This window comes from Plecotus auritus (genome assembly GCF_963455305.1).
Source record: "Plecotus auritus genome assembly, chromosome: 8".
Classification (NCBI taxonomy): Eukaryota; Metazoa; Chordata; class Mammalia; order Chiroptera; family Vespertilionidae; genus Plecotus; species Plecotus auritus.
The window spans coordinates 107,618,414-107,906,771 of NC_137782.1; the positions used below are offsets into that span (position 1 = coordinate 107,618,414).

Sequence of the window (288,358 nt, forward strand, 5' to 3'; positions counted from 1 at the left end):
ATTTGAAGGGAGAAGGCCCACTGACACAAGAACCTTTTCTCGTCTTGAATAATTAAACATAACATATTCTCATGAAGTCCTGGTCGCATGTGCTATCTGAAACGCACAGCATGCAACAATACTGCCCATGTTAGGTGGACACTGTGTTAGTAAACTCAAGCTGTACCTCATGTAATCGCGTGCAGTTTCAAGCTCTTCTCCCCACCAGGATTCCTGTTTTATTAAAGATTTTTCATATAACCAAAATCTTAATGGTGGTTGGAATATTAGTTCTAACTCTGAATCATTGTACATGATTAAGGGCTTGCGAAGAGTATACTAAATCCAGGTCTCACACACATGGTAAGGTCCAGTTTAATGGGAACAAATGAGGGGAGTTATTTAAAAATGACCATTGTTTAATATATTTTGCAAAGGTCTATTTACTCCTTCATCCACCCCCCCCCCCCCCCCCCTCCGCAATCTGTGCAAAGATGCCAGAGCTTAGCTCAGCTACGGGCAGAGTGAAAGCCCCCAAAACCGCCCTCTTTCATCCACACAGAATTCTGTGCATCTGTGTCCTTGTTCATGCCGTGTGCTGGTGATGGCGGCATGACTCTGCTGCAGGCTGATGGCACCTCATCTGGAATCTAGCCCTGATCCCTATTCCACAGGGACACTGAGCAAGACTGCAGGGACCTGCTGCTGCCTGGTCTCCTTTTTGGTTCTCTTGTCCCAGCCACGGATCTCTGATGTCCTAGAAGTGCTTCCGAGTGGGAGGGTTCAGCCAGCGCCGGTAAACGATCAATATTTCTTAATATTTTGGGGGAATAGACCTCTTTAAACATTTGTAAGAAATTAAGTCTGGATTCCCTCCTTAAGTGCAGGCACACATGTTCCCAACTACGTTTTTCCATGTAATTGGAGTGTTGGCATAAAGAAACCCCAGAACCCTGATTCCCAGGGACACTTGGAACCCAGTAAGAGCCCCCCACTAAGAGGAATAGTTGCTCCTTCTAAGAGTTTGCAAACAAACAAGCCTTTTGTGGCCCAGGAAGTGTGTCTTTGAAGAATTTTAGGTAATTAGTAAGAAGTGACGTTGGAAGTGTTCTTTAGGGGTAATCGAGAGGCCAGTCACCGTGCCAGTGTGTGAGGCTGTCTGGGAGCCACTTTTTCCCCAGAAAGGCCCAAGCCCTGGAGAACTGTCCTTGCTCGGGGGCCATTGCACCAGCGAATGCGTTGTGTTTGCAGCCCACAGACGCTTCATCCCACCTCCAGCCTGTGCATGTGGCCTTTCCCTCCTGTGGAGTCAGTTACATGCATGGGTGGTCTCATGCATGCATGTGTGTGGACACAAGCTTCCTTCCGGAAGGTGCTCTTTCTCCACTCTGTCATCTCAGCCTCTGTGGCCAACTGAAATAGTCATTCTTCCCGCCTCTCAAAATAACAAATCCACTTACTTCCCAACCAAAAGACATTCCCAGCCTCCCTTGCAGCCATATGAGGCCATATGTGGATGTTCTAGCCAATACGATGCCATCAGAAGTGCCATCAGGGTAGCCAGCATGGCATTTTCCCTTCCTAGAGCTTGGCTGAAGTGACTCCAGCTTAAATTTCATTCTGGATCAGGAGGATGGGGATAGGCCTGCGCATGACAGAGCAGATCCCTGACGAATTCACAGAGCCACCCAGCAGCCCTGTCAGGCTGCTCTCTCAGCCCTGACTTCTTTTAAGTGTGAGGGAGATCTAGTGTACGTAGGCCACACTTACTCAGGGTTCTTCTCTCCACACAGCTCAAGGAATCCTATAGCTATAGCTTCTCTACCTCTCATATCCTATTTAGCTTAAATTTGTCTTCTAGAGCAATTCATTAGGTTTTACATTTCTCAACTATATTTTTAAACATTTTTTATTTCCTTTGTTCTCTTAATTTTTCCTCTATGTTGAAGTTCCTCACAGTAAAAACTAATTGAATGAATGAAGAAACAATTGTCCTTTGGAAATTTTGATTGTATTTTCCCTTATTTAGAAACATGGAGTCTACAAACATGGATATTAGAGTTGGAAGGCATCTTAGAGATAATTGACCTTACATCTTAGAGGTCATTGACTCCACACCTTAGAGGCCATTGACTCCACACTTAGAGGTCATTGACTCCACATCTTAGAGGTCATTGACTTCACTCTCCACCTCTGTGGACATACATTTCCTGACAGTACAACCCTGCCCTTTCTTCTCTGTTTTCCTCCCAGTCCCAAGAAGTGCTTCTGTTATACCACCTGGAAAAACGTGCTCCAAACCACTTAAACTGCATCCTCCCTTCTTTCAGATCCACCCAAAGAGTTGATGGCCTCCAGAAAAGTTTCCTTTGGCTCTAAAACAGAGAAGGGCTAGTATTCAGGACACACCCCACATCCTGTACTTACAGTTTTGTGTCAATCAATTCAATGGCTCTACTACCATCACTTCCCAGCAAGGGAGCACTTTCTTTTTTATTTCTTTTATTTATTTATTTATTTATTAAACTGATTGGGGTGACATTGGTCAACATGATTTCAGGTGTGGGTTTCTATGTTACAAGATCTGTATATTGCACTGTGTGCCCACCACCCAAAGTCAAACCTTCTCCTGTCACCTCATATTAGGATCTCCTTCTCCTCCTGCCCCACTCCCTTCCCTCTGGCAACCACCACACTGCTGTTTGTGTTCATAAGTTTCTGTTTTATATCCCACATATAAAAATTGAGTGAAATCACATGGTTCTTAGCTTTTTCTGTCTGACTTATTCCACTTAGCATAACGTTCTCAAGGTACATTCATGTTGTTGAAAATGGTGCATTTCAACCTTTCTTATGGCTGAGAAGTATTCCATTGTGTATTGTACCATGTCTTCTTTACCCAGTCCTCTACTGCAGGACATTTTGGTTGTTTCCATGTCTTAGCCACTGTGAATAAGGCTGCCATGAACATAGGGTGCATATATCTTTGCATACAAATGATTTTGAGTTTTACAGGTATATATACCCAGGAGAGGGATTGCTGGGTCATATGGTAGCTCTATTCTTAATTTTTTGAGGAAACACCAGACTGCTTTCCATAGTGGTTGTACCATCTACATTCCCACCAACAGTGAATAAGGGTTCCCTTTTTCCCACAACACCTCCAACACTTGTTATTGCTTGTCTTGTTGATAATGGCCACTCTAACAGGTGTGAGGTGGTATCTCATGGTAGTTTTGATTTGCATTTCTCTAATTACCAGTGAGGTTGAACATCTTTTCATATTGTGGTGCGGTGTTTCTTCCTTTTCCACGTCCCGCACCGCACGGAAAGGGAGAAAGACAGGTTCCTGAGGGGAGGAGCTGGGGGTTAAGAAATTAGAGAAAGAAAGAGACAAGAGACAGAAATAGATTCAAGCTGGGTGCTGGGTGGCTTCCTGTCCTCTGATAGAGAGACAGTCACCCTCACCTCAGACAACACAGCATATTTATTGGTTTCCAAAAGGGATTTTATGATCAAAAGGAGTTTCGGGTATGCCCAAATCCTATTCATCAGGATCTGAGTAAGCTCCTTATTTTGGGTGGGTCAAGGTCCTTTTTGTTCCTCATTCCAAGTACATGGAATCAGTACTGATAACAGGATTCTGCCAGTGCCCTTGGGCTCAGCTGAATAAGAATTAAAAAAGTATCCATGTGATCTGTCTCTCGCCCAATTGTGTGAGCTGGGCCCTCCCTGGAGAAGAAACCTGAGTTCCCTGAGATATGTGATCAGTTCTGGGGTCCCGCCAGCAGGCCAGGGGATCCCAAGGCAGGTGCTGGGCGTGGAGGCCATGGGGGCATAGGCTACCAAGGAGACAGAACCTCACCTCACATCACCCTGCTTGGCCCCGGAGGATGGCTGGTTAGCCAGAGACGGGTAAGATTCCTCAGGGAAGGAACAACCTAAGACAGGCACAGTCGCAGAGGGGCCATCAGGAGAGAACTTGGGGATCATCAGAGGTGGGGCACAGACCCCCACCCTCCCAACCTTGCAGGGGCCTGAACCCTCGCCCCGTCTGAGGGAGGTCTCCTGCTCCCATGGCTGCTTTGCTTCCCACGCCCAGCTCAGATCGGGACACAGGTGACAGACAGTGTGACCTGGCCCAGCTCAGATTGGGACCCAGGTAACAGACAGAGACTTGGCTGACAGCAGCTGCCCTATATCTAAATCCAGCCTAGCACCAGGAATGCTCAGGGCCTACTCAAGAATGCAAATAATCCTTTCCACTAATATTTACAGGGTAAACTAAGATTGTTGGTAGAGTATTAAATTTGACAGTAAAATAATAATCAAGTTTTCAGATTAATTTAAATAGGCGAATTCAAATAAGTGAATATTCAAGAAAATTTAATTGTACTGGACAAAAAGCTGTTCCTAAAGTGTTAACTAAAATTTCTATTAGTAGTTCATCTCATGGTAAAATTCCTGAACATGCAATGAACCTAAAGCAGTCATATTTTTGTGCAAAAAATTAAAATTTAAAGTTATCAAGACTGCATTATAAAATTTACAAAAGCCTCCATTAATAAAAAAAAAAGGGGGGGGGATAGTAGGGTAATATCATGTAAGGAAAAATATCCTATAAGTAAATTACATCTAGAAAATTTTTACTTTACAAAATTAATTTTTATTTGTAATGCTAACAGCAAGACACCTATGAAAAACACACATGGTGTCTAAATAAGACAAAGGAAAATCATTTGGGCAAAAATAAAAAGGATCCCAAATCAATTATATAGAAAAGATTCCTTTATTAACTTTTGGTCGAGAATATGTTTGTATATTTTCAGAAAACAACTCCAAGACCATGTGGATTCCTGCAACAGAGAGGAATTGACAGGTCTGCTCCAACCACGAAGACAAGAGGAGAAACAGTCCAGAGATGGGAGACACTGACGACGCCTTGCCACGCTAGCAGTCAGCAGCTGTGCGACGCAGCAGCGTGCCTAGGACCAAACCAGAGAGGGTTGGACCTGCATTGCCACCATGTGCCCACCATCCAGATATCATTGCTGACATGTACACATAAGGAACTGTTTGACATTGAAATTGGGACTCAAACATTTTTTGTTATTATATGTTTATTTCTAGTCTGCAGAGGCAAGATTTTTTAAAGGAAAGAAAAGGGGGAAAAATAGATACAGAAGCAAAGAAGCATTGAACAGACTGTCAAACTACAGTGGGAAGGCAGAGGAGGTTTTTTTTTGGGGGGGGGGGCTGTAAGAGATCAACCGAAGGACTTGTACGCAGGCATATAAGCATAACCAATGGATAAAAGACACTGGGGGGGGGTGGGGGCAGGTAAAGGCATGTACTGGGGGGAAGGGGAGGGTGGGGGGAGGTCAATGGGGGAAAAAAAAGAGACATATGTACTACTATTTTTAATACTTCAAACAATTAAAAAAATGTAGAAAAAAAACAAAAACCATCCCAACTGTAAAAAAAAATAATAAATAAATAAATAAATAAATAAATAAATAAATAAATAAAAAAGTATCCATGTGCCTTCCCAGATGGCGCTCTACATCATATATTGGCTGTTCATATGTCTTCTTGGGAGAGGTGTATTTTCAAGTCCTCTGCCCACTTTTTTTTTTTTTTAAATATATTTTATTGATATTTTACAGAGAGGAAGGGAGAGGGATAGAGAGCTAGAAACATCGATGAGAGAGAAACATCCATCAGCTGCCTCCTGCACACCTCCCACTGGGGATGTGCCCGCAACCAAGGTACATGCCCTTGACCGGAATCGAACCCGGGACCCTTCAGTCCACAAGCTGACGCTCTATCCACTGAGCCAAACCGGTTTCGGCATCTGCCCACTTTTTGATTGGATTGTGTGTTTTTTTGGTGTTGAGTTTTATGAGTTCTTTATATATTTTGGAAATTAAGCCTTTGTCTGAACTACTGTTTGCAAATATCACCTCCCATCTGGTTGGCTGCCTCTGTGTTTTGCTGTCAGTTTCTTTTGCTGTGCAGAAGCCTTTGAGTTTGATATAGTCCCATTCATTTGTTTTTGCCTTTACTTCCCTTGCCTTTTGGGTCAAGTTCATAAAATGTTCTCTGTGACCCATGGCCATAAGTTTGGTAACTATGTTTTCTTCTATGTAACTATAGTTTCCGGTCTTGTGTTTAAGTCTTTGATCCATTTTGAGTTAATTTTTGTAACTGGGGATGAAATGTAATCCAGTTTCATTCATTTGCATGTGGCTTTCCAGTTTTCCCAGCACCTTTTATTAAAGAGATTATCTTTACTGCAATGTGCGTTTCTGGCTCCTTTGTCAAAAATTATCTGCCCATATATATGTGGTTTTGTAGCTGGGCTCTCTATTCTGTTCCATTGATCTGTGTGTCTGTTTCTCTGCCAATACCATGCTGTTTTGATGATTGCAGCTCTGTAGCATAATTTGAAGTCAGGTAGTGTGATACCTCCAGCTTTGTTCTTTCTTCTCAGTATTGCTTTGGCCATTCGGGGTCTTTTGTGGTTCCATACAAATCTGATGATTTTTTTTGTTCTATTTCTTTAAAAAATGACATTGGGATTTTGATGGGGATTGCATTAAATCTGTATATTGCTTTGGGTAATGTGGCCGTTTTAACTATGTTGATTCTTCCAACCCATGAACACAGGATATTTTCTCATTTTGCTGTGTCTTTTCAATCTTTTAATAATGCTTTGTGATTTTTAGTATATATGTCTTTCACATTCTTTGTTAAGTTTATTCCTGGTATTTTACCTCCTTATTTAAGTTTATTCCTACGTATCTTAATTTTTTTTGGTGCGATGGTACATGGGATTGCTTTTTTAGTCTCTCTTTCTGTAAGTTCACTATTGGTGTATAGAAATGCCATAGATTTCTTGTCGTTACTTTTGTATCCTGCTGCATTGCCGAATTCATTTATTAAGTCTAATAATTTTTTGATGGAGTCTTTAGGGTTTTCTATGTACAGTATTATGTCATCTGCAAATAAGGACAATTTTACTTCTTCTTTTCCAATTTGGATGCCTTTTATTTCTTCTTCTTGTCTAATCGCAATGGCTAGTACTTCCAGTGCTATGTCGAACAGGAGTGGTGAAAGTGGGCATTCCTGTCTTGTTCCTGTTCTTAGGGGAAATGGTTTTAGTTTTTGCCCATGAGTATGATGTTGGCTGTAGGTTAGTCATATAAGGTTTTTATTATGTTGAGGTATAATCCCTCTATTCCCATTTTGCTGAGGGTTTTTATCATGAAAGGGTGTTGAATTTTGTCAAATGCCTTTTCTGCATCAAATGATATGACTATGTGATTTTTTTTTATAAAAAACATTTTATTTATTTTATATTTTTGTGTGGAAAAATGCATATTCTTGTGACAATGTTAAAAGATATTTTTATATTAAACCTATGATATATTTTTTATTTTTATTGACTATGTGATTTTTATCTCTCAATTTGTTTATGTGATGTATCGCGTTTATTGATTTGCGGATATTGTACCATCTTTGCACCCCTGGGGATAAATCCTACTTGGTCATGGTGTATGATCTTTCTGATATACTGCTGGATCTGATTTGCTAGAATTTTGTTGAGGATTTTGGCATCTATGTTCATGAGGGATATGGGCCTGTAATTCTCTTTCATTGTGTCATCTTTATGAGTGCATATATATTGAGAAGTGTTAAGTTTTATTGATGTAGTGTTCCCTTTATCATTATAAATTGCCCATCTTTGTCTCTTGTTATCTTTGTATCTTGAAATCTTTTTTGTCAGATATAAGTGTGGTTACACCTGCTTTTCTGTGGATGTTATTTGCTTGGAGAATCATTTTCCACCTTTTTACTTTGAATCTACCATTGTCTTTGCTGCTTAGATGTGTCTGTTATAGGCAGCATACGGTTGGGTTTTGGTTTTTGATCCACTCTGCCACTCTGTGCCTCTTTATTGATGTATTCAGACGATTTACATTTAGGGTAATTATTGGTATCTGAGGATCTCCTATGGCCATTTTATCTTTTGTTTTCTGGTAGCTCTTTTCCTTTATGCTTCTGTCTGTTGCTTTTGTTTGGTGGAATTCCAAACATCTTTCCTCTTGTTTTAAGCTGTATGTCCTGTTTGGAGATTTGTGTGTGTGGTGCCATTAGGTTTATGAAGAATGAGGTTGCACATATACCGTAGTTTTTTCCTTTTGAGATCTTCATCTTCCTTTGCCAGTTCAGACCTTGCAACTGTTTCTGAATATAAACAGTTAGCTGAAAGGCCTCAGTAGTTGAGAGCATGGCCTGCCAGAGCCCCAGGTGTGTAACTGTGCCCTTGAGCTGCAGTATGACTGGGGATGGAGAGGGCTGGGGAGGTGAAGGGAACCGCAGGGAGGGCTCCAGGCTTCTGGAGGTTAGGCACCCACTCCGTGCCCAGGGCAACAGCATCTTCACTCAGACAAACCGAAAGAGCCAAGACCTTTTAGCAACTGCAAACTCGATTCAAACAGGCCATTCTATAGCTTTACTCTCTTTACTTGAGGATTCAAATAACTTCAATTGTGTAGAATAACTTGAGCCTCCTGCCTCATCCCCAGTTCACTGTTGACCTCAGTTGGCATTATGCCCACCACCCACTGAAAAACTCAGATCAAGTCCACCACCAGCCCATGCCCCTGGCTCCTCGCTGCATCCAGTGCACTGACCACTCCCTCTACTGCACACTCCCCCACCCTTGGACTCCCAAGACAGCACACATCCTAGTTTTCCTCCCGCATCCGTCACCCCTTCCTAGTCTCCTTGGCTGGCTTCTTGGCTTACCTCTAATCGTTGGCGAGCCTCCAGGCTGAAGCCCAGCCCATCATTCTGCTCTATCAGCTTTCCCTGGAAGAGATCAGCCCATTATCTGGGTGTTATATGCCATGCGTGTTCATCATTGTCAAGTCCGTGTCTCCATCCGGACCTCTCTCCTGAACTCCAGGCTTGGATTCCACCTTCCAGCTTGACATGGGCACTTGTCCCCTCCCCCATCTTCCCAGAGCCGTCAGTCTGTCCTGTTTCAGACCATGGCTCCCATCTTCCTGGCTCTTCCATAATGTAGGTGCCATCTTCCCTTCTGCTGTTCTCACCTCCTGATAGTTCAACCTTCAAAACCAGTCTTCTCTCTGCTCACATCTCTTCCTCTCCTTTACCACCATCTTGGGTAGGACCTCATTTCTACCTGGGCTTTTACAATGACCTCATTCATTTCCTCTCATTGGCCTTTCAATCTGTTCTCCATGCAGTCAGCATCATGTGTTCTTTCTAAAGTGCAAGTCAAAGCACTATGCCCAGCTGGAGCCACAGGAGCCCCTTCTGCTCTTAGCAGGAACTCCTTGCCTTGGCCTTAGAAGATCCTGCCCCTCCCGCCTCTTTACTTGGCTCCTGCCTAACCTATGACTCCGCTCCTCTGTCAGCTGCCTCTTCCGACTCTCCTTCCTGCCCGCCCCATGCCAAGCCCTTTTTTAGTTCTGGGTGCTACCCTCGTACCCCCTTTACTCCCCTCTCCCAACTCCCATTATTCCAGTGACTAGGTGTCTCTATCCTTAGGGTCTCGGTAATATCAGCTTCCCAGCACCCCTATTTTCTCTATCTCGTCACCTCATTTAGCTGCTTCACGGTCACTCACCACATTCTAGAAGTGTGTTGTGTGTGTATTTGCCTGCGCTCCACCCCTCACCCCTCTAGGATAGGAACACTAGGAGGCAGGAGAGGATGCATCTCATTCTTGGCTGCAGCCCCCGCCCAGCAGGGTGCCTGGTCCCATGGGACTGAAAGCTCAGGGGAACATTACTCCTAAGGATACTTCACAATTGCTCACTCCGTGCCAACCTCTATGCTGGCCCCTTTTGTATACATTAGCCCTTCGAATGACCCCCAAAGTAGGGGTTTCTACCCCCATTTTAGAGTTGTGGAAACTGAGGCTGGGAAGTCAGGGACTTGCCTCCAGTCACCCAGCTGTTCAGGGGCAGAGCCAGTGTTCAGCCCAGGTCTGCTGGTTCTTCTACACCCTCTGCTACCGGTGAGAATTCTGATAGAAACACTGCAACTGCTTCAGTCCCCCGCACTGTGTAAAGGCAGCTAAAGGGCTAGGACAAGGCCCTCACTTAGAAGAACTCTTTAACTGCCTCCCCCAGAGACTTAGTTTCAGATTATTCCAACTGGTTCCAGAACCCTGGGGCAGCTCACAAAGTGCACAAGAGCAAATCCTGATCCTGGCAGCACGCTGCCCCTCTGAGGAGCCAACACCGGGGGCAGCAGAGGGCAGGTCTGGATGACCCCTGACAGCCAGCACCAGTTGTCTTTCCACGGAGAGAGACGCTACTCCCACTCCCCGGGCCCACTCCTCAGATGGGAGCAGTTGGATGCCAGCGGACAAGAGCGGTCCCTGTGTGGCCAGACCTGCCTCCGGGCCCTTCTGCCCAGCTAGGCCTACATGCTTGAGGCCTGAAAGAATAAAAAGGGAGCAAGAATGAGTCCCTGCCCCCATAAGCTGAACTGGGGGGACAGATTCTCTGTCCCTGGTACAGAGAGGCTTGGGGGGAGCGGGGGGCAGGAGGTGCCCTTGCTGGAGGACCTGGCTCTGCTCCTCTGAGGTTGGCGGGCCCAACAGCATCCTCCTCGCCCAGAGCCAGGTGAGCCGAGGCACAGCTCTCAGTGCTCATGGTGCCGGGGGCCAAGCAGCCTGTCTCACGGATGAAAGAGCAGGTCTGTCATCTGGAGATCCAAACAGGAGTCCCTGTGGAGTGCCCCAACCTGCCACCCTTTGCATTAACAATAGGCTTTTACAAACCGGCTGCCATAGACCATACAGAACTGTGCGCTTGTGGCCAGGGCACAGCTCTGAGGTTTCCAGCACAGTGTGTTTACCTGGATGAAGACCGAGGTTACCGGTCTTCCAGACCCTGCTCCCAGTCCTTCCAATCCTCCTCCCTGTCTCCCTGGCAGCTCCTCCCTGACCTCTGACACCACAGGCTCAGTGTGCCTGTGTTGCACTGTATGTGAACATAACCATGCCGTGTGCACCCTAGCTTCTTTCCTCCCGCAGCTTATGAGAGCGTCACTTGCGTTGTTGGGACAGCGCAGAGCACCTGCATTAGCTCGAGAGGCGGAGCAGCCCTGTGGTGCAGGCCACATCTGTGCATTCGTGTTTCCGTTTTAATGTGCTTCTGATTTGTGTCATTTTCTGTCTGCAGCTTGGTCCTTCATTTCACCTCATCAAAAGCATCTTTCCATGATCTCACGTCCTTTGTCATAAACTGTTCATGGTCGCACAGTAGGGAATGTATCTAGTGAATTCAATTACTTCTGGTTGGACACTTGAGTGGTTTAAAAAAATGGTTTTTATCCTCAAGATTTTGTCATATAACAAAACAAAATATGAAACTTAGAACTGGATCGCAGGCCCTTTCTCTCATCTCCTCCAGTTCAGAATGCTTGCATCGCTCAATTGTCAGCCTCCCTCCCTCAGATCCTCAGCACAGTCCTGAGTGGCTTTAGCCTTTCTGTGGAAAGTGGCTGATCCCATCCTCTAACCCCTTAGCTGCTGTCCCTGCACACAGAGGCCCCGCCCTCTGCTCTGTGCTCCTCTGTAGGACTTCTTACCGGCTTTAGGAACATTCACCATGTCTGTGAGCGTTATCAGCACAGAAAAGCAATTAAATTTTTTTATAACTAACTTAACAATAAATATTTTCATGTGAAGGTCCCACGTCCCGCGTGGTTCAGGGTTCGGGCTCTGGAAGAGGGGCTGCACACAAATGAAAGAGACGAGACAAGAAATAATAATTTGAAAATATTGGGGGACCAGGAGGGAGCCCAACTCAAGAGGAAGGACTCTGCTTGGGCTCCGGCCTTGCCATTCTTTTATTCAATTTGGGATCCACCTATAGCCCTTAGGCAGGCAATTTCCAGTAACAGGCAGACTATCTTATCAGTAAGAATTTACATGACTGTCTGGTAGGGAAGTCGCTTCAGCCACCATTGTCTGGACTAAACAGTGGGTGTACAGCCCTGACCTTTGCCAGAGCTCAAGGGTCACCAGCATTCCAGGATTCTTGTCCACACCTCTCTGCTAGTGAAGACAATAGGTGGTTTCCCACATTTTCGTGCCTAGCAGTTAACATATTTAGGGTCCCTCACCCCCTGTGAGAGATTCCCAGAAAAGATTCCAAAAGTAAATCTTTCTTTTTCATAGTAAGACAATTATATTTTTATTTTAAAAGTTTAAAAAATTATGTGATTGCCCCGGTTTTGCTCAGTGGATAGAGCGTCGGCCCTCAGATGGAAGGGTCCTGGGTTCGATTCTGGTCAGGGGCACATTCCTTGGTCGCAGGCTCCATCCCCGGCCCTGGTCGGGTGTGTGTGGAGGCAACCAATCAATGTGTCTCTCTCACACTGATGTTTCTCTCTCTCCCTCCCAGTCTCTCTAAAAATCAATGGAAAAATATCCTTGAGTGAGGATTAACCACAACAACAAAATGTGATAAATTTGCATAAAACACACACACAAGTACATGGAAAAACTGGTGAGATCTGAGCGAAGGAGTAATCAAGTTAGTAGCATTGTACTAAGGTCAGCTTTCTGGGCTTTGATCACTGAGCCCTGGGTGTAGAAGATGCAGCTGCTGGGGGGAGGGGGCACAGGATCTCTTCACACTAGTTTTTCAACTTTCTGTGAGTATGTAATTAATTCAAAGTAAAAAATAAGAAAAAATATGAGAGAAGAAAAAGAAGCCATGTAGATCCCATCACTCAAGCACAAGCTCTGTTGACACTGGGCACATTTCTTTCCCATCTTCTGTGCACGGTTAACAATAGCCATGCTGAATGAAGCCTGTTTCAGAGGCCCTGGAGCTGCGCTGCACCTGGGGAGGCACAGCTTTGAGAGACACCACGATAACTGGCAGGAAACAAAGGCCTGAGCCCGTGGAGGCTTTTCCGGGTGCAGTGGGTAGAAGGACCGCCCTAAAGAACCTACATTGTTCATCGCCTTTTACGCTTTCCTTCCCCTACAACCCTTTCCTTGCTTTCAGGCAATAGTTTCATCTCTGTCTTAGCCAAGTGCCAATCCCAGTTCTTAATGAGATTGCTAAGAGGAACCTGTGGGAAAGCAGGCTTTTTGGACAATGATTGCAATTTCCTTTCAGGGGGTGTACACAGAAGGGAAAAAGAATTCCTCTGGTTAAGCCCTTGGCTGTGTTTGCAGAAAGGACACCAAGAGAATGACTAAGGTGGCTACAGTTCATGAATGACCCGCTTCCTAATGGGAAACACCTAACTAAGTAGTACCGAGAACACCTGAACTCCCCTCCAGCTCCACGCCTCGTGCACTCACACCTACCAACCCTCATCTCCATGACAACCAAAGAAACTTCTTCAAAGCCAACCCAAATGGCACCTCGTATGAGACACCCAGTCAGTAGCCTCTGGACGTGCCCTTGCTCCATACTCCCATGTATCTGACCATGTAGCCCATTATGTTCTGTCGTTAACCCATGTTCGACCTTTCCCCCACTGGGCTGTGAATCCGAGATGCTGGGTGTGGGCAGCATCTTTGTTAGACATGCTTTGCAGTGTCTCACTCATTTAGTAGGTTTTCAACAAGTGTTTGTTGATGGAAGGGAGGGCGGGAGGAAGAAGGAAGGAGGGCGGGAGAGGGAGGGAGGGAGGCAATGAAAGTGGCTCGGGGATGTCATTTGTGTGAAAGCGGCTTAAGCCACGTGCTTTTTCAGAATGCCCACAGCTCTCTTGTGGATGTTACTAATCATTGCTTCCTTTTCCCTCTAAGCCTGAGTCAACATGGCGGACCTGTCCCCCAAACAAGGAGACTTCTGTTGTAGCATCTGGTGGCTCACCCTTAGGTCAGTTGGAGGGACTGCCATCCTCAGTTGGGCCTGCTCGTGGGCAGGGGAAGGACCTACCAAATCACACCCTCACAGTAGGAGGCTCTGCTCCTGGGGCCTTCGAGAGACTGCCGCATATAATGAGGTGTGGGACAGGGCTCAGGGCCCGTCTGGCTTGGCCATCTCTGTGACCTTGGACCAAGCCCTCAGGGACAGGCCGTTCCTGCATGTGGAAGTGAGACAGGTGCAGGTCTTTCTGTCCTTCAACTCTGAGTCAGGGTGTCTCATTAGGCAGTTAGGGGTCAGGGTCCCAGACGTGTGATAATGAAGGCGTTAGAGGTGCTTGTCCTGCTGGGATGTCAGGGCTGAAGGCAGGTTGAGCCGCATTTCTGCAGGCCAGCCTTGGCTGGCCATGGCGCATTAGGACTAGGGGAAGGTGATCGTTCTGGCCTATTTTTCACCAGGTCAGCCCACAGGCACTCCTTCCTGAATGGCTGGAAGTGAGTGCTGGCCGTGGCTTGATACTGAGTTGGCCTGGAGAACGTAAGGAGATGCTGAGGTCTGGCTTCCACCTGAGAAAGTCCCACTGAGCCCTTCTCAACAGGGCCGACCCGTTTACCAGGCCCAGTTGGCACAGTGTGTAGGGCCCACATACTCCTAGGGGCCACAGAGTGTTTTAATTTCATTTAAAATCAGAAAAAGAAAAAGAACTTTGAGGGCAAAGAAAAGTTTTTTATATGTAATATTAACATATCTGATTTTATACCAACATACTCATAAAACATAATTTTCAGTATATTTGTATAGAGGAGAGGGCCCAGGAAAGTCATAATCTGCCCTGGGCAGGGTGCCTATGTGGCATCAGTTTTCCAAGCTTCCCGGGTCATTCTACTGCACAGCCAGAATTAAACACCAGTAGTTGAAAGGGGACCCCCTGCGCCCTAACCGGTTTGGCTCAGTGGATAGAGCGTCGGTCTGCGGACTGAAGGGTCCCAGGTTCGATTCCGGTCAAGGGCATGTACCTTGGTTGCGGGCACATCCCCAGTAGGGGGTGTGCAGGAGGCAGCTGATCGATGTCTCTCTCTCATCGATGTTTCTGACTCTCTATCCCTCTCCCTTCCTCTCTGTAAAAAAGTCAATAAAATATATTTAAAAAAAAAAAAAAAGAAAGGGGACCCCCTGGCCTCCCCTAAACCTCCCAGAAATACTTTTCAAATGTTGCCAGTACCAGAGGTAAACAGGCCATGCAAAGGCACATTTTTGTGCATGAATAGAGGCAGGAGAGATGCTAATGGTGGGATCACAGGGAGGGAGTGTCTCCAGGCACTGGGTTGTCTGGACGGGTTGGGAAGGGGGCTGCTGATGGAGTTGGACTAAAGAGGCCTCCTGGATAGCCAATGGGCCTCCCACCTGTACAGGCTCATCTGTACGTGAGCTCATTTGACTTCACAGCAGCCCAGGTAGGCCATCCATCACAACAGGGGCTGTTCCAGGAAACTGCCACCAGGGCCGGACCACCCACCATGGCAGGCTGTCTGGTACCCTTGGTAATTTCGCTGACTTCAGGCTCTGAATTCTAGCTAAAGCAAAAGCTAGTTCCCAGTGGTATCTGGGAGGAGCATGGGAGTGTTTTCTCAGTCTGTGCCAGCTTTCAAGTCCTCCAGTGAACACTGCCTCTATTTTTAGAATTAGACGATGAGAGCAGAGCATCTACCTCTAACCATCAGGTAGACCACAGCGCCACCTGTTGGCTTCCTGAGGACAACTTTGTGGTTCTCTCCAGGCCCTGAGAGTACAGGGCCACTGCCCCTTCTCTCCCACTGCCCCCAATACAAGAGAAAGATAAGAAAAGGGAAGGCAGCTCTCCAGAGTGAAGATCAGCAATCGTGGTCCTCAATCCGGGACAACTAACTAGTTTGCATTGTTGGTATGGAAACTTTCACAGTGGAATGGAGAGAAAATCAAATACTTGGCTTTTGTTTTGTTTTGTTTTGCTGAAGGAATGAGCAATAAACACTAAGAAATCAGTGTGCAGTGTAATGATATTCCAAAGATCTGAGAACCTCAATAAAACAAACAAAACCAAAAAAACAAAAAACAAAACTCCACAAACATGTATTTGGGTAAATCTCTGTCAAGAGAGGGGACTACATCACAGTATTTTAGAAGGAAACAAATGTAGTGTTTTAGCCAGTAATGATGTTACTTCCTCAATCTCTAGAATAGTGGTCTCCATTTTAATTTGAGCACAATTTTATCATTAAGGATGTCTGAGCACTTGCCCCATCTACACTAATAAAAGAGAAAGATGCAAATTGACCGTACATTCACAACACCCACCAGCCGATCAGGAGTGCATATGCAAATTAACCCAACAAAGATGGCGGGTTAATTTGCATACACAGGTGCTGAGAGGCTGGGGGCGGGATGCTTGCATCATTGACATGGTGATGACGCAGGCGTTTTGCACCATCCCAGCCACTCTGGGCTTCTGGGCAGCATGGGAAGGGGAAAAGGCGGCTCAGGGCAGAGCGAAGGTAGAAAGGTGGCTCCGGGCCAGAGCAAAGGCTGTGACGGCAGCCAGGGTAAGGAAGGCCCATTCTGCACAAATCTTCATGCATCGGGCATCTAGTTATATGTATATTTATGTAGAAAGTATATACATTACTTCTGCATCTATGTCTTATACACACTGTATAACCTACCAACACAGAAATGAAAAACTGTGATAAAAATACATGAACCTTGATGTTCTGATGTTCTTCCCCAGGCCCCAGGGGAGAGTCTGCCACTTTACCCAGGTGTACCCCAGGATCAGAAACCACAGCCCCAACGTGCAAACACTGAGTGAGTTGGAAGGATCTGCTGAGGAGGGGGCTCAGCAGGCTCTCTCACATCTATGCTAGTAATGTGGAAATCACAGGTGCACATTTAACAAGATGTTGCTCAAAAAAGTCCCCTCTGGTTCCTAGACCAGCATGTCAGGAGCTTAGAAATCATCACTCTATCCTAACAACAAGTAAAAAGCTGAGTAAACTGAAAAATCCACAACTTTTCTTAGATTTATCTAAGTGAAATCACGGGGCAAATGGCTGGCCCCAAAGGGAAGAGACCAACAGGCAGGTACAGAGTCACAATGCACCTGAGCAGAAACCCACAAGCAGAAATCTCACTGGGAACCAGGGCTGGGCTGCAAAACCTGAACTGTAATTGATAACTTGCTGGAGGCCCAGTGTGGACAAGTCTGAGAGATAAAAAGTCAAGGGGGCCTTTCATGGTATTTTCAATTGGTTAAAAAAGTATAACCAGTTAGGGCAGTATAACTTTTGTGAGTTTTACCTCCTGGAGCTCTACCAGATTCTCACAGTGAAAATCAGCAAGGGGAGAGGAAAAGGCGCCATGTGAGAGCACTCTGTTCTTCCTACAAGGCCTGCCCTCAGGGGGGAACCAGAGCCTCACCTGCTGGGGAAGGGAAACACCCAACTCCAGCCCCCTCAGGCCACCCTGTGCCCGTGAGAGAGAGCAAGGGACTGAAGACCACTTGTGAAGTTCCCAGCTGAGGGTTCACCACAGGACTGCACCCCCCTCACCCCGCACCTCACCATCACCTCACTGAAGGCCTGTTTACAGCAGTTCCTTACACCCAGGACACCATGTCTTCCTGTCAATAAAAAATTACAACGCATACCTAAAGCCCAAAACACAGTTTGAAGGGACTGAACAAGCAATCATAACCAGAATCAGACATGGCAGGAATGTTCGAATTATCACATTGGGAATTTTAAAAAATGATGATGAATGTACTAAGGAATGTTCTAAGGACTTTAATAGGAAAACATAGACAGTGCAGAAGTACAGATGGATAATATAAGCAGATATCTCCAAGAAAAAATAAAAAAGAAGTGCTAGAGCCCGGCCAGCATGACTCAGTTGTTGATTGTTGACCTATGAACCAGGAGGTCACGTTTCAATTACTGGTCAGAGCATATGCCCAGGGTTGCGGGCTTGATCCCCAGTGTGGGTCATGAAGGAGGCAGCCAATCAACGATTCTCTCGCATCATTGATGTTTCTATCTCTCTTTCCTCCTTTCTGAAATCAATAAAAAATATATATAAAAGAAATGCTAGAAGTCAAAAACATTGGAACGGAAATGAATGCTTTCAGTAGGCTCCATAGTAGAGCAGACAAGGCTGAGGAAATGCTTAAAGATCTCTATGCTTAAAGATCTCACAATAGAACCTTCTGACACTAAAGAGCAAAGAGAAAAGCCTGGGAAAGGGAGAATAGAATAACCCATAATTGGGAGACAACTACAAAAGTGTAACATACATGTAGTGGGAATACAAGAAGGAAAGAGAGAGAGAAAGGAACAGAAGAAATATTTGAAACAAGACTGAGAATTTCTCCAGCGAACAAACCACCAAAGCTCAGAAAACACCAAGCAGGATAGGTGCCTCCAAAACTACACCTATGCATGTCATATTCAAACTCTAGAAAATCAAAGGCAAAGAAGAAAATTGTGGGAAAAGCCATAGACAAAACCACCTCACCTCTAGAGGATGAGGAGAATTATGTTCAATTTCTCATAAACCAGGCACCCAGGGAAGCAAGAGGAGAGTGAAGTGAAATATTTAGTGTTGAGGAAAAAAACAAACCCCACCAACCTAGAATCCTATACCCTGTGAGACTGCCTTTCAAAAGTGAGGCAGAAATAAACACTTCCTCAGACAAACAAGAATCAGTGCAGCGTCTTGGCAGGAGAACTTACCAGGAGTGAGGCTTCCTGACTAACCATTGGAATGTTAGTTCCAAAACAGTTGCAAGTATCTCTTTGAAGTTTACATCACCCTAACTGGTCATAATTTTTTAAACCACACATGAAAGGAAGTGGGTAACTTCTACACAAACAGTGGGAGTGAATCAGCTGGAGGTGCTTCCCTTTTATTTAGACCCAGAATTAAAGAAGAGAGAAAATTGGCGTTGATTTGTTGGATGACCACCATGAGCCAAGAATTGTGCCATTCACTTCATGTGCCCTAACCGATTGGGCAATGCTGAGTAGTTGCCATTATTATACCCGTGATACAACTAGGAAATGACAGTGACCCAGCAGGTGATAAAGCAGGATTTGAACCCAGAGGAAGGCACTGTGGTCTACCAAAAAACAATTCAGCTGCAGTTCTTTTCACAGAGAAAAACATGTCAATAGGTATCATGGCAGGCTAAGCCTTGGCATGACAAATCCTGAGCCAGGACAAACCCTGGGAGCACAAGGGAAATAAAAGTCCTCCTTGCACATTGCTATGGACCGAATGTTTGTGTTCTCCCCACTCCCAAATTAGTATGTCGAAACCTAATCCCTAACATGGCCCCATAAAAGAGGCCCTAGAGAAAATGGCCATCTGTCTTGGGGTGGTCCCTCTGGGCTGCTATAACTAAATATCATGAGATGGGTGGCTTATAAACAACAGAAATGTATTGCTTACAGCTCCGGAGGCTGGAAGTCTGAGGTCAGGGTGACCACAAGGTCAGGTGAGGGCCTTCTTTCAGCTTCAGACTTCTTGTGTCCTCACGTGGCAGGAGGGGTGAGGGAGCTCTGTGGATCTCTTATAACAGCAGTATTTCCATTCGTGGAGGCTCCTCCTCATGATCTAACCATCACCCAAAGGTCCATCACATTGAGCATTGGGATCCCAACCTGTGAATTCTGAGGGACACAAATATTCAGACCATAGCACCACTGTGAACCAGGAAGAAGGATCTCACCAGACAACGATTTTGCCAGTACCTTGATCTTGAACTTCCCAGCCTCCAGTTTTTATTAGTGACCCATTCCATGTATGTTTGCTATAGCAGCCTAAACAGACTAAGACATTCACTTTGCCATGCCCTGGCTCAGAGGGGAGCCTGGCCACGTCACTGTGATACACGGGAGGCAGCAAATCGGATCCTCTGTCCTCTCCCTTCCAGGACAGGCAGTCACACACAGCGGTCATTTATTGGTAGAGATCTGAGACAACCAACCCTCACTTCTGCCCCTGCCAAAGCCAGGAGGAGCCCCCGAGCAGGCAAGGGGAGGGGGGCCTGGGTGCGTTCCGGGTTTATTCTGAGAACAGGTGTTTTCTTCAGGAGGAAACAAAACTGAGGAATGTTAAAAGATGGGAGGTTAAAACTCCATTTGTGTCTTGCTTGACACAGCACCCTCCTTGAGCTCTGAGAGGAGACTCACACTAGCACCCCCACATTCTTAAATGTCTTCTCTCCAGTGTCAGGTCTAGTGCCGGAGAGAAGAACCAGACTTGAAAGAAGAAATCTTTTCATAGCTTATGTTCAGTGAGCAAACCTGAGCTGAAATGGTGTGCATCTGTTTCTGGTTTCCACTGGTCTCATTGAGTGTGGATGGTAGAACTGTATTAAAAAATAACGTACACAAGCTTACGGGTGAGTTTACAAGGCGATATTGCAATGCAATTCTGACACTAACCAACCAAAGTGAGCACACATGCCACAAGCTTAAGGACTCCATCCTCAAAAGACCCCCCTCACTCGGACACCAACCACAAGTTCCAGGTTCCCAGGGTACCCACACTTCTGACCAACTGGTGACAAATCCAGAGGGTTCCCACAACCTCATCTGGTTCAATGATTACCTAGAATGACTCACAGAATTTAGGAACGCCCTATACCTCCAATTATATTTTAATATAAAGGATACAAATAAAGACCAGGCAAAAGAATAGGCCCATAAGGCAAAGTGTGGGAGGGCCCCAAACTCAAAGCTTTTATGTCCTCTAGTGAAAATAAGGTGAACTGCACCCCTGACATGTTGATGTTTGGTTACCAACCCAGAAGCCTAACGCAGCCTTGATGTCCAGGGTTTTATTGTGGTTTCATTACGTAGGCATGGATGATGAAGTCACTGATCACATGACGAACCCCCTCTCCCCTCCACTGAGGTTGGGCAGATATCACCTGGTTCAAAGCCTCAACCCTCTAATCACACGGCTGGTCTTCAAGCACATCTGTGCTGGGTCATCTTGTTAATATAAACTCAGGTGTAGTCCCAGGGGCTCCATGATAATGAAGACACTGCTATCACTTGGGAATTCCAGTGGCTTAGAAACTCCCTCCTAGGAACCTGGGACAAAGACCACATATCCAGTATTTCCTTTATTAAACAACAAGGAGAGCTGCCTTAGACATTAAGAGAGACCTGACTTACAGGTCCTGCTTCATATTCACCAGTAGTGAAAACTTGATAAATGCTGGAATTTGCCTTGTAGATATAAATTAGATGGGTTAGTGAATAACCAGTCAAATCTCTGAAGCAAATTGTCAGTCTTTTGTTTAAATCAATCATTTATTCATTTACTTATTAAGCAAATACATAAAAAGCTACTAAGTGTCAAGCATGGCTTAAACTACCAAGTGTGACCTGCAATTGATTTCCATAATGCTAGTGGGTAGACATTCCCCAGGAGTGACTACATCTGAATCTTGGAGAAAAAAGCATCATTCTGGGAATTAGGTAGGGGCAGACTGAAAGATAGGTGGGGAGGGTGGCTGACATTATCAATACCCTCAATCTGTGCATGAGCCAGGAGAGCAGTGAGGCATCTATCTTCAAGTCATTCCTTAACTCCTCACATAAACCCACAAGATAGATGTCCTAATTGATGGGCGAGACAAATAAAGAGGTTGAGCTCCACCCTAACCGGTTTGGCTCAGTGGATAGAGCGTCGGCCTGCCGACTCAAGGGTCCCAGGCTCAATTCTGGTCAAGGGCATGTACCTTGGTTGGGGGCACATCCCCAGTAGGGGGTGTGCAGGAGGCAACTGATTGATGTTTCTCTCTCATCGATGTTTCTAACTCTCTTTCCCTCTCCCTTCCTCTCTGTAAAATATCAATAAAATATATATATTTTTTAAAAAGAGGTTGAGTTCCATGTAACTATGAATGTGGCAGAACCGCTGAGAGAAGAGCTGGCATTGAACCCCAGGCTTCCTGACCCCAAATCCTGCCCCCTCTCCTTCCATTACATCATACCTAATGTCACTCTCCCTGAGGACTGCCCCTCAGGATGGCCACTCTCCTGAGTTTGGGCTTCAGGATGTTCTGATACTTAAAGGACACCATCTCTTTTAAGGGAAAAGATTTCTGTTGCATCTTGGGCAGCAGCTGAGTCACATTAAAGGAACGTGACAGCTACCTTCTCCTAAAAACTGTCTTTTCTCAAATGAACTGGGAGTATTTATTTGCCTGTTTTCTTCCTTTTCCATTTGGAAAAAAAGACGCAAGCATCTTGTTTCTCGGTCTCTACTTTCCCACATAAGAACTTTAATAGCCAGCCACAGTATTAGCTATCATTGCTATATATCAGATTGCCTCCCATGCTGAGCAGCTTAAGACAACTAACATTTATTATCTCACACAGTTTGAGAGAGTCAGTCATCTGTAAGTGCCCTAAATGGGAAGTAGGTTTTTTGGACCTCTCATGAAGTTTCAGGAAAGGTGTTGGCTGGGGCTGCAGTTGCCTGAAGGCTCGACAGGGGGCTGGACGACTCACTCACATGCTCACTCAGGATGCTCACAACAGCCATGGCAGCTAGCTCCCCCCAGGGTGAGTGAGTGATGAGATGGAGGGGGTGGCAGGGGAAGTTGCAATCACGTCAGAAGCTTCAATATCTTTCATAGCCAAGTCTTAGAAGTAATATACCAGAATTTCTGTTGTATTTCCTGTTCACACAGACTAACCCTGATGCAATGTGGGAAGGGACTGCCAGGAGGCATAAATCATGAGGGGACATCTTAGTGATTGAGTATTGAAGTCCCCAGCTCCCATCACCAATGACTCGTGTCCCCCTACATGTTAAATACACTCTCTCCTAAGATCCGTGCCCCACTGTCTCTGCTATTACTCATTATAGTATCAGCTCAAAGTCCAGGTCTCATTATCAAAATCAGGTCCAGGTGCAGAAGCAGCTTGTCCCTCATACACCCAACCTTGGTAGAAACAGGTGGAAGCCAGCTGTATAGACATTCCTGTGTCAAAAGAGGGGCAATGAGAGCACAGAGGAGCCACTGGCCCGTAGCAGTTCTGAAACTCCACTGAGCAAATGCTGGCAGTTTGTGGATGAGGGCTTGCCCAGCAAAAGCACCAGAGCTCTTGGTTCTTTCCTGAGTCACCTTTCTTTTTCATGACAGGTAACACACGGTACTTAACATAGATGTTTTCTCAGCCTCCTCTGCTTCTAGCAGTTAGGGGGACCAAAGGCCTTTCAATTTGAATGGTCTGTGTCAGTGTAAGCTGGCAAAATTTCTGGAGATATAATTATCTTTAAAGCATCTGGTCTCACATGAATCTAATTGGGGTTTACTCTATTAGATAAAAGCCATGCATATAAACCTCTTCAATATAAGCCCCCTCTATCTGGGACTTCTGCTGAGGAATCATCATTTTAAGCTTCTGAGAAGTTCTGTGGTGTGGTTGAGAGGGTCTGTGAAGCATACCATTAATATTTAGGGGTCTTTTTCTTTTTGACGGAATGGTACTCTGAGGCACCATCTTTGATATTCCTGAAGTCTTAACAAAGGCTTTTACAGTCACATACTTGTTTTCATCTCTGGACTATGCTGTTGTAAAAGTGTCCTGTATTTGATCTTTGTTCAGAAGCTATTTTTTTTATATATATATATTTTTGTTGATTTCAGAGAGGAAGGGAGAGCAATAGAGAGAGAGAAACATCAATGATGAGAGATAATCATTGATTGGCTGCCTCCTGCACACCCCCTACTGGGGCGAATAGAGCCTGCAACCTGGGCATGTGCCCTTGGCTGGAATCGAACCTGGGACCCGTTAGTCCTCAGGCCAATGCTCTATCCACTGAGCCAAACCAGCTAGGGCAGAAGCTACTTCTTAATTTCAGCATCAATGGCCACCTGGAAAGCTTGGGAATCTTCAAAAGCAGCAAATAGTGGCTCCTTTCTCCTCAATGGGTGTGTCTTCTCTCCTTGTCACTGTAAGCAGCAAGGAGGAAGCAGTAGCACCTTCAACTCTGTCCGAACATCCCCTGTTCACATCACCCGACACTCTCATATTTTAGGAATAGGGCAGCATTCTACTTTCAGTTACCAAAATCTGCATTAGCTGTCTATTGTTGGGCAGCCTCAGCACATAGTAGCTGAAGATAAATACTTGTTGTGCTATAGAATGTCTAGGAGCCAGGACCTGGCTGCTCAGCTTGATGGTAGATGGGTCTGGCTCAAGCTTTCTCGCGAGGTTGCAGTCAAGCCAATAGCAGGGCTACCGCCATCTGAATACTTGAGTGGGGCTGGAGGACAATGTGGATCTTGGTAGGATGCTTCTGTTCCTCACTCCCTGGCCTTTTCATGATAGGCCAGTTGGCTTTGTCTAGAGAAAATGTTTCCCGAGAGAGGGACAGAGTGACAAAGACAAAAGCTGCACTGTTTTCTATAACTATCTCTGAAGTGACCTGCCATCACTCTGCCATGTTCTAGTGGTCACACAGACCACCCGGGACCACGTGGAAGGTGGCCACACAGGGTACTGTGAGACGCAGCAATCATGGGGAGCCGGTGACAAGGCTGATCTCTGCTGTCACCTGCCCTCGCCAGCACTCCACGGCCGCGATCCCCAGCAGTTTCTCCAGCCTGCTCAGAGCTCGCCACAGACCCACTACTAACATCAAAGGGCCGGGCTGCTCCCTCCTGCAAGCACTGTGCATGTGACCGTAATGTGACGAGTCACCTTTTAAATAGAGCCATAGCTGTTTTCTCTGCCTCGGGGGAGACAGGCCACGCTCTGAGAAATTCACAGAGGAGGAGAGCTTCTCTCAGCACAGAAGTTCCTGCCGGAACAGAGGCACACTCCAAACTGCAGGCCGCCTGTGCTTCCCAGATTACCTGGGTGCTGCTGGCTTATTCTCGGGAGGAACCAAGTGACAGTGGCACCACTGCGTGCAGGCCCAGTTCTGGACACGAAGTTCTGGGTGCATGCGCTGCCGGACACAGACCAGCAACTCCTGCACAGTCCTGCCAAGGCCCAGGGGCCCAGAGGCTGGGCTCAGAGTGAAGCCTCTGTTGAGAAACAAGGACTTCTTCCCGGGCTTGGCCGGTGGGGAGACTGCAACTGCACCTCCTTTTCCAGGACACAGCAGGGAAGGAGCCTGGGCTGCTCGCTGGGCTCAGACAGGCAGGAGGTCCCGGCCTCGCACTGGCAGCCAGGCCTCCTGAAGGTCACCTGTGGGGCGCGGTTCTTTGAGCCCAAGTGCACTGGGAATGAGGGGCAGCCTTTGAAATGGTTTTTTTTTTTATATTTCTAATTTCTTAAACCAGGGAAGTAAATGTCTCTAAAAGAATTTAAATATTGCACACAAACACACATATGTATAATTTTATGTATTATATATAGTATAAACTCTTACAGGAATTAGAGTAATATATGATATATGATATATAATATGTATGTGATATGTATAAATAACATGTGTATGTAACATATATGATTTAAATATATTCTTTAGAACATGTTTATTTGCCCTGCACACTGGGGGTATAATGGTGGGGGAGGGACCAGACATTATGGTATTTGCATTCTTACATGGAGAGATAAACAAGCTCAATAAATGATTACATAGTATATTAGAAGTGGTTAAGTGTTCTGGAGAAATCAAAGTAGGAAGGCTTATAAGGGGAGCTGGGTGGGTGGTTACAGTTTTATATAGAACTAGAGGCCCGATGCATGAAATGCGTGTAGGAGTAGGCTTTCGCAGCCACAGTGGCTGCCTTGATCCCATGGCTGCAGCCCTGGCTTTGTCCAGAAGGTTGTCAGAAGGACATCTATTTGGCTGTTTGGTCGATTTGCGTATTACACTTTTATTATTATAGATGATTAGAAAAGGCCTCATGAAAGGGTGAAGGAGGTGAAGGGGCAAAACATGTGAATATCCAAGGCAACAAATCACTCCAGGCAGCAGGAACAGTACGTGCAAAGGTCCTGGGGCCCACAGATGCTGACACTCTCCAGTGTCATAAGGAGAAATCCACCTGTGTGATAGGAGCAGGGGCAGTAAGTTAGGACTGAGGCTCCAGGGCTGGTTCTGCCATAAACTCTCTGGACAAATTCCTTCTCAGAGCCCAGTTTCCCCAAATGAGAGCTGGAGTTGCGAATAGGCAGCAACGTTTAGAGGGAACAGACAGACTCGAGAACCTGCTATGCCATAGCCAAGCGCTCCCTTGGCCTCAGTAATTGCTTCCTTGGACGTTGTTTCCTAGAGTGCACATGCAACGGGGATTTGAGGTGCCTCCCTCCCCCAGATGTGCAGTGTGGGCAGCGTGCCCCGTGTGGCTGGGCGCATGTCAGGAACCTGGAAAACAGCCATTTCCCTGCCAAACCTAACCCTCAGCCAAGGCCTTGGGTCCTTTCAGAATCGAGAATGACGCGCTTTTAGAAGAGAACTCACTGCACATACCATATTACAGGCGTCTCTGGCTGGAGCTGGGGTTGGCACCATCGTCACAGACGCTGCCACAGGCCACGTCCAGGCAGTCAGGCACTGCAGGGTTGAAAGTCTGTGGCACACCCATTGAAAATCGCTACCTCCGTCTTTTGCTTTGATCTTCCCAGACTTGACCCTACAAAAAGGCTGGTCTAATAGACAGGGGCCTCCCCGTGAGCCAGGGGTGTCTGGGCCCAGTGGAGGCCTATTCTTTCCAAGGGTCCATGGCTCCAAGTTGTGTGACCCCTGCCTTCCGTCCCTGGGAGGAGATGGGAGGAATTCAGCTTCACTGTGCCTGGTTCTTTGTGATATATGGTGTTTTCAGACAAAACCCCAACCCATAACTCATCTGTACCTGTTGGTCAAGAGCAATTTCCGGGGTTGGGGGGCTGGGGAAGTGCGTGTGCCTGATGGCCGCATCAACAAACATCGTGGCCCGGTTTCTCCAGCAGCTGGATTTGCTTCTGCTTTCTAGTCACCTGGCAAAGAAGGAACCTTGTCAACAGGCCAGCACACAGGCTTTTTAGCTTCGTAAATAATTCACCAATGGAGCGACAGGTGGGAAATCTATATTCTGCCTGGCTTCCGTGCCTTGGAAATTATGTGTGTGGAGGCTTTGATCTCTCCAGGCAGGAGAGTGTGCTGGGGGAGAGGGGAGGGAACAGCAGTGTCTTATTTCCAAGGCCCTTCAGAGCAGGAAAGCAAGCCCTCCTGTCCTCCCTGTCAGGCGCCACTTCCACCCCCCTTCTCCCTTCCCGCTGCCCTGGGGTCAGTCTCTCAACCTGCCTGCCTTCTCCCACACCAGCAGGACGCCTGCCTTCTCCCACACCAGCAGGGCGCCTGCCTTCTCCCACACCAGCAGGGCGCCTGCCTTCTCCCACACCAGAGGGCGGCACAGGACGATGTAAGTGGGGACTGAGTTTCCCGCCAGGAGGCAGTGGGATGCTCAGCTGAGCCCCCGAAGCCGGGTGCTGTGGGCAAGGCAGGGTCCCCCTTGCACTCTGAGGAGGCCTTAGGACGGACTTTCTGAAATAGAAGCAGGAACGAGGTGGAAGAAGGGGTGGGAGTGTGGAGGACACCTCAGAGCTCCAGGGTGCTTGTGGTGTGAGGAGCCACCACTGAGAGTGACAGAGGCCCGTGAGCGAGGACCTGCCACCTCGCGGGAGCCTGGTCTGCCGTGTGGCAGGAACTCCAGAGCGTCAGGGGAGGGGGCGGCATAGTTGGGGATAGGGGCATCTCTTCTTTCTTGTCAGAGTCTCTTCCCCCGTCTTGTCTCTCTCCTCCGCTCTCTTCTGAGAGGCACCTCGTGTGCTCAGAGTGATGCTGGCTGTGCTCACCAACCCACTGTGCGGCCTGGTGTGAACCTGGGGCTGCCTCTGGGTCTCCTTCAAGAGCAGGTTTTCCTGGTCATGAGCTGTCACATGAGAAAACCGTCCTTAATTCACATGGCAGTCCTTAGAGCCACGCAACTCAATGGGTTAGATCTCTTCAGAATTTGCATTTTCCCAGTGCGAAGCTGTTGAGCTAAACAATGACTCTTCAGGTGACACTTCAGGAGGATGTGGCAGCACCTTCTCCCCAAAGTAAACCCTCAGGATGAAGGCCACCCCGTCCACACACAGCCCAGGATGCTCCTGGAAGGTCTTTATAATAAAAAGCTTCCTGGACTCTCCTTTTGGTTATTACCACCTACAGTCTTCTACTGGAAATCGTGCAGAGAGGTCTGTTTTGCTTTGTTTGGGAGAGTCCCAGCTGGCCTCTGCTCATGGCAGCAGCTGTCCCAAGAGGAACATGGCCAGCGCCCAGGCCCAGGACGTGCTCTGGGTCTCCGCGTGGGGACAACAGGAAAGACAAGGAGAGAGCCTCTTTCCTCAGAAGCTGGCCACCACGTGAGGACAGCACACAGGTTTTGGCTGAAGACGGAGCCAGGGTTCCTGCAGAAGACCAGTGAGGGGTCGGGTAAAAACGGCAGCACTGCCCTAACCAGTTTGTTTCAGTGGATAGAGCGTTGGCCTGTAGACTCAAGGGTCCCCGGTTCGATTCTGGCCGAGGGCATGTACCTTGGTTGCGGGCACATCCCCAATAGGGGGTGTGCAGGAGGCAGCTGATCGATGTTTCTCTCTCATCGATGTTTCTGACTCTCTCTCCCTCTCCCTTCCTCTCAGTAAAAAATCAACAAAATATATTTAAAAAAGGAAGCACCGGTCCAAGGACACTGTCTCCCAGTTATTACTGATAAATGTGGAAATAGCAACTGATGGAGACAAGATCACTGGGCTGGGCCCAACGGTGGCCAGTGGCCTGCTAGGGCACTAGGCGCTGTGGTGTGTCTGTGAGCAGCCGTGCCTCCGGAGTGGCTGGTGGGCTGCAGAGCAGGTGGGCATCATCAGGAGCTAAGGAAAGGATCTTTGCAGATCTTTTGCCCTAAGAGTAAGTTCCACTCAGTGTGTGTGCTTGGATACCACCTTCAGGTTAAGCTAAATCTTTTCTTCTGTGTACTTAGGTTCCCAATTTGATATAGGGTGTAATCATGTATTTGTGTTCATCCAGGTTTAGAGAGCTTTAAATTTCATTATTTGATTTTACTTCTGAATATTTAAAATGGTTACATAATTCCAAAGTCAGAGCCAATACTCATTCCTATCAGTATCCCTTACATCCTGCTCCTATCGAACTCCTCATTTCTTTGGTTTCTGATTTAATCTGCCTCTGATTCTTTTTGAAAAATACATAACTATTTGCTTATTTTCCTTTCTCTTACAACAAAGTATAGCATATTATTTACACTTCATATCTTGCTTTTTTCAGTTAGTATACTTTCAAAATTATTTCACGTTGGTGGGACGAGCTTGGCGGCATTCACCTCCTGTCACTGCACCACCTTCCCAGAAGATGTGCCCATGCTTAGTCACTCAGTCTTTTACGGGAGGATGTTAGGTCATTAGCAATATTTTGCTCTTAATAATGGCACTATGAAAAACCATGTAACTATGTTGTTTTCTATTGGTAAAGGTGTTTATTTTTTTCACCTAAATTCCTAGAAGTGGAAGTGCTGGGTCAAAAAGTAAATGTGTGTGTAATTCTGGAAGATCTGGCTAAATGCTCCTTCACAGTGATTGCACCATTTGTCCTTGGAGTATGTCAGAGCTGTGGTCTCACTGCCTGTGCTTGTGAATGTCAATCTGTCAGATGGAAAATGGCAACTCAGGATGTACTAATTTGCATATCTCTTATTATGAGTGAAGTTTTCTTCCATATGTCTAAGGGTCTTATGTCTTTTTCTGTGAATTGATTGTTCATGTCTCGTGCTAATATAACTATTGGGTGGAGGTAGAGTTATTTATTTCTATGAACTCTTTATTTATTACTAGAGGCCCAGTGCATGAATTCAGGGCAGATCGGAGCTGGGCCTGTCAGGAGGAGGAGATGGTGGGAGGTTGGCCAGCTGGCCCCACCCCCGGATTGGGCTGGTTCGCTGGCCACAGTGGGCATCATAGCGACCAGTTGTTCTGGTCACTACAGCGTTCTGGTCACTGGCTTTTTATATATATAGATAGAGATTAGTCTTTTATTTGTGGTGAATGTTGCAAATATTTTCTCATCTCCCATTTCTCATTTGTCCTTTGACTTTGCTTATGATATTCTTATGTAGTCAAATTTATCACCATGTTATGAAGGAATTTATCTTCCACTTTTTAAGTATTTAGATGTTTCATCGATGTCCAGCTTATCCTGTTGTAAGGTGTGAAGTATAGATCAAGATTTTTTTTTTCAAATAGCTATTCAGTATGCTAGCAGAATATATTTAAAAGGCCTATCTTTCCCCCAGTGTTTTGGGATGCCACATTTATCATATCATGAATTTCCAAGTATACTTTGGTGAATTTCTAGACTTTCTATTCTGTTCCATTGGTTTACCCATTCATGTACCTGCTTTAGTTATAGAGACTTTAAGCTGCATTGAGGTATCTGGTAAGGCTCGTCCTTTGTTGGGATGTGTTTGTTTGTTTGTTGTTTATGGTAGCTGGGAGAGTCCACTGGCATTTAGGACCAGTGATGCTAGGTCTCGTGCTAAGCAAAGGGTGGTCCTGTGCCATGAGAAAGCACCTGGCATCCTGCACAACTGCTAATGGCCACTGAATATCATGGGGATGAAAACCTGTTCTAACCTGCTACGTCTAGAACCGCACTTTGATTCACAGATAAGCACAAAGCATTTTTGCATGTTTTTGATGTGCACCCTATTTTCCAGACTTTAAAACATTTTTATCAAGCATCATCAGGATTCCAGGAAAATGCTGTCCCTGCTGGCAATGGTCGCGGAGTGTCTGAGTCACTGACGTGACACCTGAGGCAGGTATGTCATGTTGTGCTGGTAGCGGCCATCCCAGAATTACACACACATTTACTTTCTGACCCAGCACTTCCACTTCTAGGAATTTAGACTGAAAAAAATAAACACCTCTACCAATAGAAAACAACAGAGTTACATGGTTTTTCATAGTGCCATTATTTAGAAGAGCATTATGCCTTTTAGTGTAGTTAATGTGCAAATATTTACTATAAAAATACATGTTATTTTTAATTGTAAATTATTTTCCTTTTATTTCTTTTTTACTATAGTTAGTGAATTATGTTGATTTCTTAAAATTATGTATATAGTTTGCATATAATCTATAAATGTCCTTTCAGGGTACTTTGTAAATTGGTTGCTATAGAGAGAGAGGGTTGGTGTCTGATAGAGTTGGGAATGAAGCCTAGACTGAATCCATCATGTTTAGCCATCAGCCAATGCACAGCATGGCCACAGCAGGGCCTGCAGGAGAGTTTGGGTGTGTTTTGCAAACCCATCTGTGGTGTTGGGAAAACATCTTGCTCATCTGATATTGACACAATTGTTTCCTTTTTGGTACTAGGAACAATGTCTTTTTCAGAAAATAATAAAAGACATTGGAGATGAGGGAAATATTCATAACCCAATTCTAGTTCCCTCCCCAGGAAACGTTTCCACATTGCGAGTATATGTACATGGTGTGTGTGTGTGTGTGTGTGTGTGTGTGTGTGTGTGTGCGAAGAATGCTATGTAGAATATGGTTTCATTGTTGTTCACTGAGCACCTAGTGTCTAGAAATTAGATATCAGATACTAGATACCAGAAACATAGTGCCTGCCCTCAAGCACCTCATAAGAGACAAAACATCAGCCCTGCTGACACCTTGATGTTGGACTTCTAGCCGCTAGAACTATGAGAAAATAAATGTCTGTTGTTTAAGCCCTAGAAAACAAATATAGTTATCTATATCTATCTATATATATATATAAAAGCCTAAGCAACTGTTACAGTGGAACAACTGGAACAACCGGTTGCTATGATGTGCACTGACCACCAGGGGGCAGATGCTCAACACAGGAGCTGTCCCCTGGTGGTCAGTGTGCTCCCACAGCAGGAGCGCCCCTCAGCCAGAAGCCAGGCTCATGTCTGGTGAGTGCTGTGGTGGTGGTGGGAGCCTCTCTTGCCTCTGCAGTAGCACTAAGGAGTGGTGAGCATAGTGGAAAGGAGCAAGCAGGTGGGTAATTAGGAGCGAGGGGTCCCGGATTGTGAGAGGGTACAGGCCAGGCTGAGGGACTCCTCCCCACACCCCGCTTCGTGCATGAATTTCATGCATTGGGCCTCTGGTTTTTTAATAAACAAAAGTTCTTAATGTAATATAATTAAGCATATCAATTTGTTCCTTTATACATTCTATATTTTATTTAAGAAACTAGTGGCCTGGTGCATGAAATTTGGGCACGGGGTGGGGGGAGGTGTCCCTCAGCCCAGCCTGTACCCTCTCCAATCTGGGACCCCTCGAAGGATGTCCTACTGCCGGTTTACAGGGAATGGGCCTAAACCGGCAGTCGGACATCCCTTTCGCAATCCAGGACTGCTGGCTCCTAACCACTCACCTGCCTGCCTGCCTGATTGCCCCTAACCACTCTACCTGCCAGCCTGCTTGCCCCCAACTGCCCCCGGCCACCAGCCTGCTCACCCCCAAATGCTCCCCCTGTCAGCTTGATCACCCCCAATGCCCCCCCCCCAGCCTGATCACCCACAACTGCCATCCCATCCTGGCCTGATCACCCACAACTGCCCTTCCCTCTTGGCCTCTAACCACCTCTACCTTGGCCCCGCCACCATGACTTTATCCAGAAGAATGTCCAGGAGGTCTCCTGGAAGGTCTCCCAGTCTAATTAGCATATTACCCTTTTATTAGTATAGATAGAGGCCTGGTGCATGGGTGGGGGCTGGCTGGTTTGCCCTGAATGGTATCCTGGATCAGGGTGGGGGATCCCTTGGGGCATGGCCAGCCTGGGTAAGGGGCTGAGGGCCATTTTCAGGTTGGCCACAGCACCTTCAGGGTGGGGGGTCCTGTTGCGGTGCCTGGCCAGCCTGGGTGAGGGGCTGAAGGCCATTTTCAGGCTGGCCACACCTTCTTCAGGGTGGGGGTCCCCACTGGGGTGCCTTGCCAGCCTGGGTGAGGGGTTGATGGCTGTTTGCAGGCTGGCCATGCCCCCTAGTGGAGACCCTCACCCCATGGGGGCATGGCCAGCCTGGGTAAGGGGCTGAGGGCCGTTTTCAGGCTGGCCACAGCCCCTTCAGGGTGGGAGGTCTGGTTGGAGTGCCTGGCCAGCCTGGGTGAGGGGCTAAGGGCTGTTTTCAGGCTGGCCACACCCCCTTCAGGGTGGGGCTCCCCTCTGGGTAAGGGGCTGAAGGCCATTTTCAGGCTGCCCATGCTCCCCGGCGACCCAGGCTCCCAGCCCCTTCTTTTTTTTCTTTCTCCAGCCCCTCCTTGAGTGGAGGCCAGGGCTAGTTGGAAGCCTGGGTCGCCCCTGGTGACCTACGCCTCCAGCCTCTCCTTGAGTGGTGGCCAGGGTGGGTGGGAAGCTTGGCTTCCTCTGTCGCCGGGGTCAACCCAAGCCTCCTGCTCGCTCCAGCTCCATGGCCACTTCCATCTTTGTTGGGTTAATTTGCATACTTGCTCCTGATTGGCTGGTGGGTGTAGCAGAGGGATGGTCAATTTGCATGTTTCTCTTTTATTAGTGTAGATTGTCCCTTCCCCTGAGTTCAAGATATTTTTACTCTCTGTTAAGAATACAGGCAAAGTTCCTGTGTGAGTCTCCTACTGTTGCTGGAACAAATTACCACAAATATAATAACTTAAAGCAACAAGCGTTTATGACCCTGCCATTCCGGAAGTCAGGTGTCAGCAAGGGTCTCACTGAACGAAAAGCAAGGTGTTGGCAGGCCTCGCGCCACCTGTGTTCCCTGGTGGGGCACCTCTCTCACCTTCAGAGCCCTAGGGCTGGCCATTGCAGTCTCATGGGGGTCTCTCCTCTGTCTCCCCCTCCCATTTATAAGGTCCCTCATGATTATGTTGGGCCCACCCACGTAGCCAGGATGATCCCTGCAGCTCAAGGTCAGCTGATTAGAAAATTAACTCCATCTACAACCCCAACCACATAATCAAAGACATTCACAGGTTCTGGGATTAGGACGTGACGTCTCTCATGCCCACATTGTTGCCCGCCCTTGTTCTGGCTAGCTTCCCTGGCCTCCTTTCTTGCCACCACCTCAGAGGAGCCAGCAGACTTGTCCACATTAAAGTTGGAGGTTCTCACCAGAGCCCAGAACTTGTCTTGGGAAGGTTAACCCTGATTATCCCAGAGGCCCCTTGCCCCTTAGCAGCCAGCCTTGGGAGACGGATGGCACTGGGAATGGGGTTCCCAGACCCCTCAGCCAGAACCGTGTGTAAGCAGCAGCATCTGCCCTTGCTCTGCTCACCCCTGTGGGGAATGATGACAAAGCACGGAGCAAGTGTCTTCTCACCGGAAAGTCAGTGCTCCTTCACCCCTGCTTGGGTCATTCCTGCTATGGCTGTGAGCACAAGCCGGGATGCCCAGGAGCACCCAGTGGAGGCTGCACCCTGTGGAGCAGAAGGCCCCCGGCGAGTTTACGGCCCTGGCATAGCTCATCGTGTACTTCATTAGCTCTTCCTCCTCGGAGCTGTGTGCCTATTTCTAGATGGATAGCTGCCTTTCCTTGGTCTCTTGCCTTTGGGATGTGGGCTGGGGTTGGGGAGAGGAGACTGCGGATGGAGAGGTCTTTGTTACTTGTTCAGTTTCTCTCTCACCCCCCATCCCGCTCTCCCTCGCCTCTGGCTCTGAGCTAGAACTAAGTAATTTTAAAGCCTGCCTTTAACTCTGGGATAAACCACCACTCGCTGCTTTGCGTCTTGTGCCATTGCACACACTGAGCCTGTGCCCCAGGCAGCAGGGGAAAACATTTCCTTGTTTCAGAGAAGTCACCTCTTTTTCCTGCGAAGTCACCCTGGAGCAGAGCTCAGCTGGGGCCTGGAGGGGAATGGGACTAGACAGTAAGTGTGACAGACTCATTTTAACCCATGAATCCTGCCTCCTGCCCGGTCATGCCAAGAAGCCAAGCCCTGCCAGGTCATCCAGAAAGCGGGCTCCAGCCACTGCCTTGCACTTGGGGTGGAGGCAAAGTCCACTGTTAGCACATCTGCACCCTTCAGCACCCTTAAGGAGAGCCCTGCTAGGAAAGGTGGGGGTCAAGCATGATCAGGCCATGTTTGGTTAAAAATAAAGATATTACCTTAGTGACTCAATGTTGTAATTTTACATTTTTCAAATATAAAATTATAACATTGTGTATATATTTGAGAGAATGGAAAAATACCTGTTTGAAACTTTAAATAATATTCAGGAAAAACAGGAGATCTTTTAGGTTTGGAAAGAGGGAAGTAGGTGATAAATTTTTAGGAAATTGCTCTAAAATAATGAAGAAAACATCCTGTGTGGCCAGAAAATGAGCTGTGACCATAGGTCCCCTGAGGTCCTGGCCCTGAGTCCCTGCCACTGCTCCCTGAAATCCAGACAAGGCTGCCAAAGCTTTATCAACATCTACAGCCTCAGATTCCACGCCGGGTCTCCTGTGGTTCCATCTGACTGCTTGGCTGAGACACATGCCCGAGCCCAGCCACAGAGAGGATGGCACAGTGAATGACACAGAGGATGGCACAGTGAATGACACAGAGGATGGCATAGTGAATGAACAGAGAATGGCATAGTGAATGACACAGAAGATGGCACAGTGAATCACACCGGGAGGATGGCATAATGAATGACACAGAGGATGGCATAGTGAATGACACAGAGGATGGAATAGTGAATGAACAGAGAATGGCATAGTGAATGACACAGAGGATGGCACAGTGAATAACACAGAGGATGGCACAGTGAATGACACAGAGGATGGCATAGTGAATGACACAGAGGATGGCATAGTGAATGACACAGAGAGGGCATAGTGAATGACACTGGGAAGATGGCATAGTGAATAATACAGAGAATGGCACAGTGAATCACACTGGGAGGATGGCATAGTGAATAACACAGAGGATGGCATAGTGAATCACACTGGGAGGATGGCATAGTGAATGACACAGAGGATGGCACAGTGAATCACACCGGGAGGATGGCATAGTGAAGACACAGAGGATGGCATAGTGAATGACACCGGGAGGATGGCATAGTGAATAACACAGAGGATGGCATAGTGAATAACACAGAGGATGGCACAGTGAATCACACCGGGAGGATGGCATAGTGAATAACACAGAGGATGGCATAGTGAATCACACCGGGAGGATGGCATAGTGAATGACACAGAGGATGGCACAGTGAATCACACCGGGAGGATGGCATAGTGAATAACACAGAGGATGGCATAGTGAATCACACCGGGAGGATGGCATAGTGAATGACACAGAGGATGGCACAGTGTATCACACCGGGAGGATGGCATAGTGAATGACACAGAGGATGGCACAGTGAATCACACTGGGAGGATGGCATAGTGAATAACACAGAGGATGGCATAGTGAATCACACTGGGTGAATGGCATAGTGAATGACACAGAGGATGGCATAGTGAATAACACAGAGGATGGCATAGTGAATCACACTGGGAGAATGGCATAGTGAATGACACAGAGGATGGCATAGTGAATAACACAGAGGATGGCATAGTGAATGACACCGGGAGGATGGCATAGTGAATGACACAGAGGATGGCATAGTGAATGACACTGGGAAGATGGCATAGTGAATAATACAGAGAATGGCATAGTGAATCACACTGGGAGGATGGCATAGTGAATGACACAGAGGATGGCACAGTGTATCACACCTGGAGGATGGCATAGTGAAGACACAGAGGATGGCATAGTGTATCAACCGGGAGGATGGCATAGTGAATGACACAGAGGATGGCACAGTGTATCACACCGGGAGGATGGCATAGTGAATGACACAGAGGATGGCATAGTGAATGACACAGAGGATGGCATAATGTATCACACCTGGAGGATGGCATAGTGAATGACACAGATGATGGCATAATGTATCACACCTGGAGGATGGCATAGTGAATCACCAGGGAGGATGGCATAGTGAATCACACAGAGGATGGCATAGTGAATGACACTGGGAGGATGGCATAGTGAATGACTCCTGGAGGATGACATAGTCTATGAGCTTCACAGAAACGCAGAAGGGGTGGGAGCAATCACACCTGGGGAGGCTGGGCCTGATGGAGGAGATGTGCACTGTGACTCTGTATGATAAAGAAAGCAACCATACTGTGTGACCAGGTGGTTGGAGAGCAGAGCTGTTTTGCGGCAGAGATCTTGAGGTGGATGACTACCCACAGATTCTAGAATTAGGATTCGCTATATCTTACCTTTACCTCATAGAGTCAATGGGCCCCACATGTTGTGTTATGATTGGCCTCTTACAGTGACAAAATATCTTTGAAAATAAAGAAAACTGCCTATTTTGGGTAAATTTTCCGGCCTGTAGTCAAATAGCTGTGAGCCTCATGCTGTGCCTCTCCATGGAAGCTCCCTAACTGGCTATGTGTCTCCAGGCTCACACTCACCTCTGTGGGTTTCGGCTAAATGGATGGTTCTGGGGGTTTGATCAATAGTGTGCACTCAGTGTTCACAGTTAGTCCATTTGCTTCCTTATACTTTAGTGAATTGTAATGGATATAAAGAACAAAATTATAAAGTATACAGCTTAATGACTGTCTTAGTCTGCACTGCTCAAACAAAAATGTCATAGGTTTAGTGGCTTAAGAAACAAACCTTTACTTCTCATAGTCTGGAGACTGGAAAGTCCACGATCAAAGTGCCAGGGGATGTGGCATCTGCTGAGAAGCAGCTTCTGTTCGAGTCCTCCTGTGACAGAGAGCAGACACCAGGAAGCAAGCCCTCGGGCTCTTGTTTCCGAAGCATGACTTCCACGCAGAGGCTCGTTCTCATCACCTAGTCACTCCCAGAGGCCACCTCTCCACACAGCCTCATATGGGGGTTAAGGTTTCAACTTATGAATTTTGGAGGGCCATAAGCATTCAGTCCATTCAAGGACACACCACACACCACACACACACACACCCTCATCAGGAGATATGGAATATTTCCTCCATCCAGAATGCTCCCCTACACCGTTTCTAGTCAACATTCCCCAAACTTAGCTACTTTTAAGACTTACACACTGTAAGTTTGCTTTGCCTGTTCTTGAACTTCATATAAAATAGAATCATACATACCTTTTGATATCTAGCTTCTTTTATACGTGGTATTTGAATGTTCATTCATATCATTTTAGGTAAACTTTAAAAACTGGTCATTTTAGAACAGAAAAGCATTTCTGGTTTTGAAAGTAAATCCATGGCGCACACCACTGCAGGAGGAGAGTTTGAGATTGATCAGCAGAGGGTACAGTGATGTCTCCCAGAGTTCTGTGGAGATTCTGCAGAATGTGATTGGTGTGATTCTGCAGAATGTGATTCTGGGACTGCCTCCAGACTCCCAAAGATTTTAGTGACAATAACAAAGAAAAGGAGGGAGGAGGAGTGGATTACGAAAAGGGGGCGAAGGAGAGGGGCAGGCAAGAGAAACGGCGGGGGAGTTTGTTCTTTGTCTTCATTTCCTGGCATAGAGCGTTCTCTCGTTCTCAGATGAGCAGTTGTGCAAACAGCCTGTGCCTGAAAGTGAGGAAGAAGGGAGGGGTCCAGAGAGGCTGAGGCCCTGGGAAACAGGAAGAACTTGCTTGGCGCGCCTGGAGAGCTCGTCCTACATCACTGAGAACCAGACACCGTGCAAACAAAGCAGGGCCGGAGCCAGCTGCTCGCCCACCAGGGACGTCACTGTCCCTATCCGGCCCACGTGGGCTGATGGGAGAACAGATAAGCTGCGCACCTGGCAGGTACAGGCTTGTCATTAGCCGGTGAGGTGAGGGTGAGGTGAGGATAAGGTAAGGGTGACGTTGGCACAGGCCAAGAACAAGCGGTTCTGTACACCATGAAAACTCCACTCTCCACCATCATTTCCTAGTGTAACAGATTTTTGCCTCTTTAACTATATTTTTCTTAATTATAAATATTTTAATGGGTCTTTAAAACTCTTTTTTACCTTGAATGGGGCTCCATTCTACTCTATTTTCTGGTCACTTTATTTTCCCTAATCTCTATTCAGACCCCATGCTTCTGTCTACATCTAACATTCCCACAGGCTCAGGGACAGCTGAGGAACTGTGCTGCTGCCTTCTGAAGCCTTTTGGCCTGACTGGGGTTATTAAAAAGCCATGTAAAACCCAGAGCCAGTGAATAATTGTCCCATGCTCCAAAGGGGCCACACTCCAACATGGACTGAAACAAATGGAATGTACAATAAGATACCAGGACCCACTCTTAGATGGCTACAATCCAAAAAAGTGACAATAGCAATTTCTGGCAGGGAGGTGGAGCAGCAGGTGGGAACGCAGATGGTGCAGCCACTTCAGAAGATAATCTGACAGCTTCTATGAGGCTAAACATGCTCTTACCATACAATCCAGAAATTACAGTTGTGGGCATTTACCTTCTGATTTGAAAATGCACTCAGAAACCTGCACATACATGTTTAGACCAGCTTTACTCATAATCGTCAAAACCTGGGCGCAAGCTCATGTGCAGATTGTGAACCCCAAGAAAGAAGTCCTTCGGTAGGTGGGTGAATAAAGAAACTGTGGTCCATCCAGACAATGGAATGCAATTCAGAGATTACAAAGAAATAAACTACCAATCCACTCACCAACATGAATGGACGTTGCATTGTCCTACATATGAGTGCGTTATGCTGAGTGAGAAATGTCGCTCAGAAAGGCTGTATACACTCTAGGATTCCATTGATATGACATTCCAATAAAGGAAAACTATAAAGATGGGAAACAGATCAGTTGTTGCCAGGGACTTGGAGAGGAGGGGGTTTGAATTAGAAGAAGCACATAGAAGATTTTTAGGACAACTAGTCAGTTTTGTAGGACACTATAGTGGTGGGGACATCACATTGTGTTTGCAAAAGCCCATGGACTCTTATAGCACAAAGAATAAACCTTAATGTGGGCCCATTAACAATCAGTTAGGAGGTCAGGGGGTTACAGGATGGGATGCAGATTGGCAAAAGAATGTAGCTGTGTACCAACTCATGCCACTCACTCTGAGGGAGGTGGGAGGAAAGGTACTCCCTGAGGAACTGGGAATGAGTGGCGTCTGTAAGACTGAAGACAAGACACTGCACACATATGCTCGAACTTTAGCTGTAAAGTTGTTTCTTACAGGTGGAGGGATGAACAAGTGTGGGTACACTTGGATTTATAGGATTAGCAAAAGATGGTGGGTGGTGGGTGCCAGCTCCTCATTGCTGGGCTAGGATTTTACAAAGAAGCAAGGGGAAGCCTAGAATGAATCAGGAGGTGAGTCGGTATGAGACATCAGTATAAACTCATGTTTCACTTCATATAGACACAGATGATAAATCTACACTAATAAAAGAGAACGATGCAAATTGACTGTACCTTTGTGACGCCCACCAGCCAATCAGGAGTGAGTATGCAAATTAACCCAACAAAGATGGTGGGTTAATTTGCATACACAGGTGCTGAGTTGCCATAGCAACGACGCAGGCCTTCCACACCACCCCAGCTGCTCCAGGCCTCTGGGCAGCATGGGAAGGTGGAAAGGCAGCTCCAGCCCAAGCGAAGGCAGTGCTGGCAGCCAGGGGAAGGAAGGCCCATTCTTGCACAAATCTTCATGCATCAGGCTTCTAGTATAGAAATAGTTATGGATATGTGCACACTCATGTTCCCAAGCTCTGTCTGCCAAGAGAGTCTAGAACCAATGATACTCCAGTTGCAGTGAGCACATGTGTTGCTCAGATCTTGGTTTCTAATGCCATTCTTCAATAAAAGGAACAAGGGCTCCTTGGAGAAATGGCTGAGTCTAAGATGAGACAGGGAATGTGCCTGGAAATGAGTTGGGACATCTTGTAGTGTCAGAAAATAGAGAAGAGTTTACAAAACATGATGGGGTTATGGCAAAAAGACACAGGAACAACGGAAAGAACTCCCAATGGCCAAAGCTAGAACAATTGGGGCAACAAAGTTATGTACTGTTGGATTATAACCAAAACTATAAAATGATACCCACATGCCTGTACTTAACAATGATTGAAGAAATAAATGGGAGAGGGTTAGACAAATCCATGCAGAATTCCAAATAATTATGTAGATCCTACTCCTCTCAAAGAGGTGGCACATAGCTCCCACCTCGGAGCCGGTGGGCCGGGGGGGCGGTGTTTAGTGACTTCCTTTCAAAGAGCACAGATGGAAAAGGCATGTGGGGTGGGGAGAGTGCAGAAGTCTGACAGACTGCCTCAGCCAGGGGATCGTGGTCAACATCATCAGTGATAAATCATGATGATCAGGTACCCTTGACCTGATGTGACAAGAAGGACACTTCACTGGTGGTCTTTCTTCCCCAATCCCACAATCCCACTCTCATTATGAGAAAAATACCAGCCAGACCCAAACTGAGAGACCTTATATAAAGTGCCTGCTCAGTTTTCAAAACTGAAAAGCTCACGTATAGATTGTGAACCTCAAGAAAGAAGACACCTACTAAGAAGGACTCCTTGTGGCTATCTGGGCTCAAATTAAAAAAACAACAACAAAAAACAGAATCTAGCAGCCTTGGCTGGGTAACTCAATTGGTTGGAGCATCCTCCCATACACCAAAAGAATGTGGGTTCGATTTCTAGTCAGAGCACATACCTAGGTTTTGGGTTCAGTCCCCAGTCAGGGCACATACTGGAGGCAGCTAATTGATGTTTCTCTCTCACAACAATGCTTCTCTCTCTTCCTTTCTCTCAAAAAAAATCAATAAAAAACATATTCTCGGGTGGGGATAAAACACACACACACACACACACACACACACACACACACACACAGAGCAAAGAAAACCAGAGAGTAGTAGCCATTTCTCCACAAACTGTACTTCAGGGGGAACCACCTGCACTGAACCTTCCTCTGCACTGAATCACCTGCCTGCACTGTGTTCTGCCATCTGAGCCATTGCTTATAAAGGTTTCCTGGAATCCTATTTCAACCAATAGAACTGAGGCTTTCCCCATCCAATCAGAGCTGTGCAGCTTCAACCAACCAGAGTGGCTCTATTCTGTCCAATGAGGACAGTGCCTTTTGGACCAGTCAAACAATGAGGATTTGCATGAGGACAGACCAATCAGGGACCAGGGGCAGGGATATCTGTCTGTATAAATCACCTCCTCTCTGGCTCTGGAAGCACATGTTCCCTTTCCAGCAGAGACTGAAGATGACCTTTTGGTGGCTGAGCTGAGGCATTGAAGCTGTGTGGTCACAACAGAGCAGGTTAGGAGAGGGACTGGCCTAGGGCCACCTGACCCCCAGGGCTGCTTCACATGCTGTTTTCACAGCCAAGCTTCACTGTACCCAAAATTGGCATTCATTCAATTGGCGCCAATGACCATCTATTGACAAGATGTTAATGTAAATAAGACTGACTCCATCTTTGTACCCCCACCACCGTTTGTTTGTTTTTTCTATTCAAGGTTTCATGCTGTGGACTCCGACCTAACTAGTCTCTGTCAGCACCAAAGCCTCATAATTAATGATTCACTGTGCCCTATAAGCTTACATGATGCAACCCTAAAGAATGCCTTCAGTGGTGGCCAGAATAGCAGAGCAAAAGAGATAAATACCAAATTAGGTGATGGCATCAATTGTAAGAAATTCTCCATCATAAGACCATCAGGAGGTATGGCCCTTGGCTCATGCTGTATTTTGTCCCTTTACCTTGTCAATCGGTACTTTAGCTGGACTATAAAATAAACTGTAACAGCTGTCTAACAGGGGAGATTAGCTATGGGGTCCTCTTCCGCTCCAACTCTATCCCTGTAAGTAAGTTACCCCAGAATAAACTGTGGTAACCTATGGGGTTGCCTGCATCATTTTTCGGTCTTCAGATATCTTCACTGTCCCACATTAAGACAGCTCATTAACAACAAAGAACGTCTGAGAAACTATAATATTCTAGAGGTGCCTAAGAAAACCTAATAGCTGTGTGACATGGAGTCCTGGATGGGATCTTGGGACAGAAAAAGGACATTGGGGAAAAATGAAGGAAATCTGATTAAAATGTGGACTTAGGTAACAGTAATTATCTATCATTGTTGGTGCACCATAGCACTGTAAGGGGTTAGTAATAGGGGACAGGGTGTGAGGGACACAGCGATTCTGCATTAGCTTTGCAACTTAATCTAAATCTAATTCTAAAGTAAAAACTTTACTTAAAATGGAAAGGACAAATAGAGCTAAATATATACTTGGGTAAAGAAAGCTTATTCACCAGAATTCCTCTGAATTCTATCAGAAGTGTAACCACGTGTTTGAAAGAGGGACTCTGAGAAGTGCTTTAGGAATGGAGCATGAGGATCCTGTCACCTGTGTGCTGACCTGGAAGAGGGCTCACAGCAAGTGGGGGAGGGGCTGGGAGGCGAGGGTGCGATGAAGCAGGAGGAAACGTCCTTAACCTCCGATTCCGCAAGCCTCCTGAGCTGTGAAACTCTTAGTGAGAGTGAGTTTTTAAATTTCAGGAGAAAACTGGTGGAGTTGGGTAAAGACAAGGGAATGAAGGAAGTCGAGGCTTTTAAGACATTTTTGAGGATCGAGAATGACTTCAGTTCCCTGGAGATTAATAGGAGCCTTCCGAAGGCACTGGGTTCCCCGGTCCTGTAACTGAGGGTTCCAGCATGACAGACATGGATGGGATGTCAAGGGCAGACAGGACGCCCCGGTAATGTCTGGACACATATTGTTTCAAACTGCTGACCCAAACTGAAAATCATCTCTTCATGATCAGAGGTTGTCCCTGACAATTGAGGATTTTCACTAAGTTAAGAGCATCACTCTGAGTCAGTGATGTTCCTTATCACACACACACATGCACACACACATATGCACGCACACACATGTACATACATATACACATATATACATGTACACACTCATGCGCACATGCACACACACACACACCATGGTCATGCGTTGGCCAATTCACAAAGCAAGCTAATGTCATTTTTGTTTTCTTGCCCTATCCTGCCTGTTTTCAGTGTCCTTCTCCCTCACTTTCCCTCGGACTCCATTTCTATGATCTTTCTTACACCTTCTATAAGTGACAGATACCATAATCACGGTAATTAAGTTCCATTGGCATTTACCCTAACATAATAAAATGGGGGGGGGGGTGAATAAATTAATTTCTGGTGCTTTCAGACTGTGTGATCTAACTTGTATTGGGGAAGGTATTTGGGGTCGGCATTGGCATCAAAACCCTCATCAGTGTAGTGATTCCCTGTGGGTCCCTGCACAGCAGCATGGGCATCACCTGGGAAGGGGTTAGAGACGCACGTTCTCTGGCCTCGCCCCAGGCCTGCTGTGCAGGCAGCTGGGGCCCAGAAATCTGTGTGGGGCCCAAGCCTCCTGGAGGCTCTCATGCTCACTCAAGTTTGAGAACCACTGATCTGGGGACTCCCAATTCTCTGCAAGGCCAAGCTGTGGGCTGGGAGTCGTGCACTCTGAAAGGCTCCAAAATGTGATTGCACATCACCTGGGAACTTAAAAGGACAACCCCTGCCTGCGCCGCATTCCCCAGGTGTTCTGATTCCTATGTTACTTTTTTAAAAGCTCCCGAGTGATTATAATGTGCAGCGGGTGCTGAGAACCTGGACCCGGGTCCAGCCCAGGCCTTGTCTTACCGTCCTCCTAAGGACTCGGGCTCAAACTGGAGCTGACAAGAGCGAGCGCCAGAATCCCTGGGAGGGCTCATAACCACCTCGGACATCTGACCCGGCAGGTCTGGGATGCCATGAACATTTCTGCATTTCTGACAAATTCCCTGCTGGCGGGGACCACACTTTGAGACCACTGGCCTAAGGCTCAGACTTGAGTGGTTAGCCACCCTCCATCCACAGGGGGGCGCGTGAGCAGCATCAGGCTGGATGTGCTTGGAAACACAGGCTGCCCCTCCCCATCAAGGCACAGCTCCTCCTCCGGCTTCCAGCCTCCTGGCGAGTGTCAGCGCGCGCGCGCGCGCGCGCACACACACACACACACACACACACACACACACACACACACACACGTGGTCCAAGAATAATGGTCCCCGAGGTGTCCGTGTCCTGATCTCTGGCTCCTGTGAATGTTCTCTTATTTGTAAAAGAGACTTTGTAGATGTGATGAAGTAGGGATTTGAACCGGGAGGTTATCCTGGTTATGGGGGTGGGCCCAGTGGAAGGGCCCAATGCCAGGGTCCTCACAGGAGGGAGGCAGAGGGAGGTTACATTCAAAGGAGGAGGAGATACGGCAACAGAAATAAGATGCTGCTGGATTAGAAGGAGAACTGCCGCAGGCCAAGGGATTCAAGAAATGCAGCCCTGGAAGCCGTGAGCGGCGGGCATGCTTCTCTCTAGGCCTCCAGAGCGCATGGCCCTGCTGACACTTCCATTTTGATCATGAAACTGACTCCCGACTTCTGGCTGCAAGCTGTGGGAGAATAAATGTGTGTTGAATTAAGCCACCGAGTTTGTGGAAACTTGTTACAGAAGCCATGGGAAACTCTCTCTCTCCTCCTCCCTTCTCCTCCCTCTCCCTCTCCCTCTCCCGCTCCCTCTCTCTCTCCCTCTCCCTCTCTCTCTGTCCTCCTTCTCCCCCTTCCCCCAGCTCTGTCTGCATCTCTCTCTCCTCCCTTCCCCGCCTCCTCTTGCAGGCACACACAGCAAAAGGAGTAGGAAGCCCTGAGAGGAGTCAAAATTATGTACAAAGTTTTTCAATAACTCACTTCCTCTCCACAACCCAGTGAGTGAGAAAGGAAGGCATCAGCAGCATTCCCACTTCCCAGCTGAGGAAAGAGCTCGGCCACCATCCATTACTGTCGCCCAGGCGATAGGAAATCCAGGGCTCACACGCAGACCTGCAGACACCAAGTCCAGGGCTCTGGCCCACATCCTGCAGCTCTCCCTCTGCTGGCGAAGCTCATCCCCCAATTCAATTCCTTCTCTGAGAATAATGATGTACTTTCTGCTTGTCACCTGCAAGGAGCTCTTGCCAGCCACGCCCTCTCCGAACTGTTCCTCACTCCACGAGCTGGCGAGAACAAAACCCCTGCTCCAGAAAGTGCCAGGACCTCCGTTCGCTCGCATCACCGTCCCAGGGGCCAGGCTCTGCCGGCGGCCACCTCTCTCCAGCAGCCCCGAGCATGTGTCTGGGTACATTAGGAAAGGAGTTCCGATGGAAGCAGAATGCTAACCAAAAACTGCCTTTCAGAAGATTTAACTGTTCAAGCCTGTGGAGCTTAAGGGTTTTAACACGCCCCCCACCGACCATCACTTGTCCCTCTCCCCAGTTCAAGGAGCCCATGCGTAGAGAGAGCGGCCATCCTGGAGCAAGCAAGGTCATGTCTGCAGCCTGCACCACGGACCAGCTGCTGACAGAACAGCGGGTGCTCCTCTGTCTGTGTGAGAGCGAAGGGTATGCTTCAGGGGCTGCATGAGCAGACCTGCCGCGAAGGTGGAGGTCGGGGCCCCCATTGCTTGGATCAGGCTCTGATCACAGGAAAGTTCTCACCCCAGCGGATACGCACGTGACAGGGACGTCACAGCCATCCTTCATGAGATCCCCCAACAACCCCATGAGGACCTTATGTTGCAGATGAGGGAGCAGAGGCATGAAGTCTTCAAGAAACTTGCCCAAGTCAAGCATCAGGGAACGCAGGGCAGGGACTTGCACCCGGGTCTGGCCTGCGCTCTGATCTACCCAACACTCGGCTTTCCCATGACCCCTTCCCTCTCACTCGCTGTCACCCCTGAGAGCTGAGGAAGGAAATGCGATCCCTGCCTCTCACCCACCACTCCCAGCCCCACTGCTTTCCACAGGAAGCCCTTAGTCTCACAGCCAAAGAGCACAGGAGCCGGGCGCCGGGAGGTTAGAGAACTGCTGGACGCCATACAAACAGACTTGGAGCGTTCGCTGCGAGGCCCAGACTGTTAACCGTTTGCTAAATTGGGGATAAGAATGAGCCTAAATCCCTGGTTTTGTTTTTGTTTTAACGAGGAAAATGTATTCCAAGTGCTTAGTTTACTGGCTGCCACACATAAGCTCCAATAAACACCAGCAGGCATGATTCTGATACTAAGTGTTAAACAGCCCACACCACCATGCTGAACACTGGGTTTTCCTGTATTCTCTCTTTGCTATAACACGTCCCCTCTCATTGCTCTCTCTGATGGTGTCCTACAGGTTAACTTTTATTTTATTTTGCACACACTTCAAAGGCCTAATGGAGGAGACATGGTTTGTGTTGCCTGTTTGGGGTCATGTTTTGCCTGATCACCCAGGCCACAGCTCTCAGGACAAACCAAGAGTTGGCATCCGACCCAATCATAAAGCAGGCTGATCCAATCAGGTTCTCTCACGGGAGCTGGAAATCGGGAATCCGAGACTCTGACAGAAGGTGGTTCTTGAACTGAAGGTCTCACAGAATTGGGGCTGGCACAGGCTATTGGGTAAATCAGATCCCCTTCATAGAGCTGTGCGACAGCGGTGCCGCCCTTTGCTGGAGGACTGCTCCTGGGGTGGCCTCACATACCTCCTGCCCCTGAATTCCTGGGAGATTGCCTGGGTGAATGTTAGCTAATTTCTTTTTTGCTGAAGCCAGTTTGAGTGGGTTTCTCTTCCTTGCAATATACGTGTATAGACCAATATTCCCAAACACTAGTAGATGTGGAGAAGAATTCCACTCAGGTGAACAGTTTGCAGACCCTGATTAACAGACTCTGGTGGAAACCAAAAGTGTGCCTCCTTTTATAGAGAAGTTTCCCATCCAGGTGCCCAATGAGGTCCATTTTATCCAAATGAGGTTTTCAAATTCCTGCAATTCTGATTGGTCTGCATCATGAAGTTCTGATGGTTGTTATTGTGCATTCTGATTGGTCATTCTGAAGCATTTCTGATTGGTCAGTGCAGGTCTCAGTCCATTCGTTGAAAGACAAAACTAAGAACTTCCTTATAGTGGTTGAATCAAAGAGCAGGAGCTTAGCAAGTTCAGTCTGTGGCTGTTCCCAGAAATGCAGGTGCAGGAGAGGGCTCTGCCAGCAACAGCCAATGGTCTCTCCTTATGAATTTGGGCCCAGTTAACCACTAGAAGTCCCTTTGGGCAGGTAGACTTCCTCTGGGGGTTCTCACTGTGATTAGCTTCGCCCCTCCTTCCGAGATTGGAATCACTCTTGCCTCGGATCTTACCACTTAGATTAGAAGGGTTACCTAGTGCTTTGGTCCTGAAAAAGGGATTCACAGACACTAGGGGATCCCTTAAGCCCTTTAGGGGATCTGCAGAGTCAACACTTCCTTCATAATAATACTAAGCATGATGTTAAAAAGCCATGAACGGGTGAAGGATCTGCTCAAAGTGCAAAGTTGATCACTGGATTTTTAATGTGACAGTCTGAAAAGTTAATTGATATGGCTTAAGATTTCTTGTTGCAGCTAATCTTTAAGAAACTACCACATTTGAATACAAAAGTTGTGGTACATAATACAATGGAATGTTACTTGGCCATGAAAAAAAAAAATGAAATCTTACCATTTGCAACAACATGGATGTCCCTAGAGGATATTATGTGAAGTGAAATAAGTTAGTCAGAGAAAGACAAATACCATATGGTTTCACTTATGAAATCTAAAGAGCAAAATAAAAGCACAAAGAAAATAGAACAGACAGATGGTTGCCAGAGGGGAGGTGGTGGGGAGCTGGGTGGAAAAGGTGAAGGGATTAAGAAGTACCCAGGGATTACCCAGGATGTAAAGGGCAGCATGGGACTGTGGCCGATAATATTGTAATAACTATGTACCAGGTGGGCACTTAAAATACCAGGGGGACTACTTTGTGAAATATGTAATTGTCAAATCACTATGCTGTACACCTGAAACTAATACAAAATAATACTGAATGTAAACTGTAATTGAAAAATAAAATTTTAGAAAAAAAGGAGCTACCACTTTTGAGCTTTGTGTAATGTCAAATAAGAATATCCATAGTTATCTGAAAAAAAGTATCTAAAGTACTCCTCTCTATTCCAACTACAAGTCTAGTAAGGCGGATTTTTCGTGCACTTCAACCAAAACATGTTGAAACAGACGCAGGAGGAAATACAAGAGTCCATTTGACTTCTTAATACTAAAATGTTAAGAAGGCTTGCAAAAATTAGAACAATTCTATAAATACATTTTATTAATGTAATGTACACTTCTATAATGCTTATTGTTTTAAATAAATTAACAAAGTTAAATGAATTTTAATTTCAAATATGGTAAATATTGATAGATATAACCTACATAAACAAAGGCTTTTGGGGCTTCTCCATAATTTCTAAGATCAGTTCTGTGAATTATCTCCAGCCCAGGCTCTCTCCTGACTCCGGACCTACCCATAAGATCCAGCTGCACATTGGGCAATGCCACTTGGGTGTGTCGCTGCTCTTTCAAATTCAACGCATTTGAATTTTTGTTCATCCTCTTAGTCATGTCTAGCTCTACTTCTGTACTCCCCTCTTTACGAACGTGTCGCCATTCACCTAGTTGCTATAGTCAGAAACCAAGGAAGCATCTTGTTCTTCCCTCTATCTCATTCTCCACAACCGTTTCCAAGTCTTGCTGGGTCTATCTCCTTAACGCCTTGTGGATTCTGTGCACATGTCTCTCTCTGTCCCTACTAACACCATCCTAGTCTACCTCCCTTCATCTCTCACCTGGAACATCTCAGTGCCTTCCAATTATTCTCCCTGTTTTCTATCCAGGTAATTCAAAACATTATAGCCAAAATGACTTTTTAAAATTTACTTTCTATTTCTTTATCCCTTTGTACAGCATTTTGGGAGAATTCCTCACCCTAAGCCTTGAGCTCATAAATTCACTGTTCAGTTATTTATTTCTAATATATCTAATTGGTTCTTGTTTGAAACCTTATTGTATTACTCTGAAGATACACATTATATTTATTTTAAAATTCTGTCCTATTAACTAAGTTTCCTTAGCAAGTTTTCCTGGAAGTGTGCTGTCTTTCATAGTGTCAGTTTCTTTCAAATTTCCAGTAACTCTTGATTGTGTGCTTGGCTTTGTCCTTGGAAATCCCTGCTAGATTGTTACCCACCCCTGTTCCTGCTGGGGAGGGGAACAGACTAATCTGCTAGAGTTTACGATTCACATTGCTTTTCTGTGAAAGCAGAAGCCCAGGCCAGATCCCTGGGCCTGGGTGACCCACTGCTTGATGGCTTTGCCTGATACCAGGTGACACCTGTCTCTCTACCCGTCACTGCTATACATGGCAATAGAGGTGGTTTTGCTGAAGCCTAGCCCCGGCAGAGTGTGGGATATGAAGGAGTGGGCTTTCCACTGGGGGAGAGTCAGTAAAGACATAGCTGAACTCAACACCATCAAGCGACTGGACATCATTGCCGTCTATAGGCTACTCCTTCCAATAGTAGCAGAATACTATTCTTTAAAGCTCACCTGGAACATGTGCCGAGATAAAATACACCATGACAAATTTAAAGGACTAGAAATCATATCATGTCTACTCAAGAACACAAAGATAACTGGAAAATCCCCAAATGCATGGAGATTAAACAATGCTCTTTTAAATAACACACAATTTAAAGAAATATCAAAAGAAATTTTAAAATATTTTGAACTAAATGAAAATGAAAACCCAGTTTATCAAAATTTGTGAGATGTGGTGAATGTAATGCATGGAGGAAAATTTAAGCAGTGAATGCAAATATTAGAAAAGAAGAAAGATCTAACATAAAAATTTAAGCTTCTACCTTAGAAAACTAGAAAAAGAAAAAGAAATTAAATCCAAAGTAAACAGAAGAAAAAGTAATAATTAGAGCAGGAATCAATAGAGAAAATCAACAAAACCAAAAGCTGATTCTTTGCAAAGATCCATAAAATTGATAAGCCTTTAGCCAGACTAAGAAAGAAAGAGAGGACACAAATTACTAATATCAGAAATGAAAGAGGGGACATCACTATAAAGCTTATGTAAATTAAAAGGAGAGTAAAGGTATACTATGTACACCTTATGCCCACCAATTCAATAAATTAGATGAAATGAACCAATTTCTTGAAAGACACAATCTGATAAAATTCACACAAGAAGAAACAGACAATCTGAATAGGCCTAAATATCTTAAAGAAATTGAATCAATAATAAATAATTCCAAAACAGAAAGCACCAGACCTAGATGGGTTCACTGGTGAAACTTTACCAAAAATTTAATGAAGAAATTGCACCAATCCCCTACAATCTCTTTCAGAGAATGGAAGCAGAAGGAATACTTCCTAAATCATTCTATGAGCCCAGATTTCGTACTGCCAAAACCAGACAAGGACACTACACAAAAAGAAAACTACAGAGCAATAGCTCTCAGAAACATAGATGCAAAACCCTCAACAAAATATAAGCAAATTAAATCCAATAATAGATAAATAGAAATATACACCACAACCAAGTGGGATTTATCCAAGACAAGCAAAACTGGGTCGACATTTAAAAATCAATTAACGCAATCCATCACTTCACAACTGGATGTTAGGACTGTAGTAACGCACCTAATCTCCCCGGCCCTACCCCTGGCTTCTACCCATCCCTCCACCCCCCCGATTCTGGAGTGCCACTGGTGTTGTTTCCCCCCTTATTGTGTTTATACTCTCCTGTGGTCTCTTGTTCTAGGACCAATTTTAGCTTTAATTCCATCTCATTGCTTCTAATGGGGGGTTGGGGGTGCTTTTCATTATTCTAGTATCTTCTGAAGAACAGATTTTTTTTATTTTTATAGAATCCAATTAATCATTTTTTTATGATTAAAGTTTTTTGTCTTCTGTCTATGAAAAATCTTTTCCCTAGCCAAAGGTCTTAAAGATCTCCATCTACTTTTTTTAAAAAATTATGATTTGAGGGTCTTTATGTAGGACTCTTGTCTATTTTGAGGTAACGTGGTATCTCCCTACCCCATGTATATTGGTTTTTTCTTGAATCATTTGTCAAAAAGTTATTCTTTCTTCCATTGAATTATTTTGGCACCTTTGTTGAAGCATCAACATATATATGTTGGTTTATTTTTATACACTCACTCTGTTCCATTAAGCTACATATTTATCCTTATACCAATACCACACTATCTATGTAGCTTTGTAATATAGCCTGAACTCAAATAGAGTAAGTTACCCAACTTCCTTTGTTTTCAAAATTGTTTTGGTTATTATGGATCATTGTACTACTTTATAAATTTTAGAATTAGCTTATCAATCTACACTAATAAAAGAGAAACATGCAAATTGACCATCCCTCTGCTATGCCCACCAGCCAATCAGGAGCAGGTATACAAATTAACCCAACAAAGATGTGAAGACTGAAGACAGCATAGAAGGAAGCCAAGCGCTGCAGAAGGGAGCTAGGCAGCAGAGAAGGAAGAGAGGCAGCGGAGATGGGAGGGAGCAAGGCAGCAGAGAAGGGAGTGAGGCAGTGGAGAAGGGAGCGAAGCCCACCTCGGCGGGCTTCGCTCCCTTCTCTGCTTCGCTCAGGCCACAGGAAGCCCTATTCTTGCAGAAATCTTCCTGCAATGGACCTCTAATTCTTTCATAAAAGTCCTCTGGGATTTTTAATTAGGGTGGTGTTGACAATCGCCTCACAAGGAGTGTGAGAATCTTTCCCCAAGCAAGACACTTCCATCTTCCCCTTCCACTATTTGGAACATGGTTGTCAAAAGTTCTACTTCTACACATGCTATAAGCCTCACAAAATTCTTATTTTCATGTTACACTGTAAGGGTTTTGTTTTTGTTTTTTAATAAATCTTTATTGTTCAGATTATTACAGATGTTCCTCTTTTTACCCGCATAGTTCCCCTCCACCTGATTCCCCCCTCCCCCCACTCTATGCCCTTACCCACCACCACTGTCTTCATCCATAGGTGTAAGATTTTTGTCCAATCTCTTCCCGCACCCCTCACACCCCCTTCCCCCCGAGAATTGTCAGTTCACTCCCTTTCTATGCCCCTGATTCTATTATATTCACCAGTTTATTCTGTTCATCAGATTTTTCATTCACTTGATTTTTAGATTCACTTGTTGATAGATATGTATTTGTTGTCACTTTGTTGTTCATAATTTTTATCTTTATTTTTTTCTTCTTCTTCCTCTTTTTAAAGAATACCCTTCAGCATTTTATATAATCCTGGTTTGGTGGTGATGAACTCCTTTAGCTTTTTCTTGTCTGTGAAGCTCTTTATCTGACCTTCAATTCTAAATGATAGCTTTGCTGGGTAGAGTAATCTTGGTTGTAGGTTCTTGCTGTTCATCACTTTGAATATTTCTTGCCACTCCCTTCTGGCCTGCATAGTTTCTGTTGAGAAATCAGCTGACAGTCGTATGGGTACTCCCTTGTAGGTAACTAACTGTTTTTCTCTTTCTGCTTTCAAGATTCTCTCTTTGTCTTTTGCCCTTGGCATATTAATTATGATGTGTCTTGGTGTGGTCCTCTTTGGATTCCTCTTCTTTGGGGTTCTCTGCGCTTCCTGGACTTTAAGTCTATTTCTTTCACCAGGTAGGGAAAGTTTTCTGTCATTATTTCTTCTAATAGGTTTTCAATATTTTGCTCTCTCTCTTCTTCTGGCACCCCCATAATTCGGATGTTGGTAAGCTTGAAGTTGTCCCAGAGGCTCCTTACACTATCTTCTTATTTTTTGATTCCTTTTTCTTTTTGTTTTTCTGGTTGGGTATTTTTTGCTTTCTCATATTTCAAATCTTTGGTTTGATTTTTGGGGTCCTTTGGTCTACTGTTGAATTTCTGTATATTATTCTTTATTTCAGACAGTGTATGCTTAATTTCTGACTGGTCCTTTTCCATTTTTTTTTTTTTTTTTTTTTTTTTTGGCATTCTCATTAAGATCCTTAAAGGTCTCTCTAAGTTCCTTGGAGATTTCTAGAAGATTCTTGAATAACCTTATAACTGTGGTTTTGAAGTCTATATCCAGTAGTTTTACTTTCCTCAATTTCTTTCATTCATGGCATGTTTCTTTGTCTCTGCATTTTGGCTGATTCCCTGTGTTGATGGAGTGGCTTTATGTGGTAGGTGACTTATAGGACCCAGTGGTTCAGCCTCCCCAATCACCTGAGGTGGACACTCTTGGTGCACCCCTTTGTGGGCTGAGTGCACAGTCTTGTTGTAGTTAAGCCTTGATTGCTGTTGGTACACTGGGAGGAATTGACCTCCAGGCTAATTGGCTGTGAGGACCCGCTGTGTCTATAATGGAAGAACTGCTGCGCTGGAGACACCCTTATGGGGCAGGACTTGCTTCAGTGGTGCTTTGGTGCTCACTGAGTCTGCCTCTTGAGTGTGTTACTTATGGATGTGAGGAGTTGAAATATGGTGTCATCTCACACTGACCACTAGGTACACTGGCTCCTGGATCTCCAAGGAGGTGCAGATCAGCTACTGTCTGAGGCCACCCAGCAGGAGCTATAGCGTGATCTGCAGATTTCTCCTCTTTGCTTGGGGTTTGGAAGTTTTGGAGCTGTCTGACCAAGCTGCAGTTTGTTAGGTTAAGCTGTGAAAGGGCAGGGCATGCAAAAGCTGCTGCGCACAGTTTGGGTGGGTTTGTAAATTGGGCACGGTGGGGTCTCAGGGAATCACTAGGGTGTGGCAAACAGCGATGGCTGCCAGTCAGCCCTCTCTGCATCTCCGCGTTTCTGCGTTCCCGAGTCTCGCACCCCAGTGCAGTAAACAATAATTCCTGCACACACCTCTGCAAGAAAGCCACCCTCACTTTCCAACCCAATGGCAGACAGTCCAGCTTTTCCCCATAGGAGTCTGGGTCCCCAGAGTCTCGCTGGAAACTGGAGTTCAGAGCAATCAGGAGCTTGTGTCTCCCTTCAGATTGAAAAAAACAGTGCACCCAGTTCCAGGCAGATTTGCGCGCCTCCATACCTCTGCTTTTCCACGCCTGTGCATGTCCTACCTGATCTCAATGTTCTTTTCTCTTTTCTTCTAGTTGTAGAACTTCTACTCAGCCAGCTTTCCTGTGGTTCTGGGTGATAGACATTTTGTCTTTTAGTTTTAGTTTTGGTGGTTGTGAGAGGCAGCACGTACAGGTGTATCCCTTATGCTGCCATCTTGATTTCCCCTGTTTGTTTGTTTTTAAGAAAAAAATTTTAAAACAGAGAAAATTAATCTCTTCTATTTACTCACATATTTACCATTTTTGGTTCTCTCTTTTCCTTTTCAACAACCTGAGTTTCCCTGTGGTATTATTTTTATGTAAGTCTGAAGAACTCCTTTTAATATTTCTTAAAACATAGGTCTACTGGCGATTGCCTCAGATTGGTTTTTTTTTTGTCTGAAGAAGTCCATTTCATCTTCATTTTTAAAAAACTTTCTCTGGATATAGAATTCCAGGTTGACAGGCTTTTTTCTTTCTTTCCGCATTGTAAAAACATCCTATTGACTTCCGACTTGCATTGTTTCTTATAAGAATTTGGTGATAATTTTTATCTTTGTTATGCTCTATGTAATGTTAATTTTTCCTCTGATTGCTTTTAAGATTTCTAGTTTATTACTGCTTCCAAAAATCTAATTATGATGTACTTTGTTTGTTGTTCTTTGTATTTGTCCCCAAATTTGGAAATTTTTGATAATTATTTCTTGAAAATTTGTTCTGTATTCTCTCCTCCCTTTCTGAAACTTGAGTTATACATATATTATACTGCTTGATATCTTGTCACTGTTTGTTGATGTTTGTTTTTCTTCAGTTTTTTCTTCTCTCTTGCTTTAATTTGGGTAGTTGTTATTGCTCTCACTTCTAGTTCACTGATTTTTTCTTTTCCAGTGTCTAACTTACTGTTAAATATATCCAGTAAATTTTTTATTTTACTTACTGTGTTTTTTTTTGGCTCTTGAGGTTTCACTTGATTCTTTTTTATATCTCTCTTCTTTGTGTTCATATGTTGTTGTTTTTCAATTATAATAACTGTTTTGAAGTCCTTAGTTGCCAAGTCCAGCAATTTCTCTCACACTCCTTTTTATTGGCTGATTTTATTTCTCCTGTTTACAGATTACATTTCCCTGCTTCTTCACTTCTCTATTGACTTTGATTTTATATTGTATTGCTGAGTGTCTGGGTTTTGTTGTCTTCCTTTAAAGAGTACTGAGTTCTATTGTGGCAGGCAAATAACTTACCTGCAAATAATTTTAATACAAGAATCATCAAAATACATTCTCTAGTTTAAGGTTGACAAGGTCTGGGGTTGGCTGTTTTTAGCATTGTTACTGTGGGTCCAGGGTGACCTTTATACTAGGGCTTAGTTTAGTCCTACTATGTGTTGTGACCTATCTGGGGTCCCTGATGAGTGCTTTGAGCACTCAATGATTTCTCTCCATTTTGGTTGATCAGAGCACAAATGTTTTTAAGTCCTGTTAAAAGTTTTAGTGTTTTAGGCTTATAACTCCCTGGTAGCTCCTCACACAGACCCATGGAGGTTCACCTTCCATGTGCATACTTAGTATTCACCAAAAGATTCTAGGGGAACCTTATACAGAGTTTTTGAGCTTTTTCATTCTGTAGCTCCCTCCTTTCCAGGACTCTTCTCTGGAAATTCTAACCACGTCATTGTAACAAAACTTAGGTCCTTCCTTCTTGTTCTACAGTTTGAAAAATGCCTTCAAGCAGAAGACCAGGGTTATTGTAGGGGTCCCTCATTAACATCCTTTCTGTTGGGGATCACAGTTATATGCTGGCTATAATGTCTGGAAACAATTGTCTCCCACATTGTGTCTAGTTTTCTAGTTATTTATAGCTGCAGAGTAAGTCTAGTACAAGTTACTTCATCATGCTTGGAAGTGGAGGTACCAATAGCATTTTCTAATGTGAAGGGCATGGCTTGAGCAGTCTCTGGAGCAGTCTTCCCAGTCCCATTCCCAAAGACCGAGAAATATTTGAAGTGGAACCCTGTGCAAAGCACTGTGACTGGCCCATGGGACATTAAACACTTGCGATCAATTATGATGTGTAAACACATAAATGTGCAAGATAATTTCTTTGAACATTTTAAGTGCTTTAAACTCCTTTAAACACTTAGGGGACAAGCTTCTCTATGTAACAGGTAGAAGCCACTTCTTACCACTATGCTATAGATTTAATTTCCATTCCATACAATGTGATTTCATTAAGGTTTTGTTGTTGTTGTTTTGGGGGTGTGTGTATGTTTATGCGCACTTGTCGATAATGTGATTTTAACTGTGTGGCAGTGTAGTCTAGTTTCTAAAGTAAATCCTTATAATAATAAATATTTGTCTAAAGCCTGACACTCCACCCTCACCACATTTGGGCTTTTGCCTACAATGGTGACGGTGAAAGTGTCTGCAACACTGTTTTGATTTGCTTATTACTGTGGCAGCGATGACATGCGCCCTCCGCCCAGTGCTTATTTACCGCTTGCACTGCTCCCACAGTTTCCTCCTTGAGTTTCTGCTTTGGTTGCTTTTTGCTTGTTTGGTTGGCTGGTTTTGGGTTTTGTCATTTGGCTCCCAATACTTCCTTGTTTTATTGTGCATTCTCTAGTTTAAGGTTGGCAAGGACTGGGGTTGGCTGTATTTATTCACTGGTCTTCATCACAGGTCCTTTTGTCCCAGCTCCATCTCACCAGAGCTGTCACGGAGACGGGGAGAATATATGGTGCCCTTCCATCCACCCATTGAATCTCTCCTCTTCCAATACATTACTGTTTGCTAACGCCTGAATACCAGAATCAGCTCCCCATTCAATCCTGGAGTTCAGCCCTCCAACACAACCTCTACCGAGACTTGGGCAATGTCCTTTCTATCCAACCTTTCCCCGCTTCTCACCAGCAGAGCTGAACTGTTCTCTATGCCAGTTATTCCAAGCTGTAATTTCACCTTATAAAGCCAGACTGATCATAAAGGGTAATGACGGAGAGTGGCTTAGTACTTGGCCTCCAGCATGCCTGGTTACTTAGGACGGCGGCGGGGCGGGGGCAGGGGGGGGGGGCGGTCGATGAACAAGAAACAGGAGAAAGGACACCCAGTGGGAGTTTCAGGCACAAGGGAGGAGAGGTGTTAAAAGTCATCTTGGAGACTGCTCTTCCCCAGAGCTCTCTGTTCTCTGCTTCATCGATGCCTCTCTCTCATCCTGACACCAAATTCAAAGAACAGTGAAAACCACATCGTTTAACAAAAGACAAGCAGCTTCTGTAAATGAGTGGGGTAACTTAAATAACAGTACATTTGAAAGCTCAAAATAGTACTCCTGGAAGTAGCTATTTTATCATTCTGTAGATTTTGCCATTCTTGTTTGATATGGGTTTGAGTATATCATTTAACAAGCTTCAAATTCCTCACTTCCATAGGCAGGACCCACAGGTGTGGGATTTATCTGTAAAGCAGAGCCTGGATAACTTTAGTAATTGATGTTTAAATAATTGTCTAAAGATTTGAATGCCTGTGCATTTGGGGAAATTGAAAGGCTTCCTCCTGTTGGCAGTAATAAATGGATGTGAAGCAGCAGAGTCTAAATGATGACTTCTTTAGTGGGCTTTTCCCATTTTCCCCATTTTCAGGAATTTTGATGAAAAAGCAAAAGCTGATCCAGGAAAAAAAATATCTGTATCTAAGCAAAAAAAAAAAAAAATTGATTAGTTTCACTCAAATCCATAGCCAGTGGTATTTAATTGTAATCATTTCCATCAAAATGTTTTAATTAGCCGAAACCAGTTTGGCTCAGTGGATAGAGCGTTGGCCTGCGGACTGAAGGATCCCAGGTTCGATTCCGGTCAAGGGCATGTATCTTGGTTGCGGGCACATCCCCAGTTGGGGGTGTGCAGGAGGCAGCTGATCGATGTTTCTCTCTCATCGATGTTTCTAGCTCTCTATCCCTCTCCCTTCCTCTCTGTAAAATATCAATAAAAAATATATTTTAAAAAAATGTTTTAATTAATCTTGAAAACTAAATATTTAGTTGATTTAGATATTAGACTTCCGTGGCAGTAAAGCAGATTCTTTTTAAACAGCAAATTTTGGCCAATGTACTTTTCTCTAAAATTCCACCAAAGATATTTATTTTAAGTCTTCTCCAATACCAAGGTAAGGAGTATTAATTGAGCTGGTTGGGGTTGTGAGGGAGCATTTATCCTCTGGATTAAAAAAAAAAAAAGATTCTTGTAGAGTATCTGAATTCTTAAGGTCCTTTTTCATGCTGTGCAAAATATGACCTGATTCATATAAAAAGCAACTAATAAAAGAAACCAAGTGCTCTGTATAATCAACATGAGGTGCTTATATGTGAGACCCCAAAGGAGATGGAACTGTTCACATCCAACCTTGAACTTGACTACCAGGTCTCTGTGTGTGTGAGGAGTGGAAGGAAGTTGCTGGAAAGACACCCCCTGATGGGTACAAAGTACATTAATGTTAAAATTATATGAAGGCCCCAGCCTTCCAACAAAGAGCCTTGTTGCTTCTTATTAATGGAAATAGATTCTCTTATTTTTCCTGTCAGATTCCAGCATTGCTGGCTGTAGGCTACACAGAGTATCTGAACCCTCCCAGATGCCAGCTTCTGTGGTTATAAGACAGGAAGTGCAAATGGGTTTGGGGCCAAGTGCAAAAATATGCCCTAAACAGAGAATGCTCTGTGGGATGGCCTCTATTTTTTTCATGCTGGGTATTAAATCAAGAGTCGCTTGTCTCTGTGAAAATTGTGTATCCAGCTACTTTTGGTCTTAAATGACAGTCCTATTGGATGAGTTAAAGCAAGTACATGGATTTATTGGAAATGTGTGGCTACCTCACGGGCTCAGGAAGGTCTTGGACTCAGCAGAGTTCACCTGACACAACTCGAGGGTGCCCATCTCTCATCTCCGCCTTTCCTCTACAACATTCTCCTTCCTTCTGTGGACTGCTTTCTCCACGTGATGTTGATACCAACAGTTCCTTGGACCACAGTTAGCGAAACTGCCCCTGACACAGGTCCAAGTGTCCCAGGAAAGGGACTTAGATTAGCTGTCCATTTCTGGGTCAACCAAGTGAGACCTGGAGAGCAGGTCACCTAAGAGGGGGACACGTGTTTGGAATAGGGGAAGGACATTCTTGATAGAAGCAGATCAAAAGAAAAATACTGGTGCGTGAGTGCTGGGCCAGCAAGATGACTCCTCATTACACTTGGCATGTTGGGTATTTGTCCTAGACGAGGCCATGAATCCAATTCTGGTTGGTCACAGATTTTCTATGGTCCTTTACCCAATATCATTCTGATGTGGTCATCTTTTAATGGCTTAAAACAAAAGAAAGCAAACCATGTTCTAACCCATCTACAGCTTTCTCCCATTATGGAAAGAGAAACAGTATTTTGTGGTCTTGGATATGTGGTTTCCCACACCCTTCAAAGAAAGACATAGGAAAATGAATAATTAAACTAGCGGTGTGTTTGTGGAGGACAGGGAGTGTGTCCTGCTCATCGTGGGTTTTCTGTTTGTGTTAGAGCGGTGCCTTGCACACGTGGGCAGTCTATTAATGCTTACTGACTTAAATTTTTGGAAAATTGTTCTACCATTTTGAGAGCAGGAAATCAATAAACAACTGCCTTTGACTGAATGTCTATGGTAGAATCACGAAAAAGTGGTTACAAGCTGGAATAAAGATGGACTTAAAGTCCCGCTAGAAAGAAATGGCCTGGAGGTCACTGTGTGGAGGGACCAGAGCGCCTGCGAAGGGCAAGGGCTGCAGCACCTCTTGTGGGGCTGGCTGCTCACTCACGGCAAGATCTCCCACGCGAGTCTGGGCTGCGAGTGTGCCCGGGGACTGGGCATCAGCAGGAGGTCGGGATGGATAGCTTTGTGAGTGACTTGCTGTGTGACTCTTGGAATTTTATTGAGTTTGAAGTTCTCACAGCATTACATTAAACTGCACAATATCACAAAAAATAATTTGAAAACAAAGGAAGGTTGCTACAAAGGCACGATGTTCCTCTTGTAGTTAAGTTTACCAAGTGCCTGTCAAGTGGGTTGTATAGTTTTACGCATTTAAAATACCTCACCGGTACTGAAACATGGGCCTCTGCACTTTTCTAAAAGCCACCCTAGGGATTTTCCCTGCCAGCCCACGCCTTCCCTGCCCCATGGCCTTCCCTTACTCCACGCACCCCCAGGGCCCCTCGCTCATTCCTCCTCTGCTTTTCTTCCCTCCTTTTCTCCAAGGTCTTCTCAGCTCTTCTGCTGCCTCTGCTCCCTGCCTGCCTCAGGGTGTCTGCTTCCCAGCACCCACCTCACAGTGTCACACAGGGGCCTGAGCTGCAGCCCTGCTGAGCTCTGCGGAGGCACTGAGATTGGGGAAGGGTGCTGCTCGGACTTCCTACCGCTGCACACAAACCACCCAAACCCAGAGGTGTTCGGAGGGACAGCTCTCCATCGTGTTTCACACTTTCCATGAGCTGGGCGGCCCAGCTAGGCTCTTCTGCTGCTGGCCTCCTGGGTCGGTCTCAGAGCTCCACTCATTGCGACACGTGGCTGGGGCAGAAGCACCCACGAGGCCTCCCTCCAATGGGCCTCTCTGTCAAGGCAGACGACCTGTTCCACAGAAGCTGACTTTCTGTCTTTGGCCTGGGCTGGGAAGTCCCCAAATGTCACTTCCACTGTGTTCTTTTTAATCCTCACCTGAGGACGTGTTTTACTGATTTTAGAGAGAGGAGGAGCGGGGGAGAAAGAGAGAGACGGGGGTGGGGGGGGAGAGAGAAAGAGAGAGAAACATCGATGTATGAGAGAAACATATCCCCACCAGGGATCAAATCCTCAACCTGGGTACGTGCCCTGAACGGGAGTCAAACCAGCAACTTTTTGGTGCATGGGATGAAGATCCAACCAACTGAGCCACACCGATCAGGGCCACTATGTTCTATTAATAGCATTTGGCAAACTTTTTCTGAAATGGACTGCTAGTAAGTATTTTAGCTTTGAGGGCCACCTCATCTCTGTCACAACTGCTCAGCTCTGCCTTGTAGCGTGGAAGCAGCATAGACACTACACTCAGGAAGGAGCTGGCGTATTCCATTGAAACTTTCTTTACAGGAGCCCGCAGTGGGCCGGCTTTGACCTGCGGGCCAGTTTGCCGACCTCTGCTATTGGTCACACAGTCTCAAGGCCAGCCCAGATGTAAGAGAGGGAACAGTACATGCAACAGGAAGGAGAGGACCCGACAGTGATCACTGGGAGACTGGGAGGCCAGCCAGCATGGCTGGGCCCAGGTCCTGTGGGCTGGCTGCTGCAGGGAGGGCAGCGGAGCCCAGCGTGATGACGAGGGGTCAGTACATGCTTGCCAGCTTGCTGCACTCCTGCAGACAGGGTTGGGAAGGAAGACAGCTGGCTTCTGGCCTCCTTGGCAGCTGAGCTCTGAGTAAGGAAAGGGCACTGCCACAAAGCCAACGAGTCTGAAAACTATAGCGAGCGCCCTCCACCGCCCCTCATGCTCTGCTGGTGACGATGACATACTTTTTCTTCCTAAAGCAGTAAACACCAGAAGAGTAAAACACAGGTCTTTTCCTCGTGTATTCCCTTTGTGGATTTGCATTAATACACCAATATTATTGGGACTAATCCTATTGAAGCGGAAAGAGAAAGAAAGGGAGTAGAAAAATAGGGATGGCAAAAGGTGATCTCCCCCAGCCACTCCGGGGCAGGAGGCGGGTTGTGAACTTGGGGGGTGGGCATGGGAGACGGTGAGTCCATGAAATAATGTTATGCTTATGTTTCTGTCCAATGGGGGTGGTATGGACAGCAGCATGGAAACAAGGCTTGACTTCGTAGAGAACAGAGGTTGGTGGTTGGTGATGGGACATTCCTGGAGGGTGGGCGGTGCTTGCTGACCAGGGGACTCAGGGACTCTGTTAACAGGGCTTTCAATTCTGTCTGAGATGGAGCCAGGGCCTTCTTGCAGGTGATGCCCAGTATCCTCAGAGGAAAGTACCGGGAGATGAGCTGGGGACCCAGAAGGTGAGGTGGAAATGCAGAGGACAGGGAAGAAATGAATTCACCCTGAGAGGGCAGCATAGATGCGGCCTCCTGGGTACCATTAAGACAAACATGGCACAGGAAGAGGGCAGCCATACAAATTACAGAGCTAAGAGGCATCTGCTGGCTCATGCACTGGGTGGAGAGGGTTAGGCTCACCCGGAAAGTGCTGTTAGAGAAGAGAGAATGGGCCTGACGAGGGAAGAACTTTCTAACGATTGGAAAGGTTTCAAAGGGGAACGGCTTCTCCATGAAGTGGTGGATCCCTCAGGTCAGAAGTGTTCAGCCACAGGTGGGTTACTGACATCAAGTTCATTCACTTTCCTTCCAGGAGTGGCGCTCTGTTGATATAGCCACCCCGCTCAACTGTAAGCTCCCGGAGGCAGGGACTTACGGTTTCTGTGTCCCCAGAGCCTACACACTTGGCTATTCACTAGTCATATGTGGTGATGAACAGGGAAGTGGGTACAATGCTTACAGGTGGGATTGCCATGGCTGCTCTTTTCCCCTCAATGAATGGTGCCTAATTCATTGTTAGTGTATTTTCAAAAATATTCTTATTTAAACAGAGTGTCTTGGGAATACAGCACCTTAACACAAGGTGTGACTCTGCCGCTGACGTGGGGCTGGGAGCTACATGGGGCTGGGGAGTTTGCACCACATTTCTCTCTGGGTTTACAAGGCAATCCTAAAGTTCTATGCTCAGTAATTAACAACACAAATAGATAACCAAAAAATAAAAATAGAAGGAAATAACGATGACAGTGATGACACCTCCTGGGGAGCTCGGGGACGGTGACGTGGTGTGTCCTCAGCAGCGACTCCCACCACTCGATCGGGGGAGGGGAGGGGAGGGGACTGAGGGGCTGTCAACTCCACCTGAGCTGCTGGAGCAGTGGCTCCACAAGGCCTCTCTGCCACTGCGCTGGGGTTCGAGACCCTGTCAAAGCTGCAGGGACTCCTGAGTCACCCGCCAGCAAGAAACACATCAGTGCTGCCAGCGCCTGTGGTGCCTTTGGCCTCCACTTGGTCCAACTGTGCAGGCGGCAGCTTGGCCCATCCTGGGTCAGGAAGGCGAGGCCTGGTGCATGGCAGGCCCCGAGCGGGCCTCCTGCTTGGGTCTAGGCACCCAATGGCTGCTGTCCACCACCCCGGAGCTACAAACTCCCGCCTTAGAATCCATATTTTCTGTCCAGGTGGTTGAATTTTACATTGAGAAGCCACGGTGCTCCTCTGCCCACAGGGAGGGGATTTGGCAAACGTGCGTGGGGCGCTGATGCGCACAGCTGTGCTCCCTGCACCTGAGGCCGTGGCTCTGTCTCTGGATCTCCTCAGCTGTCAGCATCTTTTCAGTTAAAACACTGCAAATGCAAGGTGTGAAGAGACGGGAAACTGGCCTCATTCCACATATTAACCTGTTGTAATAAGATCACCTCTTCCCACCAGAGGTCCCTTAGGGATATGAAGACGTTCACCAGAGATGTCTTGGCTGTGTCCAGGCCCCTGGCTGGGGGTTTACACTCATCCGCACGCAGGGGCCGGGTCGACCTGTGAAGTCCTGGACACGGCTGCTCAGGGCTGCGCTGCCCACGGGTTCTGGGCGCCTCTCGGCTCCCTCTCACAGAGCCTGCAGAGAGCTCCACTGTGCATAATGAGGACTTTGTGCTCCTCAGTATTTTTTTAGACCAAAAGGAAAATTTCTTGCTTTTCCTGCCTTTGGCTTCAGTTTGTTATTTGAAATGGCAAAAGTCATTACAATTCAACATGGACATTTGCTTAATAAACAGGAATAGAATCTTAAGGAACCACCACTGATCATAAAAATTAACCCTGTGGGTGCCAATCCTTAGGCGTAGACAGTAGCTATGGCTGGCATTTGGCAGGGTCACTACTACCTTCTTTATTATTGTTAGTGGGCTGTTGCTATGAGCTATTGCTATGTGTAACGTATACTTTTCTAATATCAAACCTAAAATTAAAAAAATAACACAGAGACATTCAAAATTATTTCATTTATACAAGATCTGTGTAGCCACAGACTCACTTTTAGGTGACTCACATTGACTCATTCCTCAAATATTTGAGTGTTCCCATCTATGGGACATTTTAAAAAGAGGATAAACACATTGAGGAACTCAAAGCTTAAAACCTAATGGAGCCCTCGCTGGTTTGGATCAGGAGATAAAACATTGGACTGCAGACTGGAAGGTCCCGGGTTCGATTCCGGTCAAGGGCACATGCTCAGGTTGCAGGCTCAGTCCCCAGTGGGGCTGTGCAGGAGGCAGCCAATCAATGATACTCTCTCATCATTGATGTTTCTATCTCTCTCTACCTCTCCCTTCATCTCTGAAATCAATAAAAATATATTTTAAAAAATCTAATGGAGAAAAGAGAAATAAGGTACACAGAGAAGTCCAAGGTAGAATGGAGGAGACATAAAGGTGTAGGAATTAAAAAGAAAACACATTTCTAGCCCAAAAGGGGGAAGCAGAAAAGGCCTCTTGGCAGAGGCAGCATCTGAGCTTGGCCTTGAAAGGTGGGGAGGATTAAAGGTAGCTACACCTTCTTTGATGTTCTCCCACTGAGAAATGGGATTTTTGTACTTCCTTGCAAATGCCAATGGGTTCTGTGCCTGCTTCAATCAATAAAAGACATTGACTTGTGTCCCTTTCCAGGTGAAGACCCTAAGACACTGGCAGCTTCTCTTGACTTTTGGAGCAGCTGATCTTCGAACACTCCTTCTGGGAGCCCTGAGCCTCCTTGTAGGTACTACCCTGAGACTCATGCTGGAGAGGCCACATGTCAGTTCTTCAGTTGACAATCTCAGCTGGACCCAGACTTTCCAGTGATCCCCACTAAGGTGCCACACATGTGAACAGAGCTCTCTGAGACTGTCCAGTGCAGCCCATCCCAGCTGAGTCGGCTGAGTGAGTGCCATCAACACTGTGCAAGGCAGCAGAATCACCCGGCTGAGCCCTTCCCGGATAGGTAAGTAGGGAAGTAGGGTTTGCTAGCAGAGGTGAGGCCCAGTGGCATCCCTGGGGAATGTTGTGTGCAAAGCCATGATGCCGTGAAGGTGCTGAGAATGTACTCAAGAATTGAGTTTGGGTGAAATTGGGCGACCTGCAGAAAGTATAAAGGAAAAATACCTGTTGTACATATTTTAAGACTAAACGAAGAGTCTGAAGGTCATGTGTATGTTATAGATTCTGTAGTCAATGGGTGCCACTAGGATTCTGTATATATTTTTTATTATGGAAATCTGTAAAGATACACAGAGGACAGGATAATGATCCATCACAGTTGAGGGCTCAGGAAATGTATATGTAGTTTCCTAGCAAAAGAATGATCAATACTTGTTAGTTTTTTCCTGATATATTTCAATCCCAAGCCCATACATTATATCATTTTACCCATAACTGTTCCAGTGTGTAGTTCTAACAGACAAGAGCTTAACAAAGTAATTGTAAAACCACTTTCACACCTAAAAAAATCAACTATCTTACTAGGAACCCCACTCCATGATCAATTTCTCCTACTGTCTCATTCTTCGTTCAGTTCAGCATCAGCCTGGGTCCCTAACTGCGTTTGGTTGGTTTGGCTCCAGGCCTCCTGCAGTCAGTGGCAGTTCTGCATCAGGCCCTCTCTCCTGTGCTCCTTGTCCTGCAGAACTGCTCCCATTAGGCCCCTGGCACCCTCATCCCTTGCCAGGTGATGTCATTTAGCATGCTCTTCTAGTGTCATGTTTCCTGTGAAGAAAGAGAGGTGGGACACCAGGTCAGGGCTATGTTTACGAAGGTGAATCTGATAATCTATACTAATAAAAGGATAATATGCTAGTTAGACCAGGTCAACCAGACATCTTCCAGACGTCTGACTTTCTTCCAAACAGTTAGGGGGTGACCAGGCCAGCAGGGGAGCCGTTAGGGGGTGACCAGGTCACCAGGGGGGTAGGTAGGGGGGGGACCAGGCCAGCAGGGGGGCAGTTAGGCAGCGACCAGGCCAGCAGGGGGGTGGTTAAGGGGCAACCAGGCTGGCAGGGGGGCAGTTAGGGGATGATCAGGTCGACAGGGGACCAGTTAGGGGGCAATCAGGCCAACAAGCAGAGGCAGTTAGGGGTGATCAGGCAGGCAGGCAGGCAAGCAGTTAGGAGCCAGTGGTCCTGGATTGTGAGAGGGATGTTGAACTTCTCCCGAGGGGTCCCGGATTGGAAATGGTGCAGGCCAGGCTGAGGGACCTGCCCCACCATGCACGAATTTCATGAACTGGGCCTCTAGTGTATAATAATGAGGTGGTGAATTGAAACCTCATCCAAAATGAGGGGTCCTGATCACCTGGCCTAGGGTGGGGGGAGGAGCACCCAGATGTCAGAGCACTAGGAATAGAGAGGTCAGAGGGGGTGCTGGTGATGAAAAACACTCCTGATATTTATTGGGTGCTTACTGCATATGAGGCTCTGTACATGTGGCCTCTGGTCTCAGCATGCTAAATATTTCCCCATCATACAGGACGAGGCCTAGAGAGGACACGGACTTACATGCATGGTTAGCATATGACACATTCCTGGGAACTGTGTCCTCAGCTACTACACCAAATGGCAGAGAGGAAGCCCCTGCAGCTGCTGTGGTAGTTCGGGGGGAAATACTGGGGTGAGAAGGCCAGGCGAAAACTGAGGGCAGTGGGTGAGTTTGGATGGTCGGCCGCATGAGCTCAGTGTCTCAGACAGCACTCTGAGCCCTGCTTATATGGGCATCCCCTATAATCCTCCTTCCAAAAAATGCAGACTTCTGGCCCTCCCCAAGGCTGACCAGGTCAGAATCCCAGCGAGTGTGGCCCAGGAATGGGCTTTATGCGATGCCTTGGTGTTGTTAGATGAATTTTGAGAAACACTGGCATAAAGAATGGGACCAACTTTAGCAGAGGGAGAAAGGAGAGCCATGCACTTCACAAAGGTAATTGACTGGGAACAAAGGGCTTGTCACAGTGCCCATGCGTAGGTGGCGTTTTATAAGTAAATGCTGGTGAACAAATAAACCAATGGAAGGAACTTTAGCAGATTGTGAAGGCTGAGCGAGTGGCTCCTGCCACATCACACTCCCTGCGTATTAAAACCTGGGGACTCGCATCACACCCTCATACTGAAAGAGGGGGCAGCAGTGGCCCTGGGGCCTGGTCAGAGTCACCTTCCTCCTGGGGCTCCTCTATGTTTGCGTGGGAGAGAGGCAGGAAAGTCCCTCTGAGGAGGATCCAAGTCAAACCAGAGACCCGTCATGAATGGAAATGGCTGGAAGACAAATGACAGGTAGATGCGTATGCTCTGTGCCATATTATTGATGGTGATAAAATGTTACCCACAGTGTGTAAGGCAGACAAGAATACTGGAGCCAAAAACATTCCACTCTGGAATATTGTCCAGGCAAAGGACGTCCAGTGAGCATTTTGAGAAATAGATATGGATTGAACAAACTGAATTGGTAAGTTGACCCAGTCATAAATCTTACGCTTTTTAAAAAAATATATTTTTATTGATTTCAGAGAGGAAGGGAGAGGGAGAGAGAGATAGAAACATCAATGATGAGAATCATCAAATGGCTGCCTCTTGCACACCTCACACTGGGGATCAAGCCTGCAAGCCAGGCATGTGCCCTGACAGGGAATCGAACTGTGACCTCCTGGTTCATAGGTCAACACTCAACCACTGACCACGCCAGCCAGGCAATCTTACACTTTTTAACCCTTCTTTTTTATTAATTAGTGTCTTCCTATTGGTAACCATAATCTTTATTTCATGAGGGTGTTTTTTAAGTAAATGAAAATAAAATACCAATAAAATGTTTTTAAAAGAGGGTTGTGCCAACTACACTATTGTGTTACAGTGCATATGGGGTGGGAGGGTCTGGGAGGGGACAGGGACTCTTGAAATGTGGGTAATGCTATTTCTTGATCATTATGCCATGTGTTTGATCTCCACATTTTCTGTATTATCCTATATAATAAAAGGGTAATATGCAAATAGACCAAAAGGCAGAACAACTGAACAACCAATCAAAGCATAATATGCTAATGATATGCTAAGAATGCTCAACTGCTTGCTATGACGTGCACTGACCACCAGGGGGCAGATGCTCCGACCGGTAGGTTAGCTTGCTGCTGGGGTCTGGCCAATCAGGACTGAGTGAGATGAGCTGGACACGCCCTGGAGCCCTCCCACGGTCCCTCCCCAGCCGGATTGTGCACCAGCGGGGTCCCTCAGTCTGGCCTGTGCCCTCTCGCAATCCGGGACCCCTCGGGGGATGTTGGAGAGCCAGTTTCAGCCCGATCTTGCAGGCCACTCCCTTTGGACACAGGGCTCATCGCTGGCGATTGATTGGGAGAGCCCATGGCAGGCACAGTGGGGCCAGGATGAGCGGGAGCGGCAGGTAGGAGCTGCAGGCAGCATTGGACTGCAGTTTCGGCCCCATCCCCACAGGCCACCCAGAGGGACCCCACCCATGCATGAATTTGTGCACCGGGCCTCTAGTATTTCAATAAAAACTGTGTGTGATGAAGCTGTGTCTCTTATTGTCAGAGATAGAGATTCTGTCCTGCTTTAGGGTGTGAAGTGCCACTTACCCAGGAACCTTTCTTGTTTTGCAAGTACGTAAACATCAAAGCTCCTTGTGCTTACCAAATGGGCCGTTTTTATCCTCTTGGTTAGAAAGCATAGACTTAGCTTCAAAATGAGGACTTAGCCTCGATGCACTGTCCTGGCCATGCCTGCCTGTCACTGCCTTCCTGTGAAAGATGCTGCCCCCCGCCCCCCCCTCCGCACCCCCCGTCCCTGCCCCGGGATCTGCTGGAGCAGCTTGGAGCTGGTGGAGGATGAGCTCACCTCCAGCCTTCCATGGGGAGAAGAAGCTGGGCTGGTCCTCAGAAAATGTTCTTATTGGCAATTATTTTAAAATCATTTTCTGTAGAATCCTTGATTTGTGTTACCAATTCACTAATGAAACAGTAATCGAAGCATTTTTATATGGGCCATTAAAAACTAGGTTTTAAAATTTACTTTGTCTTCAAATCCTGTATGAGCTGATTAAAGCAGACATTCCCCCCACCCCCAACCCCCCTTGGGCTCTGAATTAACAAATACTGAAATTGTTGCTGCATTTTCAAGTGTATCCGGGGAGATGGGCAGAGGGCAGACTCTGTGGGCTGCTCCCAACGACAGAAGAAGAAACCCAGGCAGGGAGGTGGCTGCTGTCCTCTGGCTCCACGAACTCAATTCCGATCAGATTCTAGTTAAGAGACAAGTTTTTAAATGTTATATGAGAAGCAAATTGTGGTGGAGATTGGACGCAAAGGTCTCCACAAGACAAATAAAAGATTATAATTCATGTCTTCAATGTATCTTCTAAACCAATCCAAACAGAATTTCAACTTTCTAGTTGCTTTGATTTTCTTCCTAATAATGGATTTCTTGTTCTTGGGCAAAAGTATGTACATTGCATTTTCTGGTTGGGTTTTTTTGTTTGTTTGTTTGTTTTCTTAATCTGACCCCTACTCCAGAGTTTCTCCAAGGGCTTATAAGATATTCCCTACAATCATTTGATGTGTAGCCTTACCTTTCTGTTTCTCTCTGGAAACCGGTGCAGCCCAAGTTCTTGTGGTTCTGTCAGACCCACTTCACACCTGTCCTGCACCCACCACCATATGTCCTTTCTCGCTCAGTAGTAACACACTCTTCCCAGCGGCCTGCTGGAAAGCGCCAACTGCCTGAGAGGGCAGTGACCTGGTGGACAGTGGGGCCATAGCCCGAAGGTGCGAAAAGCCAGCAAGCGGTAAATGAAAGAGACAATCACCTGAGTTTGGAGCAGGTCCTAGAGCAGCAGTCACCAGCCTTTCGGACCTCACGGACCACCGGTTGGCGACTGCTGTCCTAGAGGGAAGGGTCCCTACAGGCCTAGGGGGCTAATTAGATGATGCCCAAGGTCAGCGGGGGGCAAGTTTGTATTGTTTCCCTTCACCCCTGCGGTCCCCCGTACCTGCTATCTGTGCAGGCCTGGCTGGGCCTCCTTCAGTGTCCCTTGTGCGTGGGCCACAGAGCACGCAGTGGGCACTTCTGGTCTGCGGACATCTACAGCTCACCAGTCCTGGGTTCTGAAAGGCCTTCTATTCCAGCGGCCGGGTGGGGGAAGGGGCGATGTTTTCCTGGATGGCAGCTCTGGACCCAGACTGTGGAGTCTTTCAAAGTATCCCAAACACAGCGCTGCCAAAGGCATCTTTAAGTGCAGCTTGGGAATTAAGGAAATTCCAGAGGCCTCTTTCTAAGCCAACAGTGCGGAGTGAGCGGACAGCACAGCAGCCAGCAACCAGGCTGGGGCGAGAGGCACGGAGGGGAGAGGGGAGACCTGGGCGGGAGTTGGCAATCCACCTCCCATCCTTCCTGGGGGTCCTTGCCTGCCCCGCTGCACCCTGCCAGGTCCTCGGTGGCGCCTGCATCCTGAGCATCCCGACCAGAGGCTAGAGAGCCGGGCTAGGGCTCAGAGCCTCTGCTTGGCCGCTGCCCCCACTGGCACCCCGCCACCACTGTTGGGTCCCTCCCCAAAAGGACGCAGGCCACGCCCGCCCTCCCGGCCTCAGCTCTCCAGCCAGTCCTCCCTCGGCCAGCCCAGCACGTCCCTCCTGCCCGCCGGTGCAGCATGGCCTCCTCCTCGGCGCGGCCCACTGTCCTGGCCGCCACCGCGCTGGCGCTGTTCCTGCTGCTATGTCTGGGCCCAAGTAAGTGGGGCGATGCCAGGGCGCAGGGGAGGGAGATGGCGCAGAGTGGGGGCACAGGCACCCATTTTGAGTCTGAGCAAGGGCCAAAGGGTGATGGGGGTGTCGGGCTTTGCACTCCCACAAATGGCAAGTGGTGGCTTGGCCAGGCCAGCAGAGTACCAGGGTCAAGGGCAGGGCCTCACACCTGTGATGACCTGGCTGGACAAGGAGGGCGAGAGATCCTGGGAGGGGCAAGAAGTGTTTCAGGACTAAGGCGATGGGAAGAGTCCCCGGAAGCTTGCGTCAGTGGGATGGTGCTCCCTCTCCTCCAGACTGAGCTGGCCTCATGTTGCATACCGGCTCCCAAAGGAGAAATGCTTCGCCCTTTCTCCTTCATGGAGCCCTCAGCGAATGGGTTGAGAATTCCCAGTGAAGCGCTCCCTATAAAATGTGCACTTACACATACTCCCAAAATGAAGCAATCTGGTGGGTATGCAGACACCCGGACCCTGGGGGGTGGCAGAGCCTACCCTAAGAGAGGCAGTCTGAAATAGCACATGTTATCTGGACACCCTAGCTTCCCTGTGCCCCTCTGGCTCACTGGTGGCCTCCTGCCTGAGTGAGGCAGGCGCTGTGAGCCCACATCTCTTGCTGAGGGGCTGGAAGGTGTGGAGCCACTTGCCTAAGACCCGAGGCTGGTGCTTTTCCCGCTGCAGAGCAGCTGGGCACTTGTTCTGGGAAGGGAAGACCCCTGGGTGGCTCACTTCTGCATTTTACTCACTCAAAGCAGATGAGGAAACCAAGTCCCCAGGGGAGGGCGGGGAGGCGTGCAGTCCAGCCCAGCTGGAAGGTTGGAGCTGGGTCCTTAGAAGAGCGGGAGTCTGTTCAAGTGGGGAGGGTGACTGCAGTTCCACATCACAGCCACGCGGAAGGCGGGCCAGTAATTCCCATTACATCATTGATCTGCCTCGTGCCCTTTGCTCCTCCCGTTCTAAGAAGCACATCCCAGCAAAGAGGGTGAGCACTGGCTGTAAGCCATTCATTCCTCCTCGGGGCTTGCATTTTACTTCATACCAGCAACACAGTGAGAGGAGTCGGTGACCATTACAGTAACATCACTGAGCTGCAATGGGAACTTTCTTATGACATAAAATGAAAATCTTTATATCTATGTAGAGTCCCCTAGCTGGCTCTTTGTGACACTCAGAAACATTTAATAGAAAAAAATGATTAGTGAATTGATCAAAGAGACATCTTGCCATTCTGAACCTAGGAGGTCTATGCCAGGTCACTAGATTTCATAAATTCACAAGTGCCAATTATCACAGCCTAGAAATAGGAACTGATAGCGTTGGGGTAAAAATAAAAATCTATACACAGAAAATAATCATGGTTATTCACTTGTTCTTTGTTTTTTTCTTCAAACAAATTTAGTGTGGTGTCCGATCACACGGTGTGTAGTAATTGGCACGGTGGCGACACTGACAATTCATAACTCAGGGATAGCCATGCTTTTCAGTTGCATTGCCGAGAAGCGGGGAGACTTCGAGTCTGGAGCAGTGGTGACACATTTGCTGCGAGAAATTGCAGCCTCCTGGCAAATGCTTAAGCCTCATGTCTATTTCAATATGAGACCACATTTCATCATTAATTGTTCAGCGCTTTTACAGAAGGCAAGCCTTGGAGGGACTTAATTTCGTATGAGTTGTTGGAGATTGACAAATGTTAAGATAGTAATGGATGCTAATGTTACTGCCAAGGAACATACCTGTCGGCTTTAGGAAATGTTTTCATTGATTTCCTCATTTAAAAGTAGTACTAGTAAATGAGGATGGATGACTTCATTTAAAAGTCATCTCCTCAAGTGCTCATCTCTGCTTACTTCTGCTCAGCAACTCGTGATGTGACCTAGACCAGTGTTGCATGGCTGTCCAGCTGTTGGAAACCTTATTTCATGTCCTAATTTATGGCCCCGTGGCCCCCAGAAGTTTTATTTCTCTAGGTGAAACATCTAAATTCCTTTACTGTTTCTCATGTAACACATGTTTGCGCCCTCATCCTCTCTCCTCTGACACCTCCGGGTTCCTGTGCTCTTCTGAAAGTCACCTGTTCTGAGTAGAGGGCTGGTCCAATCAGAGTAGGGACGAAACAGAGACGGGACGATTGCTTCCTTTCTGCAGATGCTACCCAGTTATTCACGCAGCCTACAGCTGGAATTGCATCTTAAACAGTCAATCACTGTAGACTGACACGCACATAGACAGTGAAAGCCACTGGGTTCTTCCATAGGCTGCTGCACACTGCGCTGCTGCCTGAGCCCACTGTCCCGTAGACCCCGCCTCCTACGGAAGATATGGGGGCAACACCACCTGCACCCCCAGTCCTTCAGTGTGGTCTTTAGAGATTCTTCCGAACCGGCTCCCCCACTGACACACCTACTCTCAAGGCAGTTGGGTATCACTAAGTTCAAATGCTTGGAGGTAGGAATAGGAGTGGCTGTTTAGGGACCAGGGGTGTCGAGTGACTTGGGTCCAGAGGTGTTCAAATTCAAATTCTGTAGCATTGGGCATGCCAATAAAACACACCTGCAGGAAAAGTCAGCTGTGGGCAGCCAGTTTGTGACCTTTCCCTACAAATGTGTTTTCCCTCTCACCTACCTAGTAACTTCTTTAAGCAGGAGTTCTTAATCTCATTAGGGTCCCAGACACTTCTGAGAGTCTGGAAAAAGCTATGGCTTCTTTTCCCAGAAAACTGTACCCTTGCAGATAGAAGCCCGGCCTTGGGGCCTGTCCATGGAGAGGGAGGCTAAGTACCTGCCCAGAAAGGGCACCCCCACCTCCAGGCTGTCTCCATCCTGGGACCAAACCAGCTCCTTACACCTGAAGGTACTCAGCTCCCTACTTTGAGACTGGCTTTCCCAGGGCTTTGTTTCCCTTCAGAGGCCAAGCCTTCTACTTACATGTGCACTTAGGGACCGAAGGCGCTGACAGGTCCCCACACGTGGAGGGCGTTCTGTCAGGCCAGACATGTTGTTTTCCATTGAAATGCTCAGGCTGATTAGAAACATGTTTAGAGGTGAATAAAAGTCAGAGCAAATGGTGCAAGTAAGGCCTGATTTTGAGGTGAGCAGGACAAGCTACACAGCTGGGCTGGGCTGGGCTGGGCTGGGCTGGGCTGGGCTGGGCTGGGCTGTGAGAGGGCAAAGGCATGGGCGTGTGGCAGCAGAGCTCCCTTTCTGCTGCCTGTCCTCTGACGGCCCTTCTCTGCATCATCTCCTCTTCCTGTGAGGACACGGTATCAGGGTGTAGAGCCCACCCTAGGTTCAGTGTGATAGCACCCTGAGAGCTCAACTCATTATGTCTGCAAACACCCTATTTCCAGATGAGTTCAACGCAGAGGTTTCAGGTGCCGGTGAATTTGGGGTGGGGGACACTTCCACCCACTGTACCACGCAGAGAGAAACTCTGCAGGAAGGGACCTAGGGCAGGTGGCTGGCCCTCATAATAAGACGTAATGGCTAAAAGAGGAAGGCCACTTTCCAGGGACTAGCTCATGTCATAATGCCCTTGGTCAGCCACGGTCATTGCCTCTAGTCTGGGCCATGGGCAGCCTGAACTGCTTTTTTCTGCACAACAGGGAACTCAATGAGCCTAAAGCAGTGTAATACAATCAAGCTGCCAAATAAAGATGGGCGCATGTAGTGGGTTTTTCCAACTGATTTTTGCATTTGAGGAGTTAAAGAGTACAGCCACACTGAACCTGATCTCTATTTCCATTCCTTCAGGCACCACAAGTGGAAATACACTCAAGCTGATGCTTCAGAAGCAGGAAGGTAAATACGCCCCAGATGGGTAAGGGATTAAAATGCAATGGCCACGCCGAATGTGCTCACCTGAGTGTCATGTCTGGCCACTCAGAAGTGTTTGGTCCTTAGAAGATTAGCAGGCCTGAAGAGCTTGTCCTGTGGGTGTGTGGTGTGATATTTTATTAGTTAAGTATTTTTGCCAGGAGACGTTTGAAGGTTATTTTTCTGAAAGCTGTCAGTGTGGACTCAGAACTAAAAGAGGCCGTGCTGCAGTGTGAATTGCTGCTATTTGTGTTGGGACCGTGGACCCGTCAGAGCACATTGTAGAGCCCAGAAAAGCTCAGCTGGTGGATGTGTACATATTGTACGGTCCTGGTGGTCCATCTCCAGTTAACTGTTGTGGGGAGGGTCAAACCAAAAAGCTCCTTCTTACTCACACCTGGTGAAAGCACTGCTGAGCGAATGTGGACAGCAGCAGAGTGCCACAGAGCAGCCTGGGAGCCACACAGCAGCCTGGGCCCTGCACCATCCGCCATCGCCATGCAGCGGCCATCGGGCCAGTGCCGTGGTCTTGTGAAGGCCATCTCTCTCCTGGATTTTTCATCTCACCTGTAAAATTAACTGCCCCTCAGAAATTAAGAAGTGTGACCACATTTCTGATGTGAACATTTAATCACTTATTCCTTTTTAAAATATATATATATATTTTTATTGATTTCAGAGAAGAAGGGAAAGGGAGAGAGAGATAGAAACATCAATGATGAGAGAGAATCATTGATTGGCTGCCTCCTGCATGCCCTCTACTGGGGTTCGAGCAACCTGGGCATGTGCCCTTGACCAGAATCGAACCAGGACCCTTGAGTCCACAGGCCAACATTCTATCCACTGAGTCAAACCGACTAGGACCACTTGTTCTTTTTTTTAATTTATCTTTATTGTTGAAAGTATTACAGATGTCCCCCTTCCTCTCCCTCATTGACCCCCTCTATCCTGCTCCTTTCCCCTCCCCAGGCCTTCACCACATTATTATCTGTGCCCATGGGCTATGTATATATGCATACAAGGTCTTTGGTTAATCTCTTCCTCCCACCCCCCACTTCCCTCTGAAATACGTCAGTCTGTTCCATGCTTCAATGTCTCTGGATCTATTTTAATCATCAGTTTATTTTGTTCATTAGATCCCACATATGAGTGTGATCATGTGATACTTGTCTTTCTCTGACTGGCTTATTTCACTTAGCACAATACTCCCCAGATCTCTCCATGCTGTCTCAAAGGGTAAGAGCGCCTTCTTTTTCACTGCTGCATAGTATTCCATGGTGTAAACGTACCACAGCTTTTTTATCCACTCATCTACTGATGGGCACTTGGGCTGTTTCCGGATCTTGGCTATTGGAAATAACTTACTCTTGTCTCTCTGAGTTAGTGGGGAATCCAGCAGGTTCATGTTGCCTCTAGCACTCACCCTCAGGGATCCCCTCTCAGGATCAGGGCTCCTGGGCATCTTTCCCAGCATTCCCTGCCGCTCCTGTGGCCCAGGTCCCTCCACAGTGTCGGAGACACCTCAGAGGGCTTTCTCCCCCGGCTGGGCAGCCAGCCTGTCCCCAAGGACAACCCGGTGGCAGGTCTCGCCAGAATGGTCACAAGTCCTGGGTGTAGATCCTTAACTTTTATTCATTGCAAGCCAAGAAATACATATGCAGCGCCTGCTGTGTACAAAACAGGGTGACAGGCCCCAAGGGAAAAGACATGAACAAGAGTGAAAAACAACCCCCTGGTGTTTATCCACGTGATAAGGAATACAGAGGGCACCCACTCCCATTCCCCTTGCAGCCTTCATGTCAGCCCGGGGACAGGGACACTCAGGCCCACTGTGTAGGAGGACAGGCCCAACCAGACAGCAGGGCAGACCTGGTGCAGAGCATCCCCTGGCACACCTGCCAATGTGGTGCCTTCTAAACAGCTGAGGCCCCACAAAAAAGACGGGAGGAAGCATGGCCCAGCCAGCACCAAGACCCTTCCGATTCAGCCGGCTGCCAGGAGGCCCGAGGTGGTGCCCAAGGTGGCACTGTGTACTCTAGCAATCTGCCGTGAGCACTGGAGGCTGGGCCTGGTCCGGCCTCTCAGGCTCATCACTCCGGTCCTTTCTACTCCCCAGTTTCCTAAGTGAGCCCAGTGCTCGCTTGCCTGCACGCACAGTGCATATGCACCAGACATCTGTGCCTCCCAGTGCAGAGCCCAGCGGTAGGCCCGCCTCTGCATGAGGCCTGGTCCCAGCCTGGTGAGCGGCTGCAGAGAGTGAGCTGCCTTTCATTTACACCCCAGGCCTGAGGAGGTGAAGGTCAGCTCACGCCCTGTTACATGATTGTTCCCAAACAGGAGCGCTTACTAACCTCACATACATGTGAAGCTGAGCCAGCACCGTCTTCCCCGGGTGGCACTGATGGGGTGTATAATAGTGATCCCTCCAATAAGAAGAGAAGTCATCTCTGTACCTTGGGGTGGGACTCACTCATTTCAGTGTCTGTTCCAAAAAAAACCGACGTGGCTGTGGATGAGAGCAAAGCTAAAAGCTTCCTAGGCAGCCTGAAGCGCCAGCGAAGGCAGCTGTGGGACCGGACCCGGCCGGAGGTCCAGCAGTGGTACCAGCAGTTCCTCTACATGGGCTTCGACGAGGCGGTGGGTATCTGCTCCTGCGGGCCCTGGCTTCCTGCAGGGCAGTGGCGGGGGTGGGGGTGGGGGGTAATAGCTGGGGGAAACGGCACAGAAATTTAGGCTCCATTATTCACTCCAGATGTACCCTCCTCCCCCACCCCCCACTGCCAAGGCCATCCAGGTGTCGGTTACGGTTACGTGACCATCCATATGAGGGCAGCAGCTGGAATTTTCCATCACACTGGGTCCAAGTGGGAAGCCAAATTCCAGAGAAGACACGCCCAAACTGGCTGGAACTTAGATTCAGCAAGAGTCAGATCTTCCTGGGGACAGTTTTAGCTGCTTTGCCTGGGTGTCCTTAAAGTAAATCACAACCTCCCCAAAACATTTTCAGCTTTACCTCAAAAAATGTCAGAAACACCCAGATCAATGGGAAGACCCACGAGGACAATGGGAAGGAGATGAAACTTACGTTTAAAGAGAGAGGGGTCTGAAAATGTCTTGGGGAGAAACTGTCAGTGCATTTGCAAGAAAAGATGGTTCGGTTCAGGTAGGGAGAATGGGCAATTCACCAAGTTACAGAAAAAACACGTTTATAATCAAGCACTCCCAGCTGGGGCCAGGGCCAGGTAAGACAGTCCTGGTGGAGGTGGGGTAGTGCTGCGCAGAGCTCTGCAGTGGCGGCCAGGGCTGCGCGGGGCTAGCGCAGAGAGCTCTCAGCCCACCTAGGCCAGGGAGCACTCAGATCACCACCCAGGCCAGGGAGTGGAGGGAAGGCAGCATCTCCAACAGGGCAGATGGAAGTGTTTTTCCAAACGGACCCAGGATTCATATTGTGAATCAAGGGTGTATACAAAATACTGCAATAGGTGAAAACAAATTAAACTCTTTAGCGACATGAGTTTTTAAATTAAACTTATTAGGAAACAAAACTAAAATAAACAAATGGGACTACATCAAACTAAAATGCTTCTGCACAGCAAAAGAAACCATCAACAAAATAAAAGGCAACCAACTGAATGGTAGAATATATTTGCAAACAATACCTCCGATATGGGGCTAATATCCAAAATGTAGAGAGAACTCACATAATCCAAGAACAATAAAACAAAGAATCCGATGATAAAATCAGCCAGGGACCTAAAGAGACCATTTTTAATGGCTGCATAAAATGCAAGCCTGTAGCCATATCATAATTTCTTTCTCATTCCCAGCTATTGGACATATCAGCTGTTCCCCATTTATCTTTTTGCTACTCAAATATAATTTTTTGTTGTGCAAATAGCTAAACACTTATAGCCAAACTCTGTGCCAGGAATTATTCTAGTTCTTGTGTGAATTAACTACTTAACATTCACAACAACCTAAAAAGCCGGTGCTATCATTGGCATCTTAGTGTGTAGTTTGTTTCTCACTTAGTATTGCGTTCTGTGCAGGGCAGTTACTGGGCAAAGATAGAATTACATTCAAGGGTCATTAAGTACTGCCAAACCGCATATTCCTGTAAGTCATGTGTGAGGGTCCCAATTTTCTCACATCTGCAGCAGCATCTGTTATTCTCACTGAAAACTTTAATTTTTTTACTTATTTGATAGATGAAAATGCTATATCATCTTCCAGCACTTGGCATTTCTTTGATGACCAGTATTTGCAGTTCATAAAAATGGGTATTAAGAATTCAACATGGGGAAATGGCTAAAATAATGTCTGATGACAAACTGTAATAAAGGAGGATCCTATAAGATTCTAGTAACAAGACTAGAAGCACAGCAATGCTCTAACAAGAACTCATTCTTAGTGAGGGTGTTAGCCATTGAAGAGAAACCACCACAGAGAAAGCCAAGGGTGAGACATGACCAGAGGGTGCGTCCTTAAACCCGCTCTCCATGGTGTTCTTTCTTCTTCGCCAGAAATTTGAAGATGATATCACCTACTGGCTGAGCAGAGACCGGAACGGACATGACTACTATGATGACCACCACCGTCACTACGATGAAGATGCCGCCATTGGTCCCCGGAGCCCCGACAGCTTTCGGCACGGAGCCAGCGTCAATTACGACGACTACTAACCATGGTCCCGCCTGTCCGGTGCCAGGAGGGCCCCTCTCCTCTTCCTAACCTAACACAGGTGGCCTCTGTTGTGCTTTGTTTCAGCTGCTCTTTTCTGCCCACTTTCTGTGACCAGAAAGGAAGAGTGCAAACAACGAATATAAATGCCTTTTTATATAGCTTATGCAAGTGCCTGAAAGTGCATTTCATTAAAAAGTAGCAATAAAAGCATTTTGTTTGTTAAAAAGAAAGTCTCAGGATTTATTTGGATGACAGTGAAGCTGGCCGCAGTTTCATCACCGGATGTTTGCAAAGTTGAGTGTCATCTGAGAGGCCCCTCTCTGTTATCCCAGTGGAATCTTCCAAGAACTGACCACCCCAGGCACCCTGGGACTCAGCAAGGGTCTTCCTTTTGTTAAAATTCAGGCCACACTGAGTGCAGGATATAACTCTAGCAAGGAAGTTGAGTTGAACATTATTTCAGGTTACAGGACTGGGCATTCTGGTCCAGTCCCTGAGCTAGAGCTGCACCTGTTCAATGTCACCCTCCATGACATGAAGAGTAAGAGGGAAAACCCTGAAGTCTGGTGGATCTCAGAGCCTCCCTATCTTTAAAAAATTAAACCCTGCCCCATGACTATGAGAAGATTTAAGAGTATACTTCACACCGCATTTAAATCACCTGAGTGAATGAAAGAAAAAGTGGTGTTGGGGAGGGGAGAGGGGATGAGGAAGGTGGGAAGGGGCTGGGAGGTGGGTGAAGGCCTGGGGCATTACTGGGAGGAGGCATCTGGTCACAGCCTCCGGGTCTGCAGAGCTGGGGCGTGGGGGTGGGGCGGGGATGAGAGGCTCCACTCAGAATGGCTCTTATACTTCTGTGGGTTGCAGATGCCTCTGACCGTCTAAAGCAGTGATTTTAAGCCTTTTCCATCTCATGGCACCCCTCAACTAATTTCTAAAATTCTGCTGCACACCAAAAAATGTTTTTTGTTGCTCTGACAAAAAAAAAAAAAAAGTATAATTTTTATTCATTCACACCAAAAGGCTATTGTTGTGTTGGCTGATGGCTGTTGTCACTTTTTTTTTTTTTTTTTTTTTTACAATCTAAGGGAAAAGAGGTCAAGGCCTCTAAGTAAATAGTCAGGTATTGCATGTTTTAAAAAGTCTTGTGGCACACCTGTTGAAGATCTGAAAATAGCTGTCCTAATGGAAGCTTGTTTGTTCTTTCTCAGAAAAATTATACATAATTTTGCAAATAGTCTCTGAGACTATTTTCCAAATAGTCTCTTGGGAATCACGGGTAACAAAAGCCCTGGCTCAGGAGAGCAGTGTTTATGGACAATGAAAACAACTGCACATCAGTAATTTCATTTCTTCCTTTGGAATCCTTACAACTTTTTAAAATTAATGGCAAGATACACATAATATAAAATCTGCCATTTTAACCATTTTCAGGGTACAGTTTGGCAGCACTTAGAGTCACAGTTTGTGCACCATCACCATCATCCATTTCCAGAAATTTCCATCTTCCAAAACTGAAACTGTCCCATTAAATACCACTTCCCTCCTCACTCCTCTCGCCCCTGGAACCTGACATTCTACTTTCCGTCTTTATAAATTTGACTATTCTAGGTGCCTCATACAAGTGGACTCTGTAGAGATGTAAAAAAAAGCCTTTCTTTTTCTTTGCTGTGGCCTTTCACAATTTATGAGAAGCAACTGGCAATTAAACTCCAAGATTGTTAGCTCCTCTGGTTCAAATAAGTTCTCTGTTCAAATTGCAAGATAAGATAAGCTACTCTCAAGGCTACATTCTTGCATACCCCCCTCCCTGCTGGTTTTACAACTCAGGGATAGTTAATACAATGTTCCCTTCCTCCCATCCCCCTTCAAATAGGCCTCTTTTGAACTCTTCATAGCTTTTGCTCTAAGCATGTTTTACAGGCTTGGGAAAAATACTGATAAGACACCTCCCTAGGACATCTGCCCAGACTGTCTCCTGAAGAAGTAACAAACTACAATTCCCCTGATGGCTGCTCAGTTTTAGCCCCCAAATCCCCCTCCTTTCCTTGTCACCTTCCAAGTATCATATCCCAAAAGTTGGATATGATGAAAGATTCTAATTTCAATTATAATTTCTCCTTTGACCCATGAGTTGATTATAAGTATTATTAAACTAACTAGGGGCCTAGTGCACAAAATTCATGCACATTAAAAGGGAATTAATTAGAGGAAATATTTTAATATTGCTATTTGCCCTTTCTCTATAATAGGAGTGTCAGAGATGAAAGAAAATTAGTAAAATGTATATTAAAATCTCCCTCCTGTCAGTCTGGGGAGCACCACGGGATCCAGAGTCAAGTTCCCACCCATCTGCACATGCCTTGAAATCACACCAGACCCAGACCCGGCCGGCCCCACCCCCATTGGGTGAAACCCAGACCTGGCCGGCCCTACCCCCATCAAGCCCCGCCGGGCAGGGCGCATGGCCTCAGGTCCCCCATCAAGCCCCGCCGGGCAGGGCGCATGGCCTCAGGTCCCCCATCAAGCCCCGCCGGGCAGGGCGCATGGCCTCAGGTCCTCCGTCAAGCCCCGCCGGGCAGGGCGCATGGCCTCAGGTCCCCCATCAAGCCCCGCCGGGCAGGGTGCATGGCCTCAGGTCCTCCGTCAAGCCCCGCCGGGCAGGGCGCATGGCCTCAGGTCCCCCATCAAGCCCCGCCGGGGTAGGTGGGCATGGCCTCAGGTCCTCCATCAAGCCCCACCAGGCAGGGGGCATGGCCTCAGGTCCCCCATCAAGCCCCGCTGGGCCGGGGGCATGGCCTCAGGTCCCCCATCAAGCCCTGCCGGGGTAGGTGGGCATGGCCTCAGGTCCCCCGTCAAGCCCCGCCGGGGTAGGTGGGCATGGCCTCAGGTCCCCCATCAAGCCCCGCTGGGCTGGGGGCATGGCCTCAGGTCCCCCGTCAAGCCCCACTGGGCCGGGGGTGAAGCCTCAGGTCCCCCGGCCTGGCACTGGGACGTTGTGGGGGGGCGCGGCCTGAGGACTCTCAGCCTGGCCCAGCGCCACACAGCTTCAGGTCCCTGCTGATCAGTCATTATGGCGTCACAGTGTGATGACCATTTACATATTAGCCTTTTATTATTATGATTTCAAGTGAATGAATTTTTTAAATTATCTTATTGGTTTTGTTTTCTAGCTTAATTGCATTGTAGTTAAAGACAATATGGTCAGTCAGATCCAAATCCTTTGAGTATACACTGAGGTTGGCCAGCTTCTGTCCATGTGGGTATTGCCTTGGTCAGCGTTCCATGTGCACTTGAAAGAAATATGTCATTTCCAGACATCATGTAGTCAAGTCCATCAGCTCAAGTTCCACAGTTACACTTCTCTCATTTTCTGTTTTCTTTCTTTTGAGGGATTCATGTGATCTGATTAGTGTGCGATCTATTGGTAAGTGTTAAAAGTTGATAGATTTCACAAGTTTTTCCTTTAATCCTGTCAGCCTGGCTTTATATGAGGCTATGGGCAAATTCAGTAGATACACATAAATTTAGAATCAATATGTCTTCCCAGTGAATGGAATAATTTATCATTATGCAATAAATTTCCTTATTTCTATGATGCTTTTTGCCTGAATTCTCCTGACATACCTTCTTTGGTTACTACTTGCCTAGTCTATCTTTTCCATAATTTGGCTTTTATCTTTCTGTGTGTGTGTGTGTGTGTGTGTGTGTGTGTGTGTGTTTTCAATTACAGTGAACAAGCATTATTATATTAGTTTCAGGTGTAACACTCAGTGATTAGACATTACATAACTTAGTCAATGATCAACCTGATAAATCTTGTTCTCATCTACACCATACTTAGCTATTATAACACTAGAGGCCTGGTGCATGAAATTCATGCACGGCGGGGGGGGGGGGGGGGGAATCCCTCAGCCTGGCCTGTGCCCTCTCGCAATCTGGGACCCCTCGTTCCTTACCGCCTGCCTGCTCTCTGCTCCTTACTGCTTGGCTCGCTGCTCCTTAGCGCTGCCACGGAGGTAGGAGAGGCTCCTGCCACTGCCGCTGCGCTCGCCAGCAGTGAGCCCAGCTTCTGGCTGAGTGGCGCTCCCCCTATGGGAACACACTGACCACCAAGGGGCAGCTCCTGCATTGAGCGTCTGCCCCCTGGTGGTCAGTGCGCATCATAGTGACCAGTCGTTCTGGTCGTTCCACCTTTAATGGTCGCTTAGCTTTTATTATATAGATTATTGATTATATTCCCTAGGCTGCACTTTACATTACATCCCCATTACTATTTTGTAACAATGTATTTGTACTTCTTAATCCCTTCATCTTTTTCACCTATCCCCAACCCCCATCCTATCTGGCAATAGTCAAAATGTTCTCTATCTACGAATCTGTTTCTGTCCTGCTTGTTCATTTTGTTTTTTAGATTCAACTAGAGAGAACTAATTTAGAGAGAACTTTCTTTTGTGCTTTTAAGATCCTCTCTTTGTCTTTAACGTTTTGGGTTTACTTATGATGTGTCTTGGTGAGGGACTCTTTGGGCTCATCTTGTTTGGGACTTTGCACTTCCTGGACTTGTATGTCTATTTCCCTCACCAGGTTAAAGAAATTTTCTTACATTATTTTTTTCAAATAGGTTTTCAATTTCTTGCTCTCTCTCTTCTCCCTCCCATACCCTCATGACATGAATGTTGGTAAGCTTGAAGTTATCCCAGAGGCTCCTTGCACTATCCTTGCTTTTTAAATTCTTCTTTTTTCTTTCTGCTATTCTGATTGGGTGATTTTGGCTTCCTTATTTTTCCAATCTCTGATTTGATCATCTGCTTCATCTACTCCACTGTTGATTCCCTATAATGTGTTCTTCATTTCAGTTAGGGTATTCTTCATTTCTAACTGGTTCTTTTTCATGTTTTATAGTTCTGTTTTTATGTCTCCTATCTCTTTCTTGAAATTCTCTCTAGGCTCATCTACTCTTCTCTTAAGTTCATTGAGCATCCTTATAACCAGTGTTTTAAACTCTACATCTAGTAGATTGCTTGTCTCTATTTTGTTTAATTGTTTTTCTGGAGTTTTGTTCTGTTCTTTCATTTGGGCATGTTTCTTTGTCTCCTCATTTTGGCAGTGTCCCTGTGTTTGTGTCTATGTATTATGTACAGCTGCTACATCTCCGGGACTTGGTAGAGTAGCTTTATGTAGTAGGTGTTCTGTATGCTCCAGTGGCACAGCCTCCCCTATCACCCAAGTTGGGCACTCAAGGTGCACCACCTCATGTGAGCTGTGTACACCCTCCCATTATAGTTGAACCTTGATGGTTGTTGGCACATCAATGGGAGGGATTTACCACTCAGGCCAATCAGCTGTGAGGACTGGCTGTGACCACCATGGAGGATCAGCTCTGCAGGGGCCCACAGAGCAGGACTTACTGCAGTGTGGCTCTGGTGCCTGCTGAGTCTTCCCCTTGAGTGTATCCCTTGTGGAGGTGGCTGGCTGATAGTGCTTTGACAGTCTGAAACTGTCCACTTGGTACGTTGGCTCTAAGACCTTTCAGTAGGGACAGGCCAAGCCCTCCACCACCTGTGTTCTGCCTGGGGCCACCAGCAGGAACTACAAAGCAATGTATAGGTGTCTGCTACTTGAGCTGGACTTGGAGGTGCTCAGGTGAGGCCAAACTGTGAACCAAGATTGGCTGCTGCTAATGCTGGGCCTGGGGCCACTTAGCAAGAGGTACAGGGTATGCTGAGGCCAGGTGCTTCTTATTTGAGAAATTTTAGTAAAATATGAAACATGAACCAAGAGAGGCCATTCATATGGAAAAGCCACTGGAAATAGCTTGGGTGGTTCCACAAGTTGGGTGGAGCAGGGTCTCAGGGACTCACCAGGATGGGGTGAGCAGTGTGAGCCAGGTTTATGGAGACTCAGATGTGGTATCCACCTGCAGGCTCTGAGGGCTGAAGGCTCATCAAAGGCAAAATAGCCTTTGCCAGCACTTCTGTCTGGGAGAAAGCTGCTCATCCCAAGTCTTGCCCTGATACCAGAGAATTCAGTTCCTCCACTATGTCCCTGGTTCCTTTCAAGCTGCTGTCCCAGTGCTGAAGCTTAGAGGGAGTGAGTCTCAGTAAGTTCGTGTGCTGGCCCTTTAAGAGGAACTGCCTGGGACTCCAGCAGTCTCCATCTCACTCAGCATCAATCCCTGCTGGTTTTTACAGCCAGAAAATTAAGGTGACTTCTCTTCCTGGCACTGAAACCCTGGACTGGGGGTCCTGGTGTGGGCTGGGATCTCTTGCTCCTCAGAGGGTACCTCTGCATCCAAGATATCCCTTTCCTGCCACACATGGGTGTGGGACCAACCCATTCCACATATCTGCCCCTACTACCTGTCTCAATGTGGCCTCTTCTCTAATTCCCTAGTTGTAGAACTTCTGTTCAGCTAGATTTTAGGTGGTTCTGAATGATGGTTGTTCTGTGGGTTAGTTGTTATTTTGATATAGTTGTGGGAAGAGGCGAGTACCATGTCTACCTATGTGCCATCTTGACCCAACTCTTCTCTGTGTTCTTTAGGTGTGTCTTTTGTAGAATACATAGCTAAAATTTGTTTTGCTTGCTTTCAAAATATAGTATAACTGCTCTGGCCGGTTGGCTCAGTTGGTCGGAGCACCATCCTGTACACCAAAAGGTTGTGGGTTTGATTCTCAGTCAGGGTACATAGTTAGATTGAGGGTCCCATCCCTAATTGGGGCACATACAGGAGGCAACTGGTTGATGTTTCTCTCTCTCTCTCTCTCTCTCTCTTCCTTTCTCTCTATAATCAATAAAAACATATCATCAGCTCATAAGCATTCTGTCATAGTGGCCAGCAGTACTGGAGTGAAGGAGACAATGTGAGTGAGTGAGAGGGTGAGTGTATGGACATGCGTGTATGTGTTGGGGGAGGGGTATTGGGGGGGGGCAATCTGATCACACAAAGGAGTCTTGAGGGTGGGCAGTTCAGTTTCTCCTAGCTGAAGAACCACTGCTATCTCCATAGCCACTCTTTGGGTGTGGCTCTAGCTTGGAGACCATGCCATCTTGAAGGGTTTACAAAGTCCTCCTTGAGAGCAGGTTGTGGGGAACGGCAGAAGCTAGGCACCCAGCCTGTCTACCACCTGACTTGATGCAGCCAGGACCCAAACCCAAGCACACTCTGCCCTGGACCTCATGCACCTGTTGAGGACACAACTCAGAGCCTGTGCACCTGCCATGGACACCAAACAGACTGCACCTAAGCAAACACCCCCAGGACCTTGCATGCCTGCAGCTGACACAGGTGCAACACCACATGCTTGCAACTGATACTGGTGGGATCTCCATGCACCTGGCACGCACCCAGACTGACCTGCACATCCAGCAGGGACCCCACCTGGACCCTGCCCGACTGCCTATGATCCAGCAGGACTCTCGCCCCTGCTTTGGACTCACTGCCACCTCCAGGGCTCAGGCGAAGGACCTTCACTGAAAGCTGGCTAGTTGGAAGCAACCTCCCCTGCCCTGGACCTACTAGAACTGAGGACCTGAGGAGTCTGAAGAGGCTGCAGATCTGTGGGTGAGACGGGAGTGCCTGGCACTGAGAGGTGTCCCTGCGGGCATTGGCTGTGAAGATTGCAGAGTGGTGCAGCAGTGGAAACCTGGGGCTGAAGTCCCTGGATAGAGTAGTGCTAGCATCATACCATCATGCAGTCTGGGAAGCTCCTCCTGACCAATAGGAAGAGCCATGCAGTGGAGCTCAATGCCCCACTGGAGGGGTCTGAAGAACACACCCCACAATGAATCTGGGGGACTCTTTATTTCTTTTCATTAGCTAGAAAACGGAGATTTAGAAAGCTTAGAAACTTGACCCGACTGAAAAGAAGTAAGAAATGGTGGACCTTGAAAATGACTTCAGGTTTTCTCACTGTGCAGAATATAGTCAAACACTGCTGCAGTTAAATATTTTACCCTTTGTTCCCCTGCGTGATCTATAATAATAATGTGCTTCGTGTTGATATTTACTGCTGTGTTGCTGACCATTACCTGAAAGAGAAGTTGGGGTGCTTTACTGGGCTGGAAAAAGTTTAGCTAAATCAGAAAGCAAGTCTAATTAAGCAAGTTTATTCTATATCTATAAAGGGCTAAGTTGACTCGCGCATGCATGATACATATATATAAAGCTATCGCTGGCGCCAATCGCACGTGTGTGTTTTGATCTGTCATTGTTGATTGTGAATTTAGTTGACACTTCTATTATAAAGAAAGAGTGAATAGTGATATTAAAATATTTATCTAACTAATTTCCTTTCAATGTGCATGAATTTGTGCACTGGGCCACTAGTATAGTATAACTATTAAAGCCATAATGAGAGTATTTAGTCCACTTACAGTGTGATTAGTGATTTGGTTTTACTTCTAACATCACATTTTGAACTTTTGACTTGTTCCATTTTACCTTTTTCTTTCCTCCTCTCTTGCCTTCAGGACTATTTTGTTCCCCTTGGATTATTAATTCTTTTTACTGGATCTATTCTACTAGCATTTGCTCTATTTAATACATATTTAAGAAGTTACAGGTAATCAATGGCCATAGTCTTCTCTTGAATGATATACGGACCTTGCAATACTCTATTCTCCAATTTCCCCTCCCAATTTATAAACTATAATAATTTGGAATTCCAAATCTAGCCTGCTGTATTTTCCTTACAGTTACCTTTATTTCATGTGTAGTTATTGGTTTGTTTAGACTGCCATATATTTATCTTGGTTCACTATTTTTCCTTGCAACTCACATCATGCAACTGAGGCCATTTTCCTTCAGTTTGAATTACGTCCTTCAGAACCCATTTTGTGAGGGATGTGGTGGAAAAGTCTCAAGTTTCACACTTTCCCTTCTTTCACTTGGCATAGAATTTTTGGTTTATTTATGTAATCAGTACTTTGAAGGTATCATAGTTTTATGGTTTCCACTGTTATGAATTTCACTATTCTGTTATTTTTCTGTGGGTGTTACTGTCCTCTCCAATTTGCTATTTATAACATTGTCACCTTTGTTACCTCTACCTACGTCTATGTCTATTAATAGAAAGTGTTCCAAAAAAATGTATACACACACTTTGAATAATGATAAAGTCAGTGTTTATTAAAATACATTTCATTTTCAAAATAGAGCTATCAGCTGTTGAAGGGTGTATACAGTTTTGGGGACACCCTATATTTATACTGCTTGGGTTTGTTGTGCTTCTTAATTGGAGGGTTAGTGTTTTTCAACAAATTTGAAAAATTCTCACTATTATTCCTTTGAATGTTAGTTCTTCCCCATTCTATTATTTCTTTCTGAAACTTTATTCAAGTGTAGAAATGTCAATTATATTTTCCCTTTTAAAAATATGCTAAATTATGTCTCTTGTCATCTGTTCAGATTTTCAAGTATCTTTTTTACCTCTTTAAAAGGTATTAAACTTCTTGTATATATGTCGCTATTTCCAATATCGGAGGAGGTCGTTGCAGATTTTTTTTCTGCCTGCCATCCATGATTTCTCACTGGTGGTATCTTCGCTCCTTGATTTCATGTAGCTTTAAAAGATGGCCTGCTTCTTGGGAACTTTGTTTTAAGAAATAATTAAAGCCTGCGTGAAGTTAATTCTTCCAGGTAGCACTTGCATTTCCTTTTGCTAGAGGCTTAGGGTGCAGGGCTGCGGTGGGCGGTGGGAGGCTCTGCCAAACGGGGACTGCTGCAGAGTAAGTTCTCCTCCCAGGGACCCCTGTGGTCCCTGTTCTGGTGGGTGTCCTCACCGCTCCCTCCCACCCACATGAAGGTCTGAAAGAAGGCATGCTCCTGCCCCCATAGTGCCCCCTCAGTGCGATGGGCTCATTTGTCATTGCCCCAAACCATAGTGGAGCCTGTGGGTGCCGTGGCTCCCAGGACAGCCTGCCTGCTGTTTTCCTCTGTCCTGAGCCACACAAGCCATAGGAGAATGACTTGATTTTCTCTCCATTTCAGAAGGATATTTCACTGGATATAGAATTCCTTTCAGTCTGAAAAATGTGCCACTGAGTTCTGGCCTCCATGGTTTCTGATGAGAAGCTTGTTGCCATTCTTTGTTTTGCCCCTAAAGGAAATGTTTCATTTTCCTCTTGCTGCTTTAGAGATTTTTTGCCCTTTGCTTTAGTTTTCAGTGTGACTATTCTGTGCCTTGTTATGGTTTTCTTTGGGTTTACCTACTTGGTGTTCCCTTAACCTTTTGAATCTCGTTTATGTTGTTTTGTCAAATTTAGGAAATTGTCAGCCCCTTTTCTTATAATATTTTTTTCAGCTCCACCATCTCTCTCCTCACTTGGGACTCCAATGACATGACAGATGTTTTTTAATTTTTGCTATAGTTCCACCTATTTCTAAAGCTTTCATTTTCTTTTTCAGTCTATGTTCTCTCTGTTGATTAACCTGGATAATTTCTGTTGCTTTATCTTCAACTTTATGGATTATTTCTTTTGTCCTCTCCACTGTTGTTAAATTTATCCACAGTGCTTTTTATTTTGGTGCACATTAGAATTTCTGGGTGCTGGCTTCTCTAGCTCCAAGTCTGGGATATCTGAAGCAAAAAGAAAACCCAGGAAACTCACCACTTGTATGAGTTTGCTAGAGCTGCCATAACAAAATACTAGGGGCTATGCTGCCTAAATAACTGAAATTTATTGTCTCATATTTCCAGAAGCTAAAAGACCAAGGTCAAGGTGTCGGTAGGTGAGGCCTCTCTCTGTGGCTTGCAGATGGCTACCTTTTAGCTGTGTCCTTACATGGTCTTTGCTCTGCACATCCACATGAATGTTGTCTAAATTTCCTCCTTATAAGTCAGATTGTACTAGGACCTACTCTAAATACCTCATTTTAAACTTTAATAACCTCTTTTTTTCCCCATTCCAATTTTTTCAATTACAACTTACATTCAATATTATTTTGTATTAGTTTCAGGTGTACAGCATAGTAGTTAATCATATACTTCACAATGGGTTCCCCGATATTCGTAGTACCCAACTGGCACCATACATAATTATCACAATATTATCGACTATATTTCCTATACTGTACTTTTCATCCCATGACTACTTCGTAACTATAAATCTGTGCTTCTCAATCCCTTCACCTTTTTCACCCAGCTCCAACACCTCTCCCCTCTGCCAACCATCAGTCCATTCTGTGTGTCCATGACTGTTCCTGTTTTGTTTGCTCGCTTATATTGTTCTTTAGATTCTACATATAAGTGAAGTCATATGGTATTAGTCTTTCTCTGACTGACTTACTTCTCTTAGTATAATACCCATGGAAGTATTTCATACTTTTTATTCGGGCTGAGTAATATTCCATTGTATATATGTGCCACTGCTTTTTTTTTTATCCATTCACCTACTGATGGACACTTGGGGTGCTCCCTTATCTTGGCTATTATAAATGTTTCAATGAACACAGGGGTGCATATTTTCTTTCTAACTAGGGTTTATTTCTTTGGATATATTTACAGAAATGGAATCACTGTCATAAGGCAGTTCCATTTTTTAAAAACAATATATCTTTATTGATGTCAGAGAGGGAGAGAGGGAGAGAGGGAGAAACATCAATGATGAAAGAGAATCATTGATTGGATGCCTCCTGCATGTCCCTTATTGGGGATAAGCCCACAACCCAGGCATGTAGCCTTGACCGGAATCGAACCTGGGACCCTTCAGTCCGCAGGCTAACACTCTATCCACTGAGCCAAACAGCTAGGGCGGCAGTTCCATTTTTAATTTTTTGAGATATTTCCATAACTGTTTTCCACAGTGGCTGCACCAGTCTTCATTCCCACTAACAGTGCAAGAGGATTCCCTATTCTCCACATCCTTGCCAACACTTGTTTGTTGTTTTATCTTTATTTAAAAATATTTTTTTATTGATTTCAGAGAGGAAAAAAAGAGCTAGAAACACCAATAATGAGAGAGAATCATTGACCAGCTACCTCCTGCATGCCCCACACTGGGGATCTAGCCCACAACTGGGCATGTGCCCTGACCAGGAGTCGAACTGTGATCTCTTAGGTTGACGCTCAACCACTGAGCCATGCTGGCTGGGCTGTTGTTTTATTGATGTTAGCCATTCTGACAGGTGTGAGGTGATATCTCATTGTGGTTTTAATTTGCATTTCTCTGATAACTAGTGATGTTGAGCATCTCTTCAATGTCTACTGGCCATCTGTATATCTTCTTTGGAGATGTGTCTATTCAGGTCCTCTGTACATTTTTAAATATGATTGTTGTTGAGTTGTATGAATTCTTTATAAATCTTGGATATTAACCCCTTATCAGATGTGTCATTAGCGATTATCTTCCCCCATTTAGAACATTGTCTTTTCCTTTTGTTGGTTTCTTTTGCTGTGCAAAACCTTTCCAGTTCAATACAGTCCCATTTATTTTGTTCTTGTTTCCCTTGCCTAAGGAACTGTATCAGATACAATATTACTAAAAAGAAATGTCAAAGATTTTACTGCCTATGTTTTCTCCTAATTCTATGGTTTCCAGTCTTATATTTAAGTCTTTAATCCATTTTAAATTTATTGCATATGGTGTAAGAAGGTGGTCTAGGTTTTTTTTTTTGCATGTATCTGTCCAAGTTTTCTCTATTTCTGTCCCATTGATCTGTTTTTATGCCAGTACCATGCTGTTTTGATTACTATGGCCTTATACTATTAGTTTGATATCAGGTAACATAATTCCTCCAACTTTGTTCTTCTTTCTCAAGATTGATGTGGCTAGGCTATTCAGGATCTCTTGTAGTTCCATATACATTTTTGTGGATTATTTGTTCTAGTTCTGTGAAATATGTCTGGTATTTTGATAGGAATTGAATTGAATCTATAGATTGCTTTGGGTAGTGTGTACATTTTAACAATATTAATTCTTCCTATCCATAAGCATAGTATATGCTTCAATTTCGTTGTATCTTCTATAATTCCTTTCTTTGGTGTCTTACAATTTTCCAAGTACAGGTATTTCACCATTTTGGTCAAATTTATTTCTCTGTGTGTGTGTGTTTACGCATTTGTAAATGGGAATGTTTCCTTATTTTCCTTTTCGGATAGTGCATAAAAATACAATAGGTTTTTGATATTTATTTTGTATCCTGCTACTTTACTGAATTCATTTATCAGTCCTAGTAATTTTTTCTTTTTTTTGGTGGAATCTTTAGGGTTCTCTATATACAATACCATGTCATCTGCGAATAATGAGTTTTACTTCTTCCTTTCCAATTTGGATGCCTTTTATTTCTTCTTGTAACTTAATAACCTCTTTAAATATCCTACCTCCAAATATGACTACATTCTGAGATTTTAGGGATTAGGAGTCAAACACGTGAATTTTGGGGGGAACACAAGTCAGTCCATAATACCACTAGAATCTAGTGACTAGATCCTTGCCTGGGTCCTGAGGTCCCCAGATGGTCTTCCTTTTCTACCTACTTTCAGAGTCTCCTTATGCTTGTTTTACATTTAATGTCCAGAACTTTACAATGTACTTGGTGGGAAAAAATAGCAAAAATATGTCTGCTTCATCTTCTTGAAAACAGAAGTCTTTTCCTTGCATTTTTACTTTAGTTTCTTTAAAAACTGACCTCCCATGATTGGTAAATGGGAGTCAGTTATTTGACATTTGCATGCTGGGTCTTTGTACCATCGCATTCATTTTACTTAAAATAAAATGTATAAAAATTACAGAAACACCTAAGTCAAAATATACTAAACAGTAAGAGTTTTAAAAAACATTAAGGTTCTTGAACAAACCCATTAACCAACACGTAAGGATCTTGGGAACTCATCGCTCCATCATATCTGCTAAAAAGCAGAACAAACGAAAAAAATCAATAACTCTTCTTAGATACACCTGAGAAGTGTGGTCAAAAGGCAAACTCCTTTCCCTCAAATTGGGAAGACTGACAGGCAAATACAGAGAATCACAACTCACTGATTAGCAACCTCCACGTGATCAGTGCCAGGGTCAGAAAATCTGAAGTATAATTGATGAATTGTTGGAGCCTTAGTGTGGACAAGTCCAAGTTTAAAAATCCGTGGGGAGCCAGCCAAAGGGGGACCCCAAAATTCTGAGTTTCACCTCCAGGAGTTCAACTGGGTTCTCATAATGAAGAGCGGAGGAAAATCTCGTTGCTTCTGGCATCAGGAAGGAAAAAGGAACTGTTTTGAACTACATCAGAGCACTTTGTTCTTTATAACAAGGCCTGCCCCAGGAGAAACTAGTTAATCAATCTAACCTGCTGGGGTTATATTATAGCCTTTCCCCTCCCCTGGGGAAAGGGAAATGAGCTATCCCCCTAAATACTGTCCTACCTAAAGGGTGAAAAAAAATTTTTTTTGATAAAACAAATCGCTACTCTTTTCCTTCCCACAGCACAGCTGTAGATATAAATGACCCTTGTTCCCCAATGTGGCTAAGCTACAAACAGACAAGATTTTTAAAGCAGATAAAACAGATGGGTTAATCACAATAATTGGAACAAGCCCTATTGGGGTCTTTGAAACAATGTGCATCCCACCCCCTAGGGCCTAGAAGCTGTAGTAGCAGTCTCGGGGCAAGGCCATTTTTCAATTCTCTATCAAAGGTAGCAATCAACCTGTGAGAAAGTCTAGGCAAAGCACACAGATCACTTTACCAGGTAATATGCAAATTTAAACCCTGAAACTCACAGCTCCTTTACCCCAGGAAATCACTGAGGGCCACCCAGATTTCCCTGGCTCTCTTATGAGACCAAATTGCAACTCACTCTTCTGGCCAGACCCAGTGTTTGACTCAACATAACTTCTAGGTTAAGAACTAAGTCAAGCTCACACATAACTAAGACTCTACCAGGACTCATCCAGTAGCGATGGTTCAGGAGTCTATGTGGGGTCCATGGGCTAGACGCAGTATCCACAAGAGTGCAGTTGAAATCTAGGCTCCCTCAATACCACTTTCCTGTCTCCCTGGGATGTTCATATGCTTAATTCTAAGTTTTCATTATTTCCCTGGATTTATTACCCCTTCTCCCTGAGTGTGACTTATTACACATAACCACTCCTCCTCCCCTTCTTCCTTGTTCCCTGAATTTTGTAAAAATCACGTGGGGGGGAATGTCTTAAGAATAAAACTCAAGGGAGTATCCTAGAATTAGCAAGTAACAAGGTCGGAGAATTCTGAACCCCGTGGCTCTCCCAAATGGCACTACAGTTTAGCCCCACACACCTCCATCCCTGTCTACACTGTCTTCAATGTATGGGTCACCATTAGTAGCTTCCAAGCTAGCTTCTCATTTCTGTTCATCCCTGTTTAATAAATACAGCATCACTTAGTTCTGGCCAAAAGAATGACAAAAATAAGAAACCATCCTTGAGTCCTCTCTTTCCCCATCTCACATCACATCTAATCTAGCACCGACTTTTGTTCTAGAATCTTGCGGGAAATTGAGCATGACATATAAAACCAAAACTTCCCTGGCCTGGCACCAGATTCTGATTGAAAAACATCTCCAACTAAAAAACTACTCCAACGTGATTCTGAAGGACAGGCAAAATCCTGGTTAGGTATGGAAAAAGGTATTCTGGCCAAATGCTTGGTCCTTTTACCTCCTCAGTGATGGTTCCAGTTTGTCCATCCCGTGCAGAGCCTACTGAATGTGTTGCTTTAACTTACAGCGTTGTTCTTCCATTTGTTTTAAAAGGAATACAAAAATAAAAACTAAATCTTGAAAGAATTCTTAAGGAAAGGAAAAGCTCTCCAAGTTTTCAATCAATGAGTCTAGTTCACAGACACTTCTTTTTCTCCATCTGGTCTTGTTGCCAGAAAAGGACACACAATGATTCTAACCCTGGTAAGAGCTAAAAGCTAAAGATATCTCCACGCAGCAGTTTATATATTCAAACTCAACCCCAGGGGCATATAAAAGTTTTCAATATCTACTCATCAAATTATATATATACCAACATAAATGTTTACAGAATTTTTAAAATTAAATTTTCCAACATTTTTCTGAGCAATCCAACAATGAAAGCAGAAAGCCAGCCAACCTTTAAAAGTGAGTTTCAATATTTTATTAAAATAGCATATTTAACCACTGTTAACCAATATCTTAAACTTTGTCCCCCACCCTACCTCACCCCAAATACGCAGCACAACACAGTAGTGATTTCAAATATCCGACAGAAATATTTCAATGTCAAGTTTGCAACTCAAATCTGGACCTTGGAAAAATTCTGAATTGAAAGAAACATAAAGCTCTCAGACAGAATTCTCTCACCCACCAAAGAATAAATGCCAGGGCCACCCCCTGACAGCACTGTTCGGTTGTTCTTTTCTTTATGTATAGTATCATGTCTCATTTATAGGTCCCACTTTTATAAATAAAATCAGCATTTTCAACCCATTTAATGTTCCTTTTCAGCTTCACAAAGAAACCAGTAAAAAAACTGTCAACGACAGTCATGACATTTGCTCTCACAGCAAGATAAAAAACTTGAAAATACGCAGAGATGCTATTTTACATAAAAAGACAGATTTTAAAAAGTGCAAGGCAAAATTTGCAGGTTTTTGAGGGGAGTTTTTAGGCACATCCATTTCTTTAAAGCAAGCTTCAGAATAAAATTCCAGTTTGTTCTTCATGACACCTGTTTAAGTCTCTTTAAGAAAAAAGAAAAAGTACATCTCATCAGTGTGAAACAGGGAGTCTCCATCCCAAGAGTGAGGTTCTCAGTTATGGCGCGTCCGTCCTTTTTTTATTCTTGCGGGCTTTGGTTTGGGGATATATTGGTTATTTGCCTGGTACTCGAGTTCTTTCCGGAAGTAGTGAATTGCTTTGTTTAAACCTTCTTCCAGCGGGACCTGTTTAAAGGGAAAGTGAGAATGAGAGACAAGGTGGCGACTGAACAAGACAGTCTCAGGCGTCACAGGAAGAAAGTGATGACTTGAGGTCACAGCACAGGCTTGGGTCACAAGGGAGAAGCCATCTTTGCAAAGGGCCCTTTAAATGCCCTGGGAAATCTGACAAATTATACTCCAGGCTGACATAAAAAGAATGAACTCCAAACCCCCAGAGATCTGAACGACTTCTTGTGTTCAGCATCTACTCCAGTTGGAATCAGTCACAAAGATCGCTTTTAAAATAGTGCACACACACCCCTACCACGGAGGGAAGATGCTCTGGAAGCACCTGTATCTGATCCCATACCTCATTCTCTCACAGACACGGACCCTCTGCACTTCCATCCCACTGACCTAAGGGCTGAATCTGAGAGGGACCTTATAAAAAGCAATCTTCACTTGGAGCAGCCGAACAGCAAACAGAAATAGAAATCAAATCAGCTGCCCATTAAAAGAACACAGGGAGAAGTGGGAGGAGAACAGCTCAGAGGTCAGAAACTGGGGAGGAGGATATGTCTGTTAACTTGGTGGCAATGGTTTCATGTCAAAACTTATAATCGCACAGTTTAAATATGGCAGTTTGCTGTATGCCAATCTCATCAGAGCTGTTAGAAACAGGACAAACATGAGAATATTAAGTTGGATTTGTCTAAAGCTTCTTTGGACAAGATCTCTCAAAAGTTTTCTTATGAATTAAACTACTAGCAGGCAGAGAAACTAACAGTAGGTGACTTATATTCCAAGAATGCTGTATTATTATACTTAACTCCAGACAAATAAAAATACCCCCTGTATACACACTTCACATAAGTTATGAGCCACAGTTACTATATAGCGAATGTGCATCTAACTTTATTCAAGGCCTTTTGCTTAAAACAGGCTCTACTTAGAAAGGGACCAACGATAAATTCCTTCTAAATATGAAGGCCTGTGCTCGCTGTTCCTTGTTTTGTACAGTGGTCCTGTTACATAGTAGACTTTGATAAGTCTGGGCAGAATCATAGAGTCATTTCAGTCAGCAGGTTTCTGTGCCTGCAGCAGATCACTAAGACTGTAGATCACAGGATAGAATAAGGACAGGGATATTCTCCCACCTCTTTAAGGTTCAACATTTTGCCTTCTACTCACTGAGTTCCCTAGACCGCTGACGCGTAGCAGAACATGCCACCCCAAAACTTAACTGCAGGAGTTTAGGACATGCCCCCCCCCCAGATCTGCCACTCTGATGGTTCTGAGCTGTAGGCACTTGAAAAACAGAAATGCGGGGGAAGGCTTCCTCTGAGCTTCCCTTATCCGCCTAAAGATAAACCCTCCACAGAAAGAACTGTTGCCAAAAATCCTTCCCAAAGTGTTTCATAATCAGGGGGACTGATGCATTATAGGAGAGGACACTAAAGCTGTCAGTAGATAAACTTTGTCACAAACTATCATTAATCTCCCATCTATTCTTCTAAGGGCTCATTCAACTTTCTTAGGTCATTTACTCTCCCCTAAAAGGCCTACATTCCCCCTCTTCTTTCCCTATAAAGACGGTACGTAGACTGAATTCTAAATCACATCTTTGAATTACTCATTTCCTTTTTCCCTCGTATCTCCCATGTATCTATGAGAAATGCATGGTCCCCACTTACCACAGGCTCCCACCCGAGCATCAGCTTCGCTTTTTTGATGTCTGGTTTTCTTTTCTGCGGGTCGTCTTGGGCTTCGGAGAGAAACTGAATTTCACTTCCACTACCTGAGTTGTTTTAAAAAAGAAAAGGCAAGAGAGCATCACAAACCTCCAGGGATGTGATGTTTCACTACATGTCAAATGACTAGAACTGGCTGGGTGACGCGTCTCATGGAGTCCCTTCAGCTGCCTGCAGGACTGTGCTTCTGTCCCCATGAGAGCTTGGTGATGGGCCAGCTACTCTGCTAACAGGCCTGAGTGAAACTTGAGGGCCAGCCCGACACTGCCAGCTCCCAGGCAGACCACCCACCATCAGCTAACATGGCAGGTGTGCCCACCAAGCACCACTCCACAATGGCAAATGTGGTGTGTGGTCACATGCAGCGTGCAGGTGCCAATGACCTTGCTGTTCCCACTGAGCACCGGCCATGCCCTGGACGAGGCCTTGCCCAGAACCAGGAGGGTCTTTAACTCACTAACCGCCGAGTGCAGGGGGAATGACCCTGGGCCAGCTCTGGCTGATGCCTAACGAAGACCTGGATACTACGTCCCTGCAGGAGCGAGACCTGAGCAACACTGAGATGTCCAGCAACCCCGCTGGAGAGGCCGCAAGCAGGACAGAGAGCCTGGCTTGTTCAGCATCCTTGCTGGACCCAGACCCTGCTGGCCACCAGAACGAAGCCACACCAGGGACCCCCTGCCAGGCCTGCACAAGAAACTTGCTCAGGGGCCAGCCTCTTCGCAGAACCTCTGTCACCTGTGCAGAGGGAGCTAACATCACCAGGTCTCCACTGGGCACTAAGCTGTACTTCCCACTCACGTACACCTGCGATTACAAAGCGGAACAAAACCCACCTCCTTCCCCACCCCGTGGTCTCCATCTTCCCATTTCTTAAAGAAGCAGAGAGCAATTAAGTGCTCCTGATAAAGGTATGCTTTTTATCCAACTCAATTAGCTTCTATCCATCACACATCTCCAGACCAGGTGTCTTGACTGACAGGAAAGTAAAGGCGCTTCCCCCCAGGAAAGTGTGTGCCCTACTTACCCACAAGGTCTTTAATTAACTGAGCAAATTCTAGGATGGTGTGTTCTTCTGGGTTCCCCTAAGGAAGAAACGGGGGTCTGGTTATAAGTGTAACTGCATCGGCCGAGGCCGGCACCACCACCACACATGTGCACGGCTTCAAAGGTGCCGTGGGCCAGCCCTGAGCCTCCGGAGGTGCGCAGGCTCCTGCCCCTCTTCACTGAGCACCTAACCGCCCTGATGACGGCGACTCCACATGGCAGAGTGACTTCATCCTGTCCTCCAGACGAACATCTGGATGGGGACACCCTCTGGCAACGTCAAGAGTATCTAATGTGAACACGTCTTCTGGCCGAATCACCATGACAACGTCCCTATCTAACTGCCGTGTCAGTAAGTAATAAAGGACTCACACACAGGGGCGGAAGATACACTCACAGGGGAGGGCTGGGCAAGCCAGGAGAGAGAGGTGGTGCAGTTTATATTTAAGGAAAACTGTTGTCTCCCTTTCTTCCTTCCATTACACACCGCGGAAACGGCCCCTCTCCTCTTCCCGAACTCCTAGGAGACAGCCGTGAAGTTGGACAGCTCCCTAGCCCCGCAGTGAGGAGGTACAAGGCAGGCGGGACCTGGGCCTAACTGGGGGCAGTGCGGCGAGTGCAAGGGTCTGGCAGAAAGCGGCCCGTCTCCATCAGGACCGTTGGCAGATGTGCTTCAGACTCAGGAAAATGACTTTCTACAAGAGACGGGAGCCCCCAAATATGCTGCACAAACGTCCCCAAAAAGAAGAAAGAGGGAACCAGTAATGTGAGGGAGAGAGGACTGATGACAGGCGCACTGTAATGGGCCTGTAGGAACACAGAGGGTAGGTCGCACGTCCTTCACAAAAGCGTCAGGTCGAGAAGTACCTGCAATGCACTGAGGCTCACACACGCCTGTTCTCTTCTTAACTTCCTGTTCCTGCCAACGTGCATGAAAGAGACCCTGGCTGGTGCCATGTCCATGAGACGATCAACAGCTCCACAGGGAGTGGCCTCTCCAGGGCCAATCTTTCTTGTTTTGTAAGAACCCACTTCCCACTTAGTGAAAAATGAAGCTATGGAACATGCTCAGGATGGCTGGCTACAGGGAAAAGGGCAAGGGAAGGCTTCCGAATAAGCAGGCATGGCCCCCTGCTCTACATCACCCCGGGAGGCAGGAGAGGTTTGGCGAAGCCCTGAAGCCGGCTTTGGGCAGGCGGCTGGTCAAGGTGAGCAGCGTCAGTGCTCCCTGCAGAACTCAGGGCCCTCCTGTCAGGGCCATCAGTAGAAGCAGGACACCCTGAGTGCGGGACAGTCTACACAGGACACCTTCATGGGAACGAGACGGAAACCCGTTCAGCAGACAGCGACCAAAGGGTCAAAAGAGCCAGCTGATAGGAACGCGGCCTGGAAGAGCTGGAGAGGAGAGTCGGGGGTGCGACCCTGCCCTTCAACCTTAGAAGGCTACCACACCGCGAGGCAGCAGACCAGCTCCGAGAGGCCCCGCACGCCGAGGAGGCAGGCTAGTAAATGGGCATCCAGGGAACGAGATTTTAGTCCTAAATATAAGGGAAAACTTTGTCGGCCAGAACTGGCCACAGACAGAACAAATTCCTTTTGGAGAAGCAAGCCCACCGGCACTAAATTTATTTAGGTCCGGGACAATGACCTTTCAACCCCCCAACACGGAGGTGAAGACTCAGGAAGTGACAAAGGAGAAGCCACAGGTGGTCTGTGTGGCTGAAACACAGGCTCCCGGAAACTTCCGCCACCTTCCGCCTCTCAAACCCGATTTGGTCAGGTCTCACAGAGTGCCTGCATGTTCAATGCTGGTGAGAGGACGTGCCAGGACATGCCCGTCTGCCAGTCCCAAAACGATCCACCCAGTGCAGGCAACGCAGCTGGCTCAGTCTCATCACACCACGCTTCCGTGTCTTGCAGACATGTTGCTTCTTTGTCTCCTCTCTTACTGTTTTACTTTGTGTTTTTATCTCTAGGATCCAGCAAGCAATAAGCACGCCTGCCCCGAGTGTTACAGCCAATCAAGCAGAGCCCGGTGCTCCTCGTGGTTCACAAAGGAGCGAGCGTGGCCGGCTCTGAGACGGGGCGGGGTGGGGGGGGGGGGCACTCACCAGGTTGACGGGGCTGCTGACGTTGCTGTTCATGAGGACCACCAGGCCGTTCACCAGGTCGCTAGGAGAGAAGGGAGGCCACTCAGGCGCCTGTGCTGAGCACGCAGGCACGGAGCATCAGGACAGCCACCTCCCGGAATGGAAGAGTGGATGTCAAACTGCAATCCTGCACGTGGGGTGTGGTGAGCACGAGAGCACCGGGTGAAAGGACAGGACACCTGGGCTGCTCGCCTGGGAGGGTGCAGACGCTGACCAGGAGGAAGCTGAGTGACGGGGCTGAGGGCTCTACTTCTATCAATTTCTGAAACCATTACACTATCACAAAATAAAAATAAATTACAGTAGGCACATGCCCAGAAACAATGGGGTTGATACAAGTTTCTGCTGAAAGTGCCTGGGACAGTGAACCCAGGTAGCTGGCCCGTGAGAAAGGAGGTGATTGAAAATAATAAGACCCACTGGAATGAAAGCCCTCCGTGTGTAATTCCCACCTGGCAAAGCACAGGGAACGCAGACACTGAGCGTGGAAATACGGAATGCTGCTCCCAACTCCCTGAATCGTCAGCTCACCCCACCCTACCCCAAACACCTCTATGAAACAGAGCTATTTGGATGTTTCAAATAACTCGTGATCCACTGGCCATGAAGGGGAAGATAAAGTAAGCATATTTTCGCTTACCAAGGATTGTTTCTTATTTTCAGAAGTTTTAAAGTGTGGCTCTGCTAAAAACAAAAAAGTTACTTTGTCAAAATGACACCTCGCTGCTCTACACCGCCTGTTTCTTCAGCGCTACTCCTTAGACCAGCGGTTGCCCACCGGTGGTCCACAGACCACTGGTGGTCTGTGAGGTCTGAAAGGTTGGCGACCGCTGTCCCAGATGACTCTGAAGTTCTGGTGATCCAAATGCGGTCTGTTTGAAACTCTCCCTCCTCCTCCTCTCCATCATCACCAGAAAGGAGAGGTTACTATAGCCAATTTCCAAAAGAAAACCTGCTTTTGCTTTCCTTTCATTGAAAACACTTTTTTTTTGGTGGGGTATTCAGTAAACAATTTTCTGGGTTTTTGTTTATAGCAAATGGGTATTTTGTATGAAGATGCCTGAAGTCCGTTCTGTTCTCACAGCTTCAAGCACTGATGCCAACAGCTGACTTGGGATAATCTCTCTTTTCCAGAAACTGACAAAGTCACTGCGTCACTATGGCAGTGCTTAGTGCCTCATAGCACATTCTCTTATGGCACACATCCCGCAGGTCATACAACGATGTTCAAGCTGCCATTCAGCAGTCCCCAGCTGTTTTAATACTGCAACTGGGGAAGGAGGGGCCTTATTAAGCTGGAAGATGACTGTTCTGCAATCCAGCTCACTGGGGGAGTGGAGGGCGGGTCATGCATCTTTTATGTTAATAACTGACAAATTTTAAATACAAAATTGCATAGATCACTCTCATTTAACCTGAAGCTCAGCTCTGTAAAAGTGTCATTTTGACAAAGTGACTAAAATACTCTAGAACAAGCCTTTGCTGTGCGGATGAGGATGCGCCCTGACCGTGCAAGCGTCAAACCCCTTCTGCAGGGTGTCGGTGCCTGTGCCTGACCTCTGGACCCGGAGTGCTGCTCCGCGGGGGCCGTGACATCCGAGACCGCTGGGTTAGTACAGTAACTGCAGACTCAGACACTGTGCACTTCTAAGTGTGCAGCAAAAAGATTCTGTTGCTAAGTCAGAAACAGTTTTTTCAAAATCGCAGAACTCTGGTAAGGGAGCTCTCTCAGCGGAGTCCTGAATAACTAACAGTGGAAGTCAGGAAAGCCCTCTGCCGTGGGTCAAGTCACAAGGCCTCATCACCTCGGCCTCTACTGACATGTGATGCAGAGATGTCCAGCGGAGGGACGTAAGTGACGATGCAGTATTATGAAGGAAGGGCTCTGGGAAAGGGTTGTCAGTCACATTTCCAGTGAAACTTCTAAGACCCATCCTCAAATGTTCACTGGCGTCTGAGTTGACGACCACATGTGTGAGCCATGCCCATCAGAGCAGGCCAGGCAGCACATCCCAAGCTGGATGGTATGCGACACATGCATCACTAAATTCGTAAAACATTTTAATCCCTATCAAGTATCTGAGGCTATGTTCAATGATTTTGTATCTCATGCCTTTGAAATAATGAGAGTAGTAAAGAGTTTGGGTTCTAAAGGACTTCCCTTTTACCCTGTATTTCTCACTAGCATTCACAAGGTGTCATAGCTGGAGAAGCGTGGGGAACACTGACGAGGGGGCTTTAGGAAAGTCAGTGTAACTGGAGATTGCTAGATCCCTCAGGAGGGGGTGAACATACTATTACAAAAGGATGGTACTCAATACACGAAGTCCAATGAACACACTGTGGACCAGTAGTTTTATTGCTAGCTTTACCCAGTGGCCAGGTAAGTTTCTACTGAACGAGTACAAAAACATTCTACATAAATGTTAAAGGCACGCTTTAAAATTAAATTCCCATTGCATTTTGAAGTTATTTATTACATGTTCTTACAAGCTAATATCTTTTTAAAGTATGAAACTTTGTAAAACACTGTGTAGTATGAAGCGAGAATCTCGTGATCCGTCCACAATGTGTTAATATGGTCACGGTACAGAAATATCACTCTACCCTGGACCCTCATAATCAGAGAAGTCTATGTGACCACTCTGGCTGAGGGCAGGGCGGGGGGCTGCCCAGACCTGCACCCCACTGCCACCTAGTCACCGCTACAGCAAACTGGGATGGCCTCAAGACACCAGGAATAGCACTTGCCGGCTGAGAGGCATCCAGGGTATTTGCACTGGAAAGTGAAAATGCCTTGAATCTTACAATTTAGGATACCACGGATTTACAGGGGATTCCCAGTAACTGCCACCTGGGAGCGGGTAGGGTCTATAGAATTGTTTACATGGTGACTCTTCTCTCAGAACCAAAACTGCATTTTAAATCAGTCACCGACGGAACGGACCAACAAAATCCCCACAGCAAGAGGGCAACAAAAATCACCGCCTGAGACTGCGGACCAAGCGCTCAAATGTATTTCAGGCAACAACACTGCAGCAGCAAGACACTTCTCACCTCTGCCTCGGTGAGGACAATCTCGTCCACCCAGACGCCACGTTTGAAGTGGGTCAGCTTCTCGGACCTGTGGGTTTGTTGGATGGTCAAAGCCGAATCTTAAGTTGGTCTGAACTAAACTCAACTGCCCTCAAGTTGGGCAAGTTTACCTACAAGACGCTAGGTGGCAGTAAAGGGCTAGCACAGGAGTCCTAAGTCAGAAGCAAGCATGAACATTTTCTGCTTCCCACGTGTCTAGGAGAACTTTCACTGAGCGGAGCTGCCATTGGAGCCCTGAGGAAGGCTGCTTATAACAGACACTGCCCTCCGGGGCTGCACCAGCCCTGCTGCGCCACCACCAGGTCCAGCTGCTCCCAGCAGGCCCGGCTGTCTTACCTGACATACTGGAAGGCCCTGGTCTGTGACCCAGATCCGTACACCTAGGAAGAAACAGACAGTTAGGCCTCGTGTGGGTGCTTCAACACTGTGCCCAGTGGTGAGAAGGGGGCAGAACTACGCATGCATGTGTGTATTCACACATATGAAGTTCTTCCTCAGAAGACATCACCGGAAGCAGTCCACTGTCATCAGGCCCATGACATGCCAGGCAGTATGTCAGGTTCTGGGACAGGAGCCAGCAGATGAGAAACCTGCACACACACAGCACTCGGGCTGCCCACCTGGTCTTCCACCAGGCTGCCTGTTGGGAAGCTGGGCTCGGTCAGGCCAGGCCACAGAGCCTCTGCCAGGACCCAGTGTAGGTGTGTTTACAACTAGTTCCCTAGGTCAGTGGTCGGCAAACGCATTCGTCAACAGAGCCAAATATCAACAGTACAATTGAAATTTCTTTTTTGAGCCAAAATTTTTAAACTTAAACTTCTTCTAACGACACTTCTTCAAAATAGACTCGCCCAGGCCATGGAATTTTGTGGAAGAGCCACACTCAAGGGGCCAAAGAGCCGCATGTGGCTCGCGAGCCGCAGTTTGCTGACCACTGCCCTAGGTCATCCCAATGCATGGCCAAGGCTGAGAACTACCCAGGTGACTCTGGGTAAAGCCAGGAGGCGGGAGGGAGGGGGCCTCATGCTCCGTTCCTGTCCAATGAATGCTTCTACCTCTCCACGTCGTACCGGTTTTCCACCTGGCAGTGCTCCTCACCTCAGGGACCAGCTCGGACACCACTTCCTTGGGACACCTCCTCTGGCTCATTCCCAGGAGAGAATTCACTGCTCTGCTCTTTTTGGGACAGTCCTCTGCTAATCGATTCATACCAATTTCCCCAGCTGAGAGCTCCCTGGGCCAGGAATCGGGGCTGACTCACCTTTGCCCTACTACAGCCCAGCACAGCGAAGTGCTCAGCGAATGTGTGCAAAACAACAAGGCCCGGGAACTAAGCACCGTGTGCAGGTCACAGAGCCTGGTCACTGAGGGTTCCCAGACGGAGAGGCAGGCCGCTGCGCACAGGCCAGGGGAGCACCCACAGGAGAGCACGGGGAGCATGGCACCACCCCACGCTGGGCCTCCAGTGCCTAGGAGCTTCTCATCTGTGCATGGACGAAGGGCCCAAGTTAGGAGTCACTTACAATCCCACACTACTCATACGAGGAGTAAATAAAATGCTAACTTTGGACTGGTCTTAGAAGTATGGCTTCCCCATAATTTCCTTTGGAAAAAGCAAGGGTTTTAAAATGACAGAGACCCAGGTTCAAACCCTACGTCTGCCCCACGTGGGCTGTCCTGGGAAACCACCTCAGGAAAGCTCTTTCCTCACCTGCAACCTGAACAAACACAGCTGGGCAGCACAGCCGAATCAACCCTGCTCTGATGGCATTTGCATGTTTCCATGTTTTAACTGAACTGCAAACTAAAGTCTCTTCAAGATAAGCTAAATGAACTCAATAAGCAGCTCCTATGTGTGACTCACAGAACTTGGCAACAAGCAGACAGGCATTGGCGCTTCCCTGTGCCCACAGGTACTGCAGACAGGCATGCCTGCTCGGATTGCGCTCCACTTCCTGCGCCTTTACATACTGTAGGTGTGTGGCACCCTGCACATCCCAACAGTATCAGCTCACTGTGTCTGTTACAAACTTTTTCTTTATTATTATACTAGAGGCCCAGTGCATGAAATTCATGCACTGGGGGGGAGGGGCAATGGGTGTCCCCCAGCCCAGCCTGCACCCTCTCCAATCTGGAACCCCTTGGGGGATGTCTGACTGCAGGTTTAGGCCCAATCCCACAGCGGACATCCCTCTCACTGCAGGACTGACTTCAGGTTGGTCGAGCTTCCGGTCGTTGTGGATGTGACAGATCCAGGGTTTTTATATATTAGGATGTTCCAGCGATCTGTAATCAGTGATCTTTTTTTTTTTTTTTTGTAATCTTCACCCAAGGATATGTTTTTAATGATTTTTAGAGACAGAAGAAGGGAGGAAAAGAGGGAAGGAGGGAAAGAGAAACATCGACTGGTTGCCTCCCACGTGTCCCTACCGGGGATCTAACCCACAACCCAGGTATGTGCCCTGACGGAGAACTGAACCTGCAACCCTTTGGTGCACAGGACGATGCTCCAAGCAACTGAGCCACTGGCCAGTGATCTTTGATGTTAATATTGTGACAGGAAACAAGCACGTTCTGAAAGACCCCTGGGGACCCCTCCGCCTGACAGGAGGTGTCAAGAGACCACTTGCAGTCCTGGGCGGCACCCGTGTCCAGCTCTCGCTGGCACACAGGCTGGAGCTCCTGACTTCTCTATTGAGGCTCCCTCTGGCTGCTGGGTTGAGAGTGATTAAGGGCCACAGCAATAAAATGGGAGTGGGCGGAGGCATGGACCAGGGCAGTGGGAGAAGAGGTGAGAAGGCACCTGGATCCACTTAGGGCAAGGCCACTAGGATGTGCGGTGGATCCAACATGGTGTGAGGGAGAGAAGACTGAGTGTGTGTGAGATCAGTGTGCCTGTCCTCAGACACTAAGGTAAAAACAGAGCTGGTGTGTACTAAGCGTGGAGGGGGAGCGGCGGGCTGGGGCATCCAAACCTCTGCTGGGGTCTGAATTCACCTCTTCCCTACAATGTGTCAAACAAAACTCACCTGAAAAAGCCACATCATTTTTTGGTTCTAATTTGGCAAAGCTTTTGGTTCTAAATTGGTGGCGGTACAGCAAACACATCTAAGAACGGTGATCAAGAGCGGAGGCTCTGGGTTCAAACACAGCCGCCAACATTTGGCCACCTAAGCTTAGGCACCTTATCTAATCTCCGTGCTGCTGTTTTCCCATCTGGAAACCAGGCACAGTAAGTCACCTATACCCGAGGGATCTGTTGTGAGCACTAAATGAGTTAACAGGTAAAGATCAAAGAACAGACACAGTGACTGACTCCATTAGTAGACAGCCAGAGAAAGGAAGACAGATGTGTGGACAGATGGATTCGTATGTCCATACAGCCATATTCCCCCAGGAACACACTCAGCTGATAAACAAACTGCCCTACAGAACTTTCGGAGTCCCACCAGGCACTGAGCTCTCACAGAGCCCCAGTGTGAAGAGCAAAGAAATGGAGGCGGGAAGGCAGGGAGAGAACTGGGAAAGGCAGGAGGAGAGAGAAGCAGGAAGAGGAGAGAGGAGGGAACTGAGGATTAGGCAAAACTGAAGAAAACCACCTGAACTTAACCAGCACACCCCTGGCCTAGCAGGCTGAGGGGGTGTCTCAGGGCACTGAGCAGCGGGGCCTCCTCCTTGCCACACACTCAGATCACTGACCCCAACCCACCAGGTGGCCCCAGGCTCGAAGCTTCCCGGGTGGAGAGCCCGTCAGAGAAAAGTGCCCAAACCAACCAGACAAACGTCCATTTCTCAGCCACCTGAGCGGCCCCTGAGCACAAACACAACCCTGGCTATAGCCAGTGGGATAAGTAAGCATCGGGAAGGTCTCTGCAGGCAGGCCGGCACAGCACACAGACCCCAAGGCCTGGTCAGTGTGGACCATGCCCGCGGCCCATGCTCTATGTTCTTGGCAGGCTTCGAAAGCAAGGTGACCCAAGTCACACTGGTCATCCCTCTCCCGGATCCTATGCACCCATCTCCCCTCCCAGCCACTAGGGGTGCAGGGACATACAGAAACCCCAAGTAGCAGCTTCAGGAACGTGACCCCTGAACCAGCACGCACTCATCACTTGAGGCCAGCACCTACCGTGAGCGGTTCCCCCTGGAGCGCCTGCAGGATGAAGTTGCTGACAACCCGCCCATCATTCATGTGCATGCGCGGCCCAAAGGTGTTGAAGATCCTGGCCACTCGCACTTCAACCCCCTCCTGGACAGGAAGCAGAGAGAATGAGATGGCTTAGTTCCGTGCTACTGGGAGGCTTTGCATTCCCAGTGCCCTGCACATAAACATGTCAGAAATGGTCTGCTTTTTCTTCCAAGTGAAAATGGCTGTTTTGTTTTTATCATGTGCAATGTGCTTGCAGTAAATACACCTGAAGACTACACAGTCAAACCAAAAAAAGTCAAACATATCCCACATCTCACCCAAGGCCGCAGTGTGAGCACTCTGGTAGGGCACCTGCACCACACATCTCACCCAAGGCCGCACAGTGTGAGCACTGTGGTAGGGCACCTCATCCCACATCTCACCCAAGGCCGCAGTGTGAGCACTGTGGTAGGGCACCTCATCCCACATCTCACCCAAGGCCGCAGTGTGAGCACTGTGGTAGGGCACCTGCACGCCTGTGTCTCAACATTTTCTCCCAGTAAATATTTATTCAAATAGAATTGTGTTATGCTCAGTCTTTGATAATTTTTTTCACATATTTTCTAATTTATCACTCAAAAATTTATTTTTTAAAAAAATTATTTATTGATTTTAGAGAGAAAAATTATTTATTGATTTTAGGAGGGGAGAGAAAAATACCAACTTGTTGTTCCTCTTACTTACACATTTATCGATTGATTCTTGTATGTGCCCCGAATGGGGATGGAACCGCAGCCTTGGCATATCAGCATGATACTCTAATCCAGTCGTCGGCAAACCCATTAGTCAACAGAGCCAAATATCAATAGTACAACGATTGGTATTTCTTTTTTTTTTTTTTTTTTTTAAATATATTTTATTGATTTTTTACAGAGAGGAAGGGAGAGGGATAGAGAGTTAGAAACATCGATGAGAGAGAAATATCAATCAGCTGCCTCCTGCACACCTCCTACTGGGGATGTGCCCGCAACCAAGGTACATGCCCTTGACTGGAATCGAACCTGGGACCCTTCAGTCCGCAGGCCGACGCTCTATCCACTGAGCCAAACCGGTTAGGGCACGATTGGTATTTCTTTTGAGAGCCAAATTTTTTAAACTTAAACTTCTTCTAACACCACTTCTTCAAAATAGACTTGCCCAGGACGTGGTATTTTGTGGAAGAGCCACACTCAAGGGGCCAAAGAGTCGCATGTGGCTTGCGAGCCACTGTTTGCCGACCACTGCTCTAACCAAATGAGCTACCTGGCCAGGGCCCTCAATAGAGATTTCAAGGTCAGTGAATGTTAATAGCTGATCTGAGGAAAAAGGAATGCTTCCCCTTGGGAAGGAAGGGACACAGAAACATTCTTAAAGGGCTACATTCTGCCTCCACTCCATCTGTTCCACCCAAAACTAAAGACAATAGGCCACCCCGTGCTGACTACTGGCTGAAGGGCCGGGAAGATGAGCCAACACAGTTTAACACGCTCTCTTTCCATGGTGGGAGGACAGACATTCCTTTTCTTCTGTGTACTTTTAAAAATGTGTCTATTTTTATTACAATAAAAAAGGGGACAGGAGAGAGGGAGAGGGACAGAGAGAGAGAGAAACATTGATATGAGAGAGAAGACCGACTGCCTGTCTCTGTACATGCCCAACTGGGGATCGAATCCACACCGGCCAGAGCAGGAAAAGCGTATTTTTAAGTAAGAAAGCATATTTTTTAAACCCTAAAAGTCTTCTTTAAACTACCTTGTTTAATTATGAATTTCACAGATGTTTTCATAGATACAAAAGTTAAATGTTTTATTATAAACTGCGTTAGTGGACTTTCCCAGCATATGTGTTCTAACCTGTTGGATCCACCAGACTTCAGGCATACATTTCTGGGGCATCCGAGGCAGGCAGGATGGTGTGAGGACTAGGCTCTATGCTCCACGGCTTCCCCAGCCTCCACTCACCCTCTCAGTCAGAGGAACGCTAGAGAGGAGAGCACCTTCCTACAGGGCTATGACAAAATGAAGCCGGAACTACCCTCAGCACAAGCCCAGTGACACTTCTGTGTTGCTATTGTCACTACTGGTTGAAATAGTTTTTTCCTTCTCTCATTTTACCACCTTAAATTTTAAATTTAGCACAAGCTGGGAGCCCAACAGACCCTTAGCTAATGAGGCTGTGCAGCACAGAATTCCACCCCAGGATAGTGAGCTAAAAGCAATCAGCTGCAGGGTCCCAAGGGCCCACGTCAGGCCTCAAAGAGGCTGGAGCACCCCTCCCCCTACCGCTCCGGCTGGCCACCTGCCCACAGCGCCTCACCTATGTCCCACCCACTGGCCCTCTCTGCCCACAGCACCTCACCTCTGTCCCACCCACTTACCCCCTCTGCCAACAGTACCTTACCTATGTCCCACCCACTGGCCCCCTCTGCCCACAGCGCCTCACCTATGTCCCACCCACTGGCCACCTGCCCATAGCGCCTCACCTCTGTCCCACCCACTGGCCACCTCTGCCCATAGCCCTCACCTCTGTCCCACCCACTGGCCACCTGCCCACAGCACCGCACCTCTGTCCCTGGTGAGCTGCTTCTACATGTGCTAAGACAGGACATGGTTGGGAATGATGGACCCGGCACACAGTTAACTTTTAGGAACCGATGCACTATTATTTCTGCAAACTCCTCCCAGAAATACATAATAATTAAAACACTTTCACATGACTTTTCAGATTCTTAGGACTGAGCTGTTACACTTGGTCCAGGAATTTGAAATCAGCCCCTTTCTCTAGTGATCAGAGAATATTTCAAAAAATATGGGGGAAAGGAGGAAGGAGGCAGGGACTGGGGTGTTGAATTCAACAGAAAATAACTCAGAAGTATCGACTTGTATTTCATTGTTAAGATGAGGAAAGAATCAGAAGGGGATAAATGTGGCTTCATTCTAGGAAGAGACCAGAAAAACAGTCAAATCCACATGCTTGGCAGGAGGGTCAATGGGCTCATAAGGGTTGCAAACTTCCGTCCTCTGTCTTCCTTTTCCTCAGGCTTGTTCCAGAACACGGCCTCCTGAAAAGCAGAGTTCTGTAGACGCTACCTGGCCACTCCATAAGGGAGCTGCTCCCATTCGGATCATCACCTTAGGTGACGCAGGACAACGCCTGGGACAGGTGCAGCTGCAGAGATGGTCACAATGATTTTTCAACAACTCTGGCTCTCAAGCCCACTTTGCACCAAGACTAGCTCCATATTAAGCCTCACCTTCCAAATCAAATCAGCACAAACCCAGGCTTCCCCACTTGAGACCTGCTCCCCCCCTCGTGCACTGGCTCTTCCTATGCAGCATCTGGACAGAGGCACCAGTGCCGCCACGTGCAGCCCACTGGCCACCCGACATGCAGCCCCTGGGATCCTCCTGTGGTGCCCTGCGCGGGATGGTGGAGAGTCAGCAGGTACCCACGTGCTGCTGAGGGAGGTTGTCTGGTGGCACCCACATCCTGGAGGAAAGTATAATTACTCCCCATCTGAGGAAAGGGCCAGTGACCCAAAGCCTGCTCCGAGGGTAAAAAACCAGGCACCATGCCTCTTTAAGGAGACCCTCCTCTGAAGGACCAGTGAGAGCAACACAAGCTGCTGACTCGCACTCAGCACCCCACTTGGCAGGGAGTCTGCTGACCACCATGGGGTGCATGTTTCACCCTGGTGAGGCGGAGGGCCTGTGCCACACGGCCGGACAGGGGGGCTGTTTCACCATGCCCATGGTCTTGTCCCAGCTGGGGGTGACTCACTCACTCACTCACTCATGTCTCCAAGCCTCAAGAGGCTTATCAAGGGCCAGCATAACTCCGCAAGAGTGAGTCACGCCGGCATTAACAGCAGTGGGCCACATCTGAGGCACACACAGGGAGCAGCGCCTGGAATGCCAGGGGGAGCCCGGGAGGCCCTCACCAGCTGCACATTCCTGGGAAGGCACTTGAGATGCCCAGATTTCAGATCGTGATCTCTGGAATGGGGACAGTAATATCCATCTCCTGAGTTTAAAGAGAACACACGAATCTGCTTTGAAATGGCCATCATTCCTGTCTATTTCCAAGTGATGGCTCTAAACCTGGTATCTGCTCTGGAACTTTGACCTCCTTCTTTGATTCCACTAAATCTTGGTGCAATGGGTACCCCATATGAAGTATCTCAGAAACATTTCCACCAGGAGCCCTTTAATGCCTGGGGTTGGGAAACAGTGGAGAGACTGGGGTACTATACAACCCCAGATGGGGAAGGGGCATCCAAATGACTCTTTTCTGCATCTGTCTCAGCAGGAGGGGTGAGGGGCTGGGGAGGCAGGCGGTGCAATGAAGGGACAGGGCTGCCTCCCTCCCCAACATCTCCAGGGACAGAGATGTTACCAGCAGGGATTAAATGGCTCTCCTACAGTTCTCCTATGTGGCCGTTGCTTGGCAAGCCGGCTCCGGCCTTGAACATGGCAGTGTGATTGTGGTCACTGTCTTCACTGACGGAAGGTGTGGGGTGGGACAGAGAAGCAGCGTGCAGGGAGAGCGGCGCTCACAGGAGAGGACTGCCCTCCACTGTGTGGACAGCTTGTCCCAAGGGAGGCCCCCGGGCATATCTACCTGTGGGGATGGGACAGAACTAATGGGAAGTACTTCCAGGGCGAGTAGGCCCTACTCTGACACTTCCTTAGTCTTCCTCAGGCCCCTGAGAGAGACAGAGCCACGTAGTCCTGAGGCAGAAGCACCCATATCTGGATGGGCTCTGCTCCCCACCCAGGCAGGAAGAGGCCCTTACAGAATGCAAAGCTCCCTTTGCTGACCAAGGCTCTGGAGCATGCAATTCCCGCTCGGTGTCCTGGCAGAGGGAGGCCACACCTGTCAGGGACAGCAGCACCTGTCTGCCTAGCAATCTCCCCCAACAGCCCTGCTTTGTTGTGTCGTAACCACTGGGCCCGAGTGTTGCTACACAGCAGCCTAAGCTCACGTCCATGCCAGGAGGGGACACCTAGGAGGGCAGCAGGCACAGAGGGCGGGTGCCCAACCAGCAGGCAGCAGAGCTGGGCAGGTGTGAATGCTACCAAAAGAACACTTGACTTGTTTCAGCTGCTTGCTGAGTGCTTTTTTAAAACTAAAATATAAGGAACATACCAACTATGTTACTTTTTAAGTATTCTGATGCCAGAGAGTAAAACAAGCCATTCCCTCAGCCACGGGCTAGATGACCATCAGTGCTCATGCCTCTGCTCTGCTGGTCTGGTGTTATGAATGGCGGCCTGTTTGCTGACCCTGCCCAGTGGGTGGGCCACACATCTGCAGCATTGTCTCCGCAGGGCAGTGAGCTGGCCACACCCACCGGAGAAGTCCCCACATTTACAAACCCACCACACCCAGTGCACACAGAGCCACCCTTTAATGCCTCTCTGACAAGTTAAAAATATTCGCAAAAGATGCTGTGCCCTTGATCTCACTTCCATCTCACCCATCCCCTGAAAGAAACGCAAGGGAGCATCTCTCTGTGCTCTAAGATGGATACGTGCCACAGACTTTTGTTCTGGGAAGTCAAATTCTATTTTGAATACATTAGCATATTTCATGAAGAGAGACTCAGAAGATAATTCTTTGGAAAAGAGAAACTATAAAAAAATTATTCCTGCCGAAACCGGTTTGGCTCAGTGGATAGAGCGTCGGCCTGGGGACTGAAGGGTCCCAGGTTCGATTCCGGTCAAGGGCATGTACCTTGGTTGCGGGCACATCCCCAGTAGGGGGTGTGCAGGAGGCAGCTGATCGATGTTCCTCTCTCATCGATGTTTCTAACTCTCTATCCCTCTCACTTCCTCTCTGTAAAAAATCAATAAAATATATATATAAAAGAACAAAACACAAAGTTTAAAAAAAAAATTATTCCTACTTGTATTTATCTTGTTTATATTCTCAATCCTTATACTGATTCAGAGTAAAATATATCCACATACCATCTGGGAGAGAAAACAATGGTTTACACTTAAAAGTGGATATGTCATTATGTATTAAAAATATCTTATTAAATAATTAATTAAAACATGCCAAAGACATAGAACCCCACCCGATTCATCATCCTTCTTTCGGGTTATTTTTTTTTACATTAGTCCACAGATAGTTTTGAATTCCTCCTAAAAGCTGCTGTCCTGGAAGGCTTCGCACGAGCTGGGAGGCGATGCTAGCTGCTGTAGCTCCCGCCGCGGCCTCCCTGCCCTATAGAGAGTGGTGATTCCGAGCAGTGCGTGGCCTGGACCCATGCTGGGTATCACTACCCCACTGTACACCAAAGGAACCCAGTGCCCTTGGACTCAGAGCTGCATCTCCTCCTGCTGGCCCAGCTTCCTCACCCCCGATGGCCCACCAGCATGGCAGGGAAAGGGGAGGAACACACCCTGAGGGCTGCCAGGCCTGGGTTGAAGCTCTGCTTATAGGCCTGGGAGCTGGAAACAAGTTTTAAGGCCCTATAACCTCCTTGGTCACTCGGTACTCGGCTCTGACATGGGCTCCGTGCATGGCCTGCCTGCCTCAGGCTGTGCGGTGAGCCAATGAGACCTCCACACAGGCCCAAGGGACCGGGCAAAAGCCTGGCTAGTCCATCCACCTCGGTGACCGTCCTGTTGTGCTTGGACCAGCGCTCTGAGCTCATGGACGTGCCCTTCATTAGAGCACAAGCCTGACCAGTCCACATGTCCCTCCCTCTAATGAAGGGCACGTCCATGAGCTCAGAGTGCTGGTCCAAGCACAACAGGATGGTCACCGAGGTGGATGGACTAGACAGGCTTTTGCCTGGTCCCTTGGACCTGTGTGGAGGTCTCATTGGCTCCTGCACAGCCTGAGGCAGGCAGGCCACGCACGGAGCCCATGTCAGAACCGAGCACCGAGTGTCCAAGGAGGTCAGGCCACACCTCTGAGGTCGAGGCGGCAGCAGAGCCAGGTGGAACCAGATCCTCTGCCTCGGTCTGTGGGCTGTCTGCTCCAGTGTGTGGGAGCAAATCTGGGACACGAAACCACCAGGGACAGTCCCTAGGGAAACAATGAGTAACTTGGAAAGCAGGAGATACAGTGAATAACAGTGCCTAAAGAGGACCAGACGAGAGCAACCATGCACTCACTTTCACACCTATAGCGAACGGAGGTGAAAAGCACAAGCCACTGATTCGGGGACTGCAGGAAACACAGGTACTTCTGGCCGCAGGTGGGCAAGGCGCGTAGGCAAAAAGCAGCATGGTGTTTCCAGCCTTGCGGTCGTATTCCAAAGCGAGGAATTCACCCCCTGGAAATCACCATTTTAAAAGGAAGAAAGCTGTTGCTAATACCATTAATTTAAAACACTGGAGTCTGGGCTTCCTTCCCCGCGCCACCCTGCAGGTAATCAAGGCATTTCATTCCTTCAGTGCTACACATTCAGTGAAACAGGCGCTCTGCGTGTCTGCGCCCCCAGCTCACGCGCTTGGCCAATACCTGCTTCATGTAGGCATAGCACATGGTCTCCGCAACCCGTTTGCCTTCATCGTAGCAGGCTCGGGGGCCTATCGGGTTCACGTGGCCCCAGTATTCCTCGCTTTGAGGGTGAACTTCAGGGTCTATGAGAAGGAGAAAGGAGACCGTGTTTTCATCTCTCCTTGTTTCAAGTTCATACCCATGATAAACACTGACGATTTATGATACAAAAGGGAGCTGTGGGAAGACCAAAATAAACTTTACATGTGGAAAGACCCGTATCTAGAGAATTCAGTGTTCCACATTCCACTAAGTTCCAGTGCTGTTCTTACCTCTCATGCTAATACCGTATTTTACAGAGAAAAAATTAAAAGATCAAAGGCTCTCTATTTTAGTCTTCCCCTCTCTCCCATAAATTGTTCGTAACTTTTAAATCATTGTCAAACTATAATTAAATATAATCTATGTGAAGAGATACATGGTTCAATTTTACGTTTATAAAATATGTGATGAAAGCAAAGCATGTATTTATTGAAAAAAATGTAAGAGCATCTCTGCAGAAGATGATGTTCATGTGTGCCATCACCAGCACAGACTGAAACTTCAGAGACACCAGGAGGCCTGGTCCAGGGCTGGTGGGAGGTCAATAGCAAACAGCTGCTTGTTCCTTTGGCACATGTTTTATCGTCCCCAATTCCCGTGTTTCCAGTGTGTAATTCAATCACATGTTAAAATGTACCAGAGAAATGACTACTTAAGAAAACCCAGTAACAAATTCTTTAACACAAGTATATTTTTGGAATGTGAATTAATAACTAATTTAGTACACCAGGAATTTTATACAATCATGTACACCATGGTATAAAATGTGTAAATCTTTGCCAAGAAATCTGGACAAGTCCAGGAACCTATGTTGTAAATTCACTCCTTGTGTAACTTGTAGCAGAATCTGACTTTGGCGTGTGGGTACAGGGAGGAGACGTGGCACACACGTGCCTCTGTGGTTGCCCATTGGGACCAGTGCCTCGTTCAGAGGGCGGTGGAGGCTCAGTGCAGGTGCACACCTTCTATCTGCTTCTGAGCTTTAAACTCCCCTGAGAAGAGGCACGCTTTTACTGCACGCTGAGAGAAAAGGTCTAAGGCAAACACTCCCAGAGAGAAAATCAGTGACATCAATTCACCCAGATGTGACGGATGGTCCCCATCAGACCTTTCCTGGGGATTCTTCACAAGGACTGGCCAGCTAGACTCCAAAGGAGATGATCCGAAATTTGGCCAACGATGAGGAGAAGGCTGGGCACACTCATCCACCCCTGAAATGCCCGTGGTCCACGGCACAGCTTTACGTCACTTAGAAATTACAAAAGGTAAGGGCCAGTCACATGCTTCCTAGCCAGGCTCCCCTGCCCACAGTGTGCCGGCTGACAGACCAGCACGCACGCCACCAGCGCGTTTATGCAGTCATGAAACATCAGAGCAGAGCACCAGGTGGGCCCAGGAGTGCAGCCTGACATTATATACGACCCTGAAGATCAGAAGCTGCTGCCCATGCTCAGATAACAAATGAGGTGGGAGGAGAAAGACAGTGGATGTGGAGAGATGTCACAGGCCCTCCTGGACAGAGAACTCGAGCCCCTTTGTGTCTGCATTTAAAGACACAGGCCGAGGACTCTGTCAACGCCACTCCTTAGGTGACATGTGAAGCCCCTCCGAGGAGAAAGGGGACCATCCAACGTGCATGGGGAACTTGCTGATCCATGCAGATTCTTGATATGGACAGAACAGGGAGGGAGAATTGCAGGTCCACTCACCCACCCATTGCTAAGCAACAGGGCCAACAGGAGAGGGGAATGTGGGCAGTCCCGCCCTTTTAACCACAGAGGACTTCAGAGAAGTGGACCTTCCATGGGATTACAAAGAACATGACTACATGTAGTGGAATTTCCATTTCTTAGACTTTCCCATTGGTTCCCGTTAATAAAAACTCGCCTCTTCCATGTTGCCCTTCCATTCCATATTTCTCTGTCCGAAACGGTACATGAGGTGGATAAGTTCCACCATAGCCATGCCTGGCTCCTGCTGCCATGTAAACTGAAAGTGTTCACCACGTAAACTGAACCTGTCAAGTCAGCCCTCACGCTGCTCCCCACGGAGGGCAGTGAAGTGCTGCAGGTTGGCAGGAAAGGCCCTTGAGTGTTCTGGTAGATTCTTCCAGAAATGGTTATGCAACAGTGAGGCACCAGCACAAGTCCCTTCGCCAAGCACTCTTCAAGGCCAACCCCCAGTTCTCGGGGTCGCTCATGACGTGCACTGTTTACACTGAAGAATAACGTGCACCTGTTGACTGGCAAAGAATCCCCAATGAATTTCTGGGGTGCTCTCGGAGCAGAATGCAAAACCATTTCTGTGGAACCGTGATGGGCAGTCCTCCTCACCAGGGAGCCGTGATCCAGGCCCGGAGGGCATGCTTTAGCGGGAGGGAGGCAGAGCCTGAGACCACAATGGTAGAGACATCGGCAGACCCAGGAGCCTCTTGGCTGCTGTGCACTGGAGTCAAACAGCACTGCCTCCTTAGAAATGCAGTTCTGAACCCACCTCTGATTCCTTCCTCACCTAAGACAGGGTGCGAACTGTCCCAGAGAAGCCCCCCACTTACCTCCATATACCTCCGAGGTGGAGGCCAGGAGCAGGCGAGCACCGACTCGCTTTGCCAACCCTACAGGAAGCAGGGACACAAGAGCAACTGTCACTTCAGGGAAACAAGGAAAAAATATGCATGCACATTTTGGTCGCCAATTTCAGCAATCTTTTAGTATTAATGGCATCTGACATCCATGCATCCTGTTATCCACTCTTACTGCATCTACTTACAAACCAATAAAACAGTAAGAAAAGCACAAGTGAACCCTGAGGAGCCCAGTACTTAGTGAGATACTTGTAAACTAAGCAGGGCCAAATGCAGGATCTGTTGGTTTGATAATGTGTGATTTGAGGAGTTTCACAAAGATTCCTTTGCCCCAACATATCACCCACTATTTAATGAGGTAGCTTCACCCTGTTTGGCATAAGATAAGGCCCTTCGCACTTTAACTTCCTTCCACTACTGCCCCCCAAATGGTCCACCCGGCACTTCCTCCACATGCTCCCGGCACCTTCGAATGCACCTGAACCAGCCCCCATCTGGACACCTCCACCCCATCCTCCCACCTCCATCCAGGTTTGGCTTAAACAGCACCACCTTCCCCAAAGCAACTCCTCACATTCCGCCCCCTGCTCTGAACTTTTCCTGCATTCGCCCCAACATGCAGAATGGATGAGAACAGCTTTATCTATGGTGGTCACGCAAGGTGCAGCGTCAGAGTCCCGATGTGCAGGAATACAGAGAACACCACGGCCCTTCACTTAACCCAGCGCTTTCCAAATGTCCTCCACCACAGAGCCCTGTGCAGACGGGCTCAGCACCCAGCACCCAGGCACAGGAAGGGCTGCGAGGAGAGGGAGGGGGGAGCACAGAGCCTGCAGCCACTTCTGGAGAGGCCGGACAGACAGAAGGAAGGGAAGGGTCCTAGGGTGAGGAGACCGGGGTGGGAGTGCGCAGCAGCTGGGGGGCCATGAGGGTGTGTCTGGAGAACAAGACAAGAGAGCTGCTGGGAGGTAAGGATTTGAGATAACCTGTGCAAATGCCCCCTGTGGTTGAGGAAGGAAAAGGTCGGGATGTAGTGTGACATGGAATTCGTAGGCTCCCAACACTGGGCCCCATCTCCTTCACTCCAGTTCACCCTTCAGAGCCCGAGAGGCGAACCACACATCACGGCACAGAGGCAACAGTAGTTGCTTCACAGTGAAGGATCCGAGGTCTCTTCTTTAAACTTTTAAGTTGAAAGAACACAGAGATCCCATGTACCCCTTCCTAATCTAGTTTCCCTCAAAGGTAAAAACTTGCAAAACTACAGTTCAGTATCATCACCAGGGCACTGACAGGGTGCACTCAAGACAGGCTGCTTCCTCCGTGCAGGCCTCCTCCGCACAGGGCCTCTGGACCTTGGGCCGCAGCCAGGAGACCAGGGTGGCGCTGCAGCCAGGCCCAGTGCCTATGCAGAGGCTGGAGAAAGAGGCTGCATCAGGAAGACTCCAAGCACAGGAGCAGGGAGGCGGTGAAGCACAGAGAAGGTCGCTACCCGGAAAAGGCCAGGCAAAGTTCGGGGCATCCTGTCTCAAGTGCAGAATGACTAGCAACAGCTCCTCTCAGTTCGGAATACAAAGTCCATTTGGGTCTCTTTCTGGCCTAGCAATTGTCCCTCTCCAGCTTCTGTCCATGTCATTCCTGGAAACCCTCTGCCATTCCTTCAAGACCTCCAGGTCCAACCTCACGCAGGGTTCGGGCCCCAGCCCAGGAATCACTTGCACCTTGAATTCGCATGGATGCCTCTTTTTTGAGACCTTTCCCTCCCTCCTGTGAATCACTGATGCCTATGCCCATACATTCTCGCCTGAGAAGCCGAGTTCCCTGGCAAAGAGCCAGAGCACAGTCCTTATCTGAATGCCCTCCACAGTGGCCAGGACAGTGCCCTGGGCACCCTGACTGCACTGCCTAAATGAGGTCTTTTAGGCATCCTGCGCTCGGTGGCTTTTCCTCTGTGGTGTCTAGCTCTGGCATGAAGGAGGGGCAGCCTGTCACACACCGTATCTCTAAGCAGAAGCAGGGGCACAACACAGAGGAGGACAAATGCCCTTTCACTTCCCACAGAGCTCAGCTCCCAGGGTCGTCTACGAGCCTTGAAAACCAACCTCCAGCTTCCTCTTCAGACCCTTGTCTGAGGCTAGCTTCCCAAATCCATTATAGAACCTGCTCCACATCCTATATCTAAATCTATTTTTACTTGATATTTTAAAAAGTGGTTCCTTTCTTCCCGTTTAACCCCTAGTGTATTGGGCATCTGTGCCAGGCTTGCCCATGCCTCACATCTCAAGCATGGACGTGTGCACATCACCCACATCATGTGGAAACACACTCATGTGGCCCTTTAATGGGCTCCCTCTCGTCTTGCTCTTCTCAGTGAACCCTGCAGTTCTGTCTGGAGCCAGGACTAGGCTTCCACAGCCCCGTAAGGACAGTTGTGCTCCCACTTTCCAGGAGCACTCCTGAAATGTGTGTGTGTGTCTCTGTCTGTGTGGTGTGCGTCCAGTGTATGTGTGTCTGTGGTGTATGCGTAGCGTGTGTGTCTGTGGGGTTGTGTCTGTAGGGGTGTGTCTGTGTGTGTTTGTGGTTTGTGTGTGTGTGCTGTATGTGTCTGTGTGGTGTGCTGTATGTGTCTGTGTGTGGTGTGTGTGTCTATGGGGGGGTGTGCTGTGTGTGTGTGTGCTGTGTCTGTGTGTGTGTGTGTCTATGGGGGGTGTGTGCTGTATGTGTGTGTGTCATCCTCTCCAACTGCCAGTGCCCTTTCCAGCGGGGAGGCACCACACCGCGAGTCAGAGGGGATAGTGGAGGGAGGCTGGGTCCTCACCAGGGACACAAGCGGTATTCCCAGGGGACTGAACTGGGACAACACAGACTGGTTAGTTACTACAATGACCATCTCCCCATGACCAATTCTGATGCCAAATAAAGTCTCAGTGAAATAGCCCATGTGGCGGTTGAGAGAGGGTGTCAAGACCAGGATCACACTCCACAGCACAAAGACCTACACATGGGCTGGCTACAGTATTCCCAACAACAGCTGCAAAACAAGGAAAGGGCAACTCACCCAGCATGTTTAACGTCCCGATCGTATTGGTCTTCAGCGTCTTGATGGGGTTGTACATGTAGTTTGGAGGAGAGGCTGGAGAGGCCAGATGGTATATCTGGTCAACTACAGGAGACAAAACCGAAATATGTCATTTCCAAGGAAAATACTAAAAAAATTCTGAATGTCTGAGTAGACACTGATTAATAAAGGTGTTTGTGTAACTTTACCAAAATTTGATTTTATTCTCCATAGAAACTAATTTGCCATTAGACGAACTTTAAACAAAAACTGAAAGCCTAATTATATGGAACGGAAACATGTGCTGGGCCAATTATTTGGACGTTTCTCCTCTAATCAGGGTCAATCTGAGTGCCGAGCTGATTGTTTTCTGAGAAGACCGGCCCCAGTAAAGCAGTCAAATTAGAAGCCTGAGTTCTCAGACCCAGAATTAAGCACAAATATCTAAAGCAGCGATTCTCAACCTTTTTTCCATCCCATGGGTACCCAAAAATTACTAAAATTCTGCAGCACACCAAAAAGTGTATTTTTTCTGCCAATCTGACAAAAGAAATAGGTACAATTTAGACTCATTCACGTGGAATGCCTATCACTGGCTGGCTGTTGTCATTTATTTGACAATCTCAGGGAGAAGAGGTCAGTGCCCCAGACTAAATGGTCAGGTATCGCATGTTTTAAACATTGTTGCAGCACACAGTTGAAAACTGCTGATTCAAAGTAAACATTTTTAATTGGTAAAACAAACCTGGCATAAAAGCAAAGGCTCAAACATTTGTAAGAAAACAACTTTCACTTTGCTCCTACGCATCCAGTACACAGGAGGAGTTTTAAAGCCACAAATGGCACAGCAATTCCGACTCCATCCCACCTCCTCTCATGCACAGGCATCACTTCAACATCCCCTCAAACCCTCGCTCTCCAGGGTCAGTAACAAACAGTGACACACAACAGAGAGGCCCTTGGGAACAAGGTCTCCTGTGAAAGGAGAGTGATGAACAAGCCCGTAGGAGGAAAGCCATCCCTCCAGGCAGACAGTCTAGGCCAGTGGTTGGCAAACTCATTAGTCAACAGAGCCAAATATCAACAGTACAACGATTGAAATTTCTTTTGAGAGCCAAATTTTTTAAACTTAAACTTCTAACACCACTTCTTCAAAATAGACTCGCCCAGGACGTGGTATTTTGTGCAAGAGCCACACTCAAGGAGCCAAAGAGCCGCATGTGGCTCGCGAGCCGCAGTTTGCCGACCACTGGTCTAGGCCACTGTAGCTCTAGGTCAAAGAAAACAAGCACCATCACAAGAGAGCCAAGGAATGGGGGGCCCGAAACCCCACTGCATAGGAGGCCTCCCTTGCTCACAGCCTGAGCCCCATGCAAGGGCACCTGCAGCGATTCCTCCACGACCGCCCCTCCTGGCTCCCCTGCCCCTGGCCTCCCACCCACTTCCCACCCAGGGACCAGGGCTCTCCTTGCAGGTAACAGCACATAGGGGCTAGGTTTCAGAGATGACAGGCAAAACGAGCAAACTAAAAAAGCAGTCCCCATGATGAGTTCTCTGCTATAACTTTCTCAGAAAATCCCCGCCACCCAAACACACCCAAGCTCCCACCCACACCCACGCACCAACCTTCCCCCTTAAAATCTCCTGTAAGCTCCAGGAAGGTGTGGGAATCACTGCAGCACCTTGAAAGATCTGGGGCTGTTATCTGACACGCTCCCCAACCCCGGAGTGAGAGTCGGATGAGAATTCCTCATCCTCAGACAAGGAGCAGAAGTGGTGGCTCCAGGCTGTGGGCTTGGTCCCCACTTAATTCGCTCCAATGATCAGTCTTTCAAGCCTGAGAGAGAGGGTTTCTGAGACTGCGTACACAAGAGCCACCAAGGCCAGGGAAAAGGGGGCGCTGGATGGTTCCAGGGACAGTATCTGTGGGAGGAAATTCCAGGCACTGCACAGGTTCCCGGAATAACCAGTAACTTTTTTTTTTTTTTTTAAATATATTTTATTGATATTTTACAGAGAGGAAGGGAAAGGGACAGAGAGCCAGAAACATCGATGAGAGAGAAACATCGATCAGCTGCCTCCTGCACACCTCCCACTGGGGATGTGCCCGCAACCAAGGCACATGCCCTTGACCGGAATCGAACCCGAACCCGGGACCCCTGAGTCCGCAGGCCGACGCTCTATCCACTGAGCCAAACCGGTTTTGGCAAACCAGTAACTTTTTTCCTGTTCCAGGACTGTATGTGAAGGGAGGCAAGAACAGCATGCGAAAGACTGTAGATCCTATCTCCTGGATACTTGAGAGGCTTCTTTGCCAAGGTTATTCAGATTTACACTTCCTGATTTCAAAACATATTACAAAGCAACAGTAATCAAAACGGTGTAGTACTCGCATACAGACAGACATATACACCAATGGAATAAAGAGCCCCAAACAAATTTTTTTTGTATATGGTCAAACGATCCTCAACAAGGGTACCAAGTCACTCAATGGAGAAAGGGCCCTAGAGGGGTTGGCTGTGGATAGAGGACGTTACTCGAAATAAAATAAGCCAGTCACAAGACAAACACCGTAGGAATCCACCTATATGATGAGGTTCCTAGAGTAGACAAGTTCACAGAGTCAGAGAGCAGAATGGTGGTTACCAGGGGCTTAGTGGGAGGGGGGGATAGGAATTTTTGTTCAATGGGGATAGTTTCAGTTTAACAAGGTGAAAAAGTTCTGGAGATCTGTTTTACAACAATGTGAATACACTTAACACTACTGAACTGTACACTTAAAAAATGGTTAACATGGGGCCCTGACCAGGTAGCTCAGAGCATTGTTCCCACACACCAGGGGTGAGGAACCTTTTTCCTGCCAAGGGCCATTTGGATATTTATAACATCACTAGTGACCCGGTGTATGAAATTTGTGCACATTAAAAGGGGATTAATTAGAGGAAATAATTTAATATTGCTATTTGCCCTTTCTCTATAATAGAAGTGTCAGAGATGAAAGAAAATTAGTAAAATGTATATGAAAATCTTCCTCCTGTCAGAGTCTGGGTCTCACCATGGGACCCAGAGAGTCAAGTCCCCGTCCACCCACATGCACCTCAAAATCGCATGAGACCCAGACCCGGCCAGTCCCACCATTGTCAAGCCCTGTGTGGCAGGGGCCGTAGCCTCAGGTCACCTGGCCCAGTGCCAGGAAAGGGGGCATGGCCTGAGGTCCCCCAGCCCAGACCGGGGCGGGAGGCGTGCCTTGAGGTCCTCCATCAAGCCGCACCAGGTGGGGGACATGGCCTGAGGTCCCCCGTCAAGCCCCGCTAGGCGGGGAGGCAAAGCCTCAGGTCCCCTGTCAAGCCCCCTAGGCAGGGGCGTGGCCTGAGTTCCCTGTCAAGCCCAACCAGGCAGGGGGGCACAGCCTCAGGTCCCCTGGCCCAGTGCTAGGGTGGGGGGCGTGGTCTGAGGTCCCTGTCAAGCCCCAAGGGGGCAGGTGAAGGCGTAGCCTCAGGTCCCTGCTGATTGCTCGTTAAGGCTCCTTATGGGAACTTGGCCTCGGCTGTGGGTGCAGCCATCTTTGTGATGGAGTGATGGTCAATTTGCATATTACTCTTTTATTAGATAGGAGGATTTGCAGGCCACATACAATTACCAACTTAAAAATTAGCCTTCAGCCCTAGCTGGTTTGGCTCAGTGGATAAGAGCATCGGCCTGTGGACCAAAGGGTCCAGGTTTGATTCTGGCCAAGGGCACATGCCTGGGTTGCAGGCTTGATCCCCAGTAGGAGGCGTGCAGGAGGCAGCCGATCAATGATTCTCTCTCATCGATATTTCTCTCTCTCACTCACTCCCTTCCTCTCTGAAATCAATAAAAATATATATTTAAAAAAAATAAAAAATTATTAGCCTTCAATAATTAAGTTTAATTAACTCACCCATAATGCCTTGGAAGGGCCAGGTCAAACAATTTCACGGACCATATAGGGATCAGACATTCCCCACCCCTGCCATACACCAAGATTGCAGTTTGATCTCTGTCAGGGCACATACAAGACTCAACCAATGAATGCATAAATAAGTGGAACAACAAATCAGTGTTTCTCTCTCTCTCCCTCTCCTCTCTCTCAAATCAATAAAAAATATGGTTAAGATGGTACAAAACAAAGATATTTATGAATGACGAAAGCACATGAAAAATAAGTGTTAGTGAAAATGGGTAAAACACTTATTAGCAAAGCTGAGGTAAAAAAATGAATGCTTTTAGTTTATGTATTTGTTCTCCTCCCTTTCTCAACCCTGAGAATATAAGGGGTCAAAATCAGGCTCCTAAGTCACTGCAGATCATTCAAGATCCCCCATCAACCCCTGCTCTATCAATTACCCAGGGAAGCACTGAATGCCTGGGCTCCTGGCACCCTGACCTGAACACTCCAGGCGAGGAGACTCTGGGCATTTATAATATGGATGATTAAAAACTACAGTTGTGCCGAAACCAGTTTGGCTCAGTGGATAGAGCGTCGGCCTGCGGACTGAAGGGTCCTGGGTTCGATTCCGGTCAAGGGCATGTACCTGGGTTGCGGGCACATCCCCAGTAGGGGGCGTGCAGGAGGCAGCTGATCGATGTCTCTCTCTCATCGATGTTTCTGACTTTCTATCCCTCTCTCTTCCTCTCTGTAAAAAATCAATAAAATATATTAAAAAAAAAACAAACTACAGTTGAAAACCACTGAGTTAACTCAAAAATAGAATCCCTGGTGTTGAAAGGATACTTTTTCTTCAAAAAAACTAAAAACACAAAAGCCTTTTAAAATTGTTTTTAGTCTGTCAATATATAAATTCACTGAAGGAATCTAATTCAGTATGAGGAGACTCCTCTGACCACTGTCCAACTCCCACCAGTTTTTCTGAGTTGGTAAGTAGCTAAAAACAAAAAGTAAAAGGCGCTGGTCAGGTAGCTCAATTGGTTAGAGCAGTGGTCGGCAAACCGTGGCTCGCGAGTCACATGCGGCTCTTTGGCCCCTTGAGTGTACCTCAATCAGATTGAGGACGTTTTTAGCAGAGGCCAGCTTAGGAGTACCCTAATTAAGTTAATAACAATGTACCTACCTATATAGTTTAAGTTTAAAAAATTTGGCTCTCAAAAGAAATTTCAATCGTTGTACTGTTGATATTTGGCTCTGTTGACTAATGAGTTTGCCGACCACTGGGTTAGAGCATCTTTCCAATACACCAAGGTTGCAGATTTGATCCCGGGTCAGGGCACATACAAGCAACAGCCAATGAATGCATGAATAAGCAGAAACAAACAAATTCTATATGTGAATTACAAGTTGACAGGACAGTTCTCAGAAAATTTCGTCATTCTTAGGCTGCTTTAGCTTTCTAGTTTACAGATGTGACTGTAAGAGCATGGATCAGTTCCTGCACACCTGCTTTTTTAAAAGCTCAAGGTCTGCAGAGTAAGGAGCAGGCCATCTCATTTCCTCTAGTTAAAACACCTCATCACACCCACTGCTACTCTCGAGCCTGACTGTGCCAGCTTTAAAACAGAGTAAAGGTGGGCAGACCTTCTGGCTGAGCGCTGTAGCAGATGGCACACTCAAGGGTCCCTAATGAAATCACTGGCTAATTCACAAATCACTGGGCATAGTTTCAGTTTCACACCGATGGGGTCTCCAAACGCTCCCCAAAACCAGTGTAAATCCAAGTGTATGGGGGTTATCTTACAGAACCAATTCTTCAGCACTATTTTTACCCTTGAGGTGATAACATTTGCAGCAAAAGAAACTAAATCAAAGACTAAGAGAAAAAGGTGCCTGTAGTCGTAATTCTCTGCCTTCAGACACAGAGACATTTATAACCTGTTCCCTCTCCTCGCCCTCAGGTTCTCCTGCAAGGCTCAACTGAGATGTCACTTTGTGTGGGAAGCCTTCTTGGGCACCCCAAGTCCAAGTTCCAGGAGATGGCTCCCACCACACACTGGTACTTCTGCCTTTTCCTGTCCTCTACAGAAATGTTGGTCTCAAGACTCCTGCTCATGCAGATGTTGGGCAAGTAAACTGGAACTGTTTTGTAGGGAAGACGGGCTACATGCATCAGGAGCCTGGACATACGTGCCCTAATGAAATGACAGTGACTTTGATGTGTATCTTGGGTGGCTTTCTCAAGCAAGGTCTATGATGGCACCAAAGAGCAACAACCTAAATATCCAACAACACAGGAAAATGACACTATACTATACTTGTAAGATGGGGAAATGCTAATAAAATAATGTTGGAGAGAAAATGTCTCTTTGTAAGGAAAACTGGTATACCCACATCACAGATACTAGGTGGCTGCCAAAAGATAAAGTAACTCACTATGCATGCTATAGAAAGATCACCAGGATTCAACAAGCAGAAAAAATACAATGCAGAGCAGAAAAGAACATGCTACTCTCTACAATAAGGGAGAATTATGAATACCTACTTATATTAACTGGGCCACATAAAGAAACGGCGGATGAACACACACAAAAAATTGTTACTTAAACCTAAGATGGGAAACCATAAAAATCTTAGAGGAATCCACAGGCAGCAAAATCTCAGACATATGCCAAAGCAATATCTTCACTAACACAGCTCCTAGAGCAATGGAAACTAAAGAGAAAATAAACAAATGGGACTACATCAAAATAAAAAGCTTCTGCACAGCAAAAGAAACCATCAACAAAGCAACAAGAATACCCACTGCATGGGAGAACATATTTGCCAATGTTATCTCCAATAAAGGTTTAATCTCCAACATTTACAGGGAACTCATACAACTTAACAAAAGGAAGATAAACAACCCAATCAAAAAATGGGCAACGGACCTAAATAGATACTTTTTGAAAGAAGACAGGAGGAAGGCCAAGAGACATATGAAAACATGCTCAAAGTCACTAATCATCCAAGAGATGCAAATAAAAACGACAGTGCAGTACCATCTCACACCTGTCAGAATGGCTATCAACAACAAATCAACAAATCACAAGTGCTGGTGAGGATGCAGAGAAAAAGGAACGCTCGTGCACTGCTGGTGGGAATGCAGACTGGTGCAGCCACTGTGGAGAACAGTATGGAGATTCCTCAAAAACTAAAAATGGAACTCCCATTTGACCCAGTGATCCCACTTCTAGGAATATATCCAAAGAAACTAGAAACACGAATCAGAAAGGATATATGCACCCCTATGTTCATAGCAGCACAATTCACCATAGCTAAGATTTGGAAACAGCCTAAGGGCCCATCAACAGATGAGTGGATTAAAAAGCTGTGGTACATCTACACAATGGAATACTATGCTGCTGTAAAAAGGAAGGAACTCCTACCATTTGCAGCAGCATGGATGGACCTGCAGAGCATTATGCTAAGCGAAATAAGTCAGTTGGAAAAAGATAAAAATCATATGATCTCTCTCATTTGTGGAATATAATGAACAATATAAACTGATGAACAAAAACAGATCCAGAGACAGTGAAGCATTAATCAAACCGTCAAACCTCAGAGGGAAGGCAGGGGAGGGTGAGGGGAGGGGGGAGAGATCAACCAAAGGACTTGTATGCATGCATATAAGCATAACCCATGGACACAGACACCAGAGGGGTGAGGGCATGACGGGGGTTGGGGGGGATTAGGGGGATAAGGACACATATGTAATACCTTAATCAATAAAGAATATATATATATATATATATATATATATATATATATATATATATATGAATATAATTTTGTTAACAGCAGTTTCCTGAGGAGAGTTGAGAACTAGAAAGACCGGAGATAGAGGCAAGAGGAAGACTTTTTACAATATATCTTTTTAATTTTTAAAAAATTTTGGACCATGTAACTATAGCTCCCATTAAGCATGTCTTTAATTTTTAAAAATCACATTTAGAGAAAGGATGGAAGTTAACATGAATTGACTACTTTTGGATAGGAGGATTAAGTATAACTTTCTATTTTTTTATACTTTTCCAAACTTTCTTTAACATGTACATATTACTTTTATCATTAGGAAAGAACGGCCTTTGAAAACAGAAAAAAAACTACAATTCTCTTCCATTCTTTATCAAATACATAAATAAGAAACCTAATTCTTTCATTTAGTTCACAATACTTGTAAATTTCTCTTGAGATTTCTTCTTTGACACATGTGTTATGTTGTTTAATCTCCAAATATTTTTTGGTTTTCCAACTATCTTTATTATTAATTTCTAGTTTAATTTCACTATGGTCTGAAAGCATAATTTAACTTTCTATTTTATTAGCAGACTTAAAAGTTTGTTAATGTGTATTTTATGGTCCAGAATGTGGTCAATCCTGGTGAATGTTCCGTGGGAGCTTGAGAAGAAATGTGTTTTCTGCTTTTGTTGAATGCAGTCGTCTACAGATGTCAACCATATCCAGCTAATGGTAGTATTGAGTTCAATTATGTCCTGGTTTTGTGCCTGCTGGATCTATCCATGTCTGACAGGGGTGCTGAAGTCCCCAACTACAATAGTGGATTCATCTATTCCTCCTTTCAGTTCTGCTCTGTTAAGTGAGAACCAACCCCAGTATCTGTATGCAATGTCAGTCTTTATCCCTGCTAACGCTCGTTACTCGGAAGTTTAGTTTGAAATTAACATAGCTGCTCCAGCTTTCTTTTGCTTAGTATTAGCACAATATATTTCTCTCCACCCCTTTACTTTTAATCTACCTGTAATTTTATATATCAAGTGTGGGTTTCTTACAAAAAAAATACACAGTTGACTTCTAAACAATGTGGGTTGAGGGGCGTGAACCCTCCATGCATATGAAAATACACACCTAAGTACTAATAGCCTCTATTAACCAGAAGCCTTACTGATAACATAACAGTCAATTAGCACATTATAGATCATTTGAAAGGCTTTGAGGGGCCTTCTGGTCAACACAAAACTATATAACAATGGTGTAACAAGTGGTGTAAGTAAATGTGGTATTTGCATCCTCCCACAACAACATCAAAAATACAACAAAACTACATAACAATCTATCCAGAACCACCTGAAATCTATCTAAACAGAAGTATTACAACTAAGAATATAAAGAAGAAGTCACATTGAGACTGGCAGGAGGGGCAGAGAGGCAGACAGACTGGTCCCACATCCACCTGTGGCAGCTGAAAATCAGGAGGGATAACCCAGCTGCGAAGTTGCCCCTGAGGAGTAAGGGGTCCTAGCCCCACACCAGGACCCCCAACCCAGGGTTCCAGTGCCAGGAAGAGAAGTTCCCATAACTTCTGGATATCCATATATATAAGAGCCTAAGCGACTGACCAATCGACCTGTCAACCGGTCACTATAATGCACACTGACCACCATGGGCAGACGCTCAACACAGGAGCCACCCCCTGGTGGTCAGTGTGTTCCCACAGTGGGGAAGTGCTGCTCCGCTGACTGCTGGGCGCCAGATGCCGGGCTCACAGGAGTCTCCTGATCAGGACTGACTGGGCAAGCAGCAGGCACAGTGGGGGGCCGGGATGAGGGGAGTGGCAGGAAGGAGCAGCAGGTGGTGTTGGACTGCCAGTTTCGGCCCAATCTCCGCAGGCCATGATGAGGGACCCCACCAGTGCATGAATCCATGCACTGGGCCTCTAGTAAAAAATAATAGGGAGTGTGGCTGCGGGACACTGAGGCTGCTGGAGTCCCAAGCAATTCCTCTTAAAGTGCCCGTGCACAGACTTACTAGGACTCACTCCTTCTGAGCTTCAGCACTGGGGCAGCAACTTGAAAGGCACCAGGGAAATATGGGGAGGAACTGAATTGTCCAGCATCAGAGCTGGAGGGACAGCTTTCTCCCAAACAGCAGTGCTGGCAGAGGCCATTGTGCCTTTCCTGAGCCTTACCCCACAGAGCTGGCAGGCAGGTTACATATCTGAGTCTCCATAAACCTGGCTCACACTGCTCACCCTATCCTGGAAAGTCCCTGAGACCCTGCCCCACCCAACTTGTGGAGCCACCCAAGCTGCTTCCAGTGGCTTTTCCATACGAATGGCCTGTCTTAGATCATGCTCCAGACTTTCCTAAAATCTCTTAAACAAGCTGCATCTGGCCTCAGCACAACCCGTACCTCTTGCTAAGTGGCCCCAGATCATCACTGGCGGCAGCCAGCCCTGGTTCACAGTTTGGGATGCAGGTTCGATCCTCGATCTGGTGGGGGCCAATGCTGGTAGCAAACTGATCGATGTGTCTCCCTCACATAGATCTCTCTCTCTCTCTCTCTCTCTCTCTCTCTTTCCCCCTCTTCCCTCCTTTCCACTCTCTCTGAAAATCAATGGAAAACATATCCTCAGGTGAAGATAAAATAAAATTAGAAAGTTGCAAGTTAGCAATGGAAATCAAATGGTTTTTAATCAAGAAGAAATTAGGATGGTTGCCAGATGTAAAACAGCATGTCTCTGGGCTTTTTCCAAGCACAGAATGAGGTCTAACTACATTGTAAGATTTTCCTTTCCCAACTTTGAATTTTGTATTCTACTTTTTTAAAAAAATATATATATATATTTTATTGATATTTTACAGAGAGGAAGGGAGAGGGATAGAGAGCTAGAAACATCGATGAGAGAGAAACATCAATCAGCCGCCTCCTGCACACCTCCCACTGGGGATGTGCCCGCAACCAAGGCACATGCCCTTGACCGGATTCGAACCCGGGACCCTTCAGTCCGCAGGCCGATGCTCTATCCAGTAATTACATTAACTGTTATTTCTAAAATGAAATTTCTAACATAATTAACATGTTAGTATATTAAATCATATTAGCAGGCAAGAAGACTTTCTGACTACTTATTGTTCCCTCCGTGAACAAGCTGCACTCACTCATACACTCTTTCACTGACTTATAAGAGCTGTAATACAGATCTCTCCTTTGGTTATCAAACTCTCTCTTTTTATTTCACCTTCCAAGCATGTCAGCCTCCATGTTAAGCTAGTATCCTTAAAAATGGAGATAGTTCTTCAATATCTATTGAATGAAAGAATGAATAACTGAAAAGAACATAGGACATTCAGCAATTATTCAATAAATACAGTGACTGTTCAGAAATTATTTATCTAATAAAAAATAAAATGAAAAAACACAGTATATACTATATTCTTTGTTTTAAAAAACACCTGCCAATATGTTTTTATTGATTTTTCGAGACACAGGAAGGGAGAGAGAGAAACATCAGTGTGAGAGGGAGACATTAATTGATTGCCTCCTATACACTACCTGACCAGGAAACCTACAACCTTTTGTGTACAGGATGACACTTCAACAAACTGAGCCATCCAGTCAGGGCATATACTCTATTCTTATAATATAGTAAGCTTGAAAAAAAGAAAATGTTATTAAGAAAATCATAAGAAAAATACATTTGCACTAATTATCAGAAATGGAAAAAATATCCTGTGTTCATGGGTTGGAAAAATCAACATAGTTAAAATGGCCACATTACCCAAAGCAATATACAGATTTAATGCAATCCCTATCAAAATCCCAATGTCATTTTTTAAAGAAATAGAACAAAAAAAAAATCATCAGATTTGTATGGAACCACAAAAGACCCCGAATGGCCAAAGCAATACTGAGAAGAAAGAACAAAGCTGGAGGTATCACACTACCTGACTTCAAATTATGCTACAGAGCTGCAATCATCAAAACAGCATGGTATTGGCAGAGAAACAGACACACAGATCAATGGAACAGAATAGAGAGCCCAGCTACAAAACCACATATATATGGGCAGATAATTTTTGACAAAGGAGCCAGAAACACACATTGGAGTAAAGATAATCTTTTCAATAAATGGTGCTGGGAAAATTGGAAAGCCACATGCAAATGAATGAAACTGGATTACATTTTATCCCCAGTTACAAAAATTAACTCAAAATGGATCAAAGACTTAAATATAAGACCCAAAAAATAATTGCATAGAAAAAAATACAAGTACCAAACTTATGGCCATGGGTCATAGAGAACATTTTATAAACTTGACCCCAAAGGCAAGTAAAGTAAAGGCAAAAACAAATGAATGGGATATATCAAACTAAAAAGCTTTTGCACAGCAAAGTAAACGGACAACAAAACAAACAAGCAGCCAACCAACTGGGGGATGATATTTGCAAACAGTAGCTCCAACAAAGGTTTAATTTTCAAAATATACAAAGAACTCATAAAACTCAACACTAAACAAATAACCCAATCAAAAGGTGGGCAGAGGACCTGAAAATACACCTCTCCCAAGAAGACATATGAACAGCCAATAGATATATGAAAAGATGTTCAACCTCACTGGCAATCAGGGAAATGCAAATCAAAACTACAATGAGATACCACCTCACACCTGTTATAGAGTGGCCATTATCAACAAGACAAGCAATAACAAGTGTTGGAGGGGTTGTGGGGAAAAGGGAACCCTCACTACAGCTGGTGGGAATGTAGCCTGGTAAAGCACTATGGAAAGCAGTCTGGGGATTCCTCAAAAAAAATGAAGAATAGAGCTACCATATGACCCAGCAATCCCACTCTTAGGTACATACCTTAAAACCTCGAAATCATGTACTTGCAAAGATATGTACACATATATGTTCACTGCAACATTATTCACAGTGCCAAGACATGGGAACAAACAACATGTCCCGCAATAGATGACTAGATAAAAAAGAAGTTGTACCTATACACAATGAAATACTACTCAGCCATAAGAAAGGACAAAATAGTGCCATTTGCAACATGAATAGACCTTGAGAACACTATACTAAGTGAAATAAGTCAATCAGAAAAACCTAAGAACCATATGATTTCCCTCATATGTGGAATATAAAACTGAAATTTATGAACACAAACAGCACTGTAGTGGTTGCCAGAGGAAAATGAGAGGGGGGAGATGGGGGACCTAATATATGGTGACAGAAATTTTGACTTGGGATGGTGGGCATATGGTGCAATATACAGATCTTGTAACATATATTGTATTTTTCTATGAATTTTTCCGTTATATCCACACTGTCCAGCTTGTTGGCATACAGTTGTTCATAGTATTTTCTTACAATCCTTGGTATTTCTGTGGGGTCAGTGGGTACTTTTCCACTTTCGTTTCTGATTTATTTGGGTCCTCTCTGTTTCTTGATGAGTTTGGCTAATGGCTTATCAATTTTGTTTATCCTTTCAAAGAACCAGCTCTTGGTTTCACTGATTTTTTTTTTTTTGTATTGCTTTTTTTTAGTGTCTATGCCATTAACTACAGTTTTAATCTTTATTATTTCCTTCCTTCTACTTATTCTGGGCTTTTCTTGTTGTTCTCTTTCTAGTTCTTTAAGTTGTAGGGATAATTTATTATTTTTTCTTGTTTTTTTTGAGGTAGGTCTATAGTGCTATGAACTTCCCTCTCAGGACTGCTTTTGCTGTGTCCCAGAGATTTGGGGTTGTTGTGTGTTTATTTTCATTTGTTTCCAGGAAGTTTTTTTTTTTTTTTTTCATTTCTTTCATGATCTCATTGGTAACCAATTCATTGTTTAATAACATGCTATTTAGCCTCCATGTTTTTGAATGTTTTTGGGTGTTTTTACTATAGTTGATTTCTAATTTCATTCCTCTGTGATCTAAGAAGATGCTTCACATGATTTCCATCTTCTTGAACTTGTAGATACTTGTTTTGTGTACTAACATGAGGTCTATTTTCGTGAACCCATGTGCACTGAAGAATGTATATTCTGCAGCTTTGGAATGAAATGTCCTATGAATGTCAATTAAATCCATCTGGTCCAGTATGTCCTTTAGGGTCACTGTTTCCTTGTTAATATTTTGTCTGGAAGATCTATCCTGTGAAGTCAGCAGGGTATTAAAGTCCCCTACTATGATTGTATTGTTGTCAATCTCTCCCTTAAAGTCCTCTAGAAGTTTTAAAATATATTTAGGGGCTCCAATATTGGGTGCATATATGTTTACCAGAGTATCGATCCCTTTAGTATTATGTAGTGACCTATGCTGTCTCTTGTGATGGCCTTCATTTTGAAGTCTATTTTGTTGAATATGAGTATTGCTACTCTAGCTTTTTTCTTTTCCATTTGCATGGAAAAAAAATTTCCCCCGTCCCTTCACTCTCATCCTATGTGAGTCTTTTGTTCTGAGGTGGGTCTCTTGTAGACAGCATATAGTTGGGTCATGTTTACAAAACCATTCAGCTACCCTATGCCTTTTTATTGGAGCATTAAATCCATATACATTTAAGGTTATTATTGATAGGTACTTCTTTATTGCCATTTTAATTCTGTATGGCTAGGTTTCTCTCTCTCCTTCTCATTACAGCAGTTTCTTCAGCATTTCTTGTAATGCTGGCTTGGTGGTGGTGAACTCCTTTAGCCTTTTACTTTTTGTCTGGGAAACTCTTTATTTCAACGTCTATTCTGATTGATAGCTTTGCTGGATTAGTACTTCACGCCATTCCCTTCTGGCCTGTAGAATTTCTGATGACAAATCAGATGACAGATTTATGAGAGCTCGTTTGCAGGTAACAGTTTGCTTTTCTCTTGATGCCTTTAAGATTCTCTCTTTGTCTTTAATATTTGGCATTTTAATTGTTATATGTCTGGGCATGGGTCTGTTTTGGGTTCTTCTTGTTTGGGGTTCTCTGTGCCTCCTGAACTTGTGTGACTCTTTCCTTCACCAGATTAGGGAAGTTTTCTGCCATTATTTCTTCAAACACATTCTCTATCCTTTCCTCCTTGTCTCTTCTGGAACACCTGCTATTCGCCTATTGTTATGTTCCATGTTGTCCCACGGCTCCCTTAAGCAGTCCTCCTGTGTTGCTTTTTTTTTGGTTCTCTGATTTGAGTGATTTTTTTCTACCCTGTCTTCCAATTCACTGATCCGATCCTCAGCTTCTCCTAGTCTGCGGTGTATTCCTTCCAATATGTTCTTTATTTGTGCTATGTCATTCTATATTTCTGTTTTCACAGTTACTATATCTTCTCTTGTGCTGTTGAGCATCTTTACCATTATTATTCTGACTCTATAAATGATAAATTTCTTATCTCCATTTCATTTATCCCTTTTTCAGGAGAATTCTCTTGTTCTTTCATTTTGGGTGCCTGTTTGGGTTTGTGACTATGTTTCAGGTAGATCTGCTATGCCTCTCAATCTCTAGTGCAAGACAGTGTCAAACTAAAAGCAAAATTTTTAAAAAAAGCAAAAGAGATTTAGATTTCTTGTATGAATTAACATGTAAGAAAGTCTAATCTTTTTAGTAACAAAAAAAAATATACCTCAAGCCATGGATTTTTCTATCAAATTATTTTTGTTAATATATTTTTTTAAGATAATGCTCAGTGTTACTAATATATTAGTGAAATGGACACTACCAAATGACAAAAAAGACATTAGTATTCGGCACAGTTCATATATAGATTCTTTATTGAGGAAATAAAATTCAAACATATTTATAATAAAACCCTGGAGAAATTTAAATAAGAATACAATTACAAATAAACCATGGTATAGCCATATAATAACACTGTTAAGCAATTAAAATGGCCCAAGATACATTCTACCAACATGGGAAAATGCTCGGGATTTGATATGGGAAAAGCAGAAGGCTACATACACTATGCTGCAGGAGAAGGAGCATATGCTTACAAGCTTTGGAGTCAACCTAAGGCTGGATTCTGGCTCAGTTGCTTAACAGCCCTGGAACTTTGGGCAGGCCATAGCACGATTCTTTTTCCACATTCAGGGGTGGACAAAAGTAGGTTTACAGTTGTGAGCATGCAAAAAAATTTATTCTTGTATTATTATTTATTGTCTTATTTACTATTATTATTATTAACCTACTTTCACCAAAAAGGTTGCAGATTTGACTCCTGGTCAGGGGGAGTGCTGGAAGAAACGAATCAATGTTTCTCTCACATATCTATGTTTTTTTCTTTCTCCCTCCCTCCCTTCCTTTCTCTCTAAAAATCAATAAGAACATATTCTTGGGTGAGGATAAAACAAAAAAAAGAGATGTGAATATATCTTTTTTTTGGGGGGGGGGGTGTCACCATCCAACCCACTGTAGCTCCCACACCATAATTCCTAGAAGTGTCCAAATTATCAGTCAGCTTTAGACTTTTATATGTGAAATTTCATTATGAGTTCAGCATTCTAGGTCAGCTAACCTTCCCATAGAAAGCTAGAAGTAAGTTCTCATGGGTGGGTAGGCATCAGACCTGTTAGACAGATGTGTATGACACAAGCCCCACTTCTATAGGCCATGAAGTTCAAAACCAGGAGGACTATGTAAAAGTGAAATCAGATACTCACTCTGTCATAACCATTCTTTATCACAGGAACTAGACTGGTGTCTTGTGCACGAGACTACCAATCAAGCACAAAACGCAACACAAACTGGATGGGGCCGAGTTGGATAGCTTACCCGCCAGGCTCTGATGACAACAGGGCACAGTGGCACTCACCTTCAATGTAGAGGGGCTCCACCACATCGTGGTTGATCAGCTCAAAGTTCTCATGGCCGATCCAGTGCTCCACGTTTCTCTTCCTGCCAGTGAAGAAGTTATCCACCACAGTTACTTCATGGCCATCCATCATGAGCTTGTCAGTGAGATGGGAGCCCACGAAGCCTGCTCCTCCAGTTATCTGCAGCGTGTGGGACATCCCAGAGAAAGCACAAGAGAATGGGGACAATCAACTTCAATAAGACATATTTCTGGGGCAGCCACAACTGAGGACGTCCTCAGGCCCAGGGGAAGAAGGAAGGTGGCAAAGGCTTTAGACCAGCATCCTTACTGCTCACTCCAGGGCAAGAGGGCACACCATCAGTCAGCTCCCAAACAATGAAAACTGCAACTACCACCCAGTAAATAAATCAGAAAAGTAGTAATTACAAGTTTCAAAATGTCATCTTTGACAGAAAATTTTACATTCTTAAAAGGTTCTTGTTGAAACATTATTCCAGACAGCCAAGATATAGACCTAACTTTCAGTGCGTGGAGGAACACACAAAGATGCCCGCGGCGTGGTGTACGTGCAGAATATCCAGCCCTAAGGGAAGGGAAGTCCTGGCCCTGCGGAGCCATGGGCACACCTGGAGGGTGTCCTGCTGAATGAGCCAGGCAGAGGAAGATCAACACTGCTTTCACTCCGCTTGCAACGTAAAGGTCAGAGTACAATGGTGGCTACCAGGGAGGGGAGGACAGGAGATGTGGTTTAGGGTACAAACTTGCAACTACTAGGTAAGTAAATCCTGGGATTATAAACAACAGAACTGTCATATAAACACTAAACTAGCAAGAGACCAGATCTTAATTTGTTGCCAACACTAGAAGAAATGACAACTCTGCGACAAGATAGAGGTGTAAGTTAACGCTACAATGGCAGCCATAATGCAATATAAATGTGTGAAATCAATATGTTGTACACCTTAAATTTACACAATGTTGTATGTCAAATATATCTCGATTTAAAAAACACAAAAAAATGTTCATGTTTTATAATGAATGGGATGCTGACCATCACTTATATAGTTCTAATATGACTCCTGCCAAGTTTCAGAATTACTTTTTTTTTTAAATGATTAGCAAAATGATATTTAAAATGGACTCAAGAACCCCATGAAAAATTAGTATCTTTCAAATTGTTCATAAGAACAAATTAATGAACAATAGATGCTGTTTGCAGACCAAAGCCCTAAATGCACAAGTTCCACTGTCTGAGCACTGTCTGAGCAGGAAGGCAAACATAGAAATGGTGCGGCTGTGAGAGCTTGTAGGGGACGGGAGAGCAGCAACAATTGTTCTAAAACTTACGCCATAACAATGGAAAAGTTACATTTAAAAATTTTTTTAACTAATAAAAAGACTTTATTCAAATGAAGTGGTGTACTGAAGGGCTAGACAAAGCATATTTCAAAGCATATTTCATGGGAGGTGGCAGTGAAAAAAATATACTCGAAAACAGACGTATGATAGGACGCTTCTCTGTCCTACTTTCCCACTCTTCCTTCTCTCCATTAAAACTTGCATCCATCTCATGCCCTTCTTCCAAAGCGAAAAAATTTACAGTAGGAAAAAAAAGAATTATTTTTACCTAAAATAAAAAGTACTAAAAGACCTAGGTCTATACTTTTAGAACAGTTAATTTGCATGAAGTCCTGTTCAAATAAAATATGACACACATCCAGGTTTATCACAGATAAGAATTGGCTGTTCTGGGTGGAAAAGGTAGATTTTGGGGAGCAGCTGGGGTACTGCCTGCCTTAAGAAGAATGGTGTGTCAACCACTGATTAGGTATTGACATGTGTTTCTGATGGAAACACAAATATGGATTAGAGTATGAAGGGTTAGAAAATCCTGATACTCCAACAGCTTTCCATCAGCTACACTCATTCTTTAACTGAGAGCACCATTTTCTAAGTCCCTCTGTTTAGAGGTGGATCCAGAGGAACTGAGGTTTTGACCAATATCCATGATCACTACTAATCTATAATAATAAAAGCGTGATATGCTAATTAGACCGGACAGCTAAACGATCTTCCAGACGTCCTTCTGGACAAAGCTGCCACAGCAGGGGCCGAGGCAGAGGCGGTTAGGGGCGATCAGGTAGGCAGGCGAGCAGCTAGGGACGATCAGGCAGGCAAGCGAGTGGTTAGGGGTGATCAGGCAGGCAGGCAGTGTGGTTAGGGGCAATCAGGCAGGCAAGCAGAGGGGTTAGGGGTGATCAGGCAGGCAGGCAGAAGGGTTAGGGGCTATCAGGCAGGCAGGCGAGTGGTTAGGGGTGATCAAGAAGGCAGGCAGAAGGGTTAGGGGCTATCAGGCAGGCAGGCAGAGTGGTTAGGGGCAATCAGGCAGGCAAGCAGTTAGGAGCCAGCGGTCCCAGATTGCAAGAGGGTGCAGGCCGGGCTAAGGGACCCCCCCCCCCCATCCCCATGCACAAATTTCGTGCACCAGGCCTCTAGTGATATATAAGCCCACAGTCTTAATTCCATGTTCTCCCCACTACCTGTCCATCTGTACAGTTTATGTTTTAGCTTTAGCACTCCTATAGTCTGCTATATAGATTTGAACAGAGAATTTTCTGAAAAAATAACTAAACTTCAAATTGGTTCACCACTAGGTGAGAATTCATTTTACTTTACCTTTATTTGATTGCATTTCTCATGTTTTCCACAGTTTTGAAATGAGAAAAATTACACCTTTTTAAAGGAAATGTAACCTCTTCTACTGTAACTATATCTATGTGCAACTGTTGTTAAATAAGATGTTCTGTGCCATGCTAACTCTATCTCAGAAATGCAGACCATGTATTAAATTATACATGATCACCTCCAACACTTCCCTAGTTTTAGGAAGAACATAAAACTGCTGGAAGCACCTTAGTGTTGTTTAAAATAGACTTGAACTGTTTTTCTTGAACAATGCCTTTCTATCTAAAATACTAAAAGATTTATGTAACATAGCTGGATGGTTATAATGGCTTTCCTAATGAACTTCAGCCCATTAAGCAAGCATTTAAAATAGAAACAAAGCTGGCGGAAGCGTACCACTTAGGAAGCTCGCTCAGGAAGACTGATCACCAAGCCCAGGCGTACCCCTGAATAACAAGGAGCTAATCTAATCGCCAGGAGACAGTGGGAAGAAGAGATGTAGACCTCTTACACAGATTGGCATGGCTCTGCAGTTTATGAGCTCATCTATATGTGCTTGTAATTCTTGCTCTTGCGGGAATTAACTGGCAACTAAAGTGATCTAATTCAAGGTCAGCATTCAAAGTCATGCTGCTTAGTAAACCAGCAAAAACTTTTCAAACAAAACCCTGTCTTTGTTGTGATGCTTCAACAATTACTGACAAGACTTTTAAATTTCACCACAGTATGCCAGACTCAGGCACCAAAGTGACTTAACCTATGAGGTGGCAGATGAATGAAAAACACTGAGTCCACTTATTGTGGTTATGTGTAGAGTGAAATAAATCCAGTAATTCTCAGCATTGCCAGTCAGAGCATCCCACATGGAAATAGTAATAATAACCTTTGAAGACTGTGCAGGATCATAAATTAGTGCAGAACATCATACTTTCTGATCACAGTGACACAAAAAGAATAGAATTATCTTTCCTCTGCAGCTGAAGATGCTGATAAGTCCTTAATTCAAACTTAAATGCATAAACATTTTTGATGTGATGATGGGTGTACAATGGAATAGACTTTAGAACTGCTCAGGGTGAGATTTATGTAAGCCATCTAAAGGCAAGAGACCTTCTGTAACTATTTATGTGGGAGAAACAGATTTAATATTGACTCAGGAGTGTGACTTTGGTGTTTGGGGTACATACTCCTACAATCTGGACGATGGGTGGAAAAACAAGAAACAACCTTGTGTACTAACCCTTTATATATCAAGGTCACAGATAAGACATTTTTCCAGAATGGTAGTGTGAGGTGCTCTGTAGACCTGTTCCCCAGCAAAATCACCATAACTGGTAAAAATTCATTAAAAACAAACAAACCAGCCCTAGCTGGTTTGGCTTGGTGGATAGAGCATCGGCCTGCAGACTAAAGGGTCCCAGGTTCAATTCCGGTCAACGGCACGTGCCTGGGTTGCAGGCTCAATCCCCAGTGTGGGGTGTGCAGAAGGCAGCCAATCAATGATTCTCTCGCAACATGGATGTTTCTATCTCTCTCCCTCTCCCTTCCTCTCTGAATCAATTAAAATATATACATAAAAAAAACACAAACAAACAAACCACCTGGTCAGGTGGCTCATTTGGTTGGAGCACTATCCCATGCACCAAAGGTCGTGGGTTTGAGTCCCAGTCAAGGTACTTACCTAGCTGTGGGTTTATTCTCTAGTTGGGGCACATAGGAGAGGCAACCAACCAATCAATTTTCTCTCTCACATTGATTTTTCTTTCTCTCCCCCTTCCTTTCTCTAAAATAAAATCAATAAACATATCCTCAGATAAGGATTTAAAAAAAACAACAACAACCATTTAAAGTCTCTAGAAATTGTCACAAGAGTATACAACAAATGAAGAAACATTTATGCAAGAAAATGTATTAAAATTCAGTAAGAGTCTGTGACACTTATGCCATGGCTCGCTCCCCGCTTCAACCTTCCACACCCATAGTTCACAGTGGGAGAGTGGCGGGCGTGGCAAAAAAAAAAATGGAGCTCCCAGTCAAAAGATGGAATCTCACTAGGAAGGCAGCCACCAGCACCTCTCATCCCCTCCAGCTGTGAGCCAGAGGCTAAATTCCTGGTAAGCGAGCCAGGTGGCGAAGAGCCCTTCCTCCACCCAGGTCCCACTCACAGGGCAGCAGCTCCACCCCAAGCTCGGCAGGCTGTGACCAATGAGACTGGTCACCTTGTCCCTGTTTGCTCATAGGTGGAGATTCCAAGCTGAGAGAGGCCAGTCGAGAAGATGGGGCCTCTGCACCTGCCCAGCTCCTGGCCTGTAAAGAGCAGTGTTATTACCTCCCAGCTCCAGAGCAGTGGCTGAGGTATCCCCAAGGGCAGGGGCAGTCAATACACAAAGAGAGCTCCAGAGTTGCCCCCCAAAATCAACTCTATGTGAAAGAGAGTATAGGGAAGTTCAAGCATAAGGGTGCTCTCAAAACAGTGGAGATGGGGTGGTAAGCAATACAAAGGCTGGTAGCTCTATGAGGACAAGCTAAACCACAAGTCAGCAAGTTCAATAGGAAGATCCAGAGGAAGAGACATCTAAGAGCCCTCCTGGGGTCAGAGCAAACCTCAAAACTGGCCTCAAAATCCACCTCTGCAAAGGGGCCAGAATTTAATGTACCAGACGAGGAGAAATTTATAACTCAAAGCATTGTTGAAAGAACAGTTCACTCAACTGGCAATTACTGGGGCCTAACAATTGGTGTGACACCACACAAGGCAGACGGCTTAACAGCGACATCAGGGAATGAGATGGTCAGTACTAGTAAGAACTCTGCTAGAACCACTGACATCCAGGGTGAGTGTGTCCATGCCCAAGTCTGTGCTCTCTAAGGGGCATCCACGGAGCTTCACAATTCAGGGGACACAGATGTCACTAAAACAGACCAGTCAAGTCACTAAACAAACACAGAACCAAACAAAAATAAAACTAGTCTCCCGGGGAGAGGGGAAGAGTATCCAGACTTGCTACAGTATACTACATAAAAGGTCCAATTTTATACAAAAGTATGCAATCAGCAAAGAAACAGGAATACGTGACCTGCACAGAAAAACACACAGCCAACAAACACTGCCTGTGTAAGGACCGGATGATGAATTTAACAAAGTTCCTCAAAACAACCATCACAAATACTAGAGGCCTGGTGCACAAAATTCATGCACTGGGCTGGGGGGGTTGTCCCTCAGCCCAGCCTGCCCCTTCTCACAGTCTGGGAGCCCTCAGGGGATGTCCTACTGAGGTGACTGGCTGATCAGGGAAAGGCATCACCCCCATCACCCCCTTGCTGCTGCTGCCTCTGGCTCCAGGAGATCAGGGGAAGGCAACGCCCCCATCACACCTCTGCTGCTGCTACTGCCAGCCGCGAGGCTGCCTGAGCCTTGGCCTTCGCAGCCACTGCGGTTTGCCTGAGCCTCGCCCAGCACTCATTGCTTGAGCCTAGGGCCCTCGCAGCGGCAGCAGCCATCGGCGACTTGCCTGAGCCCCAGTCCGGCCCTGGGCAAGCGGCAGCTGCCATTGCGTCCCCAACGCTGCAAGTCCCCGCCCCCCACCCTGCAAGTCCCCACCCACCCTCGCCTGCTGCGCACGCAGCCTGATGATAGGGCTTAACTGTGACAGTGTCCCGACCAATTTGCATACTACCCTATTATTAGATAGACTAGAGGCCTGTTGCACGAAGATTTGTGCAAGAATAGGCCTTCCTTCCCCTGGCTTCGCTCCCAGCCGTCTGGAAGCTCCCTTCCTCCACCCAGGTCCCACTCACAGGGCAACAGCTCCACCCCAAGCTCGGCAGGCTGCCCGGGAGCCTGCAAGTCCTCGCCCCCGGCCACCCAGGAGCCTGCAAGTCCTCGCTCCCAGCTGCCCGGGAGCCTGTAAGTCCTCGCTCCCGGCGGAGCACCACTCCTGTAGCTCCCTCCACCTCCTGCCCTCCCCCTCATAGTAGGTGTCCAGCCCGCCTAGCCGCTTTACGCCTGCATATGCAAATTAACCTGCCATCTTTGTTGGGTTAATTTGCATACTCACTCCTGATTGGCTGATGGGTGTTGTGGAGGTATGGTCAATTTGCATACTTCTCTTTTATTAGTGTAGATGCTTGAAGAGCCCTGGCTGGTGTTGCTCAGTGGTCATAGCGCCAGCCCTCACACGGAAGGGTCTCGGGGCTCAATCCCCAGTCAAGGACATGTACCTGGGTTTAGTCAGGGCATGTGCAGGTGGCAACCAGTTGATGTATCTCTTTCACATCGATGTTTCTCTCTCTCTCTCCCCTTAACGTGGTCTGTGATCCAGAAAAGGTTTTAAAAACCACTGCTTTGGAAGAGTTTGACATTTCCTCAAAAAGTGATACACCCAGCAATTCCACTCATAGGTACATACTGAAAAGAACTGAAAACCTATGTCCTCACCAATACGTGTACACATTATGTTCAAAGAAGCATTATTCAAAGTAGAAACCCCAAATGCCATCAACTGATAAATAGATAAACAAAATGTGGTACATTCATACAGTGGGATATTGTTCAGGAATGAAGTACTAATTCATGCTACAGCATGGATGAACCTTGGAAAAATTATTCTAAGTTTAAGAAATTAGATACTAAAGACCACATATTCCATCATTTTGTTCATATGAAATGTCCAAATCAAGAAAAGCCATAAAGATAGGAAGTGATTTTAGTGGTTGCCAGGAGTTACGGGGGGTGGGGTGGGGGGGGGGAGGAAGAAGTATGGAAAATGACTACTAATGAGCATGGAGAAATTTCTTTTTGGCATGATGAAAATATTCTAGAATTAGAACATGGTGCTGTTTGCAGCTTTGTGAACATACTCTGTGTATGGTAAACCACTGAACTGTATATTCTCTAAGGGTGAATTTTATGTTGTGTGAATTAAAACTCGATTTAGAAAGCAAATTCCTTAATACCACAAATATTAATCAGATATGCAAACTTACCAAAATTCTTTTACGATCCTTTTCGGATAAAAATTTTACTGGTGGGTATTTCTGGGTGAAGCTGTATAATACAAAGAGATTAAAGAAGAAAAAGTCAAACATCTTACATGAGTATTGTCTGTGCCTATCATCAAAGCAAAGGCCAGATTCTACCTTTAGGCCATCACTCTCTTCCTAACCTCCCCCTTTTCAGTGTCCTGTTTGTCTTACCCTTTTACTGCTTTAGATTTTCCCTATTCTTTCTGTTTACCCCTTGTTAAAATTTCACCCTACTTACATATCTAATCTCCAATCCCCTGCTCCAAGTCCACATACACCTCTCCCTTCGCTGTCTGAGTTATCCATAAACTTGTCCTTATCTCTGTCCTTTTGTTGTTGTTTGCTTGAATGTAGATTATATCCAATTTTTATGCTTTTTATGTGAGATTGTTTTGCTTATTCTTCTTTTGTTTATTCTTTTGTTTGTTTTGTGCTTCAGCTTAACCTTGCCTCACTCCATATTAGTTGGTGTTGTAGTTTGTACTAATCCCCAGGCACTTGTTGCTGGCATTTGCTGGGATTAGTGATTGTTCTATTGGAGTTTTATCCCCAATATATATATAGTCTGTTCCCCTTTCTCTCTTAGTCAATTTCTTGTCTCTTACTTTTTTTTTTCTCTTTACTTTCCCTTTTCCCAATTTCATTTTCACACTCCTTTTTTCTTTTTTTCTTTCTTTCTTTCTTTTTTCCTCTTCTTCTTTCTCTCCTATCACCTAATTTGCCTTTCTCTGGTGGTCACCTTTATTGGAGGTTATTAATATCGTGAATACATTCCTGTTCAGTGCCTTGTGAGTTGTACCTGGTAGTGCTGTATTTTGTGCCTTTAAATCAACCCAGGAGAGAGAGAACTACATAACCAGACACCCAGAGAAGAGAGACCATGGGGAGACAAAGAAGCAGCCAGCATATGAAAGAAAAGCAGGCATCACCAGAAAAGGAAGTAAACGAAATGGAGGCAAGCAACCTTCCAGAAAAAGAATTCAGAGAAATGGTCATAAGGTGGCTGAAAAGAATGGAAGACAAATTCGACAATATGAGCAAGAACCAAGAGGAAATGAAGAAGAACCAAGAAGAAATGAAAAATGACATCGCTGCTGTAAAGAACTCAATAGAAAGCATCAAGAGTAGACTAGAAGAAGCAGAGGACCGCATCAGTGAGCTAGAAGACAAGATGGAAAAAAATACCCAAGAAAAGCAACTTCTAGAAAAAAAAATTAAAAGGCAGGAGGAGAGTCTAAGGGAACTTTGGGACAACACGAAACAAAACAACATCCGCATAATAGGGGTTCCAGAAGGAAAGGAAGCTGAGCAAGGAATAGAAAACCTCTTTGAAGAAATAATGACAGAAAATTTCCCAGATATAGGGAAGAAAAAACCCACACAAATCCAAGAAGCTCACAGAGTCCCAAGCAAAATGAACCCCAAAAGACCGACGCCAAGGCACATTATAATTAAATTGGCAAACACCAACGACAAAGTAAGAATCTTAAAAGCAGCAAGAGAGAGACAGAAAGTTACATACAAAGGAACCCCCATCAGACTAGCAACTGATTTCTCAACAGAAACTCATCAGGCCAGAAGGGAATGGAATGAAATATACAAAGTCATGCAAAGGAAGGGGCTGAATCCAAGAATACTGTACCCAGCAAGGCTGTCAATCAAAATTGAAGGTGAAATCAGGAGCTTCACAGACAAAAAAGGACTAAGGGAATTTATTACCACCAAACCAGCAATGCAAGAAATGCTAAAGGGTCTACTGTAAAAAAAAAAAAAAAAAAAAAAAAAAAGAAAGAAAGAAAGAAAGAAACAGGAAGCGAAGAAGTAACACAGAGGTAAAGAATAGGAATGGCGACAAATAAGTACCTATCAATAATAACTTTAAATGTAAATGGATTAAATGCCCCAATCAAAAGACATAGGGTAACAGATTGGATAAGAAAACACGACCCATATATCTGCTGTCTACAAGAAACCCACCTCAGAAAAAAAGACGCACACAGACTGAGGGTGAAGGGATGGAAAAAGGTTTTCCAGGCAAATGGAACTGAAAAAAAAGCTGGGGTAGCAATACTTATTTCTGACAAATTAGATCTCAAACTGAAGGACATAACAAGAGATAAGGAAGGCCATTTCATAATACTAAAGGGAGCAATCCAACAAGAAGAAATAACTCTGGTAAACATATATGCACCCAATACAGGAGCACCCAAATACATAAAAAAACTCCTGGAGGATATCAAGGGAGACATTGACAGCAATACAATCATAGTAGGAGACTTTAATACCCCACTATCACCATTGGACAAATCCTCTAAACAAAACATCAGCAAAGAAACATCAATCCTAAATGACTCACTAGACCAGATGGAATTAATTGACATCTTCAGAACATTTCACCCCAAAGCCACAGAATATACATTCTTCTCAAGCGCACATGGGTCATTTTCAAAGATAGACCATATGTTGGGACATAGGCAAAGTCTCTTCAAATTCAAGAAGATAGAAATCATATCAAGCATCTTCTCAGACCACAGTGGCATAAAACTGGAAATCAACTACAATAAAAACAACCCAAAGAAATCAAACACATGGAGACTAAACAGCATGCTATTAAACCATGACTGGGTTACCAGAGAGATCAAAGAAGAAATAAAAAACATCATGACAACAAATGACAATGAAAACACTACAATCCAAAATCTATGGGACACAGCGAAAGCAGTCTTGAGAGGGAAGTTCATAGCTCTACAAGCCTACTGCAAAAAACAAGAAACAGGGGTAATAAATTACCTAACCCAACAACTCAAAGAGTTAGAAAAAGAGCAACAAGAAAAGCCCAGTGTAAGCAGAAGGAAGGAAATAATAAAGATCAGAGCACAGATAAACGACATAGAGACCAAAGAAACAATACAAAAGATCAACAAAACCAAGAGCTGGTTCTTTGAAAGGATAAACAAGATTGATGAACCTCTAGCCAGGCTCACCAAGAAGCAAAGGGAGAGGACCCAAATAAACAAGATCAGAAATGAAAGAGGTGAAATAACAACAGATCCCGCCGAAATACAAAGGATTGTTAAAAAATACTACGAACAACTCTATTCCAACAAACTGGACAACCTGGAGGAAATGGACATATTCCTAGAAAAATATAACCTTCCAAAACTCAATCAGGAAGAATCTAAACAGCTCAACATGCCAGTAACTATGGAAGAAATTGAAGCAGTCATCAAAGAGCTTCCGGCAAACAAAAGCCCGGGGCCAGATGGCTTCACAGGAGAGTTCTACCAAACATTCAAGGAAGAACTAAAACCTATCCTCCTCAGACTATTCCAAAAAATTCAAGAGGAAGGAACACTTCCAAGCTCCTTCTATGAAGCCAGCATCACCCTAATACCAAAACCAGATAAAGACAACACAATGAAAGAGAATTACAGGCCAATATCCCTCATGAATGTAGATGCCAAAATCCTCAACAAAATTCTAGCAAATAGGATCCAGCAGTACATCAGAAAGATCATACACCATGACCAAGTAGGGTTTATCCCAGGAATGCAAGGATGGTTCAATATCCGCAAATCAATAAATGTGATACATCACATAAACAAATTGAGAGATAAAAATCACATAGTCATATCAATTGATGCAGAAAAAGCATTTGACAAAATCCAACACCCTTTCTTGATAAAAACTCTCAAAAAGGTGGGAATAGAAGGATCATACCTCAACATCATAAAAGCTATATATGATAAACCCACAGCTAACATCATACTCAATGGGCAAAAACTAAAACCATTTCCCCTAAGAACAGGAACAAGACAGGGATGCCCACTCTCACCACTCCTGTTTGACATAGTACAGATTTTAGAACTGTTACTATTTTTGTTCTTCTCTTGCTACTCCAAGTAGTGGGGCAGGAACCAAGCAATCAGTGGCTAATTTGAATTCAAGAAATAGCTTATCTGCTCCTAGTTTCAAATCAAGTGAAGGGTATGCCTTGAGATTCTATTCTTAGAAGGGAAAATTGAAGAACGCGTAGACTACCAGCAGCCAAAGCTAAACACTAAAGAAGGAAGGTGGCAGCGTTGTCACAATGCTGTATCAAGGCCTGGAAGGAAGAAAGTAGCTGCATAAAGTAGACCCAATGTAGGAAAGGAGCCTCAGGGGAGTGAAAAAAGACCTCAAAGCTGATTTTCCTGATCCGGGCAGGTTCACAATTCCAGCACCCCCTTCCTAACTCGTGCCCCTGGGCAAAACTACTAGGCATCAGCACTTACTGTCTCTCACAGTCTCTTTGGAACCTACTCCATCTCCTCTTACCTTTCAATGCCTCTTGCCCCAAGTAATGGGGCATGGGTCCTGACCCACACTGATATTTCAGGAGCAGGATAGCATAAATCATATATAAGATATCAAATGAGAGTTGCTAAGTACAGATTTGAAATACCTTTCTTAAAAAAGGCCTTTCTTTTTGTTTGCTTTGTGGCCTTCCACAATTTATGAGAAGCACCTGGTAATTAAACCCCAAGGTTGTTAGCTCCGCTGATTTAAACAGCTCCTCTGTTCAAACTGCAAGACAAGATAAACTACTCTCAAGGCTACGTTCTTGCATACCCCCTCTTTTTACAACTAAGGGATAATTCTTATCAAGGAGTCTCTAGTTAATAGAAAGTCCCCCTCCTACCTCCCCTTTGAACAAGCTCTTTTTGAACTTGTCATAACTTTTGCTCTAAGCATGTTTTACAGGCTCAGGGGGGAAAATAGGGCATCTGCCTGGACTGTCTCCTGAAAGACAAAGAAACTCAACTTCACCCAAAATCCTCCTCCCTTCCTTGTTACTTAACAACAATCAAGGATTAAAAGGGGAAACCACTCTTTTGCTTCTTGCCCTGTGTTGATTAGCAATACTTGGGCCTTTCCCTTCATGGAAAGTATAATAAACTTCCTCTCTGCATCTCTTCTTTTAGTTGTAAATTCTTTCATAGTCCTAACCCTAACAAAATTATTTTAAAAAATTCCAAGAAATAGGCTTTGTTGTTACTATCTTAATTGGAGAGTTGCTGGGGCAGGGGCACTGTCTTCATGCCCTCCACATCTCAACCGGCATACGGAATGCATCAATGGTTGCGCATCAATGGTTGCGGAAGAGAACAGAATATAACAGGTCGTTGGAAAGAGGCCCTGAAGCAAGTGTTCCTCACTGAAAGAACCATTACGTTGGAGGGTGGAGCAGAGGGCTTTCCTTTACAATCCAGACAATTCTCCTATTAGGAGCTTCCAGATTCTCAAAAGGTCAAGTCCCCCCTTGAGACTACAAAAATAGAGGCAGGCCGGTGGGAAGGTGTGAGGGAATGGGTGAGAAACTCAGTCTTCCCCCAGTTAGTTCTGTGCATCTCAGCACTTCCTGCTCTGTCCAACAGGCAGGGGCCATCTTTTTCCTTTCTTAACTTATTTTTCAATTACAGTGGACGTACAATACCATATTAGTTTCAGGTGTACAACATAGTAGTTGGATATTTATATACGCCATGACGTGATCACCACAATAGGAGAGCGGTTGTCTTTAGCACACCCCGCCATAGTGAGTGCGCTGCTGTGTGGACCAGGGCAAGCTCCACCTGCAGCCAGAGGAATCATGCTGGAAGGTGGGGGAGCCAACAGCAGCCTTTGCTGGGAAGTGACACTTTTTGTCACTGCAAATACTTCCTCAGTCACACAAGTGTAGGACAGCAAAGTAAACCTCAGCAATGCTTGTGTGCAATCCTCACACCTGCCACAATTCCCCTTGTCTTCTCATGTCCTCCACTCCAGACCCAATCCCGAGTTACAAATCCCACCAACAGAATGAAGTATGAATTAAATAATAAACATTTTCTTACATCCCCAAATTAATTCTTTAGTAACTACTTTATGCCATTTCAGACTCCAACCTTATTATTTAATGAGATAGCCAGTAAGGAAGTTTTTCTTAGAGTTCAAAGTATCATTATTTGCTATCTACTCAAAGAACATTTAATGATATTGAAAGGAATTTTAGAGACAGAAAGGCAGTTTTAGGGAAAAGGGGGGGTCCCTGGGAGAGGAATGCATGAGTGATGGGAAGGAGATAGCTCCAAGACGCCAGAATGCTTATCGCACTTTTGCAGAGGATGGAGAAATGTTACAAGAGGAAGCATACATTCAGAGAGGATAGAGGAATGTTGCAAGGTAAGAGGGAGAGGAAAGGGGGCACCACAGGGGCTCTGGGCTTTGAAACTGATACTCTGCATAAGAATGACCAACTAAGAAAGCACAAGGGTCATATATTAAAGGGTCCAATGAGAAAGGGTCTTGAAGAGACAAAGAGCTGCAGCCTTTATCAACCCGGAGACAGAGGCTCAAAAAGGATTGATGGTTCCCTCCCCCCCCCCCCCACCCCCCCCCCCGCTAAGAGAGAGTGAGCAAGTTTTTCCCATTTGGGGACCCCTTCCCTGAACCCTGCGCAAGCAAAGTGTGTATATGCTTCCAATAAACTGCCATATTTTTTACTAAAGAAGCGTTTTAGTCTACGAATTTATTCTTCAAACTTCGTAGGGCAAGAACCCACAAGGGGGAGATTCTGCGCCCCGAAGCCCATATATCAATATGAAGGTGGAATTTTTAAGGTGGCATGTAGTCAAAGTAAGGAAGAGAAAAAGCCCACATTAGCCATGTACTTGTACTTCTGGAAACGCACTGTCCCATTTCTTTCCCTGAAAAAATACAATAATGACCTTTCAAAAATATTTCTTGGAGGCTACTTTACTCAAAGTAACAAGCACACCAAGACAACATTATTTCCAGATACATTCTTACCCGCTAGTGCTGAGACGGTGGCCTGACCATTCCTAGAACAGAGCCAGGAAAAATACAACCAAATCAAGCTCCACTGGTTTCCACCACTAAATCAGGTTCGCACTTGACTTTCTAACCAATACATTAACTCAGGCTCATCTGTCACCTGACTTACTCACCAACCTGAAGAACAGAACCATTTTAGCATAAGCAGTATGGCAGAGCCAACAGGCAAATTCTTAACCTTTGCACCTATTTTAAAGGTAATTCTGACTGCCCAAGAAGCATAAGTTACTGGTAAATTCCTTAAGATTATATTCACACTTCCAGTTTATATGTGCTTCTCCATCCAGTTTAAAAAGCACAAAGAGAGGACGTTCAAGAAGTCTGCGTAGGAAGATCTGAACTTACCTCCTCCTCCCAGCTACACATGGAATGTGACAAACTATAGCTACATATGGAACAATGTGCTCTGAAAACTAGCTGAGCAGCTCCTTCAGAACAAGGATAAAAGGGCCACATCGAGTCGGGTAGCAGAAGCAGAATACTAGGTCTCGCTAAAAAACCCACCCAGGCTTAGTGACCCATGGCCAGGAGAGAGCTCACAAATACAGAGCTTCTCCCTGAGGAGTGTGGGTTTGTGCCCCACATCAAGCACCCCAACCCTTGGACTCTGCCTGGGAGACATGAGCCCCCAAAACATTTGGCTTTGAAACACAACAGGGTTTGCATCCAGGAGAGCCATATGGATGTAACAGAGATTCACTCTTAAAGGGCTTGTGCGGCCCAAGCTGGTTTGGCTCAGTGGATAGAGCATCAGCCACAGACTGAAGGGTCCCGGGTTCAATTCCAGTCAAGGGCACCTGGGTTGCAGGCTCAATTACAGGCCCTGGCTGAGGCTCGTGCAGGAGACTATTAGGGTTCTCTCTGGGAAGAAAAGGCACTGGTAAGAGGCATATTTGCATTCTTCCTCTACCTTTATAGTATTGGTGGGCACCATTTTTGCACTCTGCCTCTAACCTGCTAATGCCAGTGGGCATGCCTGGCACCTGCACCACTCCTATAGCCCCAACAAAGTTAAGTGGCCCCATGTAGCCCACACAAGGGACATCCCAGGCATGGCTCTTGTGGCCAGGATGAATTGTGTTTCTGGGCCCCATGGATCTGAAACAATTAGAGACAGTTCTTGGCAAACTATGACCACCCCCACCCCCCTAAGGCACAGCACAGACAGCAGACTGAAACACCTCAAGTCTTCCTTTGAAAAAGGGCTATTTATTCGTCCTCAGCTTCAGCCTGAGTGGCAGGCTTTCGGTGGACGACTCATCCCAGGGCTAAGGAAGGGTTCCTCACAGAACATGGGCCAGGGGAAGCTATCTTTGCACTCTCCCCTGGACTAGCTACAGCTTGCCAGGACCTACCAGAAAAGAGCTCAAACACTTGTCTGAGCCCTGAATTTTTGCAACTATTGCCAAGGAAAAAGCCCATAACTCACATGGGTCTGAAAGTCGTCAGGGTGCCACTGCAGTCCCACAGGACTATGTATGTTTGCATACTGTAAAAGCTGCAACCTGAGTGTCTAGACCAGCCGTGGGCAAACTACGGCCCACGGGCCGGATCCGGCTGTTCTATCCAGTTCTCTTGCTCTCCCCTCCGCTCCTTTACTTTGAATTTATATTAGTTCACACAAACACTCCATCCATGCTTTTGTTCCGGCCCTCCGGTCCAGTTTAAGAACCCATTGTGGCCCTCGAGTCAAAAAGTTTGCCCACCCCTGGTCTAGACTACAATCATCCTGAAAGCAGGTGCTGACTGAGATCCCACTCTCTGCAACACCACGGGTCTTGGCACCCCTTCATCGAGCCCCGACAAAGAATAAACCAGAATGCTTAGACAACCACCAGGTTCAAGAGACAACCGAGTGTCAGGGAAAGGCTAAACAGTAAGGTTCATCTCCTGCCTGTGGCCACCCTTCAGGACTGGCAGACAGAGACAGCTGTTTCACTAACACACAAAACAAAGAGTTAAGCAAATGAGGAAACAACGGAATTCCAAATGAAACAATAAAACACCAGGGAAAAAACATAATAAAACAAAGGCAAATAATTTACCTGATTAGATTTTAAAGTAATGATCATAAAGATGCTAACCAAACTCAGGAGAAAAATTTATAAACACAGCACAAACATCAAAAAAGAGAAAATATAAGTACCAAACAGATGTCATAGAGCTGAAGAAGAAAAAACTAAACTGAAAAATACAGTAGGGGGGTTCAATGGCAGATTAGAAGAAGCAAAAAAAAAAAGAATCAGCCTGTCGCGTTCATTCTGTTGAGAACGAAGCAGATCTGAAGCTGCAGAATGCGATAGCCATGCTTGCAACCGTGCATCCTCAAGTCTGGCTGCACGTCACTCTGCTGCTTCCTCAGCATGTATCTGAGCCATTCTTTGTCTGTTTCGCTTGTTCGCTGATGCCCATTCTTCCTCAATTTGATTTTCAATTACTCGTCGCACTGCTTCCGCTCCGCGAGTAAGACGACCTAGGTTTGATCTTCTGCAAGGCATTATTTGGATGAACTAAAGCAGATCGAACTATAATCACGAAATGAATGCTATGGTAAATGACATAGCTCAATTCCAACGCAATGTCACACGAAATAATTAAATCTAAATGAAAATAAATCGAAATCTATGAAAATTCAATTTAACAATGCAATCGGAAACATTGAAATGGAATCATAAAATATTTAGTATAGTGTGTGTTGCTTTTACGTCCAACAGATGGCGCTGTTTTTCAAAAAAAGCATGTTTTTACCTGTCACAGGTGTGACATCTATATAATAGTAGGTATAAGGTACATAAAAACACGCGCGTATTCGAATGCAACGTTGTGTCAAAATTTCAAAGCAATCAGTGAAGAACTTTCGGAGATTTAAGATTTTGAACAAACGAACATTTACATTTTTATTTATATAAGATATATCCTTAAAAATGTGAAGGTTTTACTAACCTAAGAAATGCTAAGTATTTAACAAGCCACCTAAAATTTAAGGCTTCTAAAAGTTAAAAGTTCAAATTAAATTGGGAAAGCTTATATAGTTATAATAATCAAATATATAAAGTGTAGAAATTCATTTTTGAGAAAAATAATTCTGGATTTTCACTAGAAAAATTAGTAGTTCAAAACATATTGTAGTCCTTACGTATACTACATATGGTAAAATTTCAACCTAGGATATAATATTTTATTGGCCTGATTAAAAAAGGATTAATTCTATGGTCTGAACCAAATTCTTAATATAAAAACCAGTTTAAATTTAATTAATACCTTTTAGAATAATTACAAAAAGTGTATAATATAATCTTTGGGTTATGTATATTTCATAGTCTTTCCAAGTTAAATTTCAAGACTTTAACCAAGAGATAGCTTTGGGACATTTCAAAGGCCCAGAAATGATTCAAGGATTTACTCTCTTCTTAAAAGAAATATTTTTTAACTAAATTAGGCCGATCTAATATACTTGAAATCACGTGGGAAGCTTTATCAAATAAAAATTAATAACTGTGTTCTATTTATATACATATATTTTAAATGTTATAAAAGTCTCAACCTCTAAGGGAGGGCAGGACAAAGTTACTGAATACTTCTTAAGCAGATTATTCAGCAACGGAATTTTAAAACAAGAAGCCTCACACAGCCTGCTCTTCAAATAGGCTAGGGCAGTGGTCAGCAAACTCATTAGTCAACAGAGCGAAATATCAACAGTACAACAATTGAAATTTCTTTTGAGAGCCAAATTTTTTAAACTTAAACTTCTTCTAACGCCACTTCTTCAAAATAGACTCGCCCAGGCAGTGGAATTTTGTGGAAGAGCCACACTCAAGGGGCCAAAGAGCCGCATGTGGCTCGCGAGCTGCAGTTTGCCGACCACTGGGCTAGGGGGATGGGGCAACATCTGTATTTCATAGGTTAAATGTATGAGTTTGCTTACTTTGCTTTTTCAATAAAGATGCCTACTTTAGTTACTTAATAAATTAGCTTTTTACAATAAAATTAAGGTCTCATATAAACTCATTTATATGAGAAGCCAATATTTTATAAGCAATTGGTTGTAACAAAATCCAAAGTAAAATTTGCATACATATGCAAATGAGCACTAGCCAAAAAGAATACTTGTTAAAAGTAAATTTTAAGCTTAATAAAAAGGAGAAATTTTAACACCTCTTCCGCTAATATTTACAAAGTAAACTAATAATTATTATTCAAGCATTAAATCTCACCATTAATAAGATACCATAAGTAAAAGGAGTTACTTTTACTTGATATGTATGCATTGCAGTATTGGCCAGCATACCTCTCTCCTACTGGTATTTCTAAAAGGCAACCAAGTTTGTTGCTCTGTTTAAAAGAAAGCAAAAGGTTTTTTAAAAGAAACTCCCTAAATGTGGCCTAGAAATTACTCTGGGAAAAAAAACAAAAGGAGATCCCCTTCAAATATCTAGAAAACTGTAATTAAAAATCAATGTATTAGGCCTCTAAAATCCCAACTTGTAAAACAAAAAAGGGGGAATAGTGGAGAAATCTCCTGTAAATAAACTACATTAAGCCTTAATTACTTCAAATTTTTTCACTTGTAATGCCAATGGCCAGACACCCATGAAATTATACTGGTGTCAGAATAAGCCAAAAGGAAAATGGTTTGGTTAAATAGAAAGATCCCGAGTCTGGTATATGGAAGGCTCCCTTTATTAACCTTTGGTAGAGGATATGCTTGTGTATTTCCAGAAAACTCCTCCAATCCCGTGTGGATTCCCCCAACATGAATCCGAGAGAGGACTTGCACCCTGAGCCTCACCCTGTACTTGTGACTGCAGACGACTGACTACTCCAACCACAGATAGCAGCAGCCCCATGCAACACGCTGATGAGACAGAGGAAAAACAGTCTAGAGATGGGGTATGGTAAAGACGCCTTGCCATGCTAGCAGTCATCAGCTGTGCGTTTGTGCAGGTTGCCCTGGACAAAGCCAAAGAAGGTTGGACCTGCATTGCCATTGCCCATCATTTGTCCACCATCCAGAACTTGAATATCATTGCTGTCATGTCACAAGGGGACAGTGATTGGGAAGGGGACACGTATAGAACTGATGGCCCAGAAAGAAGCCTACTACGAACTAATTACTTAAATACCTGACAATTTTTAAAAGGAAATAAAAGAACGCAATCCTTTTCACTGTATCTCCCTACATTTTCTTTTTAGCATAACCACTATTGCCTGTCTCATTCTTGTTCTTTTATGTTTAATTCTAGTTTGCAGATGTGGAATGAAAAGTCTTAAAAGGACACGAGCCCTGCAAGCGGCATACACCTTTCAAGATTTATTAAGAAAACAAAAACGGGGAATTGCTGGAGGCAAAGACCAACAGTAGTTAGCATAATTATGCAAGAAGTCCGCTGTAAGGCTAATGGACTTTGATACTCAGCAGGGCTGAAAGTCAGCATATTGCCCTGCTGTTGTCTGAATGGCTGAAGGCAATCCCCTAACCTGATAATACTTTTACTGTTTACCAAACTTTACCATTGATATACCTGTTTGTATTCTTAAAGGGCAAATGTGTATTCAAGTAAATAAAAGCTGATGGGTCGGGGTTTCAGAGAGCCTTTCCACTAGAGAAAGGTCTCTGCCTGGCTCCCCCATGCCTTCTAAATTTACATTTCTTGTCTAGGGTATTCATTTGTGCGTCAGCCCCTTCTCCAGAACTTGAACCTTAGCTGCAAATAGATACGGCATTCACAGAGATCCAAGTTGGCAGCAAAATAGGTGGAAGCTATACTCATCCTGAATAACAAACTGAAGAATAGGTAAAGAGAACTCTTATAGCCAAGGATTTACAGAAGAAGCTACATTGAGACTGGTAGGAAGGGGAGAGACATAAAAGGAATAGATCCATCCACATGGGTAGTGGCTTAGGTTCTGCATGGATATCTCAGCTGTAGTTCACAAACCCAAGCCGGGCTCCCTAGTCCAAAGAACCAGAGTCGTGAAGAGGCGCCAGCATAGCATCTGGCTGAGAAAAGCAGGGGTTTCTGTGCCTTAGATAGAGATAGGAGTCCTCTAAAAGGGCCAAAGCACAAAATCTCCTTCATAGGCACTCACCCTAGGGTCTGGCAGAGGGAGGGCAGAGCAGACTAGAGTTATGTGAGGAGAGAGTGGGATTTGTAGCTCTGGGGAGAGAGCTGAAGAGCCAGCCACATGGCTCCCTGAGAAGAGCTCCTCTCCTACACTCCATCTTTGTTAGCTGGAGCACTTCCCCCCATATGCCAATAGCCTGGGGATTACAATAGCCCCACCCTGTGGATTTTGCGCCTGCTGAGGAGTCTTCTGGGTCTGGGTGTAGAGGTCTGGGCAGACTCAGAGAGTGTTAGTGATTGAGTTGTGTGGGTTTGAGAGAGGGGCCATTCACCCCACTTTCCCGTGAACCTGACTGGTGCTTAGCCCTCACTGGAGATCCTCTACCTCCACTCTCCGGGCTCCACACAGCCACACCCTTCAGAATCTTGGTGGATCCACTCTGCCAAGGTCTGGGTTGAATCTGGACAGACTGACTTGAATGGCTCTGGCAAGCAGGCCACTCCCCACCCCTTCCACAAGCCTGGTTAGAGCTTCTCTGACACAAGAGATCCACTAGCCCCATCTTTCTAACTCACAAAGGCTGTGTCCTGCAGAGCTTTCTCCTCCCAGCACAAACGGGGACAGGCTGACTTGAGTGGCTCTAGGACAGGGGTGGGCAAACTTTTTGACTCGAGGGCCACAATGGGTTCTTAAACTGGACCGGAGGGCCGGAACAAAAGCATGGATGGAGTGTTTGTGTGAACTAATATAAATTCAAAGTAAAGGAGCGGAGGGGAGAGCAAGAGAACTGGATAGAACAGCCGGATCCGGCCCGTGGGCCGTAGTTTGCCCAAGGCTGCTCTAGGACATGGGCCATTTTTCCCTTGCACACCCAACTAGAGCAGAGCCTTACATTCACATAGCCAAATCTTGCTCTATTTGGGTCTGAAAAACTCTGCTGGCCTCATCCTGATGACTCCCCTAGACCTTGCCCACCACAAAGGTGTGTGTGGTGTATGGTATACCCTAGGACACTTGCTGAGTGGCCTCAGACCCAGCACTGGAACTGAGTTTGAACCTGAATCAATCTGGTGAACACCCCTACCTAGTTACTCACTGAGAACCTAGCTCAGGCAACTCGAGTAGTGCAAGATGCTCTTTCAGTGACTAGCCTAGCAGGCAGCCGGCAGGCAGAGGCAGGTGGAGGTGGATTTCAGAATGCCTTAGGTCTTTTGCTGATCTACTCCCAGGCCCAATCCTGATAAAAGCTAGCCTTGTTGTGAAACTTAGTCCTTTCCATGCACATTCAGGCTAAGCAAAGGCAGCCACAAACTAAATCGTTTATAGCTCCAAAAACATTGCCCACAACCAGTCACTGGCCTGCACCACAGTCCATCCGAAGAGGCCCCAGAACCTAAACACATCAGTGGCCAGCTTCAGACATCAGACCAGGATCCAATTATCTTCACAAGTGACACATCCAAAGGGAGATCTCTGCAGATACCAGACCCTTCTGAGGTGAATTCTGCTTCATGTAATCAGTACTTGCACAGCAGGTCATACACTGTGGTTGAGGTTGGTCTTCACAATCAGCCAGACACAGGGTTGACACCACACACGAATAAGCCAATAACAATCAAGACTCTATTGCAACAGAAGAGCCCACATAACCAATACATGGGACATTCCTGTAGCATCCAGATCAGGTGATCAAGGAAACTGCACCACTAGTACCACAGGACACCTACAAAGACTAAAATATAGAAACAAATACAAAGATGCAGCCAAAATGGGGAGACAAAGAAGCATGCCACAAATGAAAGAACAGTAGAAATCCCCAGAAAAAGACTAAATGAAATTTAGGTAAGCAATTTATCAGGATAGAGTATAAAAAAAATGGTTATAAGGATGTCCTAGGAACTTCGTGAGACCTTCAAGGATCTTAGTAGGAATGACCACAACATGCAAAGAGGACACAGAAACCATAAAAAAGAACCAGTCAGAAATGAAGAATACAATATACGAAATGAAGAATACATTGGAAGGAATAAACAAAATTGGATGAAGTGGACAAATGAATCAGTGATTTGAAAAAAAAGATAGAAAAGCTACCCAATCAGAACAACAATAACAAAATTTTTTTAATGAAAATAGTTTAAAGAACCTTAGGGACAAAATGAAGTGTATCAACATTCACATCATGGTGGTAGAGAAAGGAGAAGAGAGTAAAGAATTGAGAACCTATTTAGAAGAAATAATGACTGAAACTTCTGTAACTTGGTGAAGGAAAAAGACACACAAGTTCAGGAAGCACACACAATCCCAAAGAAGATAAACCCAAGGAGGCCCACACCAAATACATCTTAATTAAAATAGCAAGGTTAAAGACAAAAAAGGATCTGAAAAGTAGCAACATAATGAAAATTAGGTACCTAAAAAGGAGCTCCCATAATACTTTTAGCTCATTTCTGAACAGAAACATTTCAGGTCAGAAGGGAGTGGAATGAAATATTCAGTGCTGAAAAGGAAGGACTTTCAACAAAGACTACTTTACCCAACAAAACTAATATTTAAAATTGAAGACGACTTAAAGATCATTCCAGACAAATGAAATCTAAATGAGTTTGTTAAGACCAACCCAGTATTATAGGAAAGGTTAAAGGGCCAATAAAGAGAATGAGAAAAAAGAAAGAAAAAAAAAGAGCTAAGGAACATAGTTAAATAAATAAAATAGCAATAAATACATACCTATTAATAATCACTTTAAATAGTGTAAATTCTTCAATCAAAAGGCATAGGGTAGCTGAAAGGATAAGAAAAAAAAGAGCCATATACATGCTGTCTAAAAGAGACCCACCTGAGAATGAAAGATATGCACAGACTAAAAGCATAGGGATGGAGAAAGATATTTCATGCAAATGGAAAGGGGAAAAATATCTGGGATAGCGATAATTAGACTTTATTTAAAAAAAATTTTAAATATGTTTTTACTGATTTCAGAGAAATAGCAACACCAGTAAGAAAGAAAAAACAATTGGCTGCCTCCTGCATGCCCCCTATTGGGGATTGAGCCTGCAATCCAGGATTGTGCCCTGATCATGAATCAAACCGGCAACCTCCAGGTTCATGGGACAATGCTCAACCAACTGAGCCACACTGGCCGGGCTGACAAAATAGACTTTAAACAAAGGCTATAGTAAGAGATAAAGGAGGACATTACATAATGATAAAGGGAGCAATCCAACAAGAGAATATAATCCTTATAAACATCTATATACCCAATGTAGTAACATCGAAATATGTAAAGTCAACCATTATTGACATAAAAGAAGATACTGACAATATTACAGTTATAGTAGGAGATTTTATCATCCCCACTGACATCAATGGAGAGATCTTCTGGGCAGAAAATCAATAAGGAAATGGCAGCTTTAAATAACACAATAGATCAGATGGATTTATTGATATCTTCAGAGCATTTCACCCCAAAGCAGAATAACATACGTTCTTTTCAAAGTACATATGTCCTTTCTAGCATACAACACATGTTAGGACACAAAACAAGTGTCAATAAATTTAAGAATATTGAAATTATATCAACCATCTTCTCTGACCATAAGAGTATGAAACTAGAAATCAATCACAATAAAAAACTGAAAAACTCACAAAAGCATGGAGGCTAAATAACATGTTACTAAACAAAGAATGGGTTAACAATGAGATAAAAAAAGAAATCTAAAGATATGTTGAAACAAATTAAAATAAAAAACAACCCAAAATCAATGGGACAAAGTTAAAGCAATCCTGAGAGGGAAATTCGTAGCTTTACAGGCCAACCTCAGGAAGTAAGAAAAATCTCAAATGAACAATCTAACTTTACACTTCAAGGAATTAGAAAAACAACAAACAAAGCACTAAGTGAATAGAAGAAAGAAAATAAAAAAGATGAGAGCAGAAATAAACAAGACAGTCCAAAATAGCAACACAAAATATCAATGAAATAAAGAGCTGTAAAAAAGGAGGAGCTCTTACCCTTTAAGACAGCATGGAAAGACCTGGAGATTATTATACTAAGCAAAATAAGCCAGTCAGAGAAAGACAACCACCATATGATTTCACTCATATGTGGAATCTAGTGAACAAAATAAACTAACAAACAAAATAGAAACAGATTCATAGACTGTAAGCTGTGAGACATGAGGAGGGTTGAGGAGCTAGGTGAAATATGTACAAAGATTAAGCAGGTAAAAAACAACATAAAAACTTATAGCCCTGGCCGGTGTGGCTCAGTTGGTTGAGCATCTTCCTATAAACAAAAAAGTCACCAATTCGATTCCCATTCAGGGCACATGTCCAAGTTGCACTTTGTTCCCAGTCAAGTGCATATGGAAGGCAACTGATATATGTTTCTTTCTCTCTCCCATCTTCTACCTCTAAAAAAACAATAATAATTTTTTTTCAAAACAAAACAAAACTCATACTCACAGACAACAGTATTGTGATTACCAGAGATAAAGGGTTGCTACAGGAGGAGACAGGAGAGGGTATAGAGGAGGATAAATGGTGTTGGAAGGAGATTTGACCTGGGTGGTGATCATACAATATAATATACAGATAATGTATTATATAATCATACACTTGAAATCTATATATTTTTATTATCCAATGTTACCACAGTAAATTCCAAAAACATTTTAATAATAATTTTTCTAACAGTCCAGGAACAGACCTGGCTGTTGTTGCTCAGTGGTTAGAGCGTCGGGCCATGCACTGAAGAGTCACAGGTTCGATTCCTGATCAAGAGCATGTACCTGGGTTGGAGGTTTGATCCCTGGACTCAGTTGGTGCACATATGGCAGGCAACCAATCAATGTGTCTCTCTCACATTGACGATTCTCCCCATCTACCCCCACCTTCCACTCTCTAAAAATCAACAGAAAAATATCCAATCTTCCTCTTGCCCTAAACAGGAGATGTCTTGTGAGGGCCCAAACAAGATGGCACTGGTCACCTCTTTGTTCTTTTTGTCTTTTCAGATGAGCTCCTCATCTACCATCAAGGTCAGCACTCCCCCAGGTTGGATACTGAGGAACTGAGATTCGTTTGACCCACAAACCCTTAAGAAAAAGCTCCTGATCTTTTGTACTCTTGGGTGGCCTCAATATAAGCTTGCAGATGGAGAGACATGGCCCCAGAGGGAAGTATAATACATCTTGAGACCAGATCTTGCCTGTAGGAGGGAAGGGAAGTGGTCTGAGGTCCTATATGTTCAGCCTTCTTTGCTTTAAGGGACAATCAGAAATTGTGGCAGCAGTGTAGAATTGATCCCTCGCTTTTGGTAGCACTAATCCAAAGTGGTACCAGAGAATCAGAACCCCCTAGGGAGATAGCGGAGTCTAGTGCTCCATCAAGTGTATCTGAATCATCTTGTCCTCCTTATCCAGGACCACTGGGAGAACCAGTCCTGCCTAGACCAAAGGAGATTCGGCCACCCCGGCCCTCAGCTACTCTCTGTCTCCTTCAGGTGGTGGCCCAGGGAGAGCTCGAACCCACTTGGGTTCAGGTACCACTTTTCCTACAAGACTTAAGACAAATTAAGATGGATTGGGGGAAATTTTTAGATGACCCTGACAAGTACATAGACGTTATCCAGGAGTTAACACAAACCTTTGATTTGTCATGGAAGGATGCAATGCTTCTCTTAAGTCAGACTCTGTCAGGGTGAGAGAAACGGTCAGTCACAGAGGCAGCTCAGCAGTTTGGAGATGAATACTTAGCAAATGCTGGTGGGGCCTCCCTAGATCAGATTGACCATTACCCCATTGGCCAACAGGCTGTCCCCTGGGAAGACCTAAATAGCTTGATGATGAGCTAGAACAGTGGTCAGCAAACTCATTAGTCAACAGAGCCAAATATCAACAGTACAACGATTGAAATTTCTTTTGAGAGCCAAATTTTTTAAACTTAAACTTCTTCTAACGCCACTTCTTCAAAATAGACTTGCCCAGGCTGTGGTATTTTGTGGAAGAGCCACACTCAAAGGGCCAAAGAGCCGCATGTGGCTTGCGAGCCGTGGTTTGCCGACCACTGAGCTAGAAGATTGGAATAGGAAACATTTTCATGCCTGTGTGATTCAAGCGTTAAGAATGTATCGCTCCAAACCCTTGAACTACTCTAAGTTGTCAACTATAGATCAAGGGAAGGATGAGAATCCCTTGGCCTTTATGGACAGACTCAGGGAGACACTGACAAAGTACACTTCCATGTCCCCAGACTCTTTTGAGGGCCAACTTCTTTTGAAAGACAAATCTGTTGGCCCCAGACATTAGCAGGAGATTACAGACATTGGCAACAGGCCCTGACAGTACCTTAGAGAACCTCCAAAAAATCGCCACCTCAGTCTTTTACAACCGGAATCAAGAGGAGGCCAAGGAGAGGAAGGCCAAAGGCAAAGAGAAGACTTGCAGACCTGGTTGTAGCGCTCTAAGAGGCTGTCATAAATCAGGGACTCGGGGGATGCAAGTCTCCCACAGTTACTTGCAACAACTGTGGCTAGCGAGGGCATGTCCGGAGAGACTGCTTGCAGGGAAGCAGCAAAACACCCCCTAAGCCTTGTGCTATCTGCACAGGGAACGACTGGAAGGTGGACTGTCCAAAGGGGCACAGGCCACCCCGGGCTGATTCAGCATCTCAGATGGTCCAGCAGCAGGACTGATGGGTCCTGGGGCCTTCCCACCTGGCTCTGACATGGACTGTCATCTCCACCCAGGTGCCCCGGGTAACCCTGACTGCTGAGGACAAGGAAATTAGTTTCCTCCTCAACACTGGAGCCACCTTCTGTGCTTTCCTCTCCAACCCTAGCCTACCCTCATCCCATAATGTGACCGTTAAAGGCCTTTCTGGGGAGCTGGTAACTAGGCATTTCTCTCAGCCTTTGAGCTGTAACTGGGACAACTTTTCTCACATGCCTTCCTTATTTTACCAGAAATTCCAACTCCCCTATTGGGGCTAGACATCTTGGCCCGTTTTGGGACCAACATTTGCATGGCACCAAAATAAGTACTCTGCCTATCGTTAGTAGAGACTGAAATTGACCCCAAAGTGTGGGCAACACAAGGGAAAGTTGGCAGAGTGGGTAGGGCAAACCCAGCTCAGAGCACCTTAGGGATTCAGCTTCCTTTCCACATCAGAAACAATACCCTCTCAAGCCAGAAGCAAGAAAGGGATTACAAGCTGTAATAGACAATTTTAAGGCCCAAGGCCTGGTAAGACCTTGTAACAGCCCGTGCAACACTCCTATTCTGGGCGTCCAAAAGCCCAATGGAGAATGGAGGCTTGTCCAAGACCTCTGACTCATTAATGAAGCAGTCATCCCTATACATCCTGTGGTTCCTAATCCATATACCTTGTTGGCCCCAATTCCAGAGGATACTGAATGGTTACAGTCCTAGACCTTAAGGATGCCTTCTTTTGTATACCTTTGCATCCCAACTCCCAGTTTCTTTTTGCATTTGAAGATCCCTCAGACCAGTCTACCCAATTAACTTGGACAGTTTTACAGATCGTCCCCTTGTTTGGTCAGGCCTTAGCTCAGGACTTATGCCAATTTGAGCATCCACAGACTCCAGTTATACAGTATGTTGGTGACATTCTGTTATGTGACTCCTCAGAGGAGATCTCGCAAGAAGGTACAAGAGCTTTGCTTAACTTCCTGGCAGAAAGAGCATATAAGGTCTCGAAGTACAAGGCACAACTTTGCCAGATATCTGTACCATATCTGGGCCTGGTTTTAACAAAGAGAAGTAGGCCTCTGGGGGAAGGTAGGGCCAAGCCTATTTCTTCCTGCCCTCTGCCCCATGTCTTAAAACAACTCAGAGGCTTGGGGGCATTACTGGATTTTGTAGATTATGGATTCCAGATATGGGGAGCCTGCCTGTCCTCTAAATGAGATGATCAAAGACGCACAGCAAAAGAACTTAACTTTTCTGGAGTGGGAGCCAGCAGCTGAATTGGCTTTTAAACTCAAGCAGGCCCTCCTTCAGACTCCAGCCCTGGGCCTTCCCACCTGCCAGGATTTCAATCTATATGTAACTGCAAGGGGAGGCATGGCCCTCGGGGTTTTGTCTCAGCTCTGAGGCCCTATACAGCAACCAGTGGGCTACCTGAGTAAGGAATTAGACATCACAGCCAAGGGCTTGCCAGCTTGTCTCCAAACAGTAGCAGAGGTAGCCCTGCTGCTACCAGAAGCTACCAAATTAACATTGGAAGAGACTTAACTGTCTGCACCCCCCATAATATGTCTTACCTCTTAATCTCTAAGGGCGGACTTTGACTCTCAGACAGCCGTCTCCTCAGATACCAGGCACTTTTATTAGAGGGGCTGGCTGTCCAGTTAAAAACGCCCCACATTGAATCCAGCCACCTTCCTTCCCGAGGAGGATGAAGACATAGGCATGACTGTGAGCAGATTATACTTCAGACTCATGCAGCAAGGGAGGACCTAAGAGAAACCCCCTTAGAGAACCCCAAGTTAATACTCTTTACAGACGGACGCTCCTTTGTGGAGCAAGGGGTCTGGAAAGCAGGCTATGTGGTTGTAGCTTTTGACATCACTATGGAAAGTGCACCCCTCTCTCCTGGGACTGGTGCCCCGCTGGCAGAGCTGACTGTCCTCACAAGAGCCTTAGAAGTAAGCCAAGGTCAGAGAGCAAACATTTACACAGACTCAAGTATGCAGTTTTGATCTCCATGCCCAGGCGGCTATTTGGGAGGAAAAACACTTCCTGACAGCTAACGGATCTCCCGTTCAATACCATAAGGAGATCGGGAGGCCCCTATCAGCAGTCTCCCTTCCCCTAGCAGTGGCAGTCATACACTGCCAAGGACGTCAGAAGGGCATGGACGAGATTTCAGAAGGAAGCAGGAAGCTGACCTAGCTGCCAAGGCGCTACCAGGGGCCAGTAACTGAGAACATGGGAGACCTTTAATCTGGGAGGACTCTCTTCAGCTGGAAAGGATGGGCCTTGCTCGGGGACACTCTCTGCATACCCCAGAACAGAGACAAACCGAGGAAGGTAAACTTCTCCTCCCCAAGGCAGTAGATGGAAAGTTATTCGAACCCTACACCAGGCCTTCCACCTGGGGAGTGAGGAGACCCATCAGATGATTCAGCAGTTGGAGAACTACCCAACAGGACATTAGGGCCCGTGAGATACTCCAAAAGAATAATCCCCACAATAAAGAGCTTGCCCTACCGGAACTCAAAGGACAGGAAAATACCCTAGGCAATACTGGCAGATGGATGTGACCCATATGCCTAAATCAAGAGGGAATCAGGAACTCCTTGTAAGGGCAGACACTTTCACTGATTGGTGGAAGCATTCCCTTGCCAGACTGAGAAGGCACAAGAAATAGTTAAAGCCCTTGTCTCGGCAATCGTTCCCTGATTTGGGTTGCCTAGGACCCTCCCAAGTGACCATGGTCCATCATGTAAAGCAAGGGCCACCCAGGGGGTTTCAAAGGCTTTGGGAAGTCAATAGCATTTACAGTGTGCTTGGAGACCACAGTCCTCAGGAAGGTGGAGAAAGCTAATGATCTTAAAGAGACATCGCAGAAAGCTCACCAGGAGACTCACCTTCTCTGGCCCACAGTGCTCCCCATAGCATTACTTAGAATTAGAAACACGCCTCAAAACTTAGGCCCTAGTCCTTATGGATGCTTATGGCCGTCCATTCCTCACCAATGATCAGTTATTAGACAAGGAAACAGCTGCAGGTATAGGTATTACCGCCTTGGCCAACTCTCAGCAGAAACTGGCATGTCCCTTTTCTCCCCTGAGATTCAGTTCTGGTAAAGTCTCTCCCTTCTCTCTCATCCTCCCTCAGCCCTCTTTGGGAAGGGCCATATACACTGATGCTGTCTATACCCCAGCATTCAAGGTCAACAGAATTGACTCCTGGATTCACCACTCAAGAATGAAAGTTTAGACACAGGGTGAGACCAAGGAGAGGAAGGGCCAGGAGGAGAATCTAGCAACAAAGGATCAGGGTGACCAGTACTCCTGTGAGCCCCTGGAGGATTGAAACTTCTCTTCCGAAAGACCCCTGGAGAATCCACAGATGCCAGATAAGTAAAATGTTCTGGTATCTCTGGGTAATCATTCTCTTCATCTTCTTAATAGTTCTTATTTTTCTTTTCTGAGGGTCGCCGAAACCCTAGAATAATTCCTGTGGGGCCCATTTTCTGCCCCTGCTGGGATCCTGAATATCTTAACTAATCTCCTGAAGCCTTGTGGAAACCAGGGCAGGAGAGTATATTCCAAACTGAGCATCAGGGTCCCAATTATCCTGGTCCTTACTAATAATACCGCCCCCCTCCGCCCAAGACTCCTCCTCCTCCTCTTACTAGTACTGTGCATGAAAGGTCTACCCCATACCTCTTGAACATCTCCTAAGTCCTCATTATCTTTCTTGAACCCTCAACCTAGCACATCACCTCCTCAACACCACCAACCCCTCTCTCTTGAGAGGGACTGTTGGCTCTGTCTTCCCCTCTCATCAACTAGCTACATGGCAGCCTCAAACTCCTTACACACATGGGCCAATCCAGTCTATCCTTCCACTATAAGAAATATGGAGGGCCCTCATTCCAACTCATGCGCCTCAATGAACTTTATAACTTCCAAATTACAGAAATGACAAGAGGCACACTCACAGGCAGAGCTGTTCAGTCACCAGAGTCATATTTAAGCAGCATAACTGAACACTCATCCAAAAAGTCCACCTGTGTGCATCAACAGAACACTCCCTGCAGGAAAGGGTTTAGGACATTGGTCGGCAAACTGCGGATCGCAAGCCACATGTGGCTCTTTGGCCCCTTGAGTGTGGCTCTTCCACAAAATACCACGGCCTGGGCGAGTCTACTTTGAAGAAGTGGTGTTAGAAGAAGTTTAAGTTTAAAAAATTTGGCTCTCAAAAGAAATTTCAATCGTTGTACTGCTGATATTTGGCTCTGTTGACTAATGAGTTTGCCGACCACTGTTTTAGGACATGTTGATCGATGCTTATGCAACTTTACTCTCAACCTACAGCCTTCCTCCAACTTGGTTAACTTTTTCGTCTCCCACCAAATGGCCCCTTTTCAGAAATTCTTTCCATTCTCAGCCTGGCCTACCATCTCAGCGACCTTCCAACAACCAATACCTCCAAGTTCTGTTTAGGTTGATCTCTTTCCTTTTTATCTATTACTAGAGGCCTGGTGCACGAGAAATTCGTGCATGGGGGTGAGGGGTGTCCCTCAGCCCAGCCTGCACCCTCTCCAATCTGGGACATCCCTCTCACAATCCAGGATGCTGGCTCCCAACCACTTCGCCTGCCTGCCTGCCTGATTGCCCCTAACTGCTTCTGCCTGCCAGCCTGATCACCCCTTAACCACTCCCTTGCCAGCCTGATTGATGCCTAACTACTCCCCAGCTGACCTGATTGCCCCTAACTGCCCTCCCCTGCTGGCCTGGTCACCCCTAACTGCCCTCCCTGCCAGCCCAATTGCCCCTAACTGCCCTCCCTTGCTGGCCTGGTCGCCCCTAACTGCCCTCTCCTGCCAGCCCGATTGCCCCTAACTGCCCTCCCCTACAGGCCTGGTGCCCCACAACTGCCCTCCCCTGCAGGCCTGATCTCCCTAACGGCTCTCCCCTGCCGGCCTGATTGTCCCTAACTGCCTCTGCCCCGCCACTGTGGCTTTGTCCGGAAGGACGTCCGGAAGGTTGCCCGGAAGATGTCCGATCTAATTAGCATATTACCCTTTTATTAGTATAGATTATTATTCTTAATCCTCCCTGTAGGATATGATCTTTAGAGAGAGTGGAGAGAGAGGGAAAGACAGAGAGAAATATTGATGTGAGAGAAGCACATCGATTGATTGGTTGCCTCCTGCATGAGCCTCAATCAGTGCCCGGGCCAGGGAAGAGGCTGCAACCGAGGTACGTGCCCTTGACCGGAATTGAACCTGGGACCCTTTGGTCCTCAGGCTGATGCTCTATCCACTGAGCCAAACTGACTAGGGCAGTTGACCCCTTTCCTGAGTTAACTATTTCCCATGGAGGAGTTGCAATTCACAATTGCCATTTATCTGCCCTCCCATGGTCTCTCGCATTCTGAATTTTGGGTAGAGACTGACAGGAAATATACGTTTTTTGAGAACCCACCACTGAGGTTACACAGGTCAATCCCAAAGGCCCTATCCAGCCCCTTATGGGGACAACCTTGGTTGGAACTTTCTCTGTTTGGAAAAATGAGAACAAGTTCACTCATCTCTTCACCAATGAGAACACTTTCTGTTTAGAAAATCAGGGAATCTTATTTCTGTGTGACACCAATACCTATCTCTATCTCCCAGCCAACTGGACAGGGACCTGCACCCTAATACACCGAAATAGACATTGCTCCTAGTAATCGGTCCTTTACGGTTCCTCTTATGCTCACACTCAAACCAGGAAGGGCACTGTCCTCCTTCTCCTCCTCAGCGGTCTAGGAATAGCTACAGGCCTAGGCACTGGGATAGGGGGACTAGCAATCTCCCTTTCTTACTATCAAAGGCTATTCAAAGACCTTGCAGATGGCTTAGAGGAACTTGCCCAAAGTATTGCCCCTGTTATATTCATTGGCAGCAGTTACCCTCCAAAATCAGAGAGGACTTGACCTCCTCACTGAGAAAGGGGGCTATGCCTATTCACAGAGGAAGAACGCTGTTTATACACCAACCGGTCTGGGATAGTAAGGGATGGGGCCAAGAAACTAGGGTGTCAGAAGTCAGACAACTTTTGGAATCCTGGCGCATGTGACTGCAGAATCTTAACTGGCAATCCTGGCTTCTATCCTTTCTATTCCCTCTTATTATAAGCACACTAGTTTTATTGTTTGGGCCCTGCCTTTTAATCTTACTTGTATGCTTTGTTTCCACCAGGATAGAAGCAATCAAGTTCCAAATGGTCATGGAAATGGAACCCCAAATGTCAGTGATCCCTTAGATCGTCCACCTCCAATGAAGCCCTAACAACCCCCTCTTAGGTCCTTCTGCAGTAGCCAAAGTAGCCAAAGTAGTCATCGCACCTATTCCCAACAGCACTTGACGTTTCCAAATTGGAAGGGGGAATGTGGAGATAGAAGAGGTATAGGTAGTTAGGGACAGGACCATGGGAGGGAAGGAAAATAATGGGAAGTCCACAAATAACAAGATACAGCTTGCTGACTAGTTGCTAATGCAACTCAACTGGGCAAAAACTCAAGTTAGGCAGGAGTTGCTGAGGCAACCCAACTGGGCAGGGAAAACCCAACACCCCTCAAGGGAGAGCTTCCTCTAGCCCTATACAGAAAGCTTCCGTGGAAGAACCAATCAGAAGCCAGCAGAGTGTGTGTGTGTGTGTGTGTGTGTGTGTGTGTGTGTGTGTGTCCTAGACAGAGTGCTTTGGCAGCACCCCACTTGGGTCCGCTCCCTGCTAAAGGGAGTCTATCTCTCAATAAACTTGGCTTTCACTTTCGCTTAACTCTGCTCATGAACTCATTCTTCAATTTTGCAACACAATGAAGTCGGACCAAGATACTACACACTACAAGGCTATAATAAGCAAAACAGTATAGTACTGGCATAAAAACAGACACACAAATAAATGTAACAGAACAGAGAGGCAATAAATAAACACATGAATATATGGTCAATCAATTTAAGACAAAGGAGGCAAGAATATACATTGAAAAAGAGACAGTCTCTTTAATAAGTGGTGTTGGGAAAACTAAACAGCAACATGCAAAAAAATAAAACAGGCCCATTATCTAACACCACAGACAAAAATCAACTCAAAATGGACTGAAGACTTAATACCTTAAAACTCCTAGAAAAAAACATAGGCAGTAAGCTCCCTGACATTGGTCTTAGCAATGATTTCTTGGATCAGACTCTAAAAGCAATGGCATCAAAAGCAAAAATAAATAAATAGGATTTCATCAAAGTAAAATCTGCTCAGTGAAGGAAACCATCAACAAAACGAAAAGGTTACCAACTAAATGGGAGATATTTGCAAAGCATATCTATAATAATAAAAGCGTAATATGTTAATTAGACCGGACGACCTTTCAGACAACCATGCTATGACACCCACTGGCGCCAGGCCGGCCACAGCGGGTACAATGTGATTGGTCAAGGGCCTGGCCATCACCCCATGATCGCCCAGCAGAGGGAAGCCCTGGCCACTGGCCTGCAGGGCAATCAATCGGGGGGCTCCACGATCACCCCAAAGAGGGAGGCCCAGGCCACCGACCCTCTGTGAGGGAAGCCCGAGTCCCAGGTGCCTGCTGGTGGACAGAGGGAAGCTGGTGCTGGCAGCTGGGGGAAGGAAGGCCTACTCTTGCATGAATTTTGTGCACTGGGCCTCTAGTCTCTAATAAGGAATTAAATCCAAAATATAGAAAGAATTCATACACCTCATTAACAAAAAAACCAACTGATTTAAAAATGTGCAATGGATCTGAATAGACATTTTTTGAAAGAAGACATACAAATGGCCAGTAGATACCTGAAAAGATGCTCCACATCACTCATCATCAGAGAAATGAAAATCAAAACCACGAAGAGATATCACCTCACACCTGTCAGAATGGCTATCCTCAAAAAGACAAGAAATAAGTATTGGGGAGGATGTAGAGGACTGTTGTGCACTTTTGGTGGAAAAGTAAATTGGAGTGGCCACTGTGGAGAACACTATGCAAGTTCCTCCAAAAATTAAAAGTAGAACTACCATGTGATTTAGCAATTTGTCTTCTGGGTATTTATCCTATAAGGATGAAAAACACTAAATGAAGAAGATATATGCACCCCTGTGTTCACTGCAGCATTATTTACAATAACCAAGATATGAAAGAAAATGGATGAATATAAAAAGAAGTTGTGGTACATATATACAATGTAATACTAATCAGCCATAAGAACAATAAAACCTTGCCATTTGTGACAACATGAATGGATCTTGAGGCTATTATGCCAAGTGAGATGTCAGGCAGAGAAAGGTAAATACTGTGTGATTTCACTTATATGTGGAACATGAAAAACAAAACAAATGAATAAGCAATACAAAACAAAAATCATACACACAGAGAACAGACAGGTGTTTGTCAGATGGAAAGGGGGTTGGGTGATGAGTGTAATGGGTACAGGGAGTCAATTATGTATGGTAATGGATGTTAACTAAATCACTGTGGCAATCACTTTGTAGTGTGCATAAGTATTGAATTATTAAGTTGTACACCTAAAATTGATATAATGTTATATGCTACATTTATCTCAGTTTTTTAAAAGTACAAAGAACATTAAGAAAATATCAAAGGAAATTCTATAATTCTCACATTTAAGGATATCTTGTGTGTAAGCCTTGCCATATTGGTAAGTTACTGATTTCACTTTTCACAGATAAATATTATTATCTCTAAAGAAAATTATTGCTGGTGGACAGATTTTCTTTCTTTTTTTTTTTTGACAAACATAAAACCTGTAGTGGGTTATTTCTATTTTTTTAAAGCTTCAATTAAAATCTCAAATTATGCCAGTCATATCAAATTCTAGCTCTCACCCATTGGAATTTTACAAGCAGTATAATTTCAGCACTAAATCATGGCAAGAATGATTTTAAAACACAAATAATCTTTTTTACTATCTGAATCTGTTAAAAATACCAGTACTAACAACTTTTACTCTATAAGAGTTGAAATTAACATATTTCCTGATTACATATAAACTACCAATTAAAGAAAAGAAGAAAATGAATAAACACATTTTGATTGATGAATTTTATCCATCCTTAATCCTCTTTAACCATATAATGAAAACTCTTAAATCAAAGACAAAAAATTGCTCTCCATTTCTTTCCTCTTATCCGGACTTGATAAAAGGCTTGTACAATGCTGACGTACATCATCTGAACTCATCCCAAGAAAAAAGATTACTAAACTTAATGAATGTTATCATTTTTCTTTTGTAAAGTTCTAAGACCCAACTGTTACTCCAGAAACATAAAGTTTTCCTAATACAATAGAGGAAAACGTCCTAGTGTCTGAAGCTCAACTGTTTAAGAGAGAAAAAAACTGCAACAGAATCACCCTCAAAGGGTGAAGAAAAATTTTCTTTGCAATCTGATTTAAATAGTCTCCACCATATTACCCAGTTCTTCACTACCAGCCACATTACCTGAACTCAATTCTGAAAACTTCCTGATATATTCTGGTGAAAAAAACAATTATATAGCGCAACATGACAGATTACAAACCATAATTTCTTACAGTACTTACATATGATACTAGGTTTTATACCCTCTGAAGTCTTTACTTGGTTTGGAAATAATTCTCTTAGACTAATCAATATAGGCTAGAAACCATCTGACCACCTTGTATGGCATTAAATTGCAGGAATTTATTTAGAAATGCACAAGATTTAGAAAAAGAAGATTCTCTCTTCTCCTAATGTTTGAACCACCTGGGTATTACACTCAAATGCAGACAAACAAAAACATTTATGTAGATATTTACTTAGATCATCATAGTTTCTAAAAATCAAACTCATAGCCCAGCCAATGTGGCTCAGTGGTTGAGCATCAACCTATGAACCAGGAGGTCACAGTTCGATTCCTGGTCAGGGCACATTCTGGGTTGCAGGCTCAATCCCCAGTATGGGGCATGCAGGAGGCAGCTGATCAATGATTTTCTCTCATCAAGGATGTTTCCATCTCTCTCTCTTCCTCTCCCTTCCTCTCTGAAGTCAATAAAAATATATAAAAATTAAAATAAAAATCAAACTCATAGAGGATATTAGAAAAAGAACTTATAACATAGGATCATTGGTTGGCCTCAGGAAGACCTCTGAAAATATAAATTTAAATACATCCATACACAAATAATTTCCCGCCCTGGAGAAAAATCCATAGCTTTCATCAGAAATAGTTCTTGACAGCCCTGCCATGTGGCTCAGTTGGTTGGAGAGTCATCCCAATGCACCAGGGTTGCAGATTATATCCCCGATAAGGGGAATCAACCAGTGAATGTATACGTAAGTGAAACAAATCAATGTCTCTCTCACCTTCTCTCTCTTCTTTCTCTCTCTCTAAAATAATCAATAAAAAAAATTTTAAAGAAATAATTCTTGACAACTAAACTATAGAAAAACAATCATTCACAACTGCCTAAAATTTGGCTGAACAGAAGTCTTACAATTACGGATTTAAAGAAGAAGCCACATGAGACTGGTAGGAAGGGCAAAGATGTGGAACAGACTGGTCCCACATCCACATGTAGTGATTAAAAATTGGGAGGAATATCTCATTTCCAAAGGTTGCCCCTGAATTGCACAGGGTCCCAGCCCCAAACCAGGCCCCCAGCCCAGGGTTCCAATGCCAGGAAAATAAGTCCCCATATCCTCTGGCTATGAAAACCAGCATGGATTGCAGCTGAGGGAGACAGAGGTTACTGGAGTCCCAGGAAGTTCCTCTTAAAAGGCCTGTGCACAGACTTACTAGGACTCCCTCCTTCTGAGCTTCAGCACTGGGGCAGCAGCTTGAAAGGCACCAGAGACATACAGGGAGGAACTGAATTGTCCGGCATCAGAGCAAGAGCTGGAGGGGCAGCTTTCTCCTAGACAGAAGTGCTAGCAGGAGCCATTGTTCCTTTTTGAGAATCCCCAAAGATCTGGCAGGCTGGCTTGATATTACAGCCTATATCAACCTGGATCACACTACTCACCCCACCCTGGTGAGTCCCTGAGACCCTGCCCCACCCAACTTGTGGGTCCACCTAAGTTGCTTCCAATGGCTTTCCCCATATGAATGGCCTGTCTTGGCTCATGCATCAGACTTTCCTAAAATCTCTCAAACAAGCAGCATCTGGCCTTAGTGTGCATCTCTTGCTAAGATGCCCCAGGCCCAGCAGTAGCAGCAACCAGTCTTAGCTCACAGCCTGCACCTCCAAATCCAGCACAAGTAGCAGCCATCTACAGATTGCTTTGTAGCTCATGCCAGTGGCCCTGGGCAGAACACAGGTAGTGGCTGACCTTGGCCTGCACCTCCTGGGAGGCCGCAGAGCCAGTGCACCCAATGGACAGCTTCAGACCACAGTGAAGCATCACCCAACCCCAACCACTTCCACAAACAACACACTCAAGAGGTAGATTCAGTGGGCACCAAAGCCACACTACAATAAGTCCTGTTCTATGGGGTGGGCTGATTCTCCACGGTGATACTCCACTGTGGTCCAACATTGGAGGTCAGTGGATGCAGCCAATCCTTGCAGCTGATCAGCTCAGGGGTAAATGCCTCCCATGGACATACCAACAGCAATCTAGGCCCACACGGGGAGCACACCTTGAGAGCCCAGAGGAGAGGGTGATCAGCTAGCCTGTGTCACTGGGTCCTACAGAATATCGATATTAAGCCACTCTACCAAGTCCGGGAGATATTGCAGCTCTACCTAACACATAGAAAAAAACACAGGGAGGCTTCCAAAGAGAGGAGACAAAAAACATGTCCCAATGGAAGAACAGAACACAACTCCAGAAAAAATAAAATAAAATAAAAATAAATTTTAAAAAAATGGAGGCAAGCAATTTACTACATGCAGAGTTCAAAACACTATTTATAAGTATGTTCAATGAACTTAGTGAAAACTTCAACAGCACAAAAAAGGACCAGACAAAAATGCAGCACACAATAACTAAAATGAAGAATAATTTACAGGGAATCAACAGGACAATAAATAAAACTATGAATCAAATCATTGATTTGGAATATAAGAAAGCAAAAAACAACCAATCAGAACAGTAAAAAGAAAATAGAACAAACAAAAATGAAGATATTTTATGAGCTTCTGAGTCAACTTCAAGTATACCAACATTTGCATCATGCTATGCCAGAAGGAGAAGAGAGCAAGAAATTCAAAACCTATCTGTAAAAATACTGAAAGAAAACTTCCCTAACTTGGTGAAAGAAACAGGCATACAAGACCAGGAAGCACAGAGAGTTCCAAACAAGATGAACCCAAAGAGGCCCACACCAAGACACATACATCATAATGAAAATGCCAAAGAATAAAGACAAAGAATCTTAAGAGCAGAAGAGAAAAGCAGTTAGTTACCTATAGGGAGTTCCCATAAGGCTGTCAGCTGATTTCTCAAGAGAAACCTTGCAGCCCAGAAGGGAGTGGCTAGAAACACTCCAAGCGATGAAAAGCAAGGACCTACAACCAAGATCACTCTAGCCTACAAAGCTATCATTTAGAATCGATGGACATATAAAGAGCTTCCCAGTCAAGGAAAAGGTAAAGGAGTTCATCACCACATAACCAGATTATATGAAATCTGGAAGGAAGGGAGGGAGGGCGGGAGGGAAAGGGGAAAGGAGAAAGGGAGGGAGGGAAGAAGAAGAAGAAGAAGAAGGAAAAGAAGGAAGAAGAAGAAATTAAGATAAAAAATGTGAACAATAAAATGGCAATAAATACATATCTATCAACAATTGAATCTAAAGTAAGCAAACAAACAAAATGGGAACACCCAGACAAGGAAAAGGTAAAGGAGTTCATCACCACACAACCAGATTATATGAAATTTGGAAGGAAGAGAGGGAGGGAGGGAGGGAGGGAGGGAGGGAGGGAGGGAGGGAGGGATGGAGGGAAGAAGGAGAAGAAGAAGAAGGAAAAGAAGGAAGAAGAAGAAATTAAGATTAAAAAAATGAACAATAAAATGGCAATAAATACATATCTATCAACAATTGAATCTAAAGTAAGCAAACAAACAAAATGGAAACAGATTCACTGATACAGAGAAATATATATTAGAAGCCCAGTGCATGAAATTCATGCATGGGGGAGGGGGGTCCCTCAGCCCGGCTTGCACCCTCTAAAATCCAGGACTAGCCCTAACCAGTTTGGCTCAGTGGATAGAGCATCAGCCTGCGGACTGAGGGGTCCCAGGTTTGATTCCGGTCAGGGGCATGTACCTTGGTTGCGGGCACATCCCCAGTGGGAAGTGTGCGGGAGGCAGCTGATTGATGTTTCTCTCTCATCCATGTTTCTAACTCTCTATCCCTCTCCCTTCCTCTCTGTAAAAAAAATCAATAAAATATATATATTTTTTTAAAAAAAGGATTTAAAATCCAGGACTACTCGGGGGATGTCCGACTGCCTCTTGCAATCTGGGACCGCTGGCTCCTAACCGCTCGCCTGCCTGCCTGATCGCCCCTAACTGCTCCCCTGCTGGCCTGATCGCCCCTTTACCTCCTCTGCCTTGGCCTGCACCCAAGACCCAGGATTCCCTCCTCTGGCTGGCCGTAGGCACCCGGGACCCGTGCTTCCCTCCCTCTGGCCGGCCGAAGGCACCCAAAACCTGGGCTAGCTTCACCCAGGCTGCAGCCACAGGCACCCGGGACCGCAGGGCGGGCGGCTTGTCTCTCTCCCGGGCTGCAGCCTGGCTGGTCCCCATTCCTCTCTCCCCAGTGTTGAGTGTCTGAGCCATTATGGTGTGAGGGCATGACAACCATTTGCATATTAGCTTTTTATTTTATGTGTGTGTGTGTGTGTGTGTGTGTGTGTGTGTGTGTGTGTGTGTGTGTGTGTATTGTTTTTTTTTTTAAATCTTCACCCAAGTATATTTTTTCCACTGATTCCCAGAGAGAGTGGGAGGAAGGGAGGAGGGGGAGAGAGAGAAAGAGAAACACTGATGTGAGAGAGAGATACATCAATTGCTTTCCTACACCACGCACCCCTACAGGGGCTGGGGAACCTGCAAATGAATTATGTACCCTTGACCTGGAATCGAACCCGTGACCCTTCTGTCTGAAAGCTGACACTTTAACCACTGAGAAAAACCAGCCAGTGCTACAGAGAATACTTTGATGGTTGCCAGATGCGAAGGAAGTTGGGGAGACTGGGTGAAAAAGGTGAAGAGATTAAGAAGTACAAATTGTTTGTTACAGACTAGTCATGGGGATATAAAGTATAGCATAAGAAATATAGTCAATAATATTCTAATGACTTTGTATTATTTATTGGGATGTAACATTTATTGGGATGATCACTTAGTAAGTTATATAATGCCTAATCACTGGGGTGTACATATGAAACTAATATAATAATGTACATGTAATTAAAACATTAAAAATCATTTAAAATAAAAGGAATAGTTCTTAATGACAAAATAAAAAAAATTTAGGCACTGCATCCAAATTTTAGAGTAAAAATTAACCATGTCATGTAAAGGTTCTTGTCTTGACAGTGCCTCACATTTTTGATACTATGGAATTAATTACTCGGTTGAGATAAATATATATATATAAGATACTGACCTTCTAAAATCAACCATAAAGATATAACTATTTTCCTAAATGCAAAACAAAAAGTATACATACCTTTTTTCCAAATCTCTTATTTTCTCTTTAAGTGGTTCAACAATCTAAAATAAAAATAACCAGTATCAGCAAAAACAGTGCTTCACCACTTTCACCTCGCTCTGATGTTCCAGATAGGTATGACATAATGCAAAACAGATTTTAATTCCTCCTACAATTCACTTCCAGTTTGAAATTAAGTTATATCACTTCAATCACAATTCTAGAATCGAGATGATAAATTGCACACTGGAACCCTTACTCCATAGATGCATAAGTCTCTGAGAAAATTAACCTTTTTACTTTCCTACCTTACTATGAACAATATTAAAGGTGGTTTAGGCTCATAAAAATAGGCAGCTCAATACCACTGGTGTCTTTCCAGGAACTAAAAATCCCCTAATTGCTGCCCACAAAAGCCTATCATCTTGTTTCTGCATGTTATCTCCAGGGAATCAGCTCTACCACAGAAATCACAGGCCGTAAGTCAATCCCTATCTGTGTTAACACCTTGAGCGTGAACAGAACAACAAGGGCAATCCAAGGGCTTCCCCAGGAATTCAGCATCTGGCTTCAAATGAAAACGAGGAACTCCTCATCCCCTCCCAGGCCCATGTTGCAATAGTTTATTCTTATCTATATTTATTTGACTAAAACATAAGCAATTACTTTAAAATATAAGGTATATTATCAACCAAAGGAACTAGCTTTCAGTGAGGGAGGTCTGTGATTTCCCTATCCGCACCTACAGATACTCTTATGTTCCAGAGTCCTAGCATCTCAGGCGGACCTTTTTCCTTTCAGCATCTGCTCAGGTGAGTGGATGCAGGTAATCACTTCCCTTTCTCTAAGGATTTCTGGAAAGGCTCACCAAAAAGTCACATAAAAGTTTAAACTCATTTTGTCTTTAAGATAGAATGTGTTTTAATAGAGCATACCTTTATAAAATGGACAAAAACTGACACAAAGATTTACCTTCAGCATAACAAGTATTATTAAGTCTCCTATTAAATAAGGGATTTTTTTTTAATCTTCACTCGAGGACATGCTTAGAGAGGGTGGGGGGTGGGGGGTGGGGGGAGAGAGAAACAACCATGTGAGAGAGAAACTTTCAGTTGCTTTCTGTATGTGCCCCAACTAGGGATCGAACCCACAACCTAGGTATGTGCCCTGAGACTAGGAATCGAACCAGCAACCTTTCAGTGCACAGGATGACACTTAACCAACTGAGCCACTCCAGCTGGGCAGGGATCATTTTTTGATAAATAGTCTCAAAATCATAGATCAGCATCAAGTTGCGACAATAAAGATACCAGCACAAGCAAAGGAACTGAAGTAGATACATATATAGAAAAAAGTAGAAGCAAAATATGGAAGAGACTACTAACCTCTTCAATCTTCCTTTCAAGTTTCATTTCACCATTTTCCTGGATAGACCTGTTGAGTAGAAAGCTACAAAACTGAGATCAATTGAAAGGCTTTATGACTTCAAGAGTTATTTATGAACAAACGTACACAACACAAACCAAAGTTTGAGACCATCTCTCTCCTTCCCAAATATCAGTCACACTAGAGGCCAAGTGGGGTCCCTCGGCCTGGCTGGCGATTGGGGTGGGGGGCAGGGGGTTGCACAGCTGGCCAGGGGGAGGGACCACAGGAGATTGGCCGGCGGGGGGAGTACTGAGGGAGATTGGCCCGCCGGGGGAGGAACTGTGGGAGGTTGACTGTGGGAGCACACTGACCACCAGGGGGCATCTCCTGTGTTGAGCATCTGCCCCCTGGTGATCAGTGTGTGTCATAGCAACCAGTCGACTGGTCGGTTGGTCTCTTAGGCTTTTATATATAGAGATGTGCCAATTCCCTCCTGAGGTGGTGCAGTAAAGAAAAATAAGTCAACCAGGAGAGGTAATCTAAATCCATCTCACACACTCACTACTGCCTTAGCATTGTTTCTACTAAATAAAATAATCTCACTTTCACATTATACCCAACAAGGGATTTTAAAGCAGGAGTTTTGTCTCTACAGGAGTACAAGCCTGACTGCTGGGCTTTCCTGGGGATTTAATACCAAATGGAGTTTTTCCAAGGAAATAAACAGAACTCCTTTAAATGGGAGCGGAACACCCGACCTAGCCACACACAGAAGCTATGTCAGAAAACACACAAGTTCTGGTGGCAGGAATTAGCTCAACAAGGACCCGCCTTGCAAAACCAACCCAATATGAAAAGCCTGGTGGGGGCACAGCAGTATTAAACTTCCAAATCCAGTTCAATCACCACATCATGACTGCATTCTTAATTTAGTTGTACTACCAAGAAAAACAACCTGATTTTTTTTCAAATAAAACTGTACTAACTGCACCAAATTTGTTTTTACAATGAACACTTACTATATTTTGATGACTTTAAAAATTAACACAAGGATTTCACTTTTATAAGTGTCCTTCCTGCCCTAGTTAGCAACACAAATAATGCCCAGTGAGGCCAGAAGATTCCTGGGGAAGGACAGGTAGTCTCAGCATCCACATGGCCTGAGCCCTGGGGCCAGGGACCAGCTGCATTCCTCGAGAAGATCCACAGAGGACAGGACACAGCCCGGATGTGTGAATAGAAAATACTCGGCTTCATTTTTAAAATTAAATCCAATTAAGCCATGATATCAATGGTGTATATGTAACAACTGAAATGTGTCCACAAAACCCAAATTATTAAAATCAATTACCTCATATTAACGTAGTTGCCCCAAACAGCTGTAAGGGAAAGAAGAAGAAAAGGTCAATATTTAAGCTCATGACATTCATGAATATCAATAAATACAATTTTAATTTTTAACCAATGTTTTTAAGTTCACTAAGTAAACTAAATTATAGCTCATAATGACATTATAATGCACACTTTTAAAATATTAAGTCCAACTAAAAAGTAAGTGCATCCCTAATTGGTTTGGTTCAGTGGATAGAGCATTGGCCTATGGACTGAAGGGTCCCCCCAGTTTGATTCCAGTCAAGGGCACATGCCTGGGTTGCGGGCTCGATCCCCAGTGGGGGACGTACAGGAGGCAGCCAATCAATGATTCTCTCTCATCATTGATGTTTCTATCTCTCTCCCTCTTCCTTCCTCTCTGAAATCAATAAAAATATATTTTAAAAAATGTAAGTGAAAACATGATCCTATATATCCCTCTAATTTTGGGATATCTCATTTGGGGTTCGGCACTCAACAGTGCAGAGCCAGTCACAAGAATCAAATACCACATGCCCAAACACATCAAGTGTTGATGAGAACAAAATCCAGAGAAGTTAAGCAATGGCCTGACGTTGTGCCTTAATTTCAACTAGAATCATCCATTCTTTCTCAGCACCTATCCCATATCGCTTAGACTATAGTGTCTGGGCTACTTGGCTGCCTCTTTGATTAAAGACACCTGCAGAGAGTGTTACCATGTCTACAGCTGGCGATCGGCAAATGTGCATAAATCAGTGGGGTACAACAGCAAAATTTCACCATGGATAACTTTGAGAAATAATACTGGACCATGAGCAAGCACTTCAAGTTACTAAACAGAGGATTATATCATACAGAAACTTCACCATGAATGAGTGGTCCTAAGTTTTATACACACTGAGCCCTTATTCGGCCACTCCCCAAATGCTGAACAACTCCCAGGGGCTACATGCTTCCAGATGCCGGAAAAAGGAGAGAAAATAACAAACATCCCCCTATTCCACCTTCCCCAACTTGAGAAAGCCTTGAGGTTAGAGCTAATCCTGGGCATCTTCTCATTGCTACTCTCTGGTACCTAGTAGGGCCTTAATTAATGTTTATTGAATAGAACTGTGTCCAAAATCATGCCCCTATAAAGAAACACACATTGTTAACACATTGCGGACCAGTAGTTTTATGGCCAGATAAGTTTCTATTGAACAAGTACAAAAAATGTTTTACGTAAATGTTAAAGGCACGCTTTAAAATTAAATACTCATTGCATTTTGAAATTATTTATTACATGTTCTTACAAGCTAATATCTTTTTAAAGTATGATGCTTTGTAAAACACTGTGTAATATGAAGCGAGAATTCTCGTAATCTGTTCACAATGTGTTAAGAAGGGACATGTTGATCCAATCAAATTATATGCTTCTTCAAGTAGAGGAGGAAACTATGACAGAAAAGAGATTAGTAAAATAACTACATAAAAAGTGGCAAGTGTGCAAGAAATGGGAGAAATTAAAATGAATCAGTACTATATTCACTATTCCTCAAAAAAGGCAGAGATTGTTTATATCTTTGGACCATGTAATTTTCTTTTGGGTATTATCCTCAAGCCATGAGTATACATACAGGATAGCTCCCTTCACAAATCATGGCCTTATTTATAATTAAAGAAAAAAAGACAGAGGGATAAACCAAAATATCTGACAATTGGGAAGCTACTATCTAAATTATACCACCATCCAATGAAAACAGAAAGCCATTAAAAAGAACCAGAAAACTATGTTGTAACATGAGAATACAGTTATGATAGTGTCAGAGGGAAAAAATATATGCAGTATGACTTCTGTTATTAAAAATCACATGGAAAAAGAAGTGTGAAAATGCCAAAACACTTGAGTTTAAATGGTGAGATGAAGAGAGACCTCCCACACCCTGCCTCCCCGCCTGGGCACCAGGACCCAGTGCTTGAGGACCCAGCACTGTGAGTGCAAGCCAGAGGTACCCCACACCCCTTCCTGCCCAGGTGCCAGGGCCGTACTGAAATTGAGAGTCAGAGGTTCCTAGGGCAGAACACTGCCTCGGGCGCCTCGGCCCACGCATGCCAGAGGGCTCTGGAACCTCACAGGGAGTCGCATACCAGAAGAACTGTGCATGCGCCCCCACTGACCCCGAGCATCTGCAGCAGACAACATCCAATTTGAACAGCAATTGAAAAAAAAAATGTAAAAAGCAGGAGAAGAGTTTAAGGGAGCTTTGGGACAACATGAAACAAAGCCGTGTCCACATAATAGGGGTGCCAGAAGGAGGAGAAGCTGAGCAAGGAATAGAAACCCTGCTTGAAGAAATAATGACAGAAAACTTCCCTGACTCAGGGAACAAAAATGTCACACAAGCACTGAGAATCCCAAACAAGAGGTACCCCAAAAAGACTCACACCAAGACACTCTGTAATACAATGGAAAACGTTAATGACAAAGAAAGAATCTCAAGGGCTGCAAGAGAGACAGAAAGGTACTTATAAGAGCTGAATTAGACTATCAGCTGATTTTTCAACAGAAACAGATCAGGCCAGAAGGAGATGGAATGAAGTATACAAAGTACTTAAAAGCAAGGGAACTATTATCCCTTTAGACAAAAAAAGGCTAAGAGAGTTTATTACCACCAAACCAGCAATGCCAGAAATCCTAAAGGGATTGGTGTAAGAAAAAGGAATAGAAAGATAAGAAGAAATACAGACATAAAGAATAAAAATGGCAACAAACAAGTACCTATCAATAATAAACATAAATGTAAATGAATTAAATGCTCCAATCAAAAGGTATAGGATGGCTGAATAGATAAGAAAACATGACTCATTTATATGCTGTCTGCCAGAGACCCACCTCAGAACAAAGGACTCACACAGACTGAAAGTGAAGGGATGGAAAAATTTTTTTCAAGTAAATGGAAATGAAAAAAAAAAAAAAAAAAAGCTATGGTAGCAATACTTATATCTGACAAAATAGACCTCTAAGTGAAGGTCATAACAAGAGATAAGGAAGGCCACTTCATGATACTAAAGGGATTAATACAAGAGGATATAACTCTAGTAAACATATATGCACCCAAAACAGGAGCACCAAAATACATTAAAAAAAAAACTTCTGGAAGATATCAAGGGAGAGATGGACAGCAATAAAATCATAATAGGGGACTTTAATACCCCACTGACACCACTTGATAAATCTTTTAGACAAAAATTCAACAAAGAAACAGCAATCCTAAATGACTCACTCAATCAGATGAAACTAATTGACATCTTCAGAACATTTCACCCCAAAGGCATGGAATATACATTTTCTCATGTGCACATAGGACATTTTCAAAGATAGACCACATACATATAAGGACACAGGCCAAGTCTCTACAAATTCAAGAAGAATAAAATTATATCAAGCAGATCACAATGGCATAAAATTAGAAATCAACTACAATAAAAACACTCAAAAACAATCAAACACATGGAGGCTAAACAGCATGCTATAAAACAATGAATGGGTTACCAAAGAGAACAAAGAAGAAATAAAAACATACTAGAAACAAATGACAATGGAAACACAACAATCCAAAATCTATGGGACACAGTGAAAGCAGTCCTGAGAGGGACGTTCTTAGCACTACAGGCCTACCTCAAAAAACAAAAACAAACACACACACACACACACACACACACACACACGAAAAACTGGTAATAAATTATCTAACCCTACAACATAATTAGAAAGAGAGCAACAAGAAAAGCCCAGAGTAAGTAGAAAGAAGGAAATAATAAAGATCAGAACAGAAATAAATGGCATAGAGACCAAAAAACAAACAAACAAACACAAAAACAAAAGATCAACAGAACCAAGAGATGGTTCTTTAAAAGGATAAACAAGATTGATGAACCTCTAGCCAGGCTTACCAAGAAACAAAGAGAGAGGACCCAAATAAACAAAATTAGAAATGAAAGAGGTAAAGTGACAACCAACCCCACAGAAATACAAAGGATTAGTTTAAAAAATGCTACGAACATCTACTAGGATATTCCAGAAAACTGGAGAACCTAGATGAAATGGACGTATTTCTAGAGAAATACAATCTTCCAAAACTCAATCAGGAAGAATTTAAAAAAATAGGCCAATAACTACTGGTGAAATTGAAGCAGTAATCAAAGAAACTTCCAGCAAACTAAACTGTGGTCCAGATGGCTTCACAGGGGAATTTACCAAACATTCAAAGAACTAACATCTACACATCTCAGACTATCACAAAAATTCCAAGAGGAAGGTAAACTTCCAAGCTCTTTCTATGAAGCCAGCATTACCCTAATCTCAAAACCATGTAAGGACCCTACAAAGAAAGAGAATTACAGGCCAGTATCCCTGATGAACATAGATGCTAAAATCCTCAATAAAGTATTAGCAAATTGCATCCAGCAATATATTAAAAAGATCATACACCATTACCAAGTGGGATTTATTCTGGGGATGCAAAGCTGGTACAATAACCACAAATCAATAAATGTGATGTATCACATAAACAAACTGAAAGACAAAAATTACATGATCATAACAATTGATGCAGAAAAAAGATTTGACAAAATCCAACACCCTTTTTTGATAAAAACTCTCAGCAAAGTGGGAATAGAGGGATCATACCTCAACATAACAAAAGCCTTATAATAGCAGACCTACAGCCAACATCATACTCAATGGGCAAAAACTAAAACCATTTCCCCTAAGAACAGGAACAAGACAGGGCTGGCCACTTTCATCACTCCTGTTCGACAGAGTACTGGAAGTACTCTGGAAAAGAAGAAGAAATAAAAGGCATCCAAATTGGAAAAGAAGAAGTAAAACTGTCATTATTCATAGATGGCATGATATTGGTACATAGGAAAACCCTAAAGAATCCATCAAAAAACTACTAGATTTAATAAATGAATTTGGCAATGTAGCAGGATACAAAATCAACACCCAAAAACCTTTGGCTTTTTAATACAATGATGAATTCTCATGAAGAGAAACTAAAGAATCAATCTCATTTATCATTGCAACAACAAAATTAAGATACTTAGGAATAAACTTAACCAAGGAGGTAAAAGACCTATACTCATAAAACTATAGGACATTGAAAAAGGAGACAGAGGAAGATATAAACAAACTAGATGCCCGGTGCATAAAATGCATGCATAGGGAGTTGGGGTGTGTCCCTCAGCCCAGCCTGCACCCTCTCCAATCTGGGACCCCTCCGGGGATGCCTGGTGAGATCGTGCCTAAACAGGCAGTCGGACATCGCCTCTCACAATCCAGGACTGCTGGCTCCCAACTGCTCACCTGCCTGCCTGTCTGATTGCCCCTAACCACTTCTGCCTGCCAGCCTGATCACCCCCTAACCACTCCCCTGCCAGCCTGATCGACGCCTAACTGCTCCCCTGCCAACCCGATTGCCCCTAACTGCCCTCCCCTGCTGTCCTGGTCACCCCTAACTGCCCTCCCCTGCAGGCCTGGTCCCCCCACAACTGCCCTCCCTTGCAGGCCTGGTCCCTCTCAACTGCCCTCCCCTGCTGGCCTGATCGCCCACAACTACCCTCCCCTGCAGGCCATCTTATGGCGGCCATCTTGTGTCCACATGGCAGTGGCCATCTTGTGTGTTGGAGTGATGGTCAATTTGCATATTACCTCTTTATTATATAAGATGGAAGAATATACCATGTTCATAGACTGGTAGAATCAACATCATTAACATGTCCATACTACCCAAAGCAATCTATAGATTCAGTGCAATCCCCATTCAAGTACCAACAGCATATTTCACAGATCTAGAGTAACCTCTCCAAAAATGTATATGGAGTAAGAAAAGACCCCAAACAGCCGCAGCAATCCTGAGAAAGAAGAACAAAGTTGGAGGGATCACAATACCAGATATCAAGTTATATTACAAAGTCACTGTCCTCAAAACAGCCTGGTACTGGCACAAGAACACAATGGAGTCAAGACAGTCTCTTCAATAAACGGTGTTGGGAAAATCTGACAGATACATGCAAAAAAAATGAAACTAGACCACCAACTTACACCATACACCAAAAATACACTCAAAATGGATAAAAGACTTAAATGTAAGAAAGGAAACCACAAAAATTTTAGAATCCATAGGCAGCAAAATGTCAGAGATATCTTATAGCAATGTTTACCACCACATCTCCTAAGACAATGGAAATTAAGGAGAAAATGAACAAATGGGACTACATCAGAATAAAAAGCTTCTGTACAGCAAAAGAAACCATCAACAAAATAACAAGAGAGCCCACTGCAGCGGGGAACATATTTGCCAATGTTACATATGATAAAGGTTTAAACTCCAAAATGTACAGGGAACTCATACAACTTACCGAAAGGAAGATAAACAATTCAATCAAAAAATGGGCAAAGGACCTAAACAGACGCTTCTCCTAAGTCAGTGATTCTCAACCTTTCTAATGCCGCAACCCTTTAATACAGTTCCTCATGTTGTGGTGACCCCCAACCATAAAATTATTTTCGTTGCTACTTTATAACTGTAATTTTGCTGCTGTTAATGAATCATAATGTAAATATCTGTGTTTTCCGATGGTCTTAGGCTCTACAACAGCAGTTCTCAACCTGTGGGTCGTGACCCACAGGTTGAGAACCACTAGCAGAGTTCCCAAAGACCATCGGAAAACACAGATATTTACATTATGATTCATAACAGTAGCAAGATTATAGTTATGAAGTAGCAACGAAAATAATTTTATGGTTGGGGGTCACCACAACATGAGGAACTGTATTAAAGGGTCGCGGCATTAACAAGGTTGAAAACCACTGTCTTAAGTGGATGTACAGAAGGCCAAGAGGCAAATGAAAACATGCTCAAAGTCACTAATCATCAGAGAGATGCAAATCAAAACAACAATGAGGTACCAGCTCACACCTACCAGAATGGCTATTATCAACAAATCAACAAATGACAAGTGCTGGTGAGGATGTGGAGTAAAAGGAACCCTCGTGCACTGCTGGTGGGCAAACTGGTGAAGCCTCTGTGGAAAGCAATATGAAGTTTCCTCAAAAAATTAAAAACAGAACTCCCATTTGACCCAGTAATTCCACTTCTATGAACATCCCAAGAAAACAGAAACACCAATCAGAAAGGATATATGCACTCCTATGTTCATAGCAGAACAATTTATAATAGCTAAGATTTGGAAACAGCCTAAGTGCCCATCAGCACATGAATGGATTAAAAAACCATGGCACATCTACACAATGGAATAGTATGCTGCTGTAAACAAGAAAGAACTTACCATTTGCAACAGCATGGATGGACCTGGAGAGCATTATGCTAAGCGAAAGAGCCAGTCAGAAAAAGGTAAGTATCACATGATCTTACTCATTAGTGGAATATAATGAACAACATAAACTGATGAACAAAAACAGATCCAGAGACATAGAAGCATTGAACAGATCATCAAACCTCAGAGGGAGGGGGGGGGTGGGTGGGTGGGGGTTAAGAGATCAACCAAAGAACTTGTATGCTTATAAGCATAACCAATGGACACAGATAACGGGGGGTTGAAAGCCTGGGATGGGGGGGGGGCAGTGGAGGCTGGCTGGGAGAGGTCAATGGGGGAAAAGGGGAGCATATGTAATACTTTCAACAATAAAGAATTTTTTTAAAAAATAAAATAATTAAAAAATAAATGGTGAGGTACTTTCTTATTTGTCCCTGAATTTACACATTTACCTTGCTTTTTAAAAAGGAGGGAAAGGATTTTTTAAACTCTTGCTAAAGTCCTGTTCTCAGTCTCTTCCTAGACAATTTGTGAACATGTTGGTCAATCCTCAGCTCACATAGCAAGTGATGTCACTGATACCGCTGTAATTAGCTAGTTATTAATAATAGAAAAGGAGCAAAAGGAAGGCCAGACATTATAAACATGGATGGCCACCTGGGCAGCTTCACTAGGAAGCTGGAACATTATAGTCTCCGGGGAACCACCAGCCTAGTCCCTCCAGATCACTGGGGGAAGGGGCTGGACAAAGGGGAAATGGACGCATGCAAAGTAAAGTCAGAGTGAAGTAGGGAAGGTGCCTGTCAGACAAACCTGGGAACAGAGATCATTAGCCAAAGGGGGTGGGGCCATTTGCAAGCCCTCAAAAGTTTGGGAATACATAGTCCCCCAGACAAAGCAGCTCCCACTCTTGTTCCTTGGGCTTTGCTCCTGCCCATGTTCCCTTCATAGCCATGTGTTCCTAGAAGCCGCACACAATGGACTGATGAACTGCAGGTGGGAATGCAAACTAAGCTAGCCTAATGCTGGACTGGACCGTGTAAACATGGAAAGGAAACTCTGGGCAACGATCCTGGCCAGTGTGGCTCAGTTGGTTGGGCGTCGTACCATGCACATGCCCCAGGCTGCAGGCTCATCCCTGGTAGGGAGCATGCCAGAGGCAGCCCACTGATGCTTCACTCTCACATCAATGTTTCTCTCTCTTTCCCTCTCTCTTCCTCTTTCTCAAAAAAAAGAAAAGAAAGAAACTCTGGGCAACAGCTTTAACCCTAGCTCTGCTGAAAGCAAAACAGGACTTCTTCCTTGGCAGGATGGAGGGAAATGAAATGGGACCTTGGAAACTCACATGTTTGATTACACAGAAATAAAGTTTTCTACGATATCTCATTCTCCCGTGCGAGTCTCAGACAATTCCTTTTCTTGTGACATCACAAGAACTCCACTTCCCCTGGCAACACGTGGGGACAAGGAGAACTCTTTACCTATAACATCACCACCAAAACAGAGCCCCAAAGGTCAGTGACTGGCCAAACCCCAGGGTATTTTTTCTACTGTGTATCTCAAGTAAAAAAAAAAAAGTATCATTTTGGCTTGTCAACATACACTGGCAGCCAGTGCTACAGAGAATACTTTGATGGTTGCCAGATGCGAGGGAAGTTGGGGAGACTGGGTGAAAAAGGTGAAGAGATTAAGAAGTACAAATTGTTTGTTACAGACTAGTCATGGGGATATAAAGTATAGCATAAGAAATATAGTCAATAATATTCTAATGACTTTGTATTATTTATTGGGATGGGCAGTTGCAGGCCTACAGGGGAGGGCAGTTGGGGGCGACCATGACTGCAGGGGAGGGCATTTAGGGGTGACCAGGCCAGCAGGAGAGCAGTTAGGTATTGATCAGGCTGGCAGGCAGAAGCAGTTAGGGGCAGTCAGGCAGGCAGGCAGGCGAGCGGTTGGGAGCCAGCAGTCCTGCATTGTGAGAGGGATCGGGCCTAGACAGGCAGTTGGAAATCCCTCAAGGGGTCTCAGATTGGAGAGGGTGCAGGCTGGGCTGAGAGACACCACCCCAGCCCCCGTGTACAAATTTCATGCACTGGGCCTCTAGTAAATTTATAATCCCTTACCACTTTGGCCTCGTGCGTTCCTCTGTCAGCGACCCTAACAGGGTAAGGATAAAAAAAAGAGCATTCTTTTCTTAAACTATTCAAAAATTGTCACAGCCTTCTCAGCTCAGTGGTGGGCTGGACTTGGCCATGGGTCAGCTTGCCAACCCTGCTTTAAGAGATACCTAAAGAATGACGAGGTGCAACGCCCTTGTCCTTGAGGGGAAACTAGCCACCAGCCACCTGTACACAGTAACATCAGAGGAGTAAAGGCTGCAGTCAACCAGTTCTGGGAGCAGAGGAGGCAGGTTACTGAGCTGTGAAGATGGGACATCTACTGGGCTCTGAAGGAAATGCACTTGAACAGAAGTGTGGAGGGACAGAGGGGACGAGGAGTCTGCAGGGTCACGTTGGGCCAAGGAGGTTTTCCTAATAAGCACCTGGGGAATTCTATTAATGAATCAAATATGGTCACCATTGTCTTACCTTTTGTAGCGTTCTAAGACATCCAGTTAATGGGCACTAGCAAGCATCAGAGTGTAATAAATGGCAGCCTGGGTTTTGGCATATCAGGAAGAAGGGCAGACGGGCAAGGCAGAAGGTGGGCTAAAGTGAAGAAGGCAGAGGACAGACCTAGCTGGTCTTGGAGATGGTTGGTGTATAGGGGGGTGAGAGGTCAGGGTGGGGTAGTGACATGGATGTCAGGAGATCAGAATGCTGGAGATGGCCCTGGCCAGGGGCTCAGTTGGTTGAAGTGTCTGTCGTCCATAAACCAAAAGGGTTGTGGGTTCAATCCCTGGTCGCATACAGGAGGCAATTAATTGATGTTTCTCTCTCACATTAATGTGTGTGTGTGTTTTTTTTTTCTCTCTTTCTCTCTCCATCCTTCCCCCCTACAAATCAATAAAAACATATCCTTGGGTGATAATTTAAAAAAACACACAACACACCAGTGATGGAGGGCAGCTAGGGGAGAAATAATGGACTGGGAGGAGCACATGCTGGGTTTGAGGCACCCACAGTGACGCAGGCCAAAGGTGCCTGAGGGCTAGTAGACACAGGCCTGGGAACGCCAGCGCTAGTCAGCGGTGCAGGCAGGGGCCCCTGAGGCTGGCATGGGAAGGTTCATTGAAACATGGCACTGACCGCTGCATCCAGCTGGGCAGAGGCCACAGCCCTGGGGAGTCTCATGACACGGCCAGGCATATGTTTGGGAAGTGTAGCAATGCCAGTCTCACCATGTGAGCCTGCCACACTCAGTTTCAAGTCACAAGGTCATGTCATTACCTCCATTTCGCAGCCAGAGACTGGAGCCAAGAGGAATAGCATGACTTGCTCAGGGTCACACTAGTGGCCACCCATGCCCATGCCAACACTTCAAATGTGAGCCTTCACTCCATGGCCCGTGTGACCTGCCCAGGGTTCTGTCACCCATCTCCAAAGAAAAAAGGCATCTTGGTTTTTTCAAACTCGTCCTCTAAACTAGACTCAAACTGAGTAACATTAACCTCATGAAATCCTTGGGTGGGAGCACGAAGTTTATTTGAATGCTGAAGATGTGCCCCATTTCATAAGAGTGAATAGCAATCCCAACCTTCTACTTGCTTCTACTTTCATTTAGAAAAGTGTTCAAAACAGAAACCCTGGACAAACACAGGGCATCGAGTGGCTCCAGCAGCGCTCCGTGGCCTGCACTCCTGCTGTGGCTGTGGCTGCTCCTCCAGACTCTCCAAGCCCTCAGGGAACAGAAGGCCTTCCCACAGCTGTGCCTAGCTGTCTGCCAAGTGTTCACTGCACCCTGTGCAGTCACCACACTCTTACACAAAGGCAGACCCTCAGTGGTGGTACTTTTCAAACCCATCCAAACAGTGGCACATCCACCTCGTTTGGGGGAACACTGGCTCTCAGAACCCTGAGCTGCTATGAAAGTCTGACCACCTCAAGGCTGGACAGGTCACCCACAGGCACTCGCAGGCAGTCCTAGCCGAGCCCAAACTTGGGCCACACTTGCCATGAAGAAGCCACCAGGAGAGGATCCTCCAGGCCCACCTGTTTTGAGACTTCCCAAAGTCCCAGATATCAAGAAACAAGCAGTCATCTCCATTTCAGCTTCCTACCCAGAGATCCATGCACTTAAAAATGCCTGCTGGTGTATACTACCGTTTTGAAGTAGTTAAGCAGCAAGACTTAACCAAAACCCAAACACAGTCAGGTATGTCCTCACCTTTAATCTGATATTCAGATGTTCCCATGGCAGCCCTCAAATCAGCCCAGGATATGGGGCTCAAGTCCTCCCCACCTGCCAAGGGCACATGCACCCTCCTCCATAAAGGCGCGGCTGTGCACAGACTCACTGCCTGGGTAAAAAGCGGGGGTCAAGGTCCTGGTTTGGAAATTCTACCTCCCCAACCAACCAGGCTGCCTGCCTCCCCGCTTGAACACGACATTCAAAATGCACCCTTGCTCACCTCTGACGAACACTGCCAACTCTAGTATCCTAACGGAGCAAATATTTGAGTAACCTGGATAAACTTCTAGGTAGTATAACTGAAATGTTTTTCAAAACAGATAATATGCATTATCCTATCTAATAAAAGAGTAATATGCAAATTGTCACTCCAACACACAAGATGGCTGCCCCCATGTGGTCGAAGATAGCGGCCCCCATGTGGACACAAGATGGCCACCACAAGATAGCCAGCAGGGGAGGGCAATTGGGAGGGACCAGGCCTGCAAGGGAGAGCAGTTGTGGGCGATCAGGCCAGCAGGGGAGGGCAGTTAGGAGGGACCAGGCCTGCAAGGGAGGACAGTTGGGGGCGATCAAGCCTGCAGGGGAGGGCAGTTAGGGGTGACCAGGCCGGCAGAGGAGGAAAGTTGGGGGCGACTGGGCCTGTAGGGAAGGGCAGTTAGGGGTGACCAGGCCTGCAGGGGAGGGCAGTTAGGGGCAAACAGGCTGGCAGAGGAGTGGTTAGGGGGTGATCAGGCTGGCAGGCAGAAGTGGTTAGGAGCAATCAGGAAGGCAGGCAGGTGAGCAGTTGGGAGCCAGCAGTCCTGGATTGTGAGAGGGATGTCCGACTGCCCATTTAGGCCAAATCCCTTGATGGGTCCCAGATTAGAGAGGGTGCAGGCTGAACTGAGGGACACACCCGCCATGCACGAATTTCGTGCACCAGGCCTCTAGTCTATATATATAAAAGCCTAAGTGATCAGCCAACCGCCTGGTAGCTATGACACGCACTGACCACCAGGGGGCAGATGCTCAACGCGGGAGCAGAAACCACAGGCATGGAAACATGGAACAGACTGATGAATCTCAGAGGGAAGGGGGAGGGCAGGAAGAGATTAACCAAAGATATTACATGCATACTAGAGTCCCAGTGCATGGATTCATGCACCAGTGGGGTCCCTCGGCCTGGCCTGCGGGGATTGGGCCGAAACCAGCTCTCCGACATCCCCCTAGGGGTCCCGGATTGCGAGAGGGTGCAGGCCAGGCCGAGGGACCCCACCGGTGCACGAATCCGTGCACTGGACCTCTAGTTCTTATAATAAAAAAAGCATTATAAGTTGTTTAAATGGATCAGAAATGTCAAATTAGAAGATATCATTCTGTATTTAATTATTTTCTTTTGAAAATATGTTTTTATTGATTTGAGAGAGCAAGAGAGGGAAGGGAGAGAGGGGAAAAAAACATCAGTGAGAGATCAATCAGCTGTCTCCTGCACGCTCCCTACTGGAGATCGAGCCTGCAACTCAGGCATGTGCCCTGGCCAGGAACTGAACCAGCCACCTCTTGGTTCAAGGGATGGTGCTTAAACAACTGAACCACACTGGCCATGGCTCTGTTTCTTCGTTTTGTTTTGTTTTGACTTTTATCAGGGGAGACAAACGCAGTCCTCCACTACCACAAATTACACAGTCAAGTTTCCCACATTTGGGGAAATCGCAGGGGTCAGCACATCTGGAGTGCAAAGGACAAGCCTCGCCCTGGAAAAACTACCTTCTGATCATGTATCTCCCCTGCCAGGTAAGTATGTTTTGCTTTGAAAGTAATTTTTTCCCCCCAGAAAGAAAGGGAGAGGGAGAGAGGGATAGAAGGATCAATGATGAGAAACACTGATCAGCTGCCTCCTGCACATCCCATACTGGGGATCGAGCCTGGGGGCATGTACCCTGAACCAGTGACCTCCTGGTTCATGGATCAACACTCAACCACTGAGCCACACCAGCCGGACAGGGGCCCTGTTTTAAATTCTTCAAATAAGAAAGGGAGAAGTGCAGGAGGAGGGACCTCTCTCTCTCCAATTCCCACTACAAGAATGAGGTGCTAGAAGGGCAGGCATCATGATCCACTAAAGAGGAGCTGTCACTGAAGGGGGTCCTGGCCCACTCCCCAGCCTGAAGGAGCCCAGCCAACGCCCTGCGCTCCCTGACCAACCAACCCTGTGTTGTCCTAAATGGTGACACAGGATGAACAGTGTCCCAGACATAAAGGGCATTTGGGGTAGCCGAGCCGCCTCCAGTAACGAGGACTTACCTAATACAATCACACCAACATTCCCACGGGAAACTGCCTGCCCCAAGATGCTCCTCGTGCTACAACGTGCTTAAAAATGCAAGGAGCTGTGGACTTTGTAGGTGACATCTGGTCCTTTTTATAAGTCTTTACACATAAAAATGGCAACATTGAGTGACAAGGGAAACTTAAAAGAATACATAGTATAATCAATTTTTTTGCTTTTTAAAACTATGTACGTGCTTGAAATTTAAAACCACATGCACAGAAAGTCCGGGAGACATGAGGCATACGCTTTCCATACTTTTGTATTATTTTCATGTTTGCAATTCGCAGGAAGAAAGTTTGAAGTACAGTTTTAAAGTCTGTGAGGACGTGGATTTGGCTGTCCAGCCAGGGAGGTCAGTATATGGGACCTATTAAAATCCCCCAAACCAGTAGTTAGCAAAGCCTGAGGAATCTTAAACTGTTTACTCAACTACCATCTCAAGACAACCCAGCACCCTTTTTAAAAACCCAAGAAGAGAACTCCCTTCCTCAGGGACCCTGCAGGTGGGCAGGACAGATGGTTGTTCCAACCAGAGCCACAGAGGATGTCCCTGCAGCAGTAGCAGCAGTGGCAGCAGTAGCAGCTGGGAACTTGTTGGAGATGCCAGTTCTCAGGCCCGGCCAGGGCTCCTGAACCAAATCAGGGTGGGGCCCAGCCATTTGGGTTTCCGCAAGCACTCCAGGATTCACCTACCACCTGAGATCCTCTGCATACACAGCCCACGTTTGTTCTTCTCCCACACTCCAATCCTAAGAAACGCCATGTTTTGTTAAGACAACAGTTACAACAATGTCAGAATAAGCCCCCTCCAGACACTCTTCTAGATGTCACACACTTCTAGATGCCCCCTTCCCTGGGCACTGCCCTCCCCTTCCTACCCAGGCAGCTGGTAGTCCATTATGCTTCTTCCTTCTACATGTCCCTTCAGCTCCTGTCCTCCCATCCCTGGGCCAGCCCCTTGTCCAGGCTCTGGCCACTGCAGGACCCAACCACCTCCACCGCTGCCCTCCCATTCCTGCCCATCTCCATGTGGCCAGTTCTCTCTCTCACCAGACGATGTGCCCTGAAAGCTGCTATCCTTGTCATTTTCTTGATCAAGATTTCCAAGTTATCCAAACTACTTTGACTCCTCACTCCAATTATCAAAAAATCTTGCACATGCACCCCACATATACACTTAGTGGCCAGATTATTATGACCACCCCATCAGTACTTCATTGGGCCACCTTTTGCCTTCAATATTGCGGCGATTCTTCTTGGCATTGACTCCACGAGATGTTGAAAGGTGATGCGAGGAATCTGACACCGTGCCTGATGAATAGCACTGTCCAGTTCTGTGAGATTTGATGGTTGTGGAACCAGCTGCCTGATGGCTCTTTTAACTTCATCCCACAAATGCTCAATTGGATTGAGATCTGGTGATTGTAGGGGCCACCTAAGCAAGGTGCATTGTCTTGTTGGAAGAACCCATCTCCATTGAGATATGCCATCAACATGATAGAATGAACTTGATCAGCAACGATACTTAGGTATGTTGTGCTATTCAGACGTTGTTCCACACGAATTAAAGGGCCCAAATCATGCCAGGAAAACATGCCCCAAGCCATAACACTGCCCCCACCAGCTTGAAGGGTTGTACTTGAAAGCATGTGAGGTGCATGCTTTCATGCTGTTTCTGTGAAATTCTCTGCCATCTGCATGATGCAACTAGAAACGTGATTCATCGGACCACATGACTTTTTTCCAATGCTTGACTGTCCAATCCTTGTGTTCCTGGGTGAATTGGAGACGTTTTATCTCGGTAACTGCAGACAACAAAGATGTTTGAACAGGCCTTCAGCTTCCAAATCCCATACAATGCAGTGTATGGCTAATTTGCCTACAAACGTCCGGTGGTCATAATAATCTGGCCACTCAGTGCATATGTATGTACCACTGTAATATGTTCATTATAAAACAAAGGCAGAAAATTTAAAAGGATGAGGTTAAAAAGTTTGTGTGTGTGTGTGTGTGTGTGTGTGTGTGTGCATACATGTAAGTTCTGGAATATATGTGGGGGGTCCCATGGGACACACTCTCCCCACCCCAACCCCCCTCACCTGTTTCCACGCCTTCATAACCTGCAGTAAGCTGACACCACAGCTCTGAGAACACCCATCCCCACCCAGCCTTCCCAACCCACTGAATGGCTTGGGGCTTCTTATATCCTATTTGTGCTTCTGGATTATGAAATAACCTGCAACTGACAACTGACGGTCCATCTCTAATGGGAAGCATGGCGGCGCTGACATAAAGTCTGCTCAGGCTGATGCCTGGGAGATGGGCTGGGCATGCTTAGGAGCAGGGACTCTTGTGTTCCAAAGCCCTGGCATCACCCCGGTATCCGACGTTCTCTGCTCCTCAGCACCCCCAGGCACCAGGCCCAGCAGGACTGTCCCAGGCTCCTCGACCCCAGATCCTGCACAGGACAGCCCAGTGTTGCTTCCTGTTGCCCCTTGAACCTCATCTCCCTGACTCACTGCCCGCCATGGTCTTCCCAGCACTAAACCCCACCTGATGTCTGAGTGTACCTCCCATGCTCCAACTTCAAACCCTAGTCCTGCTCCTCCCCTTTTCATAAAGGCCCTTCCCCCCATCTCTCCCAGTCGGTTGGCTCTGTTCTGCCACCTGCGTGGGCCTTGCCACCCCTCAGGTGCCCTCTCTGACCCTTCCTCAGTACCACCGCAAAGCCTCCACCTGCTTCTGTCTCTGCCTCCAGACTGAGGTCAGGGTCCCTGTCCCATTCATGGGTACCTACTCTGCAAGATGATGAACACTGCCACAGGATGAAAATTACAACAAAACACCCACACAACCGAACTTGGGAACCCAAGGCAGTCTTTAAGATAAAGCTTTAAAATTCTAAATATTGAGCTATGTCCTTAAGGAGTTTCACTCTTACTCAAGAAAGCTGTGAAAACAACCGTTTGAAGGAAGAGAACTCTCCCACTGGGAGCCCTTCCCTAGGCAGAGCCTGCCTCTCAACTGGACATGGATTAATACCATCTACCACGGAGTTCATGCAACCAGTTAGGTGAATGGGGTACATCTCTGCATTCAAAGACTATCTCCACATGCAAAGTGAAAAAGCAAATCAAAGAACAATCAATTCTTTAAAAATGTAAATATAAAACCATTTACATTTTTAAAGAACCTAAACATACTTTATAAACACCTAATGCAAAGGAAACTATCTAGTGATTCATACATACAGACTAGTGTCCACCAGCGACCAATGGGAAGAGAACAGGGTTAGCTGAAAGGGGGAAGAGGAGAGAGAGGGATCTTCCAAATGTTTCTATATTGTTTGGATGTTGAAATTATGAATTAAACTAAGCCCCCAAAAGACATAAAGTATCAATACTCATGGTACCTTTTATCCAAACTGTAAACTACCCTTAACCACCAAATACCTCGGTTTCCAGGTTCTTCAACTCAACTCAGTACTCAGAGGCAACAATGGGGCGGAAGAAAGCTACCTATGTGATCTACCTTATGCACATGACAATTATGAGAATGCATCTTACAGCTAGAATTAAGATACCTCTGTCCTCAAACCTTCACTGGAGGAAATCACGGCTGCCTCCTTCCCCACAGCAGGACAACAGTGAATCTGTAAACAGGTTCCACTCAAAGATATTCTCAAGATTCTACTGCACAGCATTACAATTTAAGTAAACATTCCAAAGGCTCTTAACCTGAAATACTGAACATCATCAAATTTGGAGACATGAGTCAAAAGAGATAGAAAGAATAATGACAGCCCTAGCCGGTTTGGCTCAGTGGATAGAGTGTCAGCCTGTGGACTGAAGGGTCCCAGGTTCAATTCTGATCAAGGGCACATACCCAGGTTGTGGGCTCAATCCCCAGTACAGGGCGTGCAGAAGGCAGCCGATTGATGATTCTCTCTCATCATTGATGTTTCTATCTCTCTCTTCCTCTCTGAAATCAATTCAATAAAAATGTATTTTTAAAAAATGCCAGAGACCTCTTGAGATACAGAACATAAAATGCATTTTGAGTCTTCAAATTACTAGAGACAAATACAAATGACAAGAGGAAGACTCTCCTTTCTCCCTTTCCCTCCTCCCCATGCAATTTCACAAATAGCAACAGATGCCTGGCCTGATAGAATAGAAACAGTTGCTACATTATTAATTAGTTCTTTTGCATTTTTCCACTTCAACATGTAAAGACTCAACATAAGGAAATGTGGCAATATTTTCTGTCATAGAAATGAATGCATCTCCAAGTTTTCTGATGAAAAGAACAGATTCCTGAAAGAAAAAGAGCAACAAAGAGGAAACCCATTCGCAGACTTTCCAGCATCAAGGAGGGCTGCTGCCCAGAGTGATGGAAGCAGGAGATTTCCCACCTCATCTCAGAACTCTGTGCAGACACAGAGACACCGCCACCCTGGGGTGAGCAGAAGACCGGAGGCAGTGTGCTGCCAGTCCCCAGCACAGAGTAGGCCACTCAACAAACATCTGCTGCTGCCGTCCATGAATCTGCTGGAAACCACTAACAGCAACAGCTCCACGCTGCAAACACTTCCTTTCCAGCTACTTCCATGAACCCATCAACTCAGGTTGATACTGGTGGATGAGTCTATCTTTAGAATGCCTAAGGCAAAGCAAGCCAGGGGAAAGTAAAACAACAAAAACAATACCCTAGCTAAGAAGAAAAAGTGAATCCAGGCTCCTCACCACAGCTTCTAAGTACAGGGAGAAGCTACCACACAGCCAAACCCAGAATGTGAAGGTAGGACATAACATGCAAAGTTATATTAGCTTTTTTGGGGAAAGTAGGACATTATGATTTAAAAAAATATGGGGGAAAATATGTACATATAAGAATTCGTGCAAAAGGCAAAGGAAAAACTTTTTAAAAAGGAATACAACTTTGGGGTTAATTTTGCAGTTTGCAGTTGAAAAGTTTCATTCATAACATATTTGCTATTGGATCTTTATTTAGAACTAGCAGCCCGGTGCACGAAATTTGTGCACATTAAAAGGGGATTAATTAGCCCAGCTGGGTGTAGCTCAGCGGTTGAGCGTCGACCCAGGAACCAAGAGGTCACCGGTTCGATTCCCAGTCAGGGCATATGCCCAAGTTGCGGGCTCAATCCCCAGTGGGGGATGTGCAGGAGGCAGCCAATCAATGATTCTCTCTCATCATTGATGTTTCTATCTCTCTCTCCCTCTCCCTTCCTCTCTGAAATCAATAAAAATATATTTTTTTAAAAAAGGGGATTAATTAGAAGAAATAATTTAATATTGCTATTTGCCCTTTCTCTATAAGTGTCAGAGAGGAAAGAAAATTAAGTAAAATGTATATAAAAACCTTCCTCCTGTCAGAGTCTGGGGTGCACCACGGGACCCAGAGTCAAGTCCCCGCCCACCCACATGCACCTCAAAATTGCGTGAGACCCACACCCAGCCAGCCCCCCCCCCCCCTCCATTGGGCTAGATCCAGACCTGGCCAGTCCCTCCCTTGTCAATCCCTGCCAAGACCAGGGCGGGGGGCATGCCTTGAAATCCCCTGTCAAGCCCCGCTGGGTGGGGGACATGGCCTGAGGTCCCCCGTCAAGCCCCACAAGGCAGGGGGGTGCAGCCTCAGGTCCCCCGGCCTGGCACTGCGAGGGGGACACAGCCTCAGGTCCCCCATCAAGCCCCACCAGCAGGGGGTGCAGCCTCAGGCCCCCCCGTCAAGCCCTGCTGGGCAGGGAGCGTGGCCCGAGTTCCCCTGACCCAGCACTGGGGGTACACCTGGAGGTCCCCTGTCAAGCCCCACTGGGTGGAGAGCACGGCCTGAGGTCCCCTGTCAAGCCCTGCCAGGCAGGGGGACACAGCCTAAGGTCCCCCAGCCTGGTGCTGGGGTGAGGGGTGTGGCCTGAAGTCCCCTGTCAAGCCCCACGTGGTGCGGGGCATGGCCTGAGGTCCCCCGGCCCGGCGCTGGGGCGGGGGGAACAGCCTGAGGTCCCCTAGCCCAGCACCAGGACGGGAAGCACACCTTGAGGTCCCCTGTCAAGCCCTGACGGGTGGGGGAGCGTGGCCTGAGGTTTCCTGTCAAGCCCCATGGGGGCGGGGGAGGGCATAGCCTCAGGTCCCTGCTGATTGCTCTTTAAGGCTCCTTATGGGAACTTGGCCTCAGCTGTGGGTGCAGCCATCTTTGTGATGGAGTGATGGTCAATTAGCATATTCCCTCTTTATTATATAGGATGCTAAAAGAAACTTGATAGAAATGAACTTCTCAGCCCTAGCTGGTTTGGTTCAGTGGATAGAACGTCAGCCTGGGGACCAAAGGGTCCCGAGTTCGATTCTGGTCAAGGGCATGTACCTTGGTTGCAGGCTCCTCCCCGGCCCAGGTGCAGGAGGCAACCAATGGATGTGTTTCTCTCACATAGCTATTTCTCTCTGTCTTTTCCTCTCTCTTCTACTTTCCCTAAAAATCAATGGAAAAATATCCTCGGGTGAGGATTAACAGCAACAAAAGAAACAGAAATGAACTTCACAATACATGTACCAAACCAATGTGAAAGAAATTATAAAAACACTAGAGGCCTGGTGCACATATTCATGCATGGGTGGGGTCCGGCCAGCCCGCCCCAATCAGGGCCAATCAGGCCAGGTCAGCCAAGGGAGGGGACCCGGGAGGTGGGCCCGGCCCCGACCCCGATATGGGGGACAGCAAGAGTGGGGCTGGCCAGGGGGAAGGGCCGAGGGCGGTTGGCTGGCCTCGCCCCCTGGTCAAACTCCCAGTTGAGGGGACAATTTGCATATTAGCCTTTTATTATATAGGATGACTGAGGGCCAAAAAGAAAGATCTCACTAAATTAGGAGACAGCACTATTTCTGTAGGAGAAGAAATTTTAACGTGCTAAAATTATGAGGATTGTGATTTTACTGGTATCTTCTCTACACTTTACTATCTAGTTTTTTCATATTGGGAACATTATTTTCCTATTTCCAATTATTTCATACTTTTTAAATGGGAGCTTTTAAACAATGTTTTAAATCTTTCTTTTCATTTCCTATTTAAAAGGGAGAGGGGAGGCGGTGTGGGAGAGATCTAGGAAAGCCATCACCAAACCACAGTCCCCACCCATCTACAGCATACCACACGAGTGACCAGGGCACTGAGCACTCTGGGCTAGTGCCCCACCTGTGGCATGGCCATCCACAGAGACAGAATTACATGCAATGGCTGACTGTAAATCAGGCCTGGAAATGCCAGCCTTCTGCCCACAGCTATTACCAGAGATGGCAGAGTCCAGGAGAGTGCAAGGACAGGGGGACAAGAATGAGGGGACAAGTGCAGAGTGGGGGTGTGCAGGAGAGGAAAGTTGAAGGAGTAGGTGAGGAGGATGGGTGGAGTGTGTGTGCATGGGGAGGGGGTGAAAGAGAAGGAGGTGGGAATGGGAGGAGATGGAAGTGGAAGGTATCAGAGCAGGTGGAGGAGCAAGAAAGGGAGCAAGTAGAGGTTGAGGTGCTCCAGCAAGAAAGGTGTGAGAGCAAGAGGAGAAGCTGGAGAAAGGGAGTGAGTGGAAAGTGCGGGAAGTAGGGGCATGGGTTACAGGTGAGGTGGGGCATGAGAAAGAACAGGTGGGAGTAGGAGAAGGGGAAAGGTGACTATAAGTGGGCAGGTGCAAGGGGGTTGGGAATGAGGGGTACAGGTGCTTTGGGAGGCCTCTGGGGGAGGTAGTCAGCTGTGCAGGCATGGGGGAGGGGAGATAGCAAGATGGGACCAGGCCTGTGAGCCAGGCAGGTACACAGGTGCTTCTGACAGGTGCAGGTGCTATAGCAGGTGGAGGTACAAAACACTCCCACTTGGAAAGACAGGGCCCTGCAGACTCAGTACCCTGGACTAGACAGGGTGCTACCACTGGGCCTGAGGCATGAGCCTTCCAACCATTCAATCTAGGGCAGTGGTCGGCAAACCGCGGCTCGCGAGCCACATGCGGCTCTTTGCCCCTTGAGTGTGGCTCTTCCACAAAATACCACGGCCTGGGCGAGTCTATTTTGAAGAAGTGGCGTTAGAAGAAGTTTAAGTTTAAAAAGTTTGGCTCTCAAAAGAAATTTCAATCGTTGTACTGCTGATATTTGGCTCTGTTGACTAATTAGTTTGCCGACCACTGATCTAGGGTATTGGGTCTGTGGGGTCTTCAAGACAGACAACTGGCCGGGGCCCACAGGGCTATCTCCCCATTAGCCACACCAGTCATCCAATATTATGTCCATTGAATGCCAACCTAGGACCAGCATGTTCTGTTTTCAGTTTCTGAAAGTACTATAAAACTGTTCAAAGATACTAAGAATAAAATCTCAAAATCTCACCACACAAAAATATGGTTTTCATTTTCTGGGAAATTCGGACTCATTGAAGGCGCTCGAGTGTTTTCTCTTGTTTTAGTTCACTTTTTTACTTTGCTAACCGTTAGAGCAATCGAAAAGCTGAACAAGAAGTCAAACTGATGGAGTGATTACCTTGAAATTCAGGTCTTGCCCTTCCAAATGAAGGGGAGATAAGGAAAACCTCGACCCATCCTCTGAGAAGCACCCACTCCTACTGCCCTCCCGGCCTGAGAACAGTCCCTCCTTCGCAGGTTACTTTATGACACCCACACCTGGAATCATCTTTCTTCCCAGGTGGCTCATCAACTGAAGCTATGACCTATTTAAAGAAATTCTTTTAATTTCTGATAGTATTTTTTTAAGTATTGCTACCTACAAGGTATGAGAACATAGGATTTTCATTTTACACGCAAAAACATGAAACAGCAAAGTTAGACGACTTACCCCAAGTCGTTCTCATCAGAGGTTTATTACTCCTCATTGAATAAAGTTTATGTCAGGTCAGTATTCAAGTTCTACCTTTAAGGACCCAAATGATCCTGCTCCTTGCACCCTGTCACCTCTGTGCCTATGGTCATGCTAATACCCTTGCCTTCACCTCCACTGTCCAAACCCTATCCATCCCCTTAATACCAACTCCCAGATCTGAGGGCCTCCCCATTCCTTCACAGTCCCTGGTCTTATTTCTCTCATTGAATACCTTGATCAGTTTCTTAAAAACTACACGGGAATAGTAAAGCTGTTGAAAATAAAAATTCCCTGGTCCTAAAATCTGTTTCTCTTCTCACAATACTTCTGACACCAAATATGTGAGCTTTTTCACACCAACAACCACTTTCCCAACTTTCTAGACACCAACTGGGTGTCCAATAATTCAATCCAGTTATGACATCTACAGCCTGGAGTTAGCATCAGACCCCACAGGTTAAGAGCCCAGCCCTACAAGATTGCCCCCACTTCAGACTCCAATCACAAGTCCCAGGGGCTACCTACACTTCTGACAAATCAGCTATACATCAGGGGTTTCCAGACTCCCTCCTTGGATTCCATAACTTGCCAGAACAGCTCACATTACTCAGGAAACGTTTATTAAGACATTGGCATATTGTAAACGATACAGGTCGGGAATAGCCAAATGGAAGAGATGCATAGGGCACCGTATGGGGAAGGGACTGGGGCTTCCATGCCCTTAAGACAGCATAGAAACTTGGGCCCAGAAATGGAAAATACCAGGTGGCCAGGAAGCCAAGTTAAAACCAGGTGGTCAGAAGGAACTTGGGAGAAGATGACAGCAAAAATGTCACCACTCCTCCAATCCCCACTCAAAAACACAGAGGTAGCTGATTTTCTCTCCTCTTAACGCTTAAACCACTGACCCACATGCACAGTTTATCAAGGTTTGACCACTATTCCACTTTTCTAGGGTGCAGTAAGGAGCAGTGGGTCATCGTGCCCCAACAGGACAGATTTGAAGGTAGTTACCAGGCAGCTGGAAAAGAAAGTCACCAAGCCTGAGATGGAAAATTCCACAAGCCTGCCTTTTTCAAAAAGCCTGCCTTTTTGTGCAAGTCCAGTTTGTCCCCAGCTTATAAAAACAGCCAAGCAGAGCCAGCCCCAAGCCAGTTCAGAGGACCTTTCCTCCGTGCTACCTCCATGTTCATGCACAAGCCTAATCAAACTGCCGGGAAGTTTCTCTGGGGTTTCCTCTCAATTTCTACTTGGGGAACCCAAGAACCCTAACACCAGTAACACCCTCTCCAGATGCACCAGCCTCACAGCCCCACTGCATGTTCACCAACTGGGAAACTCAACAAATCTCTCTGTTCGTGAGTTTTTCACAGCGCTCAATCTCCATCCAATCCTCTCCCAGGAGCCCATGGGTGGGGCTGAAAGTGCCCACTATCTCAAGCACAGGTTGGTCTTTCTTGTGATCAGCCCCATCCTGGGGCTATCCAGGGGCCCCACCCTAAGTCACTTCATTGGCAAAAACTCATGTAGGACTGACAGAGGGTTCATATGAGTAACAAAGCCACTCCTATCACTCAGGAAATCCCAAGGTTTTAAAAACTCTGTGCCAGGAATAGGGGATAAAGACCAAATATATTTTCCCTGTATACCATACCAGATATGAGCAAATAGTTGCAATTTATTTCACAAAGGGCAGTTAACATCCCCAATATATAAAGCACTCTTAAAAATAAGGGGGAAAGCCGAAACCGGTTTGGCTCAGTGGATAGAGCGTCGGCCTGCGGACTGAAGGGTCCCGGGTTCGATTCCGGTCAGGGGCATGTACCTTGGTTGCGGGCACATCCTCAGTGGGAGGTGTGCAGGAGGCAGCTGATCGATGTTTCTCTCTCATCGATGTTTCTGGCTCTCTATCCCTCTCCCTTCCTCTCTGTGAAATATCAATAAAATATATTTAAAAAAAAAAAAAATAAGGGGGAAAGAAAACCCAATGAGAAAGTGGGCAAAAACACGAACAGTTCTCAGAAAAAAGACAAATTAACAGTGTTCAACATTTGAAAAAAAGCTTAAGGATAGTCAATAAGAGAAACTCATGTTAAAGCAAGGAGATACCACTTTTCAGACTGGTGAAAATGCTGACTTTGGCCAATACAGCCTGTTGGACAGCTGGGAGGAAATAGCCATATTGCAACGCTGGTGGCAGCACCTACACAAGTGAATGCACTGCAACACTATTTGTAATAGCAAAAAATTTCAAAGACCTTAAATGCCTTCCAAGGAGACTGGTCACACACCTGCAAGGTGCGCGCGCGCGTGCACACACACACACACACACACACACACAAACACACACACACACGAGTATTACAAGGTGGACAACAGAACAAAGGTGATCTGCAGCTACCCATTGACATGGGGTGCTTTCCAGGAAATACTGACACAGGAAAGAAAAAATAGGTAAGACAGTCTAGGTCCGTGGTCGGCAAACTGCGGCTTGCGAGCCACATGTGGCTCTTTGGCCCCTTGAGTGTGGCTCTTCCACAAAATACCACGTCCTGGGCGAGTCTATTTTGAAGAAGTGGCGTTAGAATAAGTTTAAAAAATTTGGCTCTCAAAAGAAATTTCAATCGTTGTACTGTTGATATTTGGTTCTGTTGACTAATGACTTTGCCGACCACTGGTCTAGGTACTGTGTTTCCCCGAAAATAAAACACCCTCCGAAAATAAGACCTACTTACAGGTTTCCCTCTGAGTGAAATATAAGGCATCCCCCGAAAATAAGGCCCCAGGCTCTGTCTCAGAATGAAAATAAATTTACTGTAAACTGGTCGCTAGGGCCGCCCCGACTGGCGTCTAACAACCAGTGACGTTACGCGGAGTCCTGACGTCACTGCTGCGTGGAGGCGGAGCGGAGGTCGGAGTGAGCGGTGAGCGCGGGGCGGGAGAGAGGAGGAGACTTTCGCAGATGCGTGTAGAAGAACAGGAGGATTAGAGCGGACGGGACGACGCGAAGGTGGTGAGTGCTGGTCTGTCTCTGGTGACACTACCTGATGCTCGCGGCCGCCTTCATGATGAGGTTCTCAGTCAGTGGCAGACCCTGCTGCAGCCCAGATCCAGGCCCCAGCAAGCCCAGTGACAGTCCCCAGGTAGGCCCCAGGGGGTAAATGTCTGATAAAGGAGTAGGGGGGATGTCTGGTGAAGGTGTTCAGTGGCACAGGGGTGGGGGGAAGGGGATCACTTAAAATGACACAGGAGGATCAGAGGGGACAATCAAAATGACACAGGAGGATCAAAAGGGGTTACTAAAATGGTAATCCCCCTCTGATTCTCCTGTGCCATTTTGATTCCCCCCTCTGATCCCCCCTGTGTCATTTTGAGTGATCCCTCTCCCCCCACCTTGATACCCCAATTCCTTTTTTTTACCCCTAGAAATGAGCGCAAAAAGAAAAAGCTACTCCGTGGAGTAATAGAAAGGAATCGTGGAAGACTCTTGGGGCCAAAATCTTACTGCTTTCTGCAAAGAGAAGATGATGAGTATCCGACTGGTCCGAAAATGGCGAGCAGAGTATGGTAACCTCATTGAACAAGTGGACAAGGGAAATGCTAAAAAGCGCAAGTGTGGATCATGTCGGCAACCATTATTTTCCGAGCTGGAAGACCTGATCTGTGAATGGGTTGTTGACAGGAGAGCAAAGGCTTTGGTTGTGAATAGGGCTCAGATTCAAGAATTTGCCCTTGCAATGGCACCACAGTTTGACATAGCCCCCGAAGACTTCAAAGCATCACAACACTGGCTGGATAATTTCCTTCAGCGAGGTGAACTGTCTTTAAGAAGATCTACAACATGGTTTAGGTTGGAAGATACTCAAGTTATTAAGCGAGCACTTGCATTCAAGTCCTTTATTGATGATGCTGACTTCTCTAAATACAATCTTTCCAACATGATTGCTATGGATGAAACTGCAGTGTTTATGGGCCAATCATCTCAAACAACAATTGAACAGCGGGGTGCCTCCTTAGCCTACATTCCCTCCACTGCTTACGAAAGTGCACGTGTTTCCTGTATTTTGGCAATTCGTCTGGATGGCACTAAAATCCCACCTTTAATCATTTCTAAGGGCAAGAAGGAAAAGATTGAACATGTTTTGGGCGTTTTTATTCCTGAAACTGAAAAAGCCTGGGCCACACAAGCAGTTATAAGGAAGTGGGTCGATTTAATGCTGCCGCTTGTTATGCGAGGGAGCCAAAGAGGTCTGCTAGTCTGGGATGCAGCCAGCACTCACCACACTAAAGACATGAAGACATTTCTTCACGAAAGAAAAATAGATCAGATAATGATTCCCGCAGGAATGACGGCCTATCTCCAGACTCTTGATATTGCAATAAACAAGCCATTCGAAGACAATTTGCGCATGGAAATTAATGACTACATTGAAAATAGAATGGAGAGAAATCAGCGTGGAAACTTTGTGAAACCTAAACTGCAAGAAGTTGTGACTTGGGTGAAGAATTCATGGGAGAAAATCACTGACAGTTGCATTGTAAATGCACTGAGAGCAGGCTACCTTGACAAGAAGTACTCATTTAAAGACAGTGCTATTGCTAAACATGGGATTTGGTCCACTGATTCTGAAAGAAATGGAGTCACAAGAAATTCACCAGGAAATTCAGGAATTGGATTGTTATGATGATGTTCCAGAAAATGATGACATGATTGTCATTGAATAAATGAGTAAATTCTTGATACTGTAGGATTCACAGTTTGTCTGGTTTGTGTTGACAACCACCATACTACTGTACCGTATACAGGTAATAAATTTCCTTTATTTTCATTTAACAATAAATGTGTACCGTATTCTTCTTCATGGAAAAATAAGACATCCCCTGAAAATAAGACCTAGTGTGTCTTTGGGGGCAAAAATTAATATAAGACACTGTCTTATTTTCGGGGAAACACGGTAGTATGTGCATTATACACACAGAATAATGCCTGTATTTGCAAAAGGAAACCCAGTATGGATAACAGACCAGTGGTCGGCAAACTGCGGCTCTGTTGACTAATGACTTTGCTGACCACTGGGACAGAGGCTTAATCACAAGGAACAACAACAGACTGTAATTATTGGAATCGAGAGTCTAGGTGAGTGGTCAGCAAACTCATTAGTCAACAGAGCGGCAAACCGTGGCTCGCGAGCCGCAGTTTGCCGACCACTGACATAGACCAATAAAAATGGGAACAGAGTGGAGAAACTAGAGATGGCAGCAAGAGGCATCTGACTAGAACTAGGATATAGTCTGACTTTTCAATTATGTACTGGCATAACTCAGAGATACTGTGGATTTGGTTCCAGACCACAGCATAAAGTTTCACAATTAAGCAAGTCATAATCTTTTTCCTGGGACAGGTCTTGCCTTCAATTTGTAAAAAACACAACATCTGTGAAGCACAATAAAGTGAGACATGAGGTATGCCTATAAATAGATGACACACTGTTAACAATCAGAAAGAAAAAAGCAAATCTTGAAACTGAACACAAACAGAAAAAATGAACCTAAGCTTGCATAAGGCATAAAAAAAAATATTTCAGGTAGCTTTGGAACACAATACTTTAAACCACACATCCTTAGTGGGATACATTCTAAGGACAAAAAGAAATCCTGAATTTCCTGTTGGGAGTGGTACTGACTAGTAATTCTGAACTGGTTTTGTCTGCATGGTAGTACAGAGCAAATGAGGATGAATTTTCATTGCTGTCAGAAGATTTTCATTGTGGGGGAGAGGAAACAGCAATACAGAATGAGGGAAGGGAAGGGAGGGGAAGAGAAAGGAAGGGAAAAACTTGTTGTGTTAAGATTTAAATTGGGGGTATTAGCATAACCAGGGGTGGGCAAACTTTTTGACTGGAGGGCCACAATGGGTTCTTAAACTGGACCGGAGGGCCGGAACAAAAGCATGGATGGAGTGTTTGTTTGAACTAATATAAATTCAAAGTAAAGGAGCGGAGGGGAGAGCAAGAGAACCCTCTGCTCTTTCAGCTCCGCGGGCCGGATAGAACAGCAGAACGAGCCGGATCCGGCCCGCGGGCCGTAGTTTGCCCACGGCTGGCATAAGCTCATGATTAGAAAAATATTTTCATTTCTTGGCTCTGTCCTCTGAAGAGCTGGAAGCCATGATCCCTCAGTAGCAAAGGACACACCAGTACTCAGACCCTGATTTTTAAACACATTCTGCACTGAAAATCAGGGCTCCTTGGACAAATGGTGGATTCCAGGTTTGGGGCATGGAAAGAACAAGATGAGCCTGAAGCATCTGAAGATACTAGTAAGTGCTCAAAGACTAAAAGTCCCAAGTGATTTAAATAAAAGGGTGGGGGAGTGGGAGGGCCATGCCGGCATGCACACCAAAGGGTCGTGGGTTCAATTCCGGTCAAGGGCACATACCTGGTATCTCTCTCACATCACTGTTTCTGTTTCTGTCTCTATCCCTCTCCCCTCTCCTTTCCACTCTCTCTGAAAATCAATGGAAATAGCCTTGGATGAGGATTTTTTTTTTAATTTTTTAAAGGGTGGGGTTCCTAGCTGGTTTGGCTCACTGGATAGAGCAACAACCAATGGAATGAAGGGTCTTGGCTTCGATTCTGGTCAAGGGCACATATCTCAGTTGCAAGCTTGAACTGGTACATGTGCAGGAGGCAACTAATCCATGTGTCCCTCTCACATCAATGTTTCTCTCTGTGTGTCTCCCCCTCCCTTCCACTCTCTCTAAAAAAAAAAAAAAAAAAAAAAAAAAAAAATCAATGGAAAAATATCCTCAGGTGAGGATTAACAACAACAAAAAGGCAGGGTGTAAATTGATTGGTGCCCCCACCCACACCCAATTCTAATTCCTAGACCTGGAACTCTGACCTTTCCAAAAAGATGATCCTACATCAGCGATTTTCAACCTTCTTCATCTCATGGAGCACATAAATTACTGAACTTCCACAGCACACCAAAAAATACACTTTTTGCAGACCTGACAAAAAAAATAGGTATAATTTTGATTCATTCACACCAAACGGCTACTGTTGTGTTGCCTGTTGTCGTTTTTTTTATTTGACAATCTAAGGAAAAGAGATCAGTGTTCCTAACTAAACAGTCAGGTACTGCATGTTCTAAAGGCACACTGGTTGAAAATCACTCTCCTCGATTACCCACTCAGGAGGCCCCAAATCCAGGGACAAGTGTCCTTACAAGGGATGAAGGAGAGATGTGACAGTCAGAAAAGCAGGAGGCATTGTGACCCAGAGGATGTACCCACAGCTAAACAAGCAGGAGCCTGGAAGGGGCCTGAGGAGGGAGATGGCCCTGTGGACACCTGAATCAGACCATGGCCTCCAGAACTAGGAGAGAATCAATTTCTCGTTCTAACACCACCTTGTCTGTGGCAACTTGTTACAGCAGTCGCAGGAAACTAATAGAGTCAGAGAAGAGGAAGCACAAGTTGTTCTTTTCTTTTCAGGAGAACACCAGTCTACAAACAGGATTCAGAGAATGAGAAAATCAGCGCTTTGTAATCCCCAGTATGAAAACCAATGCAGGCAAGGGCTGTCAACAGACACTGAACACACTGGCTGGAGAATCAGAGAAGTTGCAAATGTGCCCACGACCACCCTGACTGGGTACTGGGGAAACATGCCTTTAAAATGAAGTGATGTGGTGGCCCTTCCAGGCACCCAACAGGGGGACAACTCTGATGTAATGCAAACCAGCAAGCATTATTATAAAAAATGTTTAAGGAAATCCCTGGCCTGTGTGGCTCAGCTAAACACCAAGAGGTCACAGGTTTAATTCCCAGTCAGAGCTCATACCCAGGTTGTGGGTCTGATTCCTGGTCAGGGTGCATTCGGGAGGCAACTGATCAATGTTTTTCTCTCACATCAATGTTTCTCTCCCATCTCTCTCTCTCCCCCCTTCCTCTCTCTCTGAAATAAATTTTTTTAAAATGTTTTAAAAAGTTTAACTGAATTTAATCATAAGAAATACATAAACCCAGAAAGCAGGACTTGTTTTAAAAGGTAAATGTCATGAGAAACAAGGGAAAGTTAGAGACATAACAGCCAAATGCAATGTGGGAACTTTAACTGAATTCTAGATTTAGAAACAAAAAACAAACAAAAACAGAAAAGGCTATAAAAGACATTTATGTACAATTGGGGAAAATTCAAATATAGACTGTATATTAGATATTTATGTTAACTTTTAGAGAATGGTAAAGGTGATGAGATTATGTAGAAAAATGCTTTTGGCCTTGGGAGATTACATTAAAGTGTTTAAAGGTGAAGTGTCATTATGTCTTCAAACATTTCAACGAAAAAAGTATAAAAACAGAGAAGAACCAATGTGGAAAAAAGAACTGGTAAATCTAGGCAGAAGATTCCTTGGGTGTTTGCTGAATTACTCTTTCAGTAGAAAATACATATGGAAATTCTTAAAGTAAAATATTGAGGGTTCAAAACAATTTCCAGGTTGCCCCTCCCAGATCCCAAGGAGGGTTGGGAGGAAGGACAGGCTCTGCGGAGGCTGGCTGAGTCTAGAAACACCAGCTACACTACAGTCTGCTTGTTCTTCCCTCTTTTCTCCCTGGAGTCTGCTGGCACCAGGTGTCTAACTCTCTGAGTCTCCTCCCTGGCAGCAAGCCAGTAAATGTTTGCTGAGTGAATTTAGGAGAGACTGATTAGATGGCAAAACTACTCCAATGAAAGTCCCAACTCAGAGAAGTTTGCATTATCATAAATGCAAAGCTAACACACATAAATCATGCTTTTATATGGTTTTCAGGGCTTAATTTTGTGTCTTTTCTGAAAATTTCAGTGGAATAACAGTGACATGTGTAGAATAATAGAAAGGTACCGTAAATACAATGTCATTACAACCAAATCCGTAATACACTATAAATTAGGTAAATATTACTAGGTATCACAACTCCAGTTTCCAAGATGTAAAGATGAAAAAAAAAAGATAATGACTCCTAAACTCCATTAAAATGTCAGAAAATAAACTTAGCTTTTATTCTTGTTATTTAAGGTATAAATCTATGTGGACAGGAAGAGGGGAATAAAATGTTGCTGGGAGATGAAAGAGGATTGCTGAAGGCAGAGGAATTAAGAGAATGAGAGACCGGTAGTGGGAAAGGCCAAGTTATACCTTAAAACAGCAATTTTCAACCCGTGAGCCACAAGACTTTTTTTAAATCATGCGATATCTGACTATTTAGTAGGAGGGTACTGACCTCTTTTCCCTTAAAATGTCTAATAAAAAAAAATGACAAAAGCCAATACAACAACAGCTGTCCAGTACAAATGAGTCAAAATTATACCTTTTTTCCCCATCAGATCTGCAAAATAATGTGATTTTTTTTGGTGTGCCACAGAATTTTAGTAATTAGTTTACATGTGCCATGAGAGGGAAAAGGTTGAGAATCGCTGCTTTGAAAGAGTTGAGAATGATCATGTCTGGTGCACTTGGACATGGGGTGACAATGCAGCTAAGGCAGAAAATTTAACTTCCAAATCTGTCTAAACTGCAACACTACTGCTTCGGCAGAAGGTAGGCATTTCCATCTCAGGAAAGGGCAGAATAGGAGGTCTCAGATGGGGAGCCCAAGTCCAACTGGACGGGGCTCCCACATTGCAGGCAGCCAGGCCTCCCTGTTCTGCAGGGCATGGGAGAGCCTCGTCACCACAGCTCAGAGGACAGTCCCATGGTACTCAGGTTGTGAGGCTCTGCCAGTTCTAGTGACACAGCTTACAGTCAAGGGGCAGCTCAGGGCTCCCCATCCGCCCGAGTCCTCAGCTCAAACACTAGCAGACGCCTGGCAAACCAGAAAGCTGAGGAAAGCCTGGAACAAGAAAGGGAGAAGCAACCTGGGAGAAACTCTTCAGTGAGAAGAAAACAGAACAAACAAAACTATCACAAAAAGAATACAACCACAAAGACATTTACTTTTTTAAAAAAACTAAGAGAAAACAAAGACATTTAATTTTTTAAAAAATTCAGAAAACATAAAAGAACTCTTATAAGTGAAAGACGATAGCAAAAATTTTAAATCACTAGAAGAGTTAGAATACAAAGTTAAGGAAGTTTCATAAAAACAGAGCAAAACTTTTTTAAAAGGAGGAAATTGGGGAGGGAATAATGGCGACGGAATAGACAGACTTGTTCCGAGCCTTGTCCCGGAGCAGAAAGAAAGAACAGCTGAGGGGCGCACGAGGAGTGTTTGTTGGCAAGTTGGGGGACAGCTGAACTCCAGAAGAAGGTGCGGGACTGCTAGACGGGGTTCCCCTGACCTGGCAGCTCCCACTGCGGCTGGGTCCCCTCCCGGAGCTGCGGGCTTGGACGCGGAGTCTGCACCATCTTGAACCGGAAAGTGGAGCTTATCGGAAGCCTGAGAATCCACAACTGCGGCACCCACTGAACAGCTGCGAGCCCCAGAACAACGCTCCCCAATTGGCGCAAACACACGGGTTCAGAGGAGCTCTACACTCCACCACGGAAAGGTCAGATTTCGACTGGGATAAGGTGAGGTCTCTGGTCCCAGCCGGAGAAAGGAACGCGCGTTTTGCGGGAGCTGGAGAACCAGGGAAGTCTGTGCCTAGAAAAATCCGTGGCTGTTGGGGCTGGCGTGATCTGTGAATGTGGAAGGGGGTCCTCAGAGCTGCTAACAGAAGGGCTCTCTAAAAAGCAACCCATTTTGATCTAACGTGCAGGGACACCCTAAGAATTTCAGGGGTGTGCCGGCTGCCTAGACTTACGCACAGCCCCGGAGTTCGCACACTTGGGCTTTTTCCTCTTCAAATCCTTGCTTCTGATTACTAAGCCCAATACATAGGATCACCCAGTTGGGGACACCCTGGGAGACTGAAGGGGAAAGTTGTTTTTCTGGAACCTGGGGATCGGAGCAGGGAGTGACCATCGGAGAGCCAGCTCTGAGGCAGCCCACTCCCACAAACCGGTAGTGAGTGCCACAGGGAAAGAAGGCTCTAACACTAGCTAGAGAGGCCGTAGATAGACCCGTAAGTCAATCCAGAAACACTGCCACCCAGGGGCTGAATCACAAATTGACTCTTGTGTAATCAAAAATAAAGGAATACGAGAAATTAAGACACACCGCCTGCTTAAAATCAGGACTGGCTTACAACACTGAAGAGCAGTGGAACGCAGGGAACTGCAATACTGTCCGGACTGAGAAACAGGCGTGCCAAACAGAACAACAGAGGAAGTGAATGACCTTCACTACTCCACATTTTATTTTTAATTTTTATTTTTTGCATCTTTTACTCAAGAAACTAATTTTTATTTCCTCACTTGATTTTACCTTTTTAATTATTACATTTTTATTTTCAATCCGTATTATTACTACTGCTATTTTATCTTTTTTTTTTTTCAGTGTCATTTTATTTTCTCTTCATTTTATTTTGGGATTACTGTTCTACATTCTATTTTTATCTTTCCTTTAGCATCGTTTTACTCTATCTCAACTCTACCTTTATGCCATCACTCTCTTCCTAACCTTCCCCTTTTCGGTGTCCTGTTTATCTTACCCCTTTCCTGCTTTAGATTTCCCTATTCTTTCTGTTTACCCCTTGTTAAAATTTCACCCTACTTACATATCTAATCTCCAATCCCCTGCTCCAAGTCCATACACACCTCTCTCTTCGCTGTCTTAACTATCCAAAAAATTGTTTTTCTCTCTGTCCTTTTGTTGTTGTTTGCTTGAATGTTGATTATATCTAATTTTTATGCATTTTTTGTGAGATTGTTTTGCTTATTCTTCTTTTGTTTATTTTTTTGTTTGTTTTGTGCTTCTGTTTTCCCTTGCCTCACTCAATATTAGTTGGTGTTGTAGTTTGTATTAATCCCCAGGTACTTGTTGCTGGCATTTGCTGGAATTAGTGATTGTTCTATTGGAGTTTTATCCCCATATATATAGTCTGTTCCCCTTTCTCTCTTAGTCTCTTTCTTGTCTCTCTTACTTTTTTTTTCCCTTTTCCCAATTTCATTTTGACACTCCTTTTTTTTCTTCTTCTTCCTTTCTTTATCCTATTCTTCTTTCTCTCCTATCCCCTAATTTGCCTTTCTCTGGTGGTCACCTTTATTGGAGGTTATTAATATCGTGAATACATTTCTGTTCAGTGCCTTGTGTGTTGTACCTGGTAGTGCTGTATTTTGTGCCTTTAAATCAACACAGGAGAGAGAGAACTACATAACCAGACACCCAGAGAAGAGAGACCATGGGGAGACAAAGAAACAGCCCGCATATGAAAGAAAAGCAGGCATCACCAGAAAAGGAAGTAAACGAAATGGAGGCAAGCAACCTTCCAGAAAAAAAATTCAGAGAAATGGTCATAAGGTGGCTGAAAAGAATGGAAGACAAATTCGACAATATGAGCAAGAACCAAGAGGAAATGAAGAAGAACCAAGAAGAAATGAAAAATGACATCGCTGCTGTAAAGAACTCAATAGAAAGCATCAAGAGTAGACTAGAAGAAGCAGAGGACCGCATCAGTGAGCTAGAAGACAAGATGGGAAAAAACACCCAAGTAGAGCAACTTCTAGAAAAAATTAAAAGGCAGGAGGAGAGCCTAAGGGAACTTTGGGACAACACGAAACAAAACAACATCCACATAATAGGGGTTCCAGAAGGAAAGGAAGCTGAGCAAGTAATAGAAAACATGTTTGAAGAAATAATGACAGAAAATTTCCCTGATATAGGGAAGAAAAAACCCACACAAATCCAAGAAGCTCACAGAGTCCCAAGCAAAATGAACCCCAAAAGACCGACACCAAGGCACATTATAATTAAATTGGCAAACACCAACGACAAAGTAAGAATCTTAAAAGCGGCAAGAGAGAGACAGAAAGTTACATACAAAGGAACCCCCATCAGAGTAGCGACTGATTTCTCAACAGAAGCTCATCAGGCCAGAAGGGAAAGGAATGAAATATACAAAGTCATGCAAAGGAAGGGTCTGAATCCAAGAATACTGTACCCAGCAAGGCTACCAATCAAAATTGAAGGTGAAATCAGGAGCTTCACAGACAAAAAAGGACTAAGGGAATTTATTACCATCAAACCAGCAATGCAAGAAATGCTAAAGGGTCTGCTGTAAAAAAGAAAAGAAAAGAAAAGAAATAGGAAGCGAAGAAGGAACGCAGGGGAAAAGAATAGGAACGGCAACAAATAAGTACCTATCAATAATAACTTTAAATGTAAATGGATTAAATGCCCCAATCAAAAGACATAGGGTAACGGATTGGATAAGAAAACACGACCCATATATCTGCTGTCTACAAGAAACCCACCTCAGAAAAAAAGACGCACACAGACTGAGGGTGAAGGGATGAAAAAAGATTTTCCAGGCAAATGGAACTGAAAAAAAAGCTGGGGTAGCAATACTTATATCTGACAAATTAGATCTCAAGTGAAGGACATAACAAGAGATAAGGAAGGCCACTTCATAATACTAAAGGGAGCAATCCAACAAGAAGAAATAACTCTGGTAAACATATATGCACACAATACAGGAGCACCCAATAACCAAACAAATAAAAAAACTCCTGGAGGATATCAAGGGAGAGACTGACAGCAATACAATCATAGTAGGAGACTTTAATACCCCACTATCACCATTGGAAAAATCCTCTAAACAAAAAATCAGCAAAGAAACATCAATCCTAAATGACTCACTAGACCAGATGGAATTAATTGACATCTTCAGAACATTTCACCCCAAAGTCACAAAATATACATTCTTCTCAAGTGCACATGGGTCATTTTCAAAGATAGACCATAGTTGGGACATAGGCAAAGTCTCTTCAAATTCAAGAAGATAGAAATCATATCAAGCATCTTCTCAGACCACAGTAGCATAAAACTGGAAATCAACTACAATAAAAACAACCCAAAGAAATCAAACACATGGAGACTAAACAGCATGCTATTAAACCATGACTGGGTTACCAGAGAGATCAAAGAAGAAATAAAAAACATCATGGCATCAAATGACAATGAAAACACTACAATCCAAAATCTATGGGACACAGCGAAAGCAGTCTTGAGAGGGAAGTTCATAGCTCTACAATCCTACTGCAAAAAACAAGAAACAATGGTAATAAATTACCTAACCCAACAACTCAAAGAGCTAGAAAAAGAGCAACAAAAAAACCCCAGTGTAAGCAGAAGGAAGGAAATAATAAAGATCAGAGCAGAGATAAACGACATAGAGACCAAAGAAACAATACAAAAGATCAACAAAACCAAGAGCTGGTTCTTTGAAAGGATAAACAAGACTGATGAACCTCTAGCCAGGCTCACCAAGAAGCAAAGAGAGAGGACCCAAATAAACAAAATCAGAAATGAAAGAGGTGAAATAACAACAGATCCTGCCGAAATACAAAGGATTGTTAAAAAATACTACGAACAACTGTATTCCAACAAACTGGACAACCTAGAGGAAATGGACATATTCCTAGAAAAATATAATCTTCCAAAACTCAATCAGAAAGAATCCAAACAGCTCAATATGCCAGTAACTATGGAAGAAATTGAAGCAGTCATCAAACAGCTTCCGGCAAACAAAAGCCCGGGGCCAGACGGCTTCACAGGAGAGTTTTACCAAACATTCAAGGAAGAACTAAAACCTATCCTCCTCAGACTATTCCAAAAAATTCAAGAGGAAGGAACACTTCCAAGCTCCTTCTATGAAGCCAGCATCACCCTAATACCAAAACCAGATAAAGACAACACAATGAAGGAGAATTACAGGCCAATATCCCTCATGAATGTAGATGCCAAAATCCTCAACAAAATTCTATCAAATCGGATCCAGCAGTACATCAGAAAGATAATACACCATGACCAAGTAGGGTTTATCCCAGGAATACAAGGATGGTACAATATCCGGAAATCAATAAATGTGATACATCACATAAACAAATTGAGAGATAACAATCACATAGTCATATCAATTGATGCAGAAAAAGCATTTGACAAAATCCAACACCCTTTCTTGATAAAAACTCTCAACAAGGTGGGAATAGAAGGATCATACCTAAACATAATAAAAGCTATATATGATAAACCCACAGTTAACATCATACTCAAAGGGCAAAAACTAACACCATTTCCCCTAAGAACAGGAACAAGACAGGAATGCCCACTCTCACCACTCCTGTTTGACATAGTACTGGAAGTATTAGCCATTGCAATTAGACAAGAAGAAGAAATAAAAGGCATCCAAATTGGAAAAGAAGAAGTAAAGCTGTCCTTATTTGCAGATGACATGATATTGTACATAAAAAACCTGAAAGACTCCATCAAAAAACTAACAGACTTAATATATGAATTCGGCAATGTAGCAGGATACAAAATTAACGCCAAGAAATCTATGGCATTTCTATACACCAACAGTGAACTTACAGAAAGAGAGACTAAAAAAGCAATCCCATTTTCCATCGCACCAAAAAAATTAAGATACTTAGGAATAAACCTAACCAAGGAGGTAAAAGACCTATATGCGGAAAACTACAAGACACTGAAAAAAGAGATAGAGGAAGATGTAAACAGATGGAAGAACATACCATGTTCATGGATTGGTAGAATCAACATCATTAAAATGTCCATACTACCCAAAGCAATTTATAGATTCAATGCACTCCCCATTAAAATAGCAACGGCATATTTCACAGACCTAGAAAGTACTCTCCAAAAATTCATCTGGAATAAAAAAAGACCCCGAATAGCCACAGCAATCCTGAGAAAGAAGAATAAAGTAGGAGGGATCTCAATACCAGATTTCAAGCTGTATTACAAAGCCACTGTCCTCAAAACAGCCTGGTACTGGCACAAGAAACAGACATATAGATCAATAGAAAATAGAGAATCCAGGTATCGACCCAAACCAATATGCGCAATTAATATTTGACAAAGGAGGCATGAGCATACAATGAAGTCAAAACAGTCTCTTCAATAAATGGTGTTGGGAAAATTGGACAGATACATGCAAAAAAATGAAACTAGATCACCAACTTGCACCATACACAAAAATAAACTCAAAATGGATACAGGACTTAAATATAAGACGGGAAACCATAAAAATACTAGAGGAATCCACAGGCAGCAAAATCTCAGACATATGCCAAAAGAACTTGTTCACTGATACTGCCCCTAGGGCAATGGAAGCCAAAGAGAAAATAAACAAATGGGACTACATCAAAATAAAAAGCTTTTGCACAGCAAAAGAAACCATCAACAAAACAACAAGAAACCCCACTGTATGGGAAAACATATTTGCAAATGTTATCACTGATAAAGGTTTAATCTCCAACATCTACAGGCAGCGTATACAACTTAATAAAAGGAAGATAAATGATCCAATAAAAAAATGGGCAACAGACCTAAATAGAATCTTTTCGAAAGAAGACAAAGGAAGGCCAAGAGACACATGAAAACATGCTCAAAGTCATTAATTATCTGAGAGATGCAAATGAAAACGACAATGCGGTACCATCTCACACCTGTCAGAATGGCTATCATCAACAAATCAACAAACGACATGTGTTGGCGAGGATGCGGATGTGCACTGCTGGTGGGAATGCAGACTGGTGCAGCCACTGTGGAGAACAGTATGGAGTTTCCTCAAAAAACTGGAAATGGAACTCCCATTTGACCCAGCAATCCTACTTCTAGGAATATATCCTAAGAAACTAGAAACACCAATCAGAAAGGATATATGCACCCCTATGTTCATAGCAGCACAATTTATAATAGCTAAGATCTGGAAACAGCCTAGGTGCCCGTCAGCAGATGACTGGATCAGAAAACTATGGTACATCTACACAATGGAATACTATACTGCCATAAAAAGAAGGAATTACTACCATTTGTAGGCACCTGGATGGAATTAGAGAACATTATGCTAAGTGAAATAAGCCAGGCAATGAAAGAAAAATGCCACATGATCTCACTCATTTGGGGATAATGAAAAACATTATAAACTGATGAACAAAAAGATAGTTACAGAGGCAGTAAAGCATCTAACAGACTGTCAAATTACAGCGGTAAGGTTAGGGAGAGGTGGGGGAAATAAGAAATCAACTGAAGGACTTATATGCATGCATATAAGAGTAACCAACGGATGCAAAACATTGGGGGGTGAGGGCATGTATGGGAGTGGGGTGGGGGGGGGCAATGGTAAGATATGTACACATATAATACCTTAATAAAAAATAAATAAATAAATAAATAAATAAATAAATAAATAAATAAATGGAGAAAATTGGAAATTAACGGACTAGACCAGGCAATTCTGCATCAGCACAATAACATCCCAGAAAGATAAAATGGAGGGAAGGAAATAGCCAGAGTAATTCAAGAAAACTTACAGATCTGAAGAATTTGAGTTTCTAGACTGCTCAAAGTACCAGCACCCTGTGCACAAGGTACCCCGGAGACCAGGGCAGGTCTGTCAGGGCAGGCCCTACCCAGCTGCTGCGACAAGCAGTCCAGGACCCTCAGAGGCTCAGAACAACAAGAGGGGTTCTTTGGGTTGATTTCACACTAAGGGAGTGGGGCAAGGGGCTCTGCACACAGCACTTTCACCTGGAACATCTTACCTACCGTGTTTCCCCGAAAATAAGACAGTGTCTTATATTAATTTTTGCCCCCAAAGACACGCTAGGTCTTATTTTCAGGGGATGTCCTATTTTTCCATGAAGAAGAATACGGTACACATTTATTGTTAAATGAAAATAAAGGAAATTTATTACCTGTATACGGTACAGTAGTACGGTAGTTGTCAACACAAACCAGACAAACTGTGAATCCTACAGTATCAAGAATTTACTCATTTATTCAATGACAATCATGTCATCATCTTCTGGAACATCATCATAACAATCCAATTCCTGAATTTCCTGGTGAATTTCTTGTGACTCCATTTCTTTCAGAATCAGTGGACCAAATCCCATGTTTAGCAATAGCACTGTCTTTAAATGAGTACTTCTTGTCAAGGTAGCCTGCTCTCAGTGCATTTACAATGCAACTGTCAGTGATTTTCTCCCATGAATTCTTCACCCAAGTCACAACTTCTTGCAGTTTAGGTTTCACAAAGTTTCCACGCTGATTTCTCTCCATTCTATTTTCAATGTAGTCATTAATTTCCATGCGCAAATTGTCTTCGAATGGCTTGTTTATTGCAATATCAAGAGTCTGGAGATAGGCCGTCATTCCTGCGGGAATCATTATCTGATCTATTTTTCTTTCGTGAAGAAATGTCTTCATGTCTTTAGTGTGGTGAGTGCTGGCTGCATCCCAGACTAGCAGACCTCTTTGGCTCCCTCGCATAACAAGCGGCAGCATTAAATCGACCCACTTCCTTATAACTGCTTGTGTGGCCCAGGCTTTTTCAGTTTCAGGAATAAAAACGCCCAAAACATGTTCAATCTTTTCCTTCTTGCCCTTAGAAATGATTAAAGGTGGGATTTTAGTGCCATCCAGACGAATTGCCAAAATACAGGAAACACGTGCACTTTCGTAAGCAGTGGAGGGAATGTAGGCTAAGGAGGCACCCCGCTGTTCAATTGTTGTTTGAGATGATTGGCCCATAAACACTGCAGTTTCATCCATAGCAATCATGTTGGAAAGATTGTATTTAGAGAAGTCAGCATCATCAATAAAGGACTTGAATGCAAGTGCTCGCTTAATAACTTGAGTATCTTCCAACCTAAACCATGTTGTAGATCTTCTTAAAGACAGTTCACCTCGCTGAAGGAAATTATCCAGCCAGTGTTGTGATGCTTTGAAGTCTTCGGGGGCTATGTCAAACTGTGGTGCCATTGCAAGGGCAAATTCTTGAATCTGAGCCCTATTCACAACCAAAGCCTTTGCTCTCCTGTCAACAACCCATTCACAGATCAGGTCTTCCAGCTCGGAAAATAATGGTTGCCGACATGATCCACACTTGCGCTTTTTAGCATTTCCCTTGTCCACTTGTTCAATGAGGTTACCATACTCTGCTCGCCATTTTCGGACCAGTCGGATACTCAACATCTTCTCTTTGCAGAAAGCAGTAAGATTTTGGCCCCAAGAGTCTTCCACGATTCCTTTCTTGTACTCTACGGAGTAGCTTTTTCTTTTTGCGCTCATTTCTAGGGGTAAAAAAAAAAGGAATTGGGGTATCAAGGTGGGGGGAGAGGGATCACTCAAAATGACACAGGGGGGATCAGAGGGGGGAATCAAAATGGCACAGGAGAATCAGAGGGGGATTACCATTTTAGTAACCCCTTTTGATCCTCCTGTGTCATTTTGATTGTCCCCTCTGATCCTCCTGTGTCATTTTAAGTGATCCCCCTCCCCCCACCTCTGTGCCACTAACACCTTCACCAGACATCCCCCCTACTCCTTTATCAGACATTTATCCCGTGGGGCCTACCTGGGGACTGTCACTGGGCTTGCTGGGGCCTGGATCTGGGCTGGAGCAGGGTCTGCCACTGACTGAGAACCTTCAGTCATCATGAAGGCGGCCGCGAGCATCAGGTAGTGTCACCAGAGACAGACCAGCACTCACCACCTTCGCGTCGTCCCGTCCGCTCTAATCCTCCTGTTCTTCTACACGCATCTGCGAAAGTCTCCTCCTCTCTCCCGCCCTGCGCTCACCGCTCACTCCGACCTCCACTCCGCCTCCACACAGCAGTGACGTCAGGACTCCAGGTAATGTCACTGGTTGCTAGACGCCAGTTGGGGCGGCCCTAGCGACCAGTTTACGATAAATTAATTTTCATTCTGAGACAGAGCCTGGGGCCTTATTTTCGGGGGATGCCTTATATTTCACTCAGAGGGAAACCTGTAAGTAGGTCTTATTTTTGGAGGATGTTTTATTTTCGGGGAAACACAGTAATAATAGACAAACATGTAAACTGACCATACCTCTGCTACACCCACAACCAATCAGAGTGAGTATGCAAATTAGAAGGCCAAAGATGGCCACCGCCCAGCTGCTCCAGGCATGGAGTGGCCAGGTGGGGCAGGACGCCTGCTATTGGGGGGGGGGATCTACAGAGGGGGGGGATCTATAGGAGCGGAGTGCCGCATTGAAGACAAGACTGCAGACTCCGGGAGTCTGCAGCGAAGAAGACGAAGAAGGCAGTCTCTGGCCGGAGCGAAGGCCTGGGTCCCGGTTGCCGGAGGAAAACCGGTACTGGAAGCCAAGGGAAGGAAGGCCTATTGCACAAATCTCTTCATGCAACAGGCCTCTAGTTAGTTTACAAGTGCCATGGAGAAACTTGCCTTCCCAACTTCTGGGCCCAGTAGTGAAGTGGGCACCACCCAGCCCTGGGCACGGTGATTACATGAAGCCACCAAACTCCAGGAGTGAGGAAAGGCCAAGGGTCAGAGATCTGGAAAAATGTGGTGATGGGCAAAAAGATCCTGCAATCCTCCAGAAAAACATGCAAATCCCACAGCAAGGGACTGGCCTGACACTCCTCATCAACACGAGAAACCCAGAAAGGAATGGAAGAATGCCTGTAAAATCCTGAAGGAACCCTTTCTAGAATTAAGTCTCCAAAAGCTCATCCTGAGCATATCTGTGAAGTAAGTGTGACATATGGAAAAGGAAGTCAGGAGAGAGGAAATGTGTGATGGGCAGAGCACGTCTGAAAGCTGGGGCCCTTTTTTAGGAAGAGGCCCTGCTGTTTCTGAGCATCCTGCAGGAAGATACAAGCAACCAACAAAGCGTTTGGAATTGAAGCAGCAGTAGCACCTCAAAAGCAAAGTAATTTTAAAAAGCACCAAAAACCATTAGCTCCAAGGAAATCAAAAAGTACAGCATGACTCACTATGAATGGCTTTCAGTCACACACATGAATGTTAAATGTTGATCTCCCCAAAATCCCAACACACATACATGGGGAAGGGGGGGCGGGGCCGTAACGAGCATGGGAGCACAGAAAAAGAAGGTAAACAATCACCTTTCAACCAAGAAAATCACAAGGTAATAAATATCTACAAATGAAAACTCAAGAGGGAGAGCATTCCATGGCACAAAGAGAAATACCAAAATAATCAGCTAGAAGCCAAGTGCTTGCCTCTGCGGAGGGGAAAGTAGTGGCAGGGAACTCTGTTTTGCCTAACGCCTGTAGAGGCTATTTGACTTTTTAAACTATGTGCATGTTTTAAAAAAAAAAAAAAGTAAAAAAAAAAAAAAGTAACTAGAGCTGAGTCTCTGCCAAGGGATCTACCTCGTAGGTGGGCCAGATTTTCAAACAGTCACACCTCAGAGCTCTTCCAATGACCTAATAGCACTGATCTAAATGCCACAAGGCTGAAAAATGCAAGACACACAATCCCCGTCCTCAAGTTCTGGTAAGTTATTAAGAAAACATAAGCCTGGAAAAGAACTCAAGTGCAATCAAGTGGGCATATGCTCACCATCCTGAGCATGGTAGAGAGTTATGTGGTAGCAAGAAGGGAGCCTGGGCCCCAGGAGGCACAAAGGATTGCGGGACGGGGAGGCAAAAGCCAGAAGAGGTGGAGTGAGAAAGATGAGTAGAACCTGAGAGAGGAACAGGGAGAGCATTTCTAGAAGGGAGCTGGCTAACAGGGACAACAATGTGTATAATTTGGGAGTATGGACAGTTTTGTCAACACAGGTGAGATTTTACTCATAATGGACTGATAAAATTATTAATAAGAAAAAGTGGACACTAAAAATCACAGAAGTCACTGTTAACTTAAGACATTTACAGTGTTCTTCAACACTATCAGGAGTTCTGTAATACTTTTCCTGCAAAGTGTCTCAGCTATACCACCCCAGCTCTTTAGTACCACTGCCTCTGCCCTCGTCTTAAACCCCTCACAGCTAAATTCACCCACTTCTTAAGCCGGCACAGGCCTCTCCCAGGTTTGCCTGCTCAGGCCATCTGGTGGGAAGCACATAGTTTAAAAAGTCAAATAGCCTCATCATTATTCTTCATTTTCACACGCCAAAGCCACTACCCTGTTTTACATTCCCAGAACACTCCCTGCTCTTGGCTGCCACAGGACCTCTGCACATGCTGTTCCTTCTGGAACACATTTCCTTCTTCACCTCCATATTCATCCCTACTTATCCTTCAATTCTCAGCTCAAGCCTCAATTCCTCAGTGAAACAAACACGCTTGATTGTTCAAACTCAAAAGTCTCTGCCATAAACTCTTACTCATTCCTCTCCTTCTACCAGTTTATATCTAATTTATGGCCATCTGACCTACTGAAGCTATTAGATATACAAATTTTCAGAACACACACCCAGACCTATAGAATCAGGAACTTGAAGAAGGAGGCAGCAAACTTCCTGACCACTCAGATGCACACTGGAATCTGAGACCCACTGCCCTAGACTCAATGCTTGCAAAGCCTGGGTGCTCTGCCCTCCTTAGTGACCCTTGGCACCAAGCACAGGAAGGAGTTGGTAGGATTCCCTGGTTGAATGAACGGTGGGTATCTTTCCAAGCCTCTCCTGGATCCCCTGCCCTATTAATTCTAAATTCCACTGTCTAACTTTGGAAACCCTCATAATCAACAGGAGCCTGTCGCAGACAGGCTCTAGGCCTCAGCTCCCCGGCCTTTCTAGGTTCAAAACTTGGCTCTCCATAGCTTATCATCTGTGTGACCATCCATGAATTTTCCTAATTTTTCTTGGCCTTAATTTCCTCACTTCTAAAATGGGAGTAATTATGTACCTACTTCCTAGTGCTGTTGAAATAATTAAATGAGACAATGAAAGAGACTCATGCCTGCACATACACGGTAAGCCCTAAGCAAATTTTGGTATTATTATTGTCAAAACAATAATTATGCAACTTTAAGTGTTCTTTCCCTTGGGTCCTAGTTTTCTTAAAATTGTCCACACACTTCCTCTCTGGCAAACTACTAATACCCTCCTTGCCTAGCAACCAAAAGCCCTTGCGGAGCGTCCTCAGCCCCACCTCCCGCCCAGCTGGGCTCCACTAGACAGGCTGGGTCTTCTCAATGCTCGACCTACGTCACTTTCTGGAGTCCCCTCTCACCTCCGGAACCAGAGCTTGGAAACTAGTTAGCAGGTGGTTTCATTTCAGTGTGTCTGGTGGCCAGGATTCAAACGAAACTCACACTGGGAGGGATTTCTGGCCCACTTTTGGAGCTTGATAAAGTACTAATAGCAACAATTAAAATATATTCCCACCGAACTGATCTTAAATTAAAAAACAAAAACGAAAAACGGTTTCAGCCTCTAAGAAGACACAGGGATCAACACCTGCCCTGTCTGGGGTGCGACCTTTAGTGATGACAGCGCGGAGAACCGCACACAAGGAAGCGCCTGCCCGCTGGGCCAGGGCGGCCAGGAGAGCACACCGCCGCGCCCCGGGAACCGCGCGCCCGCACACCTGGGAGCTGCCGCTGGCCGGCGGGGCCCGCAACACTTGGCTCCCCTACAGTTAAATGCTGAGTAATTTTCCTGTGGAGCAAACAGTCGTAGCGGGTCTATGCCAATGGCAACAGTATTTGTACCCTACTTAACCAACACGGCACGGCGGCGCATGTCCCCAGGGTGTCCCGGCGCGGCACGCTCCGGTATCGCCGGCAGTCCTTGGGGCGACGTGTACAGCAGTCCCGCGCGTCGGGGAGCGGAAATTAGGGGCAATGGGCTGGGGCCGGGGTGCGCGGGGCTGGCCAAGGAGGGCGGCCGCGCGAAGCCCCGGTCACTGCACTCCGGGGCAAGGGCCTCTCCGCCGGGCCTAACCGGTCGAGGGTCTTAGCCCAAGTTGGCTGGCTGCTTTGCCGCAAAAATGTAAAGAGCGAAAGTCCGAAGCCCCCGGAAAAGGGTGGAAGCAGGAAGGCAGGCCCCCCGGGGAGGGAGACCGGGCTGCAGGGCCACCCCCCGGGGCTGCACACAGCCCGCCGACCCTCGCCCGCCGCCGGGCGCCCAGGAATGAATGAGGCTTCCCCGCCGGCACCGGCGCTCACTCACAGGCGACGTAGGCGAGCAGCGCGATGCCCAGCAGCAGCTTCATCCTCCTGCGGTTGACGGCAGACACAAGGCGCAAGAGTGTCTTGCTCACCATCCCCAGGAGCCCGCCGGTCCAGGGCCCTCCCGCGGGGGCGCCTGCTGCACAATGCGCGGCGGCAACAGCGGCCCAGAGAGCCCTGCCCCCGGCCGCCCGCGAGGCCCCGCCTCCGCGCGCCGGGTTTCCTACTGGAAGAACCACTGCGCATGCGTGACTCCGCCCCCGCCCCCTCTCTCGCCCTCCCAACCTTCCACCCCGCCACCTCCTCTCCCCGCATGCGCACTGCGGCAGCTCCGCCTTGGTTTTCGAAGAATGTAGCTGGGAGGGGCGGGCGCGCATGCGCTTGCAGGCGTGTTTTCCCGGAGTGGCTGCTGGCGCGGGGACTGCAAAGGTGCGTCTCCAGTCTGACGGCGGCACTGTGGTCGCTAGGTTTCCGAACCCAACCCACCTGGTGGCACGCGGTGGGCAGTCAAAAGTTGCGATGAAAAGAAATATTTGTGCTAAATTTGGCCGTGTCTTTTTGAAGTTCTTTGAAGGCTTTCCCTAAGAAAGTTGACCAGTTCTCTGGGCTGTTTTGTTGGCTTTTTTAGTTACAGTAGCAGCAGAGAAAATGATTAATCTCTAAGACATTGTTGAAGTCAAAACCCTTTGAATTTTTCTGTGCTATGATCAACTAGATGTCTTTTAAAAAATAAAGGGTTTATTATTATTATAAAAAAGTAATTCTAGCCCTAGCTGGTTTGGCTCAGTGGATAGAGTGTCAGCTTGCGGACTGAAGGGTCCCTCCCAGGTTCCATTCCAGTCAAGGGCACATGCTGGAGTTGCGGGCTTAATCTCCAATAGGGGGCGTGCTGGAAACAGTCCATCAGTTATTCTCTCTCATCATTGATGTTTCCATCTCTCCCTCTCCCTTCCTCTCTGAAATCAATAAAAATCTATTTTTTTAGAAAAGTAATATTAGTGGTGTAATTAGGACAAACCAGGGAAAGGACAGGATGAAATCACGCTGAATCTGCCTAAAGAAAAATGCTGGCATGTCATAATGTCATCCCAATTTGTTGAATGTGTATATTTTAACATAATTAGGGGTGCATTATGGTGGTGGAGTGATTGCATATGTGGGACCTGAATTTATTTCTTCGATAAGCACTTACTGAATTCCAATTTCAAGCACGGAGGTGTGTCAAGGGATACAGATACCATTATCAGATCCACAGAAACACTGCTCACATAAGAGAGAAAAGATGGTACCCACAGATCTCTGTTGTCAAGAGAAACCCCCAAGAAAATATTGGGGAGCTGCTGACTAGACGTGCTGATCTTCAGCTACAGAGAAAAACCAAAGCCAGCAATGTCGCTGGCCTCTGAGCACCGGGCCCCTTTCCTAAACTTAACAACCTAAAGCCCTTGAACTTTATTTAAAATGTCAGATTGAAGTGGTAAGCAGATTCCAAGCATATTAGGTATCTATTAATTCAAGAAGGCCAGAAATTGTGAAATACATGCTATTTCTGTACAAAACTCCTTAAAACCCAGCATTCCTAGTTGAGTGCTTTTCCTGCCATCACACACTGTTGCCAACTCCTCCTGCCCCACTGGACCAAGTATATGGAAATACCATCAGCAGCTGCAGTTAGAAATATTGCTGCTGTCATTATTGCCACCTAGAAAACTGTCGGTGGCTCAAGACCCTGATTTTCAGTCAACCAAAGCCAGAATTACGTAGTTGGCAATAGTAATTGTGCACCTGTGGCTGTGAGAACACAGGAGGGAAAGACTGTGCCAAGAAGGCCCTCCAGGCTCATCAGGGAAACCGTGGGCTAAGGCAAGTCCAACCTTGGTGCTCCTCTCTTTTCTCTTCTTTCAACCAGCCCACCCCTCCTCATCATCAGGTTCTGGACTCTCATCCACCCCATCCTGAGCTTGCTGTCTACTTTATTCTCTCCAATATTTCCCAGCAATTTCTAGTCACAAGGCACTGTTCTTGATAGTTGAAGTCATTAAAAAATGAATCATAATATGACTCCTCTTCTATCTTGTAAAAAGCCTAAGAAAAGTAGAAAATGAGCATTTATTAAACTTCTACCGTGTGCCAGGACCTGTTATGTGGGATGCCTTCACATGGATCTTATTTAATTCTGAAACAGCTGCGGGGCCCTGTCTAGAGTACACCCGATGCTCAAAGCCAATTAGAGTGTGAAGGCCCTAAGGCCCTATTCAGAGTAAACCAGATGTTCAAGGCCACTCTGAGCGTGCATGCTCATGGGACTTCCTTTGCTTTCTCCTACACAGATACTGACAATCCTATGTATGTTTTCTGGCTATTGATGGCTTATCCCTATCTGTTTGTATTTTGAAGTTCATAAGGATACGTTGTTTCCTAGTTTTGTTGTAAATGTTTTCTAGGAATTTCTTATTTAGATATATTAGATATTTTGATTTTTATGGGAAGATTTGGAAAGATCTTAAAACTGTGCTGCTATGGTGCTAACATTCCATGTCTATCCCAAGTGTGTGTGTGTGTGTGTGTGTGTGTGCACACTCCAATTATTTTTAAAAACAAATTTACTGATATATAATTCACATACTATAAAATTTACCTATTTGAAGTATATAACTTAGTGGTGTTTAGTATATTCACAGACATTGCAATCATAACAACAGTCAATTTTGAAACATTTTCTTTTTTTGTTTCTTCCTTGTTCAGTTGTATCTTTCTAGAAATTCATCCATTTTTTCTAGGTTGTCCAATTTGTTGGCATATAATTGATCATAGTATCCCTAATATCTTTTATATTACTGTAATGTTGGTAGTAACTTCTTTTTCATTTCTGATTTTATTTATTTGGGATCTCTTCCTTTATTTTATTTTATTTTTTGATGCGTCTGGCTAAAGGTTTGTGAATTTTGTTTATCCTTCCATTGAAGCAGCTCTTAGTTTTATTGATTTTCTTATTTGTTTTTTTAAGTCTCTGTTTTGTTCATTTTCACTCTGATCTATATTATTTCCTGCCTCCTACTTACTTTGGATTTTGTTTGTTCTTCTCTTTCTAGTTTCTTCATGCACAAAGTTATGTTGTTTATTTTGGATTCTTTTTTTTTTTTTTCTTGAGGTAGACCTGTATAGCTATGAACTTCAATATTAGAACTGATTTTGCTACATCCCATAGGCTTTGGAAAGTTGTGTTTTCATTTTAATTGGTTCAAGGTATTTTTTATTTCCTCTTTGATTCATTGGTTATTTAGTAGCATGTTATTTAGTCTCCATGTGTTTGTTTTTTCCAGTTTTTTTCTTGTGGTTGATTTCTTGTTTCATACAGTTGTGATTAGAAAAGATGCTTGACAAAAACTATATACAGGTGCTAAAAATAAAGCCTCTTTTGCAACCCAGAACTCATTGTATGAGTTTTGATACATATAAGAAGGAACATGATAAAAAAAAATAAAATAAATAAAAAAAAAAGAAAAGATGCTTGATAAGATTTCAGTCTTCTTGGATTTATTGAGACTTGTTTTGTGGCTAATGTGTGATAAGTCTGGAAGAGTATTCTATATGCACTTGAAAATAATGTGTATTCTGAAGTTTTTAAATGAAATGTTCTATATCTATTAAGTTGATCTGATATTATGTGATGTTTAAGACCATTTTTTTCTTATTGATTCTGTTTATATGACCTATCCATTGATGTAGCTGGTGTATTAAAGTCCCCTCTTATTATTGTAAAACTGTCCATTTCTTCCTTTATGTTTATTAATATTTGCTTTATATAGTTAGGTGCTCCTATGTTGGGCACATAGATATTTAAAATTGTGTTTTCATCTTGGATTGAGCCCTTTATTATTATGTAACTAGAGGTCTGGTGCATGAAATGGGTGCACTGGGGAGGGGGGCGAATCCCTCAGCCCGGCCTGCGTCCTCTCCCAATCCAGGACCCTATAGGGGATGTTGGGCCTAAACTGACAGTCGGACGTCCCTCTCGCAGTCCTGGACGCTGTATGCACCAGTGACCTTACTTTTCATACAGGTGAAAGGCATCTTGCTGTTGTATGGGCAGCTACATTTTTTCCCCCTGATTATAAAAAGTAGTACATAGCATGATCCTTCTGAGGCAATAGTACCATTTTCCCCATCTTATGGGTGGAAAAACTGAAGCAGAGAGAAGTAATTGGCTTTGTCACACAGTTACAAAATGTGCAAGCCAGAGTCTATGCATGTCACCGCTGCATTATCCTGTTTTTTCAGTGTTAGAGTACCCTTGCCAGGTTTTAATTTTTAAATCTAAGAGACTGTTCCCAATATATAGGGTAGAGTCTCTAGGCCTGGCTGGCAATCAGGGCCATCTGTGGGGCAACCAGCGGAAGAGGCGATTGGGGGCCCCCCACTGGCACCCACCTTGGCTGGCAGCCTCGTGCTGCCCACTGGCTAGCCTGGTCCCCACTTTTGCTAGTCACTTCCCTGTTGGGGGCAGATGCTCCTGCATTGAGCATCTGCCCCCTGGTGGTCAGTGCGCATCATAGCGACCAGTCGTACTGCAGTTGGTTCCAGTGTTAGGTTGATTTGCATATTAGGGTTTTATTATATAGAATGCTTTTCTTTGTTTCTTTTTCCAGACTTTGTTTCAAAATATTTTTTTTCTTTTTTAATCCTCACCCGAAGATATTTTTCCATTGATTTTTAGAGAGAATGGAAGAGAGAGAGAAAGACTGATGTGAGAAAAACACATCGCTGGGTTGCCTGCAGCACGTGCCCCTCCCAGGGCCCAGGCTGGGGAGGACCCTGCAACCGAGGTACTTGCCCTTGATGGGAATTGAACCTGGACCCTTCAGTCCACAGGCCAACACTCTATCCACTGAGCCAAATCAGCGAGGGCCAAAATCTATTTTCTTTGACATGGGTGTTGCTCGCCCAGCTATCTTTTTGTTTGTATTTGCATGGAATACCTTTTACTTAATCCCTTCACTTTCAATTTGTGCATGTGTTTCAATGGGAAGTGAGTCTGTTGTAGGCAGCATTTAGATGGGTCTTGTTCTTTATTTTATCTATTCAGCCATGCTATGTCTTTTGATTGGAGCACTTAGTCCATTTTCATGTAAAGTAATTATGGATAGGTGTGTACTTACTGACATTTTGTTTTGCTTGTTTTTATAGTTCTTCCCTGCTCCTTTCTTCTTCTCTTGGTCTCTTTCCTAGTTTCCTTTAGTGTTATGTTTGGGGGTTTTTCTCTTTATTTTTGGTAGATATTTGGTTTGTGGTTACCATGAGGTTCATACATGTCCATCTATATCTATAGCAGTCTTTTTTAAGCTAATAGATGTTTACGTTCAAACACATTACAGTTTTACTCCAGAATTTGTTTTTGATGTCATATTTTAGATCTTTTTTTTGTGTATCCTCTATTTATTACAGTTATAGTTAATTTTACTGATTTTTCTTTTAACCTTAATAGTAGCTTTTTAAGTGGATGATTTGCTGTGTTTGTTACATATGTGCCTTTACCTATGATAATATTTTTCTTTTATGTACTTTCTTATTTCTAGTTATGGCCTTTTCTTTTCTGCTGAAGGAAGATCCTTTGATGTTTCTTGTAAAGCCAGTTTGGTGGTGCTGAACTTCTTTAGTTTTTCTTTATTTGGGAAACTCTTTATCTCTCCTTCAATTCTGAATGATAATCTTTCTGGATAGATTATTCCTTTCTTTTATGTCTTGTTGGCTTCTTTAGATTTATCTTATTTGGAACTCCATGTGCATCCTAGACCTGGATGTCTGTTTTCTTACCTAGATTAGGTAAATTTTCAGCCACAGTTCTTCAAATAAAGTTTTTTTTCTTGTTTTGCTTTCTTTTCTTTTGGGGATCCTTCTGATGTTGATGTTAGTGCAATTGTTGTTGTCCCAGTGGTCTCTTAAACTATTCTTCATTTATTTATTGCTATTCTAATTGGGTGATTTCTACTATCCCATCTTTCAAGTCGCTAATCCATTCATCTGTATTAGCTAATTGCTGTTGATTCCTTCTAATTTTTTTCACTTCAATTATTGTATTCATCATCTCTAATAGGTTCTTTTCTCTCAGTAATTCAAAAGATTGGGGATATAAATATTGGAGATTTAAATTTTTTAAGATTTAAATTTATTGGGGTGACATTGGCTAATAAAATTATATAGGTTTTAGGTGTACAATTCTATAGTACATCAATTGTATATTGTATTGTGTGTTTACCACCCCAAGTCAAGTTCTCCTTCCATCACCACTTATCCCCCCACACCCTCTTCTACCTCTTCCTCTAATTGGTTCTTTACTATATTTTCTCTTTGTTGAAATTATCTCTGAGTTCCTCTATTCTACTCTTAACTTTGTTGAGCATACTTATGACAACTTCTTTGTAGTCTTTATCAGGCAAATTACTTATCTCCATTTCTTTAGGGTTTTTCTCTGGTTCTTCTTGTTCCTTCATTTATAATGTATTCCTCTGTCTTATCATTTTGCTTGACTTTCTGTGTTTGTTCCTAACAATTAGATATGATAGCTATCTCTCCTGATCTTGAAGAAGTGGCCTTGTGAAGAAGTAACCTCTACATAGACTGTGTGCTGGGTGGTTTTGACTGGCTGTTTGGAGTTGGGGTGGGTGCATACAAATCCTGGGGTGCTAACTGGCCAGGAGGAGTGGGCTCAGGTGGTATATAGCCTAGTTTCTGCACACTGCTGTGCCCTGTGGTCCTGCCAGAGCAAGCCACAGAGGGTGCAGCCATTTGTGTACATGTGCTTGGCAGTGCTCTGTTGACTCATTTGGTTGGAGTGTTGACAGGGCAGCACAGCCCAGGGTATGTACTACAGTGCCTTTTTAGTCTCACTAGTGTGAGCTCTGGGTGGGGTTGCTAGGAATGCTCTGTAGTGGCCTTGCAGATTGGCCCCAGCACCTGGGTAAAGCTCTCGCCCATGCTATCTTGGTGGAGAGGGAACATAAACAATGGTGCTCGCCAGCACCTCCAATCCTGGAGAGTCCCCTCAGATCATGGAGAGCTCTTGAAGTTCCCAAACTTCTCTATGCAGTCTCTCTCTCATTTGTTGTGCAGAAGCTGTTCATTTGGCCTTCAGTTGTCTCTCAGGAGGATTGCTCTAAATGTAGGGAATATTCAGAGCCGCCTTGGATCCACCTCTAGAACATTTTTATTACTCCAAAAAGAAATCTCCTGTCCTCCACCTACCATCTCCCTAGACAAACACTAGTCTGTGTTTCTGTAGATTTCCTTGTTATGGATATTTCATATGAATGACGTAATACAATATGTGGTCTGCTCTGACTAGCTTTTTGTATTTAGCAAAATGTTCTCCAGGTTCATCCATATTGTAGCATGGGTCAATACTTTTTTTTATGGTAGAATAATATTTTATTATATGGCTATATTACATTTTGTTTATTCATTCATCAGTTGATAGATATTTGGGTGATTTCTAGCTTTTTCCTATTATGAAAAATAGAGCTATAAACATTTGTGTACAAGTTTTTCATTTCTCTTCATTATGGTCCTAGTTCTATATACAGAGGAGTGGAGTTGCTAGGTCAAATGTTAACTTTATATTTAATCCTTTAAGGAGCTACCAAGTTTTTCCAAAATGATTATACCATTTTATATCCACCAGCACTCTGTGGGGAGTCCAATTTCTCCACATTTTTGTTAACACTTATTATCTAACTTTTTTATTCTAGTCATTCTGGGTGTGAAGTGATAGCTCATTGTTGTTTTGATTTACATCTGATGACTAATGATGGTAAGCATTTTTTCATGTTCTCATTGGCCATTTCTATATCCTATATAATAAAGAGGGAATATGCTAATTGACCCTCATGCCATCATAAAGATGGTAGCACCCACAGCCAATAAGGAGGGAATATGCTAATTGACTGTCCCACCCTCAAAGATGGCGGCGCCCACAGCCAATAAGGAGAGAATATGCTAATTGACTTCCCTGCACTCAAAGATGGCAGTGCCCACAGCCACAAGATGATGGCGCCAAGTCCCCTCAGCCCTGCCAGGGCGGCAGGCACCTGCCTCCAGAGTCCTTCAGTCCCCTCAGCCCCCCAGCCACCCAGGGCCAGCCCGAGGTGCAAGCAAGCCTCGGATGGTGGCTGCCCAGCTGCCCAGGGCCGCCCGAGGCTCAGGTAACCAGGGCTGGCTGAGACTTGCGCTGCTGGCAGTGGCAGCAGAAGAGGTGTGATGGGGTGTCGCCTTCCCCTGATCTCCGGGTTGCCTCCTGCCCCTGAGGGCTCCCTGACTGTGAGAGGGGGCAGGTAAGGCTGAGTGATGCCCCCCTCCAGTGCATGAATTTTCATGCACCGAACCTCTAGTCTTTTTTGATAAATCTTTATTCAGACCCTTTGTCCATTTATTAATTGAGTTATTTGCTTTTTATTATTGAGTTGTAAATATTTTAATATATTCTGGGTAAAAATATTCTTTCTTTTTTAAGGTGTTTTTATTGATTGTAGAGTGAAAGGAAGGGAGAGGGAGAGAAAGAGAGAAACATCAATAGACTACCTCCTCCACACACTGCCTATTGGGGATCAGGCCCACAATTGGGGCATGTGTTCTGACCAGAAATCGAACTGGTGACCTCTCAGTATATGGAATGCCATTCAATCAACTGAGCCATACAAGCCAGGGATGGATACAGATTTCTTATTCAATGTATGATTTGCAAATATTTTCTCCCATTCAGGGAGTTGTCTTTTCACTTGTTTGAAGCACAAAAAATTTTTGAAGAAATGTAATTTATCTTTTTTATCTTGTTCTTATGCTTTTGGTGTCATATATAAGAATTCTTTGCTAAATCCAAGTTAATGAATATTTACCTAGGTTTTCTTCTAAGAATTTTAATTTATTTTCCCTTACATTTAGGTCTTTATCCATTTTGAGTTACTTTTGGTATATAGTGTTAGGTGAGACTCTAATATCATTCTCTTTATTTTTTTTTAATTTATTTGTTTTATTGTTTGAAGTATTACAAATAGTAGTACATATGTCTCCTTTTTTTTCCCCATTGACCTCCCCCACTGCCTCCCCTACCCCCCAGTACATGCCTTTACCTGTCCCCCCCACCCCCGTGTCTTGTATCCATTGGTTATGCTTATATGCATGCGTACAAGTCCTTCGGTTGATCTCTTACAGCACCCCCCCCCCGCCCCCCGCAACCTCCCCTGCCTTCCCACTGTAGTTTGACAGTCTGTTCAATGCTTCTTTGCCTCTGTATTTATTTTCTTCCCATTTCTTTCCTCTAAAAAATCTTGCCTCTGCAGACTAGAAATAAACATATAATAACCAAAAATATTTGAGTCCCCATTTCAGTGTCAAACAGTTCCTTATGTGTACATGTCAGCAATGATATCTGGATGGTGGGCACAATGTGGCAATGCAGGTCCGACCCTCTCTGGTTTGGTCCTAGGCAACCTGCTGCGATGCACAGCTGCTGACTGCTAGCGTGGCAAGGCATCGTCAGCGTCTTCCATCTCTGGACCGTTTCTCCTCTTGTCTTCATGGTTGGAGCAGACCTGTCAATTCCTCTCTGTTGCAGGAATCCACATGGTCTTGGAGTTGTTTTCTGAAAATATACAAACATATTCTCGACCAAAAGTTAATAAAGGAATCTTTTCTATATAATTGATTTGGGATCCTTTTTATTTTTGCCCAAACGATTTTCCTTTGTCTTATTTAGACACCATGTGTGTTTTTCATGCGTGTCTTGCTGTTAGCAATACAAATGAAAATTAATTTTGTAAAGTAAAAATTTTCTAGATGTAATTTACTTATAGGATATTTTTCCTTACATGATATTACCCTACTATCCCCCCCCCTTTTTTTTTTATTAATGGAGGCTTTTGTAAATTTTATAATGCAGTCTTGATAACTTTAAATTTTAATTTTTTGCACAAAAATATGACTGCTTTAGGTTCATTGCATGTTCAGGAATTTTACCATGAGATGAACTACCAATAGAAATTTTAGTTACTACTTTAGGAACAGCTTTTTGTCCAGTACAATTAAATTTTCTTGAATATTCACTTATTTCAATTAGCCTATTTAAATTAATCTGAAAACTTGATTATTATTTTACTGTCAAATTTAATACTCTACCAACAATCTTAGTTTACCCTGTAAATATTAGTGGAAAGGATTATTTGCATTCTTGAGTAGGCCCTGAGCATTCCTGGTGCTAGGCTGGATTTAGATATAGGGCAGCTGCTATTGGCCAAGTCTCTGTCTGTTACCTGGGTCCCAGTCTGAGCTGGGCCAAGTCACTGTCTGTCATCTGTGTCCTGATCTGAGCTGGGTGTGGGAAGCAAAGCAGCCATGGGGTCAGGAGACCTCCCTCAGACGGGGTGAGGGTTCAGGCCCCTGCAAGGTTGGGGAGGTGAGGGTCTGTGCCCCACCTCTGTTGACCCCCAAGTTCTCTCCTGATGGCCCCTCTGCGACTGTGCCTGTCTTAGGTTGTTCCTTCCCTGAGGAATCTTACCCGTCTCTGGCTAACCAGCCATCCTCCGGGGCCAAGCAGGGTGAGGTGAGGTGAGGTTCTGTCTCCTTGGTAGCCTATGCCCCCATGGCCTCCACACCCAGCACCTGCCTTGGGATCCCCTGGCCTGCTGGCGGGGCCCCAACACTGATCACATATCTCGGGGAACTCAGGTTTCTTCTCCAGGGAGGGCCCAGCTCACACGATTAGGCGAGAGACAGATCCATGGTACCAGCCACCACGAGGCTTCAAGCTCAGCATGAACAGAAAGCTCAGGCAACAGCTGAGGGCAATTGGATTGTGAGAAGAGGGTCCCTCTTGGCACAAAAGGCAAGAGGGGCCAATATAGAATGCTCAAGTGCATTCCCAGCGCCTTAATTCCTTCTGAAAGGGATTAAATGCTTTCATGTCCTTTTTTTTAAATTGCTGCCAAACATTCAAAGAATTAGTTTGTAAGTTTGTTTGGGATAATTGTACAATATGCTGTTGTAAAATATCTAAAATTATAATGACATTGTAGAATAATATCATGTAAGGATATTCTTTGCTCTAGGCCATGGCAATTCAATTTCAAACTGGCTGTCAATTTCTTTTTGTAACTTTATATAAACTTTATCGGGGGGATCTCTGCCCTTCCCGGCTGCAATCTGTCTCACCAGCTGCGCCTCCTTCGCCAATTCGGGCTGGATTCCACTCATTTCAGCTGCTCCCTCTATTTGCTCCGGGACAAGGCTCAGGACACGTCCGTCTATTCCGCCGCCATTTTGTCTCCCCTCTAATATCATTCTCTTTAAGAGTAATCACCAACTTCATTCTTACATGTATATTTTTTTCTGCTTCTTACACAGTTAACTGCTTAAGAAAAGTTATTGCATTATATTTATCTCTGTGAATAAATGCCTGTTGAAAGAATTCATGATGCTTCACTTAGTTGTTTTTTTAAAATATATTTTTTATTGATTTCAGCAAGGGAGAGGAAGAGAGATAGAGACATTAATGATGAGAGAGAATCATTGATTGGTTGCCTCCTGCACGCCCACATTGGAGATCGAGCCCGAAATCTGGGCATGTGCCCTGACCAGGAATTGAACCGTCACCTCCTGGTTCATAGGTCGACCTACAATCACTGAGCCACGCTGGCCAGGCATGCTTCACTGAGTTTTTATTCACTTCTGAAGATTTACTTAGAATTAACCAAGCAACCTACTCTTAATATAGAGTAAAAGAATACAATTACATGAGGCAACATCTGTTTGAATTAGAAACACTTTGTGTTAGAAATTCCATCAGATTAACTGCCCAGAATATATAGGAAAGCCATCAGACTATTTAAGGAGGAGTGCTGATCTATGTAATTTTGAATTAAATAAATATACATATATTTAATATAGTCCTAATAAGATGATTTAGCTCAGGAAAAAATATAGTTATATCTCAGTACAGTTTCTATAGATTTATCTGGGTCAGGTTCTTATTAATCCAGGACTTTCATTAGTGACTTGTCTTTGTTTTGGCAATAAATGAGAATCAGATGTTAAACGCTTATTTGTAAGTTTCCATTTCCTACACTTTGCTCCTGTTCTACATCAAACACAATCAAATTATGTCTAGACAGAATATTAGCATTTATTTTGGCTTCATTTGACCCTTGTTTTGTCTAAGGTATGTGTGCATTGTCATGACAAGTTTATTTAGAAAATTACATCAGCTCTCTTTTTTATTTTTTATTTTTTTTATTTTTTTAAAATATATTTTATTGATATTTTTTACAGAGAGGAAGGGAGAGGGATAGAGAGCTAGAAACATCGATGAGAGAGAAACATCGATCAGCTGCCTCCTGCACACCTCCCACCGGGGATGTGCCCGCAACCAAGGTACATGCCCTTGACCGGAATCGAACCCGGGACCCTTCAGTCCGCAGGCTGACGCTCTATCCACTGAGCCAAACCGGTATCGGCCAGCTCTCTTTTTTAGGGAGCTGACCCTTTTAAGGGTCAGCCACTTAAAAGCCACTAGGGCGGCTTTCTCCAAATTGCTACCTCCATTGCTCTCCTCCAATGAAGCTGCTGGTAAGATGGTAACAAATCTTGAAATCTCCCATTTTAACTATGAATTGTACACTGTGAACATTTCTTGGACATAAAAGATATCTCTTTTGAGTATGAGAAGATAAATTTATTTCAGCATTCCTACTGGTAGTCGAAATTTGGGGTGTTCTTGTCTTTCTCTTGCATAGAAAAATAAAGACAATTTTAATCTGAGGTAAAGGTGTTTATAGTTAACAGTAGGAAAACATGATTTTATGCCTTCCTCAGGGACAGATCCACATTATTCATGCGTTTCCTACTCTGAACCACTTAGGACTTGCAGAATACAGAGTAAGACAAAATTTAACAATTCTGTGCTCCCTTCTCCCCTCTAATTGTTTTTATTTGTTTGTTCATGTGTTTATTGCCTCTCCTCAACTTATTGTTAATGCCCTAACTTATGATGGCTTAATATTGTATTATTTGTGAAAGTATATGTAACATCACCCCTAAACCATGAACAGTTTCTAAGAGAAAAATATCTAGTTGACAGGTGTAGCCCTGACATAGACCTTAGTTCTTTTTTTATTTTTCAGCTTTATTGTGGTAAAATTGAGATCACATTTGTGTTTATTAATCAAATGAAGGGAAGTGAAATCAGTGCAGACTCCTAACCAGTCCCTCCTGTAGTCTATCCACCTAGGTCAAGCTACCAAGGACCAGGAAGGACAGTGGATAAGCCACTCTTCCCTGCCCCCACCCCAGTGAGATCCAAGGGAGCCAGGGCCTCCTAGGTACGAAGAGGAAGTCAGCAAAGGACAGAGGCCCAACAAGGTTGAAGGAAACAGAGCTGCTGGGTAGACAGGCCTGGCCTGTGGTGAGATCCCTTGGCTTTGCACTCTCAGTGGGGAGGGCTAAGTGTCCCAGATCCAAACCCATGAGAGGAACCAAGCAGGGTGCATCTGGTTCTTTCTGTCCCTGGGAGTCCCTCTCTCTGATAATTCAGGCATCCAAAGAGAAATGTACTAGACTTTGATACAGAAGGCCTAGGGCAGCCTTAGGCAAACTACGGCCCGCAGGCCGGATCCGGCTGTTCTATCCAGTTCTCTTGCTCTCCCCTCCGCTCCTTTACTATGAATTTATATTAGTTCACACAAACACTCCATCCATGCTTTTGTTCCGGCCCTCCGGTCCAGTTTAAGAACCCATTGTGGCCCTCGAGTCAAAAAGTTTGCCCACCCCTGGCCTAGGGTCTGAACTTTGGGATTAAATGCACGTTCAGTGTCCACCTCTGTAAAGGACTATTGAGTTTAAGGGGCACCTGTATCTGAAAGTGCCTAGTGCCCTGTAGTAGGACCCATGAGGTGCTCAGCACAGGGAGAAGCAGCAGGTGATCTTTGCACCATGTCTTGACCCACTTAGTTCCAGTGGAGCGGACACACATAAGCCATTACTGCAACCCTCCCAACTGCCGAGCACAGTGCCTGGCTCACACAACCGATTTCCAAGAAATCGTTGTTAAAGGGACACAGCTGTAAAACCAGCTGTTGGATGCAAAATGGTCACCTAGCAGTGCTACTGAGAAGAGTTAGAAGCAGCATTAGGCAGACAGGGTGAGGGAGGACGGAGGATGCGTGTACATGATAGTTGGAGCTAAAACCACAAAATGTTTTGTAGAAAAACAGAATGTCAGAAAAACAGGATCTTTTGAGACAAGGATCTTTTTCCCTGCAAGTGCAAAATAAAATATTTGCCAAAAGGCCAGGACCAATCAGAGAGTGACACAGATAGACAAAGAGCAGGCCGTTAGCAGATATAAGGGGAAAGAGCAGAATGCTTCAGTGGCAACCCATTTGGGTCCCCTCTCTGAGCAGGGAGCCTGTGTTTGCTTGCAATGAACTCCTGCCTTGCTTTAATTCCTCTGGTCCACGGTGTCATTCTTCAATTTCGTGAGACATGACACCTGGAAGAATTCCTGCTCGCCGGCTACCATATCATCTTTAGGGGCTCCTCTGGGACCCCACCTCCTGACATCAAACATCAATCGGTGCCACTTCTCTCTCTTCCTCTTATAATACTGAGAGTGTCCTCAGACACCTGTCAGCCATACAATTCTGGCTGCTGTTCTGAAGTGGGAATTCCTTTTTTTCACTTTCTACTCCTTTGTTTCTGAGCTATGTCAAACTACGGGCCATTTGATGCCACTTAAAAGCCACTAGGGTGGCTTCCTCTTGAAGACCCCCCTGTGAGGATAAACTGGTAGTTGGACTGGGTTTCAAGGCAATAGGCCCCTGCAAGTAGCAAGACAAAGTCCAGCCAACAACTGCATGAGTGTGTGGGCCCTGCCCCAGCTCCGAAGATCAACAAGGCACAATTCCTTCCTCTGATTTGAGGCTCTCAAATGTCCTTAGGTAGGAAGGACCTCACAAAGGTGTCGGGGTTTGAACCCTAAGACATGTAGGGGCCTCATAGAGAATGCAACTGTAATTAAACTTTGACCCATCCAGGGAGTGCCCATAAGGGCTGATCACCCAGTGCTCCAGATCCTCATGGCTTTTTTAGACAGCTGGGGAGAGAAACTGAGGCATGTAAGGGGGAAGATGAACAGAGGTGTCACTTCCTTTGGGAGCTCTCTCCATAAGCATCACAACACTTGAGCGGTTCCTGGCCTATGTCTCCAGTAGGTTATTCGGTTAGACTTGCTCACTGTACTTGCTACCTCCATTGCTCTCCTTGAGTGGATGCTCCAATGGCTTCAAATGGGAACCCCCCTTTTATTGAGCCACCCTTCCGGAACGAGGACCACCATCTCCTCGGGCTGGACCCTACTAAATTAACCTTCATGGTCTCCATTTGTCAGCCCCTGTTTACACCATTGAGGACTGAACTCTTCAGGTGGCTCTTAGGGCTGCTCTCCCTTCCCGCCCCCTACTGTGTCCCTGGTGCTTGTGGAGCATGGTCCACAGCTCTCTAGAGCGATGGGGACCTAGTACTTTCTTCCCACTCCTCAATCCTGGCATGTGACTCCAACTACCCCAAGACCTTCTAGCAAGCTAATCCAGCAGTGATGGCAGTCCTCTGCCATTTCTCTACCTGCCAGGGATGGTTAACTCTGTGGCCCCCAATGAGAGGGGATATTTCCATGCTAGCTTATTCACTACGGTGCTAGAGGTCTTGACCCTACTCAGTGGACATAATCATTTTTTTTTTTAAAAAAAAACATTTGCTGTTTTATTTTTATTTATTTTTAAATATATTTTTATTGATTTCAGATAGGAAGGGAGAGGGAGAGAGAGATAGAAACATCAATGATGAGAGAGAATCATTGATTGGCTGCCTCCTGCATGCCTCCTACTAGGGATTGAGACTGCAACCAGGCATGTGCCCTTGACCAGAATTGAACCTGGGACTCTTCAGTCCAAAGGCCTGCTCTCTATCTACCCACTGAGCCAAACCAGCTAGGGCAAGGGGACATAATCTTAAAGTGAGGGCCAGTCTCCATCCAATGGTCCTGAGTGAGCCCCGCTTTTCTGGAAGGCCACTGTTTATGGCCTCCTTTTGGGGGGACCTCGGTGGATACAAGTCTAAGGTCCAAAGGGTTATTCAGATCCCCTAGGGAGGCAAGATATGGAATTCCACCCCTACAGACCATCTGCTTGTAGACCATCTTAATTCTCATCCTACAGGAAGGGATGTGGGCCCTACAAAAATATGCATAACATTGGGGGAATTGTAGGGAGTTAAATCAAATAGGACCACGCTGGTAAGTGTGCACAGTCCAGTAGGTCAGTTCTGTTAGTGTGTGCACACTAACAGATTTGAGCAAACACAAGTATACACGGCTTCCCGAAAGAGAGGAGGAAGGGCACCTGGCTCTTGGCCCAGGGTCCCAAGGTGTCGTCAGTAAACATGACTATTCCAACAGACCCTCTTTTGTGGTCGTGTGCAAAGAGGCATGCAACTGCTTCCAGATACTACGGAAGGGAAGTGGTCTCTCCACACTCTTTGACTAGAAGGGGGATGCCCCTAATGGCAAAGGGAAAGGTCACAGAAGATGCTGGACATCTTTAGGTGTGTTTTTCTTATAGATGGGAAGTGCATCTTCCACACCCCGTGCAGATAGCCCTTTGGGCCGCATCTTAAGGCATTGGGATTCCTTTGACTCTAAAGAAGAAACGCCTTATTTTCTTCTGCACCCAGGCATGGCCCCAATATAAATTGGCAGATGGGGAAAGTTGTCCCACAGAAGGGATCCTTAATTATAATGCCATTGTACAGCTAGACCTCTTCTGTAGGAAGGCGGGGAAGTGGTCAGAAGTTCCTTTTGTCCAGACCTTCTTTGCCCTCAGAGATAAACCAGATTTGTGCAGAGACTGTAAAATAGACCCTTCACTCCTTGCCATGGTCACCCAGGGACTGCAGGGAAAGGGGGAGGACCAGAAGAGGCCCCTGGCTTCTCCTTGTGAGCCCTCATGCCCTCCTTACCCTGGGTCTCCTGGTGGAAACCCCCCCCCCCCCCGGCCCCAACAGGAGGCCTTTCAGAAAATGAGGCCTCCCCAAAGGTTTGGCCCAGATCCAACCCGGCTACGAGGCATCTACCCACTAGTGGAACAGGAGAGCGGGGAATTTGGCATCTCCATGGTACAGGTCTCCTTCTCTTTGCAAGATCTAAGGCTGATCAAGAGATACCTGGGGAAATTTTAAGATGATCCCAATAAATACATAGAAGTCTTCCAGAGTCTTACCCAACTGTTTGAATTGTCTTTCAGGGATCTCATGGGACTCTTGGGACTCTTGGGACAGAGTCTGTATTTCTCTGAAAAGCAAAATCTAGTGCCTTTAAGGGGGTGACTACTGTTAATAATACTATATTTTATACTTCAAAATTGCTAAGAGAGTAGATCTTAAACTATTCAAAAAAGGTGATTATGCGAGGTGATGGAGATGTTAATTAACTCTCTTGTGGGAATGATTGCACAATACATGTAGAAGGAGATCATCAGATTGTGCACCTTACACTTACACAATGGCATACATCATCATATCTCAATAAATCGGGGGGAGGGAGGACAGGGGGAATAAGGCCTTTAAGGTGGGGACCTAATTCCATCTGACTGGTGTCCTTATAAGAAGAAGAAATTTTTGTTGTTGTTTTTCTCACCTGAGTATATTTTTTCATTGATCTTTTTAGAGAGTGTGGAAAGACAGAAGCATTGATGTGAGAGAAACACATCGAATGATTGCCTCCTGCATGTGCCCTGACCAGGGCCCAGGCCGGGGTGGAGCCTGTAACCAAGGTATATGCCCTTGAGTGGAATCAAACTTGGGACCCTTTGGTCCACAGGCTGATGCTCTATCTACTGAGCTAAACCAGCTAGGGCAAGAAGAGGAAATTTTGACACATAAAGCCACCAGGGAAGAGCCTGCACAGAGGAAAGTCCATGTGATGACACAGCAAGAAGGTAGCCTCAGAAGAAAGCAAACCTGCCAGCATGTTGGTCTCACAGGCTCCAGACTGCGAGAAAATAGATTATGTTGTTTTGAAGCATAGTAACCTCCATTTTGTATAAAACTGTTGTTTGAATTCTCTGCTATTGTTAAATAGTCCCTAGTACTGTAAACTCTGTCATTATAAACTCTGTCACTTTAAGACAGTCTGTTATTCTGTAAAATGACTATTTTTAGTTCAAATAATAGAAAAAGATAAACTTAACTGTCTGACCTTGCAAACTAGCCATTCAATGTAATAGACTAAAATAGACTAATACTGATAACAATTCCCATATTCTTATGCCAAGTACTAACTCATTATGTATTCAAGGTTACAACTGTCTGTAACAATAACTCACAGAGAGCCCTTTGTAATATCTGCAAACAAAGGGGCTCAAAGGGTATAAATACGGGAGACGTCCTGTATGTGGGGCTCAGAGATTTGGAAGAGACACCTCTCTCTGGGCCGCGAGCAATAAACAACTCCCAATTAATTGGCTCATTAATGCGTCTTGTATCTCATTTGCTAATTTATGACACAACAGTTTAAGCCCCCCAGCCTGTGGTACTTTGTTATGGATGCCTGAGCTGACCAATATGGACATTACTTAATCCTTACAACAATCCTATGAGGCAAGTATTGTGATCCTGGATTTATGAAGAAAGAAATGGAGGTGTGTGGAGGTTGCTTGACCAGCTTAAGATCACACAGTTGACTAGAACTTGGACTTTTGGCTCCAGAGCCAGTGCTCTTCCTTCGGGCCAGAGCTGTCTCCATTAGGTGCTTGCTCCTCCCCTGCTCCCCTGGTCCAGCTCCTTATGGGGAAGATCTGGGCCCATCAGAAGAGGCAGAATCTACCTGAGTCACATTTGATTTTTACCCTAGTGAAGGCAATACTGTCACTATAGCAAATAGATCTCTAATTTTTGCTGCCATTTTTCTTTGCTTTAAAATAAAATAAAATAAGACTTTAAAGTTTAAATTGTCAGGAAGTTGACAAATGTTCCATTCCCTAGAATACTAACAGAAATATACAAAATGAAACCCCAAGCCCAAGACCACTGGACATTTCTGACTCTCACTTTGAGTGAAACATTTAATAGACTCAGATTTTAGAGCTGGAAACTTCAAGATTATCTGTATAAAGAAGAAACTGAGGCTGAGGGAGATGAGAAGCATTGCTCAATGACAGTGACAGGATACAGTTCTAAGATTTGAAGGGCTCTATGTCTCAGCTCACAGTGGCAGGACATTTTTTTTAAAAGAAGTTCAATTTTTTTTAAAAAAATGATTTTAGAAAGGGAAGACAGTGGGCGTGGGAGGGGAGAGACCAATGTGAGAGAGAAACATTGATCGGTTGCCTCCTTTAGGTGCTATGACTAGGGATTTAACCTACAACCTGGGTCTGTGCCCTGACCAGGAATCGAACCTGCAACCTTCCAGTGTAAGAGATGACACTCCAATCAACTGAGCCACCCAACCAGGGCTAGGGATAGGAGATTAAAGAGAGGGATAGGGATGGTCAGCGGAGGGACACTGACACCATGAGAGTGACAGCTTGACAGCAGAGGAGGGAATAGCCAGGCTGACACGAGGTCCAGCATTAGCCGCGCCTCGTAACCTGAGGCGGTTTTATGCAGGACAAGCAGCCCATGGGCCCTAGTAACTCTCAAGGCATCCCAATACTCACAGCTCAATTGCATAATTAATGTTTGTGATGACCCTTGGCCATCAAGAAAGTTTAATTATCCTCGATATAGTCTGATTCCTAAGACAGTGCCTTGCATAATATATTTTATAAACAACAACAATAATAATTAACATTTATGAGTACTCTGTGCCAGGGTCTGTGCTAAATGCTTTATAGGGATTATCTCATTTGAGAAATATTGCTATCCAAAATGGTCTTAATTAAAAATGTTTTGGTACTTGAAGGTGCAATTGGCTAAAAAGTTCACTTAGATGGAAAAACTCATTTGCTAAGGATTCCATTAAAGGATAGTGTCTATGTCTCTCTCTCTCTCTCTCTCTCTCTCTCTCTCTCTCTCTCTCTCTCTCACACACACACACACACACACACACACACACACACACACTATATATATATGAAATCCTCTTTTTACATGTTTACATATCTGTTTTCAAAAAACACCAAGTAGACACCTGAGCCTAATTTTGCTTCTGAACCAGTCTCATGCAGTTTCTAATTCCACACTCTCCCATCTTTGGTTTCTCTGTCTCATGTATCCTTCAGGAGCCACTGGAGTATGACCTTGGGGGAAGCCTTCTTCCATGCCTTAGCCACAGTCCTTCCCCTTCTCTGAGCTCCTACAGCTCTCCCTTCCTGTCCTGCGCATTTGGTGCATACACGTGTGCGATCTGGTGTGGGCCTTCATCTTTTCATGTGGATGGTGACAGTCCCTGATGTCAGTGCCCATGTCCTTCGGGAACAATCAGCACTTGGTGTTCTGAATACCCTACTGGCTTCTTTCATGCTTGCTACTACTGATGCATATAATTACTCATGTCACAATGATGCCCTTGTAATTGATCCAGTTATTAATGGGAAAGGACCAAAGGGAAGGCCAAATATTATAGTCATTTGTGGAGCTTTGCCAGGAAGCTGCAGTTCAACACTCCTTAGGAGGTCACCAGTCTGTTCCCCGCAGATTGTGTGTGTGTGTGTGGCGGGGGTGGGGGGGGTGGGGGGGTCGGAGTGGTGGTGAAGGGAGTCAGGGACTGTACAGGTAAAGAATATATGCATGCCCAGTAAAGTCTGGGTGAAGTAGGGAAGGTACTTCCCTGTCAATCATACCTGGGAACAGGTTATTGCTCAGAGTGGGCATGGCCACTGCAAGCTCAGGAAGATGTGAGATGTTTAATCTCATAAACAAAGGAGTTCGCGCTCTTGGTTTGCACTCTTATGCTTTCAGGACTCTTGGGCCTCCTGTTCCAGGGGGCATGCTCGCTTGGCTCCTCTGCATTCACCATGCTATGAGCCATGTGGATCCCACATAACGAACTGATGGACTGCAACTAGCCTCACACTGCACTGGACCCAGCTCCACCAGGAACAGAAACTTTGGATGCTGGCTGTGCTTCTAGCTCTACTGACTCCCCAGCTGCACATGTTCTAGGACTGGATTAAGGAGAGTGGGACTTTGGAAATGCAGAGATGTAACTGCATGCAAATGAAAATCACTCATCCTCCCATGAGTCTCAGAAAATTCTTTTCCCCGAGATATTGTAAGGACCCCACCCCAAGCACTTCACTTTAACTGACAACAACAGTATGTTGTTCATTCATCTATCTTCAGTTTCTCATCTGCACAACAGAGATTAAACCACCTACCTCACAGGGGTGTTTGTGGGCACTAACTGGAATAACATGTGAAAACCGTTTTTTAACTTCAGCATTGCCATATAAATGTTAGTTGTTTCTCGTGCATTTTAAATAGGAGTCCAACTACTGAAATGTGGTAGGCACACAGCTTCTCAGGACACATACCTGTTGTGAATGATTTTGGAGGGAATGTGCCCAACTCAGGCCCTGAGAAGGGTCCCACTTGCTGCCGCTGGATTTGAAAAAAAAAACACCTGGGCCAGCTCTTTCTGGACACAATTCCTGGACATCCTGACTCAAGCTGGGATACTGACGTGCTCACTATTCTTATTAGGTGCTCGGAATAGAAGCGAGTGTCATTGCAGTCCTCTTTAGATGTCATTAGACACGAGACAGCAGCTCTGAGCGGGCGAGCATGAAGCGGCGTTGACTAAACAGCAGGTGAAGACCCCACATGACCCAGCAGGGATGGAGAGGGCGTTCTCAGACTGACTCACCTTCCTGGTTCTTCTTGCAGGAGGCCCAACTCTCTCTCCTGCTACAGGATTGCAGCAAGTGCTACTCTTCTATATGTTACCTATATTTTGCCTAAGCTATTTGGGGTGATTTTCTTTCCTCAATGAAGGCAATCATCTATTTTCTTTTTTCTTTTTATTTATTTATTTTCAAATTTTTATTAAGGTATTATATGTGTACATATCTTACCATTGCCCCCCCCACCCCACTCCCATACATGCCCTCACCCCCCAATGTTTTGCATCCGTTGGTTACTCTTATATGCATGCATACAAGTCCTTCAGTTGATCTCTTATTTCCCCCACCTCTCCCTAACCTTACTGCTGTAATTAGACAGTCTGTTTGATGCTTTACTGCCTCTGTAACTATCTTTTTGTTCATCAGTTTATAATGTTTTTCATTATCCCCAAATGAGTGAGATCATGTGGTATTTTTCTTTCATTGACTGGCTTATTTCACTTAGCATAATGTTCTCTAATTCCATCCAGGTGCCTACAAATGGTAGTAATTCCTTCTTTTTTATGGCAGCATAGTATTCCATTGTGTAGATGTACCATAGTTTTCTGATCCAGTCATCTGCTGATGGGCATTTAGGCTGTTTCCAAATCTTAGCTATTGTAAATTGTGCTGCTATGAACATAGGGGTGCATATATCCTTTCTGATTGGTGTTTCTGGTTTCTTAGGATATATTCCTAAAAGTGGGATTACTGGGTCAAATGGGAGTTCCATTTCCAGTTTTTTGAGGAAACTCCATACTGTTCTCCACAGTGGCTGCACCAGTCTGCATTCCCACCAGCAGTGCACGAGGGTTCCTTTTTCTCCGCATCCTCGCCAACACTTGTCGTTTGTTGATTTGTTGATGACAGCCATTCTGACGGCAATCATCTGTTTTCTAAGCAAACCTGATATTCTGAACTTTAAAAGAATAATAAATTTTAGAAGAATATATGGGACTATTTTATGAGACAAATGCCTTTTTTTATTACAAAGGTGCCCTAGCCTGGTGGGTGTGGCTCAGTGTGTTTGAGCGTTGTCCCAAGCACCAAGATTCCCAGTCAGAACACATCCCGGGTTTCGGGCTCGATCTCCAGTAGCCAATTGATGTTTTTCTCTCACCAATGTTTCTGTCTCTCCTTTCCTCTCTCTCTAAAATTAAAACACACACACACACACACACACATTTTAAAAACCCCCACAAAAACACGAAGGTGCCATAAAGGACTAAAAGGAATGTGGCAATATGTTTTCCCAGAAATTTATTTCCTGAGTTTGAAATGTCAAGGGAATGTATTTTGTTTTTCAAAAAGTACTTCTGTAGCCCTAACTGGTTTGGCTCAGTGGATAGAGCATTGGCCTGCAGACTGAAGGGTCCCAGGTTCAATTCCAGTCAAGGGCATGTACCTTGGTTGTGGGCACATCCCCAGTAGGGGGTGTGCAGGAGAAAGCTGATCGATGTTTCTAACTCTCTATCCCTCTCCCTTCCTTTCTAAATATCAATAAAATATATTTTTTAAAAAGTACTTCTGTATTTCATAAGCACCAGTAATTATGCAATGCTTATAAAATGCTGCAATGCCAGCCTGCTCTAAGCAGTGGGTGGGGTTGGGGACAAATCCCACGGCTGTTTCCACCTCTAAAACCAAATCCTCTTTTAGTTTCTATGCTTTTGAGTTTTCTGAGTTGACACTGTCAACTGATTGTTTTCATTCATTCATATGGGTTACCCTCACTTAAAAGTCTACTTTTCATTCAAATAAATCAAAGAAATCTAAGTGGCTTTTAATATGCTGACTCCTTAAATATAGGTTTCCTTAAGCTTTATTTTTTTCTTTTCTCTCTTCCAACTCTCTCTCTCTCTCTCTCTCTCTCTCTCTCTCTCTCTCTCTCTCTCTCTCTCTCTTCCTTTCCTCTTCCAGGTCTTCTCCTGGGCAAATATGTTGTTGCCATGAGGAAGAATTTCCCCATGACTCGCTGTGTCCTACAAGTAGAAATACAAACAATTTGCCATGGGATTCAAGCTTCTTTCAGCCCTTCAGGATGGGATTTTCCTACCTCCCAGCTACATTTTCTACTCTGCACATCCTTTGCCCCCTCCATGCTGGGGTTCACGCCCGTTTGGAGCCTGCTATCTAGTGTCAAATCAGCTTTCACTCATCCTCCCTCTCTTCTTGCATTGACTTTCCCCTTGTCCTTGCCTATTGAAATATTCCCAGAAGTCTCTCCTACCCACTCAGTTGAATTTAACTGCCCCCTCCAGCCTCTACAATACTGTGCTTGTGCTACTAACATAGCATTTGTACACGTCCATCTCATACCAGTACTGCGCCTCTGGCTGCCTTCCTCATTAGGTTGTTCGCGCTTTCTTTGGGAGGACATACTTCTTTCTTGTTTTTATCCTCTGCCTGCGGTGCTTTGCTTTGCAAGTAATGAGTGTTCAATGCATATTTGCTGAGCCTGGGAAGCTGAATCTGTAATGCTTAAGAGAATGGAGCCCTAACATCCAGTGGCAGATGACTGGACCCAGTTCTGTTCTGTACTTGGAGTGTACAGATCTGCCTTGGGCCAATCCTCCCACCCATCCCCAGTTTTAAGATTATCTAGGTTTGTGAGGTGAGAGTAATAATAGTACTGATGTCATAGGTTGTTGCTAGGAGTAAATGAGACAATAGAGGCGTTAGTATATTACCCAGTACATAAGTAATACTCTATGTTAGCTCTTATTATGAATTAACCTAAATGCTTAGGGTATCTTTGAAAACCAAGTCAAGGACAAATTTCAAAGAATTTGTCCCCAGGGAGTTTATACAGAGAGAAAGGGCATTTTAATCCCTTTTACCTTGATGAGAATTTGGGTCCTTATAGATTGATTTTTAAGCTGTCATACATAGGATTTTCCATTTTCAGAATTCAAGTCAGCTGTTTCTTGTCCTGCTGATTTCTGCCTATTCATCAGCACGAGGTTCTTAAATGTGAATGAGCATGAGGATAGCCTGGAGGGCTTGTTAAACACAGGCGGCTGGGACTCATCCCAGAGTTCCCATTCTGATTCCGTAGGTCTGGGCGGGGAACGAGAATTTGCATATTTAACAGGTTCCCAGGTGATGCTTGAGAACTGCTGCAGCCAGACTTGCTGGCCTACCTACAGGAGTCATTATTAGTGTACGGGTCTCTGGAAAGCATGGTCTGTAATTTCCTTTAGGAAGAAGATTAGCAGAGAATAGATGACCCTTTGATCTCCAGACTCGACTGAATAATTACATTAATAATTTGTAGGTTATTACCTTGCCAGTCTCTAAAATCTTTAAATTATTCAGGTCAGCATCTCAAGTGGAAATATTTCAATATCATATTAGACAGTGCTGATGTGGGAATGCTCGGGTTACAGGTTCCCACATCTCATTAGCTTGATGCTGTGACATTGTTCTCCTTGGCCGGGAGAGAGTAACCAAAGTGTACACGTTCCTGGTATAGATGTTGGTAGCCCTCCTGGACTGTGGCCTTGACTTGGTCACTGACATTGGCCCCTCTACCAGGGAGTAACTGCCTCTCTTGTTTGCAACAGAGGCAGGTTGGGAGGGGAGATGGCACATGAGCCAGAAGCGTTAGGAAGAACCTCCCTGCAGTCTATACAGACCTGCTCTTCTGGCTGTGCTCTGCCTGGGACAGACAGAACATCTCAAACCTGAGATGATGATATTATTTCTCGTGTGTGTTTGTGTGTGTATTCAGGAGCAGGGAGCATATATTAGCTTGTTGAATAATCACAACAATCCTCTGTGAGAGTATTTGCTATTATCCTTATTATATAGATGAGGATATCCAATCTTGTTGAAGAAGTTCAGTAGCATTCCCAAATCTCACAGTTGGGTGTCATAACCAGGTTACAAGCCCAGATTAGAGCTCCAACTAATAGACGATGGAGCTAGAGAAGTAGTACCCTTATATCTTAGGGCCAAGGCTTTATATGATCAAATAGCTAGTCACTTCATTCATTCATTCATTCATTCAGTACATACTATATGCAACTCACCATGCAATGTATTCTGAGGGATAAGATGCTACCTAAATAAATTAGTTGTGTTTTTTTCTAAACAAAAGGTCTCACATATTTATTACTGAAGCAACCTATTAATGCAATAGTAAATTAAAAGTAAAAGAAAAGGAAAAGTCAATAAAAAATAGTAAAAACCAACAAAACATGGAGTGAGTTTCTCAGCTGGCTATGGTAAGATCCTAGTGACCTTAAGGCAGCGTGAATTCGTGTTCCATCACAGATGCAATGTCTTATGACCCAACTTGATTCTTCTCCAAATATCTCCTCTTGGAGTTGAATCTGCTTTAGTTACGAGTTTTCATTCAGATCCATTGAGAATGGATTGAAGTTGGTAACTAATCATAACATGACAAAGTGAAAAATGGGCTATCTCTATTATCTAATTGAGGAGCAAAGGATCGGATGCGGAAGTGACATGGCTGATGGCTGGAGTGATGGTGAAGCAGAGTTAATCTGACCTAATGCTCCCACCATCATTACATTTTATTACAAAATGGGTCATAATTAAGGACTTAAAACTAGAGTGGTTGTATCCCAACTCAACTGGCTTAAAGCAAAGGTATTGAGTGTCAAAAGTCCCTGGATGTCCAGAAAAAGGGCACACAGGGCACAGCAGTGGCCCCTCTGTTTTATCAGATGCAGGTGCCTTTGTTCACTGTGCCAGCCTCAGGGTGGGCTTTGTCCCAACGCTGCTTCCCAGCATGGCTTCCAGATGATCGCAGCTCTGCCAGACTTCACACTTAGACAGGACAGATCTGGTGCTAGACGAGGAGCTGTCTTCCCTGGGACCCTGCTAGGAACAGGAAAACCTGTCCAAGAAGCTCCCAAGCAAACTTCCCCTTAAGGCTCATTCAGCCACTCCTAAACCAATTCTTGATAATGGATTGCCAGGTTGCCCTGTATAAATTACAATTTTGCTTAAGTCTCAGAGCAAAATTGGGGATCTGCCAACATGGAAGGGGGAAATGGCCACTGTCGGCAATAAATGTATCTGCCTCGATGTCATGAAAAGAGATATGGTGCCAAATGACATATACAGTATCCAGTCCTGAGAGCAAGCCCTTGTGCATTTCTTACTTTGAATGAAAGTGCAGTGAAGTAACCTGCTTTCCTGGCCTCACAAGTCACTCAACAGGCATTGACAGCCATCTGCATGCAGCTGACAGCAGGTTGCTAGTGACTCATCTGAATAGATGCCCATCAATTTGCTGGAATCTATTTCTGTTCCAATAAAATAAGGATATGTTAGTTAACAGGAACTGTGGTCATATTTACAATAACTGTGTTAGAAGCAATTTCTCCCAAGTAGATTTCCAACGTGAGGGATTGTATGAACTTAGGGGGTAAAGCATGTGATAACATGACTTAGCAGCACCTGATTCTAACCATATCCAAATCTATTTGGTAACAAAGTACAAGTGCATGGCTGAATTGCTTGTGGTCATTTTGGCACTATCACTCCCATCTCACTTGGATGTCCAGAGGTTGGGAACCATTTCCTTGTGTTGTTTGGCCCAGGTTTAGAATTGCCAATGAGAAAGACTCCTGGCACCTGGGAGGTGAAGTTCAGTTGGAGTCATCACTTGGAGAGTGTTGGGGTCAAGCATGGCCAGTGCACAGATCTTTCTACAGTCCCAAGTGTTAGGACTGTAGGGCAATATGATCCTTAATGACCATTTGTAAGCTTCCCGCCACAGGAGGACAAAGACCAGGAAATACTTGCTGAACACCAGGAGTCAGACTGCACAAGGAGTGGACACTGTCCTGAGGCACCTAATCGCACACCTGCAATCCATCCGCATCCCAAGCCCACCTCAGCCCCAAATCCACTGATGACAAGAGCTTCCTGCCGGTGACTGCATATAAGGATGAAACGCCAGCTCCTGTGCTGCCATCAACCACCCAGTGTCCCCTTGGCCTGGTGCTGTGCAGCCCTTCCCTTTGGATACATATTCCCCAGCCCCTTTCCCTAAATAAGTTCCATTTCCTTAAATCACCATCTGAGATGGCTATTTAGCCTGCCCATGCACCATCCACTTTAAGCTTTCACCAAGCTCATGGACCCAGCAGCTTTGCAGCTCTTTCTAGGAACTTCGGCTTGGTGGGTGTGGTGGGACACCTGATCTCCATCTGCAACCTGCTCCTGGTGGCAGGTTAATTCCTGCCATCTTCCAGGCAGAGATTTTTACTGCCAGCTTCTCTGACCTTTGGTGGCAGCTTTCCTGATAATCACTCCTCTAGCTCTGAAACTGGACAACAAATGGGTCTGGGCTGCCTGTCACTCCTTGAAGCTGAGGCAGGGTTGAATCACGAATGAGCCTTTATTCCAATAGTTCCAGTAGCATGGGAGAGCAGCAGGTCATCCACGAAAGTCTGCTCTACCCCTGCCCCATAAGCCAGCTGCTTATATTGGGTAGAAGGACAAAGATTACATGGGGAAGTATGCAAAAGGAATAAAAACGGGTATAATGGTTACAGAATACAGGCAATGTGGGCTGGGGGTTGCAATGGGCGGGCGGGCTCCTGCTTTCCACAATAAGGTTGTTAATTTTTCCATGATAATAGGCAGCTTTCTGATGAACAGGATGGACCGCATTTCCAGGTGAGCTCCCAGGTGAGCATACAACTCCCAGCCAGGCTAGAATGTGCTTTCTTTAATCAGAACAGAACAGTCATGGTTAACAAAGCATGATTAATATAACAGCTTTTCCAATAGTCACAAAGCCCCTGATTCTGTCTTAAATGCTTTATACCTACAGTGTATAGAGTGGCTACTGTTTTCCTCCTCAAACCCTGACAGATCAGGTCTTCTTGAATATTTTTCCAATTCACCCCTCAACACACACACACACACACACACACACACACACACACACACACACCTCATATGTACATACACATACATAGACACACACACACAATCAACAGTTTTGTTAATTTCACTTTCTCCTCCAGAATTAACCTCTAGTAAGTTTGGTGTGTATCATTCCATTTATAAACACACAAGTATCTCACACATATAGCATTTAAAACATTAATACAAAAGATATGTCTAGTTGGCTATAATATCATTTAGTAATATTGCTTTTTTCCTTTTAAATATCTTGGATATGTTCTCATTATCTACACATTACCGTTATTAAGACTTTTAAGACTTCCATTGTATTCTCTTACATGGCTACAATACGATTTGATTAACATCCCATCTGGATGACCACGCAGGCTGTGTCCAGAGTTTCGCCACTGTTCGCAGCGTGCAGTGCGTCCATGTGCAGGACTCCGTGTGCACATGGCAGGTGTTCTGCAGGACAGACGTGATGCAGCTGCTGCCACCGAAGGCTCATCTAACCTTCGATTTGATGCACATTGCAGAGTGCTGGGGCAGTTTCTATCGCATCATTACTAATTCCTAATTTTCTGTGTAGAAAGACAAGATGAGGGCTCACTATTGCTTCTTATAACTATGCGCTTTTCAAATATATATTTTGTATCAATTTATCTCTACAACTTTCAAGACATGTGAAAACTAAGGGCCAAAGAAGTTGTGACAAAAAATTCTTGAAGAGCAAATCTAGAATGAAAATCCAGGTTTCCTAATCTTCAGTATAAAATCTACCATTAAAAAATTGTTTCTTTTTTTAAAAATATATTTTTGTTGATTTCAGAGAGGAAGGCAGAGGGAGAGAGATAGAAATATCAATGATGAGAGAGAATTATTGATCAGCTGGCTCCTGCACTCCTCACACAGGATCCAGCCCACAACCTGGGCATGTGCCCTGACTGGGAATTGAACTGTGACCTCCTGGTTCATAGGTTGACACTCAACCACTGAGCCATGCCGGCTGGGCTAAAGTCTACCTTTTTAATTTGACATTTTAGCTCTCAGCCTAGGACTCTTTCAAGAAGGGATTTAGAAATAATTATTAGAAATTTAGTATTAGATTGAACATAAAAATTCAAACCTGTGAAGAATTTTTGTGAGGTTATTTAAGCCAATCTGTCGATAAACGCCAGGAAGCAGAATCTCAGCAGATTGGGATAATGCTCCAGAGAATGGCAGTTTTTCATCTTGTTTTATACACTACAATCAAAGGAGGAGACGTAAGTGGGTTACATGATATCCATTGGTGATAGATCAGGGAGGTAGGAAAGCAGGCAAAGCAGGGAAACCTCTGGGATTGGATAAAAAGTAAAATGATAGACACATACTTCTTTTACTTAGGTGCGTACAAGATAGTTAACCGTCAACAATTAATTCAATAACAATGAGGGGATTTGTGATCTCCACAGAGTGGTGCCTGTGCTTTGAGGGGTCCAGAAAAAGGAAAATTACTTTGACATTCAACAATATATTGTAGATGAAAAAAAAAAATAGACAGGCTCAGTTAAGGTAAAGATTGACCTTTGTCAGGGAAGATACCAGATAGGACATGACTACCCACCATAAACTGTTTTAAGTTTAAAAAGTTTTAATTTCAGACCATCCTTTGTGATTACATTTGGTCTCTGAGTTTGTAAGACCTCCATGCAGGGCTCCCATGGGCTTGTCAGGTTTAGTATGTGGCCCCTTTTTGTCCACATACAAAAGATGGTCCAATATCAGCCATTTTGCATGATTCATAATGCTCAGGGACAGGAAACAGCACACATCAGATTATTGTTGACTAGAGGCCCAGTGCACAAATTCATGCATGGGTGGGTTCCCTTGGCGTTTCCTGTGGGGATTGGGCTGAAACCGGCAATCCAACCCCACCTGCCACTCCTGCCTGCTGCGGGCTTTCACCCAGTCAGTCCTGATTGGGAGAGGTTCACGCCACAGCAGCCCTCGCCAGCTATGAGCTCTGCATCTGGCGCCCCTCCCGAGGGGATTAGGGGGAAGGGCTGGGATGTGATTGGCCCTCCCAGTGGGCAATGGGATGCCCCTGCTGGCCCGGGATCTAGATCTGTCCTGCTGACCTTCCTGCCAGTTGTCGGGAGCCACCTGGCGGCTGCTTTTATATCATTTCTTCCTTGCGGAGCGTCTAAGGAGGGGAAGCAGCAGCGGCACTGTTGGGATTGTGCCGGTGGCGCTGGTCCCACAGTGCCTGGCCTATTCTACAGGGATTGGACCTGCAGGACTACTGAGGAAGTGAGTGGCTGCCACTGGGCTGGTGGGCTGCCAGGACAGGTTGGTCAGCTGAGAGCACTCCCACTGTGGGAGCACACTGACCACCAAGGCGCAGCTCCTGCATTGAGCGTCTGCCCCCTGGTGGTCAGTGCGCATCATAGCCACCAGTTGATCAGTCGTTCAGTCATAACGGTCGCTTAGGCTTTTATATATATAGATGGAGTGATGATTTGTTTATATACAGGGCGTAGTTGGATTCAAGGTAATATTAGGGATACTGTCATGCTACTATGAAGCTTAAGGAATTAACAACAATGAGAGTAAATGTTTCTTTCTTTTCATCTTTGTGGTTTGAGATTGGCTTTCCTCTTTCCTTTTTCACAGGATCACATTACTTTGAGGCAGACATTCAGTCCATCATTTCTTTTTCTCATCTATTAGGATACTTTGCATATGGTAAGTAGTTTGCACAAATAACTTTTACAAAAAGTGCTTTTAAGTTTATATTCTGGCAGACAATATGCCCAAGGTAGACAACAGGCGTGTTGGTCAGAGTGAGGCAGTTTGTTACTTATAGTCCAGCAAATTGCAGGAGCATCAATGTACTTGTGTTAATTCCCCTTATCCCAAGTCCCATGAGGCAAACTCATGGGCCTACCTAGAGGCTATGCATGCAGTGGGCTGCTCTTCACCTGGGCAATGCAAGGCCAAGGTCAGCACCTCGTGTAGCCAGCTGCAAACAAGCCAGTCCTCCTCCAAGGGACAGCAGTCATGCTTCAGTCACTTTGACTTAGCTGAATGCCTACAAAGGACCAGAGAAGTTGAAGATAGGTAAATAGTTATTATGTAGATTGAAACACACACACATAGTAGAAACACGGGACAGGGAAACTAAGAGCTGTGAGACAACATAAGTAGGTACAATGTATGTTATTGGAATCCACGGCCCCCCCCCCCCCAAAAAAAAAAAAGAGAGAGAAAGGCAGAAGAAACACTGGAAGCTGCAATGGCTGCAAATATTTTGAAGTTACTGATATACAGAAAACCACATAACCAGAAAGCTCAGAGAACATCAAGCAAAATAAACACAAAACAAACAGAAAACCAGCAATCAAAAAATAAGGGATATCATGTTTAAGTGTCTGACTAAAAAGACAAAGAGAAGATTCTAAAGGCAGGCAAAGGAAAACACTACCCATTACATACAGGGGACCAATAGCAGAATTAGAATAAATGGCTTGTCAGACAGCAAGTGAGCCAGAAGACATCTCTACATGCTGAGAGGGAAAACACACCTATCAGCCCAGAATTCTATGTAAGGAAATATCTTTCAAAAATGAAGGAGAATAAAGACTTTTTCAAGCAGACAGAAACTGAGAATGCATTGTCAACAGATCTACGCTACAAGAAAAATTAAAGGAAGATCTTCAGGCAAGAAGGAATATGATGCAAAACAAAAACTTGGGCTGTGGTGGCTCAGTGGTTGAGCATTGTCCCATGGACCAAGAGGTCCTGGGTTCAATTCCCAGTCAGGACACATGCTTGGGTTGTGGGCTAGGGGTGAGCAGGAGGCAGCCAATCAATGATTCTCATCATTGATGTTTCTATTTCACTCTCCCTTCTTCTCTGAAATCAATAAAAATATATTTAAAAAAAAACTTGGATCTACACAAAGAAATAAAGAACACTGGAAATGGAATAAATGAAGGTAAAATAATTTTCTCCTTATTTTTAATTGCTCTAAGAGACATTTGACTGTCCAGAGCAAAAAAAAAAAAAAAAAAAAATGGTAGCAATTATGTGTTTATCTACACTAATAAAAGAGAAACATGCAAATTAACCATCACTCTGCTACGCCAAGCTACACCCACCAGCCAATGAGAGTGAGTATGCAAATTAACTCATCAAAGATGGCAGGTAAATTTGCATAGGCAGGTGGGTCAGTGCCATGGCCCACCCCTGGGGTCCAGGTTCATCTGGTGGGGGAGGCCTGGCGGGCAGCACCAGACACCGCTGGCAAGGTACCAGTCCATTGGGCCCTGGGACACAGGGTGGGCAGCACCAGACGGCCACCCACGGGTCCGGGTCCATCACAGGTCCGGAAAGGGGCAGCGGCCTCCCTAGCCACTCCCGTGGGGCCCCAGGGACATTGCAGGCATGGGGTTGCTGAGACCCAGACAGGGCCTCTGGCCCCAGATTCACAGCTTCACGGAGACCGACTCTACCAGGCCACCTGGTGGCCATGTGACTGGGCCACAGGGTGCTCATTCAAGATGTGACACAGAGAGGAGGTGCAGGAGGAAATCCAGAGAATGGGATGTGGGGGTTCAAGACTCACTTCCTTTGGGCTTTGTCCTTCTTGGTCTTGGTTCTTTTCTTCCAGGCCTGGAGCCCAAGCACCGCAGGAGAGAGGGATGGATGAAGGTCGAATGTGGAAAAAGAGCCGCGAGGCCCGACTGCGGTGCTGCCTGAGGGGTGGCTCCAGGGCGAATGCCACAGCTTTGGCAAAGCACCTGGCCAGGAGGCGGGTGTTCCAAGGGGTGCCGAGCAGCGCCTCACCATCCCTCTATGAGGACACCCCACACATGCACTGCCTTTGCCAGCAGGCTCTGGGCGACATCTGCAAATGCTACTGCAACCTCTAGCATTCTGGCCAAAGACTGACCCTGTGCCCTCTGGGTACCAGGCTTGCTAGGAGTGTGCTGTCACCAATGCCATAGATCAAAGGCAAAAACCTGGCGAGGTGAGGTGCACCAGAGGGGGCTCGTACTGGGGCAGGGGACCGGCGGGCAGGGATCTGCCTCACCTGCAGAGAGAGAGGTTCTGCAGTGGCCCCAAGACAGAAGGGCAAGGACACGCAGCCCTGAGGCGGGGGTTGAGGGGCGGTGCCACCTCAGTGGAGGGGTGCCGCACTTCAGGGTACCAGACTGACTGATGTGATTCAGAGAAGCTCCCAGTGCTAACTGGTGTGTCCCAGTGCCTTCACTGAGCTTTGATGGCCAATTGAGATACTATATAAGGAAAATGAGGGAAGAAGTGAGAAAGAAAAGGAAAGGCGAACAACACAAAAGCAAGACTGGAATAAACCTGTAAACCCATTGTCACTTAAATAGGGAATATAGTCAATAGTGTTGTAATGATGGTATGATGTCAGGTGGGTACTGGAAATATCGGGGAACACTTTGTAAAGTATATGATTGTCTAACCACTATTTTGTAACTAATATAAAACCAGAAACCAATACAAAATAATATTGAATGTAAAGAAATTAAAATTGGAGTGAAATTTTTATAAATTTCAAAGTTTAAATAAAGGCTGTAAAGGAAGGAAGGGGGAGAATAAAAATAGTGTTTTTCATTTTACCACTTTATTGTCTTTTCAGTACATGAAAAAGACAGTTGTCTTTATATGGTGCTTTTATACTTTTCTAAGTCATTATCTCATTTTAATTTCAGGGCAACTTAAAGACAAGATAATTATTCCCTCCACTATTCAAAGAAAGGAAATCTTGGTGTCTGGTCCCTATGATTCAATCGTCAAGCCCTTATTGTAAAGCAGGGTTAGTAAAATTTTATGTGAAGGGTCATATTTATACTAATAAAAGCCTTGGGGGTGATCAGGCCAGCAGGGGAGGGTAGTTGGGGGCAATCAGCCTGGCAGAGGAGCAGTTAGGTGTCAATCAGACCAGCAAGAGAGCAGTTAGGGGGCAATCAGGCAGGCAGGTGAGCGGTTAGGAGCCAGCGGTCCCAGATTGTGAGAGGGATGTCCGACTGCAGGTTTAGGCCCTATCCCTGTGAGATCGGGCCTAAACCTGCAGTCGGACATCCCCTGAGGGGTCCCAGATTGGAGAGGGTGCAGGCTGGGCTGAGGGACACCCTCCCCAGTGCACGAATTTTGTGCACCAGGCCTCTAGTTTCATATAATACTGGTTTGGTGGTGATGAACTCCTTTAGCTTTTTCTTGTCTGTGAAGCTCTTTATCTGACCTTCAATTCTGAATGATAGCTTTGTTGGGTAGAGTAATCTTGGTTGTAGGTTCTTGCTATTGATCACTTTGAATATTTCTTGCCACTCCCTTCTGGCCTGCATAGTTTCTGTTGAGAAATCAGATGACAGTCGTATGGGTGCTCCCTTGTAGGTAACCGTTTTTCTCTTGCTGCTTTTAATATTCTCTCTTTGTCTTTTGCTCTTGGCATTTTAATTATGATGTGTCTTGGTGTGGTCCTTTTTGGATTCCTTTTGTTTGGGATTCTCTGTGCTTCCTGGACTTATAAGTCTATTTCTTTCACCAGGTGGGGGAAGTTTTCTATCATTATTTCTTCAAATAGGTTTTCAATATTTTGCTCTCTCTCTTCTTCTGGCACCCCCATAATTCTGATGTTGGTATGCTTGAAGTTGTGCCAAAGGCTCCTTACACTATCTTCATATTTTTGGATTCTTTTTTCTTTTTGCTTTTCCAGTTGAGTGTTTTTTGCTTCTTTGTATTTCAAATCTTTGACTTGATTCTTGCGATCCTCTAGTCCAGTGGTCAGCAAACTCATTAGTCAACAGAGCCAAATATCACCAGTACAACAATTGAAATTTCTTTTGAGAGCCAAACTTTTTAAATTTAAACTTCTTCTAACGCCACTTCTTCAAATTAGACTCGCCCAGGCCGTGGTATTTTATGGAAGAGCCACACTCAAGGGACCAAAGAGCCACATGTGGCTTGCGAGCCACGGTTTGCCGACCACTGCTCTAGTCTGCTGTTAGATCTCTGTATAATATTTTTTATTTCAGTCAGTGTATACTTAATTTCTAGTTGGTCCTTTTTCATATTCTTGAGGGTCTCACTAAATTTATTGGCCTTTTCTAGAAAATTCTTGAAAAACCTTATAACCGTGGTTTTGAACTCTATATCCAGTCATTTGCTTTCCTCCATTTCTTTCATTTGTGATCTGTTTCTTTGTCTCCGCATTTTGGCTGCTTCCTTGAGTTGATAGAGTGGTTTTGTGTGCTAGGTGTCCTATAGGGCCCAGTGGCTCAGCCTCCCCAGTTACCTGAGGTGGACACTCTTGGTGCACCCCTTTGTGGGCTGTGTGCACAGTCTTGTTGTAGTTAAGCCTTGATTGTTGGTGGTATCACTGGGAGGAATTGACCTTCAGGTCAATTGGCTATGAGGATCAGCTGTGTTTACGCTGGGAGAACTTCTGTGCTGGAGACACCCTTATGGGACAAGACTTTCAAAAGCCGCTGTGCTCAGCTTGGATGGGGCAGAGTCTCAGGGCGGAGCAGACAGCATTGGTTTCCCGTCAGCCCTGCTCCAATAGGCCCCTGTGTCTCAGTGTTTTGCGGTAATCGCTGCAAGCACCTCTGAGAGAAAGCCGTCCTTGAGTTCCGCCCGCTGCCAGATAGTCCAGTTTCTCCCCAAATGAGTCTGGGTCCCCAGAGTCTCGCCCAGAACTGGAGTTCAGTGCAGTTGGGAGCTTCTGTCTCCCTCCCGCTTGAGAAAGCCAGCCACGCACTCAGTTGCCAGTCCTCTCCACGTGCGTCTCCGTACCTCTGCCTCCTGCAGCTCCTCTGAGTCTCAGTGTGCTTTTCTCTTTCCTTCTAGTTGTAGAATTTCCACTTAGCCAGCCTTCCTGTGGTTCTGGATGATGTCCATTTTGTCTTTTAGTTGTAGTTTTGAAACTGTTGTGCGAGGCAGCAGTTTAGGTGTTTACCTATGCTGCCATCTTGGTTTCTCATAGTCATTCTTACTACCTTTCCAAACACTTGTTTGAGATACAAATTGCTTTAGGTCCAGCCCAAATGTTATTTTGCTCTAATTTAACATTCCAAAGGTTTTATGAGTAAGATGTGCAAGGCAGTTCCTCTGGGATGGCAACCGTAACTCCATTTTAAGAAAGCGCACTTAGATTATTTTTATATCATCTATATATCTATTCATCTATCCATCTATCATCTATCCATCTATCCATCATCTATCTATCATCTAATCTTTCCATCCACCCATTATCTATCTCTCTAGATATGTACCTATACCAAGTATTAAAAAACAAAATTCAACTGAGTAAATTTAAAAAATCTTATTGGCTTTGTTCAGAGATTCATGAATCAAATAGCATCCAATATACCAGAAAGGCACTCCAAGAAGCTGTGCAAAATGAAAGACTTTTATAGGCAGAAGGGAGGGGGATAAGGAAGTTATTGTGCCGTGCCAGCTCAGCCAAGGGTTCAGTGAGCTTGAGTGGGGAGGGGTGGCAAAGGATTGAAGAAAAGACAGACAAAGAGAATAAGCTGGGTCTAGGTGGATCTCCTATGCCTGGCTAAGGCCACAGAGAAAGATCCAGAAGGCAAGCTGATGCTTTATTTTATAGTCAGAGGTAAGCAAGGTAGTGGTCACCATAGTTACAATGTTCTTGTGAGTTTCACTTGTTTTGGCAGCACTTGCTGCACCTCCCACAGCCCATTAGCTACCCAGGAAGGATCTAGGGAGTGTCATAAGGTCAAACTTAATTATGCTAAGAGGGCTGTGCCCTCTAAGCTGGGACCTGTTTGTGGCTTTGCCAACAGGTCAGTCCGAAGCTTAACCCTATAGCCGCTCCCTACAAGTTATACTTGGCACAAAAGCAGATTGGTTGTGGCAAGATCACTTACCTTTAGGGGACAGATGGGTCCATCGGGTAAATGACCTTATGAGTACCAAAACTGGAATTAAATCTTGGTTTTGGTGACGTGGGGCTTAGCATGAACGACTGCTTTTTGAACCTGTTGTCTTGTTAACATGAGAAACACTGATTTATTCTACTGACTTCAGGCTTGACTTACATTTTTCTAGTTGGGAACCAGTTCTAAAATGGTTTATACTTTGAAGTTGGGAAAAGCTCCCCAAAAGGCTGGGTTTCTCAGCCTATGGAGTCTGAGTTTTCTCCTGAGCAGAAGCTGCCAGATGTCCTTGAGATCTTTTTGCAGTTGCCAGAGGGAAGTCACTAACTGTTATCTTTTATGTCTTTGTTGCTTGCTGATTTCTTGAAAGCGTAACTTTAGAGCTTTCACTTCAGCTTCAGGCATAATGTCCACCCACAACTGCTGAGAAACCATTATCTCCTCACTCCTCTCACCTTGTGTTTGGAGTGACATAGAAGTCAGACCTGGGGTTTGGGGGTGGGGAGATAGAAGAAAATTAAATCCTGCACAATGTGTGGGTGTGTTTTTTGCAGAGTTCCCCAGAGGGCAGAAGCTGTCTCTTTCCAGCATTATTAAAGCCAGTTATGGGGGAGTGGATTGTTAATTGGCTGCTATTTCAAGAGTGAGCAAAATGTTTATTTTTTCTCTGTATTTGAACAATGACAAAATCAGGATGATTTGATGACTCAGCACTCAGGAGACTGCGTAGACTTTGGAGATGAAATACACAGTTTATGGTATAACTGCTTCCTGATCCAAAGCAAGAAATGTCAAATAGCAGTCTTCATTTCAGAACTTCACAAAATGCTTTTGCTGAGAGCACATGAACATGTATCTTAGAAGTCTATAAATTATAATCCATACTGGGGAAGAAAGGATCTGGGAATGACCTGATATTCTCCAAGGCCAGGAACGGGGTCTTGCTCCCCATTCCCGACAGCACCTCCATCTGCCTACCGGTGTTCTCCGAGGGCCACTGCAGCAAGTGGGGGCCAGCTGTGAGCTCTAGGTGCAAGGGAACAGTTGTCCAGGCAAGATCCTCTTTCTTATCTTCAAGAGAGCAGGGGTGGAGGCCAGGCTTTCTCTATGTCTCTCTTAAAACCAAAATGACAGTTGCTCAATAATTATTGATTACAGGCTTAGGCTCTAAATCGTGACACTGTATTATGAAGCCTCAACAATGAACAAAGTTTGATGCTGGCAGATGAAAAGATACATTATTGGGATAATATAGACAGTCATGAAGTAGCCCCAGAAACTTAAGGGAATTTAATGTATAGTAATTACAAAGTAGTGAGGAAGCAATAGATTCGTTAATAAATGATTGGTACTACTTAAAAGAAGAAGTTATGATTCAACATCAAATCTGTTCCAAATCACTTAGAGACTTAAATATAAAAATGTATTTCAGCATGAGAGAATATTTTTAAAAAGAATATCAAGAGGTGGAAGGCCCTTTTAAACAATACTTACCCAGAAGTCATAAAAAGAAAACATTAATACATGTGACTACATTAAAACATTCTACAGAGCAGGAAATATAAAAGTGAAAGTTAGAAACCACAACCGGAGAAAGAAACACTTGCAATACATATAACATGAATCTAATTGTTCCATCGACACACCAAATTTATCTAATTGTTCAATTGACCATCAGAAAAAAAAGATCTCAGAAAATATGCAAAGGACACTAATAAGAAATTTATTGAAAAAGAAATCCAGTAGTTCCTCCACATAAAAGAAATGAAAGAAATATAAGTTGAAATCATGAATACCATTTTTTCTTTTTAAAAAATCATTATTGTTGAGGTTATTATAGATGTCCCTCATTTCCTTCCCCCTGTTATCCCCATATACTTGGTTCCCACCCAAACCAAGGCCTTTAACACCCTATTGTCTGTGTCCATAGGTAATGCATATATGCATGTAAGATCTTTGGCTAATCTCTTCCCACCCCTTCTCTCTGCTTCCCTCTTAGATTCCTCAGTCTGTTCCATATTTCCATGCCTCTGGTTCTATTTTATTCACCAGTTTATTTTGTTCATTAGATTTATTGTTCATTTATTTTGATTCATAGATTAAATTGTTGATAGATATGTATTTACTGCCATTTTCATGTTCTTATTTCTTCTTCTTCTAGAATACCCTTCAACATTTCATGTTCAGTGGTGATGAACTCCTTTAACTTTTTCTTGTCTGTGAAGCTCTTTATCTGCCCTTCAATTCTAAATGATAGCTTTGCTGGAAGAATAATATTGGTTGTAGGTCCCTGCTTTTCATCACTTTGAATATTTCTTGCAATTCCTTCTGGCCTGCAAAGTTTTTGTTGAGAAATCAGCTGATAGTCGTATGGGTTCACCCTTGCAGGTAAGTAATTGCTTTTCTCTTGCTGCTTTTAAGATTCTCTATTTTTCTTTAACCCTTGGCCTTCTAATTATGATGTGTCTTGCTATGTGCCTCTTTAGGTTCCTCTTGTTTGGGGTTCTCTGCGCTTCCTGAACTTGTAAGTGTAGTTCTTTCACCAGGTAGGGAAAGTTTTCAGTCATTATTTCTTCAAATAGGTTTTCAGTATCTTGCTCTCTCTCTCCTCCTCCAGCATTCCCATAATGCGAATGTTGGTATGCTTGAAGTTGTCCCAGAGGCTCTTTACACTGTCTTCATTTTTTAAATTATTTTTTCTTTTTGCTCTTCTGATTGGGTGTTTTTTGCTTCCTCATATTACAAGTTGATTTGATTATCAGAATTCTCTACTCTACTATTGCATCCTTGTAAGTTATTTTTTATTTCAGTTAGTATATGCTTAATTTCTGACTGGGTCTTTTTAAAAAATAACCTCAACAATAAGCTCACTAAGATCATTGAAAGTCTCACTAAGCCCCTTGAAGCTTTCATTAAGATCCTTGAGTAACCTTAGAACCATTGTTTTGAACTCTGTATCGAGTAGTTTTCTTGCTCCCACTTCTTTCATGTGACATGTTTCTTTATCTCCACATTTTGGCTGCTTCCTTGTGTTTGTTTCCATGTATTAGGTAGAGCAACTATGACTCCTGGAATTGGTAAAGTGGTCTTGTGTATTAGGTGTTCTGTAGGCCCAGTGGTTCAGTCTCCCCAGTCAGCTGAGCTGGGGACTCTAGGTATACCCCTGTGTGTCCTGTGTACACTGTTTTGTAGTTGAACTTTGATTGCTGTTGGTGTCACTGGGAGGAACTGACATCCAGACCAATTGGCTGTGAGGACAAGCTATGATTACAGTGGGAGAGCAGCCGTGTAGGAGATACCCCTATGGAGACAGACTTGCTTCAGTGGGGCTTTGGTGCTCACTGAGTCTTCCCCTTGGGTGTGCCACTTGTGGATGTGTAGAGTTGTAATCTGGTATGGTCTGAAGCTATCCACAGGGTGCACTGGCTCTGGGTCCTCCCAGGAGGTGCAAAGTCAGCCACTGTCTGGGGCTACCCAGTAGAAACTACAGAGAGGTCTTGGGCTTGTATTGAGCTTGTCAAGTGCCCAGGTGAGGCCCAGCTGTATAGCAAGGCAGGCTGGTGCTAGTGCCAGATCTTGGCCCTTTTATTGATAGGTTTGGGGCATGCTGACTCCACCTGCTGCTTGTTTGAAAGATTTTAGCAAAGTCTGATGCCTGAGCCAGGACAGGCCATTCATATGGAAAAGCTGCTGCAAACAGCTTAGATGGGGCTGCAAATTGGATGGGGCAGATCTCAGGGAATCACTAGGGTGGAGCAAACAGTGTGAGCTAGACTGATGGAAACTCAGATATGGCTGCCAGTCAACTCTGCGATGTGGGAGGTCCCAGCACAGGTACAATGACCCCTGAGAGAACGCCTATCTTGGAGAAATCCACCCCTAGTTCCTTCTCTGAAGCCAGACAATCCAATTCCTCCAGTATGTCCCTGGGCCCCCCAAAGCCACCCGGCACTGGAGCTCAACGGATGGAGTTCGAGTAAGTTCATGCACAGGCTCTTTAAGAGGAACACCTGAGTCTACATCTTCCTCTGGGTCACTCAGCTATAATTCCCACTGACTTTTAAAGCTTGAAGCTACAGGGACTTCTCTTCCCAGGTCTGGAACTCTGGGCTGGGAGGCTGGTGTGGGGTTGGGACCTCTTGCTCCTCATGGCAGCCTCTGCAGCTGAGATATCCCTCCCGATTAAATAAAACAGCACACGTGAGTGTCAGATCAGCCCATTCAGCACCTCTGCCCCTCCTACCAGTCTTGGTGTGCTCTCTTCTTTACTTCTCTAATGGTAGGACTTCCATTCAGCCAGATTTCAGGCAGTTCTGAATGATGGTTGTTTTGTACTTTAGTTGTAATTTTGATGTGGTTGTGGGGTGTGGTGAGTATTGGCATTTACCTATGTACGCTGTCATCTTGGTTCTCTATGAATACCATTTTTATCCATCAGATACGTCAGGTAGTATTTCAAGATCAAAAAGTCAGATAATACACTGGGACTTGGAAAAAGCATTTCCATACATTGATGGTGGGAGTATGAGTCTGACTATCTTTAGAGGGCAACTAGGCAATACCCTTCATTGATTTAGAGAGAAAAAGAAACATCAGTGTGAGAGAAAAACATCCACTGGCTGCTTCCCACGCGTGCCCCAACCAGGGGTTGAACCTACAACCTGGCTATGTGTCCTGACTGGGAATCAAATCTGCAACTCTTTGGTGCATGGACGATGTTCCTAACAACTGAGCCACCTAGCCAGGGCAGAAGTGCACATACTTTTAAATCCGATAATTCAACTCTTAGAAGTTGATTCTGCTCATATTTATGCACATAGGTGCATAATGAAACATGGACATTTATTGTGCCATACTAGACAAAATCTAAATGTTTATCAAATAGGGAGCTAAGTAGATTATAAAAGAAATTATTTTATCATCTAATGGAATTATTCATATAGCTATTATAAATCAGAATGATCTGTGACTACCAACATGAAATAATTGATGCTCTGATCCAGTGCTCATGCATTGCTCTGCTCCTGCCATGGACTCATACAGTCCTTCAAACAGGCATCTCTGTGAGCAGCTCCATTCCTTCTGGGTGATGCGTGACCCAGTGTGTCCTTAATTGGCTCCCCAAACACAGCCTTACCTTTCAGTAGAATTCATCCTCAGATAGAGTCAGGCTGACTTTTTTGCCCCACAGACATGCTAATTTTTCCAGACCCAGTAGCCTCACCAAAGAGTTTTCCTCTTCAACCCTCCAAACCGAAAAGGTTTCTTTCAGGCCTTTCCTTGGACAATACAGCATGATTGTGGGCTCAAGCCTTCAAAGCACAATGGCATGTTTATATTTTATCTTAGCCCTGGCAATGTTTTACCTTATAATTCCAAAAGTTCACTTCTCTCTTTCCTTCTCCATTTTCCTCTCAATCCCCAATGAAGGGAAAAGAGAAAAAAACAATTACATGGAGGGGGAAAAGAGAAGGAACAATTCACAAGGAGGAAGGAAGCAATCACATGGAGGGGGAGAAGGGAAGGAGCCAATCACAGGGAGGGGGGAAGAGAAGGAACCAATCACATGGAGGGGGAGAAGGAAGGAACCAATCACATGCAGACAGGGAAGAGAAGAAACCAACCATACTGTATGGGAGTGATTTATACCTCCCACTGGCCACAATGTGGTATGTTGGGCAGTTCTTTTACTAAGAGCAGCAAAAATTAAGTATTAAGTTAAAGTCTCTAAAGGTCAAGGTCACCATTAAGCAAGGTAAGCTTTACTATAGGAACTGTGTGTTCGTTTTATTTGTGGGAATGTGAGCTATAGGTCTGTAATGGCTTTTAGTTCTGTAATTACCTTTGTGATTTTAAATATATCAAGATGTCTGTTTCTGGGCACACACCAAATTTATATAGTGTCTTTATACACTATCAGACTCTCTCCAATGAAAAATGAGAACATTTTCTCACATATTCTGGTTCACATTTCCAAATTTGTCATAGTGAGGTAAAAATGTACTTCTCAAACATGTAGAAAATATAACTTCTTTTTAAATAACTGAGTTCATTTTATCCCAGAGTCTCCATTTCTATTCAGTAGTAAAATATAAAACTAAATGAAACAACAGTAAACAATGCTAATAAAATAAAACTTCCAATGCAAAATATTCCAAACCTGTTTCTCCCAAAGAATCTTACACATGTTCATTCTAGGTGTGGTTGGTCAATCCAATTTACCGTAAAACAGTCTCTGTGGGGTATGGTTACTAACCAGGGGACCATGTGAGGTACATCACTTTGTTCCACCCCTGCAGCCAGGGGTGAGGGAGGCACTGAGCTGATCAATCCTACAAAACCACACAGTTGGGAAATGGTCAAAGGGAGGGGTATGTTTTTCCAAAACATGTGACAAGATTTTCCCATTGTCTTTTACCCCATCAACTTACAGCTCCTGCTGTGTGATAGGTGGTGAAACCTTTCAAAACCGGCTGGTTTCCCAGCCTGTCTGGAATTCAATCAAACCCTTGCCCTCCCTGCTCTCAGCCACACTTCTTTGCAGTTCCTCCAAAATACCAGGCATGATATGCTATCGGGGCATTTACACACCCCGTTTTCCCTGAGGAGCACGTTTCCTATGGATATTCTCACCCTCTCTTTATTGAGACACTGCCTCCTGAGTCACCCAGGGCTTCGATCACTACCCTGTCTGAAATGGCACCTTCCTGCGCCCCCATCACTATGGTCCCCTTGCCCAGCTTTAGTTCTCTTCACTGCAGGAATGCCTGTCGTTATAGGATATATTTATTCATTGCCTGTCTCTTGTCCTGGAAAATACATTCCATGAAGTCAGAGACATTATCTTGTTTATCCCTGTATCCCTTGTACCCAGAACAGTGTTCAGCACCCAGTAAGCCCTCGATAAACTTGTTGAGCAAACTGGATATCCCAGGCATGAGTGAGCTCTCCTTTCCCCAAGGAGCTGCTGCATGTTTTATCTGCACTCATTCGACAGAAGTGCTGTCATGGATGGCTGCATGCCTTGTGTCTGCTTCAGGCTGCCAGGCAATGGCAGATCCCTCAAGAACAGGGCCTGTGCTCTATGCTCTTCCGAAGCACACAGTTCTCTAACCAGTGAAGAGTCAAATTTGTGTTTATTGTTGTGTAGTGACTTTGGTTTCCTTCCTATGTCAGCATTTCTAAAAGAAGTTTTACTAACCTCCAACCAAATTCTCGTTTCAAGATTGATAAATTGAAGACTATTCTCATAACAATAGTCATGTGAGAGAGCTCTCTCAAGATGAAAGGGAGAGAACTGTAGAGTCAAATTCCAGTGTGCTGGACCTCTGTTCCGTCCGGGGCGTAGCACGTCAGTTGTTCTCAACTGTGTGTGATCCACAACCCCTTTCAGCAGGGCTAAGAAAGCAAAACTATTTTCATAATAATACTAAGCTGCATGTACATTTTCAGTGTGTTGACATTTACCTTTATGTTGCAAAAGCAATGTGTTAAAACTGCTGGTGTCTCAGTGCCAGTCACAGCAATAGAATCCAGTTACACTAGAGCTCCCTGGGAAAAGCATTTGTGCAGTTGACTCATAAACTCAAGTAGCAGCTTTTTCTCACAGAACACCATTTTTACTAACAGACAAGCTATGGTTATTCAAAGTTGGGCATCTGGCAGACATTTTCTAAAAAATAAACAAAGTGAGTCTGTCATTTCAAGAAAAAAAAAGTCAAAGTATTTGCCACCAATCATAACATTCAAGCTTTATAGTGAAAATTAGAAGTTTAGAAAACTGGAATAGCTTTCCAGTCCTTAGAGATTTTTCTGATGAGATCAGTGGTGGTACTGATAAATAGGACGTTTTGATACTGTAAAATGAAATGAATTAGTGTTTGGGAGATCTGTGTAACTCAGTGAACCAATATTTTCCAAGTGACCAATGCATGATGCTGCAGAATTAGGCATGGCTGAAAGATCTGGTCAAAATTCAAGACAGACCAATTATATTAATGTCACAGAATATATTGATACAGGTTCAGATTCCATACTGCAACTTGCATGTTAAAAAGTACCACTTGTTGAGTTTCCTTGTAGTACCAATGAAAAAAATCCAAAAATACTTTAAAAGGCCATTAAAATGCTCCTTCCTTTTCTAACTGCAAGTTTCTGTAAGCCTGGATTGTATTCATCTACTTCAACCAAAATAATATATTGAAACAAATTAAAAGCAGGAATAGAAGTTCTGGGCAAGATGGTGGCATAGGTAAATGCGGTACAGGGAACCTGCCACAACCACATCAAAATTATAAATAAACTATGGAACAGCCATCATCCAGAATCTAACCAGGGGTCCTCAAACTTTTTAAACAGGGGGCCAGTTCACTGTCCCTCAGACTGTTGGAGGGCTGGACTATAGTTAAAAAAACAACAACTATGAACAAATTCCTATGCGCACTGCGGGTCTGGGACGAGTCGGCTGCTAAGCAGGACAGGCAGCGGCACCCAGTGGGCCAGATAAATGTCCTCGGTGGGCCGCATGTGGCCCGCGGGCCGTAGTTTGAGGACCCCTGAAGCCTTACAACTAAGGATATAAAGAAGAAACCATATTGAGACTGCTAGGAGGTCCAGAGATGTGAAATGATCTGGAGTGGCAGTTAAAAATCAGGAGGGATATCTCGGCTGCTGAGGTCCCCTCTAAGGAGCAAGGGGTTCCAGGCCCACACCAAGCCTTCCAGCACAAGGTTTCAATGCTAGGAAGAAAAGTCCCCATAACTTCTGGCTGTAAAAATCAGTGGGGATTGTGGCTGAGTGAGACAGAGGCTGCTGGAGGCCCCAGGCAGTTCCTCTTAAAGGGCCCACACATGGACTTACTAGGACTCACTCCCTCTGAGCTCTAGCACTGGGGCAGCAGCTAGAAAGGTACCAAGGACATACATGGAGGAAGTAAATTTTCTGGCGCCAAGGTGATAGATGGAGTGACAGCTTTTCCCAGACAGAAGTGGGAGCAGAGGCCATTGTTCCTTTTCTGAGACCTTCCCCACAGAGCCAATAGGCAGGTGCCATACCTGTCTCCATCAACCTGGCTCACACTGTTTGTCCAGCACTCATGATTCCTTGAGACCCTTCTTTTAGGTGGACTTAAGTCCACCCAAGCCATTTCCAGTGGCTTTTCCATATAAATGACCTCTCTTGTTTAATACTTCTGACTTTCCTAAAGTCTCTCAAACAAGCAGCATCTGGCCTTTGTGTACCCTGTACCTTTTGCTAGTGTGCCCAGTACTAGTTGCACCTAGCCTTGGTTTGCAGCTTGGCCTCCCCTGAGCACCTACAAGCCCAGCCATTTGCAGATTGCTCTGTAGCTAGTGCCAGGTGGTCTCAGGCAGGGCATAGGTGGTGGCTGACCTTGCATATCCAGGGAGGCCCCAGAGTCAGTGCACTCAATGGCCAACTTCAGAACATGTTGGATTACAAGTCTACCACCTTCACAAGCAACACACACAAGGGGCAGACTCAGTGGGCACCAAAGCCCCACTGAAGCAAGTCCTGCTCTGTAGGGTAGGGCCTACACAGCAGCTCTTCCTTGCAGCTGATCCTTGCAGCAATGGGCCTGGGGGGGGGGGGTCAATCCTTCCCAGTGATGTGCCAACATCAATCAAGGCTTAATTACAACAGGTCAGTACACACAGCCCACACAAGGGGCATACCTGCAGCACCTAGCTCGGGTGACTGGGGAAGATGTATCACTGGGTCCTACATGACACCTACTACAAAGGCCACTCTATCAAGTCTGGGTGATGTACCAGCTCTACCCAATACATAGAAACAAACACAGAGAAGCAGCCAAAATGAGGAGACAAAGAAACAGGTCCCAAATGAAAGAACAGGAGAAATCACCAGAAAAAAAGGCTAAATGAAATGGAGACAAGCAAACTACCAGATATAGAGCTAAAGACAATGGTTATAGTAATGCTCAAAGAAGTTAGTGAAAATTTCAAGAGCATAAAAACACACACAGGAACCATAATAAAAAACCAATCAGAAATGAAGGATACACTAATTGAAATGAAGAATAAACTACAGGCAATCTACTGTAGAATAGATGAAGCAAAGAATCAAGTCAGCAATTTGGAATATAAGGAAGCAAAAAGAAAACACCTCAATCAGAATAACAAAAATAAAAAAGAATCCACAAAAATGAGGATAGTGTAAGGAGCCTCTGGGACAATTTCAAGCATATCAGCATTCGCATCTGGGGGTTCCAGGAGAGAGAGAGAACAAGAATTAGAAAACCTATTTTAAAAAATAATGACAGAAAACTTTCCTAACCTGTTGAAGTAAATAGATATACAAGTCCAGAAAGTGCTGCGAGTCCCAAACAAGATGAACCCCAAGAGGCCCACACCAAGACACATCATGATGAAAATGCTAAAAGTTAAAAACAAAGAGAGAATCTTAAAAGCAGCAAGAGAAAAAACAGTTGGTTACCTATAAGGGAGCCCCCAAAGGCTGTCAGCTGATTTGTCAGCAGAAACTTTGCAGGCCAGAAGGGAGTGGCAAGAAATATTCAAAGTGATGAAAAGCAAGGACCTGCAACAAAGATTACTCTACCCAATAAAGCTATTATTTAGAATCAAAGGACAGATAAAAAGCTTCTGAGACAAGAAAAAACGAAAAGAGTTCATCACCACCAAACCAGTATTATAAGAAATATTAAAGGGTCTTCTTTAAGAAGAAGAAGTAAAAGATAATAAACATGAGTAATACAGAACTGTTGGACATTGAAATTGGGACTCAAACATTTTTTGTTATCATATGTTTATTTCTAGTCTGCAGAGGCAAGATTTTTTAAAGGAAAGAAATGGTGAAAAAATAGATACAGAGGCAAAGAAGCATCGAACAGACTGTCAAACTACAGCGGGAAGGCAGGGGAGGTTGATGGGGGGGGGACTGTAAGAGATCAACCGAAGGACTTGTATGCATGCGTATAAGCATAACCAATGGATACAAGACACTGGGGGGGGGGGGGGGCGGGGCAGGTAAAGGCATGTACTGGGGGGTAGGGGAGGCCGGGGGGAGGCCAATGGGGGAAAAAAAAGGAGACATATGTACTACTATTTGAAATACTTCAAACAATAAAAAAATAAATGAATAAATTAAAAAAAAAAAGTAATGAAGAGCCATAAAAAATAATGAAATTTTACCATTTACAACAGCACGGATGGACTTAGAGTGTATTATGTTAAGCGAAATAAGTCATCCAGAGAAAGACAAATACCATATGATTTCACTTATCTGTTGAATCTAAAGAACAATATAAATGGGGATACTAAACAGACAAAGACTCATAGATACAGAGAACATACTGATGGTTGGCAGAGGGGAAGACTGGGTGAAAAAGGTGAAGGGATTGAGAAGTACAGATTGGTAATTACAAAATAGTCATGGGGATGTAAAGTACAGCATAGGAAATGTATTCAATAATATTGTAATAATTATGTATAGTACCAGTTTGGTAGTGGAAATATCAGGAGGAATACTTTGTAAAGTATAGGATTGTATAACAATTATTCTGTACACCTGAAATTAATATATAAGGATACTGAATGTAAACTGTAATTGAAAAAAATTGAAAAATAAAATAAATAAATGCAGGAAAAGATATAGGAAAACAGCAATTAAAAAGATTTGAAAAAATGTAAAACAATGTTATTTGTCTCACTAATTTTTTATTTTGAAAAATGCAGTTATTTTTACAAAAATGCATCTTTAATGTGAACTTGTTGTAAATTTAGTCTTTTGAAAAATAAATTAATAGTATATGCTTTAAATTATTCTCAGTTTTCATCTCAATTATGGTAAATATTGACAGGTATACTACCCTACCTAAACAAAAACTCTTTGGAATCCTGAATAATTTTTGAGAGTGAAAAGGGTTCCTGAGACCAAAGCATTTGAAAACCCACTATGATAGATGCAATAAGGGTGGCAACAGGAAGTGGCATGTCTCCTTCTCCCCAGGGGATGGCAGTTTAGAAGACAGGCTAATGTGAATGGCAGTCACTATGGATGAGGGGCCAACCCTGGAAGAGTTACATATTTTCCTATTGGCTGAAGCAAGACTAATGTTATGAGTTGAAATGGGCTTGTTAGAGACCAACATGCTCCTTTTTGCTTCAAGAGAAGTTACTGACACAAGAGACATGACATTCATACGTTTCTGACTGTGGGATGGAAAGAATGTTGCTCCTGATATCCCACGTCCTTTCCTTCTCCCTGAATGTTAAATGCACTTGCTTGTTGGTGCTTCACATATAACATATTTTCCTCAAGATTTCACTTGTTGGAAGCTTCTAGAGTCTTTTTGGTGCCCCTTTAGTCCTCCCTCCCAACTGGAGTATGCGCTGCAGGGCAGGCCCTGTGCCTGTCCAATTGTATCCAGGCAGTTCCCTCCCAACACTCACCTTGGCACATAGCACTTCATCAGAACATGGTTGGTTACTGAGTGAATAAGCAGAGCAGTAATGCTATTCAGGATGAAGATGAAAATGGTAGGTGTATTTTTTACCTGACATTTATTCTGCATGCCATTTCCCCCATTCAGGGGCAGCTGCTTTGGGAAGTACAGAGCCCAGTCTCCCACAAGCTGAGACACAGCTGGGAATTGTTGAGCAGGCCCTGTTCTCAGAGATAGGATACTGGGCATCTGGTCTGGACTCTGCTACGAATTAGCTGTGTGCCTTCAGGTGATGCCCCCCCTTTCATTAGATGAAGATAGGAAATTAGATGGACATGTGTTCTCTGGATACAGAAACAGTCACATGGACAAACATTGTGACCACTCGCTTATCTGACGTGCTAAAGAACCAGAGCTGTGAATTGGTCTTGAGAAGGGCTTTTATTTCAAAGTTAAGAGTCAGAGTGAATTTTAAACATCATTCTACTTTGGCCTGCTTCTAAGCAATAAACAAGTATTGTTGAAAAGTAAAATAAGATACATAACAGGACTGAGAAACTCTAATGTGTCTCACCTTGCCTTTAATCAATGAGATTTCTGTGCTCAGGTAACAGGTTTGTATTGATTCCTACGTGCCCAGGTGCCAGGCCTGCTGCAGAGCCTGCTGGGCTCACAGGGCGAGTGGATTCTGCAAGGTCCTCACCTTTCCTGGAAATCAGTTTCCTTGTTTCTAAAACAAAACTTAGAAAACGTGTTGCTCAAGAACCTTTCCAGGTCAAAATACCTGTTATTTTAATCAGCCAAGGAAACATTTCTTTGCTTCTCCTTTATAACTCTATTGAAATCTTGGGTAATGAAATTTGAAATTCTTTGAGATTGAACTAGATTTGAGTCCTGCACAACTTTGCACTTTCTCAGAAGATGAACAATGAGATGCTTCAGTCATGGGGAACAGGTGTCTTGGGAAGTGTGAAGACCTGTGTCTGCACCTGGTTCTCTCAGCACTGAGCCCTCTCCAAGTAGACACGTCGAATCTGGTCCCTACCTGGGAAGCTCCTCCCTGCCTACCACCCTGGCGGGGCTGAGGGGACTGGGCACCACTATCTTGTGGCTGTGGGCACTGCCATCTTTGGGTGTGGCAACCAATTAGCATATTCCTTCCTTATTGGCTGTGGGTGCCGCCATCTTTGTGAGGGTGTGACAGTCAATTAGCATATTCCCTCTTTATTAGATAGGATTGGATTTATAAAAGGCCTCTACCAGTCAAGTCATTGCGTGGGACTGAGTCAGGGAATTACAAGCATGAAAACCAATTAGCCATGTGTAAAGAGGGGAGGATCTTCCCAGGTAGAGACCAGATTCGATGTGTCTACTTGGAGAGGGCTAAGTGCTGAGAGAACCAGGTGCAGACACAGGTCTTCATACTTCCCAAGACACCTGTTCTTTCCCCATGACTGAAGCATCTCATTGTTCATCTTCTGAGAAAGTGAAAAGTTGTGCAGGACTCAAATCCAGTTCAATCTCAAAGAATTTTCAAATTCCATTACCCAAGATTTCAATAGAGTCATAAAGGAGAAGCAGAGAAATGTTTCCTTGGCTGATTAAAATAACAGATATTTTAACCTGGAAGGGTTCTTGAGCAACACGTTTTCTAAGTTTTGAGGACTGCCTCCAGAGTTCCCCAGTCCCCTCAGCCCCCCAGCAGCCCGGGGCCAGCCCGAGGCACAGGCAAGCCTCAAATGTCAGCTGCCCAGCCAACTCCGGAGGTGCAGGCAAGCCTCAGATGGCGACTGCCCAGCCACCCAGGGCCGCCCAAGGCTCAGGTAACCAGGGCCGGCCAAGGCTTGCACTGCCGGCAGTGGCAGCAGCAGAGGTGTGATGGGGCATCACCTTCCCCTAATTGCAGGGTCGCCTCCCACCCCTGAGGGCTCCCAAACTGTGAGAGGGGGCAGGCCGGGCTGAGGGATCCCCCCCCTCCAGTGCGTGAATTTTCATGCACTGGGCCTCTGGTCATCTTTATAAGTCCTATATTTTATGAGCAGCTGAGACACCATGGATGAGGCAGCTCATTAGTTCTGATGGCAAAGCAAGGCAAAGCTCTCTGTGTTCTTACAGGCCCTTTCCTCCTCTTTCTTCTTACATGGCTTTGCCATGCTCTACCTTTCTTCCCATGGCAGACAGAATCCAAGATCAAAATATTTTTGAGGTACTGTAGAGAGTTATAAAATAAAGCATGGGAGCAAAGGGCTCCTGATTGATGGAGCAGGAAATTACCTAGTTTATAGAGACTGGTTTGTCATTACATTAAAAGAAAAGAAAAAATTCAATAGAAAAAATTCAATACAAAGACGTTTGTTGATTCCCAGGGTTTAACTCAAGTCTGTTCAGTGAAGTAGCTGAGCCTTCAAGGGCTCAGGAGGAGAAGAGCTCCATAGACCTGAACCACGTCCCTCCTTTTTTTTGAAGGAGGATGCAGACCTCCGAGGCTGGCGCACAGCAAGGGAAATTGTCTTTGCTTTTTAAAGAGAAAAATGTTCTCTTTTGAACTAATGTGTAATCCTCTTTAGGCCCCATTTCACTTAGTTCAATGCCAACATTTTTTCCTGTTTATTTTCTTTTTGAACTTCAATGCTTATATAATAAACCTGCTGTTGAAGGACATGAACTGTGTTTTATCCATCTTTATGTTCCTGGTTAGTCCAATATGTGGTTCCTGGGAAGCTCTTAAAAATGCCAAATAGATTTCTGGCTCCGTTTTCTAATATGGTGGCCCCTGTCATACTGCAAGGAAATGCGTAAGCAGTGTGGAATTGTGCATAGTTCGACTCCTGATAATTTCCAGGTATTAATTACAGAGCAAAAGCTACGCACTCAGATCACAGGATTCTGAAGAAAAAATTAGCCTGTCTTACAATCAAGCCATGTAGCTCTGTTATAACAACAAATACTCATGCAAAATGTAGACTTCCTTCCTTTAGGCCTTTAAATAAAAAAACATGGCACGGGGCTTGGTGTCACCTGGAGGGGCCAACAGTTCCTCTGAGAGGCTTGTTGAAACACAGGTGGCTGGCCCCATCCCCACCGTTTCTGAGTCAGCAGGTCAGGGGCCTGAGAACGTGCATTTCTAACCAGTTCTTAGCGGTGCTGTTGCTGCTGGCCCATGGGCCATGCCGGGAGTGAGAACCACTGTCCCGGGGAATGAATCTGTGAACCAGAAAGGCCTGGCCTGACTCCCAGCTTCAGTTCTGTGAACTCGTCAAGCCACACAGCCTGCTTGAGTCTCAGGTTCTTCATCTCACAGGCTTGTGGAGCCTTTCTGAGAATGAAAGGGCATAAAGTTAATGCTAACTTCTCTGTCCTTTCTCCTTTGGGAACAGCACAGCTGTGCCCCTGTGGGTGCACGTGGAAGTAGTGCAAGCACGTCAAACACAAAGGCTAACATGGGCCAAATAAACAAGGTTGAAGTTTATGTGGGCCGCAAAAAAAAAAAAGCTTCAATTTTCATAGAAACATAGGTTTATTTCCATAGAGACATGCAGAATACAAAGGGCTGAAATAAATGAGTCATCATTAACATAAAATAATAGAACATTTTAATAAAATTAATATATTTTCTTGAACATTAACTTACCAGACACTGAATTACTGCACAAATTAATAAGCGTAAAGCAAATAAACCTATTTTTCTTGTTCTCCAAAAGTGAAATATTTCCTGTTGTTCACACCAAACAAGTCAGTGCAAGATTAATGACATGGCCATTGTCTGCTAAAATATTCGCTGCTAGTATTAGTGGAGAGAAATGGTGTGCCTGAGCATAAGGTGCATGAGGGAAATGAATGCAGCACAATTATAGTAATCAGTCATTAGTTTGTTATTAATAACTAGAGGCCGGTGCATGTATTCGTGCACAGGTGGAATCCCTAGGCCTGGCCGGTAATCATGTCTCTAGGCCTGGCCAGCGATCAGGGCTGATCGGAGCCATCTCAACCAGTCCTGATCAGGGCTGGACCAATCAAGGCTGGGCAGATCAGGGCCTGCCAGCTGGGGGGACAACCAAGGGGTGGGACTGTGGGAGGTTGACTGACTGGCCAGGTGGAGGGACCATGGGAGATTGGCCAGCTGGCCCTGATCAGGGCAGATCAGGGCCAGCTAGCTGAGGGAGGTACTAGCATGGGGAAGGGACTGCAGGAGGTTGGCCAGCCACGGGAGTTTGGCTGTGGGAGTGCACTGACCACCAGGGGGCAGCTCCTGCATTGAGCATCTGCCCCTTGGTGGTCAGTGTGCATCATAGCGAGTAGTTGACTGGTCGTTCTGGTCATTCCGGTCGTTTGGTCATAATGGTCGCTTAGGCTTTTATATATATAGACTAGAGGCCCGGTGCATGAAATTCGTGCACGGTGGCAGGGGTGTCCCTCAACCCAGCCTTCACCCTCTCCAATCTGGGACCCCTCGAGGGATGTCTGACTGCCTGTTTAGGCCCAATCCTCGGGCAGTCAGACATCTCTCTCACAATCCAGGACTGCTGGCTCCCAACTGCTCACCTGCCTGCCTTCCTGATTGCCCCAACCACTTCTGCCTGCCTTCCTGATTGCCCCTAACCGCTTCTGCCTGCCAGCCTGATTGATGCCTAACTGTTACCCTGCCAGCCTGTTTGCCCCTAACTGCCCTCCCCTGCATGCCTAGTCATCCCTAACTGCTCTCCCCTGCAGGCCTGGGTCCCCCCCAACTGCCCTTCCCTGTAGGCCCGGTTGCCCCCAACTTCCCTCCTCTGCCGGCCTGGTCACCCCTAACTGCCCTCCCCTGCAGGCTTGATTGCCCCAACTGCCCTCCATTGCAGACCTGGTCCTTCCCAAATGCCCTCCCCTGCTGGCCATTTTGTGGTGGCAATCTTGTGTCCACATGGGGGCAGCCATCTTCTGTGTTGGAGTGATGGTCAATTTTCATATTACTCTTTTATTAGATAGGATAGAGGCCTGGTGCACGGGTGGGGGTCAGCTGGTTTGCCCTGAAGGGTGTCCCGGATCAGGGTAGGGGTTCCCTTGGGGCGTGGGGCAGCCTGGGTGAGGGGCCTGTGATGGTTTGCAGGCCAGCCATGCCCCCCAGCAACCCAAGCAGAGGCCCTGGTATCTGGGATTTATTTATCTTCTATAATTGAAACTTTGTAGCCTTGAGCAGAGCCAAGCCTCCTACTTGCTCCGTGGCCACAGCCATTTTTGTTGGGATTTATTTATTTTCTATAATTGAAACTTCGTAGCCTTGAGTGGAGGCCAAGGCAGGCCAGGGTGTACGGAAAGCTTGGCTTCCTCCACTGCCCGGGAAACCCAAGCCTCCTGCTTGCTCCATGGCTGCAGCCATCTTGGTTGGGTTAATTTGCATACTCGCTCCTGATTGACTGGTGGGTGTGGCTTGTGGGTGTAGGGGAGTGATGGTTAATTTGCATATTACTCGTTTATTAGATAGGCTTAGAGGCCTGGTGCACGACATTCATGCACGAGGGGGGGGTCCCTCAGCCCGGCCTGCACCCTCTTCAATCCAGAACCCCTCGGGGGATGTCCAACTGCCTCTCATAATCCTGGACCGCTGGCTCCTAACCGATCACCTGCCTACCTGCATGATCGCCCCTAACCCCTCTGCCTGCCTGCCTGATCACCCCTAACTGCTCTCCTACCAGCCTGATGACCCCTAACCACCTCTGCCTCACCCTGCACCTGGGACCCAGGATTCCCTTCCTCTGGCCAGCCACAGGCACCCGGGACCCAGGCTTCCCTCCCTGGTGGGGTTGAGGGGACTGGGTGCTGCTATCTTGTGGCTATGGGCACTGCCATCTTTGATGGCGTGGCAATCAATTAGCATATTCCCTCCTTATTGGCTGTGGGTGCCACCATCTTTGTGAGGGCATGACAGTCAATTAGCATATTCCCTCTTTATTAGATAGAATTGGATTTATAAAAGGCCTCTACCAGTCAAGTCATTGCATGGGACTGAGTCATGGAATTACAAGCATGAAAACCAATCAGCCATGTGCAAAGAGGGGAGGAGCTTCCCAGGTAGGGACCAGATTCAATGTGTCTACTTAGAGAGGGCTCAGTGCTGAGAGAACCAGGCCCCTGCCCCCATCCCTACCCCTGCCCTCCCTTCTCTGGGCCTGTGCTCAGCCACGAAGGCTGCGGGCTGGCTCACCCTTTCTTCTCCGGGCCTGCACTCGGCTGCGGAGGCTGCAGGCTGGCTCTCCAATCCCTGTCCATGTCCGCTCCGGCTCCAGGAGGCCTGCCCAAGCCACAGCATGGAGGCTCGGGCTGGTCTCCCGTTTCTGTCTGTGTCTGCTTCGGCTCTGGGGAGCCTGCCCAAGCTGCAGCGCGGCAGCTTGTGCTGGACCCCCAGTCTCTGTCTCCATCTTCACTCTGGGCCTCACCTGCATGCACAACCTCCTCCTGTCCGGTCATGACTGTTATGGCATCCCAGCCTAGTTTGCATATTACCTCTCTCTCTCTCTCTCTCTCTCTCTCTCTCTCTATATATATATATATATATATATATATATATATATATATATATATCGTTATATTAAAGTGAGCTTTGTAAATGGAATGGATGCTACCAATTGCATAAGAGTGAGAATGAGCCATTTTAGCATATTTTCTCTAATTTATGAAGCAATATTGTTTATGTGTAACTGTGTGGTGGCCACATAGTAGGGCTCAATAAACATTTCCTGAATTAAATTAAATGTAATGTGGTATTTTATACTTTTCTGTATTTTTCAAATGTTCTCTGACCTCCTCTTGACTGATTTCTTGGAAAAAGAATGGCTGGGCCTTCTCCTCTGTCAGCTCAGGGAGATGAACATGATTCAAGGCATCTCTTACCAGCTCCCACAGCTCCACTCTTCCAGCCCAAAGGACATGAGGAGCAAAAAGAGTATTGACCTTCCAGTGAATGGGAGATGGCTTCTCAGAGTCTTTCATTGACCATGGTTGGTCTCTGACTCATCAGCACCCGAAAGTTGTTCTGAAGGTGGGAATCTATATATATAAAAGGCTAATATGCAAAGTGTCCACTCAGGAGTTTGACCAGGAGACTGGGAGTTCGATCGATAGCTATGACATGCACTGACCACCAGGGGGTGGTGTGGAATGAAGGAAGGCCCCAGCCAGGAGCCGGAAAATGGGTAAGGGAGGCCCTAGCTGGCAGCCAGTAGCCAGCAGCCAGGGAAGGGAGGCCCCTGCGTGCAGCCAGAAGGCCCCAATTGGCCCTGATCGCCAGCCAGGCCTAGGGACCCTACCCGTGCACAAATTTCATGCATTGGGACTCTAGGGTAAGAATATCAGCCACACAAAGGCTGGCCATGACTTTCAGGCTTCCAGACAGGCGTTACGCTGAATATGGCTCTATTTGGGGACAAATATAAATTTGAAAATCTGTTGGTTTATCTTTGTAGGATCATAAGCAACAATCTGGGTCCAATTTTCCAGGACCTTTAAGCCAAAAGAGTATAAAGCATAAAAAACTCTTAGTAACTAATATGTTCCAGGATCAAAGACGACGCCTCGGGCTCAGACTAC

At 45.0% G+C, this 288,358-nt stretch overlaps 2 protein-coding genes across 5 annotated transcripts; one reads left to right on the forward strand and one right to left on the reverse strand.

Annotated features, from left to right (window-relative positions):
- Positions 1-71,277: 71,277 nt before the first annotated feature.
- On the forward strand, positions 71,278-80,467 carry ECRG4 (ECRG4 augurin precursor). The gene is made up of 4 exons (XM_080684870.1): positions 71,278-71,737; positions 75,501-75,548; positions 78,043-78,200; positions 80,087-80,467. The coding sequence occupies exons 1-4, from the start codon at positions 71,659-71,661 to the stop codon at positions 80,243-80,245; spliced, it is 444 nt and encodes a 147-aa protein (XP_080540996.1). The 5' UTR covers positions 71,278-71,658; the 3' UTR covers positions 80,246-80,467.
- Positions 80,468-96,318: 15,851 nt separating this feature from the next.
- Positions 96,319-230,874, reverse strand: UXS1 (UDP-glucuronate decarboxylase 1). 4 transcript variants are annotated; one of them, XM_080684076.1, is made up of 17 exons: positions 230,626-230,837; positions 183,753-183,780; positions 182,419-182,467; positions 181,052-181,095; positions 165,292-165,337; positions 162,373-162,427; positions 146,665-146,725; positions 138,991-139,171; positions 122,524-122,628; positions 119,436-119,495; positions 116,801-116,922; positions 109,283-109,402; positions 105,490-105,533; positions 102,019-102,079; positions 99,888-99,945; positions 98,804-98,907; positions 96,319-97,133 (listed from the first exon to the last, which is right to left on the reverse strand). In XM_080684076.1, exons 8-17 carry the CDS (start codon positions 139,121-139,123, stop codon positions 97,002-97,004), a joined length of 939 nt encoding a protein of 312 aa, XP_080540202.1. In that variant the 5' UTR covers positions 139,124-139,171; positions 146,665-146,725; positions 162,373-162,427; positions 165,292-165,337; positions 181,052-181,095; positions 182,419-182,467; positions 183,753-183,780; positions 230,626-230,837; the 3' UTR covers positions 96,319-97,001. The 4 variants fall into 4 exon arrangements, with proteins under 4 accessions (XP_080540202.1, XP_080540199.1, XP_080540200.1 ...); XM_080684073.1 differs by lacking the exons at positions 162,373-162,427; positions 165,292-165,337 and having other exon boundaries at positions 182,419-182,482; positions 230,626-230,874; XM_080684074.1 differs by lacking the exons at positions 162,373-162,427; positions 165,292-165,337 and having other exon boundaries at positions 230,626-230,860.
- Between the last annotated feature and the right edge of the window lie 57,484 nt (positions 230,875-288,358).

Coding starts and splice junctions, on each gene's coding strand:
- ECRG4 (XM_080684870.1), top strand. CDS start 71,659: ATGGCCTCCTCCTCGGCGCGGCCCACTGTCCTGGCCGCCACCGCGCTG. Junction 75,549..78,042: donor GATGCTTCAGAAGCAGGAAG/GTAAATACGCCC, acceptor CACTCATTTCAG/TGTCTGTTCCAAAAAAAACC. Junction 78,201..80,086: donor ACATGGGCTTCGACGAGGCG/GTGGGTATCTGC, acceptor CTTCTTCGCCAG/AAATTTGAAGATGATATCAC.
- UXS1 (XM_080684073.1), bottom strand. CDS start 230,719: ATGGTGAGCAAGACACTCTTGCGCCTTGTGTCTGCCGTCAACCGCAGG. Junction 119,496..122,523: donor CGGGACGTTAAACATGCTGG/GTGAGTTGCCCT, acceptor TGCTTCCTGTAG/GGTTGGCAAAGCGAGTCGGT. Junction 98,908..99,887: donor GTTAATTAAAGACCTTGTGG/GTAAGTAGGGCA, acceptor AAAACAACTCAG/GTAGTGGAAGTGAAATTCAG.